Source organism: Dama dama, chromosome 11, assembly GCF_033118175.1.
Source record: "Dama dama isolate Ldn47 chromosome 11, ASM3311817v1, whole genome shotgun sequence".
In the NCBI taxonomy this organism is placed as follows: domain Eukaryota; kingdom Metazoa; phylum Chordata; class Mammalia; order Artiodactyla; family Cervidae; genus Dama; species Dama dama.
Window position 1 is genome coordinate 3121232 of NC_083691.1, and position 271183 is coordinate 3392414.

Below are 271183 nucleotides of genomic sequence, written 5' to 3' on the forward strand. Positions count from 1 at the left end.
ATCCTGTTGAGTGACGTTAAGTCAGTTCCAACTAATATTGTATCCAACTTTCATTAGCTTCAGCTTCCAAGATGTGTCTCCATTTTAAAGCAACACACACCCAGTCTTTTGATACAAATTCAGAAAATTCCATGAATGAGAATGCGCAGCCTATCCCATCTGATTTCTGGAAATTCTTCAGACTGGATATATAAAATTTTGATGAAAAAAATGTACCATTGAGCTTTAAATCAATTAACAGGAAGTCTCCTGTTATACAAATTTTTCTGGTAACGGGAGTCACGATGAGTAGGGTTTTATGGATTCTTTCTCGGCATTTTCTCTGACACAAATCATGGAGAAATTAGTGACACTGGTGTGAATTAGTTTCGCTTGAGACTGAGCTTCATGTCCTGGGCCGGTGGGGGGGGGCGGGGGGGCAGCGGGGGAAAGGGGTCACTGCACACATTTCATGGGTCCAAGCCGTTAGACTTACGTGAATGGGATTTTACTTGGAAAGTTAAGTTGAAATTCAAATTAATGCAAATGAAGTTGACCAGGGTCTGCAAAATAAGCTTCATAAAGAACTGAAACACGACCGCGTGTGAGAGTGGTTTCTAAAACCTGGCTGTTGCTGTCTCAAACGTGCTAAGCCCTGCCGCCAGGCTGCTGCCAGGGCGTGGGCGTGGACTGCCAGCCAGGCAGTCCCTGAGGGTCAGCCTTGTGGGGGTGCCAATGGGGCAGCTGACTGAGGATGACAGAGGGGCACGCAGGGCCCTGGGAGCAGACTGGACAGCGTGGGGGTGGGGGCCGAGGGGGGGGGGGGCCACATGAGGCTGAGTGCAGTGGGGCGCCAGGAAACGAAGCCCTGGGGCCCAGCCCCCACAGCAGACACAGCCCGGCTGGGGGCACCTCCTGGCGCGCCTCCCTCTGATCCATCGCCGTGACCACAGAAGTCCCAACAACGGGGCTCCCTGCTGTGGGTCCCCCGCCGCGCACCCTGGGCTCCCACTCGGCGGACGGCAGCAGAGGGGCGAGCAGGGCCGGGACCAGACGCCTCCCACCCAGGCCGGGGCTCTTGTGCAGCAGCAGAGGGACAGAAGTGTGGCGACAGGCTGTGGCAAGGCGAGTGGACGTGACGGATGACGCCGAAGCCCAAACGTTTATTTGATGGCCTGAGATCACGCCTGCTCCCAGCAGGGGCTGCCCTTGGGCTTTCAAAAAAACATGACCTGGAGTCGACTCCTCTACAAAGCGGTGCACCCCGCTGACGGCCAGGAAGGAAGCCTCCCTCAACCACAGCAGCGTCAGGAGGACGAGGCAGCCAGCGCAGTGCCCGTCACCAAGGCCACCTGACCCTGCGGGGCCCCACACACAGCCTCGGTCCTCCTGCTGTCCAGCACGTCCCCCAGTCAAGTCTCAGAAGGCCCAGCAGCCCTGCCTGAGCGTCTGCACACCTCGAAGATCAGGAGAGGGTGAAGCTCCCCCACATCAGTCAAGTGGGATGAAGGGTCACCCTGGGACCCTAGATGCTGGTGTGGATGGCCACAGCCTCCAGCAGCGGGCAGGCTGGCGGGCCCTGCTGGCCTCTGAGCAGAGGTCAGGCCTCACCCACTCCACCACCACAGGTCTTGGGGACCGCGTGGTGCCCCCACCCGCCCAGATTTCCTGGGCGAGCAGGAAGGTGAGCCTGGCCTGACCCCAACTGGTGGCTGCCCCTCCCTGTGAGTCCCCTGGTCCGGCTACAGGGCTGGAGAGCAGGCTTTATTCTGCTGGCTGGCCTGTCTTCTGAAGAAAGCACGCTCTGGTGAGCTGTCCACTCACGTTCGGGGAAGTCCCAGTCCGTGAACGTCTGCCCTGCCGTCACCCCCGAGACACGCACAGGGGGCACGCCACTGCGGCGCCTCTACCGGAAGAGCCGGTACGTCCGGGGCAGGCGCCCGTCCCTGCTGGCCAGCGCCGTCTGCACGTGCTCGTATGCGGGCAGCTCGCTCAGGTCCCCCAGCGCGGCCATGGCGGGCTTCCCGCGGAGCATCTTGGAGGCGACCCTCTTGATGTCCTCCGGCTTAACGTCACCTGGCGCAGGAGCAGAAGTGTCAGGCCACCCCGCACCCTGCCGCAGCCCAGCCCTCTGCACACCGCGGCGGCAGCCCTGAGCAGACGAGGGCTACCCCCGCTATCACCCCCCACCGGCAGGGAGCGGCGCTAGGGGCCGAGAGCATCCAAGTGCAACCCAGAATGGACTGCAGGCGGTCAGGGAGAGGTCTTAGAGACCGGGCAAGGGTCAGCGTCAGACACATAGGACGTGCTCATTCCCAGGAAGTTAATAACAACCAAGGAGAAAAACAGACCTCGTCGGAGTCACCTATGTAACAGCTCCACAGGAGAGGAAAAACTACCCCCCCAGTGCTGCATGGACGGGGGATGGGGTTGGAACCAGGGGGCTGAGGGGCCGTACATGCAGCCCAGCCTTGGAGGAGGGACTGACACCCTGGGAACTAATTTCCTACAGAAGATGAGGCCTCGGGGAGGTCAAAACGGTGGTTCTCAAGGGCCAAGGGGCTTCTCCGAGGGAAGACAGGGGTCCACGCACGGGTGGGGCGAGTGCGGTTCCCAGCGGCCCCCACACTCAGGAGACACTTCACCCCAGTGATGCGCCTCCACAAGGCAGCAGGTGAACCCTCCTGGGGTTGCAGACCCCAGAGGAATCTGCAGAGGCTGAGAATCACAGGCAGACGAAGCTTAGGGCATGCCTGGACGTTCAGGCAGGGAGACCACTGACGCCTGGCACAGAGCCGCCGTGGGGGCTGCTGCCCCTCCACGCGCAGCGGGCCCTGGCCACACGCTCCACCCAGGTCCCCAATGAATCTGTTAAACCTGGAGGGGCTGTGAGGCCCATGTGTAAGGGGGCAAAGAGCTGGGGCGGCACGCGAAAGGCGCTGAACTGGCGCTGCCAGGGCTGGGAGGTACGCCAGGGGAGGGGGAGGTGGGGCGCAAGCCCGCGGGGCCCCCACCGGGAACCATACTCACGGATGAGTGCACACAGCTCGTGGGGCAGCTTTCTGGAACGGGTGGCCAGGACCTGCCTCCCCACATCTTCGAAGATGACAGGCCGGGCCTCCAGGTTCATCATGAGCATGGACATGAGCTGCGTCTTGGCCCGCTCCAGCTCCACCTGCGGGGGCAGGCGGCTCAGTCCCCAGGGCTCACGCCCCACCACCCAGCCACTGCCCACGTGGCCCAGGCAGCAGAGAGGCTGACAGACGTGTCCTGAGGAAGGGTCTTCGCTCACCCTGGGCTGAATAAGGGAGCAAACGCCCCAGGGCCCAGGCTTTCGCCCAAGTCGCCAGCAAGTCCCGCCATGCTTCATCCTCGGGGCTTTCTGGGTCAGAGTGGGAAGTGCACCAACAGGGCCCTGACCACATTCTAAACAGGCGGAAGTCCTGCCTCCCCAGAGCTCTTGTGTTTAAAGTCTGCTGTGTGACACAAGCAGGAAAAGCCTCACGAACTGCAGGACCCCAAAGGGGGCCACACATGGCAGTCTCAAGGAAAACAAATTGGATGTCAGCTCCATGACCTCCCCCAAGCCCAGGAGCAAGGCCCAGGCAGCGGTGCTCATGCTACCAGCTCTGCACCTGGCCCTCCGTGACCAGGTCGGAAGCGTAAGGCTGTGAGAGCTGAGGACTCAGTCCCTGAGGCCCAACCCGAGGGCAGAGGCGGGGCCGGGGAGGGGTGCAGGCTGCCCGCTAGGGGCTCGAAGGCCTAGAGCACACATCAGCTACTGACTCTGTATCACTGAACTATGGTAAGTCCTGACCTAACACAGCTCTCATTCACTTTTACAATTTCAGGCAAATACTCTTTATCTCAAATTGCCTTCGCCTGAGAGAAACACCCTATACTATTTTTCTAGTAGGACGCTAATAGAGTCAAGTGTAAGCTTTCAAACGTGTTTTTATTGTTAACACCAAGCTTCTTTTTCTCATTAAGAAAGGAATATGTGGTGACTGCATAGTCTGCACATGGAACTCGCAGAAAGCAGCTCTAGAGGGAGCACTAACCCCAAAGATAGAGGGAGCACTGACCCTGAGGAGACAGCTCATGCGCCGGGCTCGCTGCTGTGCCCGTGAGTGTATATGAGCACGGTCCATGTGGACCACGTACATAGAACCTGCTCATTTGTGCCACCTCTGGTCCAGGAAGAAACAAGACTTCTTAAATGTGTATGGCATAAAAAACAAACAAGGAAACAAAAACTTAAAAACACACCAGAGCCAGAAAAAGCAAGACAAACGCCCCGGGTGGCCAGCTTCTCCAGTTCCCCCGCAGGTGGCTCAGGCACTGCGGGGCGGGCCTGGGAGGCCGGGATGGGTCAGACGCAGACCGACGCTGGGGGCTCCTCAGCAGGGACACCAGCGAGGACGGGCCCCCCACCTGCGGGCTGCACTGTCCCGGCTGAGACACTGCTGTTGGGTGGGCACCGAACATGGGCCCGCTGCTGGCTACCCCCACACCGCACTCTCCGCCCAGCCGACACCCCAGATGTACTTACCACGTCCACAGTCCCAGCCATTAAAACAAACTCCCTCGTGATGATTTCCACCATCTCTCGAACCTGCAAGAGAGCGTGAAGCACAGCGTGCCATCTGAGCCCCGTGGCCTGTGGTCACCGGTCCCCAACTGAAAGCAGCCCCGCCTCACCTGTCTGGGGTCGGCGCTGGCATGAATGCACAGCAGGCCTGTGTCCTCGTAGCTGTGGTGGTAGGAGGTCGCATTGTACATCCAGTGGTGCCTGCGAGGGACACCAGAAAGGCGTCACAGCCCCAAAGTGGGTTCGGCTGGGCCGGGGCCCCAACACAACTGGATGCAGCGCACCCAACCCACCTGTTGAGCACGTTGAGGTAGAGCCTGGTGAACATGCCCTTGCCGGGCCCGCCGGCCGAGAAGGAGCCGCCCCCGCCCATCATCATGTTCAATACCGCAAAAGGGATGAAGTCCCCCTCCTGCAGGTACACAGGGGTGGGGGGGGTGGTGGGAATGACGTTCCCCCTCCTGTAGGGCCACAGGGGAGGCTCATTGGGGAGGTGAAGGCCCCTCTTGTAGGGACACAGTTTGGGGGGGGGTCATGGTGGGGGTGACGTCCCCCTCCAGTGGGAAGCTGGGGCAGCGCTCAGCAGGGCAATGCCCGCCCCAGACCCCAGGCCAGTGGGACGAACCAGGAAGGAGCAGCTCTCCAGGCCGATCATGATGTGCGTGAGCTCAGGGAACGGGGTGGGGCCCAGGCTGACATTGGACATGTCTCTCTCCAGCTGCAACCAAGCAGAATGGGCATGCGCTCTCAGGGACGGGCCACCGGGCCTCGGCGCTCCTCAGGCCAGGGGGTCTCTGACCAGGCCTACACAAGTCGTGTGTGAACTTCGGGAGGCCCTGGAGAGGCGAGAGCCACTCGAGCCTCTGGCTCCGGCCCAACTCAGCTCTAAGGAGGATTCGGGTTAAGATGAAGGCACAACACCATCAACTCTAACACCCGCAGAATAAACGTAAGATAGCACCTAAAGAGAAGTCCAAGAAAACACGCGCGGCCCGAGGCCCATGGCGTTACCTTGACGATGCCCCCGGTGTACTGAGCCACCGATCTGTCCACGTGCACGGCTGCCCCGGTGCCCCAGGCGGGGCGGGTCCCCAGGAGGTACTTCCGGGCGCACTCCACCAGCTGCGCATGCTCCACCCCCACGCCGGCCAGCACCATGCGGTCAGGGGTGTAGTAGTTCCTCAGATAGGAGTGCAGCACGTCCCGGTCGATCTTCCCGATGTTCTCCACGGGGCAGAAACGGTGGAGGCCCACCGTGTTTTCCCTGTACGCGGCCTTGGCAAAGGAAGCAAGAGGAACACAAGTGACAGAGAGCGCCGGCCCGTGGCGATCCCCACTAGGCGGGAAAGCCTGCCAGTGGCTTGGTTCAGCTACCGTTTGGCAGAGAAACTTTTTGTGTTTACAAAGATAGTAAAACCTGCTGCTCCAGAATGAGAACTCCTAAGAAATGTAAAATAAAAGGCGCGTCCCAGAGCTCCCATTGCTCTGAGGATTGGAAAGTTTACAACTGGCACAACTGACATTGAGAAAACCCAGAGGTTCCCGGAGGGGGCCCCAGGGCCGTCCCGCAGCTGCCTCACCTCGTGAATCATCTCGGTGAGGAGCGGCTCTGGGTCGGGCCGCATGTTGAGGTCCTCCAGCTCAAACTGCACAGCCATGCGCGTCATCTCAATCTCCTCATCTGCAAAGAACCAGATCGAGGCTCAGAAGGAGCCGCCTGGAGCCTGGGTCCCTGGGCAGGCTATGTCGCTGACCCGTGGGTGCTGGCAGTCTCCTCTGCCTTCCCCTGGGACAGTCCTGGAGGACGTATGTGCAAGTCAGGGGGGAGGGGGCACGCCCTGCAGGCAGACTGGAGAACCGGGCGCGCTTCGGCTCTGACACGAGGCAACCACAAGGACGTACTCTGAGGCGCAACCTCCTCCCCTAAGAGGCACACGGGTCCCCAACCGTCCACCCAGACACATGCACAGACCAACGTCAGGGGGGCGTTTCCTCAGGTCACTGGAACAAACGCCAGAGGACCATGAATGTGGCCCTGTAGGCTGGGAGCCCCGCTCCCCTCCACCACCCTGAGGCCAGGCCACTGTGAAACACCCGTAGCCAGCCCATCTGGCCCCACTCCGGGCAGGGAGCTCACATCCTGCGTCTGCAAGGCTGGGGGAAGCGAGGGGAGGGACGTGGAGACTCCCGGTGGCACGCCAGCCAGTGTACAAACGCCGTCCGAGAGGCCTTTCTAAAGTGAAAGGGCCTTTTCACTGCAGACACTGCAGGTCCGAGTGAGGTGTGTCACATATCCAGCATCAAGCACATTTCCAATTGTGAGCGTGGTTTCCAGTGCCCCTGTGCTAGCCGTCCCTGGCGGGGCAGCCCAAGGCTCCAAGGACACCATGCCCCTCCCCAGGGCAGGACGCCCACACACCTCCACCCCCAGGGCCCCCTCAAGCAGCCTGAACGCACACCTGTCAGCCTGGGGTGCAGGACCACGTCTGCCAGCAAGCCCACCACTGTGTCCAGGCCCTTAGAGTCAGCAGACACAGCATACATGGTGGTGTCTCTGGAAAAACCAACAAAACCAATCCTGGGGGCACTGAGGTCATGACAGGTGTACGCGGGGTGGGGTGGGGGGGGTCACACCATTCTGCATCCAGGCTCAGCCCACACCTGGTGCTTCTCCCCTTTCCTGTTGTACAATATAAACCCTCAGCAGCCAGGATCCACACCCCCACGCAGGCTGAGCGCTGGAGTGGAAGACGCTGTCCAGCCAAACTGGAGGTGGCTCTGAGCAGTTTTCACCAGCACAGGCTCCCTCCAAAGCTATTCCTGCCCCTCGTGCTCCGTGTCTGGTACGTGAGCTGTCCACGTGCGTGCCCACCTGGCCTGAGACAGAGGGGACAGGGACTGCATGTGACAGCAGCGCTGTGACGGGAGAGGGGCACCGGGTCACCCCGGAAAGGGGAGCACGGGTGCTGGAAACCACAGAGCCACGAGCGGGGGCAGGCGGGCAGTCAGGCAGGAGGCCACAGAGCGCGCAGCAGCCACGGGGGAGGACCGGGCCCTGGAGCAGAGACGGCCACCAGGGCCGCGCAGGTAAGGGGCCATCCTGAGCGGGGTAGTGAAAGAGGACCAGATGGGGAGCTGAGAGTGGGTGGGCGGCGTGGGAGCAGGACTCAGGCCCGCCTGACCAGAAGAAGGGTGCTTGGGGACATGGAGGAACAGGCTCTAGACGACATCGCAGGCAGAGTCTGACTTCACTCACAGGCAGCTGGGAACCACCAGCTTCAACAGACTTCTTTTTGAACACGTGAATAGAGGCCACGCCAACTCTAATCCTCGTCATTTCACTATGCAGCAGTCAGATGGAAATAACCAACCACTTAAAAAAGTGCGACCTGGGACTTCCCTGGTGGTCCCTGCGTTAGGATCCTGCACTTCCACTGCAGGGGGCACAAGTTCAACCCCTGGTCAGGGAACTATTAATAAGATTCCACGTGCCCCACGACATGCCCCGTCCCCAAAGCATGATCTTTGCTCACCTCACGTTGCCCTGAACAGAGCTTTCTGAACACGCCCTACACTAGACAAATGCCACCTGTCTTTGTCTACCACACTCCTGTTTATGAACCTCCCTCCCAAACAGACCCCTGCCTCTTCAGGCTGAACCTCTGCAATTGCTACTCTCCAGGTCTGAGCCACTGTCTCCCCTCGTTCTACCTGGCAAACTCCCTGAAGAACCAGGCCCGACATCAAGTCACCCACGATTCCTTTCCTGACTCCAGACCGAGTAAGAGACCCACCCTCCACACTCCCACCACATCCTGGGTCTCTGGCTCTTATGTTCATCACCTGTGGCGCAGCCCTCTGCCTGATCTGTGAGCATCGTGGAGACAGGGCCTGCTCTGCACCCCCTATGCCCAGCCAGCAGCCTATCTCAAATGACTGAGCAAACAGCCTTCTGGAGACCCTGTGGCCCTCAAAGTTTGTACCACTCTTCCAATTCACCACCAGTTATCTGCCTGGACCAGGGCTTGCTTCTCATCACTCAGCTCCACAGCCTCTTCGAGGCAGGGGTTCAGGGGACTGTGAGCAAGGATGAGAGCAGCAGCTCCACGTGATGCAAGAGGAATCTGTATGTAAAACCGGCATACCTTGATGTCTGGCAATCACAGATACCCCCATGCTTCTCCAAGGTAAGCAGAATTTCATCTTTGCTGTCAAATCGATCAGTAGACTAGGAAAAATAAGAGAACCTAAATAAGCAGTCCAAAACAACCTCCAAAAGACAATTTTTAAGAAAATACTTTACTTTTGCTTTCAAAACACATTAAATCAACTACTTTTTTAACTCATTTTTTAACTCTAATACCTCTAATTAATATCAACTCAGCAACTTAACCACTTATGGAAATTGCCATTCTAAAAAAGGAAAACTCGATAGGTTCTTCCCAAACATAGACTGAAAATGACCAACTGGACACTGACCGAAAATGCCAATTTTTCCAAAAAGTGAGCAATTCCACTAAGATATTTCGCTTCGTATCTTGATCCAGAGTTAATAAGAACTGGTGATAAAAAGAAAATTGACAGATTAAACCAAATGTTCAAGAGGAAACACTTAAGACAAACCTTTAAAAAGTGTGAACACGACTAAACAGCCAAATTTAAACACGTGAGAGTGATGAGTTTGTACACTGTCTTGATTCTGAACACTTCACGGCTATATGCATATGTCAGTATTTACAGAATTGTTCACTTCATGCTCGTGGCAGAAAATTTTTAGAATAACAGAAAGGTAGAAAGAGAGGAAAAAAACCCACCACCAAAACAGCCACTGTTCATTTTCCAGCTACTTAATTTTCAGCTTCTATGCTTTTTCACCCAGGATACAGTTCATTAACTACGCCCTAATTACAACTAACAGTCAATTGAAGTGAGTGCACGTTAAAACAAACAGGACCACCCACAATACCACCAACAGTACTTACTTCCTACTGTACAGAATTGTCCAAACTTATTCTGGGATGCCACACGAAGTCCATTATCCAGTGTGGTAACTTTGGTTTCGAACTTTTCTTGTCCATCAACTGTGGCAAAAACAGGCTTGGGTACTCCGGGCAAGGGGGAAGAGAGGGGGATGTTGGGGTAGGCACCACCACTGCTGAAGCGTCTGTATGCAGGGTCTCCAAACCTGAAAGAGAGAGGGCGGTCCAGGTTTGAGGAAAATGAGATGATGCAGACTTCCCTGGCAGTCCAGTGGCTAGGACTCGGCACTTTCACAGCCGGGGCCCAGGTTCAATCTCTGGTTGGGGAACTGATATCCGGCAACACACCTAGAATGACCAAAAAAAAAGAGAGAACAATGGAAACTGTGGTGGCCACCACGGTGCAGTTGTGTTCTGCACGCGTCAAAAAAGTCTGCATCTCCTTACGTAGAGGATTTCTACACCACCCCAGAGACAAGGCAGAGGAATGACCAAGAGCACCACTGAGGGAACAAATTCTGGCTGAGCCCAGGGACTTGCGGCAAGGTGGTGCCAGGTCTACGAAATAGTAGTAACAGCCCCTTAGGGGTGGGAGCTGTGTGGATTAAGTCAACTTCTACTCACAGAGCACTTGACCAAGTTCTGCCCTTCAACAGCCCCCCTGGAGTCTAAATGGAAGCCACATCTCTTCACCAGGTCCCCAAGGCTTTGTATGGTCTGACCCCTGACTCACTCTCCAAACTCATCTCCTAACCCGTCCAGCACCACCACACCAGGTGCACCCACTGGCCCGCTGTTCACTCTCTCAACACACTGGGCTCGTCACTCCCACAGCTGGGCCTGCTCTGCCTTCTTCACCTGCACTACTCACAGGGCTGACCCTTCTCTCATTCCCCACCTCTCTTGGCTTAAATGTCACCTCCTTGGAGGCTGCTCTTCACTCTTCCTGAAGTTAAGTCTCCTGTTTCCTACCGCTGAACTGCGGCTTCAAAGCTGATACTCTGGGTGCCCGATTAACTGAACCCACTGCCTGGTTTCTGTCATCATAGCACCTGGCTCCCACGCAACTCCTGTACACAGCCAGAAGGCAAAACTCCACCTGCCGCCTAAACCAAAGTGCCAATGTGGGAGAAAGCCAGACATCCAAAGGAGAAGGCACACAGCACCGCGGCCGAGGGCACGGCTCTGGCCACCACAGAATCCTAGCTCCGCGGGCCCCAAGGAACTGAGGCCCCGCGGGCTCGGCCTCACAAGGGGACACGCGGCCGGAAGGGGTCCGAGGCGGAGATGACACGTGACCTCGGACAAGCCCCCGACCGCCCGGGAGAAGCGGGAGGAAGAGGAGAGACGGATGAAGCTCGGGGCCCGAGCCCGGGGCGCCAGGCGAGGAAGCCCCACCGTCGCCTCGGGGACGGGGCCGGGGTCCCGCACTCCCAGCCCGCTAACCGGCCGCCGCGCCACGGCATGGGGAAGCCAGAGGCGGGGCATCCAGAGGGGCTCGGGCTGCCCCGGGCCCCGGCCGACCCCCGGCCCGCCCTCAGCTCACCTCAGCCGCGAGCGGCCCCACGAGCCCGAGCCTCGCAGCAGCCGCGTCGCCGCCAGTACCATAGCCGCCATCTTGTGTCACCGCCCACCGCTTCTGTCGTCACTTCCTGTTCCGCCCCCGGCACCCCGCCCCCCCGGCGCCCGCTCAAGGCGTTCGGCCTCGCGCTTCCGGTGCGCGGAGCGGAAGCAGCGGCTAGAGGCTCGGGGCGGTGGCCGAGCGGTGTGCGACGGAGGCGGGCGACTCGGGCCGCGGCCGGGACGGAGCCGGGGCCATGGAGCCGCCGCTGCCGGGCTGAGAAGGGCCGGCGCCGCGGAGCCCGCGGCGATGGCGGGCTACGCGCGCCGCCCGGGCGTCACCCCGCTGTCCCGGGCCCGGAGCCTCGTCATTCCGGACGGTGAGCGGGCGGGGGGCGGGCGGCCGGCCGCGGCCCGGCGGCCGCGCTGAGGTTCAGGTGAGGCGGGCGCGCGGGTGAAGTCGCTCTTGTTGTTATTACAGCTCCCGCGTTCTATGAGCGCCGGTCTTGTCTCCCCCAGCTAGACTGTGAGCGCCCCCCAGCCAGGGACCTGGAGTCCCACTTCTTCGGCATTCGGCCGACGTTTATGTGCTATGTGCCCAGTCCGGTGCTAGCTTCCGTGGGAGACACAGGTGAGAGACGAGCCTCAGGGACCCCGCCCTCCCCGGGGCCGGCGCTCCTAGTAGGTACCGCGCGGTAGCGCAGCTCACCCCCGGCCTCGCGATGACCACTAGCCCCACCGTGTGCCGGGCGCTGGGAGTCCCGCCCCCTGGAGCTCACAGTCTGATAGTGGAGAAGCCCCCGCCCCCGCCATACAGTTCCAGTAGACCGCAGTAAACGTTGGCTTAGAGGTAGGCCCAGAGTGAGCACAGAAAACCCTGTCTTTCTTCAAATTGGGAAGGATGAGGGAGGCTTCAGCACACCAGGCTTGAACCATTCTCTGGTTCCCCGCAGCTGGGCGGAGGCCAGCTTTAGTTCCTCCTAATTCTCCCCACCGGCCAACACTGCTTGGCCTTCGGGGTATTTGGGGGCTTTTAGGTGGTCCGTCGGGGTCTGAGAGCCATTGACCACCCACAAGGCCGTTCAGGAGGTACCATAAGACGCCTGCCCCACTGGGCGTCAAACCTATTGGGAAGTTTTTCAGAATCACAGATGCTAAGGCCCACGGCAGCCAGACCATGTCCAGAGGCAGGAGCCCATGGGCGTGTGCTTTAAACGTTCTCCAGGCTGTGAGAAACCACTGCTGTAGAGACCCCGTGTCAGAGAAAGCTGTGGTCACAGAGCACTCGTGTGGTCACAGTGGGCTGATGGTGTCTCTCTGCAGATTTTGGCTATGGAAAGGGGAAGTGTGCTAAGCAAGGTCCACCAGGAGCTCAGAACACACACTTTGGAGGTAGAGTAGTTCGGTAATCCTTTGTTTTTCTCTCCATCCGTGTCTCCACGTGCCCGGCATGTACCCAGTGGTGGGGCTATAGATCTGACAGCGTGTAACTAGTACATCTGGAGCCCGGAGGAGCCGGTGGGAGTGGAGCCCCCCAGATCTGACTTTTCACTGTCAGGTGGAGGGGAGGAGGGCAGAGAGCAGGAGGAAGTCACGCCCGAGGGGTCTGAGGACACCGGGGCGGGGGGGTGTGGGCTGAAGTCACAGGCGCCAGCTTCATACTGGGCTGGGCGTCATTGGTGGGTTGAAAGGGCTGCGATGTGGCTGCCTGGGTCCCCAGGGAGTGGGAGAGAGATGGGAGAGCTGAGGCGAGGTGGGAAGAGGCTGGCGGCGGAGCAGTAACGTGATGTCGGCGCACATCTGTGCTGCCGGCTCCGCTGCAGGCTGCTCCTGGAGCCTCTGGCTGGGAGGAGGGGCCGTGGGCCCCTTGGAGCTCCCCAGGTGGAGCCCGATGGCGACAAGGTGCAGGGACCGTGGGACTGGGGAGGGGAGCAGAGTCTTGAACACCTGAGTCGGTCCGTTCTGTCAGGCAGCTGGTCACCTCCCGGCATCACCGAGGCCTGAGGAAGGACAGGAGCATTCCCGATGTAGGTGGGGTCATGTTTAGGCAAGAACAGTGAATAGGAGCTTCTTCTGAGGGCCTTCCGGAGGCTTTTCGCCTGTGTAACACCTGGTATCTTTCAGATGATAAACTTGGAGATCTCGAGGCGGCAAACCCATTCTCCTTTAAAGAGTTCTTGAAGACCAAGAACCTGGGCCTGTCGAAAGAGGACTCCGACAGCAGGGTTTACTCAAAGGTGAACCTGAGGCCGTGTCTGCAGCCATCGTAGAAACCCCCCGGAGGACATCTCTCCCCGACGCGCGCGAGATGGGGGGCAAGGCGGAGCCACAGCTCCGGGGTTCAGGGCCGCCGGGGTGTGCCACTGTGTCTCTGTGCCAGCAGCAGACGTCTGGGAGGGACGGCCTGCAGCTGCCTGAGTCTGAGCATTGCTTCCCCGCCTTCTCTAGGAAGCCACGAGGCACTCACTGGGACTCGACCGCACCTCCCCAGCTTCCCAAACTGTGGGCTATGGCCTGGAATATCAGCAGCCATTTTTTGAAGACCCAACGGGGGCTGGCGACCTCCTGGACGAGGACGAGGACGAGGATGATGGGTGGAACGGGGCATACCTGCCGTCCGCCATGGAGCAGACGCACTCCTCCAGGGTAGCCGCCAGCACATCGCCCTGCAGCACGTACGTCTCCTTTCTCTCCAACCCGTCGGAGCTGGTGGGGCCCGAGTCTCTGCCCCCATGGACGCTGAGCGACTCCGACTCTCACATCTCCCCGACGGGGAGCCCCAGCGCTGACTTCACAGCCCACGGAGAGAGTCTGGGGAACAGGCACCTTCGGACGCTGCAGATAAGTTACGAAGCAGTAAGTGAGGGGGGGGTTGCGTCAGCACCCCGCCCTGGTCACGGCTCGTGCCTGAGCAGCATTCTTGGAGGATGCTGGAACCCCCGGTGTCCTCCATGGCCTGGGGTTTGGGCTCCAAGGACGAACGTCTGTGGTGCCGCAGCTGCGCCAGAGCCCCCGTGCTGACCGTGTTGGTGCCCGCAAAGTCCCGAGGACTGGCAGAGGACTGCCGGGGACCAGTCTCTGGCGTGAACGGAGGCAGGGGGAGAACCTCACAGCGCTGCCCCTCAGAAAACGGTCTACTCCAGGCATCGGCTTGGGAACAGCTTGCCCGATGAAAAAATTGCAGTCACTTAGAAAGAGCTATTAGGTCTGAGTGAAAGTGGAGTCTGTGACAGGTTCTAAAAAGCAGATACTTCTGTTCGCTTTTTCTCCGTGTGGACTATAGAGTGATTCTCTGGAATATTTTTGTTTGTTAAGAAGTTCCAGAGCCAAATAGCGAAAATGAAGACTCCTTTTGAGTGAGACACTGAGTTTCTAATAAGGATTTTCTTTTTCTGCAGCTGAAAGATGAGAATTCTAAGCTAAGAAGAAAGCTGACTGAGGTTCAGAGCTTCTCTGAAACTCAAACAGAAATGTATGTAAGCTTTTAGATAGGCTCGCACCTCAAACCATATCCTGACCCTCAGAGAAACCACTGTGAAAACGATAATGAAGTATCAGATTTGGACTGAGCCTGGGTTTTATTGCATTAAATCCTCAGTGTCAGATACATTTCTTATGTTCTGTGTTAAAGTTTATTTGAAAACATTAGAGCAAAGCCAACCACACTTGATGGCGGAGCGGCGGAGCTGTCAGCCAGCCTCCCCCCACCACCCCGGGCGCCCCTGACCGTGAGCTGACGTGTGTCCAGCTCCAAGGTTGTGCCTCTCCAAGTGCATTCTTTAACCTCGGGCTCTTGTGATATTTATCTGATCAATCCAGTTAAAACTCCTGATAGTCTTATCATTCTTAGAATTAGTCATAGGAGTTACTGATAACCCAGGCTTTTTCCTTAACAAGGGTGAGGACGCTTGAGCGGAAGTTAGAAGCGAAAATGATCAAGGAGGAGAGTGACTATCACGACCTGGAGTCCGTGGTGCAGCAGGTGGAACAGAATCTGGAGCTCATGACTGTGAGCAGACAGGGTCCTTGTTTGCAGTGGGAGAGGTGGGCGGGCCGGCCATTGTAAAGTGTTGGGTGGGTCACTCCCTGTGGGGGGCCCAGGCAGGGGGCCGTGAGCAGGGGTCCCTCACTACTGGCTGCTCAGCCATCGGGTGGGCCCACCAGGTGACGGGAACGTAGGGGATGCATTCTGTGTCCAAGCTGCCATGTCAGTGATGGCTTTTTTTTTTTTCTTTCTTGGTTGGGGGAATCACAGAAACGGGCAGTAAAGGCAGAAAATCACGTCCTGAAACTGAAACAGGAAGTCAGCTTGCTGCAGGTAACAAGAGGGTCTCACCAGTTCACGCGTGTGTGAAAGAGCCTTTCCTCCCCCACCCGCCCCTCCGGTCCCTCCCAACAAGACAAAGCACCCGAATCAGGACAGTGTGAGCTGCCTTCCCAGGGCCTCCTGGTCGAGCCCCACGTGGGCTGGGGATGGGTCTGAGCACCCCAGATGGCGGGCAAGGTGCCAGCAGCGGGGAGAGGTCATGTCCTTGAGGAGCCCCCCGCCCCGCCCCGCCCGGGCCAGGCGTCTGGTCGTGGGGGACAGATGGGATGGTCTCTGGTCGTACTACCTCGGGTGCAGTGCTTGGTTTCAGTCGAACGGCCTCTTGGCCGCTTTCCTGTTCAGCCAGGAAAGTCGTAACCTCTCCCCTCCCCGCAGGCCCAGATCTCTAACTTCAAGCGTGAGAATGAAGCCCTGCGGTCAGGCCAGGGCGCCAGCCTGACGGTGGTGAAGCAGAACACGGACGTGGCCCTGCAGAACCTCCGTGTGGTCATGAACAACGCGCACACCTCCATCAAGTGAGTGCGGGGCTTCACTGCTATCGAAGCTGCAAGCTGGGGGGCAAGGCTTGTGACCCTGTTCACCCTAGGGTCACGGGAGGCAGCCTCGGTCAGCAGCCCCTCCCCGTCCACGTGGGGATAACTGATAACCATTCTCACCTGGGAGGCTTGAGGGTTCCCATCAGGCAGGTCTTAATCGCCTGCAAGACATCTACCAAGGTTTTGGGTGAAAAAGGATGATAGTACTGTCTCTCTTGTAAAAACACACAAACTTGAACAAGGCTCCTGGGAGGCGTCCTTGGCCAGAGTCCTCTGTCTCCCTGGGTTGAGCTCGGCAGGTAGTGGTGTCCAGCCACAACCACAGACAGTGAAGCCCATCACTTTTAAGTTGAATACGTAGTATGTCTGGAGAGTAAATCTGATATTGAACAAACTGCAGTTTTTGCTCAGGACCTTCTTTGCTTTAACTCTCTGGGTTTTTGTTGTGTTTGTTTGGGGGGTTTTGGGGAGTATTTTTTGTGGGGCAGGGGTGGGGTCAGGATCCACCACATAGCTTTCGGGTTCTTAGTTCTCCAGCCAGAGCTCAAACCCCGGCTCCTTGCAGTGAAAGCGTGGAACCCTAACCACTGGGCCACCAGGGAACTCCCAGTGCTTCTGTTACTGCCCTGGAGCGGTTGTATTAATAGAAACCATCTGTCACCTCTGGGCTTTCGTTTCAGGCAGCTAGTTTCTGGAGCTGAAACGTTGAATCTCGTTGCTGAAATCCTTAAATCTATAGACAGAATTTCTGAAATTAAAGACCAAGGGGAGGAGTCGTGAGAACCACGGAGGTGCTTCCAGCTCCCAGCTCTGTTTACATCCTGAAAACACTTCCCGACGGATTCCAAGATGCCTCGGCGTCTCTGAGTGTGCAGTCTTCACCCACAGTAAAACTTTATCATGAGACACTAACTTCATGACCCGTAGCACTATTATTAGCCACACGCCGGAGCCGCACCTGCGCTTCGGTGTAGCTTTTCTAGGTGAGCTCTACACTTCTTCATAGACGCTGATCATCTACTCCAAGGCAATTCTATAAAAGCCAGTGATTTTTTTTTAAGTTAGTAAACGAAAGCTGCGGTTCTGTAGTGTTTCCCGTCGTCATTCCAGAGCTCTGGCTGTAAGATGAGTTACGTCAGTCGTCTCTGCTTTTGTGAGCAGACACACCACCCGGGCCGTAAAGGATGTGCTTGCCCTGGGCAGGGACGTGTGCCTCACCGCCCTCACTCAGTGCGCCCCTGGCTTGCTGTCTGCTCCTTCAGCTTCTGGCAGGGGAGGGCTTTTGCGGTTGGTGGTCTGAGCACAGATGCCCTATGAGGTGGTCACTGTTGTCCCCCTAGGGACCAAGGTCAGCACAGGCATTCCACGGCGGGACACCATCTAAGAGCATCTCTTCATGGGCCTTCAGACTTGGGGACTCTGGCTGGAGGGTTTGATAGGCGTTTCCAGTGGCATCTTGTACAGTGACATGCAGGATTCAGGGACGTGGAGCATGGGCAGAGTTCCCGGGTCAGCTCGAGGCCTCCCAGGGTGCCTTCCAGCTCCTTTCTGTCGGAGGGGAGCTGTAACATACACTAGATGCCTTTTGGGCTGTTTTCCTGTGGGTGTTATTTTTTAAAATAAACGTCCTTTTCTCCTCCTGTTCAAATCGACAGTTTTCTTATTTAATAAACTCTAAAGGTCATATGTGGTGTCCCTTTTTTTCCTAATTGAGCCTGCTCTTTATGTTTGAGGATCACCCTGTTACCCTTGTTCTAACAGGTGGTTTATGCTGATAATGAAGCTTGTGGGGTTAGGCTTTGCCCACAACTGCTGCTGGGCCTGGCCACAGTGACCAAGCGCTGTGGACACCTGCAGGCAGAGCAGGGCTCTGTGTCCCGAGTGGGACACGCTGGAGTCTGGTGTTGGAGCATTTGCTGTCACGTGGTCGGATGTCCAAGATGTTCAAATTGCTAGGCCCTCTGATCTTAGCTCAGGAGTCTAAGGGCTTCTGGCCCTAAGATACGGGGCCCCCTCTGGCTCCCTCTGACCTATACCTTACCCCCACTCACCACCTCCTGCTCCTGCCCACTGGTGAAAAGTGGGCTCCCAGGTGAGTTTTCAGAGCAGACTTGAGACCTGGTCGTCTAGCGGGAGAGTGTTGAGAGAGGGTCTCTAACGTGGGTACACGTGAGGGCATGGATGGCTCTACCCACAGCCCTGCTTAGAGGGCACCAGATCACCATCTTGAAGTTCCCTTCACCTACCGGCCCATAGGCCGAGCTGGCTGGGCAAGAGGCAGGGCACTTGAAGTGTTCCACAGTAAAAGAAAAAAAAAACTTAAGATGACAAGTCACACTGGCTTGACTTTGTTGACCAGGCGTCTCTGCCTGTGGATCTGAACTCCGTGGGGTCCGGTTCTGGGCTATCACGCAGGTGCTGGGTGAGCAGGGATGCACCGACAGCTCTGCGGCCCCATCGCTGGCTCACTCGAGGGGCGCAGGCTCCCACCCATCCCGGGACCCTGGCCGCGGAGAGGCAAATTGGCCTCCCCCACGTGGCCATGGCCAGGACAGCCCTCAGCACTCGGCGGGTTTTCTCCTCGGCTCCTCTAGCAAAACCCTGGGGACAACTCACAGAGAAACAGCACAGACAGGCTCGAGGGCGGCTGCAGGAGATCCGACCCCCGGGTGCCCTCGGATGCGCCCAGTCCCAAGGTTGGCCGCGCGGGGGCACCACCGGCCCGTCGAGAGGGCCCTGTCCCGACGTGCCTTGCGTTTCCGCCGCGGCCGTGGAGGCGGGACTTCCGGCCCGCGGCGACGTAATCGTGCGGCTTCCGGAAGCGTGTGCGTGGAGGCTGAGGGCCCGGCTGCGAGTCCAGGTGAGGAGCGGGCGGGGGAGGGCCGGGAGGAGGAGCGACCGGGGAGGGCCCGGGGGCGGCGGGGGAGGAGCGGCGAGAGACGGGATGCTGGCCGGCTGGGGAGCGGGGTCCGTGCAGGGGCTTATCATCGCAGGGGTCCCGTCGCGGGCGCGCGGGCCGAGCGGCCGGGCCCCGCCGCCCGTCCTGGAAGCCTCGTTCCCGCCGCCCGCGAGCTGGGGGCGCTCCCGGTGGCGGCCCTGTTTGTCGCAGTGGAGGCCTCCGATCGCCTGCACCGGGGGGCGAGAGTTGGGGGGAGTTGGCCACGGGTGGGAAGGGGCTTCTGCGTGTTTTGGCCCCAGAGTCTGTGCTTGTGTTTCCCTGACGTTTCCGCTGCCGCCAGTTTATTCTCCCACTCCCTTGTTAGACGTCCCAGACTGTTGTTCCCAAAGCAAAAGAGGTCCCTGTTCCTTTCTCAGAGGCTTGTTCAGGCTCAGTCCCGAAAGCCAGGTGCTGTGCTAGATGCTGGGGCTTCAGCAGGCCCTGCCCTCTCGGAGGGGGCTTCCTCCCGAGGCTTTGAAGCCTGCCAGCTGGTGGGTGTGTATTTTGTCTGGTGCCCGATGCCCTCTGTGACCAGCTCTGTGCTGGGGGGTGAGCGGCTGCACCTCGGGGTCATGGGCCTCATCCTTGTCTTCTAGTGACTCTGCCACCGCGCTCTCCTTTTGATGCACTGGGTAAGCAACTCACTCGTGGTTCCCTGGTGGGAAGACAGAGCAGGCAGCTGGTTGGTGGTGTTTTCCATCATTACCCCCCACCCCCACCTCCCGGTACTGGTTGCAGCCTCAGCGTGGCTGACAAGGCAAAGAGCAGGAGGTCACAGGGCCCTGGGGGTGCCAGATAGGCCCAAGGCTCCCCAGAGATACCGTCGTCACACCTGGGCCTCTCAGAGCCCGGTGCCTGCTTTGGTCAGGCTTCCGCCGTCCCCCGCAGGGCTGAGCATCCGAGGGGCAGTCGGGGTTCCCGCATGCTCTGGGCTTCTGACATCTCAGGATGTGTTACAGGCGGGGGCGTCATGGACGTGGATGCTGAGAGAGAAAGGATCTCCAGGGAGATCCAGCAGCTGGAGAGGATCCTGGACCCCTGCTGCTCGAGCCTCAGCATGGACGTCTCGGAGTCCAGTCTCGACTCGGATTCGGATGCAGGTCAGCGTCCACGCTTCTCAGTCAGAGCGGCCGTGTCTGCCCTTGGACCACGGTTAGCCACAGTGCGTCACGCCGCTGGGTCTTCAGCCCTCTGGGCAGCGTCACCACGCTCCCGCATCAGCCCCTGCCCCTTGGTGCCACAGGCTGTCCTGGGAGGGGGGCCCTGCTCTCCTTCTCAGGGGTCAGAAGGCTCCTGGCCTCAGCTTGTCAGCCGCCCCCCGGCTTGAACAGCCAGCCATAGCTGAGACCCCTTGGATCTCTTCCTGGTGCTTGGGAGGCTTCCTTCTGTCTGAAGCCCCTGCTGCCAGGGCTCCCCTTCTGCTCGCCCCATGTGCTTCCCGGCCCCAAGTGTCCCTCCCATCAGCTCTGGCCTGAGGCCTGCCTGCAGAGACCGAGCCCTCCAGGGCCCCAGCCTCCCCCCCCTGCTCAGGCTCAGGTGCAGCCCTAAGGCTGAGCCTCTCACGGTTCCCAGCTACACGGGCCTTTTCTCACCTGGTACTGGGCCTCTGTGCCTGTCCCTTCTCCCTGTCTGGCCAGCTCCAGTCCCCCCAGGACAGAGCTGTCTCACGTGACGTCTGCCCTGGTTGTCCCTGCGGTTCCTGTTCCCTCCATGCCTGGGGAAACCCCATGTTATGCTGACATCTCGTCTTTCTGGCTGATCCTGCCCTCGGCCCAGTGCCCACTGCACACAGAGGGCCATGCTCAGCCCCCACCCCCCAGGCATAGGCGGCAGGGACGGGAGATCCACACAGCACGCGTCCCACCCAGGCCTTTTGTCCCCTGTGGACCACCTCACTTCCGCACCCCCAAGTCTGAGGCTGCCCTGGCTGGTTGGTCTCAGCAGCTGTGGGATCTGTCCCCAGCTGCGGTGTCCAGCGCTGGGCACCGACACCGAGTGCTTGCATTCCTGCAGATTCGCTGCCCGACGAGGACTCAGACTCAGACGTCGCTGGCCCACTGCTCTCGGTAACCTGTGGCCTGAGGTGGCCGTGCCTGCTGAAGCGGCCACACCACCCTGGGTCTGGGGAGGGGGCGTGCTTTGAACTCATCTTGGCTCTTCTGCGTTATTAAAGTACCATGGGTGTTGTCAGTCAAGAGAAAAGGGGTGTCATCAGAAGTACACATGTCCCTGGAGATACCGTCATCACAGCTGGGCGTTCACGCCTGTCGCCTTCTCTTAGCTCCTGCCAGACCAACCTCAGCTGGACATGACTCGGGGAGGCTGAGTGGGCTGCCTGGTCCTGCCCTGTAGTCACCTCTCCGAGCCTCGGGGGCAGTGACAGCCCGGTCAGTGCACACGCGGCAGACCCTAGAACAGCAGCTGGAGGCAGAGGAAGCACTCGGGTCTGCCACTGAGTGCCTGTCGTTTGTTTATCTTGTGTTTTTTGTTAGTTTGGGAAATTTTTGTAACTGGTTTTTGTTTTTCCACTGAGTCAATAAACATGGAACTGCTTTCTGTCTGTAATAGCCGAGGGGCCCCCTGATAGGGTTTTACTGTAGTTCCGTAGCCTTTAGACTCGCCACCTTGGGGTGGACGTTTGGGTCAGCTCTGGTTTCAGTCTCGCCAGCACTGCGGGGCCCATGTTCTTACTCACCACGTCTGCCAGCAAACCTGGTGTACAGTGAGTCCAAGTTTTATGGGAGTTTTTACTATCGACAGTGAAAATTGGTCATTTCCTCAGTTTCTCACCTGAGGTGTGTTCCTAGAGATGGCCTGTAAATTAGTTTCTTTTTTAATCATCATTTTTTTTTCTTTGTTTAAACTTATTCATTTTTGATTGAAGGGTAATTGTGTTACAATATAGTGTTGGTTTCTGCCACATATCAGCATGAATCAGCCATACGTGTACACGTGTTCCCCTCTCTTGAACCTCTCTCCCACCTCCCATCTAAATGAGATCGTTGTAAACTAGGTGACGTGTCCGGGCGCTATGTGGTCCACGGTCAGGGTGGCGTCACACTGACCCAGCGGCCAGAACGCAGCTCACCTGGGGCCCTGCGGGTGCGCGAGTGTCCCTCACCTGGAGTTTTCTGCTTGTTTTCAGGAGGAAGAGAGGTGGGGTGAGGCCAGCAATGACGAGGACGACCCCAAGGAGAAGGCGCTTCCTGAAGACCCGGAGACCTGCCTGCAGCTGAACATGGTCTACCAGGAGGTGGTCCGGGAGAAGCTGGCAGAGGTCAGCCTGCTGCTGGCCCAGAACCGGGAGCAGCAGGTCAGGCGGGCCTGGCCCAGGAGGCGCCACCACCTGGCCTCGGGGACCAGGGCCCTGGGTCCCCTCCTCCAGTTGGTTGACCCACTGGTGGCCCCCTGTGTCTGCTGCAGGAGGAAATCATGGGCGACCTCGCAGGTGTCAAGGGCCCCAAGGTGAAGGATGGCAGGAGCCCGCCCCCGAACCTGTACCTCGGACACTTCATGAAGCCCTACTTCAGGGACAGGGTCACAGGAGTGGTGAGTGGCCCGCACTCTGCTCGCGTCCCCACACCCTGCTGTGGGCGTCGGAACTTTCTCGAATTCTTAGGAGAGTGTTCCCCAGCCTCGCTGAACTGAAACCCTGCTGGCTCCAGGAGGGAACGTCAGGGCTGCGTCCCTGGGAGGTAGCGGGTGGCCTCACCCCACGGACAGGCGGCACCGACTTGTCGGCACAAGGGCAGCCCCGCCAGCCCTGTGCCAGCAGCTGGTGTCTGGAGCCAGCCCCCAGGCAATGCCCTAGGCCAGGACGTCCACACACGCTGGGGGACAGGGTCCCGAGACCCAGCGGGGGGCACAGCTGGCTCTGCCCGCAACGTGACCCGATGTTCTCCGACAGGGTCCTCCTGCCAACGAGGACACGCGGGAGAAGGCTGCCCAGGGCATCAAGGCTTTCGAGGAGCTCCTGGTGACCAAGTGTATGAGCCCCGGCCCAGCCGGCACCTGCCTGTCCCCCCCGCCCCAGGAGTCTGCCCCGACCGCTGGCCTGGTCACCTGAGGGCCTGCCCTTCCGCACCGAGTGGGGTCACGGGTCGTGTTGTGAGGGACAGACCGGGCCTCCCCCGGGCTCGCTCCATGCTCTCCCGCCTCGCCCCTGCTCTGGGCTGTGTGCTGGGGGCGAGTCCCGGGTGGCCTCCTCCAGTTTGTTCACTTCCTTGCCATGGGCTGGATGGGGTGGGCTGGGGGGTGTTGCTAACGGGGTGTGACCCTGAGTTACCCCTTTCTGCGTCCTCGTTTCTCCGCAGGGAAGACCTGGGAAAAGGTCCTGCTCAGGAAGTCGGTGGTGAGTGACCGCCTGCAGCGGCTGCTCCAGCCCAAGTTGCTCAAGTGAGTCCGGAGGCTCCCTGCCCTGGGGCAAGGCCGGGCAGGCTGGCAGCTCCATAGCCAGAGGCCCTGGTGGCCGCGCCCTCTGCCCTGCCAGCATCGCTCCCTTGCAGCGGGAGCGGCACTGCTCCTGGCCTCTCCCTCAGGTGGGACGTGTGAGGGCCGGCCTGTCCTCCCTGTGAGTCATCAGTCTGGGCGGTCTCTGTGGACTGGGCTTAGAAAGAGGACTGTTGGCAAGATGGGTGTTCCACGTGTGCTGACAGGGTGGGGTCTCCCGACCACGCTGCAGCACCTGGGGTCAGGCCAGGGGTCCCCAGGGCCACCTCCTGGCTTGCGTGGGTCCGGGCTTGTGGGGGCAGTGGGGTCACGCCTCGGGTCCTGCTCGGCTAGTCCTGGAGGCGGTTGTCTCTGAGGGTCAGCATGTCCGGGGATCGGACGACGTGCTGGGTGCAAGTAGTGTCTCCGGTGTCAGCACTGCCGTGTGTGCCGCCCGCGTGCCCGTCACGACACCTCACGCAGGGCCGCTGCTTCCTCTCGGGGTTTGTTTGCGGGGGTGGGTCGGCCTTTGGAGCCTGTGCTCCCCACGGCTGTGCCACGCGGCGTGCTGGCAGCTGACCAGCTCTGCAGGCTCCTGCCCAGATCCGTGAAATAGCCAGGCAAGCCGGCCGCGGGACGCAGCATCGCCGTCGGTCCCACAGGCGCTTCTCCTGCCTCACAGGCTGGAGTACTTGCAGCAGAAGCAGAACAGGGCCGCGAGCGAGCTGGAGAGGCGGGTCCTGGAGAAGCAGGCCAGGGAGGCGGAGAAGGAGGTGCAGGACATCAAGTGAGTGATCCTGCCAGGGTGGGCGTGGCCCATGGGGAGCTGAGGGCCAGCGTGACCCCGTGCCCCCACCCTCTCTGCAGTCAGCTCCCGGAGGAGGTCCTGCTAGGTGACAGGCTGGACGGCCATGACTGGGACAAGATCTCCAACGTCAACGTGAGTCCCAGCGCCCAGGGCGGGGCCAGCACTGGTCATTGAGGCCACGATCTGCGTGAGCAGCTAGGCCTGCCGAGACTCCCTCTGGTCACGCGCACGTCCAGCAGTGTGGATTGCTTTGGGGCCTCCCCACTGGCATTTCCCGGCAACCTGGACAGAGACCCCACTCTCCGCGGCCCGGCCACGTGGACAGGTCTGTCTGTCTGTCGCTCTACAGTTCGAGGGAAGCCGCAGCACGGAGGAGATTCGCAAGTTCTGGCAGAACTACGAGCACCCGAGCATCAACAAGCAGGAGTGGAGCGAGCAGGAGGTGGCCCAGCTGAAGGCCGTCGCAGCCAAGCACGGCCACCTGGACTGGCAGAGGATCGCCGAGGAGCTGGGGGTGAGGGTCACGCCGCGGCCAGGGCCCACCCTTGGAGCCGCCAGAGGGTCTGCTCTGGCCACTCGGGAGGGCGGCTGGAGGAGGTCAGAGGCTGCTCGGACCACACCCCCTCCTGCGGATGCCCCGGAGCAGCCTCAGTGTTACGCCCACTCTGCCCCCTTCCCAAGCCTCACCTCCTGCTCCGGAGTGTGCTCTGGTGGTCTGGGAAGACTCTACCCAGTTCCTTTGGTTTTGTTCTTTCTCGTCTCCTAAGGCAGGGACTGAGTTCTCACTCTCATCTCTCTTTAATGAAGATGGTGTTTAAGGCCCAGTTTTCTGAGAACAGCATGGTACAAAACATCTCCTTTTTATCGGTTTTCGAGTGACTATAGCTTTCATTGTCTTTTTGGATCTTAAGTTTTATAGAAGTATGCTGTATCATTTTTAAACAGTGAGGTTTCTTAGAAACCCTTTTATTCTTCAGTTTGAATTTTATGGCAGTTTTTAAATTTATTCTCGTTTTATTTTTTTGACCACTTCACGTGGCACACAGGATCTTAGCTCCCCAGCCGGGGGTCAGACCTGCACCAGTGTGGAAGTGTGGAGTCTTAACCACCAGACTGCCAAGGAAGTCCCTAAAATCTCTTTAATTCCTCACTTTTGTGACCAAGTGCATGGTTGCAGCAAACTCAGCTAAACTTAGCAAAGCCGTTTAAAAACGGAAGTGTGTCCACTCTCCCGAGCCCAGGGGCCCGTGTCTGTCTGTCCCGAGTCCAGGGGCCCGTGTCTGTCTGTCCCGAGTCCAGGGGCCCGTGTCTGTCTGTCCCGAGTCCAGGGGCCCGTGTCTGTCCCGAGTCCAGGGGCCCGTGTCTGTCCCGAGCCCAGGGGCCCGTGTCTGTCTCTCCCGAGTCCAGGGGCCCGTGTCTGTCCCGAGTCCAGGGGCCCGTGTCTGTCCCGAGTCCAGGGGCCCGTGTCTGTCCCGAGCCCAGGGGCCCGTGTCTGTCTGTCCCGAGTCCAGGGGCCCGTGTCTCTCCCGAGCCCAGGGGCCCGTGTCTGTCTGTCCCGAGCCCAGGGGCCCGTGTCTGTCCCGAGTCCAGGGGCCCGTGTCTGTCCCGAGCCCAGGGGCCCGTGTCTGTCTGTCCCGAGTCCAGGGGCCCGTGTCTGTCTGTCCCGAGTCCAGGGGCCCGTGTCTCTCCCGAGTCCAGGGGCCCGTGTCTCTCCCGAGTCCAGGGGCCCGTGTCTGTCTGTCCCGAGTCCAGGGGCCCGTGTCTGTCTGTCCCGAGTCCAGGGGCCCGTGTCTCTCCCGAGCCCAGGGGCCCGTGTCTGTCCCGAGCCCAGGGGCCCGTGTCTGTCCCGAGCCCAGGGGCCCGTGTCTGTCTGTCCCGAGTCCAGGGGCCCGTGTCTGTCTGTCCCGAGTCCAGGGGCCCGTGTCTCTCCCGAGTCCAGGGGCCCGTGTCTGTCTGTCCCGAGTCCAGGGGCCCGTGTCTGTCTGTCCCGAGTCCAGGGGCCCGTGTCTGTCTGTCCCGAGTCCAGGGGCCCGTGTCTGTCCCGAGCCCAGGGGCCCGTGTCTGTCTGTCCCGAGTCCAGGGGCCCGTGTCTGTCCCGAGTCCAGGGGCCCGTGTCTCTCCCGAGCCCAGGGGCCCGTGTCTGTCCCGAGTCCAGGGGCCCGTGTCTGTCCCGAGCCCAGGGGCCCGTGTCTGTCCCGAGTCCAGGGGCCCGTGTCTGTCCCGAGCCCAGGGGCCCGTGTCTGTCTGTCCCGAGTCCAGGGGCCCGTGTCTGTCCCGAGTCCAGGGGCCCGTGTCTCTCCCGAGTCCAGGGGCCCGTGTCTGTCTGTCCCGAGTCCAGGGGCCCGTGTCTCTCCCGAGTCCAGGGGCCCGTGTCTGTCTGTCCCGAGTCCAGGGGCCCGTGTCTGTCCCGAGCCCAGGGGCCCGTGTCTGTCTGTCCCGAGTCCAGGGGCCCGTGTCTGTCCCGAGTCCAGGGGCCCGTGTCTCTCCCGAGTCCAGGGGCCCGTGTCTGTCTGTCCCGAGTCCAGGGGCCCGTGTCTCTCCCGAGCCCAGGGGCCCGTGTCTGTCCCGAGCCCAGGGGCCCGTGTCTGTCCCGAGCCCAGGGGCCCGTGTCTGTCTGTCCCGAGTCCAGGGGCCCGTGTCTGTCTGTCCCGAGTCCAGGGGCCCGTGTCTGTCTGTCCCGAGTCCAGGGGCCCGTGTCTGTCTGTCCCGAGTCCAGGGGCCCGTGTCTGTCCCGAGTCCAGGGGCCCGTGTCTGTCTGTCCCGAGTCCAGGGGCCCGTGTCTGTCCCGAGTCCAGGGGCCCGTGTCTGTCCCGAGCCCAGGGGCCCGTGTCTGTCTGTCCCGAGCCCAGGGGCCCGTGTCTGTCTGTCCCGAGTCCAGGGGCCCGTGTCTGTCCCGAGTCCAGGGGCCCGTGTCTGTCCCGAGCCCAGGGGCCCGTGTCTGTCTGTCCCGAGTCCAGGGGCCCGTGTCTGTCCCGAGTCCAGGGGCCCGTGTCTGTCCCGAGTCCAGGGGCCCGTGTCTGTCCCGAGTCCAGGGGCCCGTGTCTGTCTGTCCCGAGTCCAGGGGCCCGTGTCTGTCCCGAGTCCAGGGGCCCGTGTCTGTCTGTCCCGAGTCCAGGGGCCCGTGTCTGTCTGTCCCGAGTCCAGGGGCCCGTGTCTGTCCCGAGTCCAGGGGCCCGTGTCTGTCTGTCCCGAGTCCAGGGGCCCGTGTCTGTCCCGAGTCCAGGGGCCCGTGTCTGTCTGTCCCGAGTCCAGGGGCCCGTGTCTGTCCCGAGTCCAGGGGCCCGTGTCTGTCTGTCCCGAGTCCAGGGGCCCGTGTCTGTCCCGAGTCCAGGGGCCCGTGTCTGTCTGTCCCGAGTCCAGGGGCCCGTGTCTGTCCCGAGTCCAGGGGCCCGTGTCTGTCTGTCCCGAGTCCAGGGGCCCGTGTCTGTCCCGAGTCCAGGGGCCCGTGTCTGTCCCGAGCCCAGGGGCCCGTGTCTGTCCCGAGCCCAGGGGCCCGTGTCTGTCCCGAGTCCAGGGGCCCGTGTCTGTCTGTCCCGAGTCCAGGGGTCCGTGTCTGTCCCGAGTCTAGGGGTCCGGGAAAGTCTGTTAGGTAGAGTTTGTTACATCCACGAATTCTGCTCCGAAGCAGTTGTGTTCATGTGACTAGGCTGGAACCTGGCGTAACAGCGCAAAACAAGTCCTTCTGTCCTTTGTCTCTGATGGTCTTGCGACTGCATCTAGATACTGTGCGGCCCAGCGCGCATGCATTTACTCACTTGGTGAATGGTGCTTTAAAAAGTCACTTTACACGCCGAGTCCTGACGACGGGACCCCCAGGGAGGTGCTCCCTGTGTCGGTGCTCCCGCAGCGTTTCTCTTGTATTTGTTCGTTTGACTTTGGCTGCGTCGGGTCTTCCTCACCGCGTGTGCACTTTCTCGAGGTGCAGCATGAGGGCTGCGCGTTGCGGTGGCTTCTCTTGCTGCAGAGACGGGCTCTGGGGTGCGTGGGCTTCAGTGGTTGTAGCACACAGGCTTCATTGCTGTGAGGCATGTGGGATCTCCCCAGATCAGGGATCGAACCTGTGTCTCCTGCATTGACGGGCGGATTCTTTACTGAGCCACCAGGGAAGCCCAGTTATTTTTAAAACTGTTTTTTTGCTTTGTTTTGGCTGCGCCGCGAGGCTTGTGGGATCTTATTTCCCTGACTAGGGATCAAACCCATGCTCCCTCCAGTGGAAGCGCGGCATCTTAACCATTGGACCGCCGAGGAATTCCCAAGGCTGGCTTTTTTTTTAAAGCTGTTTTAGGTTCACAACAAAGCCTGAGAGGAAAGCACAGGGCTTTCTCACACGCCCTTTGCCTCCACACATGCACAGCCTCGCCTGTTATGAGCATCACTCACCAGGTGTAGCTTTTTCTTTTCTTTTTTACTAGGGATAGATCTACACTGACTTGTCGTGGTTCTCATCAATGTGCATTTAAGGTTCCTCCATGTGTTTTCATGGCTTGATGGTTCTCTTCTCGTTCACACTGATTGATAATCCATTGCCTAGATGGGCGAGAGTTTTCCATTCACCTACCGAAGGGCATCCTGGATGCGCTTACAGGACTTGTCAATTAAGGGTAAAATTGCCATTAACATCCACTTGCAGGTTTTTGGGTGGAGGAATGTTTTCATCCCTTTGGATAAATACCTAGGAGCACAACTGCTGGATCACACGGTGCAGACGTGTTTAGCTTTGTGAGAAGCCAGCAGGCTGTCTCCAAAGTGGCTGTGCCGTTCTGTGCTCCCACCCTTGGCTGGTGCGTTAGGGTTCTGCATCTTGGCCGCTCTTGTAGGATCTCGGGTTAATCTGCGTTTTCCTGGGCAACTTGTGAGAGGGCACTTCCCCCACGCGCCTATTTGCCTTCCATATGTCGCCTTTGGTGACGTGTCTGTTAAGGTCTCGGCCCAGTTTGTGGTCGAGTTGTTCACGCTCTGACGTGGAGTTGTAAGTGTTCTTCATGTGATTCAGGTAACCGTCCATACCGGGTGTGTCTTTTGCAGGTATCCTCTCCCAGTCTGTGAATTGTCTTCTATTTCTCTTGCCATCGTCCTTTTAACTCCAGTGAAGTCCAGCTTAGGAACTCTTTACTTTACAGATTGTACTTTCGATGTCTCAGAGGCATCGCCCGCCCTCGTGCTCTGTAACCAGAGAGCTTGCTCTGGGAGAGAAGACACTTCACGTCACCAGGGGGCTCATGGAAAACCCCTTTTCCACAGATGAGTGAGGGGCGGATATGCACAAAAATGTTTACAGTGGGCCCCCGGTGCTCCGTGCTCGGCTGGAGTGCAGCTGGAAGCTGGGGGGCCTTCACCTCAGAGCTCTCCCTAGAGAGGGCGTCCCTGGACAAAGGCGCCACCCCAGGGACTCTCCAGCACCCCACCCCAACACGTGCACCCCTCAGCCGCCTCTGATGGGGGCTTCAGAGGCTGCCTCAGGCCGCGGCCCGGCCTGTAGCGCAAGGCGCCTTCGCCGCAGACCTGGCCGAGCTGGGGCCTCCCCTGGGAATCTGCGCTTGCGGTGATTGTGCTGTCATGTCAGGGAGGTGCTGTGACGTTTGTGGACACGCTTTGATGAGCTGATGTCGGGGACCCTCTTTAGTGGCCCTGGGCCTTCTGTCAGGGTGCTCTCCACCGTCCCCTGGAGCGGCCTGGTAACCCCCTGCCCCGCTCTCGGCCCACAGACACGCCGCAGCGCCTTCCACCGTCCCCCGGGGCGGCCCGGTAACCCCTGCCCCGCTCTCGGCCCGCAGACATGCCGCAGCGCCTTCCACCGTCCCCCGGGGCGGCCCGGTAACCCCTGCCCCACTCTGGCCCCGCAGACGCACCGCAGCGCCTTCCACCGTCCCCCGGGGCGGCCCGGTAACCTCTGCCCCGCTCTGGCCCCGCAGACGCGCCGCAGCGCCTTCCAGTGCCTGCAGCAGTACCAGCAGCACAACCCGGCCCTGAAGCGCAAGGAGTGGACGGAGGAGGAGGACCGCATACTCACGCGGCTCGTGCAGGCCATGCGCGTTGGCAGCCACATCCCCTACCGGAGGAGTGAGTCCCGCGCCTGCCCGGCGAGGCCCTGGTCCCAGTTGGCGGGGCGGGGGGAGGTGATATGTCGTCAAGGCCGCCTGCGGTCAGTTCTCTGTGGTCAGCGTGTCTCCTCTCTGGGTGCGCTTCCTCTCTAGGAAGCGCGGCGCCAACCAGCCCCCTCTGTCTGCAGTTGTCTACTACATGGAGGGGCGGGACTCCATGCAGCTCATCTACCGCTGGACCAAGAGCCTGGACCCCGGCCTGAAGAAGGGGCTCTGGGCCCCAGAGGAGGACGCGGTACGTCTGTGGGACTGAGGACTGGGGCCTGGAGTTCGGGCTGGCCTGGGGTGGGCAGGTTGTGACTGGCTCCGCTCCTGTCTTCCTGCAGAAGTTGCTGCAAGCAGTTGCCAAGTATGGGGAGCAGGATTGGTTTAAAATCCGGGAAGAGGTGCCAGGTAGGAGCGATGCCCAGTGCCGAGATCGGTGAGTGGGACAGCTCTGGGCAAAGGAAGGCTTGCTGGGGCTGCTTCTGGGTGGGCCACCAGACAGGCAGGGAGACTGGCCCAGGGTGGCCTGCTGGTGTGGGACGAGGGTGTGGCCTTGGGGCGTGGAGGACGCGGATGGACCCGCTCAGGAAGCAGGGTCGCTTCTTTTGAAGCCAGACATGTGCACGGGCGCCACTGGACGTCCTTCAGGATCCGCTGGTGGCAGTTTCCCTGGGCTTTTTTTAAACAGCTTTATTCTATAATTCACATATAAACCATTAATTTAAAGTAGATAGTTCTGCAGGCTTGGGTGTATTTCTTGAGCTGTGTAACCATTATCATAATTCTAGAACATTTTGATCACCCCACAAAGAAAACACTACTCCCTACCAAAAAAAAAATTCAGGAATGGACCAAAGGAACTTCCCTGGTGGCCCAGTGGCTAAGAGTCTATGCTCCCAATGCAGAAGGCCTGGGTTCCTTCCCTGGTCAGGGAACTTGATTCTACAGGCCACAACTAAGACTCTGCACAGCCAAATAAATGAATAAATATTTAGGGGAAAACAAAGAACACATAGTGGACTTGAATGCACGTTTCTCCAAAACAGATGCATAAATGGCCATTGAGCACGTGAAGAATGGTGACATAGTCATTATAGAAACACAAGTCAGAGCTACAGCACGATACCGCTTCACACACTTTAGAATGGTTCATGTTTTGTAAAAAGGAAATAACAAGTGTTGGAGGGGATGCGGAGAAATCAGAACCCTTGTACACTCTTGGGATTGAAACGGGGCAGCCACTGTGGAAAAGAGTTCAGGGATTCCTAAAAAGGTCAACAGAGAATTACCGTATGATCTTGGAGAAGGAACTGGCAACCCACTCCAGTATTCTTGCCTGGAGAATCCCACGGACAGAGGCGCCTGATGGGCTACAGTCCATGGGGTCGCACAGAGTCAGGCATGACTGAGCGACTTAGCACACCATGTCGTCTAGCGATTCCACCCTGTACCCAAAACAGCGGAAACCAGGGACTCAGACGTTTGTCCGCCCCTGTTCACAGCAGCACTGGGCATAGCGGAAGGAGGGCGTGACCCCAGTGTTGGCAGGTGAGCGGGTCAGCAAGGTGCGGCTCTGACGTGTGGACACTGAGTGAAGTTCTCACACGCGTCACACCGTGACCGAACCTCAAAAGCACACATGTGTGTGCATGTGCGTACTCGTTGTTCTCAGCTCTGCCTACAAGTGAAATCATTAGGTCGTGTGGGGATTCTGTTTAACCTTTCAAGGAGTGACCATTTTCCAAAGTGGCTTCACCGTCTTAAATACATCCCCCCCAGCAGAGCAGGAGGGTCTCTGTCTTCCATGTCTCCGCCCGCACGCACTTCCTTTTTGATTCAAGCCACCCCAGTGGTGTGAAGTGGAATCTCATTGCGATTCTGGTTTGCATTTCCTGAAGGGTGTGGAGCGCCTTTCTCGTGTGTTATTTGGCCATTTGTGTGTCTTCTCTGAAGAAATAGCTATTTCTGTCCTCTGCCCATTTTTAAACTTGAGTTAGGGTGCTTGGTATATTCCAGGTACAAGTCTCAGCAGACACATGATCTGCGGACCCCCTCTTCTAATCTGTGGGTTGTCTTTTCACTTTCTCGAAAGTGACCTTTGAAGCACAAAGGTTTCTAGTTTTGCACAAGACCAGTGTGCCTGCGTTTTTCTTCTGGTGCCTGTGCTCTGGGTGTCAGCTTAGAAACCGCTCAGATGCCAGGACCACGGCAGGAGGGCGTCTCAGCTTCTAAAACATCCCTTTGTTTTTATGTCGCCTTCAGATATCTCAGAAGGTTACATTTCAGCTTGAAAAAGGGACGATGGAATCCTAAAGAAGTGGAGAAGTTAATTGAATTGATAGAAAAATACGGTGTTGGTAAGTTCTTATTTCTCTGTTCTTGTATTTTTTAGTTTCTCACATAGTGGCTTTAATATTTGCATTGTCATGAAGTGATCCTAAGTCTAGTAACCGCCTGTCCCGTACAACGGAGAAGGCAATGGCACCCCACTCCAGTACTCTTGCCTGGAAAATCCCATGGACGGAGGAGCCTGGTGGGCTGCAGTCCATGGGGTCTCTGAGAGTCGGACACGACTGAAGCGACTTAGCAGCAGCAGCAGCAGTCCCATACAAAGTTAGCATAAGGTTATTGCTCGTGTTCCTTACCTTGTGTATCACATGCCGTGGCTGATCTGATTCTGTAGCTGGAGGTCTGTACCTCTCAACCCCGCCTCTGTGCTGTCCCATGCCAGCCCCTCCCCGTGGCAACCACCCGTGTCTGCTCTGTATCTGAGTCCGCGTTCTGTCTGTTCTGTGTGCTTTGTTTTTTAGATTCCACGCGTAAGTGAGGTCACACTTTCTCTGACTGACTTCACTTGGCGTCACACCCTCTAGAGCCATCCATGTTGTTGCAAACGGGAAGGTTTTTTTTCTTTCATGGCTGAGGAATATTCTATTGTGTATATGTGGAATATATCTTACTTGTTTTTCTTTGTTCATTCATCTATCAGTGGTCACTTAGGTTGCTTCCGCGTATTGTTGTAAATAATACTGCTGTGGACATTGGTGTATTAACTCCTCTTCAAATGTTTTGGAAAAGTCACTTGTGCAGCCATCTGGTCCTGGACTTTTGTTTGTTTATAGAGTTTTATTATTATTACTGATTCAGTTTTATTCCTGGTAATCAGTCTGTTCATAGATTTTATTTCTTCCTGACTCAGTCTTAGGTGAGTGTACTTTTCTAGGCATTTATCCATTTCATCTGGATTGTCTAGTTTTGTTTTTTTTTTTTTGAGTACAGTGCTTTGTAATGATCTTACATTGTTTAGTTGCTGTCATGTCCAGCTCTTTGCGACCCCATGGACTGTAGCCCACCAGACTCCTCTGTCCATGGGATCTCCAGGCAGGAATACTGGAGTGGGTTGCCATTACCTTCAAGGGATCTTCTTGACCCAGGGGTCAAACCCGCCTCTCCTGTGTTGTAGTTGGGTTCTTTACCTCTGAGCCACCCAGGAAGCCCATGATGGTCTTATACGAGCCTTCACATTTCTGTGGTGTAGGTTGTAACTTCTTTCCATTTCTGACTTTGTTGATTTGGGCCTTTTCATTTTCTTTGATGAGTCTGGCTAAAGATTTATCAATTTTGTTTATCTTTTCAAAGAACCAGAACTTAGTTTCATTGATTTTTTTTTTTTTTTTTAATTTTTAAAATCATTTTATGTATTTATTTAGGCCGTGCTGGGTCTTCGTTGCAGCATGGGCTTTTCTCTAGTTGCGGCAAACTGGGGGGGTCTCTAGGTGCAGCGAATGGGGGTGTCTCTGGTTGCGGCGTGCAGGCTCCTCATTGAGGTGGCTTCTCTTGCTGTGGGGCACGGGCCTCGGGAGTTGCAGCCGTGACCTGAGAAGTTACAGCTCCCAGGCTGTAGAACACAGGCTCAGTAGTTGTGGCACACAGGTTCAGTGGCTCCATAGCATGTGGGATCTTCCCAGACCAAAGATTGAATCCATATTCCCTGCATTGGAAGGTGGATTCTTAACCTCTGGGCCACTTGGGAAGTGCCTATATGTGTCTATTAATTCCATCTGGTCTAACATGTTGTTTAAGGCAGTGTTTCCTTATTGATTTTTTTGTCCAGGTGATCTGTCTATCGATGTAAGTGGGGTGGTAATGTTCCGTACTATATCATGTTACCATCAACTTCATCTTCCCTAATCCTCTACATTTATTTCTCAGCATTAGGTCAGTTAGGTCCCCCAGTCTTGGCGAAGTGACCGTGTGTAGGAGCCATCCTCTGGGCCCAGCAGCAGTCTCCTCTGGTCACCAGAACGCTGTGCTCTGGGGGTGCCCCCGTGTGGGGTGTCTGGCGGGATTGACTGCTGAGGTGCTGCTGGCAGGCAGGGCTGGGTCCCAGCTCACTGGGCTGCGGGGCTGCACCTGCGCAGTGGCTCTGGGCCTCCTGGAGGGCAGGGCGGGCTTCCCACGGGGCTGCCGGCACACCCGGGTGCGGGTGGGTTGTTGCGGGCTCCTGCCAGCCGCTGGAGGGCAGGGCCGTGTCTCTGGAGTTGGGAGGCTAGAGGGAAGGTTCCAGAAGGGCACCCACCTGCCCTGGTGTTACCATGGCAGCCTCGGCCCCCGGCAATGGCTGCTGCCAGTGTCTCCACGCCAGGGGCGTCCTGCTGCCTCCCGCCTCCGAGAGGCGGTCCACGGCCAGCTGCATGTTTGCCCCAGGCACCTTCCAGACCGCCGTCTCAGGTCTCACGTCAGACTGTGTGCAGAGTGGAGCCTCTGTCTCCCACAGCCCTCTGCTCCCGCGGGCGCCCGCCCTGCTGGTCTTCTCTGCGAGGCGGTAACTGTGGAGTGGCAGCGGGCGGAGGTGAGCTCGAGGTCTTGCCACTCGGGGCTCTTGGCACCCTTGGTGAGTTCAGGACACCGTGCTGTCCGGATTTCTCGCAGCCCTGAGGTCCTGGCTTGCAGCTGGAGGCTGTGGTTTGCTCTCCTCCCAGGCTGCCTCCCCGGTCATGGGCCCTTCTGCCCGTGTTTGTCTGTGTCTGTTTTGGCTCTGCCACGTGGCTTGTGGAATCTTTACTCCCCCACCAGGAACTGAGCCCCGGCACTGGGCTCAGAGTCCTGACCGCCAGGCCACCAGGGGATTCCCATTCCGCCTCGTCTTTTTCTGTCCGTCAGCTCAGCAGGTGGTGGCAGTTGTTTGTCTTACAAACTAACTCAGGTTTATCACAGGGAATTGAGGGTGAAGATGCATGGAAGGAAGGGAAGGAGCACAGCTCGTCTCCCATCACCGGAGGCAGCCTCTGGGCTGCGGCTATCCGGCCCTTCCCCGTGCGGGGCGCTCTCCTGGAAGCCGGCTTGTTTAAGCCGAGTCTTTCCGCTTCATTGAGCAGCCGTGTTTCACTTCGCCATGTGTCGCTCCCTTGTCTGTTACCAGTATTTCTCTTCGTCTCTACGCGTCCTGCGTCCTCGTCTTCCCTCCGTTATCACGCATACTTTCTTGAGCAGGAGCGCACGGGTTACTCGCCCGGTCTCTGGCGACGGACGTCTGCTTCTCGTTTTCCGTCACAGGTGGAACGGGCTAAGCGTTCAGTAGCTCTGTCCTTGGTATGTTTATGACGTCTCCTTAGAATGGACCCTGAGATGTCGCACGGCCAGGTTTGAGGGGCCTGTCACACGCGGGCCGACCGCCCCGTAGAAGCAGTGCCCGACTTGTCGTCCCACCCGCACGGTGTGGAAGAAAAGGCCAGATGATCTGAAGCGTCTGCCTTAGAAGCCTGGGCACACAGCTATTCCAGGGCCGTTTCACAGAAGCAGGGATGGCTCTTGAGCCACAGTAGTGTGTGTGCTAGAACCTGCCTGCGGGGTTGGTCGTCTGTGAGGCGGACGCCAGCCTGTCGTCACTGCTCGGGCTGGGGAGCAGCGCCAGAGTTTGACGGAGCCCAGTGCAGCCTGTGGAGGAGCCGCCAGCACGCTGCGGAGCGGAGGCTGCGAGCCTGCGTTGTCAGAGCCCATCTGTAGGAAGTAACATCCGCGTTGTTTTGCTCTTGTAGGTCACTGGGCAAAGATAGCCTCTGAACTACCCCATCGGTCAGGCTCCCAGTGCCTGAGCAAATGGAAGATCATGGTCAGGGTGAGGCTTTACTAAAAGTCGGCCAGAAGGGGTCCCCACCCCCAGGGGGCGGGCAGTGTCACCCCAGGCAGGATGAGGGGACGGCAGCTGGGGGGCAGGAAGGAGCGACATCTGGTCCGGCCTCGGTGTCTCTGCTTCCAGGTGCCTGAGCACTGAGAGAGACCTGGCCTCTTCGTGGGGGAGGGGGCGGGGGGAGCGGGCCAGCCCAGCAGGTCCAGCCCCCGCCCCTGGCTCCCTGCGGGTGCCCCTGCTCCAAGCCTGCCCCTGGCTCCCCCTCACTGGAGCCCTCCCTCCACAGCAGCGGCAGCGGCAGGCCCGGCGGCGGGCCCCTCGCAGGGCGCGCTGGAGCCCCAGCAGCGGGAGCAGCAGCGACGGCAGCTGGGAGGACTCAGAGCCCGAGGAGGCCCCGAAGGACGCCCCAGAGGAGGCCCCGGCGGGCAGCCCGGAGCCGCCACCAGCTCCGTACACCGTGCCGGACATGGACCTGTGGGTGCCCGCCCGGCAGAGCCCGGAGGAGCTGTGGGGAGCGGGCGCTGGGGGCTGCCCATGCCCTCCCGAGGGCCCCAACACGGCCCCGGCCACGGCCCCAGCCCCAGCCCCCGCAGGGCAGCTGGCCTCCAGGGGGTGGAGCACCAACCCAAGGAGCATCAGGTGCCTGTGCCCGGCCATCGCTCGCCACTGGAGCTCCGAGGGGCCACCGGGCGAGGTGGGTGCAGGGGGCGGCATGCCCCTGCCTGGGGGTCGCCGGTGCTGCGCCCAGTGGTGGCAGAGGCCTCCCCACTGCACGTCACAGCACCCATTCCTGGCCCCTTCCGCAAGAGCTGCCCTGGACAGCGGCTGACTCCCTGGAGGCCAGCCCCCTCCGCCACCCCAGCTTGCTTGCTTTTTCTTTTTCTTTTTCCCCCCACAGCCTGTGGGATCCTGGTTCCCTGGCCAGGAGTTGAGTCCAGGCTTGAGCTGTGAGAGCGCAGAGTCCTCACCCCGGACCCTGCCAGGGCATCCTCCTGCTTATTGGCCCTCAGCGCCCCAGGGCAGAGCTGTTGGATGGTTTTAGGGACCCACCGCCCTCCTCTGAGGCCGCCTCACCGCAGAGGGTGTTTTCCCCACAGCCCTTGTGCAGGGGGCTGCGGGGTCTGGGCAGGGAGCTGTGTGTGCGCCCAACGGTGGCCAGCCTCGCAGGGTGGCTGTTCAGGGCACCCCTGGGGCTGGGGCCGCGCGTGCTGAGGACAGGCCCAGCCGCTGGTGCCAGCTGCAGTGCCCTAGGCCGCCAGGATCACCCCCACCCCCGCCACCCGCCTGTCTCCTCACCCTGCCCCTCCCGGCCTGGGCGTCACCCCGCCCTCTGGCAACCGGTGGGAGTAGAGGACGGCGCGGGTGAGCACGTGGCAGCCCCAGAGCAGAGCCCAGCCCATATCCCAGAGGCCTTTTCCTCCCCACAGCAGGAGAGGCCTGGCTCAGCCCTGGGGCCCAGCCCTGGCAGCAGCAGCAGGGACGAGGCCAGGCCCCGCATGCGGCCACCATGGGCCGGGACCGTGCAGCAGCGCCAGGGACACGCCCTGCAGTGGAGGCTCCTGGAGCACAAGCTGCTGACGGCCGTGAGCCCGTGGGTGGGAGAGGTGGACCTGCTGTGCGCGCGCCCGAGGCCCGCCGTGCGGCCACGTCGAGGTACCGCCCGGGGTCCCGCGAGGGGGCGAGGCAGGGGCCGGGGCCCTGCCCTGCCCTGCCTGGGAGGGTGGAGGGCCAGGGGCCCGCGCACCCAGTGTGGACCTGCAGGGCTTTGCTTCTGCCTCCTCCCCGCGCCCCGTCTTGCTCAGCACGTGGCAGCCAGTCCAGGAAGGGGCCCGAGGCTCACCCTGGCGTTCCCAGCGCGCAGGCGCCCACAGAGGGGGCGTACGCTCCAGGGGGCGGGGGTCTCGGGGCTCAGGAGCGTCCGTCCATGACCGCCTGCCAGCCTGCTCTTGGGGCCCTCACCCCCTTTGTGGTCGAGTGCCGCGGCCGCTGGCGTGGTGTCTCTGGGTGGCCCTGTTCATGTACCCGTGTCCCCTCAGCTGATGGCATCAGGAGACAGCTGCAGGGCGCCCACTTGGCCAGCACCCCAGTGTTCGCCCTCTTCATTCAGGTGAGAAGCGCATGAGCACAACTTCTTTCTCTTGTCTTTTACTTTTTGGTGGAGTTTTGAAGTCTGCGGTGGATTCATGTCTCCAAGTCCAGGCTTTCTAAGGCTGTGGATCCTTGAAAGAGGTCCTTCCCAGGCCTGTGACTCTTGGCAGTGGAGACAACGAGGGAGGGGCAGCCTCGGCGTGTCCCTGCCGCTGTCCCTGTGTGGGAGGGCCTGGACATCCCGCGGGGCTGGGCCGGGGCAGGGGAGGTGGGCGGCAGGCAGCCTGGAGGACCCGAGTCGAGGCTGGGGCGGGAGCCACATGGTCACGGTCTCCAGGACTGTGCGGCCCGGGCCAGGCCCCCAGGTGTCGGGCAGCTCTGCGAGAGCCGCTGTAGTTAGTGCAGGCCTGAGTCCCTCCGCGGACAGCCTTGTGGGGGCGGGGGGGCCTTGGGACGGCGGGGGGCCTCCCGTCACATGGTGCCAGCCGTGCCCCTGCACCCCTCAGCTGTTCCAGATTGACACGCCTGGCTGCGTGGAGGTGGTCCGAGAGAGGAAGACTTGGCCGCCTTCCCTGCTCCAAGCTGGGGCCTGGGACCCGCCGCCTCTGCAGGTGAGGACTGAGGGTGAGTGCCCGGCTCCCCAGGCGCCCGCCTCCCTTCCCTCCCGGCCAGTGGGGCAGTGAGGCTTTCCTGGGTTCCCGGAGGCTGGGCCAGCCCCGAGAGCAGCTTGTGCCCATTGCCAGGAGAGTCTGCGGGTCTCTAGGGTGGGCCTGGGACCCTGAGGGCCCCTGAGGCAAGTCCAGGGGGTGCAGAGCTCCACAGGCACCTAGGCTTGCCTGGCTCCCTGGCTGTCCCTGGTGCCCTACCTCCCCTGGGGGGGCGGGGAGCCGTTAGGCGCCTGCTGCCCTGGGCACTGGTCCCTGGGGTGGCAGCCGGGTGCCAGTGGCCAGGTCCTTGGACCACGTCCCTGAGCTTGGTCACTACTGGAGGAAATGACAGAAGAGTGATGCTGGTCGGAGGACCAAACATGGCGCTGTGGTGCCCCATTCAGGCCTGGAGCCCCATACCCTCCCACCTAAGCAACTGGACCTCCTGCCTCTCCCTGACCCCACCGACTCACGCTCTCCCAAGGACGCCTTGCCATGGTGTCGCGGGACAAGGGGCTGGGCAGCCCCGTGTGTGGCAGCGAGAGGCGGCGTGGGGAGGCATGGGGGTTGCCCTGAGGCGCTGATGCCGTTCTGCCTTCTCTTCCAGGAACCCTCGAGCGCCCACAGCACCCCAGGTACCGCCCACCTGCCCCGCCCTTTGTCTGGGTGGTTTGTGTCTAAGCCTGTCCCAGGCTCTTAAGTTCTATCCCCTTGCGGGGGTCTCTGAACCCCACCTCAGGGGTGCCTGGCTGGTGTGAGCGGTCAGCCTTCCCCAGCCAGCCAGGAGCAGGGGCTCCCTCTGGGCCCAGGCATCGGGCACAGCCTCTCCCGCCGGCGGCCGCCTGTCCCCACACCAGCAGAATCGGGCAGTGGTCCCGGGTCCTGGGAGGTGACCGCGAAGCGCAGGGTGATGGTGCCGGCAGTCTCTGTGAGGGTGTTGGAGGTGCAGGGCCACTGGGGGCTGGCCTTCCCCGCAAGGCCTGCCCTGGACGGGGCAGAGTGTGGGGGCTCGGGGCACCCTCGAGGTGGGGTCTGGGGATGTGCAGGCAGACTGACAGCCCTCAGCCCAGATGCAGCCCCAGCAGCCGCCCCCGCCCCTCGGGCCCTTCCCTGGGACGCAGTGCCCATTGCCGGACGCGCCTCAGCGTGCGTTCTGTCCTCCCCCCAGGCTGCCTCACCCAGAGCGTGCCGGCCCAAGGGGCCGCGAAGCAGGGCACCTGTCCTGAGGTGGGCAAAGGGATGCAGGCCTGCCGCGCAGCGTCCACGCCCCCAGCGCCCGCCCCGGCCCCGTGCAAACCCCGGCCCAAGCCCAAGACGGTGTCTGAGCTGCTTCGGGAGAAGCGTCTGCGGGAGGCCCGAGCCAGGAGGGCCGCGCAGGGCCCCACCATCCTCCCGGCCCGCGTGCTGGTCTCCTCGCCCGTGGTCCTCCAGCCGCTGGCCCCCCCAGCCGCCCCAGTCCCCAGCGTCATGCTGTCCGGGCCTGGAGGCCCTCTGGTGACCAGTTTCACTGCTTCGGGCTCCTGGGCGCCAGCCAAGGATGAGCAAGCCCTGACTCTGCATGCCTTTGCCCTCGGCCCGGCCGCCTCCAGGGCCCCCAGCCCGGTTCCTGCGAGCTGCCCGCTGAGTGCTCTTGGACAGTCTCAGGTCCCTGCCACGTCCCGGAAGCAGGGCCTGCCCGAAGTGCCCCCCTTTCTGCCCGCGGCCCCCAGCCCCGTCCAGCTGCCTGTCCAGTCTCTCAGCCTGACGCCAGCCCTGGGCACGCCCGCGGCAGCCAGCACGTCTCTGCCCGTCACCTGGGTCCTCACAGCACAGGGGCTGCTCCCTGTACCCCTGCAGGCCGTGATGAGCCTGCCAACGCCGACAGGGGCTCCTGACCCCACACGGCTGTCGGTGACTCTGCCGCCCTCGCCCACTGAGACCCCAGCCAGCCGGGGCCCCGGGTTCCCTGAGCAGAGCCGCCCTGGGCCGCCAGCAGCCAGCACAGACTCGGAGCCAGAGCCTCCCTGCAGGACGGAGCCCTTGAATGAGAGCCCCGCAGAGGTGGCCAAGGCCTGTGGCCTCGCGGGACTCGCCTCCCCTGGGGAGGCCCTGGCGGCTGGGGAGACATCTGCACCCACGACTCCCTCCCAGGAAACACCCCTGGCCCACCACCCGGTGACCGGGCCCCCTAGCTCCAGCCCACCGCCTCTGCACGGGGCCCCAGGGGCTGCCTCAGGGCCCGGGGAGCCCCGGCCTCGGGACCTGGAGGAGCCCCCGCTCTCCTGGCTGGGGCTGGAGAACAAAGCCCTGGACTTGAGCCTCCTTTCCCAGGAGAGCGAGGCCGCTGCGCGGGAGTGGCTGCAAGGGCAGCGAGGGGTGCCCGCACCCGCCCCGGGGAGCCGGCTGGCCTACCAGCCGCCCATGCTGTGCAGCCTGCGGGCGCTGTCCGGCCTCCTGCTGCGCAAGAAGGACTTGGAGCATGGGGCCGCGGTCCTGGCGCCCGGCGGGCCGGCCGGCGCCCTGCAGGCCTCGCTGGGGCGGGTGCGCGAGCGGCTCCGCGACAGCCCGGCCTACCTGCTGCTGCGGGCGCGCTTCCTGGCCGCCTTCGCCCTGCCCGCGCTCCTGGCCACCCTGTCCCCCCGCGGCGTCCCCACCACCCTGTCGGTGAGCACTGGGCCGGACCCTGAGACAGACAGTGACCAGCTCGACCCGGAGGAGCCAGAGCTCACCGACAGTGACGGGGACGCCGGGGACCCCGCCCAGGTAGGCTGTCGTGGGCCCTCACCCCCTTCCCACGGGGCCCTCACCAGCGGGTGTCTAGCCCGCCCAGAGTGGGGCGGGGGCAGGGGGAGCAGGGGGAAGTCATGGCGGCTGACGTCAGGAGGAAGAGACCACACCATGCTGCCCTTCGCTCGCGGACTCGGCAGCGGGAACCTCACAGCCAGCATGGGGGGGGTGGGCGGGGGGTGGCCTGCCCCAGCGGGCAGCTGCCTCGGTGTCTGAGCCCCCTGCTGCACACGCACGCCCCGCCTGCGCCCTGGGGAGGTCTGTCCAGGTGTCCAGCTGCGGAAGCCGTGCCGCTTTTGTTTCTAGACAAGAACCCGGATACAGACACGGGAAGGAGTCCCTGGTCCCCTCAGAACACGGAGGGCCCTCGGGTCCCTTGCGGGCGTTGACCCTTCCAGAGAACCCCCCGGAGCAGCCCATCCCCGTCACGTGGGGGTGACCACAGCAGTGAGGCTTGCTGCTGGATCTGTGGCCCCCCACACCCCCCACAGCTCGGCCTAGCCCACTTCCCTTTCCCGGGGTACAGCCTTAGAAGTCTGGAGGGTCTTCCAGGCTGAAACAAAGGGCAAGCTCTGCTGGCCTCCAGATACTGAGGGGAGGAGACCCGCTGTCCCCAGCGGCGTGGGCAGCTTCCCTCGGGCCCTGGCCCAGCTGGGGGAACCATGGTATAGGAGGCTTGCTCTCGGGGGGCTGCTCAGCGGGGATCGGAGTCCCCAAGTGAAGGAGGGGTCAGCAGGAAGTCAGAGCCCCATGTGGCCCCAGGAAGACGGCACCTCCCGTCAAGCTCCAGTGGGGACACGCCCAAGGAGCTGCCTGCTCCTCCCTGCCCTGCTGCCCATCCATCTAGGCTGGAGGGTCACTCTCATCCTCTGCCTGGACTTTAGGGAGCCCCGGACCCCAGCCAGGGCTCTGCCCCTTCCTGCCCAGACAGCCCCGACGACCCAGACGTGCTGCAGACACGGCGCTCGAGGCACGTCCGCAAGCGGCGGCGGCTGCAGTGAGCCGCAGGTGAGTGCCCAGGCTCCCCAGCTTGCCCTGGCTGCGGTGCTGTCGTGAGGGGTCAGGCGTGGCACATGGGCCTCCCCTCACCCACTCTCCCCTCCCTGGCTCCACATCCCCACCTTCACCGCTGCCTTGCGGCCGGCCCCCTGTGCCCTGGGGCCTTGGCACCACTGGCCCTCTGCCTAGCCCTGTCCTCTTCCCGTCTGCAAGGCCTGTCCCTCCCTTCATTCGCCTCTCTGCTTGGCGGTGCGCTGCTCAGACGCCCTCCCCTGCTCTTATAAGACAGCGTCCCCTTCCCGGGGTCCAGCCGTCCTCATGGTGCCTGCCCTCCCCTGACACCTGATGTTCACCCGTGTGGGTCCAGCATCTCTCTCAGAATGTGAGCCTTTGGGCAGGTGTAGGGTCCCCTGTGACCAGGTTGCTGGCACCAAGTAGGCGCAGCCTGCTGGGTCTTCATGAACAGAGACTCGGGCCCAGGAGGATGTTCGCGGAAGCAGGAACTGTGGTCTCTGAGCAGCGTGGACGTGCTGCGGGAGGTCCTTGGTCCTGGAGTGGACGGATGAGGGCGGCGCACGGGGCCCTGGGTGGGTGGGGACCACAGAGGGGCCGCCTGCACTGGGCCCGCTCAGGCTCCAGGGCCTGTCCTCCACGCGGCCTCTCCGCGGACCACAGGTGGGCAGTACGCCGTGCTCCTCCCCGCCTGGCCCCTCCAAGGCAGCGCCGAACCTTTGCCTTGCCATCGATGGGGTCCAGCTGGGACCGGAGCACCCTGTCACGATGGTGGTTTTAACATTCTAGGACTGCCCAGGGCCGGCCAGCCAGTGCAGCTGACAGGCAGGGGGCCCGTGCTGGACCCGGGCGAGCCTACCGGGAGGAACGCTCCGCCATCAGTGACTGCATCGTCCCAGCTCAGCTGGGCCCCTAGGGCACCCAGAATGCTGGAAGGAATAAAGAAATGTCCTGTTTGTGATTAAAAGCAAAGCCATGGACTCTGTGGTCTCATCAAGTTCTGCACATGCTGGCAGTTGGCCAGCTGGGCCCTGGGGTCTGCAGAGTGGAGCCCCTGACCCCAGGGCCTCTAGGGCCTGGGATGGGGGAGGAACAGGTCTGCCCGTTGGGCAGAAAGGCTGGGGACTGGCTCTAGGCAGAGGGCAGCCCACACCCACCCAGGGACTTGGGGCTCTCCTGGTGCCGCTGTGGGTGGGGCGAGCCCACTTCCTCTGCCGTCCAGACCACACAGGCGGGTCCCAGAACCTGTGGCTGCCTGCTGCCCACAGGCCCCCAGCAGTCTGCACGGTGGCCACGGGCCAGCGCTCCTGTGATTTTGTGCAGGCGTTTCTTTGGCCGGAGCCTCGTGCCCTCTCTGGCCCTCCATCTGAAGGAGCTCAGGTTTGGGGGTCTGGTTACACTCTCCGAGGCTCCGGGTTCTCCCGGGGGCTCTGTTCCCACACACCGCTTCCTTTTGCATTCACTTATCACGGGAGGTTCCCACGCAGAGAAGTGGGGCACGCGCTCCCCAGACAGCAGTCCCCGGGGTCGCTTGTCTCCCCTTCCTCCACACCCAGACCCCACGGGTCGCACGGCCACGGGCTGATTTGCCCACCCGTGTGCGCGTGTTGGTGCCCAGTCCGCAATTCACCAATTCCACTTTTCCTTGTGACTTTCTCTGACTTTGGGGGTTAGGACGTTTGTTATTTGATTCCCAGATTAATTTTCAAGCACACCGTGAGGAAGACCCCTCCGCAGCCTCATTGCACAAAGTGGGAACACTAGCTCACGGAGGGCCCAGGCCCAGCGCTCTGCCTGCCCCCCAGGGGTGCAGGGCTGGGGCCGCAGCTCACACCTCTCCCACAGCAGGAGGACCCCGCCCCCAAGGGGAACCCACCAGGACTTCCCCAGATTAGACTGCTGGGCCAGTGGGCAGAGGAAGACCCGGAGGCTGAGGCTCAGGACCCCCAGGAAGGGAGCGCAGGAAGCCAGCAGCCGCGGTCAGACTGCTGCCCACCGGCTGCAGCCCCTTCCCAGAGCTGCCGCTCAGCCCGGCAGCGGGCAGCTCTCAGTTCAGCCCGTAGGGCCGGCTCCACGTCCCAGGGCCTGGCTGTTGCCGCTCCCCGCATCGTGGTGAAGGGCTGCTCCCGGGAGTGGACAAGGCTGCCCGTGGGCTGGTGGTGATGCGGGGCGAGTGGGGTGGCCCCAGCCCCGTGCCTTCCACAGATGCCAGGCTGCAGTCCTCACGGGAACACAGTGGACCCGATGGTGGCTTGGCCTCATCCAGCGCCAGGGGAGAACCTTGGCTCACCCTCCCATCTGGGGCCCCCAGCAGCTTCCACTTCCCTGTCCCCGCCTCCCGGGGCCACCCTGCTCGGGGCGAATCAGGAGGCCGCGGGGGGCGGGGGGGGGGGGGGACGGTCCCTCCTGCCTCTGGGGTGAGCCAGGCCCGTCAGGAAGTGCACCCTGGGCTCTCCCCCCAGCTCCACCCGCCTCCGTCCTGGCAGCTGGCACCTCCTACCCGGCACTGAATCGGGTGGACGGGCGTGCAGGTGCCCCCCAGGAGGACCCGAGGTAGGCTGACCCAATGCCCTTTGTTCAGGTGGCGCCCCAGCTTGGGCCTGGGGCAGGGAACAGGGTGTGGGGCAGATACCCAGCAGGGCACCAGGGGGTCTTGGCTCTGGCCTGTCCCCCCTCCACGGCCACCCTGTGCCCACCTGTCGCTTCAACAGAGGGAGCCGCAGGGCGTCGGCAGGCGTGGGATGCGCAGACTTCAGGGTGGGCAGGCAGGGGCCAGGCCCGGTTCTCCAGAGACCCCGACCTGTGGGTGCTTTCATTCAGCGCCTCGTCTGCCATTGGGCAGGCGGCGCAGCCCGAACCTGCTGCCACCCACGTCCCTAGGAGCATGGCCCAGCCCCTGCGAGCTAGAGGCTCGTCCTTCCCTCACTGCCACGGATTGGAGGCTCAGCGGGAGGTGGCGGGGTCAGGGTCTCCATCCCCACCGCTGGGAGGAGGCAACTCGCGGCTGCCCCCGGTTCAGCCCGGCCCTGGAGAGAGGGGCTCCTGGACGCGGAGCAGGAGGGAGCAGCGGTGGGCCGTTCCGGCAGAGGGGGATCTCCTGTTGGAGAGCTGGCCTGGCAGTCCCCAAGAACAAAGCCTCGCCCGGGAGGCAGAGAGGAGCCCAGATGGCTGGTGCCTGGGGTCCAGGAGCCCGTCCCTCCCAGGACGCCGGGGCCTGCGCCCTCCAGCGGGCTGTCCACAGTCGCCCTTCCCGGAGGGCACCGCGTTGCCGAGCCTGACCCGGGGCGGGAACGGCCCAGCAGCTGCTGGGCGACTTGCATCACCGGCCTCCGGAAGAAGGGAGGCCGGGAGGACTGGATGTGAGGGCTGCTGCCCTGCAGGGAAGGAGGAAGTCCCGCAGCGCAGCCTGGCGCCCGGGCGCCCGGGCGCTGGCCCCGTCCCTCATGTGCCAGGGAGGCCGTGCGAGTGGGAGGCAGCCCCCTGCCAGCCCCCGCAGCACTTGCAGTGTTGGGGGGGGTCAGGCAGGGCCAGGGGAGGGCTGTGGGGCTGCGGACTGTGTCCTAGATGCCCCCCTGGCCCTGGAGCATCCCCACACCGTCCCAACGCTCACCAGGGTCCCTTGGGAGAGAGAGCCTAGGGCACCTGGAGGGTCAGGAGCAGGCCCCAGGGGGGCGGAGGGAGACGCTGGGTGAGCTGATGGCGGCAGGCTAGCTTCTCCCTTCCTCGCACCCCTGGGCTGGGCTCTCGCGGCCAAGACGGCCAGCCTGGGCCCCGACAGGGCCCGCGGCTCAGCAGAGGCCGCCTCCTCCCAGCCATGTCCGACTACGAGAACGAGGACGCGTGCTGGAGCGCCCTGGAGGGCTTCCGGGTGAAGCTCATCTCCATCATCGACCCCGCCCGCATCACGCCCTACCTGCGCCAGTGCAAGGTAATGAACCCCGACGACGAGGAGCAGGTGCTCAGCGACCCCAACCTGGTCACCCGCAAGCGGAAAGTGGGTGAGTGCTGCGGGCGGCCGCGCTCTGACCCCACCCTGGCCCCCCGGAGGTCTAGCAGGCACCCCCACCCCCGCCCCGCCTCTGCCTGCGGCTGCTCCCACTCCCCGCGTGGCGGATGCCCCGGGAGCGCCCCGAGGTGGGGCCACGCTGGCCCCCACTGCAGCCTCGCGGGCTACGTGCCTTCTGCGCCCACGAGCGTCCTCTCTGGGTCACAGGAGTGCTCCTGGACATCCTGCAGCGGACGGGCCACAAGGGCTATGTGGCCTTCCTCGAGAGCCTGGAGCTCTACTACCCGCAGCTCTACAGGAAGGTCACGGGCAAGGAGCCCACCCGTGTCTTCTCCATGATCATCGGTGAGTGCTGGGCGCAGGCCTGGGGGCAAGAGGGGCAGGGGAGCCTGGCCCCGTGATGGGTAAACCTCGGCTGAAAGGAAAGGAGTGAGCCTCGTGTGGGAAGCTGCCAGCTTCCGGCCCTGTGTGGGCGTCCCTCCCATCCCGCCATCCTGAGCTCGTGGGGGGGCAGAGGCTGCAGGAAAGGGAGCCCGAGCCCCAGGGTGGGGCCTGTGGGAGGGGGGAGGCACAGGCTGATGCTTGGCCCAGAGCCCCTTCTGCCCAGAAGGCCCTCTGACCTTGCTGAAGCCCTGCCCAAGAAGCCAGTGGGGTGGCCCCGAGTCACGTCCTCCCACCTCTCAACAAAGACGACAGAATTAGACAAAGAGGGATGGACGCCCGGACCCCAGGCCATCCTGCCCTAGTGGGGTCAGGGCGGGGTGTGGGAACAGGGCCCGGAGGCGAGTCCGCCTCAGTTCATCCCCGAGGCAGGGAGCTGACCCCTCAGCCGCGCCGCCCCAGAGCCGCGCGGTCCTGGAGCGGGGTCCCCGGGAGGGGTGCACCATCCGACCCCCGCCCACTCCACAGACGCTTCAGGAGAATCGGGCCTGACGCAGCTGCTGATGAGTGAGGTGATGAAGCTGCAGAAGAAGGTGCAGGAGCTGACGGCACTGCTGGGCTCCAGAGACGACCTCGCCGAGGAGCTGCGCGTGAAGGACAGCCTGCTGCGCAAGCTCCAGGAGCGCGTGCAGCGGCTCAAGGAGGCCTGCGAGGCGGGCAGCCGTGAGCTCCAGCGCTGCAAGGACGAGAACTACGACCTGGCCCTGCGCCTGGCCCGCCAGAGCGAGGAGCGCGACGCGGCCCTCACGGGGCACCGCGGGCTGCTGCTGGAGGTGCCTGGGGCGGGGGCCCGGTAGGGGGCTGGGGGGGACAGTGGGGGGACAGTGGGGGCGGGGGATAGTGGGGGGCTGGGGGACAGTGGGGGTGAGGGGACAGTGGGGGTCTGGGGGACAGTGGGGGGCGGGGACAGTGGGGGGCAGGGCCCCCTGGCTGACACTGACGGCACGCCCCAACTCCCCCCAGATCGACCAGCTGAAGCACAGCCTCATGAAGGCAGAGGACGACTGCAGGGTGGAGCGCAAGCACACGCTGAAGCTCAGGCACGCCATGGAGCTGCGGCCCAGCCAGGAGCTGCTCTGGGAGCTGCAGCAGGAGAAGGCGCTGCTGCAGGCGCGCGTGCAGGGCCTGGAGGCCTCGGTGCAGGTGGGGCCCCGGGGCCGGCGGCGGCAGGTGGGCTCCAGGGAGCCGGGCCCGTCCCCCCCAACCCTCTCCCTTGGAACCCGCAGGAGGGGAAGCCGGACCAGGGCCACCCCTACGTCCAGGTGCCGGAGGGGGACTGGCAGAGGGCGCAGCGGGACCTCCAGCAACAGGCCGCCACCATCTTCTCCCTGCGCAAGGACCTGCGCCAGGCCGAGGCCCTGCGCACCCGGGTAGGCGGCGGGGGGGCCCAGCCCTGGGCCTGCCGCCCCCCGGGGCACTGTTGGTGGGGTGGGGCTAGCCATGGCCTGGAGCTGACCTCCAGCCCGCCCGGCAGGGCCGCGGGCGGTGGGGCTAGCTGGTGTCTTCTACAGAGCGCAGAGGAGAAGGAGATGTTCGAGCTGCAGTGCCTGGCCCTGCGGAGGGACTCCAAGATGTACAAGGACCGCATCGAGGCCATCCTGCGGCAGATGGAGGAGGTCGCCATTGAAAGGGACCAGGTGGGGACGCGCTGGCCTGCCTGGACGCACCAGCCTCTCTGGGGAGGCAGTCGTCAAGGTAGCCTTCGACGAGCTCTGACAGAAGTGGTTCCCGCTCATTCAGAGCTGTGAGCGGTGACAAGGGGGTGTGGCTTAGCTTCCGGGATCGTTGCTGGAGACAGAGGCCTGCTTCCTCCAAGTCTGCCCGCACCTGCGGCCTCCCCTGGCTGGTCACTTCGGGCCGGCCGCCTAGGCTGACCTCAGAGTCCCCACCGAGGGGAGCGGGCATGAGAAAGCGCAGGGTGTGTGCTCTGAACATCACACAGCCATCTCCCGTCGTGTTCTCGGTATCAAGCGCACCTGTGAAGCAGGAAGCAAGCTGTGTGCATGTGAACGCAGCCAAAGCTGCCTGGGAGCAGGGTGGGCAGGGGCAGTTTGGAGGTGGGGGGGTCACCTCCTTTATGTTTTCTGAACGGTCCACACTTCCCATCATGAGCCTGGGTCACATTTACAAACGCCCCAAACACGAGAGCCATCCTAAGGGAAGGGGTCGGCGCTGGCCCCTCCGCAGCCTTGTTGCTGGAAGTTCTCCCGGGAGCATTGCTAGAAATCAAAGTGTGCTGAGAAGTGAGAGATTGGGAGGGGAAATGAAAGCCGGGTGGGATCTGGGGGGTGGGTGTGTGTGTCCTGGGGCACGGGTCCAGGCCACGCGCCCAAGGAGGCTCAGCACGGGTCCCCCCACCTGCCCTGCCCCCTCTGCCCCGCAGGCCACCCTGATGCGGGAGGAGCTGCATGCACAGCACGCGCGCAGTCTGCAGGACAAGGACACGCTGCGGAAGCAGGTCCGCGAGCTGAGCGAGAAGGTGGACGAGCTCCAGCTGCAGCTGTTCCAGCGCGAGGGCCAGCTGCTGGCCATGGAGGGCAAGCTCCGGCGGCGGCAGCTGGACGTGCTCATCCTGGTGGGCCTCCCCCGGGGCCCCCGCGGGCTCGGCCCTGGGTCAGAGCCAGGGCTCCACCACGGTGGGGCTGGGGTGGGGGGTGCGGCCACGTGGGAGCAGGTGTGTCCTCAGAGGCCGCAGAGCCCCAGGGAGGAGCCGCCAGAGGTCCCTGGACCTTGCTGAGCCCCTCCTCCCTCCGGAAGGTTGGCTCCTCGCCGAGCCCCCCTGGAGGGTTGCTGCAGGGCTGGCACAGCTCAGGGCCGGGCACGGTGAGCAGGGAGGGTGGCGCGTTCCGGCCAGGCCCAGGCGGGAGGGGCTTCCTTGGTGGGGGGGCCGGCCCAGGACCTCACCCCATGCCCAGGAGTGGCTCGGTTCCCTCACAGCCTGCTGACGGACCCCTATTCTGTGACCGCAGAGCTCCGACCTGGAAGACAGCTCACCCAGGAATTCCCAGGAGGTGAGTATGACTCTGCAGGTCGGGCCCGCGCTGGCTTCACCGGATGCTCCGGGCCATGGCCTCTGCCAGACCACAGTCTCGTACACAAAGCTCTGGGAGCTTAGCTGTGCGCTGCCTGCCCTCTGCCCCATGCCCACCTGAGCAGCATAGCTCCCTCCCTGAGAGGCCGGCACCGGGGGGTGGTGCTGGGGACAGCAGCCCAGGGCGGGCAGCGTGGAGGGTCAGGTTCGCTCTCGGCAGGGCAGCGGTCTGATCGCCCCATGTCTCTTGGGAAGTTCTCGCCCCCCCAGGACCTGGAGGAGGATACCCAGCTCTCAGACAAAGGTGAGGAGGCCCTCGGCCTGTGCCAGAGGAATCTGGCCAAGGCCTCCTCGTGGTGGCAATTTGGCGCCTGTCTTGGCCTTTGGCACACACAATGCATTATGCTGGTGCCAGGGGACGTGCACCCAGCCTTGGCCCCCGACCTTCACGCCTCCCTTCACAGATGGGCACACGGGGGCCAAGGGATGAGTGACCCCCAGAAAGCGGACGGGAGCCCTATCTGAGCCTGGGGCCCAGGCTCACAGGCCAGCTTCCCACCTGGAGGACACGCCTGGCCAGCAGAGCCCACTCGGCCCGGGAATGCTGAGGGGAGGGGCGCCCGCCCACCCCCGCCTCCCGGGCAGGGAGCAGGGCGGTGGCGGCTGCTGCCCAGGTGCAGCCTTGCAAAGAAGTGGGAACAGACCGGGAAGGGGGTACAGCTCCGCAGGTGCAGCCTTGCAAAGAAGTGGGAACAGACCGGGAAGGGGGTACAGCTCCGGATGACCACACTGGGGGCTTCAGGCGGCGGAGGCGGGATCACTCTGCCCGCCTGGAACCAGGGCGTGGGGTGGCCCCGGGGGGATGATGAGGGGCTGGCTCTGAAGTTGGGTGTCAGATGGGAATTTGGGAGGGTGGGGGCGGGGTGGGGGGAGGGGCGCTACCGCAGAGGTAGCGTGTGAAGCCAGACAGACTTCCTCAGTGTCAGCCCCCAGCTGCTGGGGGGTGGCGCCGAAAGAGGAAGAGGAGGCAGCAAATGGAGAAGTGAGGACTTGGTCCCCCCGCTGCTGCCCAAAGACGCGAGCTTGAAGCCACCGAGCCCCCACGTGGGGACAGGCAGGAAGGACCCACAGGCTGCTGGCCAGCCAGCCTGGGAGCCCCAACCCCCGGCTGGCAGGGCCCCTGGTGGGAGGTGGGGCAGGCTCCAGGGCCAGAGGCCGAGGAGGAGGGAAAGGTGTGAGCTTCAGGGAAAGACCTGGGCCTGGGCCGCTCCCACCACCACGTCCCTGAGACCTGGGATCCATACCCCCCCAGCCCCCCCAACACTGTGGACAGTTCTGGAGAGTCAGCCCATCAGAGCACTTCTTCTGAGGGTCCTAAGCCGAGGGCCCTTCCAGATGTGGAGGGAGCCCCAGTACCCCAGCCCCTGCTCCCAGGGCGCCTGAGCCGTCTACTCGGGGGGGTGAGAAATGAAGGTTGAGTCCCCGTGTCTACACAACGGGCACCCTGGCAGGTCCAGGTGAAGACCCAGGAGGTGGCAGAGGGCTGGCCCAGGCTGAGGAGGTAAGAGATACCAGCCAGCGTGACCCTGGCAGCTGGGCAGGACGGACAGGCTCTCTCCCTTCCAGGCAGCCTGGTCATCGGGGAGAGCCCGGAGCAGCCGTCTGTGGCCCAGCAGGAGGAGCAGCTATCACTGACCCCGGAGGTGAGGCCCCTGGGGAGGTTCTCAGCCTGGACACCTGAGAGTGATTCCTCCACCTGGACACCCGGGGACTGATCACAGACTCTGTGCATGGGCTCCTGGGGGTGCGTGTTTGGAAAGTGAAGTGAAGCTGAGGCTCCTCCATTTGTGGACAAAGCAGGGCAGAGAGCAGTCCAGTCTTCTGGACCGGGCTCAGCGTTGAGTGAGTGGAACTCGGCCTCCCTGTCCACTGCACTGAGCCTGACAACAAAAGGGGTCACCCCAGACACGGTAGTGGAAGGAACCCTGGCTTGGAGCCGTGGGTCCCTGGACCAGTCGTGTCATCTGAAAAGCGGGAGAGCGCACCCCGCTGACCTGGGCCCCATTGCGCAGCCCCAGGGCCGGGAGTGGGGCCCCTGGGGGCGCAGGCCGGAGTCCGAGCCGAGCCTCTCTTCCAGGACGCAGGACTGAACGGCCGGGAGCCCCCAGAGAAGGAGAAGGGCCGGCGGCGCCTCAAGGAGAGCTTCGAGAACTACCGCAGGTGGGCACGCGCGGGCGGTGGGTGGGGCTGCGGGCGGGGGCCTTGTGCGAGCCCGCGCCCGCCTGCGCTCTCTGGGTCTCCCGCAGGAAGCGGGCCCTCCGGAAGATGCAGCACGGCGCGCGGCAGGGGGAGGCGGATGGAGAGAACACCACGGGCAGCGACAACACAGACACCGAGGGCGCCTAGCCAGCCCACCCGTCCGGCCCTCCCCGTCGCGGGAGGGGGGCGCGGCCCGCCGGGGCCGCCTCTTCGTCGGCGAGCACGGGCGGGTTCTGTCTCTGTGTGACGCGCACGCGTGCCGCGACCTTAAAGCGCAACCTTATCAATAAACTACCGCGGTCGCGGTCCAGACATCGCCGCCTCCAGTGGTCTGGTCCGGCGCGCCCCTTCCGACCTCGCGCCGGCCAGCACGCGCAGCGGGTAGCCATGGGGCAGCGGAGCGCACCGCCGGCCGCCGGGGGGCAGCAGAGCACTGCCCGCCCACCGGCGCCGGAAGCCGGGGAGGGTCACTTCCGCCGCTGCCCGCTTCCAAAATGGCAACCGGGCGGGGCGGCCGGCGGGCGGCATGCTGCGGGCGGCGCTGAGCCGCGTGCCGATACTGTTGAGCCGCGCGCGGCCCCGCGGGCCCGGCCCGAGGTGGCTGTGGGGGCCAGGGGTCCGCCTGCAGGCCGCGGGGACAAGGCGGGCCTGGGGGTGGGGCTGGCGGCGCTTGAGCTCTGAGCCGGGACCCGGGCCGGCGCACTACCAGCTAGTCTACACCTGCAAGGTGGGCCCGTGGCGGGGGCGCTGCCGGGGGGGGAGGTGCGCGGGCCTGCATCTGGCGCGTGACGGTGCTGCGGGACTGCGAGGGAGGGTGGAGCCATGCACGGGGGGCGGGGCCTCCCTAAAGCGGTGGGGCTGTCATTCGGGGGCGGACCCATCTGGGAGAGGGCGGGGACGCGCGAAGGGGTGGGGCTATCAGTGGGGGCGGATCCTCCCGGAGGTGGAGCCAGGATGGGGCGGGGCCTTTCAGGAGGGGTGGGGCTAAGCCTTCCGGGAGGGGCGGGGCCGCGTGGAGGGCTTCACTTCGGAGTTTCCCCCAGGTCTGTGGCACCAGGTCCTCGAAGCGCATCTCCAAGCTCGCCTATCACCAGGGTGTGGCCATTGTGACCTGCCCCGGCTGCCAGAACCACCACATCATCGCCGACAACCTGGGCTGGTTCTCGGACTTGGATGGGAAGAGGTGAGGCCTGCCTGGGCAGGGCTGAGGACAGAGGCCTGTATCCCATGGCTAGCCTGGTCTGTCCTGAGTCTGCGGCCCCACCCACCCTCCCAGGGGCACTGTCCTTTTTAATGAGGATTACAGAGCCTATCTCTATAACCCAGCTTCCTTGTGAAGGTAAGCATCCTTGAACTTGAAATTCAATGAACCGTGATAACTTTTTGGTGGAAGTCTGCTCCAAGTATGAGATCTTCTGCCCTAGGCCGTCCCCCTTTGGCCCTGCTTCACTGCCTGATCTCTGCTGTCAGTACTGGCCTCAGGGGCAGCCCCGCCCCCCCCCCCCCCCCCCCCCCGCCCCCAACAGGAGGGATCAGACTAGGTTGACTCTTAAAAGAAACAGCTTACCTTTTGCTTTTTGGTTCCTTCCTTCACCCTACAAGGCGCTCCTTCCTAAGTACCTGCTGTGGGGCGGGGGTCCTAGCATGCACCTTTCTGTCCTCTCTGAGGCTGGCTGGCTGCACCAGATTGGGGAGGGTGTGAGCTAGTGTGGTCTGGGGCTCTGGTCCTGCAGCGTCAGCCTTGCCCCCTTGTGGAGAGCAGTGAGGGGCAGTGTTCAGTGAGGGGCGGCGCGCAGTGAGGGATGGTGTTCAGGAGCCTCTTGACTGGGTGGCCCTGATGCCACACCAGTGCAGGACCCACACACTCCAGCTTGGCCTGGGGTGCCCTTGAGGGCCCGAGATGCAAAACAGCCCAGAAACGTCTCAGTACCTCCCTCTTTCTCAGGAATATTGAAGAAATTCTGGCGGCCAGAGGGGAGAAGGTACGCCGAGTGGCTGGCGAGGGGGCCCTGGAGCTCCTTCTGGAGGCTGTAGTGCCCCCCAAAGCCACCACTGCTGCGGAAGGGGCTGAGGATCAGGATCCCACCCGGCCCGGCAAGACAGAGGCCAGCTGACCCGTCTTCTGCTTTGGAGAAGGGTGCTCCAGTCCTGGGCCACTCTGGACTTCTGTTTTCTATCAATAAACAGACTTCACCACAGACGCTGGGACCTGGGGCTCTCCTGTCGTCCCTGCCTCTGGAGTCAGAGTGAGTCACAAGCACACCCTCCGAGCTGTGGGCTGGGGCCTTCTGCGGCTGGAGGCTGCGTCTGAGTTGGGAGGGGCTGGCTGTTACAGTCTGAGCCCTCCCACTTCCCCCCAGGCTGCAGCTGTGTGGTCTTGGGCAGGTCGCTCTGCCTCTCTGAGCCTCTGTCTTCCTATCTTCTGATGAAGATGCTCACGGTGCCCCCTTGTCAGGAGTTACAGACGGAAAGACGGGACTGAGGCACAGGTCGCTCAGCCTTGCCCCAGATGTCGGGACTCGATCTCGATGGCCAGTTAGCCACTGTTCTTCCTGCAGGCGGGAGCACCACCGTGGTCCTGTCTCTGGCCGTGCACAAGGAGGCCCCACAGGCCCTTCTGTGCCACCTGGACGCACCAGGGAGCCGGCGCCAGCCTCAGCCTTGACCCTTGGCCACCAGCCAAGCAAAGTCAGCCAACCAGGCTGCTCACCGTGGCCACAGACGAGCCGGGCAGCCACAGTGGCGAGAGGTGTGGGGGCTGGGGCTGCCCTGTGCGTGTCCCCCCGCCCCCAGGCTGCGCGATTTGTCTCCCAGCCTAGCTTGACTGCCTTCTCAGGATGTTCCTGTGTTTATGAAAGCGTGTTTATTTCCAGAAGTGTTCTGGGCTGTGTGACCTTCAGCATTAATCACCAGCCACAGTCTTGCCGGATCCCCGCAGGATCCGAGCTCCTGACAGCCGCCCCCGTGGGCACGGGCCTGGGCATTGTTCTCTGGGAGCTGGCAGCCCGTGCTCTGCCTTGATTACCCCCCCCCCGCCGCCCCCCGTCCTTCCCGTGGTGAACAACCCCCTATTATCCTGCCCAGAACCTCCTGTGACATTTGCAGAGTCGGCCCTGGAGGCTGAGCCAGCCCCCGGGCCTGCTTCTCCACAAAGTCCCCAAGGGACCTGCTGGCCTTGGAGCAGGAGCGTGGGGGCAGGGCCCCCCCGCGGAGGGTTGGGGGCTGATCTGGGGAGGCCCAGGGAGCTGACTGGACAGTGAGAGCGCAGAGCAGACCCCAGGAGTGCCCCCAGCCCAGACCTTCCTTCCCTGGGCAGTTTGGACGTGTTTGCTCGCCCCGTCCTTTCCTGTCTGCTTTCCAACACTGAGCTCGTCGCTCTGAGCCTGGAGGGCTGGTCAGGTCCTGGGGATGGTAGAACGCGTGCACCCAGGGCAGGCTCCAGACAACTCGCCCCCGCGCCCAGAGCCACTGAAAGCTTCCGCACCGGCGGGGCAGGCATGTTGGTCCTGCCTCACTGTGCTTCTCCCTGGAAACCTCAGAAAAGGCCCCTGCCCTCTTCCTCCCCCTGCCTCCTGACTGACCCCGGCACACCCCAGGGTGGCCTGTGAGCAGCAGCGGCTCTGAGCGGCCTTGTCCCCTGGCCTCACTATGGCGGGATCAGGACTGCATGGCCGTGGTCTGGCGACCGCCACCCTGCTGTCCCTTCACAAGGCGCCTGGCTCTCCTCTCTCCCTCACCCCAGGCTGGGACCCTCTCCAAAGCCTCAGTTAGGTCTCCCGCCTTGCAGGCCTATTCTTTACCAGCTGAGCCAGCAGGGAAGCGCCAAAGCGTCACACTAGGGAGTCGAGTGTCTGGGCCAACCTCCGGTGGTCCTGTAACCCTCCAGGTGTGGTCTGGACGCAGAAAGCCTCTGAGGACAGCTGGCTTGGGAATGCTGGCTTCCAGGCTGTCAGACAATCTTCTTCATGCAGGACTGCCCAGAGCCTTTAGCGTCCCGACCTGGCTGGGAGCCGCTGAGACGCGGAGCCCCTGTGTTCCTGCCGGCGGAGCGCCAGGCTTCCTGGGCGCTGAGAACTCTCTGGGCGTGGGGGAAGGCTCACGTTTCCCCGTGGGGGCCTCCCCCTCCCCCTCCCTGCCTTTTCTCCATCGTAGCCTTCCGACCTCACCCTGCAGCCCCTGCCCACACTTGCCCCTCCTCCGGCCCGGCTCCCTAGCCGTCCCCAGCCTCCCCACCTCTCTGGGTGCCCCCCTCATTGACCAGCCTCCTGTGGTCAGCGTGGGGCTGTGGGGAGCAGCAGGTCACTGGACTGCGGGGAGGGGACTCATGCCTGCTCCCCCGTCCCCAGGCCAGTTCCTCAGAGGCACCCTCCCAGGCCGCTTCGCCGGGCGGTCGGGGGTGCGACGTCGGGTCTGCCGACTCCCTTGCTCCGAGGTGGCCGTCGGGTGCTGGGCAGGTGGGCCACAGCGGGCTGCTGGAGCCTGGCTGGGAGCGGCCAGCCCCTGCCTGGGAGCCGTCAGGATGGAGCTACAGCACCCGGCAGGCTGGCTGGTGCCCCCAAGACTCGGCTGGGCCCCGTGCTGCTGGCGTCCGTGGCTGGGGTGCTCTGGTGAGTGGGCGGTCTGACCGGGCCCACCTGCCCGTCTGCCCACCATGCGGGGGGGTACTGGGCTGGCTGTGCCAGGCTGGCCCCACCTGGTGGCCTGGGGCCCCGATCTGGGGCGGGGCTTCCTGCTGGCCGGTAGCCAGTGCCTCCCCTCCCTCAGAGCCCCCGTGCTCTGCGCCCCTGGCCCTGCACCCAGCTGCACCCTGACGCTGCGGCTCCACACACGGAGTGGGTGACGGGCAGGCCTGCTGCTGTGGCCGTGCCCGTGGGGAGAGGGCTCCTCCCTCCGCAAGGCTGGAGTGCAGGCCCATGCTGTCCCAGCTCCCGCCTCCTGCGGTCTTGGCACCCATGGCTTAGGGTGCAGCCCGCTGTTCCAGGGCCCTCTGGTGCCTCTGAGTGCTGGGCTCCGGCACCCGGGGGTCTGATGAGCCCCTCTCCCGCGAGGCCTCCTGCATGCGGCCTGGGACCCCTCGGGCTCCCCCACCCCCAGGGGAATCCTGTCACTGGAGTGCTGTCAGGAGCACCAGGGCGGGGGCGGGGGAACCCTGCGTTCCAGGGGGGGTCTGCCTTTCCCAGCGGGCACCTCCCTAGCAGAAGTCTCCTGATGCTCCCTGGCCTCCTGCTTGGCCCGCACTGGGTGGGCCCTCAGCCTTGGCCTAATAGACCCCTGCCCTGGCTCTGGGAACGCTTTCTCCCTCTGAACGCCAGAGGAGCCCACACTGTTACTTCCCGGGCGTGGTCCCTGAGTGGACCGACGTGGGGTTTTCAGCCAGTGGAGTGGGCTCCAGTCAGCCTGGCCTGAGGCCTGGGTGCTGAGGGCTGCAGAACACCACGTCTGTGGCCAAGACTTGGGGCCCAGAGATGCAGGCAGGAAGCCAGCGTGCCCCCGTTTCCATCTGCCCTTGGTCAGCACCCCATCCTGCAGGCGGGGAGGGGGTGGGGCTCCCCGCAGGGCGCTGGCTCAAGGCCGGGGTGCAGCCTACACCCTGACCGCCTGCCGTCCTGTCCCCAGGGCCTCTTCCCTTGCCCCGGTGGCACAGAAGGCCCAGGGCTTCACCGCGTGAACCCGCCGGACCGTCCCGGTGGAACTGGCCTCCTGGAATGAAGCCTTCTGGGCGGGGCCGGGGCTGGCTCAGCCCAGGAGAGGCCAGAGACACCTGGGCTCCAACCCCAGGTCCTCGCCAGCCATGTGTCCCTGGGGCTGCCGCTTCACCCCCCTGAGCTCTGGCCCCCTCAGCGATGGGCACAGCGGGGACGGAGCCCGTGGGCAGGGGTGGGTGGGACAAGGGGCAGCCTGGGTGGGCTGGCTTGCTGACCCAGGTGAGGCCGCCACCGGGCCCCCAAGAGGACGAAGACCCTCGCCAGCTCTCATCCCGACACGGACGACATCCACTTGGCAGACTTTTATTTTTTCAGGAAAAACAAGAACAAATGTACCTCTTGGGTTAGAAAGGACCCATTGACAACATGGCAAACACACGTGTGAGCAATAAATACGCACGTACATTCAGGTGTGAGGGTGGCCGAGCCCTGTCCTCTGACCCCACACCCGCCACCCCACCCTCGCCCTCGGAGGCCCCCCGAGCTCCCCAGGCCGTACGGAGGGGCAGGGGTGCAGTGGCCTCCTTGCACTCGCTGAGCAGGACCGTGGGGCTGGGTAAGGTACCACCCAAGAGAAGGGGCCACCTCGTGCCCGCGATGGTCGCAGTCTCCCAGGGGGCCTGTCTTCTGCCCGATCCCGAGAGTGGCTCACCCGGCAGGAGAAGGGGGTGACATCACCCCCGCAGAGTGGGGCTGGGGGCTGGGTGCTCCACCCGCCCTGCTGATGGCCAGGGGGCAGACCTTTGCCAGCTGGTATTCCCAGAACCAGGCCGGCTCAGTTCCTGGACTCCTGGGCTTGGAATTGAGGAAGGTGGCAGGCCTCCCGGCCCCGCGGGCTCATGACAACATGCCTGGTGGGGACCGGGGGCCCACGTGGGGGGGGGAGGGCATTGCCCTCTCAGGCTGCAGGCTTTTGGGGTCTGCTTGTGTCCCCCTTCTCCAGCCCTGGCAGGAGGCAGGAGACAGAGCCTGGGAGGGGGGGCCCCCCCAGCGGTGAGGCTGAACTGGGGCGAGCACGCCTGTGCTCAGCACCCCGGGGCCAGCTTCGGGAGGACAGAGTTTCCCGTCACTGGTGGCCCCAGAGAGGAGGCTTCAGAGACGCCTCTGGGGGTGGGGGGTGGGCAGCAGGGCTTCACATTTGGCTGGGCGGCGGGGCAGGGAAAGAGCGGAGAGGATTGGGACAGCACCGGGGCTTTGGAGCCGACATGCTGAAGGCCGGGCCTGGGGCAGGGCGGGGGCGGGGCTGCGGGAAGCCGCGTACCGCGTGGAGCGGGCGCAGGACAGGGGCGCGCCCCGGCCTGAGCCCGCTGCCCTGGGAGGGGCACGGTGGGGGCTGGGTGCCCGGCGTCCGGCGCAGTGGGCGGGGCCGCGTGGCTCAGAGCCTGCCCTCAGCCACGGCCTCGGGAGGCTTCTCGGGGGGGAGGAGGCCATGGGCATCCTGGACGTTGGTGAGCACACCCCACCCCCGCCCCGTCCAGGACTGGGGGGTGGGGGGCAGGCCTGGCTGCGGGCGCCTTAGCTGGCACCAGGCTGGCACTGCTGCCGGGGCTCCGGGGCTCCTGCTCCGCCCACCTCCTGCTCCGGGCTCCCGGCGAGGTCCACCCGCTGCTCGTCCATCCGCTTGGCCTGGACCCTCTGGATGAGGCTGAAGAAGTCCTCGTCGGGCATGGTGGGGCCGCGGGGCGGCACATCTGGGGGCGGGCAGCGCTGGTCGTCGATTCTGGAGGACTGGGCGGACACAAACACGCAGGTTGGCGCCTCCCATCCCCAGCCTTCGGGGCCTGGCCCAGGGCTCAGGCGCCGCAGGGACCGCTCGGAGCGGGGGCCGCCGTCTGGTGGCCATGCCGACTCGAGCCTGAGTGCCGCTCGGGCCACCTTGGGCCTCCCTGGGCATCAGCTCCAGGGGCAGACCTGGGAGCTGGGACCCCAGAACGGCCCTCACAGGGAGCCACCGGCTGTGGCCGGGCCGGACACAGGGCTATGCAGGCGGCCTCCCAGGTCTGCTCCTGAGGCGCCCAGGAGTGGTGTTTCTGGGGTGTTCTCGAGCCGCAGGGACAGGGTGGGGCAGCGTGGAGCTCCCCAGAGCCCCGTGGAGTCAGGGGGCCACAGGGGCGGCGGGGCTTCTCTGCAGGGTCTGCAGCAGGAGGGCCGGGAGCCAGTGCAGTCCCCGGAGCGCATGTGCATGTGGGCGGGGGGCTCGGGGGTTCTTGGGAGGGGCTGGTTTGGAGGCTCCGCGGACTCGCCCAGGGCGGTGCTGTCCTCTCTTCTGTGGGAACGAATGTCACATCTGGAAATTTCCCAGCTTCCTGCATGGGTGGCAGTGGGCGGGCGCTGGGGCTGCCCCCTCCCCAGCCACTTCCCCAGGGTTTCCCAAACCCCTGCCTGGACCAGTGGGTGGCTGGACCCCTCGTGTCCTCTGCACTCCGGGGTACAGTCTGGCCCTCGGTTTTCTCCACCTAGAGGTGGACGGCTGGTGGGATACCCCAGGCCACGGCCCCAGGGGCCCCGTGATTCCCCCAGCTTGACTCCTGAGCTCCAGGGAGGGCTGGCCCGAGATGACCTTCTCAGGGCCCCCAGGAAGGGGCCCACAGTTCTGAGCAGCCACGGGGTAACACTGGCTGAGCCAGCCGGGGGTAGGGGGGCTGCTCCCCCAAGACACCCTGAGACAGAGGGACCAGGGCCCCAGCCAGGAGGGGGCCTGGGCTAACCCCAGCCGGGGGCCCAGGGGGTGCAGATGGGGCAGGGGGAGCCCCCGGGCTGCAAGCCCACCTGGCACTTGATGAGCATGTTGAAGAACTCGTCCCCTGGCTCCTGGGGGTCCCCGTCACCACGAAGGTGGCCCAGGTTGTTGTGGGTGATGCGCAGGCCGGGCAGGCTGCCCACGCTGGCACGCTGGTCATCCAGCCGGCGGCTCTGGGAGCTGGCGATGAGGTCAAAGAACTCCTCGGTCTGCGGGGAGGCCGTCAGCGAGGGCTGGGCTGCGGGGTGCCGGAGGTCAGGCTGGGGAGGCAGGGACCCCACCCAGGGACCCTGAGACCGCCTCTGCCAACCCCAGACCCCGGCTGCTCTCAGTCAGCCCTGCCGGGGGCTCCCTGGTGGGCGGGGGCCACAGAGACCCTGGCCTCCCACGCCCACTTGCTGCACAGCCAGCGTGTCCTGGGGGACGGGAGGACGACAGGTCTCCGAGGATTGCAGCCAGGGGCTCCCAGTGATGGGGCACTTTGCAGCTGGCCTGCCCCGCCCTCGGAGCCTGCAGCGGGGTGGGGGCCGACTCACCGACCCGACCCTCCAGGGTAGGGGTGGCTGTGGCTTCGGCAGCCGCAGGCTGGCCGTCCTCCAGGGGGCAGCGCTGGTCGTCCATGCGGCTGCTCTGGAACTTGCTCAGCAGGTCGAAGAAGCACTCCTCGTCGGAGGACGGGGCCCGGGGGATGCTCTGCGGGTGGGGCAGGCAGTCAGCGCTGGCTCCGGGCCAGCCATGGGGTGGTCCTGCTGTCCCGCGCGGATCCCCAGATACGGGCAAGGGGCTGCTCGGCTCGGACCAAGGTCCGGACCCTCGTCTCTCCCCCGCCCCGCCCCGCCCCGCCCAACACCATCGTCCCCCACTTCTCCCCTCCCTCAGCCACCGCTCCGTCCGGGTCTCCATCAGCCTCCCCAGACGTGACGCTGCTGTGCCTGCCCGCACTGGGGGTCCCCACCGCCTGACAGCAGCCCCCCCCGCCCCGTGCCTGTGTGCCTCGGGAGCCCTGCACCCAGCCTGGCGCTCACCAGTGTCCGCTGAACAAACAGAAGAGCAGGTGGGTGAGCGACTAGGCCCGCGGCAGGCGGGGGGCCTTCACGGCCACTCCACACACTCCAGGTGCCAGGGCCCTGCCAGTGACCCAGGAGGTGCCAGCCCCAAAGGCAAGGAGCGCGACCTGAGGGAGCTGAGGGCGTGTGTGTTCCACCCCAGTCCCATGCCCCATGGGGTTTGGACACGTTCATAAAATGCCTGATCGGCGGGCAGGCCCGGAGGACAGCGCAGGTGGGGGCCGGGCCCCTGGGCTGGGGCTGAGGTCAGGCTAGAGGCTTACTGCCGTCACCCCGAGCCCCTCCCTCCAAGCACTGGCCGAGGGGTGTGTGCAGCGGCCCGAGGTCTGCTCTGGGCAGGCGAGGGCCAGACACCAGGCTGGAGCCCTGGGGGAGACGCCCGCAGTGGGCACCGTGTGCACTGCGGAGGGCCAATGCTGGGGTGAGAAGGCCCCCCGGTGAGGTCAGGATGGGAGGACCGGGGCCACGGTTCTGGGGCAGGGGGTGGGACGGGGAGGACAGGCATGAGACCAGGTCACTGAGGCGGGCTGAGTCCCAGCTGGCAGGGGGCCTTGGGCAAGCCCACTTCCGCTGGCCTCAGTTTACGCTCCGTGGAGGGCGTGTCGGAAATGCAGGAACCCCGGTGCTCTGGACAGCCCGTCACCCGCCCCTCTCCCGGGGAGGAGACTCGGTTCTGGGACACAGACGGGCTCAGGCTGTAGGGCCGCGAGGCCTCTGAGGGCCAGGAGGACCCGCTGGCTGACGTGGACGTGGTGGGGCGGGGTGGGGGCCGAGCAGGTGGTTCTGGAGGAGACCCCGCTGAGGCTCAGGCTCTCAGGTCACCCCCTTCCCTACCCCCGGCTTGATCAGGGCAGGCCCAGAGCCAAGGCTGGGGGCACGGTTCAGAGTCCTGCCTCGTAGGGTGCTGCTCTCCCGCAGGTGCCCACGGAGCCTGGAGGGAAGGGACAGCCCACGCCGACTGGTCCAGAGGGGCCCTGGCTGGGGGGCTGGCCTCACCTCGTAAGGGCCTTGGGGATCTGCAGAGAGCGGCCGGGGGCCCCGGGCTGATGGGCGAGGGTTGAACACAGCCCCACCCCACTGCAGAGGACAGCTGGTGCTCCCGGCCCCCAGCCACACCTCTGGCCCCGGCTGGGGTCTCCCAGGTGAACCACGGGCCAGGTGAACAGTGCCAGGCCCCTCCCAGGAGAGGGGTGACCGGGGGGGGGTCCACGTCACTGGACATGTGTGCCCCCAACACTCCTCCAGCCTCCGGCGGGCTGAAGCTTAGACTCCAGAGAGGCACCTGGAGGGAGCAGGTTGCTGAAGGCCCCTCCACTGCGGCCAGGGCTGGGCTGAGAGGGCACCCCCCTGGCTGTTCCATGGCACCATCCCAAGCCGGGCTCTCCAGGCGCCATGCCAGAGCCGTCTCAGCCCAGAACCCAGGCCCGGCCCGGGGCCTGGCAGCTCTCTTCCTCCAGAGCCCAGGAGCACCTGTGAAGGGCAGGCGCCTCTCGTGCTGGGCACTCCTGGCCGAGGCCACAGAGAGAGGGGGAGGCCTGTGCCCCTCCCTAGGGACAGAGCCCTGCACCCCAGCAGGACGCACCTGGGGGCCCGGGCACCCCCCACACTCCCCCCACCCTCTCCTTAGCCCAACTCGGCCTTTCTGTCCAGAAGTCAGGCCTCCTTGAGGCACACTCCAGCCCCTCCTGCAGAAGCGTCAGCCCACCTTCTCCCTGGGAGGAAGGAGCCGGCCCTGGAGGCGCGAACCTTCCCCGCCCCCAGCCCGGGCGGCCCCATCCAGCTGGCCCAGCAGCCCAGGACGGAGAGCAGGGCCGAACTTGCCCCACGGACTTGCCCCACGGCGCCAGCCCCTGGGGAACTGCACCAGCTGACCATCCACCCACCCCGGTGCCCAGGCGGGGAACACTTGGCTGCCTGAGTCTGGTTCCCGCAGGCCACGAGCCTCCACTGCGCTGGGGACCCCACACTCACGCGGATCCACAGCCGCTCCAGCGGCGGCCAGGTGGACTGGGGCGCGGGACCACGTGGAGCCTGGGCAGGATGCCAGGGTCCCTGCTAGGCAGCCCTGGCCGCAGTGCCCGGAGCCGCCTCACCACCCAGACCCACCCGGCCCTGTCAGCCTGAGGCTTAAATAGGCCCCGGGGAGAGGGCGCCTCCCCGTCCCCGCCCACCCCCGCTGCACGCGCGCGCACTCACACACACACACACACACACGCTCTCTCTCCTTAAAAACTCAGAGATGGATCGCGTGCGCACACACACACACTCTCTCTCCGTAAAAACTCAGAGATGGACTGCATGCGCACGTGCATGCACACACACACACACTCTGTAAACACTCAGATATGGATCGCACGCGTACACACACACACTCTCTCTTCACACTCAGAAATGGACCGTGTGCACGTGCACACACACACACATGCACACACTCTCTGTAAACACTCAGAGATGGATCAGCTGGGAGCCTCGGGCGGTCACCGCAGCGGGGCAGGGGGTGGGACCTGTCTGGGGAGCACTTTCCCGCGGACAGCAGCCCCTGCTTCCTGCCTGAGCCGGCCCAGCTCCAGGAGGAGACAGACGGGTGGAGTCCTTCCCTGTCCTGGGCCTCGGGGGCCTGACACCCCCACCCCCCGATGCCTCCCCATGCAGCAGACCCCGACCTCTGCCCAGTCTCTCAGACCGAGACCCCTCAGCCAAAGCAGCCCCCTGGTCCTCCTGCTGCCCCCGGGGGGGGGGGCGCCCCTTTCCTGCTCTGGGAGAACGGTGGGGTCAGTGTCCGCCTGGCCTGGGGCCACCCACCCAAGGCCTCTTGGAGAGATAGCTCTGAGCCCCGCAGGACAGGTGAGGACGGGATGTGCACACCAGAGCCCCCTCCCGCCGGGGCTCAGAGCTGCCGCGGGGACTGGCCTCCGAGGCTGCCTCTTTCTGGGTGCCTGCTGGACAGGAGGCTCAGCCTGTCGGGGTCCGGGTCGCGGGGTCTTTCTTCAAGGGCACCGTCTCAGCCTGCAGCTCACCTTCTCTACGGGGCCCCACCTGGGGGTGTCAGGGGCCGACCCCGGCTCGGAACCCCAGCCCACCACTCCCAGCAGGGCCGTCTCCTTCCCTCCCGGGGGCTCGGGTCCCTCTAGGGCTGTGGTGAACAGGCACCCGTGACAGCTTGCGCCTCGGCGGCCATCTGTCTGGTAGAAGGGTTCCCCGGACTGCAGGTGCGTGGAGCGGCTGGGCCAGGCAGACGGGCAGGTTGGCCGAGGTGTGTCTGGGCGGCCTGTGCTCACCTCCCCAGGTCCTGCCTTTGGGGCCCGAGGCTCTGGGGCCCCCACGTGGGAGGGTGGGGTGTACGGATTTGGCTCAGGTGCCTCTTGGGGACGCCTTCCAAAACTGCAGGGAGGCGGGTATGGCTGAGGGGTGTGCAAGAGTCAGACAAGTCTCTGCACTTCCTGCTGCGGGGGCGGGGTGCAGGCTCTGCCCCCGACTCAGCCCCCGTCTCACGGCACGGACAGCCATCAGCTGGCACATACAGTCCTGGGTGGAGCCAGGCCTTCCTGCCCCAGAGCCCACCTTGGCTCCCTGGCGCCCTGGCCGGGCCCTGTCCTGCCCAGCCCTCTCTGGCTGGGCCATTCCAAGATGCCCCCGACCTTCGGGGCTGACCTGGCCCTCCTCCCCAACCCCTGCCCCAGGACAAGCACTCGGGCCTCTCAGACCCCAAAGCCGCTGCTGTGCTGGGGGCAACGTCCTTGTACAGCCCGTGTCCCCGGGGCCGAGGGGAGGGCCACAGCCGGCCCCTTTCCCATAGGCAGTGTCCGCAGCAAGCAGGCCCTCTCACGTGGGGCCCGATGGAGCCCCGAGCAGGGGTCCCGGCCGCTTCCCAGGCCCCGTGCCCTTCCCTCGTCACCCCACTCCACGGACACAGACTCTGGCCATTAGCCGGCCGGCCAGTGGGGCTGGGGTCAGGTAGGGTCAGCGGAGGCCATCCCGGGCTCGTGGGAAGATGGGCGCAAAGCAGCTAAGAATACCCCACACAGCACCCACGGCCTGCGGAGGCTGGGAGGTGCTGACTAACTCCTGAAGGAACTATTTTTAGACTGATCCTCAGAGATTTGGACACAGGGGTTCTGCACGGGGGGAGGGCTCCAGGATGACCTCTGAACCTGCACGCAGAGAGGCAAGTGCCCCCTGTGCCCCCTGCACCTTGACCAGACCTTGAGGGCCTGGAGAGGCCAGCTAGGCGCCCGGGCACAGCGGCATGCCTGCCTGGCAGCAAGAAGCCCACCCCTCTCCCCATGCCCCCGTCTGTCTGCCTACCCCATCTCGCGTCCGACCACCCCTCAGTCGTCTGTCCTCGTCCATCTGTCCACCCGGCCCCTGTCCATCCATCTCTGCATGCCGTGTCCCCAGGACGGGGCTGCTGGCTGGGCCCGAGGACCTGAGCGGCACCCCGAGCTGTCCTGCAGACCCCTCCTGGGCTGCCTGTGGTCCCTGCAGTGAGGCCTCCGTCCGGCCAATGAGTCAACACCGCACTGGGTGCCCTGGCCTTTCAGCAGGACCTGTGTCCACCAGGAGCCAGGGGTCAGCAGAGAGCCACGACCTCGGCCCCTGGAGAGACCCCGGCCCAGCCTCCAGGCGGGCAGGGTAGGGTGGGTGGGGGAGCCCCCCAGTGGCTCCATCAGCGCCTGGGAAGAGGTCACCTACCGTGCGAGGCAGCTGCACCCGGACGTCCGCGCTGTCCAGCGGGGAGTGGCCGCCCTCCCGCGGCCTCCTCTCAGCCGCGTCGGGCCCTTCCTGGTACTTCCTGCTCCTCACGGGGAGAGGGAGCAAGTCCCTGCCGGGCCCCCGCCAGTCCCCCGCGTGGTGGCTGTCTCCATTTTGCTCCTGGGGGGGGAAGGCTGGGCATGGGAGAGGCCGCCAGCGGTTCGAACCAGCACTCCCCAGCGCAGGATGTGGAGGGTCGCCAACCCAGGTGGAGGCGCTCAGGTGCCCGAGGGAAGAAAACAAGAGGGGCCTGGGCGGCCGGGGGGCCGGGAGAGGCGGGGCGGTGCTGCAGGAACTCAGACTGCCCCCCCTAAACGTCCACCTTCCCGGGCTGAATGCTGGGCGACCGTGGGCGGCCCTGGGCCTTGTCCACAATGGAGACCAGCGTCCAGTCCACTGGGGGAACCAGAGGCTCTGAGAGGGCAGGCCACAGCTCCAGGGCCACACAGTGCCCCCCGGGGGGTCCAGAGCACCAGGGCCCACCGTTCCACCTGGGAGCAGCAGGGATGGGGGCTGGCCAGGACACGGGGGGTCTGCCACGCTTAAGGACCGCGGCTTGACCCCGGGGGCGTCAAGCCTGGCTGGCGGGACCAAGGGGAGGACGAAGGGAGCCCACGGAAGCCATGGGGCCTCTGGGGGCCTCTCTGGGCAGCGCGGACCCGTGCAGGGTCCTGGGCCACAGAAGGCACGTTGGTCTCCCTTGGCAAGGACCTGATGCAGGCAGGAGTCCCAGCGGGCATTACAAGCTCAACATACACATCCCCAACCTGGTCACGCCCTGTCCCTTGGCTGCCACAGGTCCCCACACACCCCGGCCGGCCACCCGAGCCCACTCACCCGCTCCAGGGGTAGTCTCAGCAGGTCCCAGGTCTCCGCGCTCAGCCTCTGCGTCCTTTTGGGTCTGGCCCCTGCAAGACAGCAGGCCCGGTCAGCTGGCACCAGGCCCAGGCTTGGAGGTCAGCCGGCCCGGGGGCCAGGGACCACCAGCTTCCCGCCTCCTGACCCACGTGGGGGCCAGCACAATGTCTACATGACCTCTGTGCCCTGACTGGACAAGTACCCGGGTGTCCAGACGGCGCTGACTGCGCAGGGGCCGGGCGGGGTCAGGCTCACCGGCCCCCACCCCGCGCTCCAGCTTCCCACCGAGTTCTGGGCTTGGCTCTTCCCCACCGGCCTTTGTGTCCACTGTGCCCTCCCCCGGGATGCCCTTCCTGCGTCTGCTCGGCCGCGGGCCTCAGCCTCTGCTCTGCGGCTCCCACGTCCTTCACGTGCCCACACGGCGGGCAGCCCAGGCCCTCCCCGGGGGGCCGAACAAGCTCGCCTCTGAGGGCCAGGCCGAACCAGCCCAGGAAGTGCAGAGCAAGGGGCAAGCAAGGCCTCAGGTGTCGTTCGACACTCTGGGGGTCCCGTCTCGGCACCTCTGGCCTTGGACCTGTTAACACCCCGTGGAGCTGGGCGCCCCCCTTCCCCTCAACAGTCAGACGGGCGGGCCGGCATGCTGCCCGCCCCCAGTGCAGGGGAGCCGGCTCAGACGCCCACTGAACCGCAGTCACGGATATGGTGGGCTGCCCTCCGGCTCCCCCACAGCCCCCGGCTCCCTGTGAGGCTGAGCTGCCCTGCGGACACCTGTGGCGAGGCGAGGGGAGCTGGACTCGGAGGCCGCGCCGTCCAGCCCCTCGCTGCGGCCAGGCACCGCAGTGCACCCCCAACCCCAAGCCTGGGCCTGGCTCCCGCGCTTTGCACCCACCGTACGGGACACGGTACCCAGGGCGGAGCCGACTCTGGCAGCCAGTCGTCCAGACCAATCCAGACTGAACAAACGGAACGTCCGGAGCCTCACGAGGCCGGGGCAGGCATCCCGGAGCGGCTGGAGGCGGCAGCTGGACTGCCGCGCCCTCCTCCCCGCCCTGGCCCCCAGGGCGGGAAGAAGCCACCCCCACCCCCACCCCCACCGCTCCCCAAAGGCTGAGGAACATGCCGGCCAGGCTGGGGACGCCAGGGGTCCTTGGAGGGGCATCTGTGGCCACCGTCCCGGAGCTGGGGAGGGAGCGGCCACTGCGGCCCGACCAGACGTGCCAAGGTGTCCGCAGGCCTAGGGCCAGGCCAGCTGCCAGCCCCCAGCCCTGCTGCCCAGCCCCCATGGTCAGGCCAGACCTGCTGCTGCCCCCACGGAAAATGGCTGCTGGCCGGAGGGCCTCGGCCAAGCCCCGAGCCAGAGGGGCACAGCCTGGGCCCATGTGCCCACCACCCCACACAGGGAGTGGACAGAGCCAGAGGGAACCCCGTCCCACGGCGCCTACTCACCCTAGCCGGCAGAGGCCTCCTCTCAGCTGCCCTCCCCCGACCCCCTCGAGGCCCCACGCGGCTTCCCCACCCTGGACGCTGGGCCCCAGCCCTGCACGGCTGCTTCTGTCCCACCCCAGCCCCCACCACCAACGGCCCCTCTGAGCCGCACCCGGCTCCGGGGCAGGCCCCCCCAAGGCCCATGTGGACGGCGGGCGGAAGGCCCTCCGGCTGGGCTGGGCTAAATGCGCCCTCTGTCTGCACGGCGCGTTCTGAACCCAGCATTTCCAACGGTCTGAGGGCTGAGCCGGCCCTGACTGGGGGCATTCAGGTGCCGCTGGCTGGCTTCCTGCCCTGCCCAGCCAGGGGTCGGGCCTGGAAACTTCCTGAGAGCCGCCCACTGCCGCCCAGTCTGAGCCCCTCACCCTCATTTCTGTCCCTACCGGGCATCTTGACACGCCTTGTCCCAACCCGCGGGTCTTTTAGCTGCCCAGCCCAGGGCCCCTGGCTCCGTCCTTGCGTCCACTCCCCAACCCTGGCAGCTCCACCTTTGGAGTCCACCCAGAACCGCCTGCCCACCCCTGCCCCATGGTCCTTCCTCCATGCTAGGGCCTGAGAGATGCCCCAGGGGTCTGGGTTGAATCTTCCTCCTCGCTGGACCCTGCGGGACGCCCCAGCTACAGGGGTGGGGCTCATAGAAAGTCCACGAGGCCCCCACCCCCTCCCCTGCCCTGGGGCCTTTGCACGGCTGTTCCCTCACCCAGGCTGCGGTTCCTTCCCAAGCTCCGGGCACCCTCCCTGCCCTCCTTCAGGTCTTCACTCAAATGTCGTGTACAGATTGAAGGTTTGGGTCCCCCGCATTTCATATGCTTAAACCCCAAGACTCCCAGGCGACGGTCCAGGCGGCGGGGCCTGGGAGGTGATGAGGGTGACTGAGGCTCACAGGAGACAGACAGGCCCTCGGGGGGCACACCCCCTCCACACTCTCAATCCCACCCCCACCCCGTCTGCGCTGCAGGACGAGGCCCCCCCACAGAACCGCACCACGTGGACGCCCCGCTGCTGGATGCCCAGCCCCCAGAACCTTGAGAAGTAAGTGTCTGCCGGCAGGCCGCCCTGTCCGTGGACTTTCTTATGGGGCTCGAGCTGACCGTGACAGCGGGCTACCCCCACCCCACCCCAGATCCCTAGCCAGCCCCCAAAGCACCTGTAACATGACTGGCTTTCCGCACACATCACTTTTTATCGCTGCTGCGGCCCTCAGACTCAGAAAGGACCCGGACATAGTAGGCACTTTAAGAATGGAATACGTAGCCTGTGTTTGCTGAGCACCTATTGTGTGAGGCCCCATGTGCAGCTTCATGCGCTGTCCCCTCCGGGCCACTCCCGGCAAAGAAGGTCCTGGCCACCCTCCAGGACCGTGGACACGGGGGCTCGAGACAGGGCAACAGCCTGGCCAAGGCCACAGAGCCCCGGGGGGGAGAGCCAGAGTCAGGATGGGCCATCGGGCCGCAGGCGGACCTGCGTGGGGCAGGGGTGACAGGGCAGGCTCACCTGGAGAGCCCCGGAGGGCCAGGCTGAGAGGGGCCAGAGAGGAGACAGACCCGGGGACAGGTGAGCGCCCGTGGCCCCATGGCCCTGGTCTGTCCATCACGGGAGCCTGGGTGGGCCGCAGGCCACTTGCTAAACGCATAGACGGACAGACAGGGCTGGTCTTCAGCCCTCCCAGGGCGTGAGTCGTGCCCTTGTCCCTGCCCAGCCACCTTCCCGGGACGACCAGCGAGGTCACCTGGTCAGCCAGGGCCAGAGCCCGCAGCCTAAGCGGTCACTCAGACGTGACCCCGACATCCATCCCCACCTCCAGAGACGGCTGCGCGTGGTGTGTGGAGACTCCCGCTGCTCTGGGCCAGGGCACCGCGAGCAGGGCCCAGAGGACGAGGGGGCTGTGGCGGGCACAAGCGGGGGCGGCAGGGCGGAAGGACGTCCTGCAGAGGGGCCGGGCGGCCCCCCAGGGCTCGGGGCTGACTCCCTCGTCCTGCATGCCAACCATGCCGCCAGGGGTGCAGGAAACTGTCGGGCGCGCCCTGCCCCCCGGGCTCCCTACTGGAACGGGCAGGGGCAGGCACGCTGGGCACCCTGGGAGGTCAGACCCTGACCTGGGGTACCGGGGGCAAGGAGGCGGCCCCGCCCACCCAGACTGGCTCTGGGACCTCTTTGCTGGGGTGGGGGCAGCGAGAGCCGCGAGGGTCGCACGGACTGGACCCGGCTGGCTCGGTCCAGCAGCTGCACACAGCACCCTTGTGTTTATCAAGGCAGGGAGCAAAGGCCCCGAGGCCTGGCCTCCAGCCGGCCAGTGAGCGCCAGGCCCGGTACCACCATAGGCCTCGCCGGTGTCACGAGGCCATGCCCACCACAAGGGCCACGGCCAGTCCCGCCGACCCAGGCCAAGGTCTTCCTGTGAGGACGCCCCTCCGCCAGGGCTGGTTATGCCTCCCCTCACTACCAGGCTCTGGGTTTGCAGGCTCCCCCTGCAACACCCCCCACAAGTTCCCAGAAGACAGTCTCCCAGCTTTCCAGAACCTGGGCCAGACCACCGCCGGTGCCCAGCATGCCCCGGAATGAACCAGTGAATGAATAAATGAACAAACAATGCCACTCCTGCAGACAGCCCTGCCACAGTCCCCGCCCGGCGCCCCCACCCCCCAGCTCACCGGACCTGGGGTCTCCTCCGGGGCTGCCTAGACTCGGGGTGCTGGCCTGCCTCCAGCAGCGGCATCCCCGGGCCCCTGGATCTGCCTCTGCAGGCCTGGGCCTGGCTGCCGTCCTCCCAGGAGGACGGCCTCATCCAGCGTCGGCTGGAGGCCGGGCACGGGCGGCCTGGGGGGAGGAGGCTTCTGGGGGCCCTGGCGGGGAAGGGTCTGGCCCCGGGCAGAGCAGAGGACCGGGCGCGGGGAGGACAGAGGCTGCCTTGTTCCCGTCCCGCCCCACGGCCCCCTCTCCTCTGCCAGCCTGGAGGAGAAGGAAAACACCAGGAGAGCGGATGGCCGCTGGGCCGCGCCTCCAGGGGAGTCCTTCCAGATGCTGGGCCCGGCCCTGCCCCCACCCGCCACTGGGGTTCCCAGAGCGCGGTCTCGTAGGGCCAGGCATGCCACGGGGTTCTGGACAGAGCTGCCACCCTCGGGAGACCTTGCCCGCGGGGCAGACATCAGCGTGCAGCACGCGTTGGGAAGGGGTGGGGAGCAAGGCGGGGCCACAGCGCCCCCGGCACGAGGCGGCGGAGGGTCCCAGCGCCTTTGCTGCCTCCCTTCCATCCCAGAGGGTGACGCATGCCCCCAGCTTCCAGACTGGCCACTGACACACACCCGCCAGTGTTACAGCCCAGAACCCCGGAGACCGGACACCGCAGCCAGACAGGCCGGGGGCTTCGGAGGCCGCGGCCAGCGGGCACCCGGGGAACGCAGCCATGAGGGACTGGGGGCCAGGCTCCCCGGAAACGAGAGCCATGGGTGGGGGGCTCCGTGCGCTGGACGGGAGGGGACGGCCCACCGCCTGTCCAGTTCCTGCCTCACACGCCCCGCAGTGTGAGAGGAACGCAGGGCCACCCCTCCCCCGCGCCTCTCCCCACCCCGCCCCCCAACACACCATCTATCTGCCCAGAGGGGCGTCACTGACCGGCACGGGGCAAGCCCGCCAGCGAGGTTGCAGCCTGGCACCCGGCCTCTGGCTGGTTGGGCCCTCCTCACTCCTTCCAGCAGCCCCGTCCCGGCTCCATCCCTACAAGCAGCCCTCCCCCAGGCCCAGCCTCCAGCCTGGAGGCCTTCCTCAGTCTCAGAGAAGAGGGGCGGCCAGGGAGGAGCCTCCCCATCCTCATACCTGCCCTGGTGATAAACCTGGGGGGCTCACTCAGGGTAACCCCAGACCCTCGCTGCCCCAGAGACAGGAAGGACCTGCCCCAGACCCCTTGCCCTGTAGGGATCCTGTCTGTCCATTACCACCTTCTGTCTCTGGACCCAACTTGCCCCCAGCAGCCCGTCATTCGCCTGCCCCCCACCATGAGCTCCGGAACAGGCAGGTCATGGGCCTCAGAGGTTGACGCCCCCAGGGACAGGTGCTCAACACCTTCTAAGGGACCCTGTCCCTAACCTGGCAGCTCTGTTAAACGTTCTCCAGCCTGGGGACAGACCCGAACGAGCCCCCCAGCATGAGCCAGGGCCCACCAACCATCGGCAGCCTGCCTGCCAACCCCTGCCCTCCCAGGCTCCTGCACCCCAGGCTGAGGTCAGAGCCTGGGGCGGGGGGCGTGGGACCCCCGTCTCTGGCCCCAGAACTCACCTTGGGCCTCGTAGCCGGCCAGGTCTGGCTTCTCTGCGGCTGCCGGGCTGGCTAGCCGGCCCAGCGCCAGCTGCAGCTGTGCCACGTTCATGCGGGCCGTGAGCTCCCCGCTGCGGTCCCCGATCTGCAGCCAGGCGGGGCCGGGTCAGCGGGCCCCCACAGGACAGCCACTGCCCCGGGGCCCCCAAGGGCACTGGGCCCCACCGCGTCCAGAGGGGTGGTCTCCCGAGGTGCGGACGGCCCCCCGCAGCCCAGTCCAGCCGCGCCACGTGGAGCCCTCCCGTGGGCAGGCGGCCTTTCTCAGCCCCGCGTCCCCGGGAGCCCTGGCGAGCACCCGCATGGCAGGGGGGCCTCATGCTTACCCGGGAGCCGGACACAGGAAGGGCGGGTGGGGGACCTGAGTGCAGCTCCAGGGCCCCTCCAGCCAGGCCCGCCCCTGACCCGAGTTCCCCTGCCCGACCCCACCTCCTGGGCACCCGAGGGCCTTGCCCGCCCCTGGACACAGGGCAGTGGTGGGTCTGGGCGGCGCTGGGGGAGGGGACCTGGCTCTGCACCTGAGGCTGCTTCCCAGGGGCCACCCTGGGCACGGCGGGAGGGCCTGGGTGGAGGGGCCCACGTCTCTAGGAAGGTGCCTGGTGGAGCTGTCCCGGGGAAGACTCCCCCCGCGGGGTGGCTGTGCCTTCATGCCTGGGGCTGGCCCTGGCAAGTTATTTCCCCTTGGGAGTGGGGCGCAGGCATGCCACGGCCCAGCCTGGCGCAGTTCCGTTGGGGACAGGAGCTCCCGAGGGCGGCCTTCCAAAGGCAACACTAACACTCTAAGGGGCGAGAACGGGCCCCCGCTGCCCCCTCCTGACCATCTGGCTACAGGAAAGGAGGGGCCCCCAGGCCCGGAAGTCACGGGCTGGCGGGGCCCCTTCGCGGGAGATGGCGACAGCCAGGAAGAAGTCCAGGGCACACGGAGGCGCGCGTCCCAGATGTCTGCAGGCAACGCCAGGAGTGGGTGGGGGAGGGCTCCAAGGCTGGCGAAGGGCAGGCTCGGGGGCTGAGGGCAGGGCGGGGCCGGCTCACCTCCTGGGAGATCTCCAGGTGCTTCTTGGCAAAGGTCAGGGCCTGGGCCGGGCTCCCCATGGATACATAGGCGTTCCCCAGGCTCCAGCACGCCCGGCCCTCGCCCACTCTGCCAGGGAGGGAAACTGAGTCCATGTCTGCCTGCCAGGGCTGCCAGCCTGCCCTCTGAGTCCCACCGTCCCGAGCCCCCAGCCTCCAGCCCATCAGGCCCCCACCAAGGGAGGTGGTGAAGGATGGGGAGGGTGGGTGGTCCAGGTCTGGCCTTGACCACCCCCTGGTGGCCGGTGAGGCTCTCACCCTGGTGGCAGCAGTGACCTCATTCCCTTGGCTCACTAACATTTAAATTGAGGTAAAAGTAACATAATCTCAACCCCTGTAAAGCGCACAATTCAGCCGCTCTACATGCATTTACGACCTACAACCCTCGCCTCTGACTACTTCCAAGATGTCATTACCCAGAAGCAAAGTCGCAGCCCCTTGAAGCCTCCTGGCAGGGCGGCTTTTCAGAAGACCCCTCCCCTCCTCCAGCTGCGAGGGTCCCTGGCCTGTGGACTCTGAACTATCTGGCTATAGCCACTATCCCCCAGACCTACGCGCGGCTGTGCGCTTAGGGGTCTTGTCCGTTGGGCCGTCTCTCCACAGAGACTGATGTGTACACAGATGTGGAAAGAGGGCGGCGGGGGGGCGGGTGTTGCTTGAGGCGGACAGTGGGCCAGGAACTGGGGCCCAGCCAGCCAGCGCCCAGGGGCTCCCCAGTCCCTCCCGGTGGGAGGAAGGCTGAGCCCCGGGGGTCCCCTGGTGGTCAGAGGCAGAGCGGGGCCCGGACCCGGACCAGCACGCCTGCGGGCCGCTGTGGTCCGCCTGGGGCCCGCGGGGCGGTCGGGAGCGCACCTGTCGGCCAGCTCCTGGGCGATGAGCAGGTGCCGGAGGTGGTACTCCGCCGCGCGCTCGTAGTCTTGTAGTAGCGTGTACGTGTTGCCCAGGCTGTAGCAGGCCTGCGCCTCCACCGCCTGGTCCTTGAGCTGCCGGGACAGCTGCAGCGTCTTCCTGGGGGTGCGGGGCGGCAGGGCGTCACCCCAGGAAGGGAGGGGGGTTCCAGGATTCTGCTCCGCCAAGGGCCGGGGCATTGCTCATGCTCCCCAACCCCCCTTCCCGGGGCAGACAGGTGGGGGGGCATGCAGATGCAGCCCCAGGAGCCCACGGGGGCGTCTCTCTGGGCTCCGTCAGTTGCCCCTGCGGGGCGACACAGAGCACCGCTCCCCCTAACCCGTGGCCCCTGGGGAGGCCAGGCGGGCAGACCTTGCGGCAAGGAGGCGCCTCCCTGGCCTGGTGTCAGGGCGCCCCTGCCCATGTCCTCCCGGGGCCACCCTCTCCCTGGCCGGGCGGTGGGGGCTGCCTACTTGTAGTACTCGGCGGCCACGTCGAAGCGCCCCAGGAAGATGTGGGCATTGCCCAGGTTGCTGTAGGCTCTCCTCTCTGCCGCTTTGTCTCCAAATTCCTTAGCGATGGCCAGGCGCTGAGGAGGCAGACGCAGCCCGGGGTGGTCGCGGGGCTGCCCCCCCCCCCCGCCCGGCACAGCCAGCCCGACATCCGGGTGCCCGGGGGCAACCCCGGAGCCCTAGCACCCAGCCCCGCCGCCCCACTCACCTCCTTGTGGAAGGTCGTGGCCTCCGTGAAGCTCCCCAGCAGGTAGTGGGTGTTGCCCAGGTTGCCGTAGGCCCTGCCCTGGGCCGCCCGGTCCCCCAGCTCCTTCACCAGAGACAGGTTCCTCCTGGAGGCCGAGTACGTGTGAGTCGTATCCCTGCCAGCAACGCCCCGCCGCCCGCCCAGGCCAGAGGACGCTGAGCCCGTGGCCTCCACGCGGCCCCTCCCGGGGGTCACGCCCCCCCACGAGGGCGGCGCCGTGCTGAGCTCGAGGACTCTGGTTTTCGGGCGCCGAGGCCCGTCAGGCCGAGGCCGGGGGTGCGTGTTGTGGGGAGGGGGGCCGCCCGGGGCCCCGCCCGCTCTGCTCACTCGTAGAACTCGGAAGCCCGGCGCAGCGTCTCACGGACGGCAGGCGGCAGGTGCCCTGGGTCCTGTGCAGCGCTCCAGGACAGCTGCTTGCCCTTGGCGTGGTACACGTTGCCGATGTTGTACAGAGCCCTCGCCTCCCCGACCTGGGGGTGACACCGAGACCAGGGCTGCCTCCAAAGCCGCAGTCCCAAGGAGCCAGGCGCCCAGGCCCTGCGTGCAGAGAGCTGGTGTTTCCACGGCTGAGTTCACAGTACCCCCTGCCCCCGGGGCTACGAGGGCAATGGCATCACCTTGTCCAGACACTAAGGACGGGTCCAGTCCCGTCCTTCCCAGGTCACCCCTCTGACACCCTGGGTAAGGGCTCCGGCTCTGCCACCCCCGAGGGTGGCCGGGCCAAGTCGGTGACCTCTCGGCGGTGGTGCCCTCTCCGCGGCAGTGACGTCATCCACACCGGGGCAGGGATGCTGACCCCACAAGGTCACCAGGAGGACACTGGGCAGGGCCGTCAGGGGCCCAGCAGCACCTCTCTGTCCAGGCTTCCTCCCAGAGCCACCCCCACCCCCGTCGCCCCCTGGTCCAGGAGTGACGGGACTGTCGGTGGATTCAGCTGGGAGGTCGGTGAGAGGGGAGCGGCCATGGAAGATGGGGGCCCGGGACTCCGCCTGACAGCCGCCGCGTGAGCCAGAAGCGCCCTCGTTTCTGAAGGGGGCCGTCCCCCGTCTTCCTCCCAGTGTGGGGCACCCAGGGCCCTAGGTGGTGTCGTCTGGGGCCCCGGTCCCAGCCAGGGACCCAGGCCAGCGCTGCCTGCCCACCTTGTCCCCCTGCTCCTGGGCAATGTCCAGATGCCGCTGGCAGCAGACCACGGCCTCGTCAAAGCGGCCCAGCACCTTGAGCGTGTTGCCCAGGTTCCCACTGGCCTTGGCCTCCCCCATGCGGTCACCGATGGTCCTGGAGGGCAGAAAGGGGTCAGGGGCCGAACCGAGGACTGGGCCCAGCGTGGAGCCCGGGTAAAGGCCTCAGAGGACCCGGGGGGGGGGGGGGCCCACCATCCCTGGGATGGTGCTGGGCGGGGGGCCCGTGGCAGGTGGGTCCAGCCCAGGATCGCCCCTCCACCAGGCCAGCTCTCAGGGAGGCCCTGATGAAGCCCAGTTTCAAGGCCGGGAACGCCGGGAGCCTCGCGATGGGAATTAACCCTGTGTCAGCTCCATCAGCACACACGGGCACCCTCGCTGGCTGGTCCTGAGAGCCCGGCTCACGGCTGGAGGGGGAGGTCTGTGGCCAAGGTGCCCGGGACTGAGAAGCCTGGCCCCCGCGGGCGAGGTCTGGAGGCTGCGGTGGGGGCTGGACAGGAAGGTACAGTGTGTGGGGGGAAGCTCTGCAGGCTAGAGGAGAATGGGGACCCTGGGAAACAGGGGGCGTGTGGGAGGGCGGGGGTAGGACAGGCAGCTCCGCATGGGGCAGGTGGGGTCGGGGCCCGCTCACCGGGCCAGCAGCAGGTCATGCTTGTGGTACTCTAACGCCCGCGCGTACTCCTTCAGGTAGAAGTAGGCGTTGCCCAGCTGGCTGTAGATGGCACTCAGGGTCTTCAGGTCCTCGGTGCCCACCTGCACGGCGGCCTCAAAGAAGGCCACGCCCGCCTTGAAGTCGCCCGCCTTGCACAGACGCTCACCCTCCAGGGCCAGCTCTAGGCATGAGGCCTCCATCCTGAGCAGAGAGGCGGGCCCGTTAACGCCGTCAGGCCTGGGGTCCTGGCTCCTCCTTGCCACCGTGGGGCCCCCGGGACGGCTGGGGCCCGGCTCCCTTAGGGTGAACGCGCAGGGAGCCCACCCCCAGGCCGGCATGCTGTGTGGCTCACTGTGCCAGAGCCTCACTGCCCCGCCCACCCCGTCCCCAACCCCGGGACCCAGACTGCCGGGCGAAGGCGTGAGCACCACTGCAGCCAGCCCTGCAACCGGGGGACACGGCCTCCCTCCCGACCCCTGGCCGCTGAGCAGAGGGGCTGCCCCTGGGCCAGGCGCCACCCGCCACCCTCCAGAGGGGCCTCAGCGGCCTGGGGCGGGGCCTGATGCCCGCCGAGGACGGGAGGCTCATGGGGTCACGAGACAGTCGGGGCCACACCAGTCCCAGCCCCTCCCCTGTCCTGTGTCCTAGAGCGGGGCCCACCCTCCAAGCTGTCGGAGGTCTGTCACCCGTGCCGGCCTCCTAACCTCTGGGGGCAAGGCTGCATCTGAGCCGATGTCCTGCCCTGGGGCCAGAGGGGCATAGGGGGCGGCAGGCACAGAAGGAATCTGGTGGGGGGGGCCTGAACAGAGGGCGGGGGCTCCTGCTGCCCCACCTCGGTAAGACAGCCCGCAAAAGGTGGGAGGCGGCTCAAGACCCTGTCCCCATCCCCTTACTCCCACCGCCTTCACGTGTCGCCAGAGCTCGTGGAAAACGTAGAGTAACTTAAAATGTGCTCGCCAAACAGCCCACTGCACCCCTGAACTCAACCCCTCCTCGTTAGGACCGCACAACGACCAGGAGTTACAGGGGGAGCCGACGTATTTCCCTAAGAAACAGGCAACGTTTTCTAGGCCAGTGCTTCTCAACCGCCCTATCCAAAGGCCCCTCTGAGACAGGTCACAGTGCCCGTTCACGCTTCCCCTGCATTGCCGAGAAAACCGGGTGATGCCTCGAGAACAGGCTGGGACGCGGCTGCAAACCCCCAGAGAAGCCAAGCCCTGTGCCCTGCACCCCACAGGCTCAAGGCGTTCCCCGGGCCCCCCCCGCCACGTCGGGGTCACTCCTCCTCCTCGCCCGGAGGGTGCAGGGCCTGCGTCTGGGGACCCCGCCCTCTCCCAGCCTCCCCGAGACTCAAGCAGAACCCCGCAGCCTGAGAGCAGGAGGTCAGGGACCCGGGCTTGAGGCCCGGCCGCGTGTCCCGCTGACGACACGCCCACCTCGCCGAGCGCACGGCCCTCCAGATGCCACGTCACTGCCCACGGGCAGCGGCACCCCCACCGCCGGGGCCACGCACGGGGCTCCTTAATTAAGGCCTGCTCGTCCCCGCCCAGCTGCTCGCCACACGGCCAGCTGCCGGCTGCTCCGCAGGGACTCGGGGTCGAGAACGTGGGCATTTCCGGAGCCCCGGGGGCACTGGCCCCAATCTGATCACAGGAGCAGCCCCCTCCCTGCCCAGACACGCAGCAGCAGCGGCTCAGAGCAGAGGTTTCTGGCGCGGGCAGGGCCCTGGGCCCAGGCGTCAAGGGTGCAGGGGTGCAATGCCGGGGCGTCTGGCCGTCTCCGGGAGCGCCAATGGGGGGAGGCCTCCTCCCTGGGAGGCGCCAGGCAGGGGGTCCCAGGTCGGGAGCCCCGCCCCCCACCCCTGCAGGTGCCCACCCGCCCACCGCACCTCTTTCCCCGCAGGTCTCGCATCTTCTGCACATATAGCCACAGCTCCAGGCCCACGGGCAGCAGCAGCGGGCGCGGGCGCGGGGCGCCGTACACCACCTTGCACACGGCCTTCTCGGCCAAGCTCAGGGCCGCAGGCGGGCCCTCCGGGGCAGCAGCCGGCATACTGGGGACTCCGGGCCTCCTCCCCGGCCGGCCAGTCCTGGCCGTGTGCCGGCCGCAGGGTCCCCTGCCCGCCGCCCAACCTCACCCCAGAGCAGTGGGCTCCCACGGACTCCCCAGCTCTCTGGCAGGTGCCCCACAGCCTACCAGGGCCTGCGGCGGATCAGGGGATCAAGGGCGGCTCAGGGCCGGGATCAGCACCGTCAGCAGGCGGGCGGGAGCCACGGGGGAACCTGTCCACATGCCCCCTCAGGGGCTGGCCCCCAGGTGGGGTGCAGCGTCCCCCGCCCCCTACCGCCCCCCAGCCCTGTGGCCGCTTCGGAGCCAGAACCCGGTCACATAGCACCAAGGAGCTCGGAGCACCTGGTTAGTTTGTGAGGGAAGCGAGGACCCACTGCGGGTGACCCCCCACGCCCCACCCCCAGAGCTGGGATGGGCAGGGTCTTCACCTGGCCCCGCCCCATCCTCCTGGAGGCCGGTTCCCTGCACCCCTACCACGTCCGCCCCAACGCCCCGCCTGGCCTGCAGCAGGGTCAACGGGGGCACAGGGTATCCAGGTCACCCTGTTAGTCCCCTGAGCCTCTGGGACGCTGCTGGGTGACCAGCGCCTGACCGTCGAGTGAGCTCCAGGCCCCGAGTCTCACCTGGGTGTAGGGCCTGGAGGAGCCAGGGGCTGGGGGCTTGAGACCAGTAGACACCCTCCAGCCCAGCTCCTTTCCTGAAACCTGACGGCCCTGGGCCGCCTTTGCAGCCCGCTCCCAGCTCCTCCAGCCGCTGCAGCTGATAAGGAGGCCAGAGGGACCCTCCCTGGGCAAAGGGCGGAGCCTCTGGCGGAGCAGCGGCGGTGGGGGGTGCTCAGTGCCGAAGCCCAGCCCCGGGGCTCGGTCAGGCAGAGCAGCGGGTAGAAGCCCGAGGCCCCTCGGGGCTCCGCAGCGGCCCATCCCTGCTGGGGGCTCTGTCCCCCCGCCGTGGGCAGCCCCTCCTGCCAGGTCGCTCGCCGGTCTCAATCACGGGCCTTGGTCGGGAGGAGACCCAGCGAGGCTGCAGCGGGGAACCCGAAACAGGGGGGAAGAGGCTGGGCTCAGGGGCAATGAGAGCCAGGCTGGGCCTGGGGCTGCGGTCTTAGCTCCCCCTTCGCCAGCCTCACCACTCAAACCCAGAGAGGGGCGGCCCTTACACCTGGGATTTGCCACGTGGGCTAAACAGGTGCCTAACTGTTAACCTACAGTCCCCCACAGCCTGGGGAGAGACTGGGCCCACGGCCTCAGAGGCCTCAGGGACCACGCTGCCTGCCCCAGCCAGGCCACGTCCACCTGTGAGATCTGCTCTCCAGCACCAGCGTGGCCCAGAACATCTCTCCTTGAAAGTGGCTGACCAGGGTCGGCCTTCCCAGCAGCCAGACCACAGCGGCCAGGAGGCAGGGCACCGTCTGCCAAGCTCCCGCCACCTGCCCACTGGCTCACCAGTTAATGAAGTGCTTATTGACCGCCCAGTGGCCGACCTCGCTGCTCTGGCCACCACGTCACCCCCGATACCCCTCCCACTCATCCTCGGCGTCCGACAGTAGCCGTCAGCCCTGGTCCCTACTGCCCTGCCCTCTGCCCACAGGCCCCCACCCACCTGTCTCCCCAGACGGCCCAGTGTCCCCTGGGGGCCATCACCGAGGCTCACCAGGTGGTGGCTGGGTCCCCATCGACCCCTCCTCTGCTAAAGGCAGTCATTGCTGTCCAGGGCCATCACCCACACTCTGGGCGCCTGGGCAGCTGCCCCAGGGCCCCCGCTCACCCCATCCCGCTGTTCCCAGAGTGAAGCCACACTGACTCCCCTTCAGTCTTGGGGGTGATCTCAGAACAGCAGAGACACGCGGCCTGGTGGGGGAAGGAATCACTGAGGGGAGAGGCATGTCTGTCACCGGCTTCAGAGAGCACCTGAGGGTCACACGTCCAGGGAGCCCAGCGGCATGGCATCCCCGTCCGGGTAACTGCTGGCGGGGGCACCTCTAACGAGGCCCCCACCCTGCTCTCCCCTCCCAGCTCCCGCCAGGAGCACTCAGCTGCTGGCCTCACAGAAGGCAGGGGTTCAGGAGAGGAGGGCCCACGGTTCCCCCACTCTGGGAGCTTCTTGTCTACCCGCCCATCCCCCTGGGCCCTCTGCAGGCCCGGGGCAGTGCACCAAGGTTCTCAGCATTGATCGCTCCCGTGAGACCCACCCACTTCTGTCTGCCTGACCCGGTCCCGTCCCCAGGGCCCCCCCTCCAGGGACAGGGTGGGCTCGTGGGCACACTCACGCTCAGGCCCCTCTCAGTGCCAGTTTGAAGCCCAAATCCAGGACCCACTTTGTAAGAACAGAATTCATCTCCCCAGGTAGGAACGCTGGTGTGGAAAGAGGAGGCACCAGATTGTGGGGGGCAGGGGGGGAGCAAGGCAGAGGAGACCCGACCTGGCCCCAGGGAGCCCCCCACACGCTGGGGTTTCTGGAACAGCCACCCGTGAAGTGCTCAGACCCAATGGCTCCTGTCCGTGGGGCATCCATGTGCCAGGCTGCCGGCAGCCCTGGGCTCCCACGCCACAGCGGGGTTACCTGGACACTCAGGCTCCGAGGGGACAGCTATCTGGAGGCCTCTGGAAGCCAGTTCAGAGCAGAAAGGATCCTGCGCATACCCCGCCATGCTCAGGTCCGACCCGCACCCCCATGGGCCTCCTCACGGGCCCTGAGAGCAGACTCCCAGCCATGTGCTTGGAATCTCTGCCAGGTCTGCCCCCCCCCAACCTCCACCCAGGGCTCAGCCTGCAAGGAGTCCAGGCGGGGCTCGGGGGCCTCTCGGGTATTCACTTTGAGCTCTGCCCCTGCCCACAGACGGCTCCCCCAGGCCACTGGTCCTTGTCCCTGCCCACACACCAGGCTCCCGGGTCAAGCCTAGGGGGAGGCTAGCACAACGTGGACCGCACGCTCCGCCGCGCAGGGTCTCCCAAGGCTAAAGCGCCCAGGGGCCCCCTCCACCCACAGCTCCTCTGCACACACACGCACAGCCGGCGGCCACCAGATCAACGCCTGTCATTCTTCCAGAAGGTGGCCTCTCCATCGGAGCGGCCACCCTGGGCAGACGAGGCCTGCAGAGCCCCCCACTCCCATGGGGGCAGAGGGTGGGGGGTCTTTGCCGTGCAGGGGTCCTCAAGGACAGGCTTCCAGTGTCAGCTGCCAGTAAACCCACTGGCACGCCCCTCCCCCTGCATGGGGCCCGGGAGTCAGGCCGGGGGCTCAGCGCTCCATCCCGAGACCACACAATGGGGGCTGTGTCTCCAGCCAGCAGCACAGACCAGCCTGAGCTGGGAGGGGCCAGCGGGGCCTCATTCCACAGGTCGGGGTGGGGGGGGGCAGTGACAGAGGGGCGGGGGGGCACCCGGCCGAGGTTTGCGGCTGGGCTCGGAATCCTTGCAGGCAACACTAGGCCCCCTGAAGACTCAGAAGCCCCCCAGGTTTAAGGATGGCTGGGGGAACCGGATGAGGTCACTCCAAGGCGGGCGCCTGTCCAGACCATGAGGAGCCAGGCCTGCCTCTGGGAGCCGCAGCCAGGAAGCGGGTGCTGCCCAGCACTCGTGCCGGCCCCGCTCTGCCGGACACCTGCACACGACGGCAAGCCCTCAGAGACCTGTGCCCTCCCCACCCCAGGTCAGGCCCAGGGCATCACCTTGGAGCACACCCTCGACCAGCAGGGAGTCACCATGCAGGCATGCGGCCCAGGGGCAGGGCCACCCTGCCATCCCCGATGGGCGCGGGGCGCAGGGCCCGGACCGCTGGCATCACCCAGGAAGCCGCCCCAGGCAGGTGCCTATTCAGGCAGGCACACACCCACCCCGCTGCCTGGCCCCGTAACCCCAGCCCATCTGCAATCTGCTGAACCAGAGGCGCCTGGTGGGTGGGTGGGTGGGGGGTGATGGGCCCCACCCGTGACACACGGTGGTCCCCTCCCCGCAAGTGCTGTGGCAGTGGGGAGGGGGTGCCAGGCGGGGGAGGGAGGTCCTGGCAGCCCCCACCACACACCTGCTGAGCTAGAGGCCAGCTGCTGGCGGCGCAGGGCCGGAGAAGGGGCCCCTCTCCCAGCCCTGGACACTGGGGGGAGGGGGGCCCCTCCTGCCCACCCCCTAGCCGCGCCGCCCTCGCCGGTTTGCAGGGAGTGGGCTGTGGCAGGCCCAGCGCCCCCACCTCGGACTCCCCTTCCTCCGCCCCTGGGGCACCCCGACACCCTCCTTCGGCACCCCGCGTCCCCCCACCCGCGCCGGCCCGCTGGGAGGGGCGTCCCCGCCACGTTGCGCGCCCGCCGCCGCCGCCGCCGCCGCCTTTGTTCCGGGCCGGCCGCCCCCGCCTCCTGCGTCCGCGGCCCCCGCCAGCCGGTCCCCGCGCGCCCCCGCCGCCAGCCCAGCCCACCTGGAGTAGAGGCGCCGGGCCGGGCCGGGCAGCTCGTCGGCGGCGGGAGGCGCCGGGCCCGCCATGGGGCCAGGGGCGCCGAGGGCCGCGGGCCGCACACCCCACGCTCGCGCCGCGCCCCCGCGCCCGTCCGCGGGCCGCTGGCCGCTGCCCGCCGCCCGCCAGTCGTCCGTCAGTCCGTCCGTCTGTCCGCGCGGGCGGGAGGCGCCGAGGAAGTGATGCGCGCGACGCCGCCCCTCCCGCCGTGGCCGTGATGTCACCGCCGCCCGCGGGGGAGGGGGCGCGGGCCGAGCCGCCGTTCCCTCCTCTGTTCGCGCGCGTGGGGGAGGGGAGACAGCGCCGGGGGTGGGGGCCCCCCGCGGGGCGGAGCCTTCGGGGGAGGGGGGTCGGAGGGTGCGCCCCCAGCGGCCCCCCACCACGGTGAGTGCGGGGGAGGGGCTGGGCGTCAGCCTCGCTTCTGGGGGCTTCTGGGGCCTGCGAGACCCCTTCTTCCACCCGGTTGGAGGCCCTCCTGCCTTTGTTTGGCAGGTGACCCGTCCTCCCTTCAGTGGTCCTCTGCCTTTCCTCTGGGCCAGACCCAAGGTGCCTCGGCCACTTTTCCAAATGGGCAGTGGGGGCAGGCACCTCAGGGGTGCCCCTCTGCCCACTTTGGCAAGGCCATCCCCCAATTGAATTGGGGCACGTGGGAGGGTGAAACAGCCTCAAGCAGGGTCTGAGTGTGTGTGTGTGTGTGTGTGTGTGTGTGTGTGTTTGGGGGCAGCTGGCCTGGGAAGGCAAAGATTCTGCAAGCATGCCCCCCTGCCCTGCATTTCTCACTTCTGAGACCCTGGTCAGCAGCCTCCCCACCCCCAACCTTGGTCTTCTCAGCTGTCTGTGAAATGGGGGTGACTGAAATCCAGAGAAGCCTGCAAGTAGAGTGGCCAGGCTGCGCCCACCCACCCAAGTCCAGCGTCCCAGCACTGGGCCACCTCCTCTCCTGGGAATTCCTGGGGGCCCTGGCGGGGGAGGTGCCCTCGTCTCCACCCCCAGGGTTCTGACTGCTCTGGGGCAGGAAGGGGGGGGGGGTCGGATCTCACGGGTTCTCTCCTGGACCCTTCTCAACCTCCGCCCTCCCGGTGCAGCCAGAGAACTCCAGTCCTGGAAAAGTTGCTGCGACCCAACGGGACAGGGATGAGTCTGGGGACGGGAACTGGGCTGCTTTCCCCTGGGGGCTCGCTGGCCCCTGCCCGGAGCACTGACCTAAGGTCAGGAAGATGCTACGGCCGCCCCAGCCAGGCCCCTCAGCAGAGTGCAGCCCACAGGACCCTGGCTTCAGGCAAAGGCAGCGTAAATAAACACAAGATTCAAAAAGGGCTCTTGGCCCCGAGCTGGTCTGTTTTTCCTGCGGAAGAGGCAGCGAGGATGAGAACCATCTGTACCCAGAGCGCAGCGGCCGGCGGCTCAGCCCACGCACCCTCCCCCGGTGACCACAGGAGCCGGGCCAGGGCCTTGTTCTCAGGCCTGGCCACGGCCCCCAGCTGGCCCCTACGGAGCGCAGGGTGCTGAGGGCAGCCCCAGGCCTGCCTCCTTGGGGCACCCCGGGCTGGCATCAGAGGACAGGGGCTGCTGTGGGCCCCCCGCCTGTGCCAGGCCTAAGCTCAGTGTCCCCAGGAGGTCACCTCTGGGCCCCCTACGGGTCACCTGGGTCTGCGGCCAGGCGCCTTGTGCCAGGAAGGCCGCCCTTGTGGTGATGTGCCATGGGTGGCAGAAAGGGGGTGGTCTCTGCGGAGGGGTGGGGTGTGGGCATCTTCTCTCTTCCTTCCCGGGAGGGGGGAGACCGGTGGGAAGCTGGAGTCCCTGGGCTAGAAGGGTCTTCTATCAGAGCTTCCCAGGGGAGCTAGGACCCTCTTGGGGGTGCTGGGCAACAGGCCAGGCTCAGACTGGCCTTAGTCAGGCCCTGCCCACCCCTCCCTGCTGGGTGCCTGGCACAAGTTGCTTTCCCTGTCTTGAGTTTCCATCCTGCTCCTCAGGGTTCAGCAGCCTTATGCCGCTGGGGTCGGGAAGGATCATGGGGTCGGGAAGGATCGGGGGTCCAGACAGTGATGGCCACGGTGCTGGACGGGCAGTCAGAGCCCAGGGTGCCCACCTCTGGGCCCGTGCTCCCTCCCCACTGGGCCCCTGCAGGCAGTCCTTGCCACACGGCGCGGAAGTGTGTCTTCTCCCATCCGGAGACCCGACCGACTCCTGTGGAGAGGACCCAGGAAGGAGGGTGGCGTGTGGACAGGCAGCACGTGGCCACCCAGGTGTGAAACTAAGTGTGCCTCAGCTCCACGGAGAGCAGGGGGCTGCTGGGAGGCAGGTCTGGGGGAGGAGGGGGCCCTGGGGGCACCAGCCCTCCATCCCCACCCGCCCCTGCTGGCAGCGGGCCGGCTCGCCACCCTCCCATTCTCTCCGCTCACCCTCGGGGCTGCTCCTCCTTCCCCCCCAGCCTCCCAGGGGGGTGGGGGCGGGCAGAGACCTGCTGCCCGCACACCTGCGCTCTGCACGTCCTGTCGTGTAGATGCCCCCCGTGACGCTCGGCCCTGGCAGAGTGTTCCCACGGGAGGCCATTCCCGAAGGAGTGTCAGGGGAAGAAAAACAGTTTCCCACCTGGATCCTCCTTCCAGCCCCGGTTAACAGGCGGCAGCGGGAGGATGCCGTGGGTGGTGCAGGCAGCGATGCTGGCCCTTGTCCCCAGAGGCACCACCTCTCTCGAGCCGGCCCCCCGCCGCACTCAGAGTACCAACCCCGCTTCTGGCAGCTGGCAGCAGCGTCGCCTTCACCTGGGGGCAATTGCCGCGTGCCTGCCCGCCATCACTCAGCCCTCCCTGGCATCCACTTCATCAGCGCGCCCCTCCCCTTTGTGAGCACACCGGACAGTGATGCCCCACATCACCAGGCTGGGCCTCAGGGGAGCTGAGGTCAAGCCTCGTTTCCTAACTGACCCCTTCCTGGGCCTGTCCCCCAGACAGGCCAGCAGGGAGACGACACTGGACAGTTGCAGGGGTCTGGCTGAGCCCTTAGGGGTGGAGAGGCCTTGGGCCTCTGGAGAGAGGCAGTCACTTAAGGCCTCCATGGGCCCCAGGTGAGGACTAGGCTGGGAGAAGGTGGTCAGGCTGCCCAGGGCCATCCCCACACAAAGAACCAGCTCCCAGGCTCAGGCAGGACATGCTGGGTGTTCTCTGGGGCAGGGGGCAAGCTGAGGATGGCCTGGTGGCCAGCGTGACAGCTCCCAGACCCTGCCTCCTCCCACCCCCCACACCCCCCTCCCCGACTAGGCTGCTCCTGCAGGGCCCAGGGGGGCTGGGGTCCTCCCCAGGTGCCACCAGGAGAGGTGTCCAATCTGAGACCCAAGGCAAAAGGTAGATGGGGAGAGGGGAGGGACAAATACACAAATGCGTGCTTGTGCTCAGGTAAAAAGAAGGCACATTTTACCATCATTTCTAATAATCTCATAACCCTGAGAAAGAACTCACTCTTCCGCGCAGCTCTGGGGTACATGCCACCCACTGCCCCGAGGCCCCCAAGACTCCACCTGCCACCACTTCCTCTCCTTGAGGCCTTGATGTCCCTGGGGTGGGCTCTCTGGGTGGACAGTGGGTTTTTGTAAGAAGCCGGAAGGAAACGGTCTGCCCACTCCAGGGTCCTGAGTGCCTCACAGGGAGATGACACGCCCAGGAAATAGCTGGAGGTGTGCTTGGGGCTGCACGCCACCGCGCCTTCCAGTGACACCTGGCCACACGGCATTCCTGGGCCGCCCGCGGGCAGCTCCGTCACCGGGTTTATGTCCCTGGGCCCTGTGGGGAGGAGGCAGGTGCCCATGGGGCAGGCCTGTGCTCACCTGTCCACAGCGGGCTCACCCTTGGCTGATGGGACTGAAACTCCTGCCCCCTGCCAGTCTGTGCCCCCGGGCCTGGCAGACACTGTGAGTGCTGGAGAGAGACGGACAGACAGAAAGAGAGGGAGGGACAGAGACAGAGGGAGAGACAAAGAGACAGAGGGAGAGACAGACAGAGACAGAGAGACAGAGATGGAGGGAGAGACAGAGGGAGAGAGACAGAGGGAGAGACAGGGAGACAGAGGAAGAGACAGAGAGACAGAGACAGAGAGACAGAGGGAGAGAGACAGAGGGAGAGACAGGGAGACAGAGGAAGAGACAGAGAGACAGAGGGAGAGAGACAGAGGGAGAGACAGAGGGACAGAGACAGAGAGACAGAGACAGAGGGAGAGACAGAGGGACAGAGACAGAGGGACAGAGACAGAGAGACAGAGACAGAGGGAGAGACAGAGGGAGACAGAGGGACAGAGACAGAGAGACAGAGGGAGAGACAGAGACAGAGAGACAGAGGGAGAGACAGAGGGACAGAGACAGAGAGACAGAGGGAGAGACAGAGACAGAGAGACAGAGGGAGAGACAGAGGGACAGAGACAGAGAGACAGAGACAGAGGGAGAGACAAAGAGACAGAGGGAGAGACAGACAGAGACAGAGAGACAGAGATGGAGGGAGAGACAGAGGGAGAGAGACAGAGGGAGAGACAGGGAGACAGAGGAAGAGACAGAGAGACAGAGACAGAGAGACAGAGGGAGAGACAGAGGGACAGAGACAGAGAGACAGAGACAGAGGGAGAGACAGAGGGACAGAGACAGAGGGACAGAGACAGAGGGAGAGACAGAGGGAGACAGAGGGACAGAGACAGAGGGAGAGACAGAGAGACAGAGACAGAGGGACAGAGACAGAGGGAGAGACAGAGGGAGACAGAGGGACAGAGACAGAGGGAGAGACAGAGGGAGACAGAGGGACAGAGACAGAGGGAGAGACAGAGGGAGACAGAGGGACAGAGACAGAGAGACAGAGGGAGAGACAGAGACAGAGAGACAGAGGGAGAGACAGAGATGGAGGGAGAGACAGAGAGACAGAGGGAGAGACAGAGATGGAGGGAGAGACAGAGAGACAGAGGGAGAGACAGAGACAGAGGGAGAGAGAGAGACAGAGAGAGACAGAGGGAGAGACAGGGAGATAGAGAGAGAGAGGGAGAGACAGGGAGACAGAGAGACAGAGAGAGACAGAGGGAGAGACAGAGAGACAGAGACAGAGAGAGGGGGAGACAGAGAGACAGAAGGAGAAACAGAGATGGAGGGAGAGACAGAGACACAGAGAGAGACAGGGAGAGACAGACAGAGGGAGAGACAGAGAGAGACAGAGAGAGGGAGACAGAGAGAGAGACACAGAGACAGAGGGAGAGACAGAGGGAGACAGAGAGTTAAGGAAAGAGATGGAGACAGAGACAGGGGAGTGTATTTGGGCTCCAGGTTCCTCGGGTGGCTCCAAGCTCCCCAGGCCTTGGGTGTAGGTTGAGAGGGGATATCTTTTATCATCAGCCTAAGTGTGTTAGTTGTTCAGTCTTATCTCACTCTTTGCAACCCCATGGACTGTAGCCTCTGTCCATGAGATTCTCCAGTCAAGAATACTGGAGTGGGTTGCCATTCCCTTCTCCTGAGAATCTTCCAAACCCAGGGATCGAACCTGGGTCTCCCACATTGCAGGCAATCTTTACGGTCTGAGCCACCAGGGAAGGCTGCCCACATCAGCGTAAACCAAACAGAATCAGGAAGTCAAATCTGCTGCTTCAAATAAATGCTCGGAAGCCCCCAGGGGAACAGACAATGCAGTGGGTTTCTTCTGTTGGGGGGTTCTATGCCCACTGGCATCTCTCCGTTCCCGCAGCGTGATGGTGGGTGGTGGCCCCAGACCCTCTGGGGAAGGGAAGCCAGGCCAGGCTGGGTTTAACAGCCCGGATGCCTGGGTTCGCTTTGGCCCCGGGCCCGTCTCTGATCCTTCCCTCCCACATTGGGACAGTGACGGAGGCCCAAGCAGTGCTGGGTAAACATGACCGCATGGGGCGTGGGCCTCTGTGTACTGTCCCGGGGCTGCAGTGACCAGTGACCACAGCTGGGCGGCTTCAAGTGGCAGAAATTGTTCTCTCAGCTCTGGAAGCCAGAAGAGTTTAGGTGCTGGTGGGGTCCCGCTCTGTGTGGAGGGTCCAGCAGGGGTCCCCCCTGCCGCGTCCAGCTCCTGGAGCTCCAGGCGCGCCCCTTGGCTGGTGGCCGAGCCCCTCCCCTCGCTGCCTCCATCTTCACATGTCACCCCGCTTCCCGCTGTATCTCTGCTCTCTGTCTTTCCTCCGGAAAGGACTGGCGTGGGATTTAGGATCTTAATTTCACCTGCAAGGACCCTTTCTCCCAAACGAGGTCACACTTACCACTGTAGGTGGGTGTCTCTCTGGGGACCACCCTTTACCCACTGCACTCACATCTCAGAATTGCACTTACAAGGCTTGCACTCAACGTGGGTCATGTGACACATGTAGTTCTGTAGATTTGCTCTCAATTAACGTTCTATTGTGAGCATCATGGGGACATCACAGATACAGTCAGAGGTGGAGGCTGAGTGCCATTCCCCGTGTGGCTGCGAACCTGCTGTGTAACCAGGTCCTTACCTGCGGACAGGAGGCTGGGCAGGGACCCGCTGCAGCCGCTGCAGCTCCTGGCCTGGGGCTGATGCTCAGATGGTCACTGATCCAGAAGGCAGCCGCTCTGTGCTGGGACCCCCCCCCCCCCCGCCCCCAGCTACAGTCCAGGGCGAGCGTGGGGCTTGGGACACAGGAGGGCTTCTCCCAAGCTGGGCCCCAGCCCTCCTCTGGGCCTCTCTCCTCTCCCTCAGATGGGAGCCCGGTGAATGAGGTCTTGCTGCGAAGCCCTTGGCACAGCCCGGGAGCATGGCAGACAAGAGTCGCGTATGTGGTGCCAATGGGCCGGGGGTTTGCCGGCCCCTCTGGGACAGCAAATTCTTAAAAAGACAAAAAAATCTCTTCAGGAGATGGGAATACCAAACCACTTTACCTGCCTACTGAGAAACCTGTATGCAGGTCAAGAAGCAACAGCTAGAGCCGGACATGGAACAACGGACTGGTTCCAAATTGGGAAAGGGGTACAACAAGGCTGTGTATTGTCACCCTGCTTATTTAACATATATGCAGAGCATATCATGCGAAATGCCGGGCTAGATGGAGCACAAGCTGAAATCAAGATTGCTGGGAGAAATATCAGTAACATCAGATATGCAGATGATACCACTCTAATGGCAAAAAGCGAAGAGCCTCTTGATTAAAGTAAAAGAGGAGAGTGAAAATGTTGGCTTAAAATTCAACATTCAAAAAACTAAGATCATGGCATCTGGTCCCATCACTTCATGGCAAATAGATGGGGAAAAAATGGAAACAGTGACAGACTTTATTTTCTTAGACTCTAAAATCACTGTGGACGGTGACTGCCGCCATGAAATTAAAAGATGTTTTCTCCTTGGAAGGAAAGCTATGACAAACCTAGACAGTGTATTAAAAAACAGAGACATCACTTTGCCGACAAAGGTCCATATAGTCAAAACTATGGTTGTTCTAGTAGTCGTGTATGGATGTGAGACATTAAGGAAGGCTCAGCACCGAAGAATTGATGCTTTTGAACTGTGGTGTTGGAGAAGACTCTTGAGAGTCTTCTGGACAGCAAGGATATCAAACCAGTCCATCCTAAAGGGAATCAACCCTGAATATTCATTGGAAGGACTGATAGTGAAGCTCCAATACTCTGGCCACCTGATGTGAAGAGCCGACTCATTGGAAAAGACCCTGAAGCTGGGAAAGATTGAAGGCAGGAGGAGAAGGAGGGGACAGAGGATGAAATGGCTGGATGGCATCACTGACTCAATGGACCTGAGTGTGAGTAAGCTCCAGGAGTTGGTGATGGACAGGGAGGCCTGGCGTGCTGCGGTCCATGGGGTCACAGAGTCGGACACGACTGAGCGACTGAACAACATCTGGGACAGATGCTCCGTTTGGCAGCAAGGCCAGGTGCCCCCAGGGCCACCAGGCTGCGGGACAGGAGCTGGCCTGCTGGCCGGGAACATGGAAGCGCAGCTGGAGCTAGAGGAAGGTCTCTGAGCCCTGGGCCCTCACCCTTCAGTGCCCCTGCCGGCATCCTCATTTCCCTTGACCTTCGCCCCTGAGCGCTCAGCACCCGTGTGCCACACGTCACGCTGAGAGTGTGGTCACAGAGGCTGGAGGATGCCTGGTTCTCATGGTACCTGCTCACCCCTTCGAGAGCCCCCTCATCCACCTGCCTGAAGGCCCTGCCCACCCCCGGGTGTGGAGGAGGCGAGGCCCAGCCCCCACCCTTCCCCACCCTCAGACACCGTCACTCGCGGGCAGGTCTGGGCTGCCAGGCCAGCTGGAGGGGGAGCGTGCCACCCCAGATCTGGGCCAGAGCCACATCAAGGGAGAACCGGCGCGGGCGCTCAGGGGACGTGTGGCGGCTTCCCGGGGGGGAGGAGAGAGCGGGGTGGGCAGCGGGCAGGGCTCTGTGCTCACGTGCACCGGCCCTGGGGGTGCAGAACTCTGGGCAGAGCGGGGAGGCGGCCAGCTGCTCAGGGCACCCCGTGCTCCGGGAGCTCTTCACGGGTGTTCTCAAGAGGGGCTGATCACCCCTCGCCCGTCCCCCGGCCACCCAGGAGGCGGGGGAGGCCTGAGGCAGGCATGCAGTGGCTGGAGGAGCTGCCGCCCTCAATGGAGTCCTCAAGCGGTGTCCATCTGTCTGTCCCAGCAGCGATGAAACAGACAGAAAGCAGGAGAGTGGGACCACACCCTTGCCATGCCCCCCCCCCCCCCCCAGAGGTCTCTTCCCTGAGCCTCTGCTGCGGTTCCAGCCCAGGCAGCTGATGGTTGCCATGGAAACCCCGCATCCTCCTGGGCGCCCTCTGCAGGCCCTTTCTGCTCCTCTCCTAACCCCGAGTGCCCTCAGTCCAGGGTTAAGCAGTAAGCAGCGGGGCAGTAGGGACCTTTCTCATGTGTTGATTCATCATGGGGGCTTTGGGACAAGGACAGCGGGTCCTTTTCCTGGTTGCTGAGTCATCTGGTCGGAACCCCGGGTTGGGGAGGGGGAAGGACCCCGGGGACGCCGAGCCCTGCAGTCACGCGTGGTTTTCAGGTTGCCCTGGGGGTGGGGACTCTGTGTCTGTGGCCCTAAGGAATCCAGGGCTGAAGCTGATGTGTACGGGGGCAGCCGTCTATGGAGCAAAGGCGGCAGCCGCCGCGTGAGGCCCTAGGAGCCCCCAGTGGGAACAGCACGTGGTCCTGCCACCTGCCCCCCTCCCCGCGGTCAGCACGGCCCTCCTTCCTTCAGACCTCAAACCTCTCAGGACGAGAGCACGGACCTTTCCCCAGAGAACCGCATCGGGCCCGGGGCAGCTAGGTGGGCAAGCTGCAGGAAGGAAGGAGAGGCAGGGGCCAGGGCCTCTCTCCCCAGGGCCCAGAGGCCCTCTGTCTCTCTGCAGGGCTGGTCAGAGCTCAGAATTAGGGCAAGGAGCTGCTGTGAACCGTCAGAAAGCCCCCTTGTGGGCTTACCTGGTGGTCCACTGGTTGGGAGTCCACTTTGCGATGCAGGGAACATGGTTCGATCCCTGGTCTGGGAGGAGCCCACGTGTGGCAGATCAACTAAGCCCGTGTGCCGCCACCACCGGGCCTGTGCCCCAGAGCCTGGGCACCGCAGCTACTGAAGCCCGTGGGCCTCAAGCCTGTGTTCCGCAGCAAGAGAACCCACCGCACTGAGAAGCCCGTTGTTCAGTCGCTCAGTCGTGTCCGACTCTGCGACCGCATGGACTGCAGCACGCAGTCCTTCCCCATGTCCTTCACCATCTCCCAGAGCTTGCTCAAACCCATTGAGTCCATCGAGTCGGTGATGCCATCCCACTATCTCATCCTCTGTCGTCCCCTTCTTCTCCCACCCTCAATCTTTCCCAGCATCAGGGTCTTTTCCAGTGAGTCAGGTGGTCAAAGGACTGGGCCAAGAGGAGCCCCTGCGCGCTGCTACTAGAGAAAGCCTGTGCAGCAATGAAGACTAAACACAGCCAAAAACAAAATAAATGCTAAAAGAAAAAAGCCCTCTTGGGCCTTCCTGGGTGGGCTCACCGGGCCCAGCTCCTGAGGGGAGGGGACCAACCGCAGGGACAAGGCTTGGAGCCTGGCTGGGCGTCTGTGTCAGGGCCCAGTAAGCGTGTCAGCGTGTCATGTGTTGATTCATCATGGGGGCTTTGGGACAAGGACAGCGGGTCCTTTTCCTGGTTGCTGAGTCATCTGGTCAGCTGCTTAGTCAGCTCGAGCTGTGTAACGAAACATCACTGAGTCTAAGATCGAGACCCAGGCTGATTGGCTCACGGTGAGGACCCTCTCGCTGTGTCCTCCCGCGACCTTTCCTCTGAGCGTGCACGTGGGGGTGAGGAGAGAGTGGGAGCCGTGGGGTGTCCTCTTGTCAGGACGCTGGATCCTATAGGACCAGCCGCTGCTTCCCCACGACCTCACTTAACCTCGATTCCTTCCTTATCCAGACACAGCACCCAGGGCCCCGGAGAGGGCACAGACCTTCGGGCCCAGGCGGGTGGAGCCCCTCCTCTGATGGCATGCCCGCGTGCAGAGCCCTGGGCTAGGCCATAGCTCTCCGCCTGGCTGCGTCCCCACCCCATAAGCCTTGCCCATTGTGGACTCGGGCAACACCAGCCTGCCAGCTTTCTGGATCCAGCTTTTCTGTTCCGGACCGCAGCCTTCCGTACCACCCGGGAAAGGGCCAGAGTGCATCCCTGGAGGTGCACCCTGCTTTCTCCAGAAGCTGAGAGGCTGGCGGCAGGAGGTGTGAGATCTAACCACTGGGCCTGGGTTTGGAGGGCACGCCCGGGAACGCCACCCTTCCCTGAACCTCTGGGATGTTCACAGTGCAGCAGTCTTGTGGTCTTCCCAAGTCCTGGCTGTCATATCTGCTTCTGCCAGCTTTCTGGATCCTCTAGGCTGTGCATGTTGCTCTGTGTCTGATCGGCCAGTGTGGCAGCATCGCGCCCCGGAGAGGACGAGTGGATGTGACGCGTGTGGCTGAGGTCAGAGGAGTCAGACAGCCCTGGGCAGACCTGCGGCGGGCGCTGTGTGCCTCCCATGTAGACAATGCCATCCACCTCTGATGGGGATGGAGACCACCCCACACCGCAGGGCCCTGTGTCCCTGGGGCTGCGGCACCCTGCCCCGGAGACCATGGTTGGTGTCCTGGATCCACTGCATTTCAGCAGGGATTAGACTAGCAAATGAAATGGAGGTATGGGGACCAGCCTGCATCCTTCAAACCCTCCAGGAAGGCACCGGGAGGCGACGCTGGTTTTGTGTCACTCTCTGGACCACAGAGGGGAGACGTTTCATACCCTTGACCTTCCCACCACGATAACAGCAATAGCTCCTAGCCCACGGTCCATGGATCCAATGTGAGGGTGTCCAGCTCTATATCCACAGACCAGGGAGGGGGCCGATCACGGGGATCTGTGACCCCGCAAACCCGCTGTCAGCTGGGCATTGGGCAGCACCTTGGTTAACGGCCTGACGGGGGTCTCTGGGCATCAGTGCCGACCCCAGCCCTGTGTTCTGACGTTCTGACAGTGGCTGTCATCCCCCTGCCCACTGCACTCACTGTAGGTGTCTCTGGGGATGGCCGCTCACGGGTCAGAGCCAGTGAAGACGGCTGATGGAGAGGCCCAGTGTGGCTGCCCTGATTTAAAAAAGCCACAGTTGCTGGCAGGGGTTTTGGCCCTGAGCCGGTTTTCAGGCCTGGAATCTGTGCACTGAAGAGGGGGCCCAGTGGCCCGGAGACTTGTCTCAGCGTAGGACCTGGAGCATTTCCTTTCAGTAAGGGGAAAAAGTGATTTGTTTTCAGTGGTGGTGATCTGAGGTCTGCATCTCAGAACCCAGGGGAAGGTGCTCTGCGCACGCTGGTGTGGCCGCTCAGGGCAACGGCTGGACTGGCAGCCCCAGGCGGTGCCAGACACCCGGGGGCAGAGTCCGGACAGCGGACGCGCTGCTCTTCGCCCCCCCACCCCGTGGAGTGTTGGGGTCTTTTTTGCTTAACTTGGGATCGAGGGGGAATGTTCCAGAAACTCTGAAGGAAGAAATTTGGCTCCTAGCAGGCTCCAGCCCCCGAGTCCAGCCCTCGGGCCAGGTGGCTTCTCCCTGTCTCTCTCACCCTGATGGACAGACCCACCTGTGTGGACACACCTGAGCCCATCCATCTTCTGGGCCTGGGCTCCTGGGGGCCCAGGAGGCCCAGGCACGGCTGTGGGGCTCTCGCTTCACACCCGCCAACCGCAGGGTCAGCCCCTTTGGACCCTGCGGCCCAGGGACACGGCGACCTCCGGGGGGTCTTTCCTGGAGGCTCCAGCTCCAGTCCGAGCTGGTCTTCTTCGGTGTCCGGCTCTCCCCAGGGGCTGAGCGGCTGTGGCTCCCCTATACCACCTCCAGGGGTGGGAAGGGGGCACACACGCCCCTGAGTATGTAAGAGGCCAGGCTGCTGCAAGTTTCTGTCCCCTAAATCCAAATTTCCTGAACACCAAGAGGCTTTCTTGGCAAAAGACTGTTTTCTAGAATTTTCTGGGTGGGGAGAAACATAACTGTGGGGTGGGGTGTGGCAGGAGCAGCAAAGCCCTGTGGGACACTGACCACCCCGCCGTACCCCCACTACGACGGGAAGAGGGCGCCACCTGCTGGCACTGCCCCACAGCCAGCTCAGTTGTCGGCAGGGGACACTTGGACGTTTATCCGGCAGCCTCCAGGACCCTTGGGCACCATCCTGACCCCACAGGCCCTCCACTGGAGCTGGACAGGGTGTGGATAGGGCAATGGACACACCTCCCCCTCCACTGACCAGGGCCCCTAGTTGGAAAACCAGCATAAGGGCCACAGGAAATCGTCAGATCCCAGCCCAGCCACCCAGACCCCAAGACCCATCCGCGCGTGGATCCATCTGGTACAGGTGCCCAACACCCCCCACTACCTCCCGCCATTCCGGCGGGGCTGCCATGGTGACCCCAAGGCCGTGAGTGTGCTCTGTTGGGACCTCCCCTCCCCGCCACCCCCTGCCCCCGCCCACCTGGTCTCCAGGCTTGGAGGGCTGTTCTGGAGGCATGAACTGCCCAGGGACCCACGCCTGGCATCCTGAGTCAGAAGGGATGAGGCCCGTCTACCTCCAGGGCCGCTGCTCCCAGAGCCCCGCGTAGGGGGTGGGGGCTCTAGGGAGGAGGGAGGCAGCGGGCTGGATGGGCCCCGGGACCGCGGAGGCGGGACTCAGGCAGTTCCGGGCCGTGGGGAGGCTGTCCTGCAGGCCTGCCTGCCTCTGCCCAGGCGGGGCGCTGGCCCAGGTGAGGCCCCTGGTGCCTGGCCCGGGTCCCCAGGCTCTGCGCCTGGAGGAGGAGTTCCAGTATCAGGCAGACGCCAGGGTTTCTCTGGCAACATCAGGGCGGCTTCCCTCCCATCCTGGCGCCCGGCCTCCTGCAGGCCCGGAGGCCTGGGTGCCCTGGCCCCCCCGCTCCGCTTGCCGCCCGCTTCTGGACCACTGCCCTCCCAGCCCTCCAGCGGGTGAGTCCTTGGGGGCTCTGCCTGAGCCCCGCCAAGCCTTCCCAGGCCCTTCTCCCCAGGCTGGGCCGAGTGCAGGCAAGCTCCCCTCCTCCGCCCTGCCCCCCAGGAGGGGTCTTCGTGCCTGCGGCCCCTGCTGAGGACTGAGAGCCTCCTGGGGGCCGGCCCAGGCTGGGCGAGTCACGTGCACAGCCTCCTGTCCGGGGTCGCTGGGCGCTCCTGGTCTCGGAGGGAGGTGGTGCCCAGGGCAGGTCTCTGGGCTGTGTGACCGTGGGCACGGTGACAGCGCCAGCTCACCCGGGGGACACGCTGGGCCTGTGTGTCATGGGGGTGTGGTGTGTGTCTGTGTGTGATATGTGTTGTATGTCTGTGTGTGAGGTGTGTGTTGTGTGTCTGTGTGTGAGGTGTGTGTCTGTGTGTGGTGTGTGTTGTGTGTCTGTGTGAGAGGTGTGTGTCTGTGTGTATTGTGTGTCTGTGTGTGAGGTGTGTGTTGTGTGTCTGTGTGTGTCTGTATGTGACATGTGTGTTGTGTGTCTGTATGAGGTGTGTGTTGTGTGTCTGTGTGTGAGGTGTGTGTCTGTGTGTGGGATGTGTTGTGTGTCTGTGTGTGAGGTGTGTGTCTGTGTGAGGTGTGTGTCTGTGTGTGGTGTGTGTTGTGTGTCTGTATGTGAGGTGTGTGTCTGTGTGTGTTGTGTGTCTGTGTGTGAGGTGTGTGTTGTGTGTCTGTGTGTGAGGTGTGTGTGTTGTGTGTCTGTATGTGAGGTGTGTGTCTGTGTGTGAGGTGTGTGTCTGTGTGTGGGGTGTGTTGTGTGTCTGTGTGTGAGGTGTGTGTCTGTGTGAGGTGTGTGTCTGTGTGTGGTGTGTGTTGTGTGTCTGTATGTGAGGTGTGTGTCTGTGTGTGTTGTGTGTCTGTGTGTGAGGTGTGTGTTGTGTGTCTGTGTGTGAGGTGTGTGTGTTGTGTGTCTGTATGTGAGGTGTGTGTCTGTGTGTGAGGTGTGTGTCTGTGTGTGGGGTGTGTTGTGTGTCTGTGTGTGAGGTGTGTGTCTGTGTGAGGTGTGTGTCTGTGTGTGGTGTGTGTTGTGTGTCTGTATGTGAGGTGTGTGTCTGTGTGTGTTGTGTGTCTGTGTGTGAGGTGTGTGTGTTGTGTGTCTGTATGTGAGGTGTGTGTCTGTGTGTGAGGTGTGTGTCTGTGTGTGGGGTGTGTTGTGTGTCTGTGTGTGAGGTGTGTGTCTGTGTGAGGTGTGTGTCTGTGTGTGGTGTGTGTTGTGTGTCTGTATGTGAGGTGTGTGTCTGTGTGTGGTGTGTGTTGTGTGTCTGTGTGTTGTGTGTCTGTATGTGAGGTGTGTGTTGTGTGTCTGTATGTGAGGTGTGTGTTGTGTGTCTGTATGTGAGGTGTGTCTGTTGTGTGTCTGTACATGAGTTGTGTGTCTGTGTGTGTTGTGTGTCTGTGTGTGAGGTGTGTGTTGTGTGTCTGTATGTGAGGTGTGTGTTGTGTGTCTGTATGTGAGGTGTGTGTTGTGTGTCTGTATGTGAGGTGTGTCTGTTGTGTGTCTGTACATGAGTTGTGTGTCTGTGTGTGTTGTGTGTCTGTGTGTGAGGTGTGTGTTGTGTGTCTGTATGTGAGGTGTGTGTTGTGTGTCTGTATGTGAGGTGTGTGTTGTGTGTCTGTATGTGAGGTGTGTCTGTTGTGTGTCTGTACATGTGTTGTGTGTCTGTGTGTGAGGTGTGTGTTGTGTGTCTGTGTGTTGTGTGTCTGTATGTGAGGTGTGTGTTGTGTGTCTGTATGTGAGGTGTGTCTGTTGTGTGTCTGTACATGTGTTGTGTGTCTGTGTGTTGTGTGTCTGTATGTGAGGTGTGTCTGTTGTGTGTCTGTACATGAGTTGTGTGTCTGTGTGTGTGCTGTGTGTCCGGGTGTATGGCGGTTGGCCGAGGGGACGCATGTGTCTCTGAGCCTCAGGGCAGGCTGTCTGCAGGTCACGTCCAGATGGGCCCCACGTCCCGATGGGCCCGGGCCTGGCTCAGCCTCGGGCCGGCCTCCGGCAGCCTCCCGACCCCCGGCCCTCAGCGCCCCCGGCCGGCTCCTTTGGAGACTCTCGGGCCCCTCGTCCCAGGGCTGGGCCCGCGGCCGGCAGGTGCCATGGCGACGTGCAGGGCCGTCTCCACCGCTGCGGCTGTGCCTCCTCTGTGGTCTCTGCCCGGGGCCCCGGGGTGTGGGTGTGGTTGACCGAGGGCCACAGCCTGCTCGGGCTTGCTCGGGCGGGCGGTCCTGGGGCCGCAGCGGGGACAGTAAACAGCGCGGCTGTTTAGAGCAGAGCCAGGCCAGCTCAGGAGACAGCGCCAGCTACAGCGGGCTGCGGGGGCAGTGGGGGGTGGTTCCGGTGACCCCCAGCCAGGGACAGCCCCTGGTGGCCACGAGGGACGGAACCAGCTGCTCAGGCGCAGCACCGCTTTCTGGCCTGGCTTCAGGGAGGGCGGACACGGCAGGGGGCCTGGGCTGGGCCTAGTGCGGACAGAGCGTCTGGCTCTCCTTTCTCAGCCGGTGCCCGGCCTGGGGGGCGGGCGCTGAGTACCAGCTGTCTTCTGACACTCGTGAGAGCCCCACCGAATGAAGCTGCTGTTGTGCCCACTTTGCTGATGAGCAGACTGAATGCCCTGCCTGAGGTCACCAGTGGGTACCTGGCGAGTCTGGAGTCAGGACCCTACCACAGCACCCACCAGGAGCTGGGCAAGGGGACCCGGGGCCAATGGGCTTGCGCTTTGCACCAGCCCCTCCCAGCCGAGAACCCCATCCCTCGTGAGCCCACCCAGCTCTGATCAGACCCAGCGTGGCCCTGGGGACCCGTGGGTGCTGTCTCTCCCAGCTCCGGGGAAGCGGCCGGTCGTAGAGACTCCTGCCCGGCTTCCGGTCCTGCTGGGGCCAGGACACGAGACTGCTGCTGAGCCTCTCTGAGCCACCAGAGCGGGGCTCCTCCCACGGGACCCTCAGCGGGACAGATGAAATGGGACCCCCACACCTGCACACGGGGCCCGGCCGAGCTGGGGGCTCCAGCAGCCATGAGCATCTGCATTCAGGCCACCCCCATCCCCTAGTCGTCCCTGACCTGGGGGAGGGGAAGCAGACAGACAGGGGGCTCCCACTCCCAGGGAGGGGAGGGGATCTTCTCAGAGAGTGCATCAGGCCGGCAGGAGCCGGGGAGGGGTCAGGAGGGCGGGCTGCGGGGCCCCACACGGACGGAGGGGCTCAGCTGAGATGCTGCGGGGCACGCCTCGGGGGGAGGCCGGCTTTCCGCCCCACCCCCCCCCCCCACCTCTGCCCAGCGGCCTTCTTGGAGCCGCACAGAGCGCGACTCCAGGGGGAGCGGACACCACCACTCTCGGCCATCCAGCTGCAGCCCAGCACGGAGCCCGCTGGCTGCCCCCATGGGGACGAGCGATGTGGCGCGCGGGGGTGACCGGAGCGGGCGGCCCTGGGCAGGGAGTGGCCTGTCTTCCCCGGTGAGCGGCTGCGTCTGGAAGGGGCTCTGCACCTGGGTGGGCAGGAGGAGAGGGAACCTGCTCCGGGCTTGTCACAGCTCACAGGGCGACAGAGGCCACTGGGTTTGATCCCCAGTTCACCCCACATTCGTGGCTAGGATTGTGCTTTTATTGCCAGTAGCCCTGGTGGCTCGAGAGGTAAAGAATCTGCCTGCAAAGCAGGAGATGCAGGAGGTTCCATCCCTGGGTCGAGAAGATTCCCCTGGGGAAGGAAATGGCAACCCACTCCAGTGTTACCGCCTGGAGAATCCCAGGGACGGAGGAGCCTGGCGCACTACAGTCCGTGGGGTCGCACAGAGTTGGACATGATTGAGCACGCACATGCATGTAGTACACACATGGAGGGTTTGAAGTGATTGCCCCACCATGTTTATGACCCAGCTTCTTCCTGGAGAAGTCGGTCTCCGCTGACCACTGGGGGCAGCTTAGTTCCTGCTGGTGGGAACAAGGGGTCACCAGGCTCATCTGTTAGGAGAAACTTATCGTGTTGGGGCTCCTACCACTTCCCCTTAGGATGACCCTTTCTCTCTGTCCTTCAGAGGGGGCTGGGAGCCCGGAGGACACTGGGAGGATGCCCCCTGCCCCAAGGACCCCAATTAATGGGGAAGACTGAGTGCCTGGTGAAGGGAAGTCGTTCAGCAATGGGGTCAGGCCTCTGCTCGGGTGTGTGATCCTGCAGCCAGAGCGAAGGGGGCCGGGAAGGGCTTTCATTCTCGCCAAGGTCGCAGGGGGATTTGCCAGGGGGAGGGGGCTCTTTGGGAATGAGGGAGGTGGAGCTGTCTGGAGGTCCTCTCAGCTGTCCAGGCTTTAGGGGCTCTGTGGGGGACACGATGGTCATTCCTGATGATGTCCCCCCACCACCCGAACTTGCGGCCACGTCCTAAGACCTGCCGCCCCTCCTGCGTGCTGGGCACCGTGCCACGACCCACCGCGTCCTGCCGCCCTCCTGGAAGGGCCTGCTGTCCTGTGCAGACCTGGGTCAGGGTCCCGGGGCCCCAGCCACTTGCAAGCATCCTGAATCTATTTCAGCTTCACCAGGCAAAGTCCCCAGTGGAGCGGGCCAGCCTGGGCAGGGCAGGACTCCGGGCCAGGGGCACGGGCCAGAGCTGACCCTATGGGGCTGCCGGCTGGGGAACCTGACTGCAGAGGGATGCCGTCTTTCTGGGCCACCAGTGTGCTTTGAGGGCCCCAGGGCTGGAGGCTGGATCTGGGGTCAGGGCGGCTCTGTACCCGCCCCAACCCAGTGCAGTGGCAGGGGAGGTTAAGTTGGGGCAGAGCGGGGGCACCAGGCGGGGTCCGTCCCGGGCCACTCCCGCGCCGACTGGCAGTGCAACCTGGGGCTGTGTCCCGGTGACCAGAGCCCCGCCCCGCGTCCTGCCCAGACAGCAGCGTCTCCAGGTGTCCCTGGTTCTCCAGGGCGGGTCCCTTAGAAGGAACCTCTAGGACAGCTCTCCATTCTCCATGCCTGCCTGGAATTAGGGGGCCTAGGGGTCTTTGGATGCAGACCTCCCCACTTTCTTAGGGACCATTCTGGAAGGAGTGCCTTCAGGGCTATTGCTAACGCTGATAAATATCGAAGCCCCTCAGCCATTCCCAGATGGACCGCTGGTGAGTGCTGGCCGCTCTGCAGGGCCCTGCTTTGGGGGTGAACTCACCAGAGCTCACAATACCCAGGGGCGGGGGTGGGGTCTCCGGTCGCCCGAGGTTACCCTGCCGGCTAGGGCGGAGCTGGCTTTGAACCAGCTCTCCTCCTGGGGGACCATGCCGAGCCCAGGGCCAGCGGACCGCAGAGCCCGTGTCCTTCCCACCGTGCCGCCCCACCAGACTCGTCGAGCAGGTGACGGGAAGACCGCTGGAGGTGGCCAGGTGGGGACGCTCAGGCCTCTGCAGCAACCATTTCTATGGTCAAAGGGGTGCGCTGAGCCTGTGCCGGAGAGCGGGATACCAGGCCCGCTTCCCTGGACCAGTTCCCAGAAGCCAAAGTGTCAGGGCCGGGGCTCTTAGCCCCTCGCCCAGCTGCTGGCGACGTGCCCCGGGCTGGCTCCTCTCCTGTGCCCGGACCCTCAGGCTGACCCCAACCTGGAGCTGACCCTTGAGCCCGACACCTGCGTGCAGCGGAGCCCACGCCTGCCCCCGCCCGCCCCTGGCCCCAGCCCCTCACGTCGTCCCTGCTCTGGCCCAGGCCAAGCCTGACCCCAGTCCAGGCCAGCTCACCACATGCTGCAGCCGCTGGCCCTGGCACCCTAGGAGGACTGGGGTGGGCGTGCTGCCTGGGGTCCCAGCAGGGGATGCAGGCCCGGCCCTCAATTGCTGCGTGACACGGGGTTATTATGCTGTCATGAGGTCGCCCGGAATTCTTACCCTCCACTGAGGGTCCGTGCATTGGGAAGCCCCCCCGCCCCAGGCTTTTGCCAGTCCAGGGCCTGGGAGCCCACTGTGCCCACCCTGTTTCCATGACCGTCCTGAGAGTTTCCAGCATGGGCCAGGGGCCCGGGACAGGCCAGCACCGGGAGCCAGGCAGCGGCCAGCTCACCTTAAGCTGGGGAGGATGCTGGGCGGCCGAGCATGGGGCTGTGGACCCGGGGCTGCCCCGTGAAAGCACCATCTGGCCCCAGGGCAGGCGGTGACGGAGGCTCAGCAGCTCCGCCTTCGCTCCCGGCCCTGCTGCCATGTCCGCCTCAGTCATGGTGGTGATGCCTGCCTGCTAGGGGGACACGACCCAGCCCCACCCTAAAGAGAGCCAGAGGCAGTGCCCCGTCTCCCTCGGGGCCCCGGGGGGACCGGCGTTCCGGAGGGCCAGCACCAAGTCCGGCTGTGTCTGTGCCGACTTAGGTGCGCATGCCAGCTCGTGGATGTTGAGGTGCTGTCAGGGAGGCGGCCAGGCCTTCCCTGGAGGGCGGCCGAGGTGGTGTGGGGAGCGAGGTCATGGGCCAGGTGCTTCTGTGTGCCTCTCCCTGAGACTGTAAATTGGGCTGACGGTGGTGCCCACCTGAAAGGGGTGTGGTTGGGATCCGAGAGAGAGCATCACTGCCCTGCCACCCACAGAGGGGGCTGCATTTTACTGTCCCCTCATCCCTTTCTCCAGAGATCGAGCCCCTGGTGGCTTAGATGGTTAAGTGTCTGCCCGCAATGTGGGAGAGCTGGGTTCGATCCCAGGGTTGGGAAGAGTGGCACCCCACTCCAGTACTCTTGCCTGGAAAATCCCATGGATGGAGGAGCCTGGCAGGCTACAGTCCATGGGGTCGAAGACAGTTGGACATGACTGAGTGACTTCACTTTCATCTTTCATCCCCTTCTCGGTCTGAGACAGGAAAACAGGGAGCAGGAGGGTGCTGGGGGTGTGTGCGGGGGGTGCATGTGAGACATTTTGCTCAGCACCACTGTGTCTCTGCACCTGACAGGTTGTGTCTGCCTCTCTCCCCCAAGGGAAGGCAGGCTCTGTCCACTGGCAGCCGAAGATGATGCCATGGCGGCCGTGAGGTGGCCCGAGCCCCCCGGGCAGGCAGGCGCCCTGCGGGGATCTCCCCCCACAGCCTGGTCTGACTACACTGAGGAGCCTGGCCGCCGGAGGCAGGCCTGCAGCGTCCCCATGTGGTTGGCCGACGAGGAGGCCAAGGATGGGGACAGCTCCGTGTCATCGGGCCGCCTCTCCGGCTCGTCGGGGGGCCACGAGTCATGCACCCCGCCCCACAGGACTTGGACCGAGAGGGCCCCCCAGGTGCCAAGGCCCCCGCGGCAGCCGAGAGAGAGCAACCCCCGACTGGAGCAGCTGCGGGACAAGATCCGGGCCCAGGCCCAGCGGCAGGCGAGCTGTGCCTCACTGGGCACCTCGACACCCTCCAGCGCCTCACACCTCTACAAAGCCCCCATGCCAGCGCCCCGGAGGAAGGCCCGAAAGCCGCCAAACCCCCCTCCAGCCCCGGCCTACCCAGGTCAGTGGGGCGGCTCTCCCCGGAGAGGGACAAGCAGGGAGAAGGGAGAGAGTGATGAGGTTGGGCTGCCGCAGGCCAAGCCGTGCGGGGCACTGGGCGGCCCCGCCTGGGCTGGCGGCCCCTGGGAGGCTGGGGCAGTGTGCCCTTCAGCCCTAGAGGGTCTTGGAGCCTGGGAAGCTGAGTGGAGATAGAGCCCTCCCGGGGCTGCATTCGAGCTGGGTTTAAGCGCGAAGAAGCGTTGACTCATCCAGGAGATGGAGACCGCCTGGTGGAAACAAGAGGGAGGGTGGGTGCAAGGGCAGGTACAAGGAGGCTGGAGGGTGTGCGAGGGGCGTGGATGGGAGGAAGGCCTCCAGAAGGCCCCCGAGGGGAGACTGCACCCTCAAACCAAGGGGACCTTTCCTTGGACATTTCTTCATGGGCTCACAGTCCTCACGATGCCCCTTCTTGTGGCTCAAGCATCCTGTCTGTGCTGGGCTTAGTCGCTCAGTCGTGTCCGACTCTGCAGCCCCACAGACTGCAGCCCGCCAGGCTCCTCTGTCCACGGGGATTCTCCAGGCAAGAGTACTGGAGTGGGTTGCCATGCCCTCCTCCAGGGGATCTTTCCAAGCCAGGGATGGAACCCAGTCTCTCGCATTGCAGGCGGATTCTTGACCAGCTGAGCCACCAGGGAAGCCAAGGCCTGGGGTCGCAAAGAGTCGGACACGGATGAGCGACTTTCACTTTTCCTTTCACTTCAGGCATCCTGAGTGGGACTGAAAGTGGAGTCGAAGAGAAGGCGACCCCCGGCCAGGGGCGTGAGACCTCCCGGGTCTCCCAGCACCAGGCCTCAGGTTAGTGGCCCTGTGGGCAGCCATCCCAGCGCCCCCGCCCCCCTGGACCCTCAGCCCAGGTGTGAGCAGCATATGGTTCTGGAGCCGGCAGTCTCCAGGCAGCCTCTCTCTCACCCTGTGGGACTGGCTCCGTTACCTCCCCACTCACCGAGGAGGATACTGAGGGTCAGAGAGGACCCCAGCTGTGAAGGGGCCAAGCAGGGATTTGCTCTCAGCCTGCCATTCTCTGGAGCCCGCTTTCCAGTCACCAGGGAAGGAATCCAGACGGGTTCTGCAGGGCAGGCTGGGGCTCGAAGCACAGGGCCCTGGGCAGGGACATCCATTGCTGAGGTGCTCTGCCCAGCATGCTCACAGGCCGGCCACAGTTTGGGCTTGAGGCCGTTCAGCTCACATCAGTTCCTGGGCTTTCTGGTCCATTCTGCAGGCAGGAGGCATTGCCGACCTGCCCCACAGATGACCTTGCCCAGCCTGGGAGAAGCTGAAGGGTCGACAGTGGGTTGGCAGACCTCCAGATGGGGGAGGAAGGGTCCCGGGGCCTGGGGAACCAGTAGACTCTGGCTCACTCAGCAGGAAGGAGGGGTGAGTCTGAGTTGGGGGGGGGGTGGACTGGAGCTGCTCCCAGGGCTAAAGAACCTTGGCATCGCCATCGTAAGACAGTTGGAAGGTTCTGGGCAGGGAGGCCTTGGCAGGTCTGGGCATTGACTGCTTGGTCAGTTTGTGGGGTGGGCACCGGGTGGAGGGGCTGTCTCTATGGTCCAGCAGGATTCTGGAGACCCCAGAAAGGGACAGGGAGAGGCCTCAGGAGCTGAGGTCAGGCTGCCTGGAAGGCCCAAGGCTCTGGGGGGTCTCTGGCCAGGGTTTTCAAGAGTCAGGACCTCAGGGCTCTGTCACCTATCCTAGTGGTGCTGTGATGAGTAGGGTGGGATGAGGGTTGGTCGACACTTGAGTCTACATCCTCTGGCTGGCAGCCACAGACTGGCTTCAGGTCTGCCCAGCCAGAGGTGCGAGCCCAGTGCAGCCCCAGGCAGAATGAGAGGCGCCGGCCGCGTGAAGCCAAGAGGCAGAGCCTCTCTCTGACCCAGCTCTGGCCTGATCGTGGACCCTGGCGGCTTCCCGGAAGTGGTGGTAGCTCACGTGAACTCTCTGGTCTCTCCCCTTGGGGACAGAGGACCTCGATGGCCTAGGCTCGCCCAGCAGGTCATTGTCCCCGTCCCCCTACATGGAGGCCACTGGGGCCTATCGGCTAAAATCATGACCCGGCCACTGGTGTCTCAGGGAGCTCAGTGCCCCGTGGCGTCGGTCACCAGCTCCTCCTCATTTTAGAATCCTCTGGAAGCAGGGCATGGGTCAGGGCCTGGGTCATTTTTTTTTTAATTGTGGCAAAATACACATAAATTTAGAGATGCAGGTTTGATCACTGGATTAGGAAGATCCCTCTGGAAGTAGGAAATGGCAACCCACTCCAGTACTCTTGCCTGGGAAATCCCATGGACAGAGGAGCCTGGCGGGCTACAGTCCGTGGAGTCTTAGAGTCTGACACGACTGCACACTCGCGCATACACACACACAGGGTTTACCATTTTTACTGTGTTTATGTACAAAGTTACTTTGTTTCCAGGGGGTTGACCCCTCTAGGGACTTCATGTGAGTGAAATCCTACAGGGTTTGTCCTTTTGTGTGAACCTGGGGCTTGAGGCCGCTCCTGCAGGGGGGGGTGGGTGGTGGGTGGTGGAGTGCCAAGGCCGGAACCCCGCTGCTCTGCAGAGGCCTGGGAGTCCCTGGGGCCTGACTCTTCTCTTTGCATGCTCCCCGGGTCTCCTGGTGACACACTGGGCCGGGCCCAGCTCTCACGGCTCACCAGCTGGGTGGGCGTTTGGCGTTTCCCAGATGCAGCCCCCACCCAGCAGGCGACAGAGACGAATAAGGTCAAACAGAGCGGGGCCAGGCCGAACACTGGCCTTTGGGCAGTCGGCCCCTGTGCCTGCTGCAGGTCCCCGCCCAGCCAGTTGGGGCAGCCCTGCCGTGTCAAGGCCCCTCTGGGTCTGGTGCACACTGCTTTCCCTGAACATTCAGGAAACTAAGATCATGGCTTCTAATCCCATCACTTCATGGCAAATAGAAGGGAGAAAAGTGGAAGCAGTGACAGACTTTATTTTCTTGGGCTCAAAAATCATTGCAGATGGTGACTGCAGTCATGAAATTAAAAGACTCTTGCTTCTTGGAAGGTTTGTCTGTGACAAACCTAGGCAGCATATTAAAAAGCAGAGACATCACTTTGCCAACAAAGGTCCGTATAGTCAAAGCTATAGTTCCTGTAGTCATGTACGGATATGAGAGTTGGCCCTTAAAGAAGGCTGAGCGCTGAAGAATTGATGCTTTTGAACTGTGTTGCTGGAAAAGACTCTCGAGAGTCTCCTGGACTGTGAGGAGATCAAACCAATCAATCCTAAAGGGAATCAACCGTGAATATTCACTGGAAGGACTGATGCTGAAGCTGAAGCTCCAATATTTTGGAGCTTTCTCTAGTAGCAGTGAGCAGGGGCTACTCTTGGCCCAATACTCTGGCCACCTGATGCAAGAGCCGACTCACTGGAAAAGACCCTGATGCTGAGGGCAGGAGGAGAAGGGGGCAACAGAGGTTGAGATGGTTAGATAGCATCACTGACTCAATGGACATGAATTTGAGCACACTCCGGGGGAGAGTGGAGGACAGAGGAGCCTGGCGTGCCGCAGTCCATGGGGTCACAAAGAGTCGGACACGACTGAGCAGCTGAACAACAAGAACCTCTCCCTGATGAGCCGATGTCCCATCTGGCTAGCTGCCTGCCACAGCTTTGCTTGTGGGCCTATCCAGTCATTTATTCATTCAACAAGCACAAGTGCTGTGGGCCAGCTCGATCCGGGTGCTGTGCTCAGGGGCTCTGGGGACTGGTGCATGGGCAAGGCTGTGAGGGAGAGCGAGGCGAGCCCACAGCCCTGCAGGGGATTTCCCTGGGGGGACGGGGGGCGGCATGCGGGGACAGTCAGGGGCTGGAGAGCAGGCTGCCCTGTGTGCTATGTTGCTACTCAACCTTCTCTCCCTTGCTTCCCTCTTCTCCTCTCGCTGAAGTTGCACAGGAAAAAACCAAAAGGATGAAAAGTAGTTCTTGCAAAACAGAGAAGGCCCCCAAGCCGCCTGCCTCTAGGAGAGCTGCCAAAGACACAGGTAGGGTTGGCCCAGGCGGGGCCCGGCAGGGCTTGGGGACAGGACGTTTATGGTCCAGGCTCAGGAGGTGGGCGCGTGGCTTATTTCTGGAGCCCGGACGGCGGGTGCTGCACTGGCTGCGCCTTGGAAAGGCGGGCGTGAAGCGGGGGGCTCGCGAGGTGCTGGCTGATGGACGTGCTTGCTTTCTCGTGACTCGGTGTCACTGGATAAGCCGTGGCCGTTTGGCTGCCATCAGCGGCAGGAAGCGTGACTGAGGGATGAGCCTCCCTGTCGCCTGGTTTGGAATGTGGACGCCAGGCAGCGAGCCCAGGAGGCCGGCTTCCCCTGGGGCGCCTGTTGGGAGGAAAGGCCGGGCGGTGCCTACTTCCCACGACCCCTCGGGGAGGACGCGTCCACTTCCTGAGAGTTCTGTGCAGGGGTCTTGGTGGTGCTGGGCTGCTGGGTCGCAGAGAAATTCCTAACTCGGGGGTCTCTCCCATGAGGGTCACGCAGCTGTGTCCAGCGAAGACCCAGCCGCCCAGCCTGACCGGTTTGTGCAGCTTGTGGGGTGAATGAGCTGGATGTGGGCTGTGGGGAGCAGAGTGGGCAGCCTTCCTCTGGGCCTCCCTTCAGAACAGCCTGGGCGGGATGGGGTGACACGCTCAGGGCTAGGTTCCCTCTGCCCGTGTGTGCCAAGCACGCAGGCAGCAGCAGCTCACGTAACTCCTCACAGCTCTCCTCGGAGGCCGACGGGCTCTCTCCCATTTTGTAGATGAGGAAACTGAGGCTCAGAGAGGTTCACCAGCCTGCCCAGGGTCACACAGGCCAGCCAGGGTTGGCTCCGGCCCTGTGCTCCCCGCCCGAGAGAGCCCAGCTGTGCACACTTGGACCCGCGCCTGGAGGCCTTCTCCAGGCCCACCCTCAGGGCCTGGACTCTGGGGCCACTGCACCACAGACTTTGGGGACACCAATGAGAGCCCCCCCAGGTGGGGAGAGCCCTGGGGGGCTGAGGTCGGCTCTGTGGGGACCCCTGGTCTTGCTGGGAGTAAGCAACACTAGTGTTGGAGCTGTTTTTCAGCATCTTGGTGCCTCAGCTTCCCCTGGGCATGATATCGCAGTCCTGGACGGGAGTGCCAGTGTGAGGTCTACCCACGTCTTCAGATACGTGCCTCCTCTGCCCTTGAGCAAACCCACCATTCCAGCAGGCTGTGTGACTATCCTCCTCTGTGCCTCAATGGAGGTGGGCCCAGAGCAATGTAGGGGCACGTTGGCAAAACCTCCACTGGAAAGAGAGTGAGGGATGCCAGAAGATAAAGAGAAAGTTCCAAAAGGCGCCTGAAAAAGCACAAAATATAACAATTTTCTGCATCATGTTTCCCCCTGCTCCTGGACCTTGGGGTTTGTTTTATTTTAATGGCTCCTTTGAAAAATGACCTGCCTTCTGCCTGACACTGGGTCAGAAGGGCGTGCCACGGGCTGCATTCATCACCGTAACCGCCGTGTCACCCTGATGCAGCTGACCATTAGTTTCTGTCAGTGACGAAGTCACAGCTGGGCTAAGAAGAGATGAGTTTGGGTTCAGAGGTCAGAGCCACAGGACTTGGGAATTGGATGAATTAGAAATTTGCTGTAGTTAACAAAAAATTAAATCACAATAGTTATAAAATATTCATCCATCCGGGCTGAGGGAAAATGAAGCCCGATATTTAATTTCAGATTATAGCACCTCACTTTGCATTTTTTATCATAGATTAGGTTGGCCCTGGAACTTTGACAGGCACTTGGGGACTTCATCCATTTCCACAGATTAAAAATCCTCTCGTAAAAAAATTAATTGCCATTAAACTGCTCTGCGGAAGGAAAAACGTGCCCACCAGGGCCCATTTATTGACCTGGACCCCTCTGGCTGGCTAATGGGGAAGCCAGTGATGTCGGGGGCTGTGGGTGGGGGTGCTCAGAGGGGCCTATGGGCCCCTCCTCACCCAGCGTGGCCCCTGCTCAGTGCCCCACCCAGCGAGTGGGCCTTCTTTGTGCAGTGCAGCAGCTTTGGGATCCAGAATGCAGGACCCTCGCTGGGGAGCCCACCCCCCAGGTCCCCCTCATAGGTCAAACGTGGCAGGCAGGTGGGCAGTCCCCGACTCAGCCCTGGTCAGCAGAAGCCTGACCTTTCTGGGAAACTCCTGCAGTGGGGGTGACTGCTTCACTTTTTCATCCTTGTGGAGAGATGCGTACAGATGGGGAAACTGAGGCACAGGGAAGTGGTCACTTGCTCAAGGCCTGTGGCTGGAGAACGGAGGAGCGGGGATTTAAACCCATGTCTTGTGGCTCAGCTGGTAAAGAATCTGCCTGCAATGCAGGAGACCTGGGTTTGATCCCTGGGTCGGGAAGATCCCCTGGAGAAGAGATAGGCTACCCACTCCAGGATTCTGGCCTGGAGAATTCCATGCACTGTATAGTCCATGGGGTCACAAAGAGTCGGACATGACTGAGCGACTTTCACTTCTTTACTGGTTGGACGGGGGCTTCCCAGGTGGCGATGTTGGTAAAGAACCCGCCAATGCATGTGGTCCCGATCCCTGGTCGGGAAGATTCCCTGGATAAGGGAATGATTTCCCACTCCAGGATTCTGCCCTGGAGAATCCCATGGACAGAGGAGCCTGGCGGGCTACAGTCCATGGAGTCGCTGAGAATCGGACAGGACTGAGAGACTAACACTTTCACTTTTCTGGGACTCGGCTACCCCAGGAGCCTGGGACGGAGGGCGTGGTCGCAGAGGGGGCGTGTCCTGGAGCACTCTTCCAGGGGCGTGGCTTTGCAGAGGGCGTGGTCACGGCCTCGCTCCTTCCTGGGGCTTGGCCTCTGGAAGGCGTGGCCTCTGGGGGCGAGGCTCTGCGTCGCCCTTCCCTTTCATGGAGCTCCATCCTAGGCCACTGCCCCAAGTCTCACTCTGGGCTGGGGAGGGCGCCGAGTCTAGGGAGCAGGGTGTGCTAGGTGGGTGATCTCTGCTGTGAGGCGCCGTCTTCGGGCAGAAATGCCCCCAGGACAAGTCTTGGTCTGGGTAGTTGGGTAGTTTTGTTTTCCTGGGGCGCTGCCTGGGCTGGCTCCCTGCCGCGTGTGTGTGTGTGTGTGTGTCTGTGTGTGTGTGTGTGTGTGTGTGTAAGCGTGTGCGTCAGCGCTCAAGGCCGGCCACGGCTTCCTGCCTCTGCCTCTGCCAGGGCCCTTGTGGTTGGGTTTGTAATGATGGTGGGGCTGCTAATGGCATTTGGTGAGGGCGATTTGGGATTATGAAGTAAAACCTTGATAAATGATGTTTATGACGTGATAGCATTTATTAAAGAAAGTGTTTATGTTTGGGATGTGGTGGCTGTTTGTTTCCACATACTGTCCGGACCCCTCATCCTGCCACCCTGGGTGGCTTTTCTGCCGCCAAAATCTTAGCTTTCTCCGCCCAACAAAGCCAAATAAAAACAGACGGAGCCAGTTTGTTTGGAGGAAATGGAAGGGTGGCTTTAATCCTCAGTGGGAGGAGGCGGAGAATACAGTAGGTCCGTGCCTCGATGTGCCCCACTTCCATGAGGAATCTGGGGATCATATAGAGGAGGGCTCACAGTCAGGGGTTGGTGCTAAAGAACAGAGACGTGAGGATCCTGTATTCTTCTTCTTGTTCCTCTTGCATTGTTTCAAAAATAGTCACAGGCTGGCGTCAGGTAGTCCAGGAGCTGGGTCCTTTGTTTTTCGTCTGTTGTACTGTGACCTCCTTCCTGTAATGCAAAAAGAGACCTCCAAGAGGTGGTCTGCAAAAGTGTGCTGAAAGGTGAGCGCCGCGAACAGGAGGTGGTGGTCAGCACAGAGTTAAAGGATAGCAGGGCTTCCCTGGGCTCAGACAGTAAAGAATCTGCCTGCCGCCCAAGGGACCTGGGTTCGATCCCTGGGTCAGAAAGATCCCCTGGAGAAGGGAATGCAACTCCCTCCAGTATTTTTGCCTGGGGAATCCCATGGACAGAGGAGCCAGGTGGGCTATAGTGCATGGGGTCGCAGAGTCGGACACGACTGAGTGACGGACACTAAAGGATAATAGGTTCAGAATGAGCTCCTGCAGAGTTAGAGGGCAGAAAAGCAAACTTAGTTACAGACTACAGACTAGGAACAGTTAAGAACTAGGAGTGATCATGCCTGCTCACTATTCTCTTTATCTTCTTTGTTCTCAGGAAAGAAAAGAGAAATTCAGCCTTCTATTTCCCCTTTTCTCTGCAACAGCTTCCTTGATTCCTACCCTTATCCCTGCTCTCACCAGTTTAAAAACGAATTAGTTTTCTCTGGTTCAGGGCAAGTGATTATCGACAGTGTCGCCCGCTGCCCCGCGAGCTCTGTGTGTGCTAGTGATTGTCTTTGCTACTGACCAGCCTTTACAGAGCGTGTTCGGTGCTTCAGGGCCTGCATTGAATGTTTTACAGAGAAATCCATAGGGAGTACGTTTTATTACCCCTGAGGGTCAGAGAAATCAGGTCACATGTCCAGGTCATCGTGAGACTCAACTTTGCCCAGGATGCTGGCTAATGGCTGGGGTATGGCGCAGCACCAGAGTGGCCTGGACCCAAGGGTTTTCACCCTGTCCCCTCCAGGAGTGTGTGACCCGGTGTCCTGGCTCTGCGACGAGCTGCCAGCCTTCCCCTCTGGGCCAGCACGCGGAGGGCCCCAGGCACCTGGCTGTATATGTGTTTTCTCTTTAAGATTCTGAATTGGTTGGTGTTCATGTCTGGAGGAAAGGACAAGCTCTGGTGAGGGTGCTGCTGGGGCCCCCGCCTGCCCTCCCCAGGCTCCAGAGCAAGGCCCCCTCGAGAGACCAGGCCCCCATCGCAGAGTTAGGTACCTTGTACCTCCGCCTCGACACTGCTCCGCTGTGTGGCATCTTGGGGGGCAGGGTGGGCGCCGGGGGAGAGATGCCCAGGCAGCAATGGCATCAGGGTGTGGGCGCGGCACCTATTCCCCCAGAGACTTGTCAGATGCCCGCCAAACCCACCAGCAGTCAGGGTCTTTGGGGAGTCACTGCATTTAAAAAAAACCAAAAAGAGGGTTTCTGTCGCTGAGAAGCAAATTTCTGCTCCTGGAAGGCAGGGCACGGCCACCAGGCTGTCCTGACTTAGAGAATGCAGGCCTGCAGCCACAGTGGCTCCCAGGAGACATCTGTCACACACACACCCCCCCACCCCACCACACACACACATACACACACTCAGTTTTTGACATGTTCAAAGAGGATGGCTCTGTGCCAGACACCCAGGCACAGCCATGAGTCACCCAGACGTGCATCTGCCCGCAGAGGGTTTCTGCGCGTGGATGACAAGTGCAGAGCCAAGAGAGGGGTCTCTGGGGGGAGCTCTGCTCCTCCTGGCAACCCTACGACTGCCTGTCTTTGCAGATCACAGCAAGAAGGTTGGAGCCCCCGAGAGCTCCCCTGTCCACCCCGGGATGCCAAGTCCAGCCTCCGTCCGCAGTGACCTGCAGATGCCCGCAGTCAATGTGCCCACCCTGGCTTCCCGTGATCCACCCGTGAACGTCCAGGCTGCTATGGCGGTCCTTCGAGACCTCCGCCAGCAAATCCAGGCTGGGCTGGAGCTGGCCCGGTCCCGCCACCCGAGCCGAGGGCTGGAGCTGCACAGCCTGGCAGGGAGGAGGCAGTCAAGCCCCTGGAAACCCCCAGACGTCCAGGGCTCCTTCTGGAAGAGCCCTGAGGCCCCGATGGATGGGCTGCCCACTTCTGAGAGGGCTGGGAGCCTCCCTGCCGCACGGCGCTGGAGCCCTGTGGCCGAGTGGGAGTCCTGTCCACACAGGACCTGGGCGGCCCCAGGACGGGACACCTCCTTCCAGAGATGCATGAGCCCCACCAAAGGGCTGAACTCCTTCCCCCAGCGGCCCTGGAGTGCCTCGGCCAGGCAGGCCTCCTGCCCACCGAAGACCTGGGCGTTCCATGGACGAGACCCCGCCTTCCAGAGGCCGGGGAGCCCCCCCGAAAGGTGGGTCCCCATCCTGCAGCGGTCCTGGAGCGCCTCAGCCGGGCAGGCCTGGGGTCCGCAGAGGGCCCGGACCACTTCTGAAGACCTGGCGGCCTCCGCCTCGAGGCCATGGAGCCCTCTGGAAAGGCCGAGCCAACCCACCTGGCGGCCTTGGAGCGCCTCCTTCACGCAGGGGCCCAGCCCCCTGTATCAGGGCAGGGGTCCCCTGCGGACCCCCTTGGGGGCCAAGCTCGCCTGGCCGAGGCCCATCCAGGGTGCCTTTCGGAATGCGCCTGAGAAGGAGAATGAGGTGCGGACACCTCGGCCCTGCCCCAAGCCCCGGGGGGCCCTGGGCCCCCTCCACAGCTCCGAGTCCCTGCGTGAGTTCATGCGCCAGAAGACTGTGGCCTGGCGGCGGCAGGCCCTAGAGGAGAAGGCCTCGGCCATGCGCTCGCTGGAGCTTAGAAACCAGAGGCTGCAGGACGCCCACAGGAAGCAGAGGGAGGCCGTGCTGGGCAGAGCCATCCCTGTGGTCTCCCAGACGACCCCCGGCATCGTGACCTTCGTCCCGCACGTGGCACAGTCCAGGGTATGCGGCAGCTCAGACACCCAGCTCCCCTGGCCTCCATGGGGCTTTACGGGTACCCCATTGCCTCCGTCTCTGCCCACCCTCCCTGGGAGGGACCAGCCTGTGATCCCGCGGAGGCTGGGGACAGCTCTGAGGCTGAGACAGGGCCTGGGGTCTTGTGGCTGGGCTGGGGCCGACAGCATCCTTCTCTGCTTTAGGATCTGGAAGCTGCCGCCGGGCCGGGGGTGCCAGTGCTGCAGTGGAGCAAGGTGACTTCCGGCATGGTGCTGGGGGACCAGGAGGCCCCGGGCAGGTGGGTGTGCAGAGGCCGGGGCTGGACTTCCAGGGGGGCTCTCCCGGGCAGGGGCTGGCTCACTCTGCCCAGAGCTGCACAGAGCCTGTGATCAGGGCTGCGTTGTTCTCCACTGAGGTGAGATTGCTGTCACGTAGTTAACCTTTACAAAGTGAGCTATTCAGGGGCCTTTAGCACATTCACAATATTGTGAAACCACCCACCACCTCTGTCTAGTCCCAAAACATTTCATCACCCAAAAGGAAACCCAGTTCCCATTCGCAGTCACCGCCCCCGACTCGTCCCCTGAGCCCTGAGGCATCCCCAATCTGCTGTTCGTCCTTATGGATTCACCTGTTTTTTTTTTTTTTTTTTTCGCATGTACTATACAGGAGGTCCTTGTTGGTTATCCGTTTTAAACACAGCAGCATGTACATGTCCATCCCAAACTCCCTAACTATCCCCTCCTCTCATCCTTCCTCCGGGCAACCATACGTTCATTCTCTGAGTCTGTGAGTCTCTTTCTGTTTTGTAAGTGAGTTCCTTTGTGTCATTCCTTTTAGATTCCACACATAAGGGATGTCATACGCTATTTCTCCTCCTCTGTCTGACTGACCTCACTCAACATGACATCTCTAGGTCCATACATGTTGCTGCAAGTGCCATTGTCTCATTCTTTTTACGGCCGAGTAATATTCCATTGTATGTACGTACCACATCTTCTTTATCCATTCCTCTGTCAATGCACATTTAGGTTGCTTCCATGTCTTGGCTGTTGTAAACTGTGCTGCAGTGAACACTGGGTTGCGTGCATCCTTTTGGATCATGTTTTTTTTTTTTCCCCCAGATAAATGCCCAGGACTAGGATTGCAGGGTCGTGTGGTAGCTCTGTTTTTAGTTTTTTGAGGAACCTCCATACTGTACTCTGTAGTAGCTGTACCAATTTACATTCCCACCTACAGTGGAGGAGGGTTCCCTTCTCTCCACACCCTCTTTATTGTTGGTGGATTTTTTTTGATGACGGCCATTCTGGCTGGATGGATTCACCTGTTCTGATGCCTCATGTCAGTTGAGACAGCACAGGGCCTCTGTGCCTGACTTCTTCCTCTGAGCGTGTTTTCCAGGTTCATCTGTGTTGCAGCCTGTGTCAAGACTTCCTTCCTTTTTAGGGCTGAGTGATATTTCATTGGGGGCATCTCCCACATTTTGCACACCCATGGTCAGCTCATGGACTTGTGGGCTGTGTCCCCCTCTCGGCCGCTCTGATCGAAACACCCGAGCACCTGTCTTCAGCTCTCTTGTGCATGCACCCAGGAAGAGAGTTGTCCGGTCATGTGGTACCTCTGTGTCTCACTCACGGAGGAACTGCTGGGCTTTATTGGCAGTGACCACAGCGTTTTGCATTCCCACCAGCAGTGCAGGAGAGATCCAGTTTCTCCCTGTCCTCGCCCCACGGTGCTCATCCCCATGGCGAAGGGCTGTGGGCTTCAGGCCAGGGCCAGCCACTTCCTGGCCACCTGCCTGATGACGAGGGGAGGGCAATGTGACAAGGAGCTCACAGCCGGGTTCCGGGAGCGTCACCCACGTGTGGTCAGGGGGGAGGAGCGGACCCAGTGGGGCTGAGGATAGGGGTCCCCACAAGGCACCGCCCCAGCAGGAGCTGCCTGCCCTGGGTGCACCTTTGCAGCCAGTGTCCTGGGAGGGGGCTCTGGGCTGAACCCCTTGGAGCTCAGCACCCACCCTCTTTGCAGCAGCTCACCTCAGTGGATCGGACACCCTCCCCTGAACCCTGGCTCCTGGAAGTTTCTCTCTCTGGCTCCTTTTTCTTCATTCGTCTTGAAAGTGCGCGTCCCCGGGCCACTTCCCCAGATTTGGGGTCCACAGGGCAGCCCAGGGGTCTGCACCTCTTTTTACCTTCTCAGTGTTGGTGTCTGGTCACATCCAGACGAGGACACAGGTCCAAAGTGAACGTGCTCACGCTGAGCGCACGTGTCACCTGCACCGGGCCGAGAAACCGATCGCACCCCAAGGGCAGCCCCCCACCGGGAAGGCTGCAGGGGTCCTGACTGTGCAGCTCCTTTGGCTAGACACCACACTGGGGGATGGTCATCTCCAGGGGTGGGGCAGCTCTAGGTCCTTCATCTTGCTTCGCTGTGTCCTTTTTTTTTTCACTTACAAGCATTTCACTTAAAATGCACATGACATCCCCTTCGTGGATCACAGCCTTGTCATGGTGAAGAGGCTTGCAAAACTCCGTGAAGCTACGAGCCATGCTGTGCATAGCCGCCCGAGATGGACAGGTCTCACTGAAGGAAGAGCTCTGACCAAACGTGGTTCATGGGAGAAGGGAATGGCAAACCACTCCAGTGTCCTTGCCTCGAGAACACTATGGACAGTATGAAAAGGCAAAAAGATAGGACACCAGAAGACGAGCTCCCCCGGGTCAGAGGGTATCCAGTGTGCTACCGGGAAGGAGCAGAGGGCAATTACTAACAGCTCCACAAAGAACGAAGTGGCTAGGTCAAAGCGGAAATGATGCTCGGCTGTGGATGTGTCTGGTTGGTGAAAGTAAAAAGTCTGATGCTGTAAAGAACAATATTGCATAGGAACCCAGAATGTTAGGTCCACGAATCAAGGTAAATTGGAGAAGGTCAAGCAGGAGATGGCAAGAATGAATATAAAAATCTTAGGCGTCAGTGAACTAAAATGGACAGTAATGGGAGAATTTAACTCAGATGACCATTATATCTACTACTGTGGGCAAGAATCCCTTAGAAGAAATGGAGTAGCCCTTGTAGTCAACAAGAGATTCTGAAACACAGTACTTGGAGGCAGCCTCAGAAACAACAGAAAGATCTTGGTTTGTTTCCAAGGCAAACCATTCAGCATCACAGTAATCCAAGTCTATGCCCCAACCACTGATGTCGAAGAAGTAAAGTTGACTGGTTCTGTGAAGACCTACAACACCTCCTAGAACTAACACTATAAAAAGACGTCCTTTTCATCAAAGGAAATTGGAATGCAAAAGTAGGAAGTCGAGAAGGCTGTGTTTTCATTCTGTTGATTGGGTCTTTTGACATATGCATGTTTTTAATTCTGAAGTAGCCCAAGTTGCCTATTTGTTGTTTTGTTACCAGTGCTTCTGGGGTCACATCCAAGAAATCATTGCCAACTGGTCTCCTTCTGCCTAATAGGTGCGTGTGGTCTGTCGTGATCACCACGGTCACCAACGGACCTGGGCCTGGCCCGGAAGCTGCTTCCACGTGCATCCCTGCACACACGTGTCTCCGACACGCATGGAGACGGTCGCCCCCGCCCCCAGGCTGACCCCTGTCCCTTCTTTCCCTGCAGCTTCTGCCTGTGTTTGAACAGAGCCTTGAACCCCACCAAGACTCTGGAGGTGGGAGGCCCCCAAGATGGCTGGGAGGGCGCGCCCCTGCTGATGCCAGCCAGCTCCTCCCTGGGGCCCCTGAAGTTCCAGGACCTGAGCACGCACTGCCGGAGCCCGGGGCTCTGCATCTACCTGGACCCTGAGGAGTCGGAGCGCCTGGGCATGCCGGGCCCCCTGCACTTCCGGTACAAGCAGGCCCGGCTGCAGGCCCTGGAGACCATGGCCAACATCCTGAAGCAGCGGATCGACGTCCTGACGGACAAGCTGCGCCGCTCCGAGGCGATGGACGCGCTGGTGGGGCCTGGCCCGGGGCTGCTGCCCTCCGACGCCAGCACGCCGGCCCGCCCCGCAGCCCTGGTGCCCAACGTGGGCCCAGGGGCGCCCTGGGACTGGGCAGGGCTGCGGGCCAGGCCGCTTCTCTCCACCACTGGCTTCCGGGACATGGAGACGGTGCACTGGAGCCCTGGCTGGGAGCGGCCGCAGAGCACGAGCCCCAGGGCCCGCCACGCCAGCGAGCCCATAGGTAGGACTACCCCCAGGCCCCGCCGGCAGCCAGGGGACCCCCACTTTCTCCTTGCCCCTGGGTCTCTTCCCCTCGAGGGGGAGCGATGACTAGACCCCAGCCATTGTCCCTCTGTGCCTGCTGTCGCCACCTTGCCTCTGGCGGGGGAGGGTGGGCCCCGGTCCTGAGGTTGACGTCCCGCCCCCTCCCCGCCCCGCCTCTGCAGAGGGGCGAGAGTGCAGGACCCCTGGGCCTCCTGCCGTGGGGATGCGGGGGGACCACCTCACTCCCTGCAAAGCGGCAGCCCCTCCGCACCCCGCCGGCCTGTAGGAAGTGAAGTCCCAATGCTCCTCTCTCGAAAGGTTTCACGGACAATGGACGCTCCGAGCTGGAGGGGAGGCTGGCAAGAAACGTGGCTTCTTTCCAGGCCCTCAGCCCCTTCGCAGGGAGGTAAGGCTGGGCGCTGCCCTCGAGTGCCTTCGTGTCCCCGGGCCAGGTGCAGCCGGGCCGGCAGGGTGACACAGCTCCTGGCCTGTCCTGGGGGAGACACGGGCCTCGGACGCCTCCAGCTGGGCAGTGCGCAGTGGGCCACGGGAAGCCCCAGTTGCCCAGGCGTCCCCAGGTGGTTGGCAGGCTGGTCCTGTCCGGGGCATGTGGAGGCAGGGGCCCTCCATCTGGGTGTGCTCGCTGGTGTCAGATTCTCAGGACCACCTGCCCACAAGCCCTTGAACAGGCCTGTCTCCAGCCCTGACCTTCTCTGGGGCCACTTCACACGGGTCCCTTTCCATCAGTTGTTACGGATGGATGACCGGCCTGGGGCAGGGGCAGCGGGTGCCCTCAGCAGCCCCGCTGTCCACCCAGCCAGCCCAGCCTGGGCCCGCGAGGCTGCCTTAGCAGTCACTGTCCCGGGGACGCTCTGCTGGGCCCAGCCGCACTCCAGGCCCCCGGCCGTGCAGCTGCGGCCGCCCCTGGCCCCTCTGTCCCCCAGTTCATCGCCCCCCCCCCCCCAGCAGCCAGTGTCGCTGCCCAGCGCCCTCAGCTCCTGGGGCCCTTGTCAGCCCCTGGACTTCACTGAGCAGCTGTGGTCCTGTCTCCTCCTGCAAGGACTGCCTGCTCCCACCCCAAGAACCATTCCTTCAGCCCCTCTGCCTGGCGGCTCCCGCAGGCGTGGGTCCCTGTCCAGCCGTCCTCCCCGGCCAGCAGTGTCCTCCTGGCCCCCAGCCCCACCGGCTGCCTTCCCAGTGCTGCCCCAGGAGGGTCTCAGACACCCCTGCCCCTCCCCTCTCTGTTCCCTGCCGCCCCGCCGGGCAGCCCTTTGCAGGATGCCCCCTCACCTCGTTTGGCCACAGGTCCTCTGCGACTTCAGGCTCCACAGCTCAGAGCCAAGGGGGAGAGGAGGCTCCAGAGGGGGACAGGCCAGTGGGGGGTCCCCAGGGGGCTGGCCAGAGACGTTCGAGGGGATCCTCCCCACCCACTTCGCCAGGTGTGTCGTGGACTCGGTGCCCAGGTTGGGGCCTCAGGGGGCCGCCTGGGGGGGTGCAGTGCTGGTCAGCAGAGAGGACAGTGGTGGGTGGAGACTGTGGCCGTGCTCAGGGAGCCAGGAATCCAAGTGGGGTGGGGGAGGCCCTCGCACGGCGCGGGGGTGGTCAGCGCAGATCCCAGGCCTGTGCAGAAAGCACACCCCACCCCCAGCCTGCGTCCTCCCTAGGAGATGGGGTTTCCCCCTATCACCCCGATTCCCTCAGCACTGCCTCACCCTCCTCCCCTCCCCTCCCCGGCCCAGCCTCAGTCAGGTTGGGTATCCTCTGTGTGTGTGCTCAGTCGTGTCTGACTCTTTGCGACCCCATGGGCTGTAGCCCACCAGGCTCCTCTGTCCATGGGATTCTCCAGGCAAGGATACTGGAGTGGGTTGCCATGACCTCCTCCAGGGGTCTTCCTGACCCATGGATCGAACCCAGGTTTCTTATGTCTCCTGCATTGGCAGGCGGGTTCTTTACCTCTAGCGCCACCTGGGAAGCTGGAATGGAATTGTTGCCACCGGTAGGGGTCAGCATTGGGCCAGACTTGGCCGCCTTCAGCCCCTGCTCCCTGTCTAGACCCTGAGAAGGGGAGAGGGGATGGGAGGCTCCAAGGTGGACAGCCTACATCTGTAGGTCCTGCCGCTGGATGGCCAGCAAGGTCCTGTGGGCTCAGACCTCAAAGGTCTCAGAGCCAGGGAGCCTGGGCACCCGTGACACCCCCCAGGTCATACAGCCTTCCCACCAGGGGACGGGGTCCCCTCCCTACCCCTCCCACAGCCTGCCCAGGCACAGAGAGACCGCAGAGGTGGAAGTCGTTCAGAGCCATGCCCTGGACGGCCCAGCGCCCTTGGAGCCCAGGATCGGGGTCTCCAGGAGGGCCCCTGGCCTGGCCCGGCCCCGCCTTCTAAACTAGCAGGTCACCACTCACTGCTCCCCAGGGGTTGCTTTGCAGCCGTGCCTCTGGCCACCTCCCTCGGTGCCCTGTGAGTCCTAGGCTGCAGGGCACAGCTCCGCTCCCCAGGGCCTGGCCCATCCTGCCGCCTCTCAGGCCAGCTCCTGAGTCGGGGTGGGTCTCCTCCACCGAGTCCTTTCCTTGCTGGGAACGCGGTGCTCAGTGGCCGGGAGGGGCCGGAGCTTGTTACCAGCATCACGTGGTGGGGACACTCGGGCTTCCCGCCCCGCCCCCCGACCCTCGATGGAGCTTGGGCCCCTGGTGCCCAGTCCACCCCCAGCCCGTCTGGAAGGAAGGATGGGAGAGTGTGTGGCCCAGCTGTGTGCCCGCCGTCACCCCGCAGGCCTCCCTGAACCTCAGGCAGTGCTTTCAGCACCCTGAGGGGTGTATGCTCATCCCTATTTTACAGATGGGGAAGCTGAGGCTGGCGGAGGAGAAGTGACCTGCTTAGGGGGAGGACAAACCAAGGGTCAGACCCAGGGCTTGGACTCCAGAGCCCGTGGTTTTTCCGCTACACCCCCTCCCTGGCGAGTGGTTCTCAAGTTGTTCCTCGGGAACTCGTTAGAAAATGCAGTGTCCTCCCCCACCATCCCACCCTCCTGAATCTGATATGCTGGGGGTGGGCCCCGTGATCAGGCGATTCCGGTGAGAACCATTGCCTTAGAAAAAAATCTAGACCTGCGGTCAGCAAGCCACCGCCCCCAGGACCCAACAGTCTTTGTAAATAAAGTTTTATTGGCGTGCAGCCACACTCATCACGTTTACACAGCGAGCGTGGCTGCTTTCCTGCCACAAAGGCAGAGCTGAGTGGTTTCCATGGAGACAGAGACCGGGGGGGCCCACAGAGCCTGAACACGGATGGTCTGTCTCTCTGCGGGAAATTCTGCAACACGTGATCTAGATAATGGAGGGCGACTGGCGTGGGGACTCATGGCCTTGGAGGACGCAGCTCCTTCCTGCCCTTTGATGATCCCAGGCGGAAGTTACTGCGCGCCCCCAGGTTCTGGGTTGGGAAGGAGGGAGCGAGGGTCTAGAAAAGACCCTGCAGTGACCTTGCCCCCCACGCCTCCATGCCCACACGTTCCTGGAGCAGCCCCTGGCCCACTGCCTCTAGGAACGCTCCTCCCCTGACCATCGGAGCCCGCGGTCAGCGCTCCCGCCCCAGTGCCCCTGGGGCCATCCCGGGATGAGCCCCTGGGCCCGCCCCTCACCTCTGCAGCATCTCGTCTCAGCCCCAGGCCTGCTGCCTCTGTGTGGAACAGTCCTTTCACGCCATCTCCCCTGCGGGGTCGGGGGCTAAGCACAGCAGGTGCTCAGCAAACACCTGTGCCTGAGGATCCGGGGGGCTGGAGGAGGCTGGGCCCCATGGCCCAGAGCTGTGGCTGCGTCTTTAGTCACTCGAAGGGGTCCTGGGTTGCTGGATTGCAGGAGAGAGAGGCACATATGCTGATGAGACGTGAAGTGAGGCAGGCTGTCAGCACCGCTCGTCCGAGCCCAGCACACGCCTCTGGGCCGCAGGCCCCTAACCCGGGCAGCTGCCGCCCACTTCTGCTCTCCTGTCCCACCTGGGCTGCTACCCTCTCGGGAGGGGCCCAGGGCCACGCCTTCCTCTTCTTCCTGTGGGCAGACGTGCCAGGCAGCTTGCCCTGATGGAGGGCAGGCCTCTGACTCCAACCGGACCAGTTTGACCCCAGCCTTCTTGGTCGCCCGGCCGGCTGAGGTCCCTCTCCGACCAGGGCGGCAGTGCAGGGCACTGGTGGAGGTAGAGCTCGGCCGTGGGCCCCGCTCCCCGGTAGGCCTGGTAGACAGTGCCCCCTGGCCCATGGCCGAGGGGGCGGAGATGAAGGACATGCCCGTCATGAAGGATGGAGGACTGTGCCTGTCACCCCAGAGTGGGCGTTTTGAGTGAGCAGATCGAGGACAGGCGAGGGCTTTTGGGCAAAGGGCATTCTGACGCGGGCCCCAGCCCTGGACGGTGACCATGGACGCCGTGCGCTCCTGCCGGGAGCTGGTCCCCCCGCAGGAACGAGCACTGAGCCCAAGTCACTGCTCACAGATCAGGCCCTGCCGAGCCAGGAGATGCTGCGGGTGCAGCTACCCCCCGGGCCTCTGGTCACAGGCCCGGCCCCTCTCTGGCCCTTGGGTCTCCCTGGACGCCGGGCCTGCAGGAGCCCAGCCTCCTGGCCCTCCCCCGGCCCCCAAGCGGTCTCCTGCCTCCAGGGTGTTCGCTGCTCACGCAGGTGTTTGTGTGTCTCCAGCTCACTCGGGGTGCCGGCCACGCCGGACCCCCGCGGCGGCTCCCTGCGGCTGGAAGAGACGCGCTCGGCCAGAGGGGCAGGCTTGGTCGCGCCCTGGACCCTCCGGAGCTGTGGTAAGGGCAAGCCTGTGCATAGGCCCTGGGCTAGCTGGTCGGGTGGCCAGGGAGGTCCTCTGGGGACCCCCTCCACTGCCTGATGCTCAGCAAGCCTCTGGGTGTAGAGAGGTCCTTTCTTACGTGCAGCGTATCCACGCATCAGTATTAAAGCTTTTTGGAGGCTTTCGGGGCCCGGCTGCTTGCTCTGTGCTCCTGCCACACCTCTGTCCTGACTTGAACCTTGCCCTCACAAGGGTCGAAGGCTTGCTTCATCCACAGCTCTGCTCCCGGGGCCCAGCCTTCTGCCTTCTCTTCTGCTGCCAGAGGATTTTTGTTTCTGGTTACAGCTGAGACTTGCCCAGAACCCCGGAGCTGGTGCATAGCTGGGGCCATGGGGGTGGGGCGCCCGCCGGGCACCCTCCTGGGTTCAGGCCTTTATGCTGGCAGCGCGCAGAGCGGAGCATGAGCCGGCCCGTGGGATGCTCTGCCTAGTGGGGGCTCGGGGAGGGGGACAGCCGCAGGGCTCTGGCCTGGCGCTGGGGACCGAGAGCTGTTCTGAGAGGTCTGGGATGCGCATCTGTTTCATCCTCATTTTTCAGTTAGTTTTCTCCAAAATAAGAATAAGACGTGCTCACGTCTGTAGGAGAATTGGGCTATTGCAGTGCATTCAGAGTGGACCCCGATCCCTGTCCCGCTCAGGAGCAGCCCCAGACAAAACCTGCGTCTCCTTATGGAGCCGGGTGGAGTTGCCCATCTTACAAGGAGGGCGGTGAGGCCTGTGGGATCCGGTGGCCTGTGAAAGGCTTGGGGGGCAGTTAGCAGCCCCCAGGTCCCCCTGGTGCCTGGGGAGAGGCGGGCGGGAGGAATTTCAGCTTTGCACTCTGGCATCCCACCGTCCTGGGTTCAGAGCTCCTACCAGGCAACAGGGGGTGTGGGGGACCCCTTGTGGATGAGCAGCTTCCCAAGAGGTTGCCCACAGCGGTGCCCCCAAGAGACACCTGTCCCTCTCTGGAAGACAGAGGGCCCCTCAGGCCAGGGGCGGGGAACAAAGCCCTCTGCGGACCAGGGGCAGGCATGTGTGAGCTGTTGGACACACACATACACGTGTGTGTGTGTGTAGAAGGGGGTCCTGGGCCCTCTGAGACAGAGGTTCTGTGCCACTCCATCCTGCAGTCAACCTCCCCCCTACCGCCCCAAGGTCTGGGAGACCCTCCGGCCTGGGGAGGGGGCTGCTGGGGAGCCCACTAGTCTCTTGGCCCACCATCCCTCTGTTCACTCAGCACCAGCTCGCTGAGGACCTGCCAAGCCTGGCATGGACCGAGCACCAGGCCCGCCCTCAAGCAGCCTGCCTTTTAGGAGGTGGTGGGCAATCGAAAGATGCCTCGATAACCACCTGCAGCTGTGAGATCCTGGGCAACCAACGCCCAGGGGGAGAGTCTGCCCGGAAGTGGGTGGATGCTTCCAGCACCAGTCTCCAGGAAGTGTGGCCCAGTGAGGGGCATGAGCTGCCCAGGGTGCCCAGGATGGGCTGGGACCAGGACTTGGGCTCAGATGCCAGCTCTCTGCCCACCCCTCTCCATCGTCTTGGCCAAGCAGGAACTGGGAGCCAGGGCACCTCTGACTCGGGCAGCCCTGGCCCCTTGGGACCATCAGCTGTGCCCAGACTGTCAAACGGGGTCACACTGGGACTCAGGGGCCGAGACAGGAAGCAGGTGGGCCGGGCAACAGCGTTGCCCTCGGCCTCCACTCCTGCTGGTCCGCAACGCCAGCCCACTCCGTCCTCTCGGGCTGTGCAGCCCCCGTGTGCCCTGTACTGTGTCTGCCCATGCAGGGCGGGCGATGCCCGGGGTCGTGGCAGGGAAGTGGTACAGTGTCTCTGGGGACGAGCAGACCCACCCAGATCCCACGGGGAGGGCAGACAAGGGCATCCTCCTCTCAACATCCCAAAAGGAAGGGCTGTCCACTGCTGACGGACAGGACGACATGCCTGGACGGTGGACCACACGTCAGGGGTGGGGGCGGTGCAAGCTTTCCCACGAGTCACCCCTCGAGCAGGTAGCCTGGGTGGGGTGCCAGGGAAGGGCGAAGGAAAACCGATCAGCAGCACCTTTGTGCCAAGCTGCCTCTTCCCCAGGGGTGCCTCTCGGTGGGCAAGGGGCTGGGCCACAGACCTCCTGAGGAAGGAGGGGCCTGGCGTGAGGGTGCCCGGCTGCAGCCCGCCAGGGGGGTCCCCGCTCCCCCACTGTGCCCCCCAAGTAACAGAGCCGAGAGAGAGGGCTCCTCCCCAGCCCGCCCCCTCCCACAGAGATGGCCTCCTGGAGCCTCTGAGGTCTGTGTGGGCAGAGCTGTGGGCCAGGCCCCCATCCTCCACTCGGCTGAACCCCAGCAGGGCAGGTGCCAGGCCAAGTGCCGGGTCTTCCAGAAAAACCCGCTCCTCTCCCAGCTCTGCCTGCAGGCGGCCTCGCTGGGAGGCCGGGAGCCAAGCAGGATTTCGGGAGCCCGCCACCAAGCAGCCAGGACAACCCAGAGTGCGGGCGCTGGGCACTCCCACCAGACGCCTCCTCCAGGAAGTCTCCCAGATAACACTTGGGCTGGTGCTCTGCTCACCCATCTCAGCATGCTTGGTGGGAGTGAAACTCGCGTGTGTGCCTCTGCCTCTGTGGGCCACGAGAACCTGAGGGTCTGGCTCTCCTTGCAGCCCCGGCTCCTGCCCAGCCAGGTGCTTGGGGAATGTTGGCTGAATGCATGAATGACTTCCAAAAGCCCCTGAGGCCCCCTGGGCCTGTCTGTGTCACACAAGGCAGCTCACTGGTGTCACCTGCCTCCGGGCAGGTTCCAAGCTCGTGCCCCTGTTCACAGAAGAGGAAGCCAGTGCTCAGAGAGGCATAACCCCCACCGCCCGACAGCGAACGGCAGAGCGGGGACTGGGGCCCAGCCTTTCCCACTGGGAGCAGCGCCGTCCCAACAGAACTTTCTGCAGTGACAGAGATGTTCTAAATTCTGGGCCACCTGATCTGGTGCCCAACAGCCATGTGTGGCTGTGGGGGCCTCTGGGACGTGGCCAGTGCCACTGGAGAGTGAAGTTTTACATTTTTGTTTCCCCTGAGTTTAAACGTGAGCAGCAAGGGCGGCGTGCCATCGGACAGCGAGGCTCCGGCCCTCAGACACGGCAGCCTCTCGCCCAGGCGGGGCCCACTGGTTTTGTTTCCATTTGAGGCCATGGGCCCCCAGCCGCAGCGCGGTCAGGGAGAGCACACCTGGTCCTCAGCGTCCCCGTTGCTGTTGGCAACAGTAACAGTCGCCACGTATGTGTTTAATCATCCCGTGGGAGCCACAAGGCCACCAGGCGCTCTGGGGTGGCAGGTCGTGCTGGATTCTTGGGGCCCCTCCCCGATGGTCATCAGGAGTTGGGGAGCGAGGCCGGTACCGTCCTCTGCTCAGCAGGGCCAGCTGCTCAGTCGGCCCAGGCCACATCCGTCTCGGGGAACACTTGCTTTCTCCCGGATTGCAGCTCAGAGCTTGGGGACCCACAGGCCGGGGGCTCCCTGGTGACCTGTCATGGCTGCTGGCCTGGCCAGGGATGGCCCTGAGAGGTCTGCACCTCTTAGAGCAGCAGCTCTGGGGGCCTCGGCTCTCTGAAGCTTCCAGGCCCTGGAAGAGGATCAACAGGAACTCAGTGGAGGACCAGGGTATCTTCTTTCCAGGCCACAAGCAAAAGCAAGGGAGGAGTGGCCCCTTCTCCAGGGACCTGCCGGGCGGCTGGCATCCCCCACGTGCCCCGCCGGGGGAGCACGCCAGGCATCCCCCACGTGCCCTGCACGTCAGCTGGCCAGAACCCCTGCCCCTCCCCTGGGCTCCAAGCTGCAGAGTGTCCTCAACGGCCATGGAAGCGCCCAGGAGCCGGTTGGCTGTTGTTCACAGCTCTTTGGCCGCTCTAACGTGGGACGCTGAGCTGCCCTGTTCTGGGAAGCAGGGCGCCACCCTCCTTTCTGCACAATCACCAGGGATGACCCAGGAGCTCGTCCAAGAGCCACCAGGAGAGCTTGCCGTCCACAGACCCAAGGCCTCTCCCGGGGTGGGGAAGCCCCCATCCTCCGTGCCCTCTGCTGCTGGCTCTCATGGGGGTCTAGCCGAGAAGATGGAGGGCGGGGCCAGAGGAAGCAACACTCGCTGCCCCTGCCTCTGACTACAGTCATCCCCCGCCACCCCCAGGCAGCCTCCGAAGGGCCAGGCTGGGTCCTTGGGCCCCCACTGGGAACCAGAAGCCCTCGGCTGCCCAGGGAGCCTGAAGTTTCCGAGTCTGCACTCTGGACAGTCCCAGGGAGGCCGCAGGGCGGTGCCCCTCGGCCTGGGTTGCCGCACACCCACTGCGCTGCAACCCTTATTAGGGCAGCCACTAGGTATCGGAGCATCTTAGCACGGGGACGTCCCCGTGGCGGCGCTCACGGACGAGCACTTTCTCCAGGGCACTGGGCAAGTGAGCGATGAGCCAAGGACTGTCTGGCAGCAACGCCTGTGTTCTTGGCCCCGGCCATGTGTCTGCAGCCTGGGGTCCCTGCTCCCAGGGGAGGGTGGCTGAGGGTCAGGCAGGGAGAGACCCCCCCACCCCCACCCCCGCGGGGGGGGCAGGGTACGGTAGGGCAGCAACCTGTCTCCTTGACCCTCAGGCTGGGGGCCCTGGCCGCCCTCCCTGGACGTGCAGGGAAGGGGTCCTCCCCCAGCGCGTGTCCTGCAGGCCCAGCACCGAGGCCGGCGAGGGGAGGCCGCCCAGCCACCCCTTCCTGTGGTTCCTGCAGGTCCGCTGTCCGACGTCCGGCAGAAGTCGCTGCGCTTCCTGGAGTCCCTGAAGGTGCGTCATCTTTAGGCCGCTTCTGTTTGGGGGTCCACCGGGACCAGCTTCCACCCCTGAGGCTGAGTGGCAGGGGCCCCAGAGTTGAGAGGGAGGGAGGGGAGCCTGGATCAGGAAGGAAGCCCAGGGCCCCGGCTGGGCCGAGGCGGGGAGGCTGCGGGCTGGGGAGCAGTCTACCGGTGGGGACGCTCTGTAAGGGTCCAGTCCTTGGACGTGACACCGCCTGCCCTCTGAGGCGGGGTCCTTGCCAGGGAGCTGGGGGTGGGGTGGGGGCAGCAGGCGGGGGCCCCGGGGAGTCCTGAGGCTGCTCCTCGCCTCCCTGCAGCCGGACCGGCGGGAGCAGGGACAGGCACTGGCCCTCCTTCGGCGGCAGGCGGAGCTGGAGGTCTGGGAGACGCAGAAGGCCCTGGGGGAGCTGCTGTCCAGACCCAGGCTGGAGGTCAGCCGGCTAGCCCTCCCCCTAAGGCCCGGCCCAGCCTGGGAAAGGCTGGTGGGAAGCGTGGGTCAGGTCAGCCCGGGAAAGGGGGCTGTGGATCCCGCTCAGGTTGAGGGCCTCCGAGTGCAGCTGCCCGCAGAGGCTGGCGGGCAGGCCCTGAGGTAGGAGACTCACGCGGCCTTGGCTCCTCCCTGGGACCCCGCCTGGTCCACCCTCCACAACACTCACCGCCTTCCTGTCCTCCCAGCGGCTGCGGGAGGAGCACTCGACCCAGGCCAGGCCAGGGGCGGCCTTGGAGCTGGAGCGGCCACAGGTGCATGTGGATCCGGAGCCAAGGACCTCTCAGAGCGCCGCGGCAGCCAGGCCCAGGTGTGGCCCCCCTCCCAGCGTACGAGGGGGCTGGGTGGGGGTCTGGGGCCGCGTGGGCCACAGTCTGCAGCACTCTCTCACCTGGCAGCTCATACCCACTCCCGGGCCGAGACGCAGCCGCGCCCTCCCCGAGTCCCCAGGATGGAAAGAAGAGTTGGGCGGACGCGTCAGCTCACACGGGTGAGTGGTCTCAGAACCGACCCCCCAGCCACCAGACAGCACAGCTCGTGCCCCAGTGGGCCCCGAGGAGGCGGCTGGGTCAGGCGCCCGACAGAGGGGCTGGGGAGGGGGCAACCCGCCCACGGCCTCACAGGGCAGGGGGAACTGGGGTTTGAAAGTGTTCAAGGCGTCATGCATGGATGTGAGTTGGACTCTAAAGAAAGCTGAGTACCAAAGAACTGATGCTTCTGAACTGTGGTGTTGGAGAAGACTCTTGAGAGTCCCTTGGACTGCAAGGAGATCCAACCAGTCCATCCTAAAGGAGATCAGTTCTGAATATTCACTGGAAGGACTGATGTTGAAGCTGAAACTCCAATTCTTTGGCCACCTGATGCGAAGAGCTGACTCATTTGAAAAGACCCTGATGCTGGGAAAGATTGAAGGTGGGAGAAGGGGATGACGGGATGAGATGGCTTGATGGCATCATCAACTCGATGGACATGAGTTTGAGTGAACTCCGGGAGTTGGTGATGGACAGGGAGGCTTGGCGTGCTGCAGTCCATGGGGTCACAGAGAGTTGGACATGACTGAGGACTCAGCTGAACTGACTTGATGTCACAACACACCATCGGGCATCGCTGCTTCCTGCCTCCTGCTTGTTAGGGCAATCAGGGAGCCAGTGAGCCAGTTAGCAGATGCACCACCCCCACCCACCCAGACCTGGGGGCAGTGAGCCTGGATTACGAGAAAGCTTTCAGTTAGATGCCTAGCGAAGCAGCCCAACAGCGCGGGGCGTGGCCAAGTAAGGAGCCATGGTGGGTGGGACGTCCAGCCCTGTCTGTCCTGCTTGGGCAGACCTTCAGGGTGACCGTCACCCTCCCGCTGAAATCCTGAACACAGCCCATCTCTGTCCCTTGGGGAACAGGGAAGCCCACACTCTTCCCAGGTCTGCCAATATGCCCACCTCCGTCCCTCTGAGCGGTCATTCCTTGAGGCCTCTCAGGTGCTGGCTCCATGAATATCCAGTTGGATACCGGGTCCTTGTTGGCAAAGAGAGTTCCCTGTGTGTAGGCTGCAGGGACAGCCCAGCACAACCTCCGGGAGTCTGAACCGTGGCTGGGCTGGTGGCATATGATGGACTTACTTGCTCCTGTGATGGACTTGCGGTTTAATTTCCTCATGGTCAGTTCAGTTCAGTTTAGTCACTCAGTCATCTCTGACTCTTTGCAACCCCATGGACTGCAGCACACCAGGCTTCCTTGTTCATCACCAGCTCCCGGAGTTTACTCAAACTCACGTCTGCTAAGTCAGTGATGCCATCCAACCATCTAATCCTCTGTCGTCCCCTTCTCCTCCCACCTTCAATCTTTCGCAGCATCAGGGTCTTTTCAAATGAGTCAGCTCTTTGCATCAGGTGACCCAAGGATTGGAGCTTCAGCTTCAGCATCAGTCCTTCCAATGAATATTCAGAACTGATCTCCTTTAGGATGGACTGGCTGGACCTCCTTACAGACCAAGGGACTCTCAAGAGTCTTCTCCAACACCACAGTTCAAAAGCATCAATTCTTCAGTGCTAAGCTTTCTTTAGAGTCCAGCTCTCACATCCATACATGACCACTGGAGAAACCATAACTTTGACGAGACGGACCTGAGCCCAAATATGTAGAGATGTGGGTCTATGTTGGTGGATGTTCCGTGAGCTCTTGAAAAGAAACCCTGGTGTTGAGAACATCACTGGACCGACCCCTTTAAAACTCTGCCCTCACGGGATAGCCCTCTGTCCCCAGCGACCCGCTCTGCTCCGCGGCCTGCTGTGTCTGATCCAGCCACTCCCGCTTCCCCACAGCTAGCATCAGATGGTCCAGCTGGTCTGTCCTCTCCATCCTCCCACTTGTAAGGGATGTGTGTTTTCATATTTCCAGTGTGTTTCTTGGAGGCAGCCCATAGGTGGATCTTGCTCTTTTGTCTTATCATACAATCCAGCAATCTCTGCCTTTCGCCTGGAGTCCTTAGCTATTTCCATGTAACAGAATTATCATTATCGTTAAGAGTTTTTTAAGATTTTTTTTAATGTGGGCCATTTTTAAAAGTCTTTATTAAATTTGTTACAATATTGTTTCTCTTTTGTTTTTGGAGTTTTGGTCACAAAGGCATGTGGGATCCCCAACCAGGGATTGAAACTGCATCCCCTGCATTGGAAGGAAAAGTCTCTTTTTGTTGTTTTGTTTCTTTCTCTTCTTTTTTTGTTTAGTTTTTTTTTTTTTTTTGGAAGGCAAAATCTTAACCACTGGACCACCAGGGAAGTTCCAATGTTGTTAGGTTTTGAATCTACCATCCTGCTGTTTTCTTTTGTCTCAACTGGCCTTTTTTCAGTTTTTTTTTTTTTTTCTGTATTCTTTTAGGTCAAACATTTTTTTTATCATTCAATTTTCTCTCTGTTGTTGGCTTATGAGCTGTAACTGACTTTAGTGGTTGATCTAGGATTTACAGTGGTACCTGTGGTGTCCCTTCACATGACATTCCACTGGCTCACCCTGAGTAGGAGGCCCTTGCAGCCAGCCCTCCATTTCTGTTTTTCTGGACTTTAGGCTACGGTAGTCATGCATTTTACTTTATAACTGCACAATACATTGTTATTTTTTTAAACATTCAAGAAACTTTTAAAATTTATATATTTATGTATATACACACACATACACATGTATGTATACCCATATGTGTATATATGTGTGTATGTATACATCAATTCAGTCACTCAGTTGTGTCCGACTCTTTCTGACCCCATGGACTGCAGCACGCCAGGCTTCCCTGTCCATCACCAACTCCTGGAGCTTGCTCAAACTCATGTCCATTGAGTCGGTGATACCATCCAACTGTCTCATCCTCGGTCGTCCCCTTCTTCCCCCGCCTTCAATCTTTCCCAGCATCAGGGTCTTTTCCAATGAGTTGGTTCTTCGAATCAGGTGGCTAAAGGATTGGAGTTTCAGCTTCAGTATCAGTCCTTCCAATGAACACCTAGGACTGATTTCTGCATTTTTTTTCTCTGATTACATTTATTCTTTGATGAAAGTCTTTTTTAGTTAAAGCAGGTCAGGGACATGACTGGGATTGGGGTGTGTGTCGGGGGAAGAACCATACAGTCCTGCTCCATTTCATGGCCTCTTGAAGATTTGGCTGAAGCTGTGTGTCTGGCGGTTGGGTGGGGGGTGGGGTGTTGTGCTGTGGTGGTTGTGGTGGTAGATTAAGTTGCCCAGACACCCTAGTTCAGTGACGACTTCCTGTAAAAAAGGCCCCTGGAACCTTATATGACCAGCCAAGCCTGCTTTTTGTCCTCAGAGCCCGTGCAGGAAGGGAGACCAGACCAGCCCCACTCCCAGCTGCCCCCAGCCAGGCTCTACCCCTGGGAGGAACCCAGGTTCCAGGTACAGAACCCGGGGAAGAGGCTCACAAGTGGGCCCCAGGGGAGGGGACCCAGTTCTCCATCCCCGGGGACATCAGGTGTTGAGACCCACCCCTCCTACAGCCAGGGGGCCTCCGCTGCAGATTCTGTGCGGAGGGAGGCTCTCCCTGCCATGGGTACCACCGGCCCGTCCAGCTCACCTCTGCTCAAGCCCCTTCCTCACGGCTGGGGTGGCACGTGACCGCAGGTGGTCGGGGCAGGGCTGGCCCAGGCAGTGCTGACTGCACATCTCAGGGAGGGGGGCCCAGTCTTTCCTAACCCATCCAGAGCACAAACAGGTGGCCGGCTTGAGCACAGGGCCAGTCTCACAAGGACCCCACCCTGCCTTCTTCGGGTGCCACCAGTTGGGAGGAGGATGGTAACGTGTCCCGGGGAAGAGGGGCACGGCATGGAGAACAACGGGGCGGCCAGTCCGGGAAGGCTCCCTGGAGGCGGCGGCCTCCTCCCCGGGGAGTTGGGTGCTGCTCCCATTCAGAGATACTCAGCGGTGGTGACACGGCCCCGGTCGGCCTGCCCCACCCCAGGGGAGCCGGACGAGGCCCCGGAGCGCGGCGCCGGTACCCTTCAGCCGCTTCACGATCCAGATGCTGGAGCAGAGCTTGCGGGAAGAGGACCTGCGCGCGCGCCACCAGGCCGCGCTGCTGCGCCTGCGCGAGAAAGCGCTGGAGGAGAAGACGCGCGCGGAGCTGGCCTGGCTGGAGCATCAGCGAGGGTGAGCGCATGCGCGCAGCGCCGGCCCCGCCCCGCCCCCACTCGGTACCCCCAGGGTAAAGTGCTGCTACCTAGGGTAATGGGCGTTTGATGCGACCAAAAGTACCAAAAGGTGAATACAGTGGCATTGCAACCTCTCCTAGCCCCACGTGTGCGAGATCATCTCTGCCCATTTTCCAGGCTGTCTTGGCAGGTCTTGTTAAGGGAGATATACACATAGCTATTTCAGCAGCATTTGGAATAGACTAGTCCATCCTAAAGGAAATCAGTCCCGAATATTCATTGGAAGGACTGATACTGAAGCTGAAACTCCAATCCTTTGGCCACCTGATTCGTAGAACCTATTCACTGGAAAGACCCTGATGGTGGGAATGATTGAAGGCGGGAGGAGAAGGAGGCAACAGAGGATGAGATGGTTGGATGGCATCACCGACTCGATGGACATGAGTTTGAGCAAACTCCAGGAGTTGGTGTAGGACAGGGAGGCCTGGCGTGCTGCAGTCCATGGGGTCGCAAAGAGTCGGACATGACTGAGCAACTGAATTGAACTGAACTGACACGCCGTTGTAGCTTGAGATTTCGTTTAAAAGTCAAGAAACCCTCTCCCTGTCCCTGCATGAGCGCTACGACACCCAGTGCACCCAGCACAGAGACAACAGTCCCCTTAGCCAGCCCCTCGAACTGGACCTCTGGGGTGTCTCCAACTCTGTGTCCTGAGTCGTGAACATCCCAGAGATGAATTCCCTAAGGTAAATTTGTGGAAGTGGAATTGATGTCAATGAGGACGCATTTTTTTTACAGCTTCTTGTTATTCCCGTATTGGTCTCCAAATAGCTCATTCCATTTAAGATCACTGGCGGTTTACAATCGTGCCAGGCTGGGGGGTCTTCTATTCCATGATGACTCCCACCTCCCCAAAAGGGCCCTCTGGCTGGGCTGGGGTGCCAGCATGGGAAATACGCTGTCCTCCCTTCCTCTCTCCAGGCCCAAAGGTGGTCATGAGGGGACAGGAAAAGTGACAGTCTGGGCCGGGCCCATTGGACCCCTCGGGGTTCCCCCGCCTGCCCACACACGGCCATCTCCTCCCGATGGCCCTGCCGTGAGAACTGGGCATGGCAGGTCCACCTGGATAGCTCGGGCTAGCCAGGACTGCAGCTTTCCACACCCACGAGCAGGCCCCAAGGTCAGCAGTCAATCCAGTCCATCCATCTCCTTTGCCAGGTATCTGAACAGCATCGGCAGCTACACAGCGCTGGTGGCCTTGGCGGAGAAGCAGCAGCAGGCCCTCAGCCACCTTGAGCGGGAGCTGGTAAGGGCGGGCTTCGGGCGGGCCGACCGCAAGGGGCTCCTGCTGCTCTCCTGGGGCTGGGAACGTGAGCACCCCCACCACAGAACTCCTGGGTGTTTGGCACCCTCCAGGGCTGCTCAGGGCTGCATGGGAAGTGTTCAGAGCTGGTGGGGGCAGCGTGGTGCTCTGACCCCTGCAGCCTCTGTACAGTGGCCGGGCCTCTCTGAGCCTCATTATGGGAAAACTGCAGCCATGCGTGTTTCGGTGGGGTTGTTGGAGGGCTTGGCCCAGCTAGCAGTGACCCCTGACCTCAGAGGGGACTTGCAGCTTCTCTGAGCGCAGTTTCCTCATCTGGGGTCAGGGGTCACTCCGCTGGTGTCCTTCCATTTCTGACTCCAGACACCCCTGTGTGGGGTGGGAGCTCGTGGTCCCTCTCTTCATCTGGATGAAGAAACTGAGGCTGGGGGCTGGGGCTGGTCTTGCCCGGGGACCCTCAGCTGCGAAGGGAGGGGTTGTGGTGGACCTGACCTCCATCCTAGAGGACCTGGGGGGACCAGGGAGGTGGAGTGGTGGGTGTGGGGCTTTCCAGGCAGAGGGGCAACAGGAGGAGCCCAGGACACCGTGAGGAGGGAATGGAAGGGTTCTAGTTATCAACTGAGGTGGGGACCCTGGGGTCCTTTGTTGTGGGTGGAGACATTGGTGGACTCTGGGTCGGGGCCCTGACCACTGGGGTGAGGGACCCAGCTCTGCTGAGCCTCAGTCTCCTCCTCTGACCTGGACAGGCTATCGCCTCCCCTGGCGGGGGGGCATCGTCCCAGCAAGGTGGTTCTGCCAAAGGATGGCCATCAGAGACGCAGCAGGAGACAGGGGACAGTCAGGGACAGAGCCCAGGACATGGCAAGAGGGAGGGCGGTGGGGACTGGCAGGGGCACAGCCAGCCTGTGCCAGCCTTGCTTGGAGGTGCCCAAGGAATGAGCACCCCAACTTCCTTCCTGCCTCTCACCAGAGCCCACTGATGGCCAAACCCAAGTGGCAGGGGAGTCCAAAGTGTGGGGTGCAGAGGGGGACCTTCTGACTGAGCAGGATGAGAAGGGCAGGGACATCTGAGGGGCCAGGGGCCCCTAGCTCCAGAGCCACCCCGTCCCGTCCCCGGGTGCTGACATGTGCTCCTCTGGTTCAGAGGGGCATCCGGCACCTGCGGACCCTTCACCTGTCCTCCCACCGAGAGAGGAAGCTGCTCCTGCAGCAGCAGAAGGACATCGTCTCCGTGCAGAGGTCCGCGGCCCTCCTGCAGCAAGAGCTTCAGGACCGGACCCGGCTGCCTCAGGTGGGCGTTCTCACCCGGCCTGGGGGCTTGGCTCGTGGCCGGAAACGCTGCTCGCTGGCCGCTTCCTGGGCACGTGCAAGTCCTGTGTAAAACACCCGTGATCCAGGGTGGGAAGGGATTCGGGAGGGTCGGGCCGGAGGGGCGGCAGCTGCTGCGGGGGCCAAGGGGGCTTTCCTGGACTGGGCTGCCTGGCCGGGCCCGGAGGAGGAACCAGACTCCCTGGGGCTGGAAAGTGCTCTGGCCCGGAGGTGGGGAGCTTAGTGAGCAGGGTTGGGGCAGTGTGGAGGGGGCTGGCGGGGCCGGTGGGGGCGAGGCAGGAAGGAGGGAGAGGCCTGGGCCCCTTGAGAGGCTGGCCCCTCCGGAGCTGAGTGGCGGTGTGTCCTTGCTGCTGCAGCCTGTCCCCACCGTCACAGGGAGGAGGCAGTGAGGATAAGGCCGGGCGCCTGTCCCCAGGCCGAGCATCTCTCCCACAGGTTGGGGATGGTGACTGTCTCACCTGGCGGGCAGCGGAGGGTGGTGGACTGGGTTCTGCGGAGCAGCTGGGGTAGTTTAGCGGTCATCCCAGTCATCGCAGCCAAGCCTGCAGGAGAGGGGCCCAGGGCTGCCGGATTCCACAGCCCCCACCTCTGTGGGTTCCAGCCCGGCGACCTGGGCAGCCTTAGGCAAGGGCCCCCCCAGCTCTGGGCCTCTTGTCTGCACCGTTGGGGACTGTTAGCAACGGACTGTGGGGCTCCCGTGAGTTGAGGACCCCTGTTTCAGCCAGCCCGCTGCCTCCTCAAGGGAGCAGGCTGCCCGTCGAGCTGCTGGCTGCCCTGCCATGGCAGCCGCTGCATGAAGCTGCCTCCTGCTTTTCCTAAGGGGAGGTGGACCAGCTTGCTCCGTGCTGTTTCTCTTAGAGTTCCAGCCCTGAAGTCAAGGCCAGGCGGGAGGAGGGCCCCGGGACAAGCCCCCAGCAGCCGGAGGGGCCGGCCCAGGGCTCCTCACACGCCCGGCACACGCCTGGTAGCCCCTTCAGCCAGCACCCGCAGAGGAGCGAGAGCCCGCCAGTCCCGCAGTGAGTCGTCACGGGCGGCCCTGGCCCTGGCGCTTGCCATTAAAAGCCTTGCCTGCTGGGTGGCCGTGGTGTCACAGCCGTTGGGCCCTGCGCACCTGGCCACAGGGAGGAGGGGCAGGGATGCTGGAGGACTGGGAGGGGGCTCCTGCCCCACCGGCTGGCCCATGGGGCTGGCGGCTGAGGCCAGAACCTCCCTGGCCCGCTGGGAGAAGCGCAGGGATTCGGCTCATTCCCAGCTGGGCCACTGGCCAGGGTGTGTCCTCCCCGCTCGTTGGCTGAATGGGAATGGGGTGCCACCATCCCCAGGGCTGCTGTAGGGCACAGTGACACAGGTCAGGTGGACCAACCTGGGTGGGTGCTGTGTGCCTAGCTGCCAGGCACCCCCTTTTGAGGCTGGCGTGGGCTGTTCCCCCGGCTGGGGTGGCTTGGCCTTTTCTGGAAGCCTGGATGCGGGGCCACTGGCCTCAGCTTGCAGCCAAAGGCCCCCCAGGGCTGAGTCATCTGGGGCAGGGGGCAGAGTCCTGGCTGTGGATGGGAGCCGAGCCGCTTTATTCCCATCAAGAGTGTCCTGATGACCCCGCACTGGGACCCCTCCTCCTCTTCCGTCTTCATTACAATGGCCCTTGAGAGCCCACGAGGCCCCCTTTCCTCCTAGCAAGCTCCCAGCTCCTTCCCTGAGGGTTGGCTGCCTGCCAGGCTCTAACCTGAGCGCCCCCACCCAAAGCCACAACCTGGGGTTGAGACCGCAGAGGTGACCCCCAACCCTGGGAAGGGGCTGGCCCCTCAAGAGTGGCCTTCTCAGGACCCCTGCCTGCCTGCCCCTGGGGGTACCACTGCTGTCCAGCGGCCCCTTCCAGCAAGGGGGCCCATTTTCATGCCTCTCCCAGGAAAGGGGGTCGTCGCACACTTGGCCCTGGGCCCTCTGAGAGCGCTTTTCACACGCTGATCTATAGTTCACGTGGCTGTTGATCACCCAGCCCAGGAATCTCTGACAGGCTTCCTGGCTGACCGGACCGGACCCTCTTGGTACCAGGAGTTTGTTTATGGCACTGGGGCTGGCTGCTCGCCCCGAGGGTGAGGGGTGTGTCCTGGAGTCGAGGTCCTGGCGGGGCACGAGGCTCCTCATCACAACAGTGATGCCAGTCAGAACCCAGAGCAGAGCTGTGTGTCTACGAGGGAGGCTTCAGAGGCCTGGAAGCTCCCCGGGAGGTCCTGCCACCTGGACAGACTGCTTCATACTTTTGTTCCCTCAAGAGAAGCTCAGCGGAGCGCTGAGCTGCTCAGGGCTGGGACGCATCCCTGATCCAGGGCCTGTGGGGGCCCTCGCTGCCCTGGCTGGGGGCTCCGGCCTGAGACCCGGTGTGCACTGGGGAGGGCTGGGGGAGGGATGGTACCTCTTTAAGGAGGCGGGGGCGGGGCCTTCCATTCCAGTTCAGTTCGGCCAGGTTCTGGGCCAGGCACAGCCCCTTCCGGTCCTCTGCATCCTTCCCCCGGGGCGGGCCGGGCCCTGCATCTGGACACACTGGTGCGGACAGGTGCCTGCTACTTCCTGCCCTGCAGGTCAGAACTCCAGCCCCCCGAGACGTCTCCTCCTTCGAAAGCCCGAGACCCAGTTTCTCGGCTAAGACAGCCCTCTGACCCCGCTCCCCAGTCCACACCCTGCCATGGGTGCCAGTCCCGGGGAGGGGGACGCTCAGGGCTGCCCTGGGGGAGCAGCAAGCTGTGCCCAGTTGCAGCGCTTGCCTGGGAAGAAAGGGAACGGAAGGAACGCCCTGCTGCACCTGAGAGCGGGGGAGTGTTCTAGAACAAGGCTCCCCATGGGCATGACCTTAAACCCAGAAGGAACCAGGAAACCTGGCAGTCCTGTTCCCAGCCCCCCGCTGGGGCCACGATGGGGCGCTTTTCCTGCCGTCCGTGTGCCCGGAGCTCAGGTGGGACCCAGGCACGTTGAGTGCTGCCCTCGGGCTGGGGGGCCGGGCTCCATGCAGAGGTCCTGAGGGAACAGGGGCACAGACAGAGTCTCCCTCCCCGCACGTCCCCTGCCACCCCCAGCGGTGGTCCCATTTAGGGGTGCAGGCCCTGCTCGAGAAGCTGCCGGGCATGGAGGGGCCGGGGCCCGTCTTCCTTCTCCCGGTGCTGACCGCTTGGCCACTGCATGCAGCTGTCCCCTGGATGTGAGGTGCTGCTCCACTGGTGGAATGTTCTGGTCAGGGCTGGCCACCTGGGAGTGGGGGAGCAGCCGGGTGAGTGGTCACCCCAGCCCACCCTGCACTGCCTTGCAGCCAACTCGACGAGCCGCAGGACGGGACACCCCCTCTGGCAGCTTCAGCTGCAGACGGTCACCCGCAGCCTCCGAGGCTGGCGTGGGACGAGGACGCACCCGCAGCGGCTGGCCGACCTGATGCCGGAGGCCAACCCCCGGAGAGCCACGGCCACACAGGCCAAGGTAACCAGGCGGGGCGGCAGCGGTAGCAGCTGAGGACAGACACCACCCCCTCGGCCCTGGCAACTCAGGCCCGCTTCGGGCTTGCGGTCGGTTCAGGGTCAGACAGACCTACATCCCGCTGGGCCTGGCCGGAGCTGTGTGCTCGGGGCAACCCGGCCTCCCTGTCCCTATGTTTGGGCGCTCAGGAGGGCTGCCTTTCCAGATGGTGGGGGCTGGCCGGGGTGGGAGAGGCCACCCAGATCAGCCGTTCCTCCTCCTGGCAATGCGACAACTCAGAGCAGCCGGCTGAGCCAGGCTGGTCCCCAGAACCTCAGACCTGCCCGAGAACACCGCAGGACATGCTGCCCGACTGAGTCCAGATGTTCGTGACGCTGCCTCCACCAAGGGTGGGAGCAGGGGCCCGCCAGGCCTGCCCCGGGCTCAGGGCTGGGCAGGCTCTTGGGTCACTCAGGCCTCCAGGCAGGGGACCTGTCCAGACAGGGAGCTGGACGTGCCCCCAGGCTGTCCCCATCTCCTGCCTTGTACCCCTCCCCCAGCCCACAGACACCCCAGGGAGCCCCTAGAGCAGCTGGTGTGGGCCCCCCCCCCCCGCCTGGCAGGGGGCCCCATCCAGCTCCTCCCCCGCCCTTCTGTGCAGTGAGGGGCCTGCACCCTGGCAAATTACCCAACATCGGTGGCATAAAAGGACAGAAACTTCCTGTCTCTCAGTTCTGGAGGCCATAAGCCTGAAATCCATGTGTAGGCAGAAGGCACTCCCCGCCTTTTCCAGTTTCAGGGGCCTCCAGGCCTCCTTGGCTTGTGGTGTGTCTGCATCTGTAAAGACCCTAGTTTCACATAAGGGTTTGCAGGCACTGAGGGTTGGGACAGCCTGTCCTCCACCCCATCCCCTAAAAAGCCCCATGACTGGAAGCCCTGCTCTTAGCAAAAACCGCATTCCTGCTGACACAGGTTTGCTGATTTCTCTGCACTCTCCAGGCAGTGACACTAATGTAGAGGAGGTTCTGTAAGCAGACAAGAGGGGGCGAGGGGGTGGGGGGTGAGTTGCAGGGGGGCTCGGAGACCCTGCTCACTGAGCTTCTTCGGCCCCCAGGGTTACCCTGGGGAAAGTCTCAGAACCCCAGGGTGTCCTGGAACACCGTCTGGGAAGCACAGGGAGGAATGCTGAGGGGCCTGTGCAAACAGACCCGCTGGGCAAGCAAAGGAGAGGAAGGCGAGGAGGGGTTAGGAGTGCAGCGCTGGGGTCCCAGGGAACAGTGGGGCCTGGGCGCTAGTGGGACTGGTCTCTGAAGACGGAGGGGCAGGAGGACTGGAGCGTCTGTGAGACCCTTCCTGGGAGACCAGCTCTTCTTGCTCTGCAAGTCTGGGGGTTCCCCCATGCTCTGGAGGGTCTCCATAGGTTCTGGGGCCTCCCCTTGAGTACTGACAGCTCTCCCCAGGTTCTTGGGGCTCCCCTCGAGTACTGAGGGCTCTCCCCAAGTTCTGGGGCCTCCCCTCGAGTACTGAGGGATCTCCCCAAGTTCTTGGGGGTCCCCTCGAGCACTGAGGGCTCTCCCCATGTTCTTGGGGCTCCCCTCGAGCACTGAGGGCTCTCCCCATGTTCTTGGGGCTCCCCTTGAGTACTGAGGGCTCTCCCCAGGTTCTTGGGGCTCCCCTCGAGCACTGAGGGCTCTCCCCAGGTTCTTGGGGCTCCCCTCGAGTACTGAGGGCTCTCCCCAGGTTCTTGGGACTCCCCTTGAGTACTGAGGGCTCTCCCCAAGTTCTTGGGACTCCCCTCGAGTACTGAGGGCTCTCCCCAAGTTCTTGGGGGTCCCCTCGAGCACTGAGGGCTCTCCCCAGGTTCCTACCCCCCCACCCCCAGCTCTGGAGGGCTCTGTCTGAGGCTGGTGGAAGCCACAGTGTACGGGTTTGTATGTCTTTTAGAGCCAAGGGGGCAGCCTGGTGTCCCTCTGCCGGGCCTTCCGCGGGCGACCTCCCTGGACACAGGATGGCCACCAGGCCCAGCCTCTCCTGTACGCACACCCCCAGAACGCCCTTCCACCTCTTTGCCCACTTGGGGGGACCCTCCCCTGTCCTGCCGACCCGCGCCCGATCTTGGTGGGCCCGGGCTCAGTTCCTGTCCTGATGGGTGGTCCTCAGCGCCCCCCTGCAGGTGGCTCCTACAGGATGGCCGTCTCCCGTCCCCCCTTGTATACACAGGCGGGCGACGTGGAGGGCAGCCTTCCTGCTGCTCAGATCTGGTTCCTGCCGGTGAAGGAGCCACCCCTGGGTAAGTCCTCCCATGCGTGAGCCTTGCCAGAAGCTCCCCCAACTGGGTGTGTCCCCCACCCAAGGCGGTGCCAGCCCCCAGACAAGGACAGGGGGGCCCAGGGGAGACCACCTGAAGCCTGGCACAGGTGGGAGATGCCCCTGCTCTGTGCCTCTTGGGGCGACGTGGCCCCTTTTCTGCTGGAAGGGAAAACCCTAGCCTGCTCTGCTTGTTGTGGTCCCAACTTAGTTTATCTGGTCCAGACCTTTAGTGACGTGGGAACAGGCGTGCCGGAAGTGTCTTCTTAGCTAAAGAGAGCTTTTTGCATGCACTAATTCCCAGGGTGGAGCAGACTCCTTCATGGCTCTGGGGACCCCCAGTGGTGCATTGGGGACAGCAGGCTGGACAGCCCAGGGTGGGGCGTCCCGGGGCCCCGCCTTGTCTCAAAGCCCTGGTGCCACCTTGGAGCTCACCTCTCAGGCCTGAGTCCACGTCTTAGGCTCAGAAGCCCCTCTCAACAGCCACCCCCGGGAGCAGCAGAGAAGTTGTTCAGACCAGTTGTGTGCCTGGGGGCTCCCTGTGGTCTGGCCTGGGAGAGCATCCTCAGGACAGATCGCGGCAGATGAGAGGAGGCTGGAACTGCCCTGGGGCATTGGACTGCCTGAAGAGCTCGTGGTGGAGGTCCAGGACTGGCGCTGGCTCAGTCTGACCTGGCACTGAGCCTGCCCCGTCACAGGCCTTCAGCTCAACCCACAGCACCTTGCCCTTGTGGCTTCCCAGGTGGCTCAGTGGTGAAGAATCCACCTGCCAAGCAGGAGACGCACGTTTAATCCCTGGGTCGGGAAGATCCCCTGGAGAAGGAGATGGCAACCCACTCCAGTATTCTTGCTGGGAAATCCCGTGGACAGAGGAGCCTGCTGGGGTACAGGCCATGGGGCCGCAGAGAGTCAAACGCTGCTGAGTGACTAGACAGCAACAACAAGCGTGGCCTTCACCGTGGGCCGCGGACAAAAGGGAGGCATTCCCGTTGGTGGAGCTTCCACAAATCCAAGCTTTAGCCAAAGAGCTCTGGCACCCTCGGGCCTGTGGCCTTGGGACTGACATGGACCCCTGGGCCTTGCTGTCCCTGCTGGGTCCCAGCGTGGACTGGACGTGTAGGAAGATGGTAACTCCCTGGGGCTTCTTGACAGAGACCCCACTGCAGCCCCCCACCCCCACTTTGCCGACCTTCTAGCTGTGCGGTGGTGACCTTGACACGTCCCCACACCTCCTCCCTCCCTCCCCCGGCCCAGCCCCCCAGCCCAGCCCCGGAAGAGTGGACACGGAGGAAAAGAGCAGCTGTGCAGAGGGTCTGCAACTCCACCCAAAAACCACCATAAAGAGGGCTTTTAAATCTACATCGTAAATGCTGCCTCTAAAGTTTCTCCTGAGTCTTCACCTCCGTAACTATCCAACAAAAGGGTAATTTTAGGAGTAGCTAACCTTGTGTTTTTCTGTCCTCACTCTAACCAAACACAAGCAGGTGTGGTGGCTGTTTGGGACGCTAAGGCTGTTTGCACGTGGCTTCAGCGTCCCAGGACCCTGTGCCCACTGCATCCTCTGCCTTCTGTGCCCGTCAGCACTCATGGTCTCTGTGCCCCCTAGGAGACCCCCAGACCAGCCCCAGCCCCCGGCCGGCGGAGGAAAAGACCCGGGCTCTGACGGGAAGCCCAGCATCACACTTCCAAGGCCAGAGTCCCTCTCTGAGTGCAGGGCGTCCCCACGGCCCCCAGGAAGCCCGTGTGAGTCTGGGCCTGGCCCTGTGCTCTCTGCGGGCCGGGCGGGGGCCCTCCTGTGTGGCTTTGGTGCAGGGGCCCCTCGTCCATCAGATGCAGGCTGTTGATGGGTGGGATCTCTGAGCCTTCTCAGGGGAATCTTGTCTGCTGACAGGTCTTTGGAGCCCACTGGGAAGAGGGACGTCTGATGGGCGGGTCTTTGTGGCCCTCTTTGGGGGACGGCCTTTGTTCCTTACTGTGGTCACAAGAACACAGGGGCTCTGTCCACAGCTAAGGGACACGGCCTGAGGTCCAGCAGAGGTGGCCCCACCCTGACCGTGGCGTCTCTCCATGGTGTTTCCAGCAGGTGGCTGAAGGCGGCAGGAGTCCCGCGGGGTCGGAACCAGGGCCGGACTTTGCCGGCAGCCCCGTGGAGGGGCCTGCCCCTGTGGAGGCTGCTCAGAGCTGCTCAGGGGAGCAGAGGTGTGGGGGGCCTGGAGGGCGGCTCGGGCTGGGGGGCCCCGGGGCCTGGAGACAGTTTGGCCAGAGCATCCTGCTCTCTTGCTGGGGGACACTCACCCGCTCCTGGTGCCCTTCATGCTGGGCTGGGGCCACTATGCACCCCAGCCCACCCGCGTGCCCTCTTGAGTCTGACCCCCCGGCTTAGGAAACAAAGACGCACCCTGGTATGTCGGCCCAGGATTCTGGGTGGGGGCAGCTGTAGGGGTCCCTCGAGGGAGCGCCGCCTCTGGATCTCTCTGATGGTGACTCCTAGCTGCCTGATCCAGGGGGTACTGAGGCCAGAAGCCCCTGAAGATAGACCCTGCTAGGGGAGCCCTGGCCTCTGATGGTCACTTCCGCTGGGGGACAGACAGCTGGCAGGCAGGTGTTTTAAGCATCTGCAGTGGCTGAAGGCCCCCTGCGGAGGAGACTCTGGGCCCAAGGGGGGAGGCTGGAAGATGGGGCTCCCTCTGGGGGCACCCCAAGACTTCACGCTGTGCTTGCAGGGTAGAGACCTGTCAGCAGGAGAACCCCCACACCCCTTTCTCCTGCCTGGAAGCTGCCCTGCTGACCTTGTCTCCTGGTGACACCCCCAGCCCCTCAAGGGCCCCGCTCTCGCGTGAGGACCAGTCCCCAGGTAATGGACCAGCTTTCCAGTCAGAGCCAGCCCACTCCCACGGCCCCTGCCCTCCCTACCGCCTGGGCGCTCTGTCTCCGCCTGAGGTCTTCTGCTTTTGATCCACCGGCTTGGGGGCCGTGGGATATGGGCTGTATCCTTCCCAGGGTTGGTGGAACATGTTCAGCGTAAAGGTGGTGACATCATCCCTAAACTCTCCTTTCTCTGCAGCAGCTGAGGTGGCGGCACCCCCAGCCCCGCACGAGAGTGGCCCCCCAGCCCGGCTCACAGCCCCTTGGGACCTGGGCTCCGAGTCCACCCCCAGCGCCTGCTCAGAGGCGTCTTCTCCACGGTCCACTGCCGCCTCCTCGGCGAGCCTCCCATCCTGCCCTTCCCTCCAGGAGTTTCAGAAAGCATCCGCCATCCTGGTCCAGCTTTCCGAGAGCCCCACCTCCCTCTCGGATGGGGAAGCTGGGGTTACTCTGGACACAGACCTCAGCTGGGCTGAGGGGCTTCCTGCTCTGGACTCCTGGGGGTTCCACCAGGGCGGAGGGCCGGAGACCTGGGAGGGGCTGGAGGGCACTGAGGCCCTTTCCGGGCACGGCTCTGGCACTGGGGCAGGCGGCCTGGCTCCGGCAGGGGGTCTCCCTGTTGCCCAGTCTCTGTGGTCGGGGTTGGAGCAGTCCGAGTTGTCCAGCGAGGTCTCGGGCCGGGAGAGCCCACGGGACCCTGGCGTCGGTGCCAGGCCAGCCCCAGGGCGCTGCTCACCTGTAGGACGCGCATCCCACTTGGAACGGGCTGGGGTGCCCCTTGTCCTGCCTCCCTTCCTGGGCCCAGGGAAGGGGCGGGAAGATTCTGGAACCAGTGGGAGCCCGACCAGTGGATCAGATACAGGAAAAGCTCAGCGGCGGTCCCGGGAGACTGCAGGAGCAAGGCTCCCATCCCAAACCTCTTCCTCGGGTGATTTACACTTGACCCTTTCCTTCCCCTCCGGGACCTTGGCCTCTGAGTTTGGCAAAAGAGGAGAGGCAGCGCTTCCGCGGGCCTCGGGTAGCTGCCCAGAGGGGCCCTGGGGCACTCACCCAAGCCCTTCCACTGATGGGAAACCTCTACAGACCTCCTCTGAGCCTGAGGTCCTCTTGATGCCAGGGGCTCCTCCTGGGGACCCCGGTGGGCAGGTAGCCCAGACAGCTGAGAGCTGGGCCCCTGGGTGTCGGGGAAGCAGAGCTCCCCCTGTCCTGGAGGAAGCCTGCATTCCTCTGGCCGGCGGCGTCTTGCCTGAAATCCTGTCCCCGGTAGACGAGGCGCTGTCCCACAGCAGCTTCAACCTCCCGCCCTCCATCCAGAGGGACGCTTGCCTCCCTCCTCTGCCTCCCATCCTCCCAGCGGACGGAGAGGCCGACCCTGCCAGCCTCCACTCAGAAGACTTCCCTACCCCACCTGAAGATGCTGTGTGTCCTGAGGGCTCGCTGGACACCCCAGAGGAAGCTGCCTCCCTCATTATGGCAGAGTGGTCCTCCTTGTCTGGGGAGGGTCTGTCTGAGTCACCGTCCCCGGGGCCCCAGGAGGAGGCCAGGCTCTGCCTCGGGGTAGCAGGACAGGGCAGAAGCTTTGGGGAAGAACTGGGTGGATCAGGTTCTGTTGGGAGGGACCAGGCCATGGACAGCCGGTTGTCTGAACTGGTCAGCTTGGGGTCTCCCTGCTGTGGGGGAGCAGGGGATGCCCCGGGGTGGCTCCCAGTGCTGTCAGCGCAGCCCCTGACCCTGTCTGGAGTGGCCTGTGCATCTGTGGGGAGTCTGGCAGCTGGGGACCCAGGACTGCCTGGCTCCGGGCAGGGGGACCCTGCTCCGGCTCTGGGTGCCGGACCGCACGCTGCCCTCCCGGGCGTGGAGACAGCCGAGATGGTGGACCTGCTGTCCGCCCAGCTCAGCAGCAGGATCCTGAGGGACACCCTGGCCGTGCTCTCGGAGGCAGCCCCAGCAGGCAGCCCGGCGGCAGAGGGGCCCAGCCGGGGCATGCGGGCTCACACGGCGGCCACTGGGCGGTCGTGGGGAAGGCTGGACTTCTGAGAAGACGGGGTGGTGGCGGGGGGCTGCGGGGACACAGACGTTGTCTGTGAGAGCCCCCTGCCTGGCTGGCCATCGAATGAGGCCTCCTAGACTCAGCAAAGTCCCGGACACGTTGCGATGTGACTGTGCGTTAGCATGTGCGTGTGTGTGAGCGTGCCGGGGGCGTCAGGAAGCCTGGACTTGCCCTGGGTGGGGCCACCTGTGGGCGGCTGGCTGATACTGGGCCATCAGTGGATGATGATGAGTGATGATCAGTGGATGACTGAGTGGATGTCAACTGCAAATTGGCTCTGACCCAGAGGTTAAGGTCAAAGGGTGTGTGGGACGCATGCAGATCTGGCCGGCCAAGAAAAGGTGAGGAGGTCACCTACTGGAAGGAGACGGTCCCAAGGAGAGGGGCGGGGAGCAGCCCCCCAGGGTTGCACCTAGAGACCACGTGCCAGGATGGGTTGCCGTGGGCCTCAGAAGGGGCCGAGAGGATGAGAGCGCAGCTTTGGGGGATCGGGGAGGCCAGATGCTGAGGCTGGGGGTTACGTCTGCACTGACACGCCCTCTCGGATTTGCCTCGTTGGGAAACCATCCGTGGGGGTGTTTGCCTGCCTCTGATTTCTGAAGGATAAACCTGGTGACTCCACGGCGTCCAGCTGGTGACTCCGGGTTGGGAGGTCTGTGTGCGTCCCCTTGTGCAGATTAGAGGAGGCGGCAGCTCAGGGAGAAGTTCATTTCGCCGGCGGCCAGGTCACCCTCTGCCCGGCCTCTGGGCTGGAGTAGACCCCTGCCTCCCTGAGGGTGCTCAGGACGCCTCCCGGAAGAAATGAGAGCCCCTTGCCAGGCTGGCCGTCGAACGGGCCCTCCTAGACACAGCAAGGCCCCGGTGGGTTCCAGAGGCGGTGGCATGTGGGCTCCTGCACAAGGCACTCCTGCAGGGACGGCCTCGCAGGTGTCCCCTTGCGAGAGCGCCTGTCCCCCTCAGCACCAGACTCAGGCGGGCATCCAGGAAGTTGATGCCCAGTCAAGCAGCAGGAGGGTTTCCCGTGGGAAGGAAGTTGGGAGAGGCTGAGACGGGAGGACGGGGCGAGACTGCCGGGCACGGGCCCGCAGGGACGTGGGTCTCAGTAGACTGGGCGGGGGAGCCCTCGGGCCACCTCGGGGTGAGACCAGGGCAGCTGACCTCCAGGGGCTGAAGGACAGCCCACTGCAGCACTGACCTCTCCCCGCAGCCACCCCACGAGCCGCTGATGGGCGCTGAGGGGTCCCTGCAGCCCCCTTGTCCCCCAGAGCCGTGCGGAAGCGCCGTCGCCAGGGCACAGGCCGGTTCAGCCGGCCGCCCGCGTCCTGTCGCCGGTTCCCAAGCCTTGTCTGCAGCCACCCCGCCTTCCCCAGGAGGAGCAGAAGGCTGCATTGTGTGTCTGTTGGTTCTAATGCGAGAGCACCTCTGAGCTGCTGCTCCAGGGAATTCACTGGAAACCAACACTGTCTTCTCAACGCCCCTGCTCTGTCCCTGTCCTCGGGGGGGCTGGCTCATTTCAATGTTGTCAGTCTTTCTCTCCTAAATTGTCATCTGCGCACTTGGAGGAGAAGTAGCTTTTCAGTGAGCCCAACAATCAGCTCTTTCATAAAAGGAAGCAGGGACTTCCCTGGTGATCCAGTGGTTAGGGCTCTGCGCTTCCACTACCGGGGCGGCGGGGGTGGCATGGGTTCAATCCCTGGTCGGGGGCCTAAGATCCCACATGTCACACAGCATGGCCGAAAATTAAATAAATAAAAGGAAGCAGCTTTCAGATCGGCTTCTAAACTTCTGATGTGGTTAGGATTTCTTGAGATAAGGCTCACTTACGCTGCGCTTGATCTCTCAGAAGTTACTCTCTGTGTCCTACGGCAGTCTCTCCCCGCCTGTCGTCTAAACCATCCATCAGTTATCCATATGGGCTTCCCAGGTGGTAAAGAACCTGCCTGCCACTGCAGGAGATGCGGGAGACCCGGGTTCAATCCCTGGAAGATCCCCTGGAGGAGGACATAGCAACCCACTCCAGCATTCCTGCCTGAGAAATCCCAAGGTCAGAGGAGTCTGTCAAGCTACAGTCCATGGGGTCACAAAGAGTCAGACGTGACTGAACACACATCACTTATCTACCTATCATCTATTTATTGTCTATCCATCATCTATCATTTATATCATCTATCAGTTGTCTACCTGCATCAACTATAGCATCTGTCCATCCATTCCCAGTTCTCAAATTGGAAAATACCTGCTTGACAGGGAGTCCAGAGTCAAGCAGTCAGTGGTGTGTTGGCCTAAGGGACATCGATGTCCTGGTGCTGGTCCAGGATATGACCCCCGTGAGGTCCTGGGAAGTCAGCTGTCAAGTCAGAATGACAAGAATTCCTCTCCCACAGCCCTCACTCCACTTTAGGAGAGGAACTCATTCACTTAGCATTTATAGGACCCGGGGTAAGAGACCCAGACTTTCCAGCACTTGTCATTTAGAGTGGGCGGCGTCTCCAAAGCTGGCCTGGCAAAGCCTCCAGGTGCTGCCTCTCAGACCCCGTAGAACCCTGCAGGCCAAAGCAGGAACCGCCTACCGTCGTCTCCAGGCTCCAGCCTCTGGGGCAGCCACTCCGAGGGACCAGCTCACCAGCCCAGCCTGCATTATACCCCAGCTCACGCAGGACGGGATCACAACAACCTATGTTGACTTGACGCCCGATCTTCTCAAGCCCGCCTGAGAGCCCAGAAGAGGTTTGGGCCCACTGGGGGAAAATGTGTGTGCATTCTCCACCTACACAATTTCAGGACAAATTTTGAGCTACAGCTTTCTTATTGATTTCCCCCTAGTTTTCTGAACAAATTAGTCTGTGATTTTTTATTTTTTTTTTCTATTTATCGCTGACCCTTTTGGATTTACGAGGCCGTGTGAGAGGAATTATGTATTTTACACACACCACGTTCGGTCATAAATCTCCCACATCGAAACCCGGCAGATTTGCCTCAGATTCGATAGTCTTGGGTCTGGCCGCTGCGGGCGGGGCTGATAGCTGGGCATCAGGCATGGCCATGCCCGCAGCTGGACTTGGGGCCTCCTGGGTGCCCAGCAGGCACGTGTGTCCCTGGAGTCACTTTGTGGCCCCGTGGCCCCTCACCCTTGAAGGGAGTCTGGTCAAGGAGGACCTGTATGAAGACCCTGGCCTTCGCCTTCCCATGAGAGCTGGATCCAGGGAGCTTGGGGTTATCCAGTGACCGGCCAGAGGAGGAAGACTGTCCACCGAAGCTATCAGACGTGCTTAATCTCCGCCGACGTTACGTGTGTGGAGCTGAGGGCTGTGGCATTCAGATATATTGACCCAAAGCGAGACTTCAATTTCAAAATTGCTCCCTCCAAGGTCTCACCGTGCTCGCCTTGGCTCCAATCCCTGTAACCTCTTGGGCCAATAAATCTTGATATCAGCCTCCAGAGAAGTCATTATCTTTCATAGAAAATGATTATTTCTCCGTTAAACCCCACACGGAATTTTCCCGTGATCTGTCTCCATCAGCCTCCCCGCTCCTGCATCAAATGCCCAGGACCTCACCCCCAGCGCCTTAAACTCCAATCGCCAGACGAGCTTTGTGAGTCCTTCTGATGCCTGGCCCTGCGCAGCCCTGACAGCCACGCCATAAAATACAGACGAAGGCCATGGCAGCAGCTGGGGGAGGCCGCACGCCCGCAGGAGCATGTGGGTCCTGTTAGAGGGTGCCCTCCCCGCCCCGTGTGGGGGCGCCTGGCTCCCGCAGGGCGGGAGGAGAGCGCGCTAGCCCTCCGAGGGAGCTGGGGCCACCGGGTCAGGTTCGCCTGCAGCTGAGGGACAAGGCCGTCCTGTGAGTGCCCGACAAGCGGCATCTTAACACTGGCTCCCCTGCAGCAAGAGGTCCCAGAGGGTCTGAAGTCCCACGTCTGTCCCCCGTCCCATGTCCTAGCCACCCACCCCACCCCAGCCATCGACTGCCAGCCTGCTCCTCTGCCTTGGGCCCCACCCAGCGGCCCCCTTCACCCCAGCCCTGTCTCTTAACACCCGCCGAGCACAGCGAAGGGTAGAAGTGTTTGCAACACGTGACTGCAGGCTGAGGAGCAGGGCAGAATCACACATGCACCCGGCACCCCAGCCCCCCTCGGGGGCTCCCTGGGCAACCCCCCCACCCGTCCTGCCGCTCACCTGCAGCAGATTAAGGGGCTTCCCCTCGGCCGTGTCCGTTCAGGTGACGTGGACATTTAACAACGCTGGGGAGAGCTCCATCTGCGCCTTTGGTTGTGGCGGGGATGCCCACCCCCGCGCCTCCATGACTACAGTCCCTGCCCTCTTCATGGCGTCATTGTGAGGACACAGAGGCCTGTCCCCACCAGGCTCCGTCCCCGGCACGTGGCAAGCACTCAGGAACAATCCTCCTGTAAATTTGCTGGAGAACAGCTGGTGTCCTCAACCAGCTGGGCCTGAAACCAGCTGCCAGCTGAGGGGCGTGGAGGCGGCACCCACTCCGGGGCCGGGCTGCAGTGGAGCTCTCCTGCCCCTTCGTCTCCCACCCTTGTGCGGAAGCTGCCCCATGAGGGGGGCTTGGAGAAGGGACAGCCGGCCCTGACCTCCAGGGCTCACAGCCACCCAGCTGGACACCAGTCGGCATGATGGGATGACTACCATGGGGGAGACTCGGGGTGGGGGGACGAGAGTTCTGCCTTTGTCCCGGTCAGGGGCATCAGAACAGCCCCTCCCAGGTGTCAGAGGCACCTGGGTTGGAGGTCCCTCTGCCACATACATTCCACGGGTCCTTAACCACTGCTCTGGGCCCTCCGAGGCCCAGATTTCCCCTCTGTAAACAACAATGTACGTGCATGCAAAGTCACTTCAGTCGTGTCTGACTCTTGGCGACCCCATAGACTGTAGTCTGCCAAGCTCCTCTGTCCATGAGATTCTCCAGGCAAGAATACTGGAGTGGGCTGCCATGCCTTCCTTTAGGGGATCTCCCCGACCCAGGGATCAAACCTGTGTCTCTTATGTCCCCTGAATTGACAGGTGGGTTCTTTACCACTAGTGCCACCTGGGAAGCCCCGTAAACAGGAATACCAATACCTCATTTCATCTAAGATGCAAAACTTCCCGACATTTTACTCCCTTTGAAATCAGCGTGCATCTCACAAATCTGAGAATTGCCTCTGGTACCTGACGACCACCTGGCAGCACAGACAATTGCCCAGGTGGGTCTCAGTGTCCCAAGAGCAGGTGCCTCTCCCACTGGGAGGAGGGGCAGATTGAGGAGGGTGTGGGGTGGAGGCACCCGGCTTCAAGCAGGGAAGTGGGGCCTGGCTAATCCATGGAAGCCAGTGTTAACGGTTCTCAGACACAACCCACCACCTCATCTGAATGCCTCTGCATGTGACTGCACTTTGCAACTGAGGCGTGCTTTTCCTAAGAACTTTTCATTAAACCAATCGTGTGCTGCGGATTGGAGACACTGGTGTTGTTTTCAAGGTCAGCCTCCCAGTGCTGGGCTAGGGCAGCACATAGGCCCACTGGCTGCCTCAGACAGCTGGGGTCCCAGAGACCCTCCCTCGCCCTCCTCAGTACCTGGACGGGGAACATAAGAGCCCTAGAGGAAGAGCTGTTAGTGATAGCAGGGCTTACACCTGGGGCTGGGAAGGGTCACGGTCCTTCCAGGGGACTTTGAGTGTCTGCTAAGGCCTGAACTGTATGGCATCATCGACGCAATGGACATGAGTTTGAGCAAACTTCGGGAGATCGTGAAGGACAGGGAAGCCTAGTGTGCTGCAGTCCATGCGGTCGCAGAGTCGGACAAGACTTAGCGACTGAATGACGACAAGGCCTGAACTGTGTTCCCCACCCCCCACCACCGAAGTCCTAAGCCCCGACGGGATGGCATTAGGAGGTAGCTTCAGGAGGTGATCAGGGTTTGATGGGATCACGAGGGTAGGGCCCCCACGATGGGGTCAGTGACCTTACGAGACGAGACCGTGGAGACCCCTCCCTCTCTCTCCACGGGCAGCACAGAGGAAGGGCCCGGTGAGGACAGGCGAGAAGCAGCCGGCCGTTTGCAAGCCAGGAATTGAGTCCTCACCAGAAACTGACCATGCCCGCCCCTGATCTTGGACGTCCAGCCTGTGAGAGACATTAATAGACGCCCATCTGTGGTTTAAGCCACATGGCCTGCGATGTTCTCTTATGGCAGCCTGAGCAGATGGACACAGTGTTCAGAAGCCAAGTCCCTCCTGCAGAGAGAAGCAGGTGAGGAGGTGACCCTAGACTCCCTCCCGACAGCCCAGCCTTGACCGCCTTTGCCAACTGTGTGACCAGATCCTGGTCTATCTGCCCAGTAATCACCATGTGACTTGTGGTCATGCCTGTGGTCAGTGGTTTGGGAGGGAGGACAGGGAGAAAAAAGCCGGGGCTGCCAGGGAGCCAACCACGCCCTACCCAGACCAGGTCCACTCGCCGCGTCCTTCCCATCCTGGATTCTCGGTCTTGATCTCTGTGTGTCCTTCCACCTTCTCCCACTGCCCTCCCGCCTCACTGCTGCTCCTTCCCGCCCCCTCCTCACCTCAGCCCTGCATCTGGAGACCCGGGGCTCAGCATGTGGCCAGCCTTCTCCAGTCCTCACTGCCTCCCGTGGGGACCTCACCAGCCCCCACTTACCGTCTGAGCCCCATTCTCACACAGCCAACCAGTGGCCTGGTGCCAACCGCAGATGGTGCCAAGGTCTGCAGAACGCAGCAGGTCCAGGCGCACTTTGACCTCCGCTCTCAGCCCTGCATTGCTCTCCCAGCACCTCCGCTGCAGTCTTTCATCTCAGCCAAGGGTGGCTGCATTCTTCCAGCTGCTCTGGCCAAAGCCCTGCAGCAGGTGTGACCTCTCTGTCGCACACCCTGGATTGAATCCACCGCCTGTCCCACTTTCACATGTGTGCGAAGTCCCACCCTTATCACCAGCACTACCGCCTGCCTCTTGGTGGAGCCCCACCATCTCTTGGAGGGCTGCGACAGCCTCTCAGGGGGCTTCCCCTCCCACCCCTTCTAGCCGGCAGTCAGAAGGGCAGAACCACACAGCCCTGCTCAAAATCCTCACTTGACCACCTTTGCATTTGGGGCCAGGGCCCTCCTCTGGGGAGGCCCTGTGGGGTCCTGCTGTCAGCTGCTTCTCCAGCTCCACGCCCCCCTCCACTCGCTGCCCTTCCAGCACACTCGCCCCTTCTGCCTCGGGGCCTTTGCACGTGCAGTCCTCTGCCTGGGCTGCTTGCCTCTCTTCTTACCTCTTTCACCCACAGTCTCCCTCTGTGAGAGGACTTCCTGACCCCCCTGTGTACAGCAGCCCCGCCCTACCCTACTGCTTTTTACAGCACTTATCTCCACCTCACAGGCTTGTTTGGTTTGGGTCTCTCTCCGGGCCCAGTGACGCTTGGGCTTGGCTTTGTGTCCAGGGCTTGGCCTGTAGCAGAAGCCCAGCAAGTGTTAGTGAAGAATGAACGGGGAGGGGGCACGCGTGCCTGCACCAGGGGGCTCTAGTTTGGATCCCCCTTAACCAGGGTTTTCTAGCCCTCGAAACATAAACAACAAAACCCTTTTCAGACAAAATCTTAACGCAGCATCCCACAATGCAAAGAGCAGGGGGATGACTGCATGGCTATAAAGTAGTTTGTGTTCAAATCGTAGCATGTACATATTTAACTGTTGATCCCCTATGACAGCGAGGTGGCCTGGAACATGGGAATCTGAACTTTCAGGCCCACAGAGGATGGATGCTGACTCATGTCCGTTCTGTGGTCCACTTCCTTTCTTTTCTGTTTTCGGTCACACGGTTCAGAGAAAATCTGATATGCACAAAACAATTAGGACTAGCAATAGAAAAAACAGGTCTCCCGTTAAATTAAGTAAACAAATCGTAGGAAGCTTTCTTTCCTAGGTTTGCAGGGCAATCAGTTGTGAAGGTTCTCAAGTTTAGCTCTGTAACACATCCGCGGGGTTTGTGCTGTAAGTTTTGCAAGTTGTCTAAGAGTCAAAAATCTCAGATTAAAAAAAACAAAGTCAGGGCTGCAGACCCTCCGAAGCCCCAGGTAGGGTTGCCAGATACAACACAGGAAGCCCAGTAAAATGTGAATTTCAGTTGAACAGCGAAGCGTTTTTAGTCTAAATGTGTCCCATTAAATTTGCATCGCAGGTATGATACATATTTAGACTTAAAAACACCTCGCTGCTTATCTGAAATTCACATTTAACGGAGCTTCCTGTACCTTCATTTGCTAAATCTGGCGACCCTAACACGGAGCGGGGTGAGGCGGGGGGCGGTTTGGGGGGGGGTGTCTGCAGAGCCCTTGAGGATGGGGGCGGGGCGAGAAGGGGGCGGAGCCTGTGATTCGGAGGCGGGACATGAAGGGGCGGGGCCTGTGCCTCGGTGGGTGGGGCCGAGGGCGGGGCCAGGAGGCGGGGCGAGGCGGGGCAGTGCCTGGAGCTCGGGGTCCGAGGCCGAGGGGCGCCTGGGAGGCGGGGCCGAGACGCGTGGGGGCGGGACCCGGCCGCCGGCGGTGGGGGCGGGGCGGGGCGGGGCGCTGGAGGCGGGGCCCGGCGCGCGCGGCGCTCGTGACGGCGGTTGCCAGGGTGAAAGGTCAGGCGCGGCGCGGCACTCCCAACATGGCGGCGGCCGGGACGGTGGCGTCTGCAGCGCGCAGCCCGGGAGCCCCGGCGGCGGCGGCGGCGGCGGCGGCGGCCCGAACCCGGCGCCCGCCCCCGGCGCGGCCCGCGCGGCTGCCCCCGGTGCTCGTGCTGCTGGCGGCGGCGGCGGCGGCGGGGCCGGGCGCGGGCGGCGCGGCGCGACTGTATCGCGCGGGCGAGGACGCCGTGTGGGTGCTGGACAGCGGCAGCGTGCGCAAGGCCACCGCCAACAGCTCGGCCGCGTGGCTCGTGCAGTTCTACTCCTCGTGGTGCGGCCACTGCATCGGCTACGCGCCCACCTGGCGGGCCCTGGCCGCGGACGTGAGAGGTGAGGCGCGCCTGGCGCGGGGGCCAGACCCCGGCCGCTGGCCTGACGCCTGCGACCCCCGGATTCTCTCCTCAGGTCCCTCTCCCCGGCACTCCGCTTCGGCGCCCGCTGGCCTGCACCCCGGGTTCATCCCTCGTATGACTCCTCCACCCCATGGAGATCTGGGAAGTCGGCTGTCAAGTTAGGATGACAGGAACCCTTCTGCCGCCGCCGCCCTCACTCAGCTGGGGCCTTCCCCATTTGTCCCAGCCCTCCAGACCCTCTTGTTGAGTCTCTGAGAGCTTCAGTAACCACCTCCGCCCAGGTCTTTATCCTAGCTGTGTCCTGACGTTCATCTCGTCCTCAGTAACTCCACCCCGCTGCCTGGAATCCCGGTTCTTTGAGGCTCCGTTCCTTTCCCGGGCTGCTTTCCCTGTAGGTCGTTCTTCATTCTCCTTTGGTTTAGAGAGCTGAGCATATATGGTGGCTACTCAGAGAGGTCCAGCTGTGCTGGAGACTTATCTGTGGAAGCAGCAAAAGACCTTCCCACATTTCATTGGTTGGTTCCTTGTGCATGGACACGCAGCCTTGGACCAATCTCTCACCCACCAAACTTGTGGTCACGTTCCCACACTTTATTGACGCTTGGCACTTTCTCATCATGATGTGAATTGCTAATCAGCCACTCAGTTCTTGGCGTTCTCTAAATTGCACAGTTGTAGCCGTTTAAGGGTGTTGCAGCAGCCTTCCTACAAGCTGGCTGAGCTTCAGAAGAGAAAGCGAGTTGCTCTGAAGTGGGGGCCAGTCCCCGACAAGAGCAGGGTTTGCCAGGACTTTGCTGAGGCTGAGCTAGCCTCTAATTATATATTTCCGAGGGCAAGAGAGTAACAAATCGCTGGGCTCTCTTCCTGAACTGCAGTTTAACAGCCAGCCCTGTTGGGATTTTCTCAAATCTAGACAGATTCCTCATGAAACTTGAAAAAAAAGTCTAAATCGGGCTTTTTTTTTTTTTTTTAAAATCAGGCTTTTGTACGTGATTGTGTGATTATCTTTAGTGCTTCTCTTGCCTCAAGGTATTGGGACTTCTTGATTCTAAAGTGTCTTTTCTTTGATCTAGTGTTTTCTTGAACTTTCGCCTCTAGTCAGAACTGAAGCCAGAGACTTCATGAAATGGACGATCTGCTCCATAATAGGTGTCCTATAAGCCTTTGCTTTGTCATCAGACAAGTAGTTTTAATAATAAAAGGACTTTTAAGTTTTCTTTTGTTATTGGGAGGCAGAAACACAGATACATGAATTTTAATGCTCATTGTTTTGGCAAGACGTCATCACCTGTTTTGTGCATATTTTGATTTTTTTCAGCTTAGTGTATGAAATACAAAAGTTGTAAATTGGATTTGAGTATTGCAAACCATATCATGGTTGAACCAGCATGTAAGGAGCCTTGGAAGTTGTCCCTGAACTCAGAAGGAAAGTTATTTTTGAGACTGAAACTATTGGTTGCCAAAAAAGCTCATTCAGGTTTCTCTGTATGTTCCCAAATGCACTTTTTGTCCAGTCTAGTAGTAAAATCCATTACCTAGTGGTGTGATTAGCCTAACTATTGGCTAAATAAGATTATCTTAAGAGAGTTGGGGGCTTCCCAGGTGGCACTCATGGTGAAGAACCTGCCTGCCAGTGCAGGAGGTGTAAGAGACGCGGGTTCAGTCCCTGGATGGGGAAGATCCCCTGGAGGAGGGCATGGCAACCCACTCCAGTAGTCTTGCCTGGAGAATCCCATGGACAGAGGAACCTGGAGGTCTATGGTCCCTAGGGTCGCAGAATCAGACACAACTGAAACAACTTAGCACGCACGCCGAGTTGGGCATTCTGCAAGTGAAGGCAGGAAGAGCAGGCCTGAGACAGAAGGAGATGTGGCTGAGAGTGAAAAACAGCTGTGGCTCCAAGGACGGGGGGAGGAAGCGGGTCCTGAGAGCCGGACTGCCGGGGGCTCCCTGAGCACCAGCTCTGACTGGAGGCAGAAGCAGGCGGAGCAGAAGCTCTGGGCGTGAGGCCTGGCCTCCTGTCAGCGTAAGCCCCAGAGGTGGAGGATCCCTGACTTGGGGCCACTGACCGTGCCAGGCACTTGCAGGAGAGGGCCTGAGGCTCGCGGGGGTGCAGGGACACCCCCCCCCCCGCCCCCCGCCCGTGGCTGTCTGCACACGAGAACGCTCCGCTATAGGAACCTGCCACTCGGATCCTGAGCTCCCACCTGACTGACCCAGGGTCCTTCCCATGCATCATCTCTGTGAAGTCCCTGAGGAGCGCGTTGAGAAGAACTGCCCGCACCCTTGCTGAGGAGGCTGGTGCAGCCCCTCCGCCCAGCGCCTTGCTTCTGCCAGGGGCCGTCCCGCAGGGGCGGGGGTGCCCAGCGCCCACAAGTTCCAGTCTGAGCACAGTCATTTGTCCCACTGTCACTGCTTCAGGCCCAGTCAGTCTCTTGTGAATGGGGGGGGGGGGTTCAGTGAGCCCCCCGGGACACGCAGACCTTGGCCTGGGCCCGTCAGATGCCTCTTCCCACCCCTCTTCAAACACCGTGTCCAGCCTGCAGGGCTAGTCTGCCCTCCACCCCCAGCCTCGACAGCAGCGTGGCTTATAGAAGGTGGCTGGTTACAGTACAGCCCCTGCACCCTGACTTGAGGTTGGGGCTGGTCACTGAGCTGGAGGAGCGCCTGCTGCCCCCGCCCCCCCAGCACCTCCTGAGTGGCCTCCTCCACTTGCTCAGAGTGGACGGGGGTCTGCAGGGGCGGGGCTCCTCCCCTTGGCAGGGCCTCTCTGTACACAGCGTCAGGGCACCTTTGTTTTCCTAAAAGATTTGGATTGAACTTAAACTCCTTGCTGACATTTATAAGATTTTGAAAATAATTGTTTTTCCTTCTATGAAGGTGGCTTAACAAACAAAAGAGGTACTGTGGGTGCAGCCAAATGTCCTTCCACTGTTTATGTAGATCTGGCTTAGGCCTGTCACTTCTACCTCCTTCACTAAACAAAACCCTACTGTGCTCTGAAAACCCTCTTGCCTGGAGCTGTGATGTTAGCTCAGTCTCTGCGCCACCTCCTTTTGAGGTGAGAGCTGAGACACCTGGTGGGGGTGGGCCGCTGCCCGCCACGGAGACTTTCTCGGCAGGAAGTGCCCCTGCCGGGGCGGCCAGGTCCTGGGCGTCAGTTCCAGCCCGTGTCTCCTCTGCTCCGTCTCGGGGAGCGACAGGGGAAGGTGTTCTGTCATTGACCCTAGAATGTTGTTTTTTAAACAAGATCATTCTTTTTTAACTATAGTTTTGCTTGTTTGTTCATTTCGGCTGCACTGCATCCTTGTTGCCGTGCAGGCTTTTCCCTGGCTGCAGTGCTCAGGCTTCGGCTGCAGCAGCTTCTCTCCTTGCGGGGCACTGGCTCTTGAGCACAGGCTCGGTAGTTGCGCCCAGGCTGAGTTGCTCCACGGCCTGTGAGATCTTCCTGGATCAGGGGTCAAACCCATGTCTCCAGGCAGGCACATTGTTTACCACTGAGCCACCAGGGAAGCCCACGCCCAGAATCCTGGGTAAGAGACTCAGGAAAGCAGGACCGGCAGGCAGCACTGCAGCGTGGCCACGCCGTCGAGTGGCGGCCGCGGTGCCGGAGCCCCACGGGGCGCGCCTGGCGTTTCTGGGGCTGGCCATGCCCCCGGCTGCTGTGGCCACCCGCCTAGCCTCCCACCCTCTCGGTCACCAGCTGGTCTCCTCGTCCGCGTGGCTGCAGGCTTCACGCACGTGTAGTAGACCAGCTGATGGTCCCCACGGCCGCTCCCTGTCCGCTGGGAGAAGCGGGGCGGGGAGGGCGGTTAGGGGGGCAGCGTGCTGATGGAGCAGGACCCCACCTGAACCCTGGAGAGGCAAGTGGGCGGGGCACGTCCCCCACACGGGGCTGCCCCACACTGACACTGGTCTGAGACCCAGGCTTCACTGCAGCCGGACCCAGAGGGACACCGCCGCCACGTGCCCCTCGGGACCCTGAGCGGAGGAGCCCTGGTGGCGAACGTCGCTGGCTTCACAGGCGGCCGGGGTACCCTGATCTCAAAGCAGTTCCCGCCCGTGGCCTGTGCTGCGCGCCCCCGCCCCAGCCCGCAGAGCCCGCCAGCCTTCCCGCGGGTGCTGTTCACAGTGAGTGTGCCGCGACGCCTGCAGGACCACAGACAGTGCTAGCTTAAGCACACCCGCGTGCGAGCGCAGGGATGAAACGGCCCTGAGACCCAGTCGCGGCCCTCTGCTCCCTGGAGGCTGAGCCAGAGCGCAACTCCAGGCTGCTCTGGGGGCTGGTGGAGAAGGCGCGCTCCTTAGCACGTGGCTTCCTCTCTGCCCAGGCCTGTGCGTCCTAAACTTGGAGCTTGCCTGCGGCCCTTTGCTCGTCCCGGAGGGGCCTCGCGGGGGCCAGAGCGCCCTCCAGCGGCACCGGCGTGGGAGCCTAGCGGCTGTGTCACCCTGACCGCCCACCCTCCTGAGGGCGAGAGGACCAGGAGGCGGCAAGGAAGTGAGGGGTGGGATTCTCTGAGACCCAAGGGGTTAATTAATCTGAACTCTAACCGTTTTCTTCAAGTGATGGATACTTTACCATAAGTGTGACTTGTAGAGGTTCTATTAGAACTTGCCAAGTAATGGTGGGAAGTTTAATCCTGTGAAGATAAATAATATAGTTACTTGACAAGGAAGCGAGATAAATTGTAGTCCGCTGTGTAGACAGGCTTAGTTATTTCTGGTTTTTTTTTTAGTCTGTGATCCTAAAAATAGGCAGGCTTGTGAGCGGAAGTGAGGAACTGCGGGGCTCAGGCGGCTCCCTGTGGAGGCCCTGTGCCCCCGGCTAGCAGCTGGGGGTGGCTGACGCCTAGTCCTGAAAGCCGGCGATTTGCATTCAGTTGAGAGCGCTTCTCTCCTTTGTGTGTGAAGTCCCGACAGGTGGGAGAGGCAGGAGGAGGGGAGGGTACCAGCTGAATGAGCGCAGACCCTGAAGCTCACCCTTTGAAACGGTTTGTGTTCTCCTTGATAAAACAGACTGGCTCCCTTTTGTGCTGCCGTGAAAGCCACCCATCTGCCGGGATGCCTGTGGTGGCTGTTGGTGCCTGCGTCACCGGAATCTTCCTCATCTGCCTCCTTCCCGCCCCGCACAGGCAGCCTCTTTCAAAGGTGGACAAGGGCCAACGTGAGGCGTCAGCAGGCCAGGCCCCAGGCCCTCCCGTGGGCCGCCGCCTCGATGGGGCGCACGTGCGGACCCCAGAGTCCTCAGCCCTGCAGGGGCCGTCCTGTCCCCGCCGGCGTGCGGCGACCGGCGTGCGGCAACCCACGTGCGTCTCTGAACACGCTCTGCGTGCGCTCCCTGTCCGCGTGGACCCTGTCCTTCAGAGGGGAGGACGGACAAGGCGCAGGCGTGCCAGCAGCGTAAACAGGTGGACACGGGGCGGGGGGGGGCAGGTCCTCGGAGGGTGAGCGGGACACTGGGGTTGGCACCAGGCAGGGCCGCTGCGCGAGGGGCCCGCCACACAGGGCCAGCAGGTGCTGCGTCCAGAGGGCCCAGCCCCGACGGCCACAAGAGCTGCCGGAGGAGCGGCTTCCAGCAGAGGCCCCTCGGCCTGCTCTCTCCATGGAGAGTCCCTGGCTGCTCCCTGCAGGGCTGAGGCCCAGAGACTCGCTGGCCAGGGGGGTTGCTGGGGGCGGTGGACGGGCTCTGAGGGGTGTGGCGGCCCTGGCCGTTCAGAAGCTGGTGTCAGCTTGTGAGCAGGAGGGACGGCCCTCCAGCTGGCTTGCACCCTGGGGCCGATGGCCGGGGTCAGGCTGACCCCGAGCCTCACAGTCGCGCTGGTTTTGCAGGGCACTGCCCAGGGGGGCTTGCTTTTTGCTGCGTCCTCCTGTTAGGACACATTTGAGACTTGAGCCACGGTGGGAACTGTGTCCTCTCAGTATCACACGGGTCTGCTCCCCAGGCTCCCCGAGCCTGAGTCCCCAGGGCCATGCCTGTGTTTGACTCTCGCTTCATGACCCTTAGTCAAGGGCTCAGACCCAGGCTGCAGTGAACTCACAGACCTCATTGGGGAGCGACGCAAATCGCTCTGTCCAGCGGGAAAGGGAACCTGAGGGCTTCTTGCCTTCCGACATCGGCCAGCTCTGTCCTGGGGGACTGGTCCTTTCTCACCCCAGCCGGGTCCGTCAGTAAGCAGGTCGAAGGCATGTGTGACTCCCCTTCTGTGGTGATGAGTCATGCTCTTGGCTTTTTGAAAATTACACCCTGATGCTGACTTAGGAAGGACTCAGTGCAGGGAGCCCTCACACTTGTAAATTTATCAAGTGTTTCATTTACTAGAGATGTCCCAGGAAAGATTAGTCCGGTGTAAGTTTTTCTTAAACACAGAGCATTTCAGCGCAGTCAGACTGATGCTGGGGCACTGCTGCTATTTCAGATAACACCTCAACTTTTCACTGTTACCCTGGGAATAAGCAGGTGGTTAAAAACCTGGGAAAACCAAGGTCTTTCTTTTGGAAGTCACTGGCAGGTGTACCCTATTTTGAAGGGCAGGGCCCACCTACTGGGTGCCTGGGATACTTGAAGGAGCTTGGGAGGCTGGAGAAGCAAAGCTGGTACCAAATGTCACCCCGTCTCTGCTGCTCTGGCCAGGGCATCTGTGGCCGGGACAGGGTGGTTCCCAGAGCCGGGCTGTCCCTCTCCTCCTCGCTCCAGGAGGAGGGCTAGGCATGGGGGTCGGTTGCGTTTCAGGAGGGGTGCCTGGCTGCGGTGGCCTTCCTGTGGGACTGATGTGTGACCTTGAAGAGGAAGGCAGCCGAGCACAGGCCAGTGGAGTGTCCACGCGAGGGGTCTGTCCCGCGCTGAGAGCAGGGCGCGTCGTGGTGGGGATGGTGTCACCCACTGACCGTGGGGACTTTCTGGCCGGGGGGCTGGGGTGGGGGCCGGGCCTCGGGGGCAGTTGGGAGGTCCTGATCACCCCCGTGCAGGCCTGCAGGCCGAGCCTCGGATGGCAGGGCAAGCCCTGGAGCCTGCGGTGCTTGTTTGTGGTCACGGGGCTATCGAACCAGGCCCGTGTGAAGCCAGCGCCCCTCTGGAGTCAGGAGGGCCACGCCCAGGCCTGGGGCCCATCTCCGCAGCCAGCACGCCTGGCAGCCCCGCTGGGTGCTGTCCGTGGCCTTCTGCCCCCAGAGTCTGGGGAGGTACAAGCTGAGAGCAGGACACGGGTCCCATGGTACATAGATGTGGAACACACGGTCCCCACAAGTACCCCGAGGGTCCACATTTTTCTACATTTTATAAGTAGCGCATGCTTATTAAGAAAAACCTGAAAAAGCATAGGGCTGAGTCCCGCGTGAAAACGGCACCCTCGTGAGCGGCTCTGAGTGTCTTCCTGTCTCTGTCAGCCGGCTCCACGTGTGTGTAGTGTCAGCGCCTGGAGCCCTGTTCCTCCTCCTCTCTCTCTGGTCCTGGAGCACTTTTTTTTTTAAGATGGAGCAAAAGCTTGTCATGGAAATTCTCAGTAAGCCTTGAATCCCTGTGTCTGTGAGCCAGGAGGAGGTTGCAGAAGTGAGGTGCTCTAGTGGGATGGACAGGCCGCCGAGCGGAGAGCATGGGGCTCCCCGCTCGCAGTCGGCCACTGGGTGGGGTGCGGCGCCAGCAGGCACAGTGACCCCCAGCCGTGCGTCCTGCCTGTCTGCGCTCCGGCCTCACTGATGGGACAAGAGTGTTAACTGTTCTTCCTTAGTTCCTTTGAGATTCCAGAAAGACGTGACCTGTGATTCAGGAGGGCTCTGTGATTTTTTCCATCCTATCAAATGCCTTCAGGATGAGCTGGCTTCACTACGGCCACTTATGTGGAGCACTGTTCTGTCATTGATTTTGCGAAAGATGGAGCCGTGTGTTTTGTGTTGTTTTTTTTTTTCACTTGATCTTTTGCTTTATGTTAATATCAGTAAATACTTTTTGCAATTGCAGAGGAGGAAGGCATGTATTTTTAAGGATAAGTGTAATATTAGGTGGAACAAAAGCGGTTACCGAGTTGCCAATGTATACAAGCCTTCGTGTCTGTGTAGTACTTAGTGAGGCTGTTCTCTCTCCTTCCAGGCCTGTCCTTACTATAATCTCTGAAGTCTTTGGCTTTATCAGCACTCAGAGAAAATTCATTTGCCATGACTTACAGCCAGGTGACTGGTTTAGACTGGTGGTGTCTGTCAGAACTCACCGCAGCTCAGGGACAGACAGCCGCAGGTTCCCCTTCAGATGTCACGTGAGTGCAGGAGGCGGTGAGCAGGGCTCGTCCTGGCCCGTCCCGTCGGGCCGGTCCTGCCCGGCTCTTCTCTGCTGCCCTGTGTGTGCCACGCTGCCAGCCCTCCTGCTTCCCCTGCAGGCTGTCCCCGAGCCAGCCGAGGAGCCAGGGAAGGTTTGGGACTCTTACTGTCGCGGAGCAGGGAGCAGGTCTTCCAAAGAGAGACCCTCACCTGGGGATGTTGGGGAGACCCTGCCTCTGAAGCTGGCGACTGAAGGCGTGAGCCCCATCCTTGCCCTTGCCTGTGTGAGCTGCGCCTTGGGGTCTCCAGGGCATGGCTCCCCCAGTCCTTGGCAGGACGGGGCCCTGCTGACAGCCTCGCTCCTGCTTTGCAGACTGGGCAGCCGCCATCCGCGTCGCCGCCCTGGACTGTGCGGAGGAGAAGAACCAGGAGGTGTGCCGCGCCTACGACATCCACTTCTACCCCACCTTCCGGGTGAGCCGCCCCTCCGCGCCAGCTGCTCCGAGTTGACGCTCACAGCCTGGGGGCTTGGGGCGGGCATCTTCCAGCTCAGGGGCTTCTGTGTGCAGGGGGTCACCTCTCGTTGCACCCCTTTGGTTGGATTGCAGGGTCACACTGGGACTGCTCACGCCCAGCAAGGGGAGGGAAGCGAGGCCCGCAGGCATGGGAGCGGCTGGGCGCTGCCCTGAGAGTGTGCCTGAGTGAGGCGGGGCCCGCAGGCGCCCTGCCTGGGGGGTGGGGGTTCTGGGTGCCGCTCTGCTGGTCGCTGTGGCCACCCGGCAGACAAATCTGTCCCCATCTCTCCCGCTAGGGGGCGAGTGGAGCCTGAGCAGGGCGCCCAGCTGTGTGTGTGTGCGCACAAGTGTGTGCGCCTGTGCCTGTGTGCGTGTGCGTGCACGTGCCTGTGTGCGCTCACTCGCCTCCTTGGCGCGCATCTGAGGAGAGACGCCGCGCCTGCGGAGGTGGCCTCTGGGACGCTCGGGGGCCCCTCCCTCTCAGCCCTGAACCCGCGCTCCGTGAGCGCGGCGCCAGCTGCTTCTCCCCACCGTGCTGACCTGGTGACCTCGTGTGTCCGTCCCTGGCCGGGCCCTGGAGCGCAGGTCCAGGCTTGGGTCCCCTCAGCGCCTTCCTGTTGGGTTTGCCTCTTGGGTCTCAGCTTTACCCACGGGGCGCTGTGCTGCGTGTGCGGCGGCCCCTCTCACCTAGCGGGACGCTGCTGGGACCCCCACATGCTGGGTGTGGCTGGGGCCCCGCGTCCCGGCAGCTCGGTGACTGCGGGGGCCCAGCCTCGGAGTGTGGCGCTGACGGGGGCCGGGGGTGACCTCTGTTCAGTCCTTCGCCCGTCTCCCGCTGTTCCACCTGTGTTCTCCAGGCTGGCATACAAGCCCCGTGTGTCTTCATCACGCCCCTTTGTCCAGTTGTGAGCGGGGAGTGTCGTCACCCCAGCCGTCACCTTCTCCATTGTCTTCACTGAGTCTCTTAATGAAGAAGGTTTTTAACGTTCACGTGAAATGCTTCTCCTCTGCTGGAAAACCTGCCGCAGAGCCTGCCTTCCCCCCAGGGGTCTGTGCACTGGCGCATCGAGAGCCTGTAGGGGGCAGTGCCGGCCACGGGGTCCCAGCCCCGTAGGGGCAGCACCCTTGTGCACCCGGGTCCGGTTGGTACTCAGCAGCCCTCGTGAGTCTGGAGGAAACACTGCCTTGCACAGAGGCCCGTAGAGTTGTGGTTTCATCGTCAGAGTAAAGTTCGTGGAGCAGTTAGACCAAAGCTCTCAGACGTGATGGCCGTTTTGTGGCTTGAAGATCAGATGTTTACACAGACGCTGGGCGAGGCTGTTTCTTACTTCTCGTTGTTGGTTTTCTTCTCCTTAGTATTTTAAAGCATTTACAAAGGACTTTACAACTGGAGAAAATTTTAAAGGTAAGGACACACACGTCATCTCTTACTCCCCTAGACGCCTGCGTCCATCACAGCGAGACCAGGGCCTGGGCGGGCCTGCCCTCCCCTGCTTCGGCAGGTTCGCCTTGACGCTGTTGGTCCTTTCTTCCCCAGAAGCCACAGTTTCAGCAAGAATGTTTGCTTTTGGCAAATATGGCGGCTAAGTTTTTTTTAAGTAAACTTTTTTAGAAAACAAAAGTTTGGAAAGGTGCATGCATCCCATGGGCTCCCCGGTGAATTTTTGTGAATGACGCCCCGTCCCCGCCCCGGGGCCCGCAGGTGAGGTCGTTCGGCCTGCCTCTGCGCTTGCTGTGGGTGGACACATGCCTGTGGCCTGTCTCCACACCGGGGGGCTCTGGAGCTCACCAGTTCCCACGCTGGTCACCCTGAGGTGGTCTGTGCGTGACTCCCCTGTGTGTGCCTCGCGCCCTGGGGGTCCTGGGGTAGGGCGGGTGCTCGGCTCGGCCGACTCGCCCGTGACGGGGGCGCCTCCCTGCAGGGCCCGACCGAGAACTGCAGACAGTGAGGCGGACCATGATCAACTTCCTGCAGAACCACACGGACGGAAATCGGCCCCCCGCCTGCCCGTCCTTGGACCCCATTAGGTGCGTGCTTCTGTGGAAAAGGTGGCACGTTTCAAGTTGAATTTAATTTTGTAAAGTAGAGACTCGCATTAAGTGATGTGGGCACTGGTGTGCAGTGGCCTTGAAGGCACTAAAAGGCTCTGTTCTTCTTAAAAGGCCCAGTGACGTCCTTTCGCTCATCGAGAGGCGAGGCGACCGGTATGTGGCTGTGCTGTTGGAAGACGACAGCTCCTATGTGGGACGTGAGGTACTGTCTGCGCCCCGCCCGTGTCGGCGCTGCGGTCAGACTCCGTGACAGGACGACTTCCGCCTCACGTCTTGAAGCGTGTGTTCTGCGCTCATTAATTCTCGGAGTTGTCGTGTGCATTATTGAGCAAACTCACTAGAGAAGACTGGTTTACAGAGAAGATGGTTGGGATGGAGTGGGGGGCTGCCTCCCAGGGGAAACAGAAGCAGCTCCTGCGTGCCGCCTCTCCTGGGGAGCCAGGTGGGCTCACGGCAGACGTGGTCCCCAGGATACGCGTTGTCCCTGAGGGTGTTCTCTGTCTCATAGCTGTTATGGACCAGACTTTCTCTCTGCTGTATTCTGGACTCCCCAACTTTTTGCCAAATCCAGTGCCCTTCAGCTGGCCGATCAGGAAGAGGGTGCTGTCAGCCTCCCAAAGCAAGCCCTGTTGGTGGAGGGGAGGCTGGGGCGTGACCCCCACTCGCCTGGGGGTGACCGGCCCCCTCTGACGTGGGCTTTGGAGGGGGTGTGGGGAGCACAGCTCTGACCGCTCTGAGGGTCTGCACAGCTGCTGGTGTTCCTGCCTCTGCAGCCCCGGGGGCCTGAAAGCGCAGCACGGCAGGGGTGTCAGTGGCGGCCGGCTCAGGGAGGAGATGGGCCGAGGGCTGTTTCTAGTTTCTGTAAGAAGGCACGCTTGTCAGCGTGGCGCTTCCTGCGGACCCCGCCGTCCACCGAGAAGGTGACCTGCCGTCTCGCCGCCCAGGTGATCTTGGACCTGATTCCGTACGAGAACGTCGAGGTGAAGCGGGCGCTGGGCTCCGACACCACCTTCCTGCAGAAGCTCGGCGTGCCATCCCTCCCCTCGTGCTACCTGATCTACCCGAACGGGTCGCATGGGTCAGTCACCGTGTAAGTAGCGTCTGCCGCCCTCCTGCACTGCGTGGGCACTCACGGGTCTGGGGGGACTCGCCACCTGGTCTCCAGAATAAAAAGCAGGGGGACCGGCTCTGGCCCCACGCGTGGTGCTCGCCTTGTGAGACCCACAGAAGCAGCAGGATGCCGCTGGCCTCTGCAGTGGGGCCCGTGCACCGTGAGACAAGCTCGGCTGGAAAGGAAGTGAGTTGAGTCTAGGCTGGGAGGGCCTCACGGGTGGGATGGGGTGCCTCCTGGAACCTGAGCTGCCTGCGGGGCCCCCGCCACAGCCAGTGGCCAGGGTCAGCCCTGCCTGCATCCACGGAGCTGTTGGTGAGTCGCCACATGTGGGTGGGCCTCCCCCCACACCCCGAGAAGTTTCCTGGGGCACCGAGGGTGCCATCTCCAGGAGCCTCAGGCACGCATGGTTCCTTGCCTGTCTGGTATTTTCTGGAAAAGCAGTGGAATTCAGGGCAAGCAAGGTCTCGGGTCGTGCTTCAGCCCCTGGGCTTGCAGAGCTGGGCACCCATGTCAGCAGACCTCCCCTGAGTACACCCCTGGGTACACTGCCATCTCGATTCAGGGAAAAACGCTTGTTTTACATCGAAAGTGTCTCTGTAACCTCAGCATGAAAATGCGGTGTTTTTAGCGATAGCTGCTGCACCTCCTCTTTGGGAATGGAAATAGGCTCTGGACCCTTTGGGTGACCCCTGAGCCACCTCGGGATGGTAGAGCCCTCCAGTGACCCCAGTCCTGCCCCCGCCCACCACAGAGGGGCTGCGCCACAGTGCTCGGGAGCCCCTCGCTGTCAGACCCCGGACGCCCCAAGTGGGGCTGGCAGCCTGCTATCGGGGCCATCTTAACCTCCCCACCAAACAAATGAATCCTAGTACTTTTTACACCTGTAGGTCGGTACTGTTCCTGGATTTGTTTTATGTTCTCAGGTGGGGGCCAGCTCCCCGAGGCCCAGGCTTTGTCACCATTCTGCCTGCCCCCTGCCTCAAACACCTGCAGTAAATGCTCAGAGAATGACTGGTCTGGGCAGACCACATTGCCTTTGGTAGGGAGGGGGGCGCTGCTCTGACCCTCTCGCCCTGAGACACCTCCCACGGGCCAGGCCCAGGAGCCGCCTAAGCCCGCGCCTGCCCCCCTCTCGCAGTGGGAAGCCGCTCCGGTCGTTTTTCTCCTCTTACCTGCGGTCACTGCCGGGAGTGAGGAAGAAACCCAGTTCCCTGCCTGGGAGACCCAGCAGAGAGGAGAGCTCGGAGGCTGTGGTCTGGAGGGACTTTGACAGGCAAGTGTTCTTCCCCAGGAAGCTGCAGGAGCCGCTGTGGGTGGGGGTCTGGGCCCAGGGCTCCTCTGGGCGGCTCGTTGAGAAGCCCACCGCCCACCTGCCGGCCTCTTGGGGAGTCTCCCCGTTGTCTACTGGTGGGGCGTCCTAGGGGCATCCCTCTGGGGTCGGGCTCAGGAACAGAGGGGGTTTCTGTAGACGGTGGGCTCCCTGACCTGGCAGCGCTCGCCCCCAGGTCCAAGCTGTACACGGCCGACCTGGAGTCTGGGCTGCACCACCTGCTCAGGGTGGAGCTCGCCGCACACAGGTCCCTGGCCGGCGCCGAGCTGAAGACCCTCAAGGACTTCGTCACTGTCCTGGCCAAGGTGCGTGGGCGTCCGAGCTGGGCCGGGGCCCCCGGCCGCGGGGAGCCAGGCGTGCCTGGGGACGTACGTGGCAGGGGCAAAAATCCCTGCCCAGCTGGGGTCCCTGTGTAGGGTGCTGGAGACGAGCGCTGGGTGGGGGTGTGTGGAGCGGAGAGAAGGGGATTGTGCGGGAGCGTGTCTCGGTGTGGCCTAAAGGGCTCGGTGCGGTCTAAAAGGGCACAAGCCAGGCTGGTGGTGAGTGGGCGGCAGACAGCAGGATGAGAGGGGAGCACATGGGGAGCAGGGAGTGGGCGGGAGGCCTGTGTGTCTGGGGTCGGTGGAGACGGAGGGTGGCGGGCTCATAGGAGACACCTGTGGCCGGTGCGTTGGGGAGCCCTGGGAGTGGGCCAAGTTGGCATGCATGCCGTTAGTAGTAGGTGGGGCAGGGGGTGGCTTTGTGTTTGCTCAGGTCTAGAGGTGAGGAGCTGTCGGGCAGCATCCATTTCCTGCTGAGAACTCTGAGCTCCCGAGCTAAGAGTCCGGGCCCGCGGTCTGTGGGCAGAGGTTCAGGCAGTCAGGCGTCCCTGCCCCCTGGGGTGGGTCTGCACCCTGTTCCGCTGGCCCGACAGCCTTGCTGTGGCCCTCTGCTCTCCAACCTCAGACAGAGCCCAGGCCCTTGGGCTGCCCCCACCTGTTGGTCACCTTTGATCCTGCACTGCCTCAAGAGGAATCTGCTTCCAGAGGCCACCCTCTGTAGCCTCTGACGTGACCTGACGAGATCTGAGTTACTGGTGACTGTTACCTGAGAGATAAGGAGGCTTTTACTGTGAAATGACTCCTCTTGCCAAGTGTTCAGCCCTGACACATGCGCTCGGTCATGTCCAGCTGTGTGACCCCGTGAACCGTGGCCTGCCAGGCTCCTGTGTCCATGGGATTCTCCAGGCAAGATACTGGAGTGGGTTGCCATTTCCTCCTCCAGGGGGTCTTCCCAACCCAGGGACCAAATGCGTGTCTCTAACGTCTCCTGCATTGGCAGGTGGATTTTTTACCAGTCACGCCACCTGGGAAGCCCCGCTGACACAGTAACTCGTAATCAATACTTCGGCTGGCCAGAGTTTACTTAATATTAAAAAATCAAAAAGCTAGAACTTATGTTTAAGGGAATAGAAAGCTGCATGGTGTGTTGCAAATGAATAACTGGAAACTGTTGAGACGGCTCTCCCCCCACGATGACCTCGGAGGTCAGAGCTCTTGCGCTGTTCTCGTTCCTTTGAGAACGTGCTCCCTTGGCTGCCCAGCTGTTAGCACATCAAGACAGGGGTCTTGCTCTGCACACGAGTTCTTTGTCCTTGTCTTTTCTGGTGTCAGGCTGGAGGGCACGCACGGCCTGTAGGATCAGCATAGCTTATTCTTAACTTTTCTGAAGTTTACTTAAACTTGAAATGCTGATCAGTTGATACTGATGCCCTGTAACTGATGGAGGAAAAACCCAGACTTTGCGGAGTTGAACACGTGCCGTTTCTGCTCGGTCTTTTGGCCCCAGCGCTGTGGTTAAGGCGGCGTCAGCCCTTACTTGCTGTAATTGGCAGCATCTCAGTGAAGCTCCTCACAGGATAGCTGCGGGCTCCTCGCTCGAGGCTTCCCGGGCGCCGAGGTGCCGCCAGCATGGCCTGCGTGTCCATGTGCAGCGGAGCAGCGGGTGGCACTTGTTTGCACGGAAGCCTTGAGTGTGCACACCTCTCCAGTCCCGCAGGCAGAGCTGGTGGGGGTCGGAGGGGCGGGTGTGGTGGCGGGGAGTGAGGAGAGCAGCAGATGGGTGTAAGTTATGCTGAGGCACGTGGACTGAGCGAGTCAGCAGTGACTTTGGAGAGGCCCCCGGAGCCCTTGGCAGCGTGATGAATGAGGGGGCCGTGGGTGGCCGTGGGCCTGTCGTCGGGCGTGAGGGCAGCGGTGGGGCTGGAGGAAGGGGAAGGTGCAGCCACCCAGGCCACCTCGTCTGTGTTCTGGAGAGACCCCCGCCCGGGTCTCCAGGACAGCCGGATGGATCACAGTCACTTCTCCCTCCAGCCGGTGGATCGGGTCGGGGCAGGCCTGGTCCCGGGCTCTAGGAGGCCATGCCTGCTGTAGGGGGTGCTCCCTGAACATCCCTGAGTGTGGTCCTTCCTGCCCAGCTGTTCCCCGGACGACCGCCGGTCAGGAAGCTGCTGGAGATGCTGCAGGAGTGGCTGGCCAGCCTTCCGCTGGACAGGATCCCCTACGATGCTGTGCTTGACCTGGTCAACAACAAGATGCGGGTGAGGCGGCCCCTTCGCAGAGGGAGGTCTGCCCGGGGGCCCCTCGCTGCCCCCCGTCACTGGTCTGCTGTTCCCGGTGTCCACGACGACCTCCCGTTGCTCCCTAGGCCGGGATCTGGGTCAGCTGACTGAAACGATGGGGGTTTCCGCAGGGAGATAACACTAGGGTTTCTTTTTTAATTTTCAGTAAACTCATCTAGATTTCACACCTGAAAAAGTAAATAAAGACAACGTGTCCAGCACGGACACCCTGGTTGAGTTGTCAAGCAGGCCCGGCTGCTGGCTGGGTCTCGGGCCTGGCCTCTGCAGCCACAGGCCCAGGGTGTGGGCTCCCTGGGGTCTGGGTCTGGCTGCCTGACAGGTGCCCGTGTCTGGCCTGGCCTCTCCTCATGGGCCCCAGGCCGAGTGACCGGAAGGTGGGTGAGAGCAGGACCATGGCCCCGGGACCAGGCCTGCGGGCCGCCTGCAGGGCCTGAGGGGCCACTTGCAGCCCACACTCCTGGCCTGTTATAGGCTCAGGCCCATCAGCTCGCTGCTCGTTAAGTGAAGATCTTGTTTGTTCTGACTGAGAATTGTCTGACAATTGAATTCCTTTATTATTATTATTAGTCTTCCATAAATCTCATTACAACTAATTCTAACCTGAAACAATGGTGGGCGTCCTGCATGCTTCCTGGTGCTGGTTCATCGCGGCTCAGGTGGACGCTTGTCTTCTCCCAAAGACGAAAGAATGGGCCACGGCTCCATGTTCTGAGAACTCCATTAGTAAAATAGAGACTTTTTTCCTCCCGTTTGTTCCTGGATTAACCGCACTCGTAGTTGGTAAAGGTCTCAGACAGACGCTCCCTGTGTAACCACCACGCAGTTAAGACAGGACGGTCACCAGCTTTTGTTAATTTTAACAATTCAGTATGTCTTCTTCTCTCCTTCTCTCCATACCCCTCTCCGCCCAGATTTCTGGGATATTTCTCACGAATCACGTAAAGTGGGTTGGATGTCAAGGAAGCCGACCGGAGCTGAGGGGCTACTCATGTTCTCTCTGGAAACTGTTCCACACTCTGACTGTTGGAGCCGGAACCCACCCGAAGGCCTTGGATGGCACAGGTGAGTAGCCTCCCGCCCCAGGCCACCTGCAAGGGCGCCGTGCTGCCTGCAGAGGGTAATGGGCCCTCGGGGTGCCCGGGTCTGTGCCGAGGAGGGTAGAAGCCTGCGTCTTTTCAGGAACCCTGCTCAGCCCCTGCCTCGGCGTGGGAGGCACCCACATGCTGCCCAACCTTCTGCCCTGGAGGCCGGGGCCTGGATGACCCACGGGCCGTACATCTCAGGGCTGGGAGGGCGCTGGCCAGGAATGCCTCTTGATGTCGGCACCTCTTTATTTTTTCTTTTTTGCTTTAAGGAATGTGAGACCCGTTTGGGGAGGTATGTGGTGTCTTGTCTATAGTTGCCTGGAGCAGTGCACACTCCATACGCCGTAGCATCTCTGGTCAGGCGCTCAGGTGTGCCCCGCCCAGGGTCTTCAGCCTCAGGTCCCCCAGAGCCTGAGGGCAGAGTACCAGCCAGGGCTGGCGGGGGACGAGATGCCCTCCCCACGCCCGCGCCCCGCGTGGGTGGCGGCTGTCCCTCACCACGCGGCCTGCCCACGGGCAGCGGCTGTCCAGAGCCCTTGTTGGCCTGTCCGTCACCTCTGCCATGATGGTTCGTTAAAAGGAAGCTCCCAGGCCCCCGAGGGGCAGGGGTGCCACAGATGGGGCGTCAGGAAGTGGGGCCACGCTGTACCCTTCAGATCACTAAAACCGTGCTGGGTCTCTGGATCCTCCCTGGACCATATGGTGTGTGTGCCCCCCGTGATGCCGGGCCCTGGCAGCCCTGGGGGTATCTGCTTATCTTGCAGTTTCGTCCTTTAATCGTCAGGTTCACTGACATCTGTACTGAGTCAGAGTGGAGTCTTTGGACCCACACGGTTCAGTGTTTTTTCCAGTAAAATCGTAAAATTATTTTAGAGTCACCTTTTGTTGTGTAACAAACAGACCCCAAATGCTATGGCTTGAAACCGCCACCAGGTGTTTGCTCCAGGTTCTGGGGCTCGACTCCTGGGACGGGCTCACCTGTGGGCTCGCTGGGCGGGTGGGAGCTGAGTGCTCCAGACTCGGAAGCCGGGGCCCCAGGCCGTGCTGCTCCCCCGGGGGCCCAGGACGGGCTTCGGGGCCTGGGTGTCACTCAGACACATCCCCCCCTGCCACAGCCCACCTGTCAGGGACTCAGCAAGGGGCCCGTGGCCTCTTAAGGCATCCCTGCCCCTCCCCACTTCCAGGGGGCATTGGATATCTACTCCCCAGGGCTGGTGGTGGGGAGGTGCTTTAAACCACAGCTTCTCTGGAGAATCACGCAGAAGAATGTGTCGGGTACGTTCAGGAGAAACCTGGGGCTCCAAACAGCAGGTGAGCTCAGAGGCTTAGCACTGCGGGCGGGCGCCAGCCGGGGCCCTGGAGCCTCCGCTGCCTGGACCCCGTGCTGACGGGGGACGTTCCTTAGAGGACATGGAGGTGGTGACCGAAGAGGGAGGTCAGCAACTAGGACAGTCTGTAAAAGCACCGCAGGGCCGATGCCCACGGCCTGAGGGCTGCCGGGGGACAGGCGCACAGTCTGAGAGGTCTTGGGCGTCCGTCCCTTTGGTCGGCGTAAATGGAAGCAATATCCGAGGAGTCTGTCTCACGCTGAAAGAATTGGGTCAGACTGAGACCCGGATTATGTCTTGGAAGGTTTTTCCTCTCCTTACTGCACGCTTAAACCCCATCGACTAAAAAGCCTGCCGCGCCTCTAATCCGCCCCAGGTAGGGTTTATGGTTCTTGTCCACTTTAAAGATTAGGGCGGCCCGAGTGTGCAGAGGTTTGGCGGGGACGAGGGGGGCAGGATTACCCACCAGGCGCGGCAGATGTCGGCCTAGGGCCTGTGGCTGGGAGCACGGCCTGGCCACGGCGACTCCTCAGCCTGCGCGGTGGCCCCCGCTGCCCGCGGGAACACAGGGCGCCAGGTGGTGGCCGCGTGCTGCTTGGGGCCTTCTCTGAGGGACGCATGCGGGGCCCACCAGGCCGATGCCCCTGGGGCCTCTCCCATCAGGCTGGCTCCCCGGCCTCTGCCGGCCGTGGGGAGAGAGGGCTCTTGAGGGCCTGCTGTTAAAACGGATTCAGTCTCCATAACCACGTCTTTTTTTCCCCCATTATTTTGCTGCCTTTCTTGTAATGCTGACATCTAATCTGTTTTAATCTCACGGGTCTCTTGTGTGCACACTCAATCCCCTGCATTAGTTGTCTGGACAGGATCTGGTCCCACCCTGCGGCCGCCCCCGGGGGCCCCTCAGGGCTCGTCCGTTCAGCACAGTGCGTGCGGCGCCCTGCTGTTGGGGGGGCTGCTTCCTTCAGACGGGGTGCCCCCCACCCCAGGGGCTTTGCACAGGCACCGTGTCCCGCTGGGCTGACACGCAGGGGTGAACAGCATCTGTGTGGCTGGTAGATAAGAGGGTTTCCTCACACCGAGGGGCTCAGCCTGTTTGAGAGAGGGCAGCCCTAGACAGACCACTGCCTGGAGCCCGGCCGCTGACCCAGGAAAGACCGGCCACAGAGACCGGGCTGGCGTCACGCCCGGAGGCACTTCCTGAGGCCATATCCACACTCGGGCTCACACCTAGCAAGGATTTCAAAGCAAAACAAACGAGACTTCGAATGAGCCCCAGCCTTTGGGGTTGCTTGTAGGGCAGGAGCGATGGGGACGGGACGTAGAGCTGGCCTCTGGGCCGGTCTCGGGGGTGGGGGTCCTGGTGGGCCTGGCCGCTCTGGGCCTCTGGCTCGTTCCCCGGGTACCAGCACAGGCCCTGGAGCAGGTCCAGCAGCCAGACACAGACCTCCTGCCCATGGGGTGCGCACGTCTGGCGCAGTGTCGGGGGACTACGCAGCCAGTTTCTGGGGGCTGTGGGCACCTGGGAAGGAGCCGGTTTCTCCCGGGGGCTGGCCTGTGGCCCGCGTCAGGCACTCGTCCCCAGCTCCCCCAGCGGCTCCGCGGTCTGGCGGACACCGTCGGGCACCTTGGTCCCCCTGCAGGCCTCGAAGACGACCCACAGGCTGTGCTGCAGACCATCAGGAGGTACGTCCACGTCTTCTTCGGGTGTAAGGAATGTGGCGAGCATTTTGAGGAGATGGCTAAAGAATCAATAGATTCCGTGAAAACCCCGGACCAAGCGATTCTCTGGCTTTGGAAGAAGCATAACCTGGTCAACAGCCGCTTGGCAGGTGAGCAGAAGCCACTGGGTGGCCCGCGCCTGCGCGGGGCCTGTGTGGGCGGCGGGGGCGTGCCTGAGCCTCAGCCCGCGCCGCGGTGCTGCCCGCCCGTGGCTGTGTCGTCCGTCCCATCAGGTGTCGGTTTCCTAGTGACCTTGGCCGGTGGCTGGCAGGCCCCAGGCGTTCCAGCTCCCGTCCCGGCTCCAGACGCTCCCGCATTGCAGGGCTCCCAGCCGCATGGACGAGGACGTGCCCTTCTCCAGGGAGCCCACCATGCCCCCTAGTGAACCCAGCACTGGGAGACTTGGGATACAATGCATTTTCTATAAGGAATTTTAGTGTTATTAAAATCTGTCCTCAGATCTTAGGCCAAACCCCTCAGAATGGTTTTGTTTGAAGAAAAACTGGGGCACACATATTTTCTCAGAGTTAAGTAACTCAAACTGCTCCTAAATCACTGGCAGATTAAAATTAGGCTTAAACATAATCCGCCGAGAAATAAGTCTTAATAGAGATGAATAGAAAACGCCACTAAACTGTTGGTTTTTATTTAATCCACTGTATTGTAAAAACATATTACAACTAAAGCACTAAAGAAAATTGGTTTTTCTGGACGTGGGGCTGAGGGCTGCGGGTCTGGTCACGGGGGAGTCATGCCTCGCCTGCGGCTGCAGGTGGAAGCCCGTCCGCCGCGGCTCTAGTTGCGACGGCTCCACGTCCAGGGCGTCAGGGCCCTCCTGCCCCGGCCGCCGCCCCTCCGCCCTCACAGGGGCCTCGTGGTGACCCCGTCGTGGCAGCGCTCAGCCCTGGAGCAGCCGGCGAGACCCCAGCCAGGCTGCCCTGAGCAGGCACCGTGTGCGATGCGTGAAGCGGGCCTGAGATGGGATCGCTCCTGTGACTCCGCGTGTCCCCAGCCCCTCCGTCCCGCCTCTGGGTTGAGGTCTGTGCGGTTGTGTGGGACACGCTCTAGCAGCTCCTCTCCGTCTTGGGGTGGGTGTGTCCAGACCCCCAAGGGGAGCGCCCGGGCCGTGAGGGCCACGTGGCCCTGTGGCTCCTGCCCAGCGCAGCCTGTCCAGAGGCGAGCACCCCACTAACGAAGTGGCTCCTTGACGTGTGCTTCTAGAAGCACTTGTGGATGGCAAGGCGTGCCCGGTCAGGTCAGGGAGCCTGGGGAGCCCACGGGGCCACACTTGCTGTCCCCCGGGCCTGTGGGAGCCCCAGGGCCTCACTGGATTGCCAGTGACATGCTGCTGTGCTGCGGGGGCGGCTCAGCTCTGCCTCCATGTCTCGCCCCCACACGACGGCTGACAGCCCAGGCCGTGCTCTGCCCTCGCATGAGCTGAACGAGGGAGCGAGTGAGCTGGAGGAAAGGTGTAGGAGAGGGTCCCCTCAGAGGTCTTTGTGCCGATGGAGCACCTTAGGGAAGGGAGGATCGCACCTCGGGCACGGGCTAAGGTCAAGGGTGCTGAGCCGCGGACTCGCCCGGCCCCTTCTGGGTGTTTGGGCAGCGTCTGGCCAGGGGAGTGGCGGTGGCCACGTGAGGACACTTTCTGTGCTACGGGTGCTTCAGGGAAGCGGGCGGCTGGCCGTGCAGGGCGGGGAGGGTGGGCCTGGACGGACAGGGTGGTGGGCGGCGGGGGAGACGGGGAAGGCTGCTGGGGTGGGAACAGGCGGCCGGAAGGTCTCTTAACCGCGGCCCTCCTCCTCTAGGCCATCCGAGTGAGGACCCCAAGTTCCCAAAGGTGCCGTGGCCCAGCCCAGACCTCTGCCCAGCCTGCCACGAGGAGATCAAGGGCCTGGGGACCTGGAACGAAGGCCAGGTGCTGCTGTTCCTGAAGCAGCACTACAGCAGGGACAACCTCGTGGACACGCACTCCGCAGACCTGGGGGGCCCCGGCGAAGGCGCCCTGGCCCCGGGCGAGAAGCAGGAGGGCAGCCGGGCTCCCCCAGAGCAGCCCCCAGCAGACCACGGTGCCGAGAGCCTGCGTCCGCCCAGCCTGCTGCCCCCCCGGCCTCGCCCGTCCGAGAGGTCGCAGCCGGGCCTGGACCTGCCGCTCGGGAGCCGGGCGGGGGGCGAGGGCCCCCGGGGCGCCGAGGCGGCCGCGGCCTTCCTGGGGATGGGCTTCTCCAGCCTGGACATGAGCCTCTGCGTGCTGCTGTATGTGGCCTCATCCCTCTTCCTCATGGTCATGTACTTCTTCTTCCGCGTGCGCTCCAAGCGCTGGAAAGTCAAGCACCACCACCCATCCGTGTAGGACGCGGCGAGACCGTGGAGCCGCCGCTTTGCTCTTCAGATCAGGGACACCGTCCACACTCTGGCCCTGGCGGCCCCTCGAGGGGGCCTTCTGCTCCCCGCCTCCGTGGCCCAGACGTGTCCCCTACAGACCCTAGAGCAAAAAGACTGTGTTTTCACTCTTCCGGGTCTGAAAACGGAAGTGGGTGGCCAAACCCCAGGAACAGGACTTTCCACCCACTTTCACCTCAAGTTCCCTGACTGCAGGGCCTCGCTTTGGGAGTCGGAGAGAAAAACCCACACCCTTCCCCCGCTGCTGGGGCCTGCCGCCCGCTGCCCCCTTCCACGGCTCCATGAAGCCGGCAGTTCTCGGCGATTGCCTGCGTTTGTGCCTCTCAGCTGCTGGTGGTCTCTGGGGCGCCGAGGCAGCTCAGGACCAGGAGAGTGAAGCCCCTGAGTGTCGGGAGGGGAGGCGGGCCCTTCGGGGGCGCTGTCTTTGTTCGTCAGTCTGGTGACACGAGGCTATACGGGGATCCTAGCCTGTCTACCGCGCGGACCCAGAGCACTGAGCCCCACAGTGGCAGGGGGTGCTCTGCGGGGTCTCCGAAGGCACCCTCCTCCCGTGCGCTCATCCCCCAGCACGTACAAGTCCCTGCGAGAGCCCCGCGCTCAGTGGGAGGGAGATGGTGGCCCCCAGCAGGGCAGACTGTGGTCTCGGCCAAGCTTCATTTTCCTGGAGCTGTTTCACCATAGGTCCCCAGGCTTTGATGGTTTAATTGTCAAATGTTGAATGGTTTTAACACATTATTTGTAAAACCCAAAAAGCTCAGAAGTAAATTTGCCTCTGAAAATGTAAACAGAAACAACTATGGCAGGGAACACTTCCTTTGAGTGTGAGTGAGTGTGTGTGACTTTGATGGTTGTCACAGTGTCCCCACCACGCGTGTTCTGCGCTCGTTACTGTGTTCAGTGAGCACCCTGACCGCCTGACGGTTTGGGGAAGGGGGTGGCCGACTCCTCGAGCTGCCTTTAGCTTCGTGGTCCCCTCCAGTGGGAGGTGTGACCTGGCGGCCTCTGGGCGGGGAATGTGCCACTTCTCTCCCCAGAGCCTTCTGTTTGAGACTTTCACCCCGGGAAGCCTTTGTGTTTTAAAAGCCATGGGCTTGTCTTCATGGCTGAGCTGTGTGCCTGGGTTACTGAAGACACCTGTTGTTTGTTTTCAACTTGAAAACTGGGCCAATTTACACACAGCCCAAGGGGTATACTCAGAACCATAAATTAAACTGCCTTTGGTTTGCGCCAAATGTCGTTTTCTCCCCTAAAGAACGTTTTTTCAACAGCAGGAACTGAGACGGTGCTGTGAGTGGATGGTCTTGTGTACTTGACAGAAGCCTATGAGGGGCAGCGTCGGCCTTCAGGGCTCCTGATAACATTGCAGGCTGGGGGCGGCAGGTCAGGGTGGCCGCGGCACTGTGTCTGTCGCTGCTCAGAGCTGGACGCTCCCTTAAGGCAAGGGTTAAGTTCCGTTTTCTACAGTTGTAAGTATTGAGACTAATAAATATGATAGTTCGGTAATTTAAATGTATATTTATTTTTAATGGAAGGATTTTGATTAAAAAGAAGCTAATTGACATGGAAATGTCAGTGAAATTTCTTACCTGCAAGAAAAATAAACATTTTGTATTTAAGTAAACTATAATGTGCACATTTTAAAAAATAAAGAAATCTGATATTTGAAAAAATTGTAATTGTTTTGAAGTAAAACTAGCTCTACCAGTGATGGGGTGTCTGGCAGGGGTGCATGGACTGGACCTTTGAAATTCCACAATGTCCAGTATTGAATCAAGAGACTCTTTGGAAGACAGCCCGGGGACAGGCAGAAGGTGAAAGATGGGAAGTCCCCGATAGTTGGTCTTCTCAGGGCCGAGCTGGACGGAGGGAGAGTGGGACCGCAGCCCCCCTCCCGCGAAGGGGATGAGGGAGGGGATGGCGACTGAGATGCCTGGGAATCCTGCTCACAGGTACTGTAGGCACCAGCTCCAGGGAACTTGAGGACCCCCAGACCAGAGTGCCCAGCAGCGTGGTTGCCCCCTGCCCTCAGCTTTGCCCTGCAACTGCTTACTGCCCCCGGTGCTAAACTATTTTGATTCTTTCTACCGCCTCCTCACACCTTGTATTGTGGTGGAGAGGTCTCCAGTGGTCAGTGTAGCTTGGGGGAGTCCTGGCTAGAGTTTCTGTGAACTCACCTTTCCAGATGGGGCAACAGGCTGAGTCGGGGGAGGTGGGCGGCCGCGCCTCCTTCAGCACCGCGGACAGCGCCTGGAGGGTATGGGCAGCCCTCTGGAGCGCCAGTCAGACAGGGCACTGAGTGACCGGCGGGCCCCTGCCCCCAGCCCGGCTCTGTGTGGTGCTGGTGCCAATGTAAGCGCACCATCTGGTAACCCCTGTCACTGGGGGGGTCTCGGCGCTCTCTGCCCTTGGGTCCTTCTGAGTAGTTTCTGTTGGGGGCGCCCTTCCTCAGGCTGCCCCGGGGGAGTGGGAGGTGGCTGCCACCTGAGACCTAGGGGCATTGCATATGCTGGGGAGGTCAATAGTGCAGAAAGTTCCTCAGGCCCAAAGCAGCAGTTGAACAAGGCAGTGCCTGGGGCCAGAGCCTCAGCAGCAGCCTGAAGTGGAGGCCCATGGGGGCCTGAGGGCCGGCGGCCTGGACGACGCTTCCCGGAGTCCGCAAGCGGGAAAGAGCAGGAACTGCAAGGCGGAGCACCCGCTTGGGGCGAATCCCCGGCCTCAAGGCGGGACTGGAGCTCAGGGCGGAGCTGCCCAAGGCTGCCTCCCAGGGACAGGCGGGGGTGGGGCGGGCGGCGGGCCCCGGGACCCGGGGAGGTGGGGCGGCGGGCGGCGGGCGGCGGGTCGTGGGGGGAGGGCGGGCAGGAGGAGCTGAGGGCGGCAGGCGCGGTCGGGGGAGGTGGGCGGCCGCTCCTCCTTCAGCACCGCGGACAGCGCCCGGCCCAGAGGCTCGCGCGTCTCACCACGCTCCGCGCACCGGGACGCGGGAAGGGCCCAGCCATCCCGGGGGTCGCAGAGGAGGAGGAAAGAACGCTCCCCGGGCCGCTTGGGTCCGGCCTGGCCCCGAGGCCGCGATGCTCCTGGAGACGGATCTCGAGGGAGACCGAGATCGGCCCCGGGCCCCCGCAACCACCGGCCTCTGCACCTTCGGAGGGACCAGGGGTAAGAGCCCCGCATGTCCTCCTGCGGTCTCCAGACCGGGCAGGAATACGCAGAGGGGAAAGCGCACGGGTGGGCAGAGGCGAGCAGAGGGACGAGGGAAGGAAGGCGTGCAGCACACTAAGGTCAGGGCGGAAAGAGTCTGGAGAGGCTTCTGGTGGGGCCTGAGACGGCGACCTGGGCGAAGCTGGCAGACCCCTGAGTGAGTGGAAGGCCTGGAGCCCCACTGTGATGGCCTGAGAAGCCTGGACCCACGCTGAAAGGTCTGCAGCTTTTCACAGAGCGCCTGGAGGACAGAAGGGACCTCGCAGGCATGTCTAGTGGGGAGGGGATGGGGCAGAGAAAGGGCTGCCAAGAAAATCCGGGGACCCCATGCCTCTCAGCTCCCACACAGCCCAGTCCTGCCCCGTTAGCCAGCCCAACTCCACAGCGCCGAGAGCCCTGGGTCGGGTCTCCTGCCCGAACTGCACTCCCCAAGGGCCATTCGGTCACAGGGACGTTGGGAAATAATGGAGGCATTGTTGGCCGGTCGGCCAGATGCTGAGCGCATAGGCCCGCCCGCCCCTTCCCCAGTCAGACCACACATGGCCCCTCTCAGGCAGGCCTCCACAGCAGCTGACACTCAACGGCCAACACCCCTGTGCACCCAACACCCGCTCAGCTCCCTGGCCTGAATGCCCTTGTCCTGTCCTGGGGAACAAGCGTAGCACAAAGTGAAGGGGCACCTTAAGTTTGCCCGCACGGGACCTTTGCTCAAACTGAGACGTGGGGTCTGCTTGGAGCTCAGAGGGGGCTGTGTTTCTCCTGCCCAGGTCCTTCCACACCGGCCTCCAAGTTAAACGTACAGGCCAGGCGACTGGAGGCCAGGCAGAGGCCGGGCGACTATGGGGCATCACTGAGGGGCTCCCAGGTGGAACCTCCTGGAGGGTGGTACCAACCCCTAGTCCCCCAACACTTTCTGGGGCCCCGCTCCCTTCATGCTCTGTGCTGCCGGGACCCACACTGCTGTGTGCTCACTGTGGGTGACGCAGGGGTTTGGCCTGGCCTGTGGTGGGCACCCTTCAGGGTAGGTGTGTCTCTACGTGCAAGGGCGGTGGGTTCCTGTGAGCTCACCTGTTTAGACTGGGGGAGGGGGGCAGAATATGGGAAAATGGGGCGCCAGGGCTTCCTCCCGTGCTAGCGGCTGTGGAGGGAAGAGAGTGGATCCCAGCGTTCCCAGCTCCGTTCCTCCTGACCTGGAGTCTTGGCTGCATCATGGAGTCCGAGCCGAGGACACTGGGTTCCCTCCGGAGACTCGCCCTGATTCCCCGCGCCCACTTCTGGGCTGCAGTGCCCAGGATGGGGCCCAGAAGCTGCTCAGAGCAGGAAGGTCTGAGGTCGGGTCCGCTCCTGGAGGCTTCCCTGTGAGCCCGTGGGCGCCGCACTCACCCTCTCGGGGTCTTGGGTCTCGCACGTGCCACCAGGCACTGTGATCAAGCCTCCCAGCTCGGAACCTCTCGGGCCCAAGCCTCAGCGGCGGTAGGATCCAGCTCCCTCCCTGACCGGCAGGCTACCCGCGGGCTTTCGCGCCGGAGCCCAGGCCTCAGCCCCGAGTCAGCGCCGGGGCAGGAAGCTTCGGAGCCTGGTCAAGCGCCCTCGGGCAGCGCTGACACGGCTCCTCCCCTGCCGGTCCCCATCCCTGGGCTGGGCACTCGGGGCGGTTTCTTGCCACCGCAGTTCTCCGGGCAAAGGCGCGCAGAGTCCGCGGACGCCAGCGGCGCGTCTCCGCGACCCCGGCCCCGCCCCGCGCCGCGGCCCCGCCCCCCCTCCCCCCCGCCGCTCCGCCTCCGCGCGGCCCGAGGCTTCGGGCCCCTGGGCGGCCCGCGGGCGCAGCGCCCAGCAGCGCCGGGAGTCGCGCAGACGCCGGCCCGGGGCCATTGAGGCCGCGGTCTCGCCGAGCCCCCGGAAAGTTCAGGACCGGAGAGCCTCGGCGGCGGGCGGCGGGACCCATGGAGGCGCGCGGGGAGCTGGCCCCGGGCCGGGAGTCGGCGGGCGGCGACCTGCTGCTGGCGCTGCTGGCGCGGAGGGAAGACCTGCGCCGAGGTGGGTGCCCCGGCCGATCGGCTGCACCCGGGAGGGCGGACCCCGTGGAGACTCAGTGGTCCTCGCTGCCTTCCCAGCCTGGCCACGGAGGCGGCGGGAGCCGGGGAGCGCGGGCGGGAGTGGGTGCGAGGAGCCCAGCACAGCGTCCCTACCTGAGCATCCCGGCAGCGGGCTCGCCTCTGGGCCCCTGGAGCTGTGTCGTCGGGCGTTTCGTCGCGGCGCTGGTGCTGCCCAGGCTAGGGGCCCTCTGGGTCCCAGGACTGGTTTGGGAAATACTCTTCCTTTAGGGAGAGTGTGCAGAGAGCAAACGTGTGTCCCAGTGTCGATGGGGTAGGAGAATCTCCATGAAGGCTGCCTGCACCCAGACCCTCCACACTTTCCGGGCGAAGAGTCAGACACAAGGGCCAGCATGGAGCTGGACCCCGGCGGCTGAACTCTCTTAGCTGGAGTCTTGGTGTCTGCACTCACATGCACCTGCTCCATTGGCAGGGCTGGTCCTCTTGCAGGAAAACCCCCAGCTCACCCCCAGCGCCTTGGCTTCCCCGTGAACTGGGATGGTTCTCCACGAGCTTCCAAGCAGGCGGGACCCGCGGGATGGGATAGAGGTGGCCCTGGAAGGGTGGGCAGTGGTGGGGTGGGAGCAGGTGGGAAAGGGGTTACATCCAGGCTGTGGGGGTCTCCTCCGTCTCTACTTCTTTATTTATTTTCCGACGGCTCCTGGGAGGGGTGGCCAGGGGGCTGGGAGGAAGGGGTGGGAGGGCGGAGAGAAAGGAAGGGAGGGGCGCGGGCTCTGAGTGAAACGTCTCAAGAGAGCTGAAGGGGATCCGGCCGGCAGGCAAGCGCAAGGCTGTGCTGGGCCCGCCAGCGCCGAGGGTAGGAGACCCCGCCAAGGCTGGAGTCGCCATGCAGCGTAAGGCCTGGGTCGCCAGGGCTTCGCGAGAGAGCGAGGGGCGCGGCGGGAGAGGCTTTTGCTCGACGCGGGGCTCCGCGGGTAGCGCGCTCTGGGAGCTGTCCGGGCCGCGGTGCTGAATCCGCGCCGCGAGGGCCTGTCCAGCCACCAGCTCTAAGAAGGGTGTCCGCGCCCGCCGCCCTGCCATCACCGCCCGGGGTTGGGGGGCCAGGCAGGCAGCAGATCCCCAGGCTCCGCACCCAGGGCCGCGGATTTGTCCGACGCGGGACCCCGTCCTTCGTGGCGCCTGGGGCTGTAGGAAGGAGGTTGATTCCGTTTCTCTCTCAGCATGGGGCAAAGGGAGGTCCCTCGCTGGCCCTTTCACCGGCTGCCAGGCCGAACTGGGGCTGGAGGGGGTCCACTGTCAGCGAGGTGAGTGTGCTGAGGTGGTGATATATTTGAGTAAATTCCAATATATTGAGTAGTGATATATTCTCGTGGCTCTCTGCCCTCGGGAGGAGGCCTTTTCTAAATTAACAGGTAGTCCTCACGCCCTGAACACCCTGCAAAGCACCCCCATGGACCTGTGGCTCTCAAAGGCAGGCCCTGCATTTTCCCAGCCTGGTTCCTCCGGAAGCCTGCAGTCCCAGGGGAACAGAACACAAGTGTCTCTGTGGGGAAGGCAAACTGCCTACTGTGTGTGCTCAGGCATCCATGTTTGAGCAGGAGGACAGAGGGTCTGTATGTCCAGTCTATGCACAAGTACCCCCAGGGCCGCCCAAAGACAGGCAGGGCATCAGTGTTTATTTTGGTAGCCTGGGGACAGGCCACGGCACCGGGCAGCCGCACCTGCCACAAGTATCTAGATGCCATGGCGCCTGATTGTGCGAGGAATGAGGGCCACGGGGTGGTGGGTGCCCCATGGCCCATGTGTGCCAGGCCTCTGGTGATGGTAAGGACCGGGTCTCCAGCCCAGCCTCTGAGACAGCCCCAGGGGCGAGGGTTTCATTTGAGCTCAACGTGCGTCCTTCATGCACTGGAAATGTTTTTGCAGTTGAGGATATCTGAAGGGGTGGCCTGGGTGCCCTCCTGCCCCGGCACATTTCTAAGCCTAGTTTCAGTTGTCCTGGATTTCCGCTGTGGGCCAGGCGCGGACTTCTGAGCCACACTCTTCCTGAACTCGGGGAGCTGGGCGGCCACTCAAGCCGGCCGGGGACGAGGGTGTGCGGGGAAGGGCGCCTCCTGGCAGCCCGGTCCTGGGAGCTGGGTGGGATGGGGAGGCCTCCGGCTCTGTGCGGTGGCCTGACCGCGGTGGCTCCTCCCTGCCTGCAGAGATCCCGCTGTGTGCCGGATGCGACCAGCACATCCTGGACCGCTTCATCCTCAAGGCTCTGGACCGCCACTGGCACAGCAAATGCCTCAAGTGCAGCGACTGCCACGCGCCGCTGGCCGAGCGCTGCTTCAGCCGCGGGGAGAGCGTGTACTGCAAGGACGACTTCTTCAAGTGAGCCCGCCAGCCACCTGGGAGGGAGGGGTGGCGCACCCAGGGGGACCCCCGGGGCCCTCACCGTAACCAAGTCTGGAGCCCTGAAAACCCCCATCTCCACACCCCTCCTGTTCCCCAAACAGGACACCCCTGGGGCCTGTCTGTTGGCGGCTGGGCTGGCCCACGAACAATCTTTTAAAGTAATTTTGTGAATCACTGAAGCAGTCGTTAAAAAGATAACCCTAAGTTTGTAAACCTCTATTGTACGTGCTCCCTCCTTGTTTTGGTCTTGTATTCGTGTTTAACGGCAGGGATGGGGCTCCCACCGGGCAGAGTTTGCAGGTCATGGGTTTGCAGGTCGGTCCCAGTGGCCAGGGCTCTGCCCTTCCGAATTCACCTCCCCAATCCGGGCACAGAGGACAGCTGTGTGCCCCAGGGCCTCCGGATCCCCTTCTCGGTAGTCCCTGCAGGTAGTCTCTGCGACCGGGGGCAGAGCCAGGAAGCCTTCCTCCAGGAACCGCCCTGCGCCCGCACCGCGGTTCTCCCACCCGCTCCGGGCGAAGGAGCGGCCGCGCTCTGAGCCGCGCCCTGTGCGTCCCGCAGGCGTTTCGGGACCAAGTGCGCTGCGTGCCAGCTGGGCATCCCGCCCACGCAGGTGGTGCGCCGCGCCCAGGACTTCGTGTACCACCTGCACTGCTTCGCCTGCGTCGTGTGCAAGCGGCAGCTGGCCACGGGCGACGAGTTCTATCTCATGGAGGACAGCCGGCTCGTGTGCAAGGCAGACTACGAGACGGCCAAGCAGCGAGGTCAGTGGGAGGGGGCGGCGGTCACGGGGCTCGGCCTGGGCACGGCCCACCTTCCCCTTTCCTCCCGTGCAAAGCGGGGCTAAGGCCCGTCCGGGTCGGGTGTGGAGGGATCCTTCCCTCCAGCGTCCCCGGCGAAGCGCTCACTAAGCGGCGAGAACTTAAGCGTCTTCTCTCTGGGCAGGGACGTTGCGGGCGCCCCCGCCTCCAGGCCCGGAGCCCGAGGTGGCGGGTACAGTTAGCAGACCCGCTCTGGGGAAGCCGGGTCTGGGGTCTTAGCAGCCGCCTCCCTCCCGGGCGCAGGGAGATTGGCCTGAATTACGTGGATTAGCTCTGCGGGTCTGAATTATCGTCCTAAACCCTTGACCGTGAAGATCCGACCCTACCCGCACCCTTAGAACAAAGAGGAGCGAGGTGGGGGTTGGGGGGGCAGCGCTTGTCAGTGGGGGGGCCGAGGCTGGAGGCGCCTGCTCCCGGATCCAGGGCGGCTGGGTCCTTAAAGAGGGCCGCCCCTGGCTGGGCCGGGTCACCGCCCAGCGCGTTTCCTCCATCGCTCCGTGCACCCGCGTCCCGCAAAACCCTCCGGCCTCCCCGCCGCGGCGGCGAGTCGGGCGGTCACAGCGGCGACGGCGGCACCTCTGGCCCCGACGTGCGCGCGCCCCGAGGGAGGTGGGAGTGCACAGCGGCCGGAGGAGCAGGCCCAGCCTCACGCCTCCCCCGCGGTGCAGAGGCCGAGGCCACGGCCAAGAGGCCGCGCACGACTATCACAGCCAAGCAGCTGGAGACGCTGAAGAGCGCCTACAACACGTCGCCGAAGCCCGCGCGCCACGTGCGGGAGCAGCTCTCCTCCGAGACCGGCCTGGACATGCGCGTCGTGCAGGTCAGCGCCCCGGCGCCCCCGCGCGCCCTGCGAGCCACTGGCAAACAAGGGCCACCCCGGGTTCCAGAGCAGCGGCCACTCATCGCCGCCCCCCCCCCCCCCCCTTCTCCAGGTGTGGTTCCAGAATCGCCGGGCCAAGGAAAAGAGGCTCAAGAAGGACGCGGGCCGGCAGCGTTGGGGCCAGTATTTCCGAAACATGAAGCGCGCCAGAGGCGGCTCTAAGTCGGACAAGGACAGCGTCCAGGAGGAGGGGCAGGACAGCGACGCGGAGGTCTCCTTCACCGGTACGGGCGGAGTCGGGGAGAGCGTTGGGTTGATTGCCTGCCGGAGCCTGGGGATCAACGTCCCTGTCTCAATAGACCCTGGCGCCCATCCCCAAGCCCTGTAGTTTGGCCTCTCAGGACCACTGCCCTTCTTCTGGAGGGGGACAGGAACCCTGTGGCCCACAGGCGTGTCCCTTGGCAGGCTCTGTCCTGGAGGGAGGGTCTGATCATGCTCCCCCACTGCCCCCACTCAGGGCACTTGGCACTTACAGTGATTTTTTTAGGAAGGCAGCAGCACAGTTTTGGGGTGATGAAAGGTCCTAGCTGCTTAGAGTTGGAGGAGGGTCCACCCTCATCTCTGGAACCAGTTACCTCCTTTTTCCAAAGCAGGGACCCGCCCCCGCCCCCCCCCCCCCCCCCCCCGCCGCCCCGCAGCCAGCTCTTAATGACCATCCTTAGAGAGTTTGTGAAGGAGATTCTTTGGCTGCATTGTGACCTTAGCCTACTCACCTAGCCTCTCTGAGCCTCAATTAACTTGTCTGCAAAACTGGGCAGCCTTGGGATCATACTGGACCCCTGGGCGCCGACTGGACAGTCCTTGGCCCTGACCCCAGCACGGGAGTCCACAGTTCCATAGGAATCGGGTGGGATGGAGCTGAACAAAGTCAGGGGTGAAAGGGTGAGAGATGTGGGCTGACCTGTCCCGGGAGGTGGGGCACGTCGCCCCTGCAGGGGGCACTGAGGGGGGCCAGAGGGGGCAGCAGGTGGGCACTGAGCAGTGCCCTGTGCTCCCACTGCAGACGACCCAGCCATGGCCGACATGGGCCCCGCCAGCGGCCTCTACGGCAGCCTGGGAGAGCCTGCCCCGGCCTTGGGCCGCCCCTCGGGGGCCCCGGGCAGCTTCCCGCTGGAGCACGGAGGCCTGGCCGGCCCGGAGCAGTACAGAGAGCTGCGTCCCGGCAGCCCCTACGGCGTCCCCCCCTCGCCTGCCGCCCTGCAGAGCCTGCCTGGCCCCCAGCCCCTCCTCTCCAGTCTGGTGTACCCCGATGCCGGCTTAGGGCTCGTGACCACGGGAGCCCCAGGCGGGCCCCCACCCATGAGAGTGCTGGCAGGGAATGGACCCAGCTCCGATCTTTCCACCGGGAGCAGCGGGGGCTACCCCGACTTCCCTGCCAGCCCCGCCTCCTGGCTGGATGAGGTGGACCACGCTCAGTTCTGACTGGAGTCCCCGCGCCCTCAAGCCCCGGACGTGAGGAGTCTGGGCAGCAGCTCTCCTGCCTGAAGCACGGACTTCTGCAGGACGGACGCAGTGCCGTGGGGAACAGGATGCAGACTCGGGAGGGCTCGCTTCTGGGAGTGCCCCCTCCCACCCAGGCAGAGGGACTCTCCCCGTTCGGGTCTGAGAGGCTGCCGCTGGAACTGGGGGCCGCTCGCAAGCCTTGTTTTGTAAGCAGATTTCCCCTTTATCAACCAATTAATGGAGTGCTTGCAGCCGTTTCCAGACAGGAAATGTCACCCCAGGGAGGCCAGGCCTTCGCTCCCCTCAGGGGCCTCTGCCCAGACCAACACAGCCCTCAGGCTGGAAGATGCTTTAATTTCTAAAATTAAAAACAATACTGATTGTGCTTTCGTTTCCCAGGTTCCATATATCTTGAGTTCTCTAGCCCCCTGCTCCCCCCACCCTGAACCCCCTCTTTAGGTCAGAGATCAGGCTGTCTGTCCTGGCAGGAGGTGGCTGTGGGAAGGCCACGCCTGCGAACTTCCTCATCGCCCCTGCCACCAATTCCCGTCTTCCCCTCCCCCCGCTCCCCTGGGGCCATCGGCTCTAGATCTTTCGATCCTTCTGGACCCCACTACCCTGGGGGAGAGAGGCGGACTCTTGAAACCCTTAAGGAGCTTCCTCCTGCCCAGACTAGGTTTTTGTCCCTGCCCACACCCGCTGCCCCCGTCACAGCTGCCCTGAGAGCTCAGGCCAAGCCTAGCCCACCGATTTCCATTGCCAAATAGCCCCCAGCTCCCGTTCTCCCCATGGGCTCCGACTGCCCACGGATCGGAAGCCCCACAGGCAAAGGAAGGCCGGGGCGGGGGCTCCTCTGAGCTGCCTCCCCGCCAGATGCTTCTGCCACTGGCCACCACGGACACCGAGGCTGGATTCAAGTGATTCCTTGAGCCTGCATCCCCAGCTACCTGTTGTTTCTGTGACGTTCCCCTGTCTTTTATTTATTCTCTGACCATTGGCTCTCTCCCAGACTTCAATAAATTCGTCAGTTACAGTCGCTGGAAGGCCTGTACGTTCAGTGAGGCTGGGGGTTGGGGGTGGATCTCTGAAAGCTGGAAGCCCTGTTGGAGTAGCTGTTGGCTTCTTGCCAGGGACGACACCTGGTGTGGATCGAGGCCCCTTTGTCCCGTTCTCTCCGCCAGGCTTCCGAGCACTGGATGGAGACTTAGGAGAACAGACGGTCCAACCGTGGGTGGAGGGCCTGGGCCTTCCCACCCTGTCCCTGGGAGAGGCGGGCGCTGGGGTGGCCAGGTGTCAGGACCAAGCAAAACTGCTCGCCACTTGGAGCAGGCTTCAGCAGGGGGAAGGGGACTGCAGCAGGCAAGTAGTCCGGAGATTCAGGAACTCGGTCACCGGGGGCTCTGCAGCTAGGATTCCAGTCCCAGCCACCGGCTAACTCGCTGTGAGATGCTGAGCAAGTGACCTGGCGAGGATGGGGAGAGCTCCCCAGATGTCCCCCCTCCCTCCCCAACCACCAGGCAGCCCAAGGGGCTTAGGTCCAGCCACTTGCCCCCCAGTCCCGCCCACCCCAGCAGGGTCAGCTCCCTCACCAGCACCCAGTGTTGCCTGGGATCCAGAGCATGCCCGCCCCTCCCCCCAAGAATCTTGCTGGCAGCCGCCAGGAGGAATGGCAAGGAATGGGGAAGGCCCTCGGGAGGAAATTCGGGGAATCGATGGGAGAAGTGGCCCCATCACCCACCCCATCACCCTTCAGTCTGGGAAAGCGCCCAGGGAAGAGCTTGGCTGAGCAGAATTGGGGGTGGGTGGCGATTTAGCACTGGGGGGAGGGAACCGGTGAGCAGAGGCGTAGTGGCTGGGTGAAAGGTGTCCCAGGCTGGCCTGGGGGTTGGTGGTCCTTGATCTCGGCCTCCCATGGGTGTGGCTGACTCGCATGTGGGGCGCAGTCCTGGAGGGAACCACTTTGGACTCTGTGTTGCAAGGGGCGCCCTCGAGGGGAAGGAAGGCAGCCTGTCTGGGTGGGATTCAGGGTTTGGGGAGGGAGCCTAGAGGAGGCGGACGACGCTGAGCCTCCGGCAGCCCGAGGGGAGTATAAATCCTCCAGTCGCCGCGGCCCCCCAACCCCCAGCCTGGAGACCTCCCCCAGGCCGCCTGGGACCTTTCAGGCACTGACAGGTTAATAAAGTGCCAAGTGTGCCCGAGGGAGCCTCCGCCTGTTTGCAGGCTCCCAGCTGGCGGAGTGTCCCCGCGGCAACGGAGCCCCAGACCCCAGTCCTGGGGGGGTGGGGGGAGAGTGGACCCCGTCTGGGCCACGCCCCGCGTTCTGGCCCGGCCCGTCCGGGCGAGCGCTCAGCTGAGTGGGTCTCGCGGTCAGCGGGGCAGTGGACAGTGCTCGTGTGCTGACCTCACGGGTCTGTCTCCCCATCTGGGCAGAGCGCTTGACCCCGAGTGACCCCCTTCCCGCGGGCCCCGCGCGGGCAGACACGCGGGCTCCCAGGTCCGGGCCCAGCTCAGTCTGGGGACGTGACCCTGGACCGGGGGGCCCAAAGCCCGAACCCGAGGCCCAGTGAGGAGGCGGGCGGGGCCAATCTCAGGCCGGGAGGACCTCGGGCGGGTCCGCAGAGGAAGAGGGACGCCCATCTTACGGGCCCCTGCGAGGGTCACCTGGAGATCACGACGACTTATTTCCCACGTTGGACCCTGTTAACCGGGCGGGGTATCTAGAGGCGTGTGGGTGTTAGCGCAGAATGCGGGTTCCCGGGGCCCCGTCTCCCGGAGGATGCAGGCGGTGGGCGCCCAGTTCAGAGTCCAGGGCGCGCCCGCCCCCGAGGGGTTTTCCCGCCCGTCCGGCTCCAGGCGGCCAGGGCCCTGCGAAGCGGGTGGGCGCAGGGTCTGGGGGCGGGGCCGGGGGACTGGGTAGGGCTGCCTTCCGGAGGCTGGAGCTGGAGGCGGCGCCGCGCCCTCCCCCGACCCCCTCCGAATTGCGGCCAGCGGCCAGCCGCGGCGGGAGGCGGGCTCGGGGTGGGAGGCACCCTGGCGGGGAGGCTGGACACACCTGAGTCATTTTTTTCCTGAGGGGCTAGGGCTTGTTCACTTTTGAAAAACAGTAACCTCTGTATCGTGATACTTAGAACTTTAAATTTTAACATAAGCGGAATGCTCATCTTGACCGTGTTATCACATTCTTTTCATTTTTGAACCCGATTGCATACATTATCAAAGGTAAATACCTGAATGAGAAAAACAATTTGGACCAGTATGTAAAAGGACTTCTTTCCTTTTAAATATAAAATTTGCTCAGGGCAGATGAAAGCTCCGGAATCAGAGACACCCCTCCCTCCCCACCCCTCTCCTGGAGACCTGGGGACCCACTTGCTTCTCGTTTCTCTTCCGCCCGAAGATCAGGGCAGGCGTATCTTGGGGACTGGCCCCCGCCTGGGGCAGGAGGGGGTTGGGGGCCCAAATCCCTGGAGCTTGCCTGGTTGAGTAGCAAAACGATAAATCAGTGGGTTTTCAAAGGACTCAGTCAGGAGCTCTGAATCCCAGCGGCTGTAATGATCAATTCTTTAAGCCCATAATTGTTCAAATTACTCTGAGCAACATAAAACATTAATTTTAAGAAATTTAATAGAAAAAAGCTCTTCAAATCCACAACGAGATAAATGACACCCAGCATTCCGACCTTTTTCCATACCTTGGTGACATTGAATAATCTGAAAGGTATTTACATTTTCATTCTTCGTGGGAAGTGTTGACAAGCTTTTGGCCGTGGGCGAGGTACGCAGTGGCACGCGGGCCCCCCTCCCCCCTAATTAATGGGGGAGCAGCGACTTCATAAGCAGAATTTTCATCAGTCTGCCTGGGTGACCTGCAGTGATGGCTCCCACCCCCGGCACTGATGCAGCGCAGCTCATTTTTTACCATAAAAATATTCCCTCCTGACCAGCAGAGCCCCCCTCGGCATTCAAAAAGAGATAGGAGCCTAAGAAGCAGCTGTCTGGGGGGGCATCGCAGGAATGCAGTCAGACCTGGGAGAGAAGTATAGAAACTGCAGACCCCAGTCAGGGAGGCACACGTGTGCGTGTGCGGGAGCGTGTGTGTGTGTGTGTGTGTGAGAGAGAGAGAGAGAGAGAGAGAGCGTGTCACAGCGGGTGTGGAGGCCAGCCCCAGGATGCTCACACAGTCCTCAGTTCCACATGTTACCAAGAGCCCGTCCAAAGTGTGGGACGTGCCCACCGGGGCCACACCTGCAGAGCTGGGGCTGGAGCTAGGTCCCGGGGAGCACGAGGGACACAAAGTGAGGGTGCCCAGGGCCCCCATGAGCCCCACGCCTGTGGTTAAGGAGCTCGTGGAGCACGCGGGCTCCGGCTGAGGGACCTGGGGCCCTCCCCTCCGTCCTACTTGCTTGCTGCAGCTCTGCGACCACGGGTGAGCTGCTCAACTTCTCTGAGCCTGAGGAGTAGCAAGAATAGCCTCCTCTCCGGGTTTGCTAGGACACTTCCCATGGCAAAGCCAGAAGCAGGCACCCCTGAAGCGCCCTGCGCTCGGTTCTGCGGGCAAATCCCACTGACAGGGAGGTGGTGGGAGCTGCCGGACCCCAGGGAGCCACACACACACCCGGGACTCGGGACACAGAGCTCTGTGGGGCACGGATGCGCACGCCAGCGACACCCCGATAGGCACGCACCTTCACCCCTGCTCCACACAGCTCACACTCAGCCCCCTGGGCACCCACGCTGTCTGAGGGCAAAGGCACGTGAGCCAGGTCGGACGGGGCGGCGGGGGCGGGGGGGGGGGGGGTCCCAGTCTGTTGTTCCAGAAGTCAAATGCCCCCCTTGGTCAGGCTTGGATCAGACCTGTGCCGAGGCAGGGGCGTGGACAGGGTGGCCCCAAGACCGTGCCCCTACTGCTGTGAGGGGAACACCACTTCCCCCTCAGGTTCTGGAAGCCCTATTGTGCCCTGGGCTGCTGCTGCTTTTTTTTTTTTTTTTTTTTTGATGTGGACCATTTTTAAAGTCTTCATTGAATTTCTTACAACCCGAAGCTCTGTGTTCCCAGTCCCGAATATGTGCGGCTTCCTCAGGTCCAGTGGGTACCACCACCTCCAGGTCAGTGGGATTTAAAACCGAAGCAGGTTTTATGCTTTGTTATTTGGGGCTGGGAGGCAGGTGGAGTCTTAGCTTCCTGACTAAGGATGGAACTCGCACCCCCTACATTGGAAGGTGAAGTCTTAAAGCACTGGACCGGACTGCCAGGGAAGTCCCCCTGTGCTTGAGAATGGAGGGGCGGGGAACCCAGATGGAGTCGGGGTGGCTCATGCCCATCTGCCCTGCTTCGTCAGTGTCTGCCCCGCCGGTGGGCAGGCAGGATGAGGAATGGCTGGAGGAGGTCCTTGTCCACTTGGACCCCATCTGAGAACCTGGCAGCTTCCCTGGCATCTCAGAAGGTAAAGGATTTGCCTGCAATGAGGGAGGCCTGGGTTCGATCCCTGGATTGGGAAGATCTCCTGGAGAAGGGAATGGCTATCCACTCTAGTATTCTTGCCAGGAAAATCCCATGGACCAAGGAGTCTGGCAGGCTACAGTCCATGGGGCTTCAAAGAATCAGACACAGCTGAGTGACTAACACTTTTGCTTTCACACTTCTCACACTAGAACCTGAGGGCCGGGAGGGACGCCGTGGTCCAGCCCCACATTGGTGGTCCCTGCTCAGCACCACGGCAAGCTCTGTGTCCTCATCCATCAAAAGGGTGATCCTGGTCATCGCACCCAGGAGCAGGCGCTCACAGCCCCGGCTCCAGGGAAACAGGGATCAGAGCCCTGGAGATGCTGCTCCCCGCGGTCAGGATGATGGGAGGGGAGAGATCAGAGCCCCAGGCACTGCTGGTGGGAATGTCCACAGAGCGGCTGAGGAGGACTGCTTGATGGGCCCAGAGATGGAAACCTTGAATCACCACGGGATGCTGCCGTTTTACTCCTAAGTCAAACCTAAAGGACCCAAAACGGACTCAGACAAGCCCCTGTGCAAGTGTGCCCGCTGCAGCCACAGGGCAGAAGTGGCCCAAACACCCATCCATCCGTGCGTGAGTGCTGACAGCGGCCCATCTCCACCGTGGAGGGGGCACAGACTTGCTACAACTCGGGAAGTTAGAAAGGTGCTGGGTGAAGGAGTGAAGTGAAAGTCGCTCAGTCGTGTCCGACTCTTTGCGGCCCTGGGGACTGCAGTCCATGGAACTCTCCAGGCCAGAACACTGGAGTGGGTGGCCTTTCCTGCCTCCAGGGGAATCTTCCCAACCCAGGATCGAACCCAGGTCTCCTGCATTTCAGGCGGATTCTTTCCCAGCTGAGCCACTAGGGAAGCCCAAGAATACTGGAGGGGGTAGCCTGTCCCTTCTCCAGGGGATCTTCCTGACCCAGCCAGACACAAAAGGCCACACATTGTATAATTCAGTCTCTACCAAGTGTCTAGAACAGGTGAGTCCATAGAGACCGAACGTAGATCAGAGGTTGTGGAGTGGGCAGGATAAGGAGTGACTTATCCGGGGTTCCCTTTGGGCAGGAGGGAGGTGTTTTGACTCAGGTGGTGGCTGCACCTTGTAGGCTGTAAAATGGTTCATTTTATGCTGCGTGGATTTCACCTCACTTATATAAAGGTGCCCCACTCACCCCTCCCAGGCAGAGCTGCCTCACAGCCGATCAGCGAGCGCGAAGAACAGGAAATCGTGTGATTAGGAGAGCAAGTGGGGCCTCGTTAGAGCACCCCGCCCCGCCCCCCGCCCCGCCCCCCCATCCAGTTGGCTCCTGGGATCAGCATCAGGCTCCCACCCTTCAAGAGCTCCCTCCCCCCAGAGGGGTCCCTCAAAGGCCCTCCCAGAGCCCCTCCCCCTGCCCCCTCCCCTCCAGGCTGGGACATGCAGAGGGTCCTCAGCACTGCTGCGGGGACAGGGGGACATCCCCGGACCCCACCTGCAAGACAGGGGCCTGGCCGCAGGGGCATGCTCCCCAGCTGAGGACAGGGGCCTGCTGTCACCAGCTTCCAGCAAGTGAATGGATGCTAATGACCCGCTTCCCCTCCCCGAAAGGGCTTGTCAGGACCAGAGCGGGACATGGAAGACCCCAGTGCTGGGGGGAGGCCCTCCCGGCCTGGCGGTCATCCGGGGAGTGGCTCAGTTGTGTCCCCTGGCCATTGTCCCCAAGCCTGGTTTGACCTCCAGAAAGGTCAGAGGTTAAGACCTGTGACGTCCCGGGTGATACAGTGACATGATGACTCACATTCCCTTCACATGCTGCCCGCCCCCCCCCCAGTTTCTTTCTTTGCTGAGGGATCAAAGCTGGCTGTAGGCTGGGTGCCTGGTCAGAGCTGGCCGTGGCCGCTGGGGCTTCTGCACTCCAGAGGGCAGGGGAGGCCAGCCAGCCAGCCACGGCCAGCTCTGAGCTGCGGGGACGGGTCCCCAGGTGATGGCAGGCGGGTGAGGGGAGGGATGACGGGAAGGAAGGGGTCGCCAAGCCTCCACGCTGCCCGGGCACCTCACGTGACACTTACTCCTCCCGAAAACCTGTGGCCGGAGTGTTAAGCCTGGCATCCGGGTGGGGTGGGGGGAATGCGTTCCCTCCATGGGGGGCCTTGGAAGCCAGGCTCATCCTGGGGCCGTGCATGCTCAGTTGCCTCAGCCATGTCTGACTCTTGTAACCCCGTGGACTGTAGCCCATTCAGGCTCCTCTGTCCATGGGATTCTCCAGGCAAGAGTACTGGAGTGGGTTGCCATTTCCTGCTCTGGGTCATCTTCCCAACCCAGGGATCAAACCTGCATCTCTTAGCCCTCCTACACTGGTAGGGGAGTTCTTAACGCTAGTGCCACCTCTGACGTTCCTGACCTGTGACAGGAGTTTGCTATACCTTCCGGAAGATTCTGTCTTGGCTGGTCAGCCAGAAGCTGCTGAGGCAAGACCCTCAGCTGGCCTTTTCTTGCAGGGAGGGGGGCTCCCTCTCTCCATGACAAATGCTCTCTGTTCAGAGCTTGGCTAATCTTTAGAATGACAAGGTTTAAAGTTTAATTAGCAAGTCCCTCTTATGCAAACTCTCCTCATTAAACTAAGTGCCCTATTAGTTAAAAGGACGCCTGGTGGGGGTGGGCTCTGGACACACTGCTGGCAGGGCCGAGGGGGACCAGAAAGCAGGAGTTTTATGGGCCACGGCCTGAGCCCCGAGCCCAGTCGTAACTGAGGTGGGCGGAGTTCTCCCCTCAACCTTCAGGTGACACCAGGCTTCAGAATGGAGCGGGGTGGGGGTGGGGGGGAGGGAGGGGCAGGGGAGAGCTGGCTGGCTGGCAGGGAGGTGAAATATGGGTGCGTGGGGTACCCGACTGCCTGGAGAGATGATGTCACCCGTGGGGAGCACGGAGCCCGGGGCCCTCCAGGGATCTGAAAGACGGCTGGGTGGTGAGAGCTGCTGGGGCTCTCCCTGGGGTCTCCTGGGGGTCCCTGGCCTCCTGGCCCATCCTAGGTCAAGAGGGCAGAGGCTGCTGCCCAGGCTTACAAACTAATACCGATGGCTCATGCTCTGCTTAGGAAAGTGATGTGTGCTCATCCTGCAAAATTTGACAAAAGTAGAAAAACAAAGCTCGCCGCCCCGCTCCCTGGTGCCCTGAATTCCCCTAACCAAGATGCCACGTTGACAAAGCTCTGTCAGGACTTGGCTGGCTGTGGCTCGTGTGTTGGGGGTGTCGCAACCGCACACAGCTGCTTCGCGACCTGCTTCTCTGCGGTGTCACAGCCCGGCCGTTTCCTGGGCCACGAAGTGTCCCTTCTGAGATGTGTCTGCTGGTGGCCTTATCTGAGGTCTGACTGCCCAATAAAGCCCCTCCCGTTGTTTGTACTGGTCTCCCGGGGGGTGGGGTGTCAGCTCCCGGCAGAATCGACAGGGTCCCGTCTGGGCAGGAGGGGGCCGCCCGCCAGGCTGGCAGGGCCGCATTGGCACGGCTGTCCCTCCCTGTATGTCTCCAAGTCCAGGACCCACCGGGAAAGGGTCAGCCTCTTCCTTCTCCAGGGGCACCTCCCTGACTGAGGGGCCAAACCTGGGCAGACTTCCTGTCCTTTTCTAGAAGCTTCCCATACTAAGGCTACTCCCATCCCCAGCTATTAATCCAATCTTCTTGTCTCTGATGGGGTTCTGAGCGCTGTCTGGGAGCTCCCACCCACTCCCAGCTCTCTCCCCGACCGGGGGTCCCTGGCTTGGTCCTGCAGACTTTCTCCAGCTTTTGTCCTGGGGCTGCTGTTCTCAGAGGCTCGGCACAAGCATGTAACACTGTGGGTTGTGCCAGCGTGGTGGCTCGGGCCTGGAGGTGGGTGAACGTGGCTGTCAGCTTGGGGAGGATCTCGGTTAGTGGGGGTGGGGCGGTGGGCGCTGAGAAGGAGCAAAGCTTCTCTCTCTGGGAGCAACTGGGAGGACTCGTCCCGGTCAGAGGAGGTTCGCATCTGGGGTTAGACGTTGGGTTTGGGCAGTTTCGGCCACGGTCTCCGGAGGACACAGAGATGGAAGGGGCGCCCTGGGGACCAGCTGGGGAGCGGGAGGGAGGTAGGTCCAAACCAGGAGGGGTGGGGGTGCAGGAGAATCGTGAGGACCGAGCCACTGCTGCTCCTCAGGTCACCCGTTCATGCGACGCCGTCACTCAGAGGTGGCCCCCACCTTTCCACCTTTCCCCATCTCCGGGCCATCCTGAGCCCCTTGGAGGTCTCCCCTGCTGGCTCCCGGCCCCTCCTCCGGCCCAGACACATGGGCATACGGCCTCCCTGCTGGCCGATGAGCTGGGGGCCCCATTGGGTCTGGGGGCCGACTCCAGGGGGCTGGCCCTGAGAAGAAGCCCATGCAACCCCTCACCCATCCCGCCGGCCTGCGCCATCCACCCCTACATCTGGCCATGCGTCTTGTCCATCTGGCGCTTTGTGCATAGGCTGGAGGCGGCCAGTGGGTGGGCAGGTGCCCCACGAGGGTCTAGGCCAGTGGGAGCCCCCTCCCCAAGAGGCCCGGCTGGCCCACCTCCTGTCATGTCTTTTAACAAACCCTCTGAAGGATTTTTTTCAATGGAACTGTCTCCTGGCTTCCCCCAGTCGCTGGCGATGAGATAAGAGGGGTTAATGCTCACGAGGTCGGGGTCAGGGGGCAGCTGTGGGGGTGGGGGAGCCCAGGCAGCCTTAAGGGGCCGGACAAGGCTGCCTCCTCCCTCCTGCACCCAGGCCCCCAGGGACCCTGGACCCCTGCTGTCCTGGGTCCAGCTTCACCATCCCGGGGCTGTCCGGAACAGGGGGATGGAGACCCAGGGCAGTGGCCGAAAGAGGAGGGCCACCACAGAGCCCACAGCCTCACCTCCTGTGTCTTCAGGAAGGGAGCAGCTCCAAGCCAGGAAAATGCAGAATTCCATGTGGACTGCTTCCCCGATTGGGCTTCAAGGAATCTGCTACTTGCTGTTTTCTGGTTTTAATCTTGGCCCATCAGTCATCAACCAGCTTGTGATTCCAGCTGATATGTTTAATTAAATGACGGATTCAGACTTTTAGATCAGTCTCTTACTGACTTTGTAAACAGCGTTGGAAACCTAAGAGGACATGAGTCGCCCTGTTTCTAAGTTTACTATGTTTTTATTTTTTCTTCATTTTATTTATTCATTTTTTTGGGCCACGTGATGTACAGCATGTGGGATCTTAGTTCCCTGAACAGGGATTGAACCCTTGCCCCCTGCGTTGGAAGCACAGTCTTAACCACAGGACCACCTGGGAAGTCCCTGCTGTGTTTTTTAGATATGTGATAGTTTATGCTTTGGGGAATTTTTCTCTGTTATGTCCCAAAACCAAAGTTATGAACAAGGAGATAAAAAAAAATTTTTTTTAAGGAGATAAAATATTAAGACTGTAAGTGGAATTTAAATGTTTAAGGGAATTTCATAGAGTTGTAAAAGTTCCTTAACATTGTTCTCAGAATTTGCTAAGCTCCATAATAGAATCATATTTGTAAACTGAATTTACAACTTAGCAAATAGCTGGAGTTTTGGTTAACTGAATATTTTAAAAACCAAATTACACCAGATCATCTTTTCTATGGAACAAAAAGACATTCAAGAGCACAGAATAAATCAAATTTTTGTTGCCTAGCTTCACACTCGGTTATTCCGTCCTCTGAGCATCCTCTGGGTGTGAGGTGGCAGACGTCACCCCCCCACACAACGGCTGTGGGCTGAATCATGTGCCCCCAAAACAGAGGGCCCCCTGTTACCCTCAGCACCTAGGAAGGGAACCATATTTAGAAACGGGGACTTTGCAGGTGCGACTGTGTTGACAGGAGGCAGGCATGGTGGGCCCTGACTAGTGTCCTTCAGAGATGAGGGAATCTCGGACCCAGGGACATAGGGACACCAGTGGGAAGATGGTCCTGGAGTCTACGATCCATGGGGGGCAGGGGATTGGGAACCCCACCAGAAGCTTAGGAGAGGCCTGGAGTGGAGCATCCCGCCCAGAGGCTTCCGGCGCGTCAGGCTGCCTCCAGGGCTGGGAGGGGAACGTGTGTGTGTGTGTGTGTGTGTGTGTGTGTGTGTGTGTGTGTGTGTCCTCGGGGCCTTGCTCACCCCGGGGGCAGGGCGAAGTGAGTCAGCTGGGAGCGGGGTTGGGCCCCGGGCACCTCTGGGGCCTCTGACCTTCCCGTACCTGGTGCCCGCCTCCCTGCCCCTGCTTTGGCTGCCTGGCCTGGGTGGACATCTGCAAACTCACCTCCTGCCCACCGGTGCTCTCAACTCCTCCGTCCCCTTGTTACAGGCAGAGGGGGTGGGAAGCAGGCCCCCGGCCGCCCTCTCTGTCCCCAAAGGCCCCAGCAGCCCTGCCCAGCCCTCCCAAATCCGCCAATATTAGAAAGGATTTGTGTCCCCGATAAATAATGCAAAGTTAAATTACATCCGTTCCGGCTTAAATTTTCATATTCCTACGTCTCATCTGCATAAAGAAATTCTCCTTGCCGGCCTCGCAGGGTGGTCTCTGCCAGCTGCCAGGGCTCCTAATGAAATTGCTCCTCCAGGCTGGGCGCCCAAGGGGCGTGGGGGCGGCCTGCCTGCTGGGGGAAAAGGTAAAAGGCCAGAGTTCAAATTATTTATCTCCCTAATAACCAAGCAGATCGCGTGCCTTCCGCGGTGGAGGCCAGAGCTGCACGCGGGGTTGGGTGGGCGTGATATATGAGGGGGCGGGAAGGGGAGGGCGCGCCATCCTTTCGCAGCGGTGACCCCACCGCAAGGGCACAGCAAGGACGTGCCTTTTCAGCATCCCCAGAGCCGGGGGACCCACTTCTGGGGGGGAGGAGAGGTGGGGTCAGCCCGGCCCTTCCGGGGCCCTGCACGTGAGCGCTGACCCCATGTGCCCTTCGTAGAGGGTGGGGCCGGTGTGAGGGCTGGCTTTTGCAGACCTTGCATGGTTTTCCCCAGAGTGGGACACAGTGGGTTCTTTGAGGTGTTGGGTGTTCGATGTCACCCAGTGGCCTGGAAGGGGCGCAGGGAGGAGGGATGGCCTGGGCCTGCCTCGAGGGGCCAGGGGTCCAGGCAGAATGGACTGGAACCCCAGGCAGGGCCAGAGAGGCCCAAATGGTTGGCATCCATGGGTGCCACAGGCAGGGAAGCTGCCTGTGTGCGCTTGAGTGCGGGGAGGCTGCACAGACGGTCAGACAGCTTCAGAGACCCCAAAACAGCAGGACACAGATCTGCAGCTGGATCCTGAATCCCGTGTTACAGTTAAAAACAAGGGTGCCACCTAGAACCTATTAGACAGAGTGAAGTGAGTCAGAAAGAGGAATACCATATTCTAACACATATATATGGAACCTAGAAAAATGGTGCTGAAGAATTTATGTACAGGGCAGCAGTGGAGAAACAGACATAGAGAACAGACCTAGGGACTGGGGAGAGGGGAGGAGAGGGTGAGACGTGTGGAGAGAGTAACAGGGAAACTTACATCACCATATGGGAAAAAACTCAAACCGGGGTTCTGTATCAACCCAGAGGTGTGGGGTGGGGAGGGAGACGGGAGGGAGGTTTGGAAGGGAGGGGATGTATGTATACCTATGGCTGATTCAAGTTGAGGTTTGACAGAAAAGAGAAAAATTCTGTGAAGCAATTATCCTTCAATAAAGAATAAATTAATTTAAAAAAAGGGTGCCCCCTGTTCCCCTCAAGTGTCCTCTGCCTTCCCCACCTCTGAGGGATCGGGGTGGACCAGGGGCCCCTCACCCAGCTGAGCCCCACATTTGCTCCACCCAGGTCCAGCACCTCTGGTGAACCCCTGCCCCCAGGGCCCCGGAAAGCCCCTTCCTGACTGGACAGGCAGCAGGCCCGGTCTTCCGCCTCCTCTCCGCTGGCCGCCCCCACACCTCGCATTTATGGCCACTTAATCTGTGTGAGCCGCCGGCCCCCAATATATCTCCAAGTATTGATCAGCTTTAGGCTGATAGAAGTTCAAGCTCGTGGGGTCCCGCTCTTTGACCCCCAAATAGGGTATGAATTTCAATCGAATAGACTGGGATCTACACGTGGCTTCTCCCCGGGCTGGGAGCTGCGGGAAAAAATCAATGAAGCGTGCTAATGACTCACGATTTATAGAACACCTGCCATTTTAATATTAGAATAAATGTTATACTGCGCAGGGAGGGGGACGCAGGGGGTCTCCAGGAAAATATTTCTTAGCCTTTTCTGCTGGAAAATGATGTGCGTGGAATTTTATGAAGTCAAATTTATGGACCTCATTTAGGCTTATAATTTAAAACTCCTTATGAGAAAGACATCAAGTAGAGTGCTGGGCGTGGGGGAGGCAGGGGCTGGACAAGTGGGTGGTCCCAGAGCTGTCGGGAGGGCGGCCCAGGGTGCGGCCCTCTGGGGAGGAGCAGCGGGTGGGGGGCCCGCTGAGAGGACCAAGTCTTCCCCCATCCCGGGGGTCTCAGGACTCCGGGATCTGAGGCCTGGGGGTGCCTGGTGAGCCCCCTGCAGGCGTCAGCACTCGCCCTAGGAATGTACACATGCTCTTACGTGTGCGACTGTGTGCCCATGCTGACACACGTGTACACGGCCACATCGCGGCCACTCACGTGCCTGGGAGCGTGTGCGTGAACGCACATGCCCATGGCGCACACCCCCCGGTCCGCACACGTGAGCACCCAGGCACACACACACCTGGTTCCTGCCCCCCCAGCCTCCTCACCACCGCCTGCTTCAGAGCCACTCCTCCAGTTCCCTGCTGGAGCTCAAAGTCACCGGGGTCCCGGGCTGGGCGGAGGGCAGAGGGACACTCTGCACTGTCATTCGGATGAGCCCTGCCGGGTGACTGGGGGCGCGCACTCTTTGGTAGAAGTGGGTTCCGATCAAGGGCAGAGCTTCACCCCCAGGGCCGAGACCACGGCCAGAGCACGCGTGCAGCCTGGCCAGCAGGCGGGGGCTGCCCCTCGTGTCTGCAGGGGGCCAGGGCCAGGGCCAGGGCCTCAGAGGGTCTCTGGAGGACACTCGTCCCATCCCGGCCAGGGAAGCGCCTGCAGTGGTCTGCGGGGGGCTGCCCGTGGCAGAGGGAAGCCCACCCCCTCTGGGCCTCAGTTTCCCAGCTGTAACTGGAGAGGTGGGAGTCAGGCAGTCTGAGAGCCCTTGTCTTCTGCCAGGGAACACTGGAATCTCAGATCTCCGGGAGGCCTGGCCTGGGAAACAGGCATTTCCTGAGGGCAGATTAAGGCCGGAGGGGCAGGGATTAGCTTTTCTCCTAAGGCTGTCAGGGGCTCTCCACTGGGGAGGTGTTTCCAGGGGCAGGGCGGAGCAAGCAGAGGGGGTGTCGGGGAGCCCCCGCCCCATCCCCCACCCAGGCCTGCACATTCCTGGCCCGTTTCGGCTCCGGACAGCTGTCACCTAAATCGTGGACACCCGCCGTGGCCTGGGAGGTCCCCACTGCCTCTCTGAGTCTCCCCGGAAGGATGGGGTGACGAGAGGCATATGTTATTTCCCACCATAAACTCATGGGCCACTGCCCACAGCGCCCGGCGCCCGGGGTGGGACGGGTGTATTTTACATTTTCAACTTTATTAGAGGAGCGAGTGTAGCTTGGGGATGTTGCCTTCTCTCCATGGTCAATTCCACTCCTGGAGGCGATAAATCTCTAGGCCTGTGATTTGTGGCTCCGCACTCCCAATAAATTAAATCTTTCTTGATGAAAAGGTTGGTGCTCCCGGCTGTGCTTTAGGTCACGGTGTTTGTCCAGAGTTAGTGGCTGAGGAGGGGCGCCGGCTGGGCCCCCCCCCCGCCTCCCACCAGCCCCCTTCCCACAGCCGGGAGCGGGGCCAGGAGACGGTGCGGGAGCCTGGGGCGCCAGGCAGGGAGGACACGCAGATTGTGGCCGAGCTGGGTACCCCACCCCCGCCGCCCCGCAAGGACTTTCTCCCAACTCATGGCCGATTCCTTCTGGTCCTCCACTCCCAATGGACATGTTGGCTTTCGGTCAAAAGTTTCTAGAAACCTCTGTAGTAATAAAGGGCTTGTCCTTCTTGCCCTTCTCAGAGGCAGGGTTGCAGGTGGACAGGGGCCACGCTGGTAAAGTCCCTCGGAGTGCTTCCCGGCGCTTCGCTGTCGGGCGGCCGTAGGACTGTGCCAGGTGCGACCCTCGGGGTGTCCCCTGTCGCTAGTGGGGCCACTGAGGGGAGTGGGATGGACAGAGGCCTTGGGATCAAACTGGGGGCCCCCATGGCCTCCCCCGCCTGCTCTCTGAGCCTCATCTCTCGTCTAAGGGATGAAGATACAGCCGCTAGAGAGAAATGGCATGGCCCCCATGGCTCCCTGAACGCAGGGAATGTTCAGCCAGCTGACCTGCTATTATGTGAGGACTTCCGACTGTTTCAGAACAGACAGGGCTGGATCGTGAATGCCAACCCCCCTGCACGGCAGCTTCCAGAACCATCGAGGAAAGTGATACCCCTGCCAGCTACTCTGGTCAAGATTGGAGGTGGCACCTAGGACGATGGCCCTGGACAGAGGGAGGACCGTGTCCTCTTGGACCAGGAGGGTGGAACTGGGCCTCTGACCCAGGGAGGGTCCTTGTTGGCTGTGGTGCCACCGAGGGGGGGAACGGCAACCTTGCCACGAATGCAATTCACAAACTCATCTAGGACTTTAGACCCCAGCCCCGGTATCCCTGGTCTAATATGCTGCAAATCTGTGTCAGAAACCAAAAATAATGAGGTCTGCATTTTGGAAGAAAAAGATTTCTGGCCTCAGTGAAGAGCTGATCCCGGGGAAAGTGCTGGAGAAATTGCTGGGCCCCAGAACGGAATCCCGCAAAGCTGAGAGGATGGGAGTCACCGAGTCACCGGGCAGAGGTGTCGGGTTTCGCTTCAGGTGCTCCGGGCCTGGGCCCACATTCCTGCCGGGCAGGGGCTTAGGCGCTGGCACCTGAGACAAAGCCCTAACCTGGCCTCCAGTCTCCACTGCAGAGCCATTATGCTGATGAATGAATGTTTCCCAGGCGCTCAGGCCTTTTTGGCTGATTGCATTTGGGCAGCCCACTCCTCCAGCACCCCCTCGGAAGTCCCATCTATTTATTTTATTTAGTTTTGGGTTGGGAGGGGGTGGGGTGCCATCCCTGGGTCACCGAGAGTGGGGACGGGGGAGGCTGGCAGGTCTCCACCGGTCTGAACAATAGTGTCTCTGTTGAACACAGGGAGGAAAAGGAGGCAGGAAGTGGCCTGGGCAAGGGTCAAGGGTCAGGAGGCCCTGGGGTCCAAAGCCTCCTGCGTGGGCCCTCAGCCCCCTGCCCCACAGAGCTGCCCTTAGGAGGGTGGTCGGTCTTCAGGGCCCTGGAACCCAGGCCCCGTGAGTCTGCCCGTGGCATGGCTGCCTCACTAGACAGTCTGGGCGAACTCAGGTGGGCAGGAAGTCTGGACCAGCTGCCCAGATAGCCTCTGGGGCCTCTTGACTGGGTCTTCTGGCTGCCCAGGGGCTGCCCAGAGTGGTGCCCTGGAAAGGCCTCTCCCCTGGCTTCCACAAGGGTCTGTTCACGCCGGTTCCCTGGCTCCCAGGGACCCCCCAGGCCCGCCCTGCCCTCAGGGAGCTCTCACTGGGAGCCACTAGGTCCCTGCAGCCCAGAGATGAGAAAGGACGGGCCAGTCCCGGGGCTGCCTTCCTTCCGGTCCTCCACCAGTGCTGGGGACAGCGGCCCACCTCCTACATCCCCACTCCGCCCCGCTGCACCTCTGGGACCCGGCTCCTTCCTGAGTCTTCAGCCTCAGGACCTTTGCACCTGCCGTGTCTTCCGCCTGGCACACCCTCCACCAGCTCCCGAGTCCCCTTCCACATGGCTGACCCCACTTGGAACCACTGGAGGGTGGTCCAGGCCTGTGCTGGAGAGCTGGGTCCCCTTGGACCACAGTGGGAGTGTCCGAGGCCTGTGAGTGGATGAGGGACGGAGCAGGAGCTTGTGATGGGGTTCGGGATACACTACCCCAAAATACAGCACCTGGGCTTGATGAATGTTAAAGCTGAAGGAGTCGGAGAAAAATGTGGAAGCAGGAAGGTCGCTCTGACCTTTCCCCACCTTCTCTTCCCTCCTCATCTCCAAAGACCGGGCCCCCGGGCAAAATCCTAACTGGCAGGCCTTGCCAAGCTCCCCACCTACTCTGCTCGCCTCACACTCCTGACCCTCCTGGTTCCTCCAGGACTGCCTGCCCCCTCGCACCTGGTCATACCCCGGGGCTCACTGCCCCTCCGGGTGTTCACTTCCTTAGCAGGGAGACTTACACGAAATAGGTTGTTGGTTTCTCTCTGTTCAGCCGTCCTCGTCAGTTCACTTTTCAGGTCCGGCCAGGGGTCCTAAGCTTCCTCCCTGATTCCTGCAGCAATGGGGGTGGGGGCGGGGAAGAGGGTGGGGTAGGGGTGGGGGGCTGGAGGAAGTGGGGCACAGACTCTTAGCCTGATGCCCCTGCCCCAGGTCGGGGGAGCTGCTGTGACTCAGTGTCCCTGATCCCTTGTAACAGATGTCACAGCCTGGATGGCGGAAAACAGTAGGAATTGACTCTCTCCCAGTTCTAGGAGCCAGAAGTCCTAAATGAAGGTGTGGGCACGGCTGTGCTCGCTTCGGAGGCTCCCGGGGAGGGTCCCTCCTGCCTCTACCTGCTGCTTTGGCGGCTCCAGGCGTCCCTGGCTCATGGCCGCATCCCTGTGGTCTCTGCTCCCCCTTCACACGGCTTCTCTGTGTCTGTCTCGAATCTCACTCTGATTTTCTCCTGTGAGGACAGCAGTCATTGGATGTGGGGCCACCTGGACCCAGGAACATCTCAAGCTCCTGGACTGATCACATCAGCGAAGACCCTGGATCTGCCGCTCACTGGCTGACTCCTGGCCTCCATGTGCCTTCTGGAAGGTGATGTGGCTGTCCTCCCTGAGAGCGGGGACGCCAAACTCAGGGGTCTCTACAAGGCCGCCTGTCCACCTACGTGGACTCTGGGTCAGCTCCCCGTGCACCAGCTCTCTCAGGGCTGAGCTGGTGATTTCTACTCTCCCAAGGGAAGGATTCCGGGCTTCCCTGGTGGCTCAGCTGGTAAAGAATTCGCCCACAATGCGGGAGACCTGGGTTCGATCCCTGGGTAAGGAAGATCCCCTGGAGAAGGGAAAGGCTCCCCACTCCCGTGTTCTGGCCTGGAAAATGGACTAGACAGTCCATGGGGTTGCAAAGAGTCAGACACGACGGAATGATTTTCACTTTCACTTTCAAGGGAAGGATTTCAGTGTCAAGGATATCTTTAGTGTCATGAGTGTTTCCAAACGTCCCCTGGATGCCCCTGGGTCCAGCTGGCAGGAGAGTTCTTGATCACAGTGAACATCCAGCTGTGCTTGAGTGGTTGAGGCATCTGCGGGAAGGGGGATGGACGATCTCATCAACAGTGACCCCAGGGGGTGTGCTCCTGGGTCGTCAGAGGGGCTCAGGCAGACTCCATCTGCAGGAGACAGAGGGCCTTGCCCTGGCTGCATACCCAGCTCTCAGGCGTGGGATCTGGATGGGGGTCCGAAGCTGTGCTCAGGCCCTGCCCTCGCCCACCACCGTGGGAGGGGCATCACATGCCCGGCCCGGCACTTCCAACCCCGCCTGGCCCACCACCCCCTCAGCCAGTCTAGAGGCTGAAGCCCCGAGGGGCCGCGGGGTCAGCACTGGGGCAAGGCCAGGGCGATGCCTCCTTGTCGGTGTGGGCGTCCTCCCTGCAGCCCCGCCAGCGGTGCCGGTGTGGGGGTCCCCTTCCCGCTCCCGAAACCCCCCCGCACCTGGGGGCTTCTCAACCCATCACTACGACCACCGCCACCAGACACAGCTTCCGGCCAGGCGGCCAGAGGCGGCCCGCACCGAGAGTGCGGACATCTCGGCCAAGCCTCCTGATAGTCAGCGCAGGGGGGCCATCTCCCTGGTAACAGATGGGTAAACTGAGTCTCCCAGAGGGGAGGTCACTCAAGTTTCCAAGCAGCTTCTGGGGCTGGGGTTCCGGGGGGTTGGCCAAGTCTAAGGCCATGACCAGCTGATGTCAAAGACCTGCTGCCCCTTGCTCGTCTTCCACGCCCTGCAGGCCCCTGGGAGCCCCAGGGTGGCCAGCGCCTGCCTAGAGGCCCCCACCAGCCAAGCCTGTGCGGTGGGGGAGCGGGGCGGACAGGCTCCAGGGCATCACCTGGGGAGCAGATTCCACAGGGGCCTTCCACAGCCCAGAGCGCACCCCCCAGGGTCGTGGCTCCCCCAGGGACCCCTCCTCACGTCTGGCCACCCACCGAGGGGCGGCTGGGGGTGCTGGGTGGGGGACGGGGGCTGCTGAGCGGGGGAAGGTAGGGGTGCTAGATGGGAGCGGGAGGGGCTGCTGGGTGGTGGGGGCAGGGGGTGCTGAGCGGGGGGCGGGTGGGAGGGCTGGACAGGGGTAGGCAGGAATGCTTGGCAGGGGGTGGGTGGGGGTGCTGGGTGGGGGCATGTGCAGATGCCAAGTCCCGTCAGGGGTGGCTCTGCCAAGAACTGTCAGTGCCAACCCCGAGTAGGGGGACTGTCCCCGGTTCCCAGGGTGGCATTAAATTGCACAGGATGGAAATCAGACTCCAGGCAGCCCACACCTGAGAAGGGACCTTCTTTGTCTGCTCTTGGGGGTAAATTCTGGCCTCCCAGCACCCCGACTGCAATTCTGTCCACTTAATTTGGCTTTTGTCTGGATGGCCCCCAGAGGGGATTACCCAGGGGTCCTGTTACAACGCCCCAGTCTCAGCCACTAATGAGTTCTGGAGCGGGCGGCAGGGGCGAGCTTGCGGCCTGTTTCCACGTCGTCCTGGTAACAACAGGCCACCGCTGCTCCCAGGGCAGGGAGGCGGTCGGCCCGCAGGCCACGGACGTCCCTGTGTTCGTGGGGCGGACAGTCCGCATGCCAGGAGATGCGTCAAGTGGTGACAAGTGCTGTAAAAAAAAAAAAGGTGGGGTGAGCGTCCCCGGGACAGGAAGGAGGCCGCCCACGTGGAGGACAGAGGACAGAGGGAGGTGAAAGCCGTGAGGGCAGGTCAGAGAGGAGGCGGTGAGATGAGGCTCTGCGGGGGGTGGGCAGGCTTGAGTGGGCTGTACTTCGTGGAAGAGGAAACCGAGGGTCAGAGCAGCTCAGAGGCAGTGCCCTGGGGGTCCATCTGACAGGGGCGGGGCTGGAATCTGATCTTGATCCTGGGATTTCAACCTGCTCTCATGACCACTCTGGCCTGAGCCCACCCTTCCGGGGGCCCATGACCCAAGCGGGAGACCCCATCGCAGCTTCAGACACAGGGTTCCCGAGGCAGAGGGTTCCCCGGGGAAGGGGAAGGCACGTGGGGGGCCTGAGCCCTGGCCTAGCTGTGAGTCCACCGCCCCCGCCATGGCTGGCTGGCCTCTGCTGCCCCCTGGCTGCCGCCTTGGCGGGGCCACGCGACCCCACCGTGTATCACCTGGAGGCTGCAACCAGGGCCCAACCTGGGATTCTGAAAACAGGTTCACCAAATTGTCAATTAAGTGAAAATCAATCCTGAGTCATTCATCACAGGCTGCTCGGGCCGCGCATGGGCCTTCATCGATCGGGGCCCCCGGGGAGCGATTGAGGCCAAGTGCAGCCCCACACCCGCTGCCGCGGGGCAGCCTCTGCGATCCATCATCCAGGATGGCTCTGCCCCCACCTGGGGCGCAGGGCCCGCCCGGGGGGTGGCCGAAATGGGCACAGGGCCCTCTGCCCCAAACCCGGAGGATCCTCTCCCTGTCAGCACCCTGAGCCTTGCCCTGCCCCCTCTACCCAGCCTTCCCTGGGGACCCGGCCCCTCCCCCACAGCATCACTGCTCCAGGAAGACGCCCCTGTCTCTCCCTGCTGGCCCCCACAGCCCTGCCATCTCCTTCTCCCAGCACCTGGGGACACTGGGGTCTCCCCCTCTTGAGGGGCCATGGCCCTGAGGTCACGTCAGGGACCAGGGGAAATATGCAGAGGAGACCGCCTCCCCCAGCCTCAGCCTCCTGTTTCTAGCTGGCCTCCCTGCACTGGGCACCCTGACCTTGCCCCTCTGACTATTGCCCTCCCTGCGGCAGTGGGCTAGAACTCGCCTTCAACGTGCTGAGCTGAGCTCCAGGCCCCCCTGTAGGGGCAGAGTCCAGGGGGTGCCCGCCTAGGGCCGAGTCCCCGGACAGCAGGCTGGGGTGCTTCTCATGACACCAGAACTCCTGGATTTCCCCGTGGCTCCCCGTGCTCAGCCCGGAAGTCTGTAGGCCTGGGAAAGCCTGAGCCATGATTCCTTTATAATGTAGCACTCAGGCCATCATTTTATGTCAACAGGAAATAAAACACCTTCACTCCACCTGCAAACAGCCTGTCCCCAGCCTCCTCTCTCAGGAGCTGAGCCTGATTTCTGGACGCACCCAGCAGTCACTTCAGGGCCTGAAGGGCTAAGACTGAGATCCTGTGCGTGCAGTCAACCCTTGGGGGCTGGGCACCCTGACCTCCGAATCCGTGGTGCCTCGCTCGAGTGGAGGCCAAGCACATGAACCTGGATGCCCCGGCTATCCCCACCGGGCAGAGGAGTGCATGTTAGGGAGAGCACCCAGCCCTGCTTCCTGGGCTTAAGGCGGAAACCAGCAAGGGCTCATCGGCACCCAGAGCCCCTCCTCACCTCCCCTTCTCCCCAGAGCACAGAAGTCCAGGCTGCACGTAGGGATTGTTCCATGAGGACTTGGAAGGCAGTCAGCCACACGGGCCAAGGGTTTACAACTGTCCACACCGGTTGACCTTCCAGTTGCACTTCTGGGGGTCAGTTCATAGTATCCCTGCCTACCTAGGTCAGACATCCCAGCCCTCCTGGAGCTGAGGCAAGAGTAATCAGCCTAAGTAGGACGAAGGTTCTCTGCTCAAAGGCAAGCTCAGAGCATTACTCATTCACTTATTCATTTAATCACCTAGAAATATTCATTAAACCAGTGGAGGACTTTTGCTTCTAACTATGAAGGAGTAATAGGGACTGAAAAGTCCTTCATGCTGGGGAAAAAAAAAAAACAAGAGCAAAATATGTAAAATGTATAAAACAATGGTTGTCCAACACAGGAACATAGGCACTGGAGGATAGTGATCCCCAAGAGAGGGGGAGCTAGCAAGGTGATGGCACGAGGACCAAGTCCCACAGAGGTGGGGGCTGTGTGCAGTCGGGGAGCCCCAGAGAGCTGCGGAGCGGCTCCTCGGGCCCCCGGGGAACCGATCAGCACACGAGCGTAAGGAAAGCACTCAACCCTGGGAAAGAGCCACGGGAAAGGAACACGAAGAGTAATTCTCAGAACTCAGCCTGGGAGTGGTTTACGCTTCCACCACCTACAGGCAGGAGGTCCCGTAACACACATGACATCCAGCACGGCACTCGGAAGGGCACTGCCTCAGGATCGCCACAAAATTATCCCCAAACTAACAGTGTTCTGGTCAAACAGACTAACAGAGCTCAAAGGCCAGCCTCCGAAGGAGCAAACTCTTCCCATAACGTAAGGTAATGTGCTTTACATCAGTAAGCACACCCCTGGGTAAAGCTCAAGAGGATCTACAGGGGCACAGAAGTAGCCAACACAAGATGTCTGGCATGCACGCAAAAATTACTAGACACGCAAGGGAAATGTGACCCACAATGAAGAGGAAACTCACTCAGTACGAGGACTCAGAAATGACACAGATGAGTCCCTAGACACGACCGTTAAGGCAGGTGTTATCCTGCTCCCTCCTTGCAGAAGGGAGAGGGGAGACTGGGCACATCACGGACAAATGTAGATGATATAAGAAAAGCCCCTCATCAAATTTCTAGACATGAAAAACACTGGATGGGATTAATAGCAGAGTAGGCACCGAAGGAGGAAAGATGGCAAGTTAACTTGACGACATAGTAAGAGAAACTGCCTGAAATGAAACAGAGGAAAACAACCAGGAAAAGTGGGACTGATGCACCTGTCATGGAGCCCTGTGAGAGACCAGGGTGGAAAACTGGGAACAGAAATATACATGAAGAAATAATGGCTAAACTTTTCCAAAGTTGACGAAGCCCATAAACCCACGGAGTCCAAGAAGCTCAGCAAACCTCAAACACAAGAAATATGAAGAAAATAACACTGAGGCACATTATATTTCTTAAACCCAATGATGAAGGACCGGCTTCCCAGGTGGTGCTAGTGGTAAAGAACCTACCTGCCAATGCAAGAGACGTAAAAGACTCGGGTTCTATCTGTGGAAAGATCAGGAAGATCCCCTGGGGAAGGGCATGGCAACCCACTCCAGTATTTTTGCCTGGAGACTCCCATGGACAGAGGAACCTTATGGGCTACAGTCCATGGGGTTGCAAAGAGTCAGATGTGACTGAAGTGACTTAGCACAATGATGAAGATTACACTTTGAGAGCAGTGAATGGGGGAAGCACATAATGGACAAAGGAAGAAAGATGGACAGACAGCAACTCTCCAGAAGCAATGCAGGTGGCAGACAGTTGAGCAGACTCCTTCAGGCTCTGGAAGGAAAAGGAGGTCCATCAACGTCGAGTTTCTCTGACTGCTGACGGCTCTCTCAAAAGTGAACATGAGAAGTTTTCAGGCAGACGAAAGCTAAAAGAATTCATCACCAGCAAACCCACTCTACAAGAAATGTTAAAGGAAACCCTTCAGACAGAAAACATTATTCCCGATGGAAAGAGAGGTCTACACAAAGGAATGAAGAGCTCTGGAAATGGCAACTGCATATCCAAATATAAAATGCTTTCTTTCTAGTTAAAAAAAATTGGAAAGGAACTGATTGCTTAAGGCAAAAAAATATTGTGGCAAGGTATTATGGGGGTTTATGATGTAACGTGACAGTATGAAACAACGGCACACAGGTCAGGAGGGGAAATGGAAGTCTACTGTTGTGAGGTTCCTATATATGCTTGAAGGGGTTTAGCATCATCTGAAGGTAGACTGTGATAAGTTAAAGATGTGTAATTCTTAAAGGAAGCACCAAAACACAAAATAAAGAGTGACAACTAATAAGCCAACAAGGGGGGTAAAATGGAATAGTAAAAATTCTCAGTTCATCCAAAGAATGACAGGAAAAGAAGAAAAGGGGAACAAAGAGCCACATGGAGGAAGATAAAATAAATAGCAGGTGATAGCAATAATCACATTAAATGTAAATAGTCTAAACACCTGACTCATAGACAACGATTGTGCTATTGGGTCATAAAAGGGCATAACATTCTAACACGGGCTAAAGTTGATGAACCTTGAAAACATCATACTAAGTGAAATAAGCCAGATATAAAAGGATTTATATTGTAGGATTCCATTTATCTGATACACCAAGAATAGTCAGTTTTATAGCAATGGAAAGTAGAAAGCAGTTATGAGGGGTTGGGGGCAGGGAATAAGTAGTGAGTGTTTAATGAGCACAGACTTCCAGATTGGGGTGATAAAAATAAGGATAGACTTCCAGGTTCAGTTCAGTTCAGTCGCTCAGTCGTGTCCAATTCTTTGCGACCTCATGAAGTGCAGCACACCAGGCCTCCCTGTCCATCACCAACTCCGGGAGTTTAGTCAAACTCATGTCCATTGAGTCGGTGACGCCATCCAACCATCTCATCCTCTGTCGTCTCCTTCTCCTCCCACCTTCAATCTTTCCCAGCATCAGGGTCTTTTCCATTGAGTCAGTTCTTCGCATCATGTGGCCAAAGGATTGGAGTTTTAGCTTCAGCATCAGTCCTTCCAATGAGTATTCAGGACTGATTTTCTTTAGGATGGACTGGTTGGATCTCCTTACTGTCCAAGGGACTCTCAAGAGTCTTCTTCAACACCACAGTTCAAAACTTCCAGGTTGGGGGGACAAAAATGAGGACAGGCTTCCAGGTTGAGGGGATAAAAGTAAGGATAGATTTCCAGGTTGGGGGGATAAAAATGACAGACTTCTAGCTTGGGGGGATTGAAAAAGTTTTCAAAATAGAGGTGATGGTAGTACAACATAGTGACTGTAATTAATGCATTTGAAGATAGCTAAAATGGTGAATTTTATTTTAGTTTTTGGGGGCATCTTTTTTCTCTTCGTTTTGGCTGTGCTGGGTCTTTGTTGCCGCACAGACGTTTCTCTAGTTGTGGTGAGCAGGGGCTACTCTCTAGTTGCAGTGCACGGGCTTCTCACTGTGGAGGCTTCTCTTCTTGAAGAGCGTGGACGCTAGCGGGAGAGAGTTTCGATAGTTGCGGCTCCTGGGCTCTAGAGCACAGGCTCAATAGCTGTGGCGCATGGGCTTAGTCGTTCCGCGTGCGGCATGTGGGATCTTCCTGGCTCAGGGATTGAACCTGTGTCTCCTGCATTGGCAAGCAGATTCTTTAGCCACCAGGGAAGCCGTGAATTTTATATATATACACATATGTGTGTGTATATATATATATTTTTACCACAATTAAAAAATTAGTAATGTAATACAACAAACCTCATGGAATTTTGCAATTTAAATGGGTGAATCGTACAGTATATGAACTATATCCCAATGCACTGTTTAAAAGGCAATGATTGCCAGAGTTGATTTAATTTTTTTAACATATTTTTATTCATTTATCTATTTGGCTGCACTGGGTCTTAGTTGGGGCATGCAGGATCTTGTTCCCTGACCAGGGATTGAACCTGGGCCCCCTGCGTTGGGAGTGAAGAGTCTTACCCACTGGCCCACCAGGGGCGTCCCCAGAATTGATCGGAAAAAACCCTATGTGTCAGTCACTGTTGTTGATTGGGGGGGGCTGAGTAAGCACCACCCAGTCTGGGCCCTGTGAGCTCACCTTCTAGAGGAGAGAGACGATGAAGAGGGAAGGCTGTGAAGAGAATTATTTGGAAGCAGGGATGGGATGGGAGGGATGGAAAGAGGGAGGCTTCGAACAGGGACCTGGGAGGAGGGGAGGCAGCCCCGCGGGCATCGGGAAAAGAGGTCAGCAGCCTGAGTGGCCGATCTTAGGAACATTATTTATAATAGCAGTGAAATAGCAGCCTCCCAAATGCCTAAATGTCAAGGAAACTATTAGGGGTTTTATGCTACAACCAATCCATTGAGAATTTTGCAGCCATTAAAAAAATATTTTTCAAAAAATGTGTCGAATAACTTGGGAAAATGTCTGTTACAATGGGTAAAGAACAGGAAATAAAGCCGACCGTGTGATACAATTATAACAGGGCATAGGCAGTGCGTGTGTGTGTACGCGCACACACACACACCACACCACACATCTGACATCTCCCCTGTCTTTGCAGATGAGGAATTAAGGCCCAGGGGATGTGACAACTGTTGACCAGGGCTGGCCGGCAACCCCGAGTCGGCCCTGAACTCCTCCTGCTGGTTTCTCCCGAGGTCAGACCAACCCCATTTGGTGGCATCTCCCTGCCACCCCCCACCCCGCCCCAGCCATCCCCGCCGGGTGCCTGCCCCCTGCTCGTGGCCCCGTGAAAGGGTAGGTATACAGCAGGCGCTCAGCCGTGCCCTCTGTACCCTGATCCCGCGTCCCAGGGACAAATGAGACTCCTGCTTGAATCCTCATAAATCGTCCATTCCTGACAAATCAAAGGAAGATCCGGGCAAAGGAGGACGGGGGAGGGGAGAGAGCCACGTCCCCTGCTAATTCTTTCCAACTGCTGTTTATTGAAATGAGGCACCAGGGATAAACCAGAGCCGGATCAATGATGCTCTGTCTAATACAATCAGCCGAGAGCCGACAGCCTCCTGCCCCGCCCGCAGCTCCTCCTCCCAGGGGATGGCCTGGAGGAGAGGGGCCCTGGGAGCCACCCGCCTGCCCGCCCACCCACCCCGTTCCTTCTGCCACCATGCCTCATTCAGGGGAAGCCGCCGCAAGGCATCTGCGGGATCCATCTGTGGACACAGAGTAAGGCTGATCCCGGCTATCTCGTCCCCCTGCCCTCTTGCAGGGACCTTCAGAGAGGTGAGCGTGTGCCCCAGGCCCGGCCACAGGTGCATGGGGATCAGGGCTCCGACTCAGCCCTCTGCAGCCCCCAGCCAGCCTGCACCCTGGAGCCGGCACAGGTCTCCACCCAGCATCTTTTCCCATGTTACTCCCCACTGCCATAGCCCCCTGGTAACCGTGGAGCGGAGGGCGGTGGGGGGGGCTTGTGACCTTGTGTCTGGGGCCCTCCTACACGAGCCGGTGCCTGACCCCTGGGAGGCGTCGTGTTGAGTAACCAGAGGCTGACGGGTCTCAGCCCGGCTCGCAGGTGGCAGAATCACCAGGAAGTTTTAGCAAACACAGGTGCCCCGGACACTGACCACACTTAACAGGGGGTGGCGGGGCACTCTGATCTGGGGAGGGGCGAGCGATGGGCTCACTCAGGCTCCCGTGGGGGCTGTACCTCCACGACGTGGATCTGACGGTGGAGCGGAGCGGGCACAGGTGTCCTGCGGCCCTGTGCCCACCCCCCCACATGGAACGTCCACCAGCTCCCGTGAGGGCCAGGAAACCCCACCAGCCTCCTGGATCTGGAGACCCACGGGCAGTGCTCCTGGGCCCCAAAGAGCCCGGGAAGTAGGCAGATGTGGGCTTGTCGAGGCACCAATTTTTGGGGGGAGAATCAAGATGCGCTCAGCTCCCAGCTTCCCAGTGAGGAGCCTGCGTTCCGAGCGCCCCCCCCTCACCTTCACAGCTGGCTTCTGAAAGTAACTGTGATCAGTGACCGCAGCCAAGTCAAGAATTAGTCTTTTTGAGAGGCTTCTTGGCTCCACTCATCAGGTGAGGACCACTGAAGGCGGGAGGAGGGACAGAGGCATGCGGGCATCCACAAGGTGATGGACAACCTAGAAATCGCCTCGGTAACCTTCAGTGGTTTGAAAAACATGCCTATGTATGTGGCTGGCCTCGCCTGGCTGCAGACTAGTCCCATCCCCTCATCTAGAGGCAACGGAAATGGATCACGGTGGGCAAGGTGCCCGTACCCCCCAGGGCACCCCCAGTGTGAGGAGGCGCTGGGCACACACCACCGGGCTTGGGGTGTGGAGTGCCAGCTTGTGGGGGTTAGTCCCTGGAGCTGCTCCTGGTGGGGACCGCTGCCCCTTCCCGGGGAAATGGAAGGGGCTGCTAGAATCCCCCATCCGGCCCTGTGGCAGGATTAGGTCACCACCACCGCCAGGACCCCTGCGTGGGGCCGGGGGGGGGGTAGAGCGGAGTGGCCTTTGGAATGTCAAGCACAGGTGGGTTCACTCACTCAATCAAAGAGGCTTGGTCCAGGCCTCGCCGGAACATGACGCCAGGATTCTGCGGGCCCTTGACCTTGGCGGGCGAACCACTAGGAAGGTTTATCACCAGTCACCTCCTTCCAGAGACAACTCCATGCCTTTGGCTCAGGGGCACAGCTTGGCTTCCTGGTTGCAAAAGCTAAGCAGGAAATGGATTGAGTGCCCCATCCCCGGGTTTCACATCTGTGGACACAGCCTTTCCTGGGGGCCCACTGACCCGGAGCTGGGTTTGCCCGTGTCCCCTCTGCACAGTCGGCCAGTGAGGCAAGAGACCTGGCCTTCACAGGGTCCCAGCGCCACCACCCAGCACCCCGGCCCCTGGCTCTCCCTTCCTCCAGGACTGTCCTCCCCGCGGCTCTGACACAGGCCTCCCCGCTAGAAGAAAGGCTCCAGATGGTGGCTTTGGAGAGACCCTGCGACTTCAAGGAGGGGGGAGGCCGTCGGGCCACCTGTGATCCCATCACCCACCTCTTGGCACCTCTTCTGGGGGCCTGGGCTCCAGGGTCCCTCCCACGGGCATCAGCCTCGTGACCCCGAGAAGCTGGTGGCTGCCCCCCGGGTTGAGCATCTGCAGCAGCACCCTGGACTCTGTTCCTTGCAGCCCTTCATCGCGACTCTGGCCTGAATCCTACGTCCGCAGATCCGAGGTGACGTCCAGCGAGGGGATGTCATGGTGCTTGCAGGACACACTGGACAAGAGGCTTCCTTGGGGAGCATGGGCCGCCTTGCCCCACCCAGAGACCCCAATGCAGGTGGTGGACCAGGGATCTGCGGTCCCACAAGCTCCAGGAGGGGGCAGCCCTGACCCAGGTCCTCCCGGACTCACAGCTCTGTCCCTCCCAGAGGCTTTGCTCAGGCAGGTGGGGGACTGTCCGGGGACAGCCCCTCGGGGCTGGAGACCAAGACTGTATCCCCACCTTCCACGAAGCCCAGCCCCGACCCCCGGGTATAGCTCTATTTCTGTCTCTTCCTGACGACCCTCCACTCAGGCCTCAGTCTCCCCAACCTCTGGGGAAGTGGTCCTTGCTGAGATGAACAGCTGATGGAATTGGCGTGCAGCAGGCAGAAGGGGAAAGGTAGTGTGGTCTCTGCCAGCTCTCCCAGGAGACAATGATTCAATTTTGCGCTTCGTTTTCGAAAGTCCCCAGCTTGGGGGATACTGAGTGGGAGGGCTGGAGGCCCACACAGGTTGAGGGGGCGGCTGAGATGGGCTCTGTCCGCTGAGGAGAGACCCTCGCTAAGTAGCCCTCCAGACACAGTGCAGACTTAGCCCCAGTGGACAGGGAGCTCGGGTCTCTTGGATGGGGCAAGCCTGCCCCACCCCCGGCCAGCTCCGGGGCTCCCGCGTGGGGAAAGGAGCCGCGGAGACTAAGAGGAAATCAAAAGCAAATTATTTTCGGGATTATAGCGCTGGAGCCCTGGCAAGATCGTGCCCATTTTTCATAGCAGACAAAAACATTTTCCAAGGGATCAATTTTGCCTGTAGAAGTCGCCTTCTTTCAACCCACAATCCATCATATTTCCCCATTTGCAATTTCTCGGTGTCTGAGTGTTTTAAGTTTCCTATGAATTATTTTATAAAGCTTCCTTTCTCCTGCTGAAATGAGGTGCCCTGGCCCAGCTCGGTGTGGACTGAGGGTCCGCCAGTCCAAGGACCTGGCAGGCCAGGCTGGAGGGAGGATGGGCCTTCCCATCACGGGGTCCCCGTCACCCATCAGCTCCCCCCAGCCTCGGGTCCGGGCTGGCTGCAGCCGCCAGAGCCCCAGGGAGGATGCGGGCCCAGCTGGGTGGGTGGGGAGCTGATGGGCCCGCCGGTGGGGGGACGGGGAGGCCACCAGTCACGCAGGGGCAGGGGGAGGCGCTCGGGAAAGTTTCTGAAGAGATTTATTCTGATGTGCTGCTGAGGGAGGGTCATCCTTCAAGAGGCAACGTGTATAAAAATCTCCCGGCCTGTTGATTGGTCTGTCACAGTGATTTGTGGCGCTTCCCCCGAGGTGGCGGGGAGCAACTGGGCCCATGAAAGGCAGCCGGACAGATTGCTGAACGGAGCAGGAGGCAGGCTGCGGCGGCCGGCAAGATTTATTGACCTCGACCCACCGAGGTCCCTTCAGCGCTTTTAATCTGGCCTTTCAGCCTGTCACCGGCACTGATTACCGCCCGGCCGGCTCCCCGGGGCCCCGCGAGCAGAGGCACGGGGAGGATGCCCCCCGGCGGCCCTGCCATCTGCCCGGCCGCCCCTGTCCTGTAGGTGCCCCTGCCCCGGGCGGAGGAGAGGGGCTCCATCCACTGCTGCCCCAGGTCTCCATCGGCTGCTGAGAAGATTTAACCAAAAAAACTTTCTTGAGACGTAAGTCAAGTCCTATCCCATTCCCCCACGCAAGGTGCACAATTCAGGGGTCTCCGGGTATTCCCAGAGTTGTTCAACCATCACCACAGTCAGGTTTAGAACTTTTTCATCACCTTAAAAAGAAACTGGAAAATTATTTGGCAGTTTCTTACAAAAATGCACCCTTTAAAAAAAAAAGGGTATCTATTTGGCTGCGTGGGTTATTTTACTTAACTGTGGCAGACAACATCTTTAGTTGTGGCGTGCGAATGCTTAGTCGCAGGGTCTAGGTCCCTGACCAGGGACGGAACCCCAGGCCCCCTGCACTGGAAACGCAGAGTCTCAGCCGCTGGACCTCCAGGGAAGTGCCCCCTGCGAAAGCACTCTTAGCCATATAATCCAGTAATTATACCCTTTTTACCCAAAGGAGTTGAAAATGTGTCCATGCAGAGCCCTGTGCACGGGCTTTTATAGCAACTTTATTCCTAACTGCCAATACTTGGAAGCAACTGAGATGCCCTTCAGGAAGAGAGTGCATGAATAAGCTAGTGCATTCAGATGACAGAACATTGTCCAGCGCTAAAAAGACACGTGAGCCCCAGTTACAGTGGCTCAAATGGTGAAGAATCTGCCTGCAATGCCAGAGACCCAGGTTCGATCCTTGGGTTGGGAAGATCCCCTGGAGAAGGAAATGGTGACCCACTCTAGTGTCCTTGCCTGAGAAGTCCCACAGACAGAGGAGCCTGGCGGGCTATCGTCCATGGGGTCACAAAGAGCCGGACACGACTGAGCGATCAACACACACACACAAAGACAAGAGCCATCAAGCTGGGGAAAGACACAGAGGAGCCTTGAACGCTATCAGTCACTCAAGGAAGTCAGTCTGAAAAGGCTACATCCATGCAAATCTAAACCACAAGTGCTGTGACCTCACACCTGTTAGAACGGAGATTATTAGAAAGGTGAGACCTAAGTGTTGGCGAGGATGTGGAGAAAAGAGAGCCTTGGTACACTGCTGGGTGTGTACTTGCGTGTGCTTGGCCATTCGGTCGTGTCCGACTCTCTGCGACCCCGTGGACTGTAGTCCCCAGGCTCCTCTGTCCGTGGGATTCTCCAGGCAAGAACACTGGTGTGGGTCGCCACTTCCTTCTCCAGGGGATCTTCCCGATCCAGGGATTGAACCCAGATCTCCTGTGTCTCCTGCATTGCAGGTGGATTCTTTGCCCCCTGAGCCTTTCGCATTGTTGGTGGGAATGAAAGTTGGTGTATCCACCATGGGCTATGGAAAACAGTATGGTGGTTCCTCAAAAGATTAAAGATGGAATGACCACACAGTCCAGCAGTTCCACTCCTGGGGACAGGCAGACCTTGGTGATGTCACGGGTTTGGTTCCAGACCACAGCAGTAAAATGAGTCACACACACACACTCATATAATATGTATATAGTTTTCCCAAGGCATCTAAAAGCTGTTTACACTATACTGTAGTCTATTAAGTGGGCAATAGCATCATCTCTAAAAAAAAAAAAGCATAGATATTAATTTAAAAATATTTTATTGCTAAAAAAATTCCCCAATGATTATAATAGTCAAATCAAACCTCACCAATTGCTGTCACCATAATAAGTATGATAATAATGAAAAGTTTGAAAATTGCAAGCATTCCCAGAATGTGATACAGACACACAGTGAGCAAATGCTGATGGAAAATGGCGTCCAGAAAATGGTAACCCAAGGCAGGGTTACCACAGACCCGCAATTGGTAAAAAAAAAAAAAACACAGTAACTGTGAGGCACAATAAAATGAGGTCTGCCTGTATTTTTCTGAAGGAAATGAAATCACTCTCTCAAGAAAAGATCCTCACCACCCTCCACGTTCATTGCAGCCTGTGTGCAATAGTCAAGATATGGAACCAGCTGGTATCATCAATGGATTATGGATAAAGCAGATGTGGTATGTGTATACACACACACACACACACACACACACACACACACACACACAGTGGAACATCATTCAGCCATAAAATAGGAAGAAATTCCACCATTTGTGATGACATGGATGGGCCTTGAGGGCATTATGTTGAGTGAAATAAGTTAAAGAAAGACAAATCCTATATAATCACACTTATATGGGGAATCTGAAAAACCAAACTTATAAGAACAGAGAACAGATTAGCATTTGCCAGAGGCAAGGGTTGGGAAGGAGAGGGTTGGTCAAAAGGTATAAGCTTCCAGTGATAGGATAAACAAAAAAGTCCTGGGATGTAATCTACACCATGGCAACTTTAGTTAACATTGTACATATTTATGTCAAGAGAGTAGACCTTAAAAGTTCTCATCACAATAAAAAGAAAGTTGTAAGGATGTGAGGTGATGGATATTAACTAGACTTACTGTGGTCATCACTTCACGATACATACATGTATCAAATCATCACTCTGGACTAATACATGCTGTATGTGAATTGTTTCTCACTAAAACTGAGGTGGGGAAAGACTACAGACTGTATGAATTAAACTATGTGAAATTCTGGAAAAGGCAAAAGTTTGGAGACAGTGAAAGGATCAGGGGTTGCTGGGGGTTGGAGGGAGGGAGGGGTGAACAGGTGGCGCATAGAGGATGTTTAGGGAGTGAATCTGCTCCGGGCAATGCTATAATGGGAGGTATGTGCGATTATACTTCTGTCCAAACCCACAGACTGCAGGGCAGCGAGCCCTAATTCAAAAGCAGGGACTCTGGGTGCTGGTGACGTGTCAACGCAGGTTCATCAGTTGTAACAAATGGACCCGCTCCAGCGCTGCATGTTGACGGCGGGGAGGCTGTGAGTAGCGGGGCAAGGGGTACTTGGGAATCCTCTGGACCTTCTGCTCAACATCGCTGTGACCCTGGAACCGCTGTTAGGCTTCCCTGGTTGCTCAGACAGTAAAGAATCTGCCTGCAATGCAGGAGATGCGGGTTTGATCCCTGGGTTGGGAAGATCCCCTGGAGAAGGTAATGGCTTCCTACTCCAGTATTCTTGTCTGGAGAATTTCATGGACAGAGGAGCCTGGTGCGCTACGGTCCACGGGGCTGCAAAGAGTTGGACAAGACTGAGTGACTAACACTTCTCCACTAAAACTGGTCTTAAAAACAAAGTCTATTTTTAGGAAGGAGAAAGGACTCTTTCCTCCTGTCACCCCTTGGCACCCACGTCCATCCCTGTCCACTTCTGATCTGTTTTCCGTCCCCGTGGACGCCGGTCCTGAGCAAGTCACACAGACAGAGCATCAGACGGGTGTGCTTCTGTGTCTGGTTTCTCGCCCTGAGTGTGAGGCTCCCGAGGTTCTTGCGTGTCAGCGCTTCATCTTGTTCGTGAGTGGACGCTGTGCCTCCTGTGGACGGCCCACACTTTATCCGAAATCCGTTGGCGTTCCCACCTCTTGACCGCCGTGAACAGCGCTGCCGGAACAGTCCGTGTGAGCATTTGCATGGAGGGAAGCTGTCATTTCTCTCAGGCACGTATACATGGGGGGACGCTGCTGGGTCCATCGCTAATTCTGTGCTTAATCCTTTGGGGAACTGCCAGATTGTTGGCGGTTTATTCTTCCATTTTCCCCTTCATGATCGAAGTCAGATGTGTTCGTCGTCTTAAATTGAGAAGTCACAGAGAAATGTCAAAAAACAAAAACAAATAAAAGCCCCCACTTGGGACGCCCCTCGATTTTCTGGGGGGGATCCCATTTTCACCCGCCAAGACCACTCTGAGCACTCCCCTGCCTTTCCTCCTGGAGGTTAAATATTTAGCATAAGGTGCTCCCTGTGGTGGTGAAGACCCTCCCACGTGCCGTTTTAAACTGTTTTCTGGGACTTCCCTGGCAGTCCAGTGGTTGAGACTCTGCACTTCCTTTGCAGGGGGCAGAGGTTCGATCCCCAGTCGGGGAACTAAGATCCTGCAAACCATACAGTCAGGCCGTTAATAAATAAACAAGTACACGGTTTTCTGGTACTCCAGGCAGTGGGGGTCCTACTGTTTACTCTATTTACTCGGGAGCTTCTGGGCACAAAGAAGATCACGTGCCGGGGGCATCTGAGCAGAGGCTGCCCAGCAGGCACCGTCCACTCCGTCATAGCCGCCTGCTCAGCCCCTTCTGGGGGCCACAGCCCTGGCCTTGGCATTGGCTGGCTCAAGGGTCCAGGGATGGAGATCAGGAGAGACCCTCGGGGCCTGAAATGTGGCCCGGTCTGGCCGCTGCCTGGCCCTCTCTCCAGGAGCAACCTGGACCCGCAGAAGTGCCTATTCTTCCCTCTGGGCCCCCAGTTGACCCACGGTCAGCTCTCCCGGCCCCACCTCTCAGGCCCCCAGGAGGTGAGAGGCAGCCGGGAGGGGCTGGCCTTCTCCCGCCTTGTCCCCAGCCCAGTCCTGGGGAGACGGCAGCCCGGCTTCTGCGAGCGGCCCCAGAGCAGATTCCACTGTGTCCCAGAGGAGGGGGCTCCCTCTCTGGGACGTGTGGGGATGAGAATGCACTAGGATCAGAGCCAGAAGCGCCAACTCAGCCCTCCCTCACTCTGCTCCCTGCCTTTGACCATAAGAACCCCACGGACAGAGGAGCCTGGCGGGCTGCAGGCTGTGGGTTCGTCAAGAGTCGGACAGGACTGAGGGACTCAGCTCCGCAGCACAGAGTGCATGTGATGGTGGCACCCATGAGGGGGTGCTGATGTTGCCCCCAGTTCATGCACGGGATGACCTGTTCAGAGCCTTAAGGCTGGCGGGAGGTGGAGCCCAGGAGGGCCCTTCCCTGCAGGGTCTCAGGGCAACTGTCTGCCACCAACCAAGTGGCCCTTCAAAGAGGGGGCAGTGGGCTTCACGACAGTCCGGACCTGCAGCTCCATCAGAGCCTGCAGCCCCCCCCCTCCGCCCTGGGGCAGACGGGGCCTTGAGCCCAGCCCCCAGCCCCACGTGGAGCCTCGATCCTGGGGGGAGGAAGGCGCTGGCTCCCGTCATGAGCAGAGCTGGGCAGGGTCCCCTCATGGCTGAAGGACAGTGGGGCTGCGTCCACGGGGCTCCGAGAGTGAGCCAGGGTGTCCAGAGAGTAGGTCCGGATGCCCCGGGCAGTCCTCACCCCCCAGTCCTCTCTCAGGGCTTCACGTGGTCAGGGCCCCCTGCTGAGTCAGCTCCAGGGACAGCCCGCTGCCCCGCTGTGACAGGGGACTGCCTGAGGACAGCTGCCCCAACCCCGGGGGAGCCCGGCGGGGGTGGTTTCAGTTGCCTCCGACTCTTTGTGACCCCAGGGACTGTAACCCTCCAGGCTCCTCTGTCCACGGGATTCTCCAGGCAAGAATACCAACGTGGGTAGCTGCTCCCTTCTTCAGGGACTCTTCCCGACCCAGGGATGGAACCCATGTTTCTTACGTCTCCTGCATTGGCAGGTGGGTTCTGTACCAGGAATGCCACCTGGGAAACCCCAGGGGAGCCCCCACCCCTCTAATCCAGACGTGCTGGGCCCTGAGGCCACAGGGTCTAGTGTGGCTTTGGCCCCACGGAGGATGGACCGGGAGGCTGAGAGCAGCCAGGAGGCAGGGTCCCCTCTGTCCCGGCCTCCCAGGGTCCCCTCTGTCCCAGCCTCCCAGGGTCCCCTCTGTCCTAACCTCCACGGCCCCTGTGGTGAGGGATGCGCTCTATGTTAGACGAGGGGGACTCTCGCACTCCAGATTCTTGGGGAAACGGGGAAGTCAGGGGACGATCCAACTGTCACCTTCATGGGGACTAAATTCCCCTTTCTCTGGAAGGCTGGGAAACCTCTAGCGTTTAAAAAAAAAATCAATAAGAACCGCTACCCAGAGCAGGACAGAGACACTGAAGGGAAGTGACGTGGGGCGCACGCTCGTCGCCTCCCTAAGACACTGTCTCCGCGGCTCCTCTTGGCGCAGGCATCTGCATGCTGCAATCTATTCTGAGTGCACACTTGGAAATTAAATTCCCTTTAGCCGAGGCGAGGCTGGCTTCAATCAGCCCAGGCACGTTTTCCGTCCCCAGCCGGCCCCTCCCTGCCCGCGGCATCTTTTAAGTATGCAAATGGGGACACCTTGCTAAATGGCCAGCAGATTGATCCTGCTGTTTCATCAGGGAAATGAAATTAAAGTGGAACCGGGAGGCTGCCGGGCCGCCCCACCTGCCCTGCCCTTCAGCAGCGTGGATATTCGTCCGGACATGGCTCTCAGAGGCCCACCTGGCCCCTGACCCCAGCCGTCCGCCGAGGGCGAGAGGGGAGCCTGGTTGTCAGCGGATGGTCCCGACCTTGGGAACATCCAGACGGTGCAGGGGTGGGGGGTGGTGCCTGCTGCAGGGCCCCCCACTGGGTCGATCCCACCAGCACCCCTGCCCTAGCATGGGAATGCAGGCCCCTGAAGGGTCCCCTCCCGCGGCCCGTGGCACCCTGACTAGACTGGCTGGTGAATGTGATAGGAATTCAGGCCCTAGACCCCAGGACGATCCCGGAATGGGGTAGGGGGGCTCTGGGGGCCCAGTGTCCGCCCCTGAGCGTCCTTTCCCACCCACGCGCACATGTCATTCCGTGGATGCCCAGGGCTCCTGCCCGAGCCTCTACCCCGCCCTGAGCAGCTCAGATTGTGGCTTCCCCAAGAAAGGCCTCCAGAGAGGGGTGGGGGGCTTCAGGACTCACCAGGATGGCTCTGAGGTGGGATTTCAGGCTGGGAACCCGGGATGGGGGCATTTGTGGCAGAAGCCTCTGCCCAGGGGGCCCCGCCAGCCACCCAGGGTTCAGGGCAGAGATAGCTCAGGACCCAGTGGCCACGGGTCCCAAGCCAGAGCAGGCCCCAGGGGCTTATCTCGGGTCATCACCTCACGCCTCCCTGCATGGCCCCCCAGCCTGGATGCAGCTGCTTCTGCAGGCCAGGGATGAGGGTGGCTTCTGAGGACGTGGCCAGCCTTCCCTGAACCACTCTGAGTGTCCCGTCTCCACTCAGGCCCCCCGGGAGGCTAGACTGCGCAGGCCCAGAACCACCCCGGGGCCACAGCGACAGGCCCCACGGTGGAGGTGGGGTGAGCCCGTGCTAGCTGGGGCTGGGGCAGGGGGCAGGGTGATGGCGGCCCACGCCAGCCTCTCAGCCCAGCCGCCCTGGCCTCCCTGGTGCCTCCTGTCTCCACCTCAGGGCCTTTGCACCTGCCACTTCCCTCCCCCAGGGCCTCATGTGGCTCCTTCCTTTCTGCCGCTCAGGAATCAGCTCACAGGCCACTTCCCCGGTGGTGACAGGACCAGCACCTTGGCCTCCGTCACGACTCCCTGGACTCTCTCGTGAGTGTTTTGCTTGTCTGTCTCTCCCACTGGATGCCAGCTCTATGAAGCCAGGACTTTGCTGAGAGCGGAGCCGGGCTTCCCGGACATAGCCCCAGGAGACACTGTCATGGAAGCTGCCTATGTGTCTCCCAGGCTCTCCCACCGACCCCCTGGGCTCGCCCCCCCCCACCTCATTTCATAGGCCATCCCCTCTAGTAAGGGCTGAACTGGACCCAGGGCCCGGCTTGCCAGCCCAGGGGGTGGACTAAGGCATCTCGCTGCCTGGCCCCATTTCCCCCAAAGGGGACACGCAGGGAGACCAGGAGCAGAGTGCCAGGCGTCTTGGATCTCCCAGGAGCCCCTCTGTGCCTCCCATGCCAGGGTGGGGAGCAGGAAGGTGCCCCGTCTTTGATATAGGGCGGTAATGTTAATTACGAAGCGTGATTCTCACCACAATTAACCTGATTCATTCCCCACAATCAAGGCTACACTGCATAATATATTTAATTAGCCAGATTTCCTATGCACGTTGGCGGGACAGAACTGGCAAGTTCTCGGTGTAATACACTTAATTCTGAGATAAATCATTGTTTGGAGAGACGCTCGCACGGTCCACCCTACCCAGGGGACTGGGGGCATTCAGGGAGGACTCGCCAGCCCAGAGGCTGGAGTGATGGGCAATCCGGGGGCACACGGGGTCTGCAAGTCCTACCCAGATGGTGTGTGTGCGGAGAGTGAGAGGGCGGGTCCTGGGCCTGGGGGCGGGGCGGAGGGGGCGGAGAGAGGCTGACAGACACCTGGCGACTCCTCTCAGGGGCTGTCATTTCAACAGACCTGAGAGCCGGAAGGGCCACCATGGGACGTGGACGGACAGGCATCCAGGGGAAGATCTGAGCCCTACGACCCAGGAGTCTCCCCTCGCCTCTGCCCCGAGACCCCACCGTGGGCTCTGGCCTCAGACCCTGGGGACGAGGGTGCCCCTGCTGTCCTTGGGGACCACCCCTGCAGCACGCCCACCTCCCCTCTCCCTCCCCTGGGCAGCACCTCCACTCCTGTAACCAGACCGACTTCCACGTTTGGGGTTTCAATGAAAGGCAGGCCTTGCCAGGCTCTAGGACAGCTGAGTGTGAGCCCCTGGCCCCAGCTCCTCTGGGCCCTGTGTCCCCTGCCGCAGCCCAGCCCTGGCTGCCCAGCTCGGGCCTGAGACCCCCAGCCTCCGCCCGCACGCCCTGCTGCCCACCTGCTTCCCCACCAGAGCTCCGCGAGGGCTAGGCCCCCACCCACCAGAGGCACAGGGCTCAAAGACTCAGGGCCTAGGCACAGACTGCTGGGTTCGTCCCTCACGGCGAGTTCCCAGGGGGAGGGGGGGCAGGCGTAGCCTGTGTGCCCCGCCCTGGACAACCGCTCCCCCACTCCCCGGCTCTGGTTACCGTGGGCGCCTCCATCTGCCACTTGCAGGCCAGGCCTCGTGCATAATTCAGGCGCCTTGGAGAGGCCCCAGCAAACGCGGGCAGAGGAGGCCCGACCAGTCCGATCGGATGTCTTGACATCGGACACATGAGGAGCAGGACGACTGTCCTTCGCCCAGTTTGTGCCTTGGTGACCGTGGGCAGGGGGCAGGGCCAGGGGTCTCTCGGGTGTGGGGGCTGTGCTGCTCCGGGGGGGCAGTGGTGGGCTCGGACCCTAGCCCCACCCCTCACCTGCCGGGGTCCTTGATTGGATGACCACAGCCCAGCCCTCAGGCCTCACTTTCCTCGTCTATGAAATGGACCCAGGGCAGTACCTGCCACGCGGGGTTGGTGAGGCGTGAGGAGGACCACCGAGTGAGGGCTGCCCCCAGGCACGGCCAGCCGTGGCCCCTGGAGGCCCAGCGGCCAGCTCAGCCCAGGGCCGGAGTCCTGGAGACCCAGACTTGAACCTGGGCAGCTGCTGTGACCCCGAGGACGTCCCCTCTGCTTCCCAGGCCCTGCATTCTCGCTCAATGAAACTGGAGACATGGTTCCCGCCTGTCACGTCTGACTCCAAAATGAGATCTCAGACGTCGGTCTGCAGCACCCAGAGCCCCCAGCCTCTGACCACACAGCATCTCCAAGGGGCAGGAGGCTGCGGATACCGCGCTGAGTCCTGAAGCCTGTGGGCTCCGCTGGAAGTCTGGGCTTCGGGGCTCTTCATCCTGGCCCGGCCAAGGGCCACTGGGGGGACGGGCCAGCTCACTGCCTCCCTCTCCAGGGAGGACAGAGGGAAGGGGCTGACCCCCAACTGGCCTTCCTGGCCTGAAGCTCTAATCACCTCAAGGAGCTCTCGGCCTGGACAGAGGGTAGGTTGGGGGTGTGCTTGCTCTGCACATCCCCCCATCTGCGGCTGGCCAATTCCAGCAGGACCTTGACCTGGCCACACGATCCCAGGACCCCCAGGCTACAGAGGGCCCTGCCTCCAGGACCACAAAGCCACCCTTATTGCATCCCTCCAGACACTCGTTTCCAGGGGAGCGCGGCCAAGCAGAGCGGAGGGAGAGAAGGGGTTTACTGTAGTGCGACCACCGCCAGGACCCCTGCCCCCATCTCTTGCCAGGGTCCCCCTTGGACAGACCTTGCGCAGGACTCACTCAGGACCCCGGGAAACGCTCCCTGTCCTGCCCGGGCCCTGAGCAGCTATCCCTGGGACGTTGCCCCCGCACATCGCGGCCCAGGGCTCGGCTCCTCCCAGGACTGCCCTTCCTGCGTGGGCTCAGGTAACCTGAGCGCTCCTCTGCTGCTGCTGCTCTTTTAAGAAAAGAGGGAGCCCTCCCCTTCAATAATTGATGCGAGGCATTAACTATTGACCCGGAGAACATCTGGCAGGTGGAGGGCTTTTCACTCCGGTGGCTACCGCGCCAGGTTAAACTGACTTTGCAGAGGGAGGGGGCGCCAGCCGGGTGGGGGCGGGCCCTGAGCTGTGCCCCCTCACTGCCCCCTGCCTCGCCACCAAGACAGGGACAGCCCCTGTGCCACATGGGGCTTCCCGGGGCAGGGGTGTCCCTCAGCGAAGGGGGCTGCTGGGTGCCTGGGCTCAGACAGGCGCTAGCGAGTGCCCACACTCCCACCCGCCCCACGGGCACACACTCCAGTGTTACACTCACAGTCATACACACACACACGCAGACATAGCCCATGTACACTCAGGCACCGCACACAACACACACATGCACACTTGCACGCATGGGCACACACGTCCCGTGAGCATACTGCAGGTTGTGCGTGCGTGAGCTCACTTGCACACGCGTGTGCACTCACCCCAAGGCACACATGCATGTACCACAGACACATGCACAGTTCCTCCCACCTCGGCTGGCTCCGGGGGCGGCAGGGACCTCTTCCAGCTCAAGGGGAAGGTTCATCCTGGCCCCAGCCTGGAGCTGGGAGAGGGGACCAGCGGTCCTGTCTGGGAAGCGGTCCTGGCAGACCCACCGGGCAGCCTCTTTCCTGCAGAGGGGACCACACAGGAACGGGTGGGAGGCTTGGACGCAGGCCTGGGTCAGGGAGGGCTGTGGGGTCTGGTGACTGCAGGGCGCTTGCAGGGGCTACAGAGACAGCCAGTCCTCTGGGGCCTGGAGTGGGGTTGCCGTCTTCTGGTCCCCAGGGAGGGCTTCACTCTCTCAGACCCATCAGAGTCCAACGTGGGGGCGCACTGAGAATCCCCTCCCCGTGAAGTGGCTGCTCTTGGGACAGAACGAGCTGGCACCTGAGCCCTTTCCTCTCATTTCCCTTCATTTAATCCTCATGACTTGGCATCATCAGCCCATTTTACAGCTGAGGAGACTGAGGCCTGGGGTAAGGAAGAACTTGCTCAGTGCTGCCCGGCTCCAAGTGAAGAAGACCCTCGAGAGTCCCTGAGACAGCATGGAGATCAAACCAGTCCATCCTGAAGGAAATTAACCCTGAATAGTCATTCACAGGAGCGATGCTGAAGCTGCAATACTTTGGCCACCTGATGCAAAGAACCGACTCATGAAAAGACCCTGATGCTGGGAAAGATTGAAGGCAGGAGAAGGGGACGACAGAGGATGAGATGGTTGGGTGGCATCACTGACTCAATGGACGTGAGTCTGAGCAGGCTCCGGGCGTTGGGGATGGACAGGGAGGCCTGGCGTGCTGCGGTCCACAGGGTTGTGGAGAGTCGGACACGGCTGAGCGACTGAGCAGCAACAGCCACCCTGCTCCACCCCGGTGCCCGCGGGGCCCAGCCGCCCGAGTCCTCATTCTCATCCCCCACCGCAGGCCCCCACCAGGTCACGTGGGCTTCTGGCAGCCCAGACGGCTGGCCCGCAGGGATGGCTCTTTGTGTCCGGGCCCCCCGGAGCTCAGAGCCGCCTTCCTCCTGAACTGGTGCCAATCCCCCTTGAGCTCTGCCCGGAGCCCCCGGGCAGGGGCGCACCTGCAGGCTGAGGCTGAGGCTGAGGTGAAGGGGCAGCTCCAGAACTTCCTGGACTCAGTTTCCAAGTTTGGGAGTGATGTCTGTGGAGAAGAGATGGAAGTGCCCCCCACCCCAGAGTCAGGCACACCCCTTGTTTGGGGAGAAGGAAGAACTGGCGGGGCTGGGGGAGCCTGTTTGTATCCTCAGCCCAGGGACCCAGGATGAGCAGTCAGGAAAAACAGGCCCACCCCAAGCGGGAGCCTCAGCTGGCAGCTCCGTATTCCCCGCCACCCCGAGCCCAGCCCCACCCGGGGGGCACCTCCGACCCTGGGCCCTGCAGAACTTGCCCTCCAGCGGCAGCGGCCCCACCCGCCAGCCCCCAGTGTGCACCGACCTTCACAATCCACTCGAGTCAATGATTTCCTCATTACGGAACGTCCCTTAATCGTCCCTAAGTCCTCTGGACTTCAGAGGACATCTCCAGTCGATGTTTCTGCTGACCTTGACCCCGGGCGGCGGGGCTGTCCGAGCAAGGGGCCCAAGCTGGCCAGGCTTCCCAAGGAAGCTGCCCCCTCCCCCAGGAACTGAATGAAGACCGCCAGGTGTGCGTCGGGATGGGGGTCCCCAGGTGGCCACCAGGCCTGACCATGCAGCCCCGCAGGTCCGTGTCCCCATGTGCATGATGGGGCCGTGGTCCCCCAAAGCCACTCACAGACACACACGCAGAACTCCTCTGTCTTCACTGATCATTTCTAAGGCTCTCCGACCCTGTGCGCCCTGGGAGGGGCTTTCGGGTACTACCTGGTCGAGATCGCTGAAGGCCCGGCCTGTTTGGCAGAAGAGGGTCTGGTCTGGGAACCGAGGCCACTTGCCTGCCCTCGTCCATGTGTAAAGTCAGGACTGGGGTCCGAGCGCCCAGCCAGGCTGGCCGAATCCACCTGCTCGTGAAGAGGCGTCTGGACCATAGCTCTGTAACCCCACGAAAGGGCTTGTGGCAGGAGGTCTGGGGGGGCAGGGTGAGCTTTGCAGGGTCTACTAGAGTGGGCACTCTGCATCCACAAGGCCCCGCCCCCACTTCCTCAGAGCAGAGGTCCGCAGACCCTGGGGCTGGCTGGGGAGCAGCGCCCCGCTGTGAGCCCACCCCAGTCAGGACCTGTGACCCAGGGGCACCTGGGAACTGCCCACCACCTAGAAGGGGCGGGGCAGGCTTCTGTTGGGGAGGGCACCACCACCAAGGCCTGAGAGAGAGCCTCCGCTCAGATAAACGCTCCAGGTCCCCAGATGGAAACTGACATTTTTGTTTGAACTCACCACGGCCCACCCCAACAGGGCAATCAGAGGATGGGCTAGGGTTGGTGGGCAAAGAGTAGATGAGCCCCTAGCCCTGCACCCGTGGAGGGGTTGGGGGGAGCTTCCCTGGGGGAGAGGGGATCCCACCTGGCTCCACACATTCCACCAGCCTGACCTGGTTCAGGGACTCTGATTTCCCGCTAACTGGTCCCAGCAGGGCCACAATCTTTCCAAGTCATGTTTATGTGCGGTGGGGGTGGGAGCCGGTCCCGAGAAAGCCGCTCAGGCCTTGACCCAGATCTCTGGTGGGGAGGGACGAGGAGGTGCCCCCCCAGGCCCCAGATGTGGAACAGGCCTGGCTGGGACACCTCAGGGCAGAAGGGGGTCCTGCCAGTCCCCCTCTGGCAGCGCTGGGGCAGAGGGGAGGCGGGGCCCCTTCCTGCCAGGGGCCGTCTCCTCTCCTGCCCGCGGGTCCACCCCTCTGGCCGGGCCCCCTGCGTGTCTAAAAGAGGACACAGAACTGCAGAAGGGTGTGACCACAGGACCGGAGGTCTGAGTGGGGGCCTCCCTCCCAGCCTCACCGGCGGGCGGGGAGCCAGGACTCCCTGTCCAGCACCCCCGCTCCAGCTTCCCCTTTCCAGAATGGACTGGAGACCCTGGGGTCTGAAAGGCAGCCCGGCTGCCTCCAGTCCAGGGGAGGGAGCAGTGGGAGGGGCCAGACTCTGAGCCGCAGGACCACCACCCCCTCTTGCAAGGGAGGGCGGGCCCCTCAGGGTGACCCCGGAGTTTTCAGGAGGGCTCCCACCTCTTGGTGGCTCAGATGGCAAAGCATGCGCCTGCAATGCCAGAGACCCGGTTCGATCCCTGGGTCAGGAATACCCCCTGGAGGAGGGCATGGCAACCCACTCCAGTCTTCTTGCCTGGAGAATCCCATGGACGGAGGAGACTGGTGGGCTGCAGTCCATGGGGTCACACAGAGTTGGACACGCCTGGGTGACTAACCTTTCCCTTTTCACCTTCTCCACGTCTGCGTCCACACGCTAGGGCTGGGGTGCCGGGCGCTGGTGCCCAGCAGAGGCAAGGCGTTCCCACCCTGCTCGGCTCCGAGAGAGACAGCACCAGGGCCCCTCTTCCTCGGTGGCCAGCAGGCAGCCTCTCCCCAGACCTGGCCCAGCAGCCGCCCCAGTGAACCAGACTCAGGAGGGGCCCTCTCCTCCGTGGGCATCTGTGGCCTGGCCTGGCCTGGGCTGACTCGGTCCTTGGCCAGCCTCCAAGGTCACTGGGATTAAAGGCCGCCTGGGACTCATGGAAACATGAATAACAAGTTTAGGTTTTTTTCCAGTTTTACAACCTGGAGATAGGCTTTCAAACGGCCTCACTGCACAGAGAGGTGGGTGTCTGGCTTTATGAGGGGAGCGGGGCTTCCCCAGGCACGCACACACACCCTGCCTTCTCCCCAGGACTCCCTCCCCGGGGAGCCTCTGGCCGTGAGCGATGATGCCGGGCGGCCCAGGGTCTGTCCCTTCGGCTCATAGAATAGTGATTCTGGCCTCCCTCATGGATTTCCCTGAGATTTTAAAGCAAATTTTATTTGTTTGGGGTTTCTAGTCATTAAGTTAAAACCAGTAAAATAGAACAAAATCAATACCTGTAGGACGCAGCACAGCCCGTCTGTACTGCGATGTAAAAGAGGGAGAATAAATTGCAGCCAGGATTTGAGCTGGGGGAAGGGCCCTGGACGCATGGGTGGATGGCGCAGGCCCTGGGGAATCTTCCCCGACCTCAAAGGGAAACCGAGGGGGTCGGCGGAATGGGCCAGGCATGGGGGCTGGGCTGCAAGGCTGGGTGGCCTCCAGCCCTCTGCCCACTGAAAATTCAGCAGCTGGGGAACGTGAGCGCATGACTCAGCTCCTAGGAAGCGCTGAGCTTTGCAGACAGTGCCAACCACACTCTGCCCACTGCCTGGGTCCCTGAGGAAGACCAGGCGGGGACATGGCCCTGCCCTGTGCTGGTCTGACCTGCCGTTCACTGGGCACCACCCTCCAGGGCTTTATCCACTCTGGCGCCTACCCTCATACCCTTGGGAGGAGGGCACCAGCTTGGCTGAGTGCCTCGAGGTGGGCGCTGGGCACTTGACCGGAGCCAGGCGTGGGCAGAACTCAGCGTCAGAGGGCAGAGATGACCACACGGATGCTCCCCACGCTGCTGGGCAGGGACTGAGGTTCTCAGACGCCACGTGGGGTGGGCGGGGCCGAGGATGGCTGATGGGCTGTGCCGGGGGGTGGGGGTGGGGAACAGGGGTGGGGGGAGGGGGCACAGGTCCCAGCAGGGAAGACAGCTGGCCCAGTCCCTCAGCCCGGGAGTCTTCAGAAGCGTCTCACCCGGGAGCCACACGTGTGCCTCTGTTCATAGCAAGTGGCTGTAAAGCCCACGACCTCTGGGGTCTAAAGCTCAGTGGCTTGAAGGGCCAGAGGGAAGGTGGGCAGGTGGCCTGGACCCAAGCTCTGCTCGTAACTCACGCGCCATACAGTTGGCCCAGCTGGAACACACAGGTCAGTGGTTTTTAGTGTATTCACCAAGGTGAGCACCCATCAAGCTACGTGTCAGTCACTCAGTTGTGTCCGGCTCTTTGCGACCCCAGGGACTGTAGCCCTCCAGGCTCCTCCGTCCACGGGGATTCTGCAGGCAAGAAGACTGGAGCTGGTGGCCGTGCCCTCCTCCAGGGGATCTTCCCGACCCAGGGACCAAACCTTCATCTCTTGCGTCTCTGCAACTGCAGGCGGATTCTTCACCACTCGCCCCAATGGGAAGCCCGTGCCACCATCAGGAAAGTTAATTAGTGAACGCTTTGAATCCTCTTGAAAAGAAACCCTGGCGCGGGTTCCAACAAGGATGAGCCCGGCAGGCATTGTGCTGAGTGAAAAGGCCCATGCGAAAAGATCAGTCCTGCGGGACCCACCCATGTGAGGGCCTAGAGGAGTGAAACCCAGGGAGACAGGAAGGAGACAGGGGTGGGGTGGGGTGGGCGGCGGGAGGGGAGGGGAGCGAGTGGCTAGTGGAGACACAGCTCCTATTTGGGGAGACACAAGACCAGAGATGGATGTGGGGATGTGTGCACCACAGGGCCTGCGTGTCCGAGAACCCTGAGCTTGCGCTCAGGAGCGGCTAAGGAGGTGGACCTGATTCTCACGAGTACTGTACAACAACGTGAAAAATGAGAGAAGGAAAGCAGTTTCGCAGCCCTCAGCTGTCACCCCGGTGCCCCCACCCCTCCCAGCCCCTGGCAATCACTGGCCCACATTCCACACAAACGGGATCCCACAACGCGCGGCCTTTCGCGTCTGGCTCCCCCCACTCAGCATCGCGTTTCCAAGGTCCATCTGCGCTGTAGGGGTCGGTGCCTCATCCCACTTCATCACCCAGTAATATTCCCCCCAGTGGATGGACCCCATTCTGTTTGTATCCATTCATGACGTGATGGGCATTTGGGTTGTTTCTGCTCTGACCTTCAGACATAAAGCCACGGAGGTCACTCGTGTGCAAGCTCCAGTGTGGACATGTGTTTGCAGTTCTCCCAGGTGTGGACCCAAGAGTGGGACTGCTGGGGCAAATGCTCCATCCACCCTCTAGTGTTGGAGGAACCACCGGACTTTTCTAAGCCCGACCTCTTTTTTTTTTTTTTGGCTGAGCTGGGTCTTTGTTGCTGCACGGGGGCTTTCTCTAGCTGTGGGAGCTGGGGCCACTTTCTGGTGGGGGTGCAGGGGCCTCGCATCGCGGAAGCTTCTGTTGCCGTGGAGACAGCTTCTAGGCATGCAGGCTCCGGCCGTTGCAGCACGTGAGTTCCAGAGCGCAGGCTCAGTAGTGGCAGGGCACAGGCTTAGCCGCTCCTCAGCATGTGGAATCTCCCAGACCAGGGATTGAACCCTTGTCCCCTGCATTGGCAGGCGGGTTCTTAACCACTGGACCATCAGGGAAGCCCTCCAACCTGTTTTTAAAAGGTAGTTTCAGGATTCATCCTGATTAGGGAGGAGTGGTTCCCTGTATAGTTGTTCTCACCGCCAGGAGGACCACTGCATATGGGACAGGAGGGTGACCAGACCTTCAAGGTGTTTAGAAATGAGAGATGGCAGCCCCACGCCCTGCCTGGGGTGGTCCAGGCGTCTAACCTCACAGGTGAGCTGGGGGCCCACCACTCCTGTCTTCTCTCAGACCACGAATGGAGGGTTTTTTGCTGCAAACTTGACTGGTTATCTTGCCTTCCCTACTCCCCTTGGCCATCAAGCCCCAGAGCCGCCATCAGCTGGCACTCTGCCCTTTGGGGGGGCTCACCGTGGTGGGGGATCCCGCAGGGTAGGTGTCTCCTTCCTCTTGCACTGGGAGAAAGCCCGGGGCAGCCTCTCCACCCAACTCAAGGCCCCACCGAGTCAGAGCACGCACCGTTGTCTTCCGGGACCTCTGGCGGAGACTTCCGTGCACCCCGAGGCCGGGCGCACAGAGGCCAGGGTCCCTGGAGACCCTTATGCTGCAGGGTTTCTAGAAACCCGGCCGGCAGCGAGCGCGGGAAGCGGGGGCTGCCCTTCTTTTCTGTCAGGAAAACCGCCTGATTGAGGGGAGCCCCCAGCTTGGATGGGAATCTTCAACTGACAAAAGCTAAGTTGCGTGTTGCAGGGTGGAAAGGGGGTGGGAGGAGGGTGGAGGGAGCGGGCAGCTCTCCAGGACACTTCTCCTTTTCGTCCATCCAGTTCCAACCCACCCCCCTCCCCAGAATTCAAGAGTGCACAGGATGGAGGAGTTTGGCGCTCGGATTTCACAGAAAATTAAATCAATTACCAAGTCTAATAACGAACCCCAGGTTTTTAATTAAAGGAAGCTTAATTAAAGGGCGAGCCCAGCTCTGTCGATGCTCTGATCTGGCCCGGGGGGGCTGGGAGCATCTGAGGAGCCCGTGTAGGTGCTGCTCGGGGAGGGGGAGACGGATGGGCTGCCCGCGGTGGGCCGGGGTTGGGGGGCGTGGTGCTTCAGGACAGCAGGTGTGACGATGGAACAGCGCTGCCCTGCAGAGGGTCAATGTCTCCTGGCCAAGCTGGAAAGACCCTGGAGTCGCCTGGCCATTTGACAGAGGGGCCAGGGCCTCCGAGAGCCGGCGGCAGCTTGAGGTCACAGGGCAACCACAGTGCTGGGCCCAGGGCCCCCGGCAGCCGAGTCCGGCCCTGCTTCTTGTGGCGGCCACGTCTCCTGGGTCTCGTTGGCACCCACATCCAGCCCGGTCCTCTGTGCCTATAGCTCCTTGCAGAGCTCCAGGCAGGGCCCCCCTCCACGCACTCACTCACCCACCCCTGCCCGTCCAGGCTCCTCAAGCCCTCCTGGCCCTGAGCCCAGCGTCTTAGCCATCAGCAGAAGCAAAGTCCAGGCCTGGCCAGAGCTGTCGTGCGCCCGTAGAAGGTCTGTGTCAGAGTCTGGACGCTGGGTACCAGCCCCACGGGGCCTCAGACCGCCTGCTGTCCCGCCCCAGGCACTGGGAGCAGGAAGCAGGAAGGGGTGGCTGCCTGGGCGGCAGGGGACCAGGGGAACAGGCCTGGGGGCTTTGCACGGGTCCAAGCAGAGGCTTTACTTCAGAGGATGGGGAAGCGCCCTCAAGGGCCCCGGGCAGGGAGTAAACAGACTTGCATCTAGTCCCAGCCATCACAGAACTGTTCTTGTGACCTTTCGTCTCTTAGTAGATCAGAGCTTAACAGTGGTGTTTCCTGAGGTGGCCGGGCAGATGGAAGGTCATCCTGGGCAGCTAACGGACAGGAACTCAAATCAAAGCAGCCAAGTTGACTAAGAGGTCCCAGGAGCGCCCCTTCAGACTCTTCAGTCCCCGTCTCCTGGGCTCATGTCCTCAGGAGGCGTGTGCTGTTTCTGGTGAATGCCCACTCACCGTCCTGGGCAGCCCCAGGGCCCAGAGCAGGCCCCTCACTCTGCACGTTTGGCACCAGTGGTCTGATTCCAGCTCACAGTCTCAGCTGAAATACGTAGAGGGAACCCAGCCTCCCACCCTGATGGCTCTGAACATCCAGCTGTGGGACCCCTGCAGGAGCGGCCAGGCCACTTGGGTCCCTCCGGCCTCTCCCTTCCCCTGGGGGGCTCCCTGCCCCCCTCCCCGCACCCCGCCCAGGCACCCAGAACCTGACGGATGCTGACTCTGAGCTGGAAACGTCTTACTCTGGGCGTCAAGAACTAAACAGCACAATAAAAAAAAAAGAACCTTCACTGCGATTGTCTGATCTAAATTTATTTCATAACATGCAGAATTAATAAGATACTGGCTTTAAGGCAACCATGGCAACCGAATGCAGAAAAGCTTGTCCCGGCAAATAGATGAATTCATAAATAACCCTGAAGTGCTGATATCAACAGTCGCGGGACCTGCGGCAATGTTAATGGAGTGCCTCGCCCCTGTGCCCACGTCCACCCAGGGCTGGGCGGCACGCCCCCACCCCGGGGGGACGGCCCCCCAACTGTTAGCACGAGCTGGCAGGAGTGGGGGTGAGGGTTCCGTGGCTGGTCAAATGTAGGGGGGGTGCCTTTGCGGAGCTCTGACTCCCTGGGGGACCCTGTCTGCAGATAAGTGGCCCTGGGGCGGGAGAGGGGACACAGGTGAGCCACGCTGTCTCCCCACGGCTCTGACGGCCAGCTGGTGCGGCCTCCGGTCCGCCCCCCAGGACAGCAGTCGACGCACAGGAGAAAGCATTTGTTCATGTATGGAATTGTTCGTGCCTTGACAAAAGAATGCGGGTACAGCAGCAAGCGAGGCAGGCAGGTGCGCCAGGGGGCGCCAGTGGACGCACACGCAGCCTGCCCGCTCCCGCGCAGCCGGCTCAGCTCTGGGTGACCCCCCTGTAGGCTCTCCCACCTTGACCGAGAGCCGGCCGGGCACCTTGCTTCCCAGTGGCCTACAGTTCTCCCTGTCCTGGTTCTCCCATTTGGCTTTTCACAACCGAACCGCTCAGGATGGCCACGATTCAGCCCCACGGAGGGCCACTGTGCTGCCCCGCTGGCCAGCCGAAGGACGTGGCTAAGGCTTGCTTCCCAGGAGTGGGTCCTCTGCGTGGAGGCTGGCACTGCCTTCGGGACCTGCATGCCGAGGTCAGTGGTCAGTCTCTGCCTGGCTGGCCCGTCCTGAGGGTGTGCGTTCCTTCATCCCCGAAACCAGGTGTCCTCATCCCAAGTGTGTGAATCCTGGACCCAGCCTGGCCAGACTCCCGAGAGAGACTCCAGAAGGAAAGGAGAAAGCCAGGGATCAGCCAGGGGAAGGGGAGGGCTGAACAGGAGGAGAACAGGGAACTTTATGGCAGTGAAACTGCTCCGCGTGATGCTCCAATGGTGGACACAGGACGTCATACTTGTCCAAGCCCTTAGAATGCACAACTCGGAGAGTGGACCCTACGACTCTGCAGACTTTGGGTGACAATGACCCTCAACACGGGCTCCTCAACTGTAACAAATGGATCGCCCTGGTGGGAGATAACAGGGGAGGCAGGGCACGTGGCGGGGAGGGGCATGTGGGCAATCTCTGTACCTTCCTCTCAATTTTTGCCGTGAACCTGTAACTGCTCTAACATGATGGTCTACATATACATACCTAAAGTGACCCCATTAGGGGTCACTGTCATTTTTAACTTAAGTGCTTTTGCAGAACTATTTATGAGAAGCCTTTCTTAGCTCGTCCAGGGGTCGCCCCAGACCTACTGGAGCGACCCTTCTCAGGCTCGTAGGTCTGCAGGTCTACCTTGTACCTGGAAGACTCCTTTGCCCAAGAGATGTGTGTCTCAAACCTGAGGAGCTTTCCAGACACGGTGGGCAGAGGCGGGGCTGCCTGGGGTGGGGGCAGACCCAGGCTATGTCCCAAACTCCTGGGGAGAGGGGAGCGGGAGTCACTTAACCAGAGCTGGGAGACCACCCACCAGACACCTGGGCCAGGAAATCTGTGGTTCGCTCCTGCAAGGTTGATGGCAAGGCTGATGGCTTGTCCTCGGGGCCCCGACATTCTCAGCAGTGCTACAGCGTCGCCCGCCTCCAGGGCCCAGACTAGCGTGGGAGCAGCCCCATTCGCCTCCTTTAATAGTGGGGCTCATAATGCCCATCTCCTCAGGGGGAGGGGGGCGCCTCCACCCTGGCAGGAGGGGACTAGCTGATCAGCCTCCTGGAGCCAGGACCCCAGCCCCGCCTGACCCATCCTAAGCCTGTGCAATCAGGCTTCTTCCCCCCTCCCTTCTCTGCGTGTGCGTTTCTGTCTGTCTCTTCTCTCTACACACAAGCCCAAGCCTCTGTTGGGGGTCATCCCCCATCAGGGGTGTCCCTGTGAGAAAGCCTGCATGCTCCCCCCTCCACACCCCACCTGAAGACGGCTCATCCTGTTTCAGGAGGAAGGCCGCTGGGGGTGGGATGGTCTCAGCGCTGAAGGTGGGGCTGCTGAGCGAGCCCGCCCACCCCAACCCCCGCGGATCCGGAGAACCAGGGGTCCCAGGAGCCGGTGGAAAGGGAGAGGCCGCCCCCTAGCGCCGCCGGAGGAGCGCGGTTCTCAGATGGAGGGAGACAGGCCCCTCACCCTCCCTCACCGAGGGAGTGGGTCCCTCCAAGGAGGTCTCTCGGCCGGTCCGAAGGGCGGGTGGGGACCCCAGAATGGGCGGGTCATGACGCATAGCCCTCCTCTTGGCGCTGCCTCCGCCCCCCACCTCCGGGTGCCCCCTACTTGCCCTGCACCCGGGGTCCCCATGTGCAGGGTGATACGAGTTCCTCCTGGGATCAGCGCTCTGTTCACCGCCCCCCCCCCCCAAAAAAAAGCCTGGGCTCGCGGTGCGGCTGCACCCGACTCGCAGCAGCGCGCACCCCTCCTCTTGCTGACGCCCCAGGGCCTGGGAAAGAGACCGGCAACGGGGAGCGCAGGCGACGCCCGGCGCCGGGATGTTCCAGCGTGCCTCCTGGTGCGCGGGGTGTGCAGGGGGGGTCCGGGGCCCTGCGCGGTCAGCGGTGGTGGGCAGGGGTGCCCAACGTGCTCCGGTCGCCCGGCGCCCGCGCGGTCTCAGGGAGACCTCGGCCGCCGCCCGAGCGCGCATCCTGGCCCGGGGGCGCTCCCTGCCGGCCGCCGCGCGCACCAGCCAGGCTGAGCCCGGGCAGCAGAAGGGGAGGCGCCGCTGCCCCGCCCCCCACCCCCGGGGCGGGCCAGGCCTCCTGTGCTGCGGCTCCGTCACCCACGGCCTCGGGGCTGAGCTGCCTCACTGCGCAGGCGCGGAGGTGCGCACCTGCTCCTTTGAGATGCTTGCTCAGCTGTCCTTGTTCTTAGCGGCAGGAGGGTGAGTGTTTGGCAGTATGTTTTCTTTCTCTGCCAGTTATAAAACGATGGTGGACCTCGGTTCACGCACTCTTAGGTCTGTGACAGTGGGTCGCTGCCTTGTAATGAGAGTTGATGCTATGATTGTCTCCATTAAATGAAGGGAGCCAGAGCCGGGACCACCAGCCCATAAGGGAAAGGGCGCTTGCCAGCCACCTGCCCTTAACTCCTCCTGGGAGTGGGCGGGGAGGGCTGTGGGAGGCTGTTCCTTCAGACCCGGACCATGGGAGAGGGGAGCCCCGCTGAATATGCCACGCAGCAGCGACACACACGATGAGTGCAGAAGAGCCGGTTTGTGACCACCTTCAGGACACGCTCGATCCAGCCGCCTGCCTCCTGGGCCTGAGACCCTAAGCATTCCTGGGCAGCACGGCTCTCAGGGCCCTTGGACAGGGGGGTGGAGGTGATGGAAGGAGGTGCCCTGGTCCGTCTCAGTGTCAGCCGGGCACTGATAAGAGCTGATGCATGCGTGTCCTGCCCCCACCCCTGACAGAGGAGGGTGCTCCATGGGTGCTGAGACCCCAAATGTGCGGCCAGGACAGGAAGGCCCTGAGGGCAAGCTGGACCCACCAGTGCTTGGTGAATGGGCTCAGGAGTGTCCCTTCATGGGGGACACTGTCCCCGGGGCCCAGGAGCAGTTTCTGGGCGGCAGGGGGAGGGGGCACACAGCTTTTGCTGTTCTTCCCAGAGGGTCAACAGGCCAGTCCCTAGGACCCTTTTACTGCTCACAGCACCTCCATGCTGGAATGTCAGAGTCCAGGGGCCCTGCGTCTCCACGGAGCAGGGACTCCACGAGGAACCTGGCCTGGTAAGCGCCACCCAGGCTGGGGCTGCCGTCTCTGCCAGCCAGGAAGCTGGATGGGGCCAGGGTTCCACAGCACAGGCCTGCCTCCAGAGGCAAGTGTTGACAGAAGCTTCTGTCCCTCCCCAGGTTCATTTCAGTTGATTTCCCTCCACTAAACTCTCAAACCCCAGCAGGGTTGGAAGGTCTAGGACGCTTGCCTGGGCTGGAGAGCTTCCAGAGGCGCAGAAAGGAAGTCAGAGTCCCAGTGGAGGCAGCTGCAGGAGTCCGCTGGAAACATCTGGAAGGATATCAGGTGTGATGGGGAGGGACAGGTCAGTTTGAAAGGCATTAACACGGCAGGGACGCATGCACACCTCAGTGGACATCTGCACAAGGCCACCCACTCAGCCTGTGTGACGGCTGAAGTCTGGGGTCTTGTGTGAGGGCTGGGACGTCACACAGGGATAGCTCCTCCAACCTTTTTACTCTTCCAGAGCTTCTTACGCAAACTCAAGCACTTAGGAATATATGTTTTTATCCCCTCTCTTTTTCTTTTCCTTTTTATTGTGATAAAATATACACAACACAGGAGAATTCCCTAGCAGTCAAGTGGTTAGAACTCTGAGCTTCCGCTGCAGGGGCAGCGGGTTGCATCCTTGGTTGGGCAGCTAAGATCCCAGGTGCCCAAAAAACCCCAAGGAAACCGGGACAAGGACATCCATCGCATAACTTAGTTATTAACTGAAAAAAACCTAGATCCATATGGGATAAGATAAATTATCAAGAATATATAACGCAAAATATATGAACTTAATCATTTTTTTAAGTGCACGGTTCAATGGCATTAAGTCCATTCTCATTGTTCTACCACCATCACCACCATCCTTTTCCAGAACTTTCTCAAACTGACACTCTGTCCCCATTAAACACTCACCCCCCACCTTGCCCCCCGCCCTGGCCCCACCATCTACTTCCTGTCTCTGTAGGGTTTGACCCCTGTGTGTGCCCACGTGCTAAGTCAGTTCAGTCGGGTCCAATTCTTTGTGACCCCATAGACTGTAGCCCGCCAGGCTCCTCTGTCCATGGGATCCTCCAAGCAAGAACACTGGCGTGGGCTGCTGTGCCCTCCTCCAGAGGATCTTTCCAACCCAGGGATCGAACCCCAGTCTCTTATGTCTCCTGCACTGGCAGGCCGATTCTTTACCAGGCACGCCGCCTTGTCCTCACACGAGTGGGATCACACAGTCCTCGTCTGTCGTGTCGACTCATTTCACTGAGCACAGTGTTTTCCAGGGTCCCCATCTTTTGCTGAGTGAGCTCGGTGCCCTGTGGGCTGACTGTCCCGGAGGCACGCTGTTCTTTGACCTCAGCGGCCCTCAGTGAATTTGCTGAGACCATCCTGAGCTTGGTCACTGTGTTCCAAATAAGTGTCCCCATCTGCCGTGTCTCAGACCACCACCCTTTGTGCTTCTACGGAAGCCCACTCCTCTGAAGCCCGCAGAACAAGCAGCTTGCAGCTTTCCTCCGAGGCATGGACACTCGGGGGCTTGCAGTAAAGAATCTGGCTGAAAGGTAGGAGACTCAGGTTTGATCCCTGGGTGGGAAAGACCCCCTGGAGAAGATAATGGCAACCCCCTCCAGCATTCTTGCCTGGGAAACCCCATGGACAGAGGAGTCTGGCGGGCTTTAGTCCAGCATGTCACAGAGTTGGACACTAGTGAGTGACTAAATAACAAGCATGACCCCATTCTCAGGAGCCTGCGTCTGCATCGGCAAGAGCAGGCGAGCGGTGGCAAAGGCAGAGCCTCAGGTGCGGAGCCCCCGCCACCAGCCCAGACCCTCGCCCCTCACTCGTCTGCGGCTGCAGAGACAGCAGGGGTGCAGCCACGGCAGTTGTCTGGGGCCCTAGGAAGTCGGCCAGCATCAGCGCTCCATCCCAAGGGAAGGTGAAATGGACGTGCACCCAGCTTTACGTGCCCGGGTGTCCATCGCAGAACTGTGCATGATACTGAGACACTGGCATCAGTGCCCGTGTCCAGTCAGAGAGGACCGATGAGGTAAGCGACAGGACGTCGTGCGCTGGAGTGCACGGGGCCCCAGATCTGTGAAGAGTGTCCACTGCCGTGGAAAACGTTCCTCACGAAAGGCCAAGTCGGGGCGTTGCTCAGTCACTCGGTCGTGTCTGACTCTTTGCGGCCCCCGCGGACGGCAGCACGCCAGGCTTCCCTGTCCTTCATCTCCCAGAGTCGGTGATGCCATCCAACCATCTCATCCTTTGTCGTCCCCTTCTCCTCCTGCTGTCAATCTTTTTTTCAGGGTCTTTTTTAAGGAGTCAGCTCTTCGCATCAGGTGGCCAAAGTATTGGAGCTTCAGCTTCAGCCTCAGTCCTGCCAATGAACATTCAGACTTGATTTCCTTTAGGATGGACTGGTAGCAGGATGCAAACCCAGGCACCCAACAGAAGCCCACTTTTGAAAAATAAAATAGAGCATTTTGCTGGAGGAAAGCAGGCACCAAGGAACACAGCGTGTCCTCCTGTGTCCCAGGACAGAGCCAGGCTGGTCCCCTAGGAACCAAACAGGGCAGCCGGGGAAGCAGGGAAGACAGAGAGTGTGCTGATGGTTAAGAGAGGTCCTCTGCCAAAACGTGGGGCTCTGGGATGAGGTGGGGGTCCCGAGGTGGGGTACCGAGATCCGGGCATCAGTCAGGAGCTCAGACTGAAGCCCTGAGTGACCCACTCATCCCTGTTCAGCTCCACAGGTGCACACCAGCCTCCCCTCTCTCTGTGTGGTTTCTCTGTGCTCTCCCTTCTCATCTAATAGAATTACACAAGAAGCAGGTGTGGTTCTGGTCGAAACAGACTCACCAGATTTTACAAGAAAGAAACAAAGACCCTCCACAAAGCTCCGGTCCTCCATTAAAGCACAAAGCTTTGTGGGGGTGTCCTTGGTGACTTCTCCAGTCTGGATGGTCTCGTTGGACGAGACAGTCTCCGGCAGGTACCAAGAGAAATGGGCACACAGCTCTGTCAGGCGGGAAGCAGAGTGATGGGGAGACGGGACCACCCGGGGCCCCACCACACAACGCGCTTGGTGAACTCGGCTCCGTGCCTGCCTTGGGTCAGGCCTCGAGCAGAGGACACCTCCTCCCCCTTCAGGCCCTGGCCCAGGGCATAGGGTCACCTCCACCTGACGGCCTGCTGCCACCCTCCCCCACGAAACGGGTAAAACACAGTTTAATTCAAAATCCTTCATTTAATCAAGAATCAGAGGGAGGAATGAGCAGACCCTGAGAGAACCATTCCCAGTCCGTCCCACTTCCCTTTGTTCTAGAAAAGACCAAGAAGGAGCCGGCATCCACACCGCTGACGTGCTGCCAGGGCTTCTGGAGCCAGGCCGGCCCAGAGCGGGCGTGGTTCCTGGTGGTGACTTCCAGGCCATCCAGGTGACTCGCGCGAAGGCCAGCACCGCAGCCCCAGGGCAGCAGCTAACGGGGACGCGAGCAGAGGGCCTGGCTGACGGGCTCGGCCCCCAAGATGGGGATGGGAAAGGCCGCCCAGGGGGAGAGACGGGCCTTGACCCCCCAGTCCTGTCCAGGCTGGCTCTGCCCTGCTCCCCGGGGCGTGCGCGCACAGCCATCCATCATTTCTGGGCCTCCAGATTATTCTGGAGCTGATTAAATTAGCAAATGCAATCACAATCTGAAGCAAGTTAATTGAGAGAATTTATTTGGGCCTGACAGTTTTATGCATGTTTGATGAAGTATTATAAGGTTTATTTTTGATTTTGCATAATTTACCTTTAAATCCTGCACTGGGGGGCCCATCAACCATTAACGACCAAAATAAACCTCTTTTAAGATGCATCTATTTATGATTTATTTCTGAATGCAATATCCTCCAGATTTTTTTGGTGCTGTTGCCAAACTGACAAATATGTTAAAAGTAACATTTTGAGCCATTGCATTCACCCTATAAATCTTCTGGAATGTATACAATTCATTAAAAGTTTTGAACGAAGTACAAGTTAGCATTTATATTGCAACAAGTGACATATAAATGCCTGTGTTTGTCTTCCGGGCCAGCCATAAAACATATCCACCCCGCCGGGGCTCCCCTGAGCCAGACAAATCGCCCACGCTCCGGGGGATGATAACTCTGCCACCAATCTTCCCTCCTGTCAGTACAAAACTGTTCAATCAACAGGAGTGTGAGCTGTGTCTTTTGTGAAATTAGCACAGGAGAAAATACAACCTGGGCCAGGGACGGGGGCCGTGGGTACAGGAAGGGGCTGAACCACTGCGAGTGCTGACCAGTGCAGACCTTGAACACGCGCCTTCCATGCCGGCTTCTCGGCCTGAGTCTGGGTCTTAGGAAGGCACGTCCGTGAGACGGCAGGCATGCTGCCCGGGAGGAAACCAAGGCCACCAAGACGCTAGGCTGTGTGGTCTCCTCCTTCCCACAGTGACAGGCTGGGTCCCAGTCTGGGAGCTCAGACCCTGGCAGCACCGCGCGGACTCTGCACCCGGAGTCCCTCACTCACAGCCACTGGGGATGAGACCTCCAGCTCACAGGTGGAGGCTGGACACCTAGGGAGGTTATGTAGCTTAGCCCACCCACCGAGGAGCCTGGGGGAGGTGGGCGGGGGCGCTGGACACACTTCTGAAATCAGGGCAAGACTGTCACCGATAAACTATAATCCAGGCGCCGGTCCAGCCCGCCCCCATGCCACCCCCAAGCCCGTAGCCAGTGTCCAGCTCGACCTGCTTTCCCTCCAATGCCCCTTACCCCTGCACTGGGTACCCAGGTGGTCGGGACTGGAGCCGGGCAAGCTGATGCCCATGGATGCCACTGGGCAATGCCAGGCTGAGGCCACTCCCCCCACTACCCGTATCCCCAGCTTTGAATGCCCAGTACAGGGCAGGCACTTCATCAACCAACCAACCAACCAACGCAAGCAGCACTGGGCCTGCGGTGGGCCAGGCACTGGGGCTACAGGGGGTGGGATGGGGGGGTGGGCATGGGAGGCCTCCCTGCCAGGCACCACCACGCTGAGACCGAGTGGCCAGCTCATGCCAGCCTTGGACTTAGAAGAATGGAGGACAGCCTGGTGGGGAAACCAGGAGGAGGGGAGGCCAAGGCGGGAGGCCTGCGCCCCTCCCCAACTACCTCGGAGACACAAGCCAGCGGCACAGAGGACAGAGGACCTCTGCCCACAGTTAAGAGACTGGTGGGCCGGAGCCCAGGCAGGCGGCATGGGGCTGCAGCAGCACACCATCTGACACCGCACTGCCCTCCGCAAATGCCGTCCACTGGTCTGTGGTGGGGCGTCCCTGGCGGCTCAGTGGTGAAAAAAAATCTGCCTGCCACTGCAGGAGATGCAGGTTCAATCCCTAGGTCGGGAAGGTCCCCTGGAGAAGGGAACGGCAACCCGCTCCAGTACTCTTGCCTGGAGAATCCCACGGACAGAGGAGCCTGGAGGGCTACAGTCCACGGGGTTGCAGAGTCGGACACGACTGAGCGCACACGCCTGCACGCGCGTGTCTGTGGTGACCTCTGGGGGCTCAGCTGGCCCCCGTCACACACTGGCCAGAGTCCACCTGGAGGAGACGGTGTCCTCTCCGGGTTCACGGGGGTAAAGGAGGGGTCACGTCAGGGATGAGAGATGCCGCCCAGGTAGGCTGGGATTCCGTAAGCAAGGACCAGCAAGGGAGTGAGGCCAGCGCCAGTGAAGCCTGCAGGGAGTCTGGAGGAGACGGGCCAGCACGCGTGCCACGTGTGAGCCATCCGTCACGGGTGGGTTCACCCCAGGTTTGGGAGTCAGGCCTGACTTGAACAAAAAGGTCTCTTTCCCCATCTGTAAAGTGGAGGCAAGACGACGTCCCCTGAAGGCGGTGATGAGGATTTGAAATGACATGCTCGCTCAAACCACTGGGGGATGTGACCCATCTCCCCACGCTGGGGCTGTGAAACAGCACCCGTTTAGTTACACTCACAGGGTGCAGACAGGGCCTCCCTGCTCTGTGCCACCTGGGGGCTCAGCTGGCCAGTCCCAAGTGGACGAGTGACCCAAAGGGCTGGGGTCAAAATCCCCCAGAGAGTCTCCCACTCACAGGTCTGATGCCCGCGTGGGGATGCCGCAAGGCTGGGCTCGGTGGGGCCTCCCATGATGGGCTGGCCCGGTGCCCCACGTGGGCCTGCATGTCACGGCGCCATGACAGGGGCTTCCAAGAGCATCCCCGAGGCTGAGGATGAAGCTGCACCGCCCTGGACTCACGCAGTGTCACTCAGCCTCAGGATCTGGTCACTAAGGCAGCCCGGAGCCGAGGGGAGGGAATTCATCAACTCCAACTTTTCTTTTCTTTTGGTGGTGGTGGTGTTGTTTTACTCCCTTGAGCACAAAATCATTTTCACACATTTTTTTAAATATCATTTTTTAAAATATTCTTTTCCACGATGATTTATCATCGGATACTGACTATAGTTCTCCGTCCTGTACGGTAGGACCTTGATGTTTAGCCACTCTCTGCATGAGCGTCCATCTGCCGACCCCGACCTCCCCCTCCGGCCCTCTCCCAAACCCCTCCCCCTGGCAACCGCCAGTCGTTCTCTACGTCCCCGAGTCCGCTTCTGTCTCACACATGGGTTCATTTGTGTCACATTTTAGATCCCACATATCTTATGGTATTTCTCTTTCTCTTTCTGTCTGACTTACTTGGTGTGATCATCTCTGGGTTCATCCATGTCGCTGCAAATGGCATGTCATTCTTCTTTATGACCGAGTATATATACACCACATTTTCTGTACCCATTCCTCTGTCGATGGACGTTTACTTGTTTCCATGTCTTGGCTATTGTGAGTAGTGCTGCTATGAACACTGGGGTGCAGGGATCTTTTTGAATTAAGAGTTTTGTCTGCCTACATGCCCAGGAGTGGCGTTGCTGGGTCATGTGGTAGTCTGTCTTTTGACAACAGGACTGCTCACAAGGACTACCCAATCGCTGAAGGCTAACGTGCCTGACTACGCTGTTGGGACACTCGTGAGGATTAAACCCACCGTCACGGGGTGGGAAGTCACACCGGCCTTGCCTGAGGACTAGACAGTTAGAACATGACTGCAGAGAGGTCAGTCCCTCCCCACACCCAAACCTGCAGGGCGGCCTGATGTCAGGGGTCACTCAGCCTCTACCGTCCTGGGTGGTAAAGAGTCATTCCAGGTCTGGCCCCTGAAGTGACCGGATCCTTGCTCCCCAGCAAGCACAGGGACAGTGGAGGGTGGGGGTGGCTAAGACCGTCCCAACCTGGCGGTCTGCACGTCTACCAGTCTCTGTGAGTCGTGTGACAAACGCTTGTTTAAAGCAGGGGTGAACCAGGTTTCTGCAAAGGCAGAGAGTAAAGGGTTTGCAGGTCAATGGGCCTCTGTGGCTGGAGGCTACTCAGCACCACAGACAACCAGGAGCTGCTGGGACTCGGGTGCGCGGTGCCCTGGTTTACACCTCAAAGCCCCGATGGACTCAGGCCCTTCTTGGACCCTTCGCTCGGTCTCAGGCCTGGCTCTGTGACACCACGTGCATTGTTCCAGCAGGTGGCGCCCGGCCATTGCCCACAGGACAGATGTCCTCCTGACGTGGGGGCGGGGGAGGGGGAGAGAGGGGTACCTGGGAGGATGGAGACTTGAGGGAGCCCCCGCTGGATGGCCCCCCACCCCCGCCAGGGGCAGCCTGTGAAAAATCGCAGCACAAGTCGGGGGTCTCCCCCAGCCCTGCCACTGAGCTGGCCCTGAGGACACAGCCTCGTCTTTGTCCTCGTGGCTCCGGACCTGTCGATGGTCGGGCTGCAGATACGGGGGCGTCCAGCCCGTCTACTGAATGAAACAACAGAACGGAGCAGAGCGTGTGGTCAGAAGTATAGTTTGTGAAGCTTCTGGAGTTGTTTAATCGTGTGCGTGTGTGGACTAGATCATGATATAGAGAGACATCTATCTTACTGTGTGGGCTATGGTAAGGAAACTGAGCCAGTGGGAGAGGCTAATCCGTCAACATATCTTTGAGCTTTTGAGGTGGAGAAAGGGTATGGTTGAGATTAGTCAGAACCACTAGCTCCCACCAAGTGCGGGGCGGGGGGCGGGGGCAGGGAAGGGGTGGCACACAGTTGGAGGTGGTCTCCCGGAGGTGGGGATAGTGACTGGGGTTTTAAAAGGTGAATAGGAGCTCACTGGGTGGAGGGCAGGCAGAGGGACAAAAAAAAGCTAGTGTGAAGGGTCAAGGACAGGAGCAAAGGGGCCCCCTCACAGGGCTGAGGAGGGGCCTGGACAGGGCGTTTCCAAGGGACAGGGCTGGATCCGGGTCTAAGGAAGAAAACCAGCACCCTCGGTTTGGGTACAAAGCAGGGATCAACTGCAGAGGGCCAGCCACAGAGAAGATGCAGTTTCAGAATCCCTTCTCACAATACCCTTCTGCTCTCCCATCCTCTCCTGCTGCTCCCTGACCTGATCTGGGCCCCTTCCTCCCCTCTCCACCATGACACGGCCAGACCTTCCTCACCAGCAGAACGGCAGCTGAAGGGATAGAACCACCACGTGTGTCCCCAAGCACCGCGCCCCACCCCAAGGACAGAGCGGGGCGAAGGCTGGTTGGGGTCAGCGCCTGGTGACGCTGCTGGCAGGTAGGGGCTCCAGCCCTGGAGCGTCAGCCGAGGGGAGGTCAACACCCAACTGTCGTCCGCAAAGGATGTCTGAGGAACTGGCCTCTACTAGAGCAACCAGTGCGGAGAAGGCAGTGGCACCCCACTCCAGCACTCTTGCCTGGAGAATCCCAGGGACGGGGGGAGCCTGATGGGCTGCCGTCTGCGGGGTCGCACAGAGTCGGACACGACTGAAGTGACTTAGCAGCAGCAGAGCAACCGGTGGCAAAAACAACGACCAAGAGCAGGACCCCAGGCGCTGGGGGTGCAACCAGCTTCTTCCATGTGTGGAAACAGGTTCTCCACACCCGACAGAATTCAGGCAGGTGAACTTGCCGACTACATCCAAGAAGCGTTAAGTTTCCCCTACCCTGACCTCGATCGGATTAAAATACTTGAAACACGTCTACACCGACATCCTCTCTCTCCCAGGGCTCTGTGGGTCCCTACATGGGACCCCGACATCTGTGGGTGCGTGGTGTCCCCAGCCCGCTCGAGACTCGCCGGACGGCAGACACGCAGGGCCGGGGCCGACACCAGCTGCACAGCGAGCGAGCGCTCTTCGCAAACCGCAGGACCATCACCGACCCAAAGGCGCGCGCCTCCGCACTGCCCACAGCCTGGGGCACAGAGGCGCATGCGCAGAGGAGCGGCGGACGGGGGGGCGGGGAACTCCGAAGCGCAGATCCCCTATCTGCGCCTGCGCAGGACGGGCCGCGGCGCCGACCGGGTACCTGGGGCGGTGTTGTCCGGAGGTACGTCACGGGCCGCGCGCCGGGTGCGTACGCACGCACGCACGCACTTACGCTCAGGGGGCAAGCACCGAGTTCCGGCCGCTCGGGGTCGACGCCGAAAAGGGGGAAGGGAGGCGCTGTCCGTTTTGGCGTGGGCGGAGGGTGGGGGTGTGTGAGGAAAGTCCTACGGTGGCCGCAGAGGGACGGCGCTACGGCTCCCACGCTGGGCCAAACGCCGCCGGCCGCCGGGCGCGGGAGCCCCTGTCCCTTCGGGGCGGCCCCGGGCGGGGACGCGTGAGGGTCCGGGCCGCGCCGTCGGCACCATGAGGCCGCCCTGCTCCTGGAGCCCCGAGGGACAGGGGGCCGCGCGGCTCGGGACGCCGGCGCTGAGAGGGCAGCCGGTGAGCGGGCGGGGGTGCCTGGGCGGGGCGGGGCGGGGGCGGCTCTCAGGGCCACCAAGGGTCGGCCCTGCCTCTGGGGGTCGAGGGCCTAGCACTGGGCGGGCGGGGGTTGGGGGGACGCATGGGTGTCGCCCCTGCCCCCCACCTGGAAGCGTGTGGCGCAGACCCGCTGCTCGCCGCCAGGTGGGCAACGGGAGGATGGCTAGCAGCCCGCCCCCGGCTGCGACCCCGCAGGAGCGCCGAGGTCTACGTGCCATCAGATGCTGTCAGACCTGGTTCTGGTCGCAGCCTGGGGGCAGGGCTGGGCCTGTGCGCCGGGGAGGGTGGACGCGCCCGGCCTCCCCTTTCCTCCCGCTCTGGCCAGAGCAGCACGTGGGCGGCCGGAGAGGGAGCTAGCTAGCACCAGCCCCTCTGCAGGCCCCCAGGCTGCACGCCACGTGACGGGAGGCCGATGCCCTGGGCAGCGCCTCCCCGGGGCCTGTCGTTAACTTTGCCGCTCCGATTTTACGCATCCTGTACTTCCAGTTCTGTGTTTCCCATCCACGACCCAGGCACAGCTATAAAGGGCAGTTGCTAGGCAAAGCTAGAGAGCCACTTGCTATTTTCTCCTCTCCGGTGGTCCAGTCCCATGCCCTGCGATGACACCACTGGCCAGCCCTGGGGCTGCCATCTCCTCCTCTGCCAGGCATGGGCAGCCCTTGCCCAGTAATGCCTGCTTCCTACAGCTCCCCTGGGAGTCCAGTGCTGCTGTCATCCCCATGGTGCAGAGCAGGAATGGTCTCAGAGGGTGAGATGACCTGCCCAAGGTTACTCCTGGTGAAGGTCAGCACCAGGGTTCAGGCACCGCAGGGGGAGCCCAGAGCCCTGTGCCAGCTGCCTGACCCCCAGCACTTGGCCTGTCAAGTTGCTAAAGAGGGTGACCCAGTCAGCTCAGTGGGCACCCTCTCCCTCTTCCTGTCCTGTGCTGGTTGCCAGCCAGGGGCTTATTCGCCCTGGATAAAGCAGCCACAGAAGAGCAGGCAGCCTTGGGCATCCCAGTTAAAAGCCAGACACCGAGTCCACTGCAGGGGACTCGCCAAGCCCCTGGGGAGGGGGAGGTTAGCCGGGGTTTCTATTGACCCTTTCTCTCCTGTTTTAGCATTGACTGCACTGGGGGGTCTGCGCCCTCTGTCCTGACCCTTCTTCCTGGTGTCACTGGTGGAATTTTGGTTCCCACGTGATTGCGGGTCCCTTCAGAGTGTCCTCAGCCTTTTGAAAACGATAACTCAGTGAATCTCCAGTCCCCGACTCCGTCTCCCGGCAGCCCTAGGCTGGCTGTGTCCTGGCTGACCCGGCTCCTCTTCGTGTCGCTCTCCCTGCAGGCCCCCGCCTCCCCCGGTGCTCAGCCTCGGCCGCCCAGGCCCAGGCGCCCACGACGCCTATGCTGAGCGCCGCCGCCGCCGCCGCCGCCCGGACCCGATGCCGGTCATGCCCATCCCCCGGCGGGTGCGCTCCTTCCACGGCCCGCACACCACCTGCCTGCACGCCGCCTGCGGCCCCGCGCGCGCCTCCCGCCCGGTCCGCACCAAGTACAACAACTTCGACGTGTACGTCCGCGCGCGCTGGCTCTACGGCTTCATCCGCTTCCTGCTGTACTTCAGCTGCAGCCTCTTCACGGCCGCGCTGTGGGGCGCGCTGGCTGCCCTCTTCTGCCTGCAGTACCTGGGCGTCCGTGTCCTGCTGCGCTTCCAGCTCAAGCTGTCGGCGCTGCTGCTGCTGCTGGGCCGCCGGCGCGTGGACTTCCGCCTCCTCAACGAGCTGCTGGTCTACGGCATCCACGTGACCATGCTGCTGGTCGGGGGCCTGGGCTGGTGCTTCATGGTCTTCGTGGACATGTGAGGGTGCCGCGGGCTCCTCCTGGGGCGGCTGATGGCGACCTGGCTGTAGGTGCACCAGCGAGGGGTGCTCTTCTTGCCAGGATCGGTCAGGGCCCCTTCCGCCCCGTCCCAGAGGAAGGACCTCCCTGCGCGCCTGGGTCTCCGGCTCGGACAGGAAAGAGCGGAGACTTCTGTGAAGGGGACGCTGGCGCCCTCGCTCCTGCTGGTCTTTGCTTCAGCCCTTCTCTGTGTGTGCTTCCGGTGCAGCATCCCTGGGGCCACCTGCTTGTGGTTCCACCTACTCTTTCCCAGCAATTCCAGAGGGGACCCGTCGGTCCAGTCTGTACTCGGAGAGCCTGGGTCCCTGTCCCCTCTCCAGGACACCGACATGACCAGTGCTGGTGTGAAAGGCCCCTGGGAGGGGTGTGGTGCCCAGGTGCAGACCTGGAGGGGGCTTCTCCCAGCTGCACTGTCCCCTCCGGTGCGCCCCCAGCCCCTGCTCCAGCCTTAGGGAAGCGTCAGGCTCCATCAGCTGACGCCCCGCACTGCCACCAAGCTCTTCACTCCGCCCTGGGCCACCAAGTCCTGGCTCAACCCACACACTGTCCTCCATATGTTACCCTGCGAGGCATCCTGAGTCCCAGACCGGGCTTCCGTGTCACCAGGGTTCACTCGGCAGGCTGCTAGATCAGGAGGGGCGTGCTGGTTCCAGGGCATGCGTGTCTTCCTCCTGGGCAGGTCTGCTGAGAATGTCAGCCAGATGACGTCATCTCTTCAAGTGTGACTTTCTGAGGCGGGCAACTCAGTGTATTTCTGGCTTTAGGTGGGGTGCGGGGTTCAGCCTCTTCCCTGGAGGGAACATCCAGGATTAAGACGTGTGTGTCGGGAGAAGAGATCAGAGGCGGCCCGAGTACTGTACTTTAAGAAACACCTCTTGGAGTCGTGGGTACCCGAGGCTGGACTGCCAAGTGAGGGACTTGGTGGCCCTTGTTCCTGCCTCGGCAGCTGTCAGAGCAGCTGGGGGTCAGAGCAAGAGTGAATGTGGGCCAGGAAAGAACCAGGGGGCCAGGGCGGTTCCGACTGCAGAGAGAACATACCAAAGGGCTCGAGTCTTGCCCTTCCCCTCCCCCGCCTCCATCAGATGAGGCCAGGGTGGCCTTGGGCCTTGTAGGTAGGCAGGCGAGGGGCATTCTGAATGATTTAGCTGGGAGAACAGCCAGAGGCAGGACTTAGGGCCTCAGACAGGTGGGCGAAAGGCAGGCTAATGCTCCACCCCAAGTTGTCCCCACAGCCCCATCTGGCCAGGCTGCCTAGTGGCCAGGGGGGCTGTCAGGGCAGTTGTGTGCCGCTGGAAGAAAAAACCCAAATCAGGTAAAGAAAGCAAAAAATAACTTGGCTGCAAGCCGTGCTTTATTTGTAGTCAGCTTCTGTCGGGCGTTTGTCCACTCAAGGTCAGCGGTGGGCTCCTCGGAGGGAGTGGGAAGGGAGTCTGTCTGAGTTACCTGGACGGCAGGCAAGGAGCCTATCGGTGTGGACCCCACTTCTCAGCGCTGCAGAGAATCTTTTGCACTAAATCATGCTGTCTCCTAAAAGCTTTGTTTTGTGTTGGTTGACTCCCGTTACTCTGAGGCCGCCCCCCCCCCCCCCCGGTGGGCGCATGCCCGTGGGGCTGGGGGGTGGCAGCGGTGCGGACACGCCGCTTGTGTCCTCAGTGCCTGTGAAATTCTTTATGAAATGAGCCACCTGCATTAAACTTATTTTTTTAACATGTTGATGGCGTGACTGTTTACAGCTCAAAAAGTTTCTACCTTTTTTTTTTTTCAGAGGATATAACAAGCCCGAAACACCACAGATGCCGTTTTTTCCTAAGTACAGTGGGAAACTTTTAAAAACAGCCATTGCCAAGCTGGAGAAGGGGTCATTGTGCTGGAGCGTAGGGTCCCTCTGTGCCTGGAGGCCAGGGCTTCCACTGCCGGCGCCTGGCCTTGGGGCTTGGCGGGGGCGGCCGCGAGACTAGGTCAGTGCTGGGCGAGGAGGGCCTGGTGAGGGTCGTGAGGCTGAATTCAACAACCACGTGCGTGATCCTTACAAGACAGGACATGCCCTCTCGGGCTGGAATGGCCGTGGGCTTAGGACCTGTGCATACAGTGTGAAGTCCGTTTCAGAGAGGACACCCACGGGGGAAATACTGGCAGAAAACCCAAGTTACAGTTCTTGTTTAGCCAAAAAGCAATTGGAAAAATGAGACGCACGTTCTTATTTATCTTTATTGAGTGAAGGCTTCCCTGGCTCCCGTGATGAGGAGGGTCACGTCCTCTCCTGCAGCCAGGGTGGCCGGAAAGCGCCCCTGGAAGGGGAGCTGTGGGTCCACCACAGGGCAGCCTCACTGCCATCCCTGGAATTGTGGGGGGCTTGATGTATCAGTGGAAACCGACCCGAGCCCTCTTGGGGTTTAGCTTCTGATGGCAGAGTCGGTAGAATCTTGGTCCTCGAGACGTCCCAGAGGACCCTCAGGAGGTTTATGGTTTGTTGGATAGAGCCTGGCCGAGGCTCGGGTGGGGCGATGCTCTCCAGCCAGGAGGGAGATGCCTCTTGGGCGCGCTGGCTTCATGGGGAGCAGGTGCCAGCGGGCAGCACCGGCCCAGGTTTGTCCTCACCGCGCCCGAGCCTCGGGGAGGCCCACCTTCTGCGGCTTCCACAGGTCGCCGGGCCTGGCCGCCTCCCCACTTTCTGGGCGAGTTGGCGTGTTGGTGGTGGAGACGGTGGGCCTTGATTTTGGGAATCAGGGAGGCCTGAGGAGGGCAGGCAGGCAGGCACAGTGGCCACACAGAAGGAAGCTGGCCAGGGGAGGGGAGGAGCAGTGCCCGAGGGAGTGAGGGGCGGGGGCGGGGGGTGAGGCCTGGGAGGCAGCAGCGGTCAGCGCCCAAGCGTGGGAGACTCAGAGGGGGCACCGGGGGCCTGTGGCCTGCGAAGAGAGGACAGTCAGATTCGGGAGCCGTGATCCCTGGGCAGGGAGGGCAGCAGGTCAAGGCTGGGGCAGAAGCCGGGGGAGGCGCTTCCCTGGAACACGGAGCGGGGCCTGAGGGCTGGGTGGTGGCCTCCTTGGCACCAGGTGCTCGGGCCCTCTTGGCCGGTCACCCATGGAGCCCTCGCTCTGAGGAGCACCCCGGCCCGCAGGGTGGGACGGGCTGCCCGTGGGAAGGGAGGCAGCTGCGGCAGAGGGGTCATGGCAAGAAGGGAATTTGTAGAAACCAGAGGTTTATCTGAGGAAGTCAGCCCCTGGGCAAGGGGGTGGATGAGGCGCCCTGGGAGATGCCCTCTTGGCTCCAGAGTCGCTTCTGGTGGCCCCGGGAGGGAGACCACACTCAGACCGCCATGTCCTCCCACCGCCCTGACCTCCTGAGCGCACAGCCCAGGGGGAGGGACGCAGCCCCCACCGGGAGGGTGGCCGGGGCAGGCGCCCGCCCCCTCCCTGCCCCCCTGCTCTGGGGGAGCGTGCCCCCCACCGAGGCGGCAGAGGAAGGGCGGTCCCCTGGGACGCCCGCGGGTACTGACGTCCGCTGACCTTGAGAGTCCCTGTCCCCTCCGGCGCCTGATTGGCAGAGGGAGGCCGGCTCGGTGCTGACTCAGCGCTTCCTTCCCACCGCTCAGGCCGGTCCTCTCCCTTCTCCCTTTTTGGTGTTGTTTGGAAAGGGCCTGTCTTCCGGGAAGGCCCTTCCTCTCATTCCCACCCCACCCCACCCACCCCCGCCGCCCCTCCAGGCCTGGCTCCTGCAGGAGCCACTTTCCAGAAAATCCCCAGCCGTCTGACAGCTCCCCGAAAGATGGGAGCCGCCCCCCCTCCACCCCCAACCTCACCAGCATCCCTGCCCGGGCGGGGACGGGGCCACGCGGGAGCAGCTGACTCAGCGCCCGTGGGCCTGCCCCCTCCCCCAGCCCCGCCGGGCAGCGTGCCCAGGCAGGCTGGCAGCTGTGTCACACGGGGCCTCCGGCAGGGCGGCTGTGGCTCTCGCTGTGTGGCCCGCACTGCGCCTGAGGGGGTGGCAGACGGATGCTGGGAGGGCCTGTGCGGGCGGGCGGGCCGGCTGCCAGACGCCCCCCGTCCAGGCACGTCCACGGCCCGAGGCCAAGGAGGCCCACAGGAGGGTGCTCAGGCACCGCTGCGGCCCCAGGGTCAGCTCGTCCTCCTAAGCCAAGAGATGGCGAGTGCAGCACCCCGGCCGCAGGCAAGCTCACAGGAGCCCAGGTTGGGCAGAGCTCTCCCACCCCAGCTTGCCCAGCTGTGGGCACCTGCCACCCTGGCCCCGGTGACCCGGAGCCCTGGGGCAGGCACAAGCTGAAAGGGGTGGGCGCTGCCACCCATGGGGACTGGCCCCCGGCCAGAGTCGGGCAGGGCTTAAGCCAGGACCCCCAGGGGCCCAGAGTGCCAGGTGGCCTGGCTAGGTGCTGGGGCAGGCAGGTGTTGCTCTGTGGGTCCCAAGAGTGAGACCAAAGATGCCGGACCTTCCTCAGCATCCTCAGTACAGAGAGGGCCACGGATGCGGGGCGAGCGTCCTGGGACGGGAGGACGCGAGGTCTGGAGGGCCATGTGGTCAGAGTGGGAGGGGCGGGGCAGCCCCCACGCCGTTGCCCCCCGTCTGGACCCTGTACTTCTGTGCTGCCTGCCTGCCTGCGGTTGGTCGGTGGGTCGACCAGACACTGTCTTCAGACAGAAGCCCTGGAGGCCGATGCAAGTGTCGGCAAGACCCCCGTTCACACAGGAGAATGCGTGTAGCTCCTTTCTGCTTTCTTGGAATATTAATGACTAGCCCTGGCTGAAATGCCGCATGAATATTCATCCAGAATCAGTCGGTCCGGCAGAGGTGGCCCGGGGAGGGAGGCGTGTCCCAGAACTGAGGGGACGGTGACATCGGCCCGGAGCCCAGGAGGCCAGGGCGGGGCTGCAGCCCTTCCTTCCTGGTGGACCGAGTGGAGTCGGCCGTCCTGCTGTGGCGGCCCCTTCCCCAGGCAGCAAGCAGTGACCTTCCTGCCCTCGCTGGGCTCAGGAGCCCGGCACCAGCTGTCTGAGGCCCAGATGGGGAGACGGATGGTCTGGCTCAGGGCCGGGTGTAGCCAGGTGTGTGGGGAGCCCCCCCCCACATACAACCTGGGGCCCCTGCTGGTAGGAATGGTGCTGCTCACCCTGACCATCGGCCGCCCTCGTGAATGGGGCTCACGTGACCAGAGAACGGGTTCCCAGTCTTACCAGCGGCCCCCAGCACCCCCTTCCTTCTCTTTGCTGTGCTGCCCCCTGGGCTGGTGGCACTGGGCATCTCTCCGACCTGGAGGACCCCTGCCCCCTCTGCCCACTGCCCAGCCCTGGGCTCCTCCAGGCCTGGGCTGCTGCCCGATGCCCACCTGTGGACTTTGCTTGGCTGAACTAAGGGGGCCTCTGCTGCCTGTGGGGAGAGTGGTAGGTAGCTCTTTGATGATATGCCCCTGGGTTTTAAGTGTGAATTCATCATTTACAACAACGCTGTGACATAATGGGAGCATGAATTATTTGTATGCCTTTCAAATTGTACTTCGATGACCCTGTTTCCCCGGCTCCGTGCATGAAAGTGCCCCAGCGAACACGATTATCCTCCTTAATCCACACCCTGGGGCTGACTCAGCCTGCGCTGGACACCCACTGGTGTCCCGAGCGGATGTGTCACTGAGAGCATTTCAGAGCGGCTGCAGCCTCTTGCTGTGTGGCTGGCCGGCGCACGCGTGTGTGTGCACGCTATGCAGACATGTGTGCACATAAGTGTCCTCACTTTGGAGCAGGGGCAGCTCCAAGCTGGGAGGCAAGCGTCCCAGCTCCGTTTGCCTTTCCGGCTTCCCGCACATGGTCCTCTGGCCACTGTCTTCAGAGTTGGTTCGCGTGGGGATGGGTCTTACTCCTGACCATGAGCTGGGGAGGGGGGGTCACTTCTCTCCACCACCAGCTCCTCCTGTGAGAGAGGGGAGAGGAAATGGGTCGGGGGGAATCTGGACTCACCGCCCAGAGTGGACGGGGCTGCTGGACACGGCTCCTCCCAGGGGCTGGGAGGGGTTCTGGGGAGCGCCGCTCAAGGCCAGCATTTCCTTCCGGGTGGGGGCTGCTGGGAGGAGGGTGCAGTGGGCTCCAGCAGCCCCTGCAACCCAGAAGGACCAGGGGCCCCGCTCTCCTGGCCCCCTGCTCCAGGAAGTTGCCGGCAGCCGGGGCGGCGGCTGCAGGGCCTGCCTGGGGGCAGATCAGCCGCCCTGGTCTTGACCTCAGGGACACGACCTGAGGGAACAACCTCTAGAAGGACCTTCTCAAGGAGATCTGGCCCTCTGTCGAATGGTGAGTGAGTGAATGAATAGGACTGTCCTGTCTCAGCCCTCTGGAGGCAGAACATCACAGACCTGGTGGCCCATAAACAGCAAACATCTGCGTCTCCCGAAAAGTGAAAGTGTTAGTCACTCAGTCATGCCCGACTCTTTGTGACCCCGTGGACTGTAGCCCGCCAGGCTCCTCTGCTCATGGGATTTTCTAGGCAAGAATACTGGAGTGGGTAGCCATTCCTTTCTCCAGGGGGATCTTCCTGTCTTGTTTCTCCTAGTTGGAGCTGGAAGTCCAAGGTCCCAGGGCCAGCAGAGTGGGTATCTGGCAAGGGCAGCTTCCAGGATCCCAGACACCGAGGAAAGGGCTGTGCTCTCTGGGTCTTCGTCTATAATCCCATTCTTGAGGGTGGGGCTCCCCAAAGCCCCACCTCCTAACACCTTCTCCTGGGGTCTAGTATTTAACACGTAAACTGGGGGACAGGCACATACTCACCATAGATGCCCCGTGTCCCTGGGGCTGGCATGCAGTAGTCCCTCCACTTTCTTAACGACTGTGTCCAGGGTCACTCAAGGCCTCCATCAGCTGGGTCTCAGGGGCGGGAGGTCTCCCTCCAGAAGCGCCCATGGGCATGGGTACTTGCCTTTTGCTGAGTTATCCCTGGAAAATCAGCCCCACTCTTTAGGACCTGGCCTGCGGAAGTCCTTCTGCTTGTCTCACCTGGGTGTCTCTCACTGCAGCTGCCGAGACCTTCCCCAAGTCCTGTCTGCGTCCTGTCTGTCTCCTCCCTGGGGAGCCTGTGCCCAGCTCTCTCCTGCATCCCCCAGAGGCACTGACTGTCCCCCACGCTGCCTTAGCCACCCCGCCCAGACCCTGCCGTCCCTCCTGGGAGAAGGTGAGTCACGCGGCCGCCTGGCCCCTCGGCCTTCTGAGGAGCAGGCAGAAGCAGCTGCCTAACAGCTGCACTAGATGTTGGAGGGAAATTTAGGACAAAAGAGGAAGCAGATTGAGCATCCAATTTAAACCGAGGGGAGGTATCCAGAAACCAAAACGGCGCTGCCCTAATTCGCGCGCAGAGCGAGCCACGGGTTTGCAGCCTCTGACAAGAAGCTGAAAGGCTCAGCCAGTTTCCTTCTGTGCAAGGGATCCAAATGTGCCCGACAGGCACCTGCAGACGCCTGGCCCCAGCACTGCAGGCCCCACGTGCTGGCCGGCGTGTCCGCCCTGCAGGTCAGGCCGAGGCCAGGAGGGATGATTCAGGAGTCAGCAGCGCGGACAGCTACCCCACGCCAGCTCCAGCCCAAGGCCACACGGGGCCTGGGAGACGGCGCCTCACCTTGCGGTCCCGGGCTCCTCACACCCCAGCGATGGGTGTGCTCTGGGACCCGGCTCCCAGCTGGAGAAGGTAGTCCGGTGGACGTGGGGGCTGCCCCCAGTGAAGGGCTTCGGGGAGGGGTCTGGGGCCAAGGGAGTAGGCCTCAATCCCAGAGCTGCCCTCATCAACCACCAACCCCCACGAATGAGGCCCCATCCTCGGCGGAACTGCTTGGCCTCTGCGGGGTGGGCAGGGTCGATCTGTACGAGAGGATGCAGGCAGGGGTGGGCCTCAGGCCCCCGTCCCCCCCAGGGACCCAGCCCCGAGCTCAGGAGCCTCCAGGTCTCGAAGCCAGTGCGTGCCTAGGTCGGGAGTCACGAGTGGGAACCCAAAGGGGCGGGTGTTCTGGCCTGGTCTGTAAGGTGAATGAACACTAGGAAACCAACACGCTGTGCCTGGGTTTGGAAGGGAAGTGGATTCTGTGATAAAAGGTGCTGCACCCAGCACCTGTTCAGCCCTCGAGCTGCGAGCAACATGCCCCGGGCGGGATCCCTCCCCGGGTGGAGATGAAAGCGACGGCGGCCTGCTCGGTCATCAGGAAGAGAGATGCCATCTCCAGGTGTCGGCGCCCAGAGGCAGGGGAGCCCCCACGCAGGAGAAGCCCGCGGCTCACTCCGGTGGGTGGGGGTGGTGAGAGCAGCACGGCAGGTCCCCTGTGGACACGGGGCGCGGCAGCACGCCCTGCGCCCTCAGCCCCCGCCCGCTTGTGGCACCCACACCCAGGCCGGCTCCTCCCTCCCCGATGCCCCTCTCATCCTTTGTTGTTCAGTTCCTCTGCCAAGTCCGACTCTCTGTGACCCCAGGGACTGCAGCACACCAGGCTTCCCTGTCCTCCACCATCTCCCAGAGCTTGCTCAAACTCATGTCCATTGAGTCGGTGATGCCATCCAACCATCTCATCCTCTGTCGTCCCCTTCTCCTTCCGCCTTTAATGTTCCCCAGCATCAGGGTTTTTTTTTTTTTTTTTTTCCAGTGAGTCGGCTCTTCGCATCAGGTGGCCAAATATTGGAGTTTTAGCTTCAGCATCAGTCCTTCCAATGAACATTCAGGGCTGATTTCTTTTAGGATTGACTGGTTTGACCTCCCTGCTGCCCAAGGGACTCTTAAGAGTCTTCTCCAGCACCATGGTTCAAACTGCCCCCCGTGGTTTGCAGGCACCTAATTCCCTTACTCCTTGGAAGGAAAATTATGACCAACCTAGATAGCATATTAAAAAGAAGAGACATTACTTTGCCAACAAAGGTCCGTCTGGTCAAGTCTATGGTTTTTCCAGTGGTCATGTATGGATGTGAGAGTTGGACTATAAAGAAAGCTGAGCACTGAAGAATTGATGCTTTTGAACTGTGGTGTTAGAGAAGACTCTTGAGAGTCCCTTGGACTGCAAGGAGATCCAACCAGTCCATCCTAAAGCAGATCAGTCCTGGGTGTTCATTGGAAGGACTGATGCTGAAGCTGAAACTCCAGTACTTTGGCCACCTCATGTGAAGAGTTGACTCATTTGAAAAGACCTGGATGCTGGGAGGGATTGGGGGCAGGAGGAGAAGGGGACGACAGAGGATATGATGGCTGGATGGCATCACCAACTTGATGGGCATGAGTTTGAGTAAACTCCAGGAGCTGGTGATGGACAGGGAGGCCTGGCGTGCTGCGGTTCACGTGGTCGCAAAGAGTCGGACACGACTGAGCGACTGAACTGAACTGAACTAAATTCCCTGGATGGGCTCTTCCTGCACAGAAGTGCCCAGAGGACCCGTGTCCTGGACCCAGAGATCCCCAGCCCTGAGGTGTTGAGGGGCCAGCCCTGGTGAGGGTTGGCCTCCAGGGGCGATGGGACCGCGGATGGATCGGGACATAGATGTTAGCACAAAGCCCAGGCCTGAGCTACGGCCACACCCAGTGACTAAATGGCCCACCCCGTCCCTCCCCAGCCTGGATTCCTCACTGGGGCAGCCTGGATCTGAGCCACCAGGTCCCTGCTCAGAACTTCCAGGCAAAAGAAAGGTGACAAGGTGATGGCCATGGCCAGCAGGGACCGGGGCTGCGGCACCAAAGGGCAGGGCTGGATTCGGTCCGCACTTCCGCCCCAGAGCCCCGGGTGTGGACTGCTGGAGCCACAGTGAAGTATTTGGGGCCTAGTGAAACCACTGCACTGCTGGGGAGGGGAACCCTTCTGTGGCCGGAGACGGCCATGTGGCCTTCATCTGTTACCAAACCTGACGATTCCCTACGGAGAAGGTGAGGGTGCCCTTGGGCAGGCCCAGGAGGTGCTGGGCCCACCTGCAGCCACAGGCACAAGAGTGACGGCCCAGCAGGGCTGGAGGCCAAGGGGGCAGAGGGGACACATCACTTGTCCCCCAAGGAGGCCCCAGCTCCGGGGGCCTGGGGCAGCCCCCAGGGAGCTGGCCAGGTGAGGGCTGATGCCTGAGCTCCTGGGGTGTGAGCCCCACCACTGCTGGGTGGGGAGGGCTCTGCTGATGGCCGCGCCCTGTGGGCCTCCCTCGGGTCACTGCGTGGACCCCGCCACCCCTGCAGAAGGGACGGTCTTTAGCTCCATGTGCCTCGGACCCCAGGCACCTGGTGCTCCTCACAGGACCAGACCCGGATCTGAGTCTGTGGGGCCCTTCCTGCTGGCCTCAGAGGAGGCCCCTGGGATGTGAGCTGCTGCCCTGCATGCAGACCCGAGACTCGGTGTCCCTGCCTGCAGTCTGAGCTGCCAGAGCATCTCCTCGCCGGCCCCCCCATCCATCCCCAGGGTCCCCCGGACCCCCAGCTGGCAGGGCCTGTGAGTCTCAGGCAGGAGCCTGGGTCCTGCAGGCAGAGGGCAGGCCGGGCCAGGCCCGAGGACACTGCCTGCAGATCCCAGTGTGGACCAGCGCCTGTCACCCGGGGATCTGCACTCTGCAAGTCGCGACTCAGAGACTGGGGGCGGGTCAGAGGGGGCAGTGCGGAGCATAAGGGTCCCTGGATGGCAGTGTGGCTCGGGGAGCCACTGGAAGGCGTTTGGAGGAGGACAGAGGGTCAGCTGTGTGGCCAGATGCCGAGAGGGGAGGATAAGACCAGGACAGACCGTGTGACCGCTGCTGACAGCGAGCCGGCCACCCCTGAGCCTCTAACCCCAGCTGAGCCTGGTCTGACTCCCCAGGGCCTTGACCCTGGAGCAGCAAGTGCCACTTGTCATTTCCCAAGGGGACTTGATCCCCCAAACTGTGCTCCCACCGCCCCGTCTGAGGAAACGGCCCTCATGGGCCATCATCCCAGCGACAGTCTGACCCTTTCATCCTCTGGGCTCCCCATCTGGACCCAGTCCATGCCCCTCAGCCCTCCCTGGGCCCCAGGAGATGCCCCAGCAGGCCTAACAGAACACTCTCCTCTTCACCTCCAGGCGGGTCAGAACAAGGCAGCCCTGGCCCCGCCCCTTGCCCCTAGGCCCCACCCCCCAGCCTGTTCCTCCCGGCTCCAGGGTCCTCCTGGCTCCAGGGTCCCTGCTCCCTCAGCCCCGCCCACCTGCCTCCGCTTCACCCCTAGGTCTCCCCTTGGCCAACAGCCTCCTCCTCTCTGCCTGGCACGGTACTTCGTTTTTCTTTGCAGAAAATATGAATAACATAAAATCCACCATCTTAATCTTTTATTTGTGTTTGGCCATGCTGGGTCTTTGACGCTGCACAGGCTTTCTCTAGCTGCAGCAAATGGGCTCAGCTGGTAAAAAAAAAACAATCCGCCTGCAATACAGGAGACCCTGGTTCGATTCCTGGGTCAGGAAGATCCCCTGGAGAAGGGCATGGCAACCCACAACAGCCATTCATGGGCTTCCCTGGCGGCTCAGATGGTAAAGAATCCGCCTGCATTGCAGGTGACCTGGGTTTGATCCCTGGGTTGGGAAGATCCCCGGAGGATGACATGGCAACCCACTCTAATTTTCTTGCCTGGAGAATCCCCGTGGACAGAAGAGCCCGGTGGGCTACAGTCCACGGAGCCGCAAAGAGTTGGACGCGACCGGGCAATTAAGCACAGCACAGCAGTGCTGGGTCTGTGTCGCTGCACGGGCCTTCTCTAGTTGCAGCAAGCAGGGCCACCCTGTGCTGTGGTGTGCGGGCGTCTAACTGCGGCGGCTTCTCCTGTTGCAGAGCGCAGGCTCTAGGGCGCGCGGGCTCAGGAGGGGCGGTGCGCAGGCTCTGGGGCGCGCGCGGGCTCAGGAGCTGTGGTGCGCAGGTTTAGTTGCCCCGCGGCATGTGGGCTCTTCCCAGACCAGAGACTGAACCCGTGTCCCCTGCATTGGCAGGGGGACTCTTATCCACTGGACCACCAGGGCAGTCCCATCTTAACACAGTGCAAGGGCATCAGGCACACTCACACAGTCGTGCAAGCATCAGCGTGACCATCTCCTGGATGCTGTCGCCTTCCCCGCTTGGCCCTCTGTCCTCACTAGTCACTCACGCCCCTCCTCCAGCCCCGGGCCCTCACCTTCTATTCTCTGTCTCTATGCATTTGGCTCCTTGAGGGACCTCCTGCAAGTGGATTCCACAGGGTTTGTCCTGCTGTCTTGGGCTCATTTCACCGAGCACAACGTCCTCCAGGTTCATCCACACTGCAGCCTGTGTCAGAACTTCCTTCCTTTTTAAGGCTGAACAACATACCATGGAACGTGTTCGCTACATATTGTTCATCCCTTTGCGGACACCTGGGCTGTTTTCGGGGTTGACTGTTATGAACAAGGGCACACATTTCTGGTAGACCCTGTTTTTCAGTTCTTTGAAGTGTACACCCAGGAGTGGAATTGCCAGATCACATGGCAGTTCAGGTTTAATATTTTGAAGGACAGCACACTGTTCTCCATGGCGCCTCACCATTTACATTTCTGGCAGCATTGCAAAAGGGTTCCAATTTCCCCACATCCTCCACAGCACTGGTTATTTCCTGTTTTTCGTTTTGTTTTGGTTATTTTCTCATCATTCTAAAGGATGAAGACGCTCTCCTGGTGTGCATGGCACTTTTCAGTCCGTGATTTTTTTTTTTTAACCATCTGTCTGGGACATCAGCCCCCGGGGAGAAGCCCTGGCCTGTCGTGCTCTCCATTGACCGCCGGGGTGGAGTCCCAGGCCTGGCACAAAGCAGGACTTCCAGGAGGACCTGATGTCTGTAGGCAAGCGTGCTGCCTGCTTGCCCCCGCCCCTGCTGAGCATGGGGACCGCCTTACCTGCAGACTCCCCAGGCTGTTGGAGCTTCTGTCCGCAGTCCCCGCTTCTGAGCAAATCCTGTCTCCTCTTCCTGGGGCTTGACAGAGCTCAGTTGTATGTGAGCCAGAAGGAGCGGGCCCAGCAATGTGAGAGCCAGCGTGGGGAGGAGTCAGGATGTCTTCCCTGAGTGCCCAGGTAAACGACCACTGCCTGGTGTGTGAACCAACTGGAGCCCACTTGCCAGCACAGAAGAGGTTTCCCAGGCAGGGGAATGGCAGGTGCAAAGGTCCTGTGGCAGCGGGGGCGGGAGACGTGGCCCGCACAGACAGGCAGCTTGGGTGCTTCAAGGACAGTGGGGGTGGGTCGGGAGAGGACCGAGGCCAGCGGCTCAGGCCTGATGGGATGTCACTGAGTGAGGCCCTGCCAGCCCTTCTGGGCACGCCACCTGCCCCTCCCCCACGCCACCTGCCCCTCCCCGACTCCCTGCACCTCGCCCTTGGGCATCACCCTAGTCCCCAGCTCGCATTGGCTACAGGATGGCCAGGCTTTCCCATCAGATGCTCAGAAGTTTCACAGTTCCCCCTACGGGGGGGGTCCAGCTGCCACTCACAGCGGAACATGGGCTGGCTGGGGGGGCTGGAGCCCTGCAGTCTGCCCCCAGATTCACTACAGGACAAGCCTGGTCCCAGGTCTGGGGTAGGTGGACGCCCCCTGGGCAGGGCTTGCAGGGGCTGACGGGCACCTGCCATGCAGAGCCAGGTGCCACTGGGCCCTGCAGGTCACAGTGGGCTTCGAAGCCAGCTCAGCCATGACCCCGGAAACAGCCAGGAGTGCCCACGGGAGTGCCCCATGGCCCAGCACGCCCCTCGAGATGAGCGCAAGGTCACCTGGAGGGCGGAGGGGTGGTCCTTCCCAGGGGTGCGGGGCGGGGGTGGGTCTCACTAATTCTCCAGTGAGAATACTGCCATGAAAATAGCAGTGAGAGTGGGAGGAGGCGGCCAAGGGACCAGGAGGGTCTCCAGGCGGCCAGGGCTGCTTGTCTCCAGAAGGTCGGCTGCCCCCCTCTTTGTAGGAGGATCTGGGGTGGGTGGACCTTGCAGACTCATCTCCCCACTATCCTGCTCATCGCCCGGAAGCTGCAGGCAACGCATCCCGATAGGCAAAGGGGAACTCCAGGCTCTGCCAGGAACAAAGGCAGAGGTGGTCTCCTTGGAGGGCAGGCTGGGGCTTCCTTGGAGAGGTGCCTGGCCGGAGGGCCCGTGCCGGGCTTTGGCCGGAGGGTGGCCTGGGCCCTGGGTGGCCGGGGAGGTCCCTGCCCACTGTCCTAGGCTGTCGTCGCCTGGAGAGGCGGTGACAGTGAGCAGGCCCCTGCTGCCCTCCAGGCCTGGGCGGGCGCCACCCTGGGGGGCTTGCAGACTTCCCAGGGAGTGGGGGACTTGGGTAGGCCGCAGGATTGGGAGGGGACTGTTCCAGTATTAAAAGAGGGGGTGAACTTGATGAACCCTGAGCTGGGGACAAGGTGGGCACAAACCCAACTAAACTGGAAGACCTGACTTCTGCGGGTCTGGGGGAGGGCGGGGACCCTGCTCAAAGCCGGCCTGCGAGTGGCTGGCCTGGTTGGCACAGAGCAGGGGCCTAACAAAGAGGCACTTTGTGGACTGCTGGCACGCGGCCGCTAACGGGGCGGCCAGGGCCCCGCTCGGAGCCGGAAAGGGAGCCGCATGGCTCTCCTGACAGCCGCCTGGTCTGGGGAGGGGACTTCGCTGACTGTGCCTCTGCTG

General features: G+C 61.9%; 11 protein-coding genes across 29 annotated transcripts; 8 read left to right on the forward strand and 3 right to left on the reverse strand.

Annotated features, from left to right (window-relative positions):
• Positions 1-1122: 1122 nt before the first annotated feature.
• Positions 1123-11208, reverse strand: PMPCA (peptidase, mitochondrial processing subunit alpha). The gene is made up of 13 exons (XM_061154279.1): positions 11096-11208; positions 9553-9755; positions 9050-9129; positions 8716-8798; positions 7030-7124; positions 6151-6251; positions 5582-5845; positions 5196-5288; positions 4864-4982; positions 4681-4771; positions 4532-4594; positions 3010-3154; positions 1123-2055 (listed from the first exon to the last, which is right to left on the reverse strand). Exons 1-13 carry the CDS (start codon positions 11164-11166, stop codon positions 1886-1888), a joined length of 1578 nt encoding a protein of 525 aa, XP_061010262.1. The 5' UTR covers positions 11167-11208; the 3' UTR covers positions 1123-1885.
• A 130-nt stretch (positions 11209-11338) lies between these two features.
• Positions 11339-17656, forward strand: ENTR1 (endosome associated trafficking regulator 1). Of its 5 annotated transcripts, none has more exons than XM_061154282.1 (10): positions 11339-11489; positions 11591-11740; positions 12433-12501; positions 13234-13346; positions 13558-13965; positions 14508-14581; positions 15007-15118; positions 15365-15427; positions 15812-15951; positions 16657-17656. In XM_061154282.1, exons 1-10 carry the CDS (start codon positions 11420-11422, stop codon positions 16658-16660), a joined length of 1203 nt encoding a protein of 400 aa, XP_061010265.1. In that variant the 5' UTR covers positions 11339-11419; the 3' UTR covers positions 16661-17656. The 5 variants fall into 5 exon arrangements, with proteins under 5 accessions (XP_061010265.1, XP_061010263.1, XP_061010264.1 ...); XM_061154280.1 differs by having other exon boundaries at positions 11365-11489; positions 16653-17656; XM_061154281.1 differs by lacking the exon at positions 12433-12501 and having other exon boundaries at positions 11372-11489; positions 16653-17656.
• A 906-nt stretch (positions 17657-18562) lies between these two features.
• Positions 18563-19610, reverse strand: LOC133065242 (basic proline-rich protein-like). Its single transcript, XM_061156067.1, has 2 exons — positions 19556-19610; positions 18563-19098 (listed from the first exon to the last, which is right to left on the reverse strand). Exons 1-2 carry the CDS (start codon positions 19608-19610, stop codon positions 18563-18565), a joined length of 591 nt encoding a protein of 196 aa, XP_061012050.1.
• On the forward strand, positions 18791-43846 carry SNAPC4 (small nuclear RNA activating complex polypeptide 4). 6 transcript variants are annotated; one of them, XR_009694616.1, is made up of 24 exons: positions 18791-18832; positions 19507-19542; positions 19870-20010; positions 20924-20976; positions 22056-22223; positions 22334-22459; positions 22818-22896; positions 23224-23305; positions 24021-24125; positions 24206-24278; positions 24496-24660; positions 30059-30206; positions 30376-30482; positions 30574-30668; positions 32495-32589; positions 36271-36350; positions 36649-37056; positions 37790-38015; positions 38399-38469; positions 38957-39061; positions 39705-39732; positions 40266-41839; positions 42170-42871; positions 43664-43846. XR_009694616.1 is itself a non-coding variant. In XM_061154285.1 (23 exons), the coding sequence occupies exons 2-22, from the start codon at positions 19881-19883 to the stop codon at positions 42862-42864; spliced, it is 4035 nt and encodes a 1344-aa protein (XP_061010268.1). In that variant the 5' UTR covers positions 19126-19542; positions 19870-19880; the 3' UTR covers positions 42865-42871; positions 43664-43846. The 6 variants fall into 6 exon arrangements, 1 of the variants encoding a protein (XP_061010268.1); XR_009694617.1 differs by lacking the exon at positions 18791-18832 and adding an exon at positions 19124-19401; XR_009694615.1 differs by lacking the exon at positions 19507-19542.
• Positions 43847-45274: 1428 nt separating this feature from the next.
• CARD9 (caspase recruitment domain family member 9) lies at positions 45275-52925 on the forward strand. 8 transcript variants are annotated; one of them, XR_009694620.1, is made up of 13 exons: positions 45275-45427; positions 46687-46872; positions 47088-47225; positions 47790-48094; positions 48285-48464; positions 48548-48691; positions 48833-48958; positions 49705-49896; positions 50291-50332; positions 50573-50656; positions 51979-52055; positions 52490-52572; positions 52659-52714. XR_009694620.1 is itself a non-coding variant. In XM_061154290.1 (13 exons), the coding sequence occupies exons 2-13, from the start codon at positions 46689-46691 to the stop codon at positions 52756-52758; spliced, it is 1713 nt and encodes a 570-aa protein (XP_061010273.1). In that variant the 5' UTR covers positions 45275-45427; positions 46687-46688; the 3' UTR covers positions 52759-52925. The 8 variants fall into 8 exon arrangements, 6 of the variants coding, with proteins under 6 accessions (XP_061010273.1, XP_061010272.1, XP_061010274.1 ...); XM_061154290.1 differs by having other exon boundaries at positions 48833-49016; positions 52659-52925; XM_061154289.1 differs by having other exon boundaries at positions 48833-49016; positions 50608-50656; positions 52659-52925.
• A 171-nt stretch (positions 52926-53096) lies between these two features.
• Positions 53097-54812, forward strand: DNLZ (DNL-type zinc finger). Its single transcript, XM_061154295.1, has 3 exons — positions 53097-53338; positions 53655-53794; positions 54557-54812. Exons 1-3 carry the CDS (start codon positions 53138-53140, stop codon positions 54723-54725), a joined length of 510 nt encoding a protein of 169 aa, XP_061010278.1. The 5' UTR covers positions 53097-53137; the 3' UTR covers positions 54726-54812.
• A 3791-nt stretch (positions 54813-58603) lies between these two features.
• GPSM1 (G protein signaling modulator 1) lies at positions 58604-84628 on the reverse strand. Of its 2 annotated transcripts, XM_061154286.1 has the most exons (14): positions 84549-84628; positions 78054-78275; positions 77384-77519; positions 76572-76714; positions 76206-76329; positions 75959-76074; positions 75450-75605; positions 74559-74667; positions 73491-73614; positions 67713-67783; positions 66816-66995; positions 61593-61749; positions 61086-61294; positions 58604-60044 (listed from the first exon to the last, which is right to left on the reverse strand). In XM_061154286.1, exons 1-14 carry the CDS (start codon positions 84611-84613, stop codon positions 59832-59834), a joined length of 2025 nt encoding a protein of 674 aa, XP_061010269.1. In that variant the 5' UTR covers positions 84614-84628; the 3' UTR covers positions 58604-59831. The 2 variants fall into 2 exon arrangements, with proteins under 2 accessions (XP_061010269.1, XP_061010270.1); XM_061154287.1 differs by lacking the exons at positions 66816-66995; positions 67713-67783; positions 73491-73614; ... (6 more) ...; positions 78054-78275; positions 84549-84628 and adding an exon at positions 64095-64288.
• A 13160-nt stretch (positions 84629-97788) lies between these two features.
• Positions 97789-150871, forward strand: CCDC187 (coiled-coil domain containing 187). The gene is made up of 25 exons (XM_061156068.1): positions 97789-98054; positions 105012-105517; positions 106258-106350; positions 109460-109555; positions 114954-116116; positions 116314-116408; positions 119739-120301; positions 120643-120730; positions 125011-125123; positions 129902-129954; positions 130280-130393; positions 130638-130759; positions 130848-130939; positions 134255-134340; positions 134903-135090; positions 136311-136398; positions 137558-137704; positions 138601-138758; positions 141041-141204; positions 143125-143213; positions 143341-143470; positions 145094-145230; positions 145568-145686; positions 146211-146341; positions 146552-150871. The coding sequence occupies exons 2-25, from the start codon at positions 105052-105054 to the stop codon at positions 148387-148389; spliced, it is 6333 nt and encodes a 2110-aa protein (XP_061012051.1). The 5' UTR covers positions 97789-98054; positions 105012-105051; the 3' UTR covers positions 148390-150871.
• A 6184-nt stretch (positions 150872-157055) lies between these two features.
• Positions 157056-181510, forward strand: QSOX2 (quiescin sulfhydryl oxidase 2). Its single transcript, XM_061154296.1, has 12 exons — positions 157056-157404; positions 166048-166148; positions 167546-167594; positions 168112-168217; positions 168353-168443; positions 169186-169331; positions 170494-170628; positions 170861-170990; positions 173141-173263; positions 174217-174367; positions 177359-177547; positions 179246-181510. The coding sequence occupies exons 1-12, from the start codon at positions 157056-157058 to the stop codon at positions 179788-179790; spliced, it is 2115 nt and encodes a 704-aa protein (XP_061010279.1). The 3' UTR covers positions 179791-181510.
• A 1398-nt stretch (positions 181511-182908) lies between these two features.
• LHX3 (LIM homeobox 3) lies at positions 182909-190615 on the forward strand. 2 transcript variants are annotated; one of them, XM_061156150.1, is made up of 6 exons: positions 182909-182996; positions 187297-187468; positions 188054-188256; positions 188982-189133; positions 189246-189417; positions 190197-190615. In XM_061156150.1, exons 1-6 carry the CDS (start codon positions 182909-182911, stop codon positions 190613-190615), a joined length of 1206 nt encoding a protein of 401 aa, XP_061012133.1. The 2 variants fall into 2 exon arrangements, with proteins under 2 accessions (XP_061012133.1, XP_061012132.1); XM_061156149.1 differs by lacking the exon at positions 182909-182996 and adding an exon at positions 184982-185075.
• Positions 190616-254363: 63748 nt separating this feature from the next.
• TMEM250 (transmembrane protein 250) lies at positions 254364-258297 on the forward strand. Its single transcript, XM_061154297.1, has 2 exons — positions 254364-254669; positions 256031-258297. The coding sequence occupies exon 2, from the start codon at positions 256128-256130 to the stop codon at positions 256545-256547; it is 420 nt and encodes a 139-aa protein (XP_061010280.1). The 5' UTR covers positions 254364-254669; positions 256031-256127; the 3' UTR covers positions 256548-258297.
• The last annotated feature ends 12886 nt before the right edge of the window (positions 258298-271183 follow it).

Excerpts from the sequence above, each read along its gene's own strand:
- PMPCA (XM_061154279.1), bottom strand. The coding sequence starts at position 11,166 with ATGGCGGCTATGGTACTGGCGGCGACGCGGCTGCTGCGAGGCTCGGGC. Across the intron at positions 8,799-9,049 it reads TGGAAAAATTGGCATTTTCG|TCTACTGATCGATTTGACAG; the intron begins GTCAGTGTCCAG and ends TATTTTTCCTAG. Across the intron at positions 4,772-4,863 it reads TACCTCAACGTGCTCAACAG|GCACCACTGGATGTACAATG; the intron begins GTGGGTTGGGTG and ends TGTCCCTCGCAG.
- ENTR1 (XM_061154280.1), top strand. The coding sequence starts at position 11,420 with ATGGCGGGCTACGCGCGCCGCCCGGGCGTCACCCCGCTGTCCCGGGCC. Across the intron at positions 11,741-12,432 it reads AGCTTCCGTGGGAGACACAG|ATTTTGGCTATGGAAAGGGG; the intron begins GTGAGAGACGAG and ends GTCTCTCTGCAG. Across the intron at positions 14,582-15,006 it reads TCTGAAACTCAAACAGAAAT|GGTGAGGACGCTTGAGCGGA; the intron begins GTATGTAAGCTT and ends TTCCTTAACAAG.
- LOC133065242 (XM_061156067.1), bottom strand. The coding sequence starts at position 19,610 with ATGGAAAACACCACCAACCAGCTGCCTGCTCTGTCTTCCCACCAGGGA. Across the intron at positions 19,099-19,555 it reads TTCCCACCAGGGAACCACGA|GCGATCGGAGGCCTCCACTG; the intron begins GTGAGTTGCTTA and ends CCCCCGGTGCAG.
- SNAPC4 (XM_061154285.1), top strand. The coding sequence starts at position 19,881 with ATGGACGTGGATGCTGAGAGAGAAAGGATCTCCAGGGAGATCCAGCAG. Across the intron at positions 24,661-30,058 it reads GGATCGCCGAGGAGCTGGGG|ACGCGCCGCAGCGCCTTCCA; the intron begins GTGAGGGTCACG and ends CTGGCCCCGCAG. Across the intron at positions 41,840-42,747 it reads ACGCCGGGGACCCCGCCCAG|GGAGCCCCGGACCCCAGCCA; the intron begins GTAGGCTGTCGT and ends CCTGGACTTTAG.
- CARD9 (XM_061154289.1), top strand. The coding sequence starts at position 46,689 with ATGTCCGACTACGAGAACGAGGACGCGTGCTGGAGCGCCCTGGAGGGC. Across the intron at positions 48,465-48,547 it reads GCCTGGAGGCCTCGGTGCAG|GAGGGGAAGCCGGACCAGGG; the intron begins GTGGGGCCCCGG and ends TGGAACCCGCAG. Across the intron at positions 52,573-52,658 it reads AGCTTCGAGAACTACCGCAG|GAAGCGGGCCCTCCGGAAGA; the intron begins GTGGGCACGCGC and ends GGTCTCCCGCAG.
- DNLZ (XM_061154295.1), top strand. The coding sequence starts at position 53,138 with ATGCTGCGGGCGGCGCTGAGCCGCGTGCCGATACTGTTGAGCCGCGCG. Across the intron at positions 53,339-53,654 it reads AGCTAGTCTACACCTGCAAG|GTCTGTGGCACCAGGTCCTC; the intron begins GTGGGCCCGTGG and ends AGTTTCCCCCAG. Across the intron at positions 53,795-54,556 it reads TCGGACTTGGATGGGAAGAG|GAATATTGAAGAAATTCTGG; the intron begins GTGAGGCCTGCC and ends CCTCTTTCTCAG.
- GPSM1 (XM_061154286.1), bottom strand. The coding sequence starts at position 84,613 with ATGGCGGGCCCGGCGCCTCCCGCCGCCGACGAGCTGCCCGGCCCGGCC. Across the intron at positions 61,750-66,815 it reads GGGTGCAGCTGCCTCGCACG|AGCATCCCCCGGGCCCCGTC; the intron begins GTAGGTGACCTC and ends CCCCACCCGCAG. Across the intron at positions 60,045-61,085 it reads ACATGCTCATCAAGTGCCAG|TCCTCCAGAATCGACGACCA; the intron begins GTGGGCTTGCAG and ends GTGTCCGCCCAG.
- CCDC187 (XM_061156068.1), top strand. The coding sequence starts at position 105,052 with ATGGCGGCCGTGAGGTGGCCCGAGCCCCCCGGGCAGGCAGGCGCCCTG. Across the intron at positions 130,394-130,637 it reads TGTCCAGACCCAGGCTGGAG|CGGCTGCGGGAGGAGCACTC; the intron begins GTCAGCCGGCTA and ends CTGTCCTCCCAG. Across the intron at positions 146,342-146,551 it reads GCGTGAGGACCAGTCCCCAG|CAGCTGAGGTGGCGGCACCC; the intron begins GTAATGGACCAG and ends CTTTCTCTGCAG.
- QSOX2 (XM_061154296.1), top strand. The coding sequence starts at position 157,056 with ATGGCGGCGGCCGGGACGGTGGCGTCTGCAGCGCGCAGCCCGGGAGCC. Across the intron at positions 167,595-168,111 it reads AACTGGAGAAAATTTTAAAG|GGCCCGACCGAGAACTGCAG; the intron begins GTAAGGACACAC and ends GCCTCCCTGCAG. Across the intron at positions 170,991-173,140 it reads TCGTCACTGTCCTGGCCAAG|CTGTTCCCCGGACGACCGCC; the intron begins GTGCGTGGGCGT and ends CTTCCTGCCCAG.
- LHX3 (XM_061156149.1), top strand. The coding sequence starts at position 184,982 with ATGGAGGCGCGCGGGGAGCTGGCCCCGGGCCGGGAGTCGGCGGGCGGC. Across the intron at positions 185,076-187,296 it reads GAGGGAAGACCTGCGCCGAG|AGATCCCGCTGTGTGCCGGA; the intron begins GTGGGTGCCCCG and ends CCCTGCCTGCAG. Across the intron at positions 189,418-190,196 it reads CGCGGAGGTCTCCTTCACCG|ACGACCCAGCCATGGCCGAC; the intron begins GTACGGGCGGAG and ends CTCCCACTGCAG.
- TMEM250 (XM_061154297.1), top strand. The coding sequence starts at position 256,128 with ATGCCGGTCATGCCCATCCCCCGGCGGGTGCGCTCCTTCCACGGCCCG.